The 249,102-nt window shown below is 41.7% G+C and overlaps 7 protein-coding genes and 1 non-coding gene across 17 annotated transcripts; 4 read left to right on the plus strand and 4 right to left on the minus strand.

Annotated features, from left to right (window-relative positions):
- Nucleotides 1-7,678: 7,678 nt before the first annotated feature.
- On the minus strand, nt 7,679-70,044 carry LOC124300441 (homeobox protein extradenticle). Of its 9 annotated transcripts, none has more exons than XM_046754555.1 (9): nt 69,885-70,044; nt 67,622-68,037; nt 67,170-67,243; nt 30,706-30,959; nt 25,402-25,592; nt 25,028-25,163; nt 24,200-24,296; nt 23,097-23,284; nt 17,465-19,685 (listed from the first exon to the last, which is right to left on the minus strand). In XM_046754555.1, the coding sequence occupies exons 2-9, from the start codon at nt 67,852-67,854 to the stop codon at nt 19,557-19,559; spliced, it is 1,302 nt and encodes a 433-aa protein (XP_046610511.1). In that variant the 5' UTR covers nt 67,855-68,037; nt 69,885-70,044; the 3' UTR covers nt 17,465-19,556. The 9 variants fall into 9 exon arrangements, with proteins under 9 accessions (XP_046610515.1, XP_046610514.1, XP_046610511.1 ...); XM_046754554.1 differs by lacking the exon at nt 69,885-70,044 and adding an exon at nt 68,843-69,416; XM_046754559.1 differs by lacking the exons at nt 17,465-19,685; nt 69,885-70,044 and adding an exon at nt 7,679-7,702 and having other exon boundaries at nt 67,622-69,415.
- Nucleotides 70,045-70,196: 152 nt separating this feature from the next.
- Nucleotides 70,197-71,993, plus strand: LOC124300447 (surfeit locus protein 6 homolog). The gene is made up of 4 exons (XM_046754575.1): nt 70,197-70,258; nt 70,514-70,829; nt 70,929-70,979; nt 71,167-71,993. The coding sequence occupies exons 2-4, from the start codon at nt 70,694-70,696 to the stop codon at nt 71,886-71,888; spliced, it is 909 nt and encodes a 302-aa protein (XP_046610531.1). The 5' UTR covers nt 70,197-70,258; nt 70,514-70,693; the 3' UTR covers nt 71,889-71,993.
- Nucleotides 71,994-75,691: 3,698 nt separating this feature from the next.
- On the minus strand, nt 75,692-122,506 carry LOC124300448 (uncharacterized). Its single transcript, XM_046754576.1, has 5 exons — nt 121,736-122,506; nt 87,923-88,031; nt 79,800-79,985; nt 76,601-76,792; nt 75,692-75,757 (listed from the first exon to the last, which is right to left on the minus strand). Exons 2-4 carry the CDS (start codon nt 88,005-88,007, stop codon nt 76,647-76,649), a joined length of 417 nt encoding a protein of 138 aa, XP_046610532.1. The 5' UTR covers nt 88,008-88,031; nt 121,736-122,506; the 3' UTR covers nt 75,692-75,757; nt 76,601-76,646.
- A 3,825-nt stretch (nt 122,507-126,331) lies between these two features.
- On the minus strand, nt 126,332-144,553 carry LOC124299637 (nose resistant to fluoxetine protein 6-like). Its single transcript, XM_046752905.1, has 12 exons — nt 144,088-144,553; nt 140,109-140,311; nt 139,151-139,359; nt 130,880-131,142; nt 130,230-130,400; nt 129,453-129,546; nt 129,229-129,348; nt 128,996-129,161; nt 127,847-128,022; nt 127,629-127,758; nt 127,233-127,550; nt 126,332-126,606 (listed from the first exon to the last, which is right to left on the minus strand). The coding sequence occupies exons 1-12, from the start codon at nt 144,551-144,553 to the stop codon at nt 126,481-126,483; spliced, it is 2,442 nt and encodes an 813-aa protein (XP_046608861.1). The 3' UTR covers nt 126,332-126,480.
- A 12,240-nt stretch (nt 144,554-156,793) lies between these two features.
- Trnal-cag (transfer RNA leucine (anticodon CAG)) lies at nt 156,794-156,877 on the plus strand. The gene has a single exon. It is a non-coding gene; the product is annotated as a tRNA-Leu (tRNA).
- Nucleotides 156,878-194,738: 37,861 nt separating this feature from the next.
- On the plus strand, nt 194,739-222,537 carry LOC124300438 (uncharacterized). Of its 2 annotated transcripts, none has more exons than XM_046754549.1 (12): nt 194,739-194,953; nt 212,735-212,810; nt 213,370-213,639; nt 216,565-216,831; nt 217,294-217,632; nt 218,474-218,593; nt 218,709-218,884; nt 219,163-219,451; nt 219,935-220,016; nt 220,107-220,251; nt 220,889-221,078; nt 221,235-222,537. In XM_046754549.1, the coding sequence occupies exons 2-12, from the start codon at nt 212,735-212,737 to the stop codon at nt 221,384-221,386; spliced, it is 2,106 nt and encodes a 701-aa protein (XP_046610505.1). In that variant the 5' UTR covers nt 194,739-194,953; the 3' UTR covers nt 221,387-222,537. The 2 variants fall into 2 exon arrangements, with proteins under 2 accessions (XP_046610505.1, XP_046610506.1); XM_046754550.1 differs by having other exon boundaries at nt 219,178-219,451.
- Nucleotides 222,538-224,141: 1,604 nt separating this feature from the next.
- LOC124300135 (uncharacterized) lies at nt 224,142-230,186 on the plus strand. Its single transcript, XM_046753835.1, has one exon. It carries the CDS (start codon nt 225,660-225,662, stop codon nt 228,588-228,590), a length of 2,931 nt encoding a protein of 976 aa, XP_046609791.1. The 5' UTR covers nt 224,142-225,659; the 3' UTR covers nt 228,591-230,186.
- An 8,247-nt stretch (nt 230,187-238,433) lies between these two features.
- On the minus strand, nt 238,434-240,960 carry LOC124300136 (autophagy protein 5). The gene is made up of 5 exons (XM_046753836.1): nt 240,914-240,960; nt 240,478-240,654; nt 240,001-240,203; nt 239,473-239,795; nt 238,434-239,271 (listed from the first exon to the last, which is right to left on the minus strand). Exons 2-5 carry the CDS (start codon nt 240,631-240,633, stop codon nt 239,138-239,140), a joined length of 816 nt encoding a protein of 271 aa, XP_046609792.1. The 5' UTR covers nt 240,634-240,654; nt 240,914-240,960; the 3' UTR covers nt 238,434-239,137.
- Between the last annotated feature and the right edge of the window lie 8,142 nt (nt 240,961-249,102).

The raw sequence follows: 249,102 nt of genomic DNA on the forward strand, positions 1-249,102 counted from the left end.
AAATTAAATAATAACAAACAAAGAAAAGAAAAAAAAAAAGAAAAAAAAAACGGGGAAAAAAAAAAGAAAAGACTCTTGTAGGTGATTAAGAGTGTAATAAAATGCTGTAGTCAGGACTGTGCGTATGTAAGAGGTATCTAAAGTGAAAACTTTTAGCACATAAATGAATAATTAATGAGGTAAAAAGTAGCTGTTTCTATACGATACTATTGATACATAGCATGTCGCCATTTTCTTATATGAAAATTCATACTCGCAAAGTATACATATTATAAATATATGAAAACGCTGTGCCTGAAAGTTATAGATTGACAAGTCCATTTTTCCCAAATATTTGCACTATTTAATTTTCGCATACGGACTTGTCAGTAACCGATCGAATATAATTTGTCTAATTTCTTGACTACTTTTATCCGAGTAACATGCTACACATGCAGGTCCAGAAATGTGTAGAATGTACTATCGATATACCTTTTTGTTGTGAAACACACCGACATGACACGCGCGTCCCATTTAATCTTGTAAATAGAGCTTTTGTGATAATGATAATCGTCATTTTATTTTTCGAGTTTTCTTTGTGGACTTGGCACTCTATAAATCTCAGTTGCTGGTTATAACTAATATAAATATTAAATTACCATTAATACATCAGACTGCTCCCGTGCATTTTTTGCGTCACCATGTTTATTGTCTCTTGAACGTTCAAGTATAATTATTATCCTGATTATTACAGTTCTTAAAATCATTAAAGTTATAAATATTAATAAAAGACATACTTATGTGAAAATACTGTAATATACACAATTACACAAAACATGAATTATACAAATTATAAATATTACCATGTAAAAGTATATAGATATACGAAATTATAATATAATATTATAATATATATATATATATACGTAAATATATATATATATATATATATATATATATATATACATATATATGTATATTGTACAGTACCGTCGATTTCAATTTCAGATATTTTCGTGTGGTATATTAAATCGCGCTAAAAACCAGTTGGATATATGAAATCGATTGTACAAAACAGCAAAGTATTCGCGCAGCTAGCAACTCTCTCGACTTGTTCAAAATGCCCATTGATTAGTGAGAGAAAAATCTTTAATAAATTAACTAACTTATATCAAACGATTTCATTACTTGCATTTAATAAAGACACGTAAATATTACAATTAAGAGTTTTTCTACTTATCTATATGGTGAAAAAAAAAAAAAAAATATATGAAAACGTATTATATTAATTAATGCCCTGTCGATAATAATCACATTTGTCACCAGTCAGTCAGGCTCTGAGACTCGGAGGCCTATATAAAGTTTGTTCATTGCTAATAAACATCTTGTTATATGATTTTCCTTACCTAATGCGTAGAATAATATTTATTTAGGTACGATTTGAAAATGTTTGCCTTATGTTGTAAATTTAATATTTCAAGGGGTGATTATTTATGTTAATTAAAGCACTGTACTTACAACTCAAAGTTACAAACAATAACGTCATAATGGTTGTCCAAGATGTTCGGAAATAATTGCATTTCATTATCAACGGTAGATTGTTTTTCACGATCTTATCATCTAGCGCATTTAATTGAGGTGCCGAGATTCTCAGGCTTACTGAAAGAAACTAAACTCTCATAGAAAATTACTCTCTGTATTTAAAGATTAAAGTAAAAAAGTATCCTATATGATGAATCATTAAATTTGTAACAAAAGTTGCCTTAATAACTAACACTCGTAATCGTGGTTTGCGAAACTCTTGTCTTAAATACGTTAACATTTTTTTGCGTTTCATAACAAATGTAATACAGTTGGACATAGTTTCATTATGACTAGAAGACATGGTATTATCGATGCTGCCAAGAAAGTTACGCTTTAAAAGAAAAGAATGGAAATTTAATTTTCTTTTCGGGTATCGCGCTGTAAGTCGTTACCAAAGAAACACTGCTAACTCTTTTCTTGTTTTGCACAAACAACATTATTGTGCCAGTAGTCACTATATTCAATACGTAAGGAATATTATTTTATCTTTGAAGTTGTTATATTCACTTGCCATTATTTGTTCGTTAATAATTAACCATTTCTTAGTATTAATTTCGAACCTTGAAAAAGGACGTACCTATATTTGTAAATACGTAAAGCATGTATATGTGTTTGTACAACGGGAGCTCATATTATCAGAACCGCTTTAAATAAAGTTATCATGACAACAAATATTTGTAGTAAAAATATGATAAATGTGGTACTACCCGGACCTCGACATTTTGTAGAAAATATACCCCTTTTTTTTAATGAAACATAGAATGCTAATCCGAAACTGTTCTTTTATTCAACGAGGAACTTGGAATCCAAAGAATTTTAAAAGCGTCTCAAACGATGTGAACGTCCACTGTACATGATAGAATTAATTTAATGCATAGTAGATTAACGTAAGATTCTTAACAAATGGAATTCTTTTCGATGCAATACAATAATTGCGTTGCAAACATAACAGGCGAATTCATTAATCACCGGTGATGTCGCATGTCTGGAGAATTCTACGTAACATAAAATTCTATTGTCCAACTGTAAATAAAATGGAAATATACTTCCGACATAACTATACGTACTTCGAAAATTAACAGTAAAGTACAAGAAATCAAAAATATGAAAAAAATCATTACGAACTAAAAAAATACAGAATAAATGAACGAACGATGGCTAGCTGTGTCCTGTGAGAGGCTGGGATTCGTTGTAGTCCGTTGTTACAACATTAAAAAACCATGGAAAGCTTTAACTTTGAATAAAATAACCTTAATGGTATAGAGTATTGTAATAAATATGAACATACGATTATGAAAAATAATGTTGTGTGAGTGGAGGCTTAGCTGAATGCTGCAGGATGCTATTTTTTATAGTTTAATATCTATATACATCATTTATTACCAAAGAGTCTTTAAACTTTAGTTAATAAAGACGATGTATGGATGTGTAGATTACAATTAACGTGTGTCTATAGAAATTATTTTGTCGAATACGAACTTTTCCAAACTGTAATTAATCAATGAAAAGTCTAATCTATGAATCCACCAGTAAATCAACAAACGAATACTCCGTAGTCTTTTGGATACTCATTATACGTGTTTTTGCACGCCTCTAACGACTTGGCCATAATACGTACGGTTAGGTCGTTCATCTAGTTGTACAAGGATTTTCATAATCGATAATTATGGATAATCTTGGACCATATGTTAGCTGTATAACATTGCTGCATTCAAGAGACTTGCATACTTTTGTTGACTATTTACTTTGTATTAGCAAACAACTGCTCAAGATGACCGAAAAATTTGACGCCTTGCACAGAAATATTTACACGGTCACCCGTTATCCAATTTCAATACCTATGCTCAGCATAATGTGATCTTTCTTTGTTGATTGTTTAATGTTCATAATAATGTTTCGTCATATCGCATCCTGCAGCACCCCGCTCGACCTCGTATCATTGTAAACTTATTGTATATGACTTATTAAGACAAGAAAAAAAAAAGTTTGTTTTCTCAAAGAAAATTGTACCTTTATATATAAACATACATACACGTATATGTTACAGTGAAAGCTGAAACTTTGTAACTGTCGATAAGAAGCAGGTAACTTTAGGCTTGTATTTAAACGACATGCTCATTGCAGTGTCATTCTGATAATAAAAGAAAACTTTTCTTTGCCAACCCAAAAGGAATTGCATAGCGGTATATTATCAATTGATTGAGAGCCTGAGTGAATAACAAGTTATAGTTTGGAAATAATACTGGTCTGCTTCTCCTGATAAATCGAGAAAATAGCTATGCTGTATGCAAAAGTAGATTTTGCCTGGTAAGTTGCCGGATTTCTATTGTTGATACCAGATTACTAATGTTTATTGTTAGTTCTGTGTATCTCCATATTGTGACAACTCGCTTAAACCTATGTCTGAAATGAATCCTGGAATGAAAACTCACTAAGTTTCAGCCGGTTACTGTAGCATGTATCGATTGATTACTACGTTAAAGTTAAAACTATTCTAAGGACGCATCTGCCAGATTTGACATGCGCGCGAACTTACCATGAAAACAAGAAAAGTAAGAGAGAAACAAGAAAGAATATAAGGCATAACAAGCGTTATATTATAATAATGAGAAAGATACCTACTTATACATAAATATTATAATACTAGTTCAATTTGCAAATTTAGTGTGTATTGTCGCTTAGAAAAATGCCCAATCATTATTCGCCAGGATTCAACCCGAAACCGATTTCCAAGTTCATTCTTTTTTCAAGGAGAAACAATAAATAATGTACTTGAGTATACAACTACCGTAATTTAACTATAATCACAAAGCTATATCACCTGCATATTGAACATTCTACATAGTCGACTATCTTAAATTCGTGGAGTAGGGCACGTGATTTATACCAATTCAATGAATTCCGATTTTATATGAAAATGCGGTGAAACTAGCCTTTGTCTGAATGATAAAAACACCCATTAGATAATGGAATAAATCTGAGGCGCATGAATAGGAGGTAAAAATTGTTCTCCGTTTGGATTTGATAAGGCCGAGTCAAAGTCAAGGCCCTTGCTTCCGTAGTCATGTATTATACCAGCTGAACGCCTGACCATAAAAACGTTCGAACGATCACCAACATCGATCGCACGTCAACAATCGATAATCCGGATTTTGAACGAAGAGACACAGCTCAGATTTCATTCTGTATTCGGTGGTCGGCGAGTGCGGTCGTACTCTCTGAATCTTCGCTCGCTTTACGATCGGCATATAGTATTATTCAATCGCGGCTATATTTCTTGGGTACCCATTTTCAATTACGAGGTTTCCGCTCCATTTCGAACCGTGGGTGCAACCCAGTTAATTTATGTTATTCTTCATTTTGTTACTTTTCTTTTGCTATTGATTCCACGTTCTTTTTGGTGCGTTTTCTGCATTCTTGGGGGTCCAATTAGTCCTCAAAGGGTCACACGAATCGATTCGGTGACAAAAGATTTTTTGGTAAAAAAAAGTGAGACTAACCCCTTTGGATTTTTGGTGAAAATTTGACGATTCTGAAAAGCGCTAAAATAAATTAGATGTATGATGCACAATATCGACGTCATTTCGCGAGAGCAATCAATTGCGCGTAGTCTCCAAGTCGCTGGTATCAGCAAAACAAAACATTTAATTGACAAATGCAAAAATTCTGACTTGCGTTACTCGCTACTGATCCTCTGACGTAATCTTTGATTTTCCGAGTTGCACATTCATCTCGGGATGAAAATACTCACCCCTGAAAAGTCAGACTCAGAAGAACGACTAGAATAGATCCTAATGAATGCGGACCTATGAAAACGACGTGTTACGGATCAATAAATCCTAAAATGGGATTCAATCATATCAACAAAAAGTGTGTATGCGCCAAGACCCGCAGATAATACATCCAAAGTGACATCTGATTCCATAGTTTTTCCATGCTGCTTGTTTCGTCCCTCAAAGATCGTAATACGGAAAGTTAGCAATCACGAACTTACTAAACAAGATTTCTATGAATCAGGCGTTCATGTCAAGCTGATTGAAAATAATCCTCCGCAAGGAATCGATTCGCATACTGTAGTCACATGTAGGTTATTGTCAGTAACGTTTCTCAAGTATCATATGTTTGTGCGAGGATATCGTTGACTGAAGAATATAAAGACGGATACCCCTGGGAAAATTTTTGTGACCAGTTTTCGGCAGACAAGTGGGCCCAGGTGGGCCTGGGAGCGTGCGAGGGTTCTGCTCTATCGACTCCACCTAACGTGCTCGCACCGACATTCGTAGCAGCCAAAGTAGTATCAGTATGGTAGCTTGAGATTGAGTCGGTACAAAGTGAGTACGTAAGACTACTTGTCGACTGCGATTTAGAAATGTCGATCAGCTAGATCATCCCGCGTAACCGCGTCCACCGCGAACCACCGCAACTACCTCCGAGCACCTCCAACGACCGTCAACCACGTCCTCCCACCTCCGACCACCATCAACTTCTTCGTCCATCTCGTCCCCGTCCTCCTCCTCCTCCGCCCCACTCAGCCACCTCGACCACCGCCGATCACCGCTAACCACCTCCAAACACCTCCTACCCCCTTCAACTTGCATCCAACACCTCCTACCATGCCCTACCACTTCCTACCATCTCCGACCACCTTCTACCACCCCCTGCCAGCTCCTACCAGGACCTACAATCTCCTACGTTTTTTGAACACCTCCAACCACCTCCGACCACCTCCAAGCACCTCCGACCATCTCCAAGCACCTCCGACCACCTCCAAACGAGTTCTGTAAGTAACACTTCGAAAAGTGTTCGTATGGAAAAACATTCAGAGTAACTGTAATGCATCACGGATCAACTGATTTTAACCAAGATAAGATGGATGCTCCGTATACGAGATAGTATTTAACGCAGTGTCCTGATTTTTGTGTTTTTGACAGGGAGAGATGGAACGAAGCTTCTTAGAACTTCGAGTGTATTTTAACACACATATGAAAAGTACGAGCAGATATTTTTATCATCCAACCGTCACAGAACGGCAGCGTTATTAGCTGACCCGTTAACTAAAGAATATGTCCTTAGTCAAAGGCTGACCATTGGAGGGCCTAGCCGCTTGAGTCTGGAATCGGCAGGAAAGATAAAGTACGTATTTCTTGTTTGAAATGTGAAAACTAAAATCATTATACATCATATCGTATCATCATACATCATACATCGTACATAGTAATAAAGTTCGAAACCAAAGGTTGGATGTACGGATGTTCAGAAAGTGACGTCACCAAAAATTTTTTTTCTCTTGACGTCATTGATCTATAGTACTAGTAGACGAAAATCAGATAGCCGAATTCCTTAGTTTGGAAACAACCGCGCAGTAGAGCGGACGGGTGAGAATCGCGCTCCGCAAATTTCGAGTACCGGATTCTCTACCTCCCATATCGTGCGATTCCTGGTGCAACTCGAGTTCCAGGAGGAGCGCTGCGTAGTTTCTGCGCTCCAGGTCCGCTACCTGGTGAAATTTGACAATGACTTCTAGGACAAGCGCTCCGTGGTTCTGGCTCTCCAGGTCCTTGACCTGGTGACTTTTGACCTTCAGGACTAATTTTCCGTAGTTCTGGTTAAACTTGTCATGGTTACAATAAATTATTTCAATTCATTTTTCGTGCGAATTCAAATTCAGTAGTTTTCAACACGCTAATAAAATTTCTGTAATTTTCTCATAATCTTCTTGGTAAAATGTGTCAACAAAAAAATTATCTTAATCCTTACACTATATTTTTGATGTGTTCTAACACTGAAAATATTTATTGGTATTCAAGGTATCACCCGAGGTGGTTAGCGGTGGTCATTAGAGATGGTTGGTGGTGGTCGGAGGTGGTTAGGGGTGGTTGCAGGTGATCGAGGTGGACGAGGAGGAGGACGTCGAGGAGTAGGACGAGGATGACGAGGAGAACGAGGATTTGTGCACGGTGAGTAAAACATTTTTATAATATTTAATGGCAATTGTAATTATATTTTATTTTAAATTTTTTGAACTTGTCATGTTTACAATAAATTATTTCAATTCATTCACCGCGCAAGCCCAAATTCGGTAGCTATCAATGCGCTAATAAAATTTTTTATAATTTTCTCGAAGTCTTCTTGGTCAAATCTGTCAACAGAAAAGTTATATAAATCCTTACACAATATTTTTGATGTGTTCTATATTTTTACTGAATATGTTTATCAGTATTCGGGGAATAATCCAAGGTGGTTCGCGATGGTCGTTGGAGGTGGTTGGCGGTGGTGAGGCAGTCTGGGATGATGGGGTAGTGGGGTGTTGGGGTGGTGGGGTGTTGAAGTGGTGTGGCTTACCCTACCCTACCCTAGCCTAGCCTACCCTACCCTTCCCTTTCCGCCCCTACCCTCCTCCAATGCTCCTACTTCTACGTCAATCTTACTCCTACTTCTACTACGATCTTACTCCAACTCCTGATCCTACTCCTATTCCTACTCTCACTCTTGAACCTACTCCTGATCCTACTTCTAATCCAACTCCTACTCCTATTTCTGAATATTAATGTTATAGGATGTATAGACTGCGTGTCGAACTGAATCCTATATGGAAACAAACAATTCTTTTATTGTCATATTATAGCCGATTATAGTAGATAATCTAGTATGTTTCCTGGAAAATTATAAAATTTATAGTTTGCATCACGTATTAATCATAAATGAATCATATATATCAATGTCGTACATGGACCGCATATACATTTATACTTTTTGGTCTCTGCATCATTATTTAATCTGGTCTATTTGTGTTCATGATCTATGTATACATTCTTCTCTCAGGTACCTATACTTTAATTAAATCACTGTTTTGCTACGACTTTTGAAAGATATTTATTCTCATCATTAGTTTATTGTATCGCCGACAAGTCGGTAAGTACACTCAGGCCAAGTACTGGCTTGGAATTACCATTGCGATGACTGTGTTACTCAGAAGGTGAATGCAGCCAGCATTTTGTCGAAATCGGAAACTCTCTGATGTTCTGCGATAAGTTCTCATCTCTACCGTTGGAATATCTCACGGATCAATTTTCAGTTGTCACATCTAAGCCAACGAGGGCAACTGTACCTATAGTTTTTATCCAATGGTAAGGCTGACCCCTCTGTATTTTTGGCGAAAATTTCCGCGATTTTGAAAAGTGCCGGAATAGATTCTTTCATGCACTATTCCGACGTAATTTTGCGAGAGAAATCGAATGGGCGCAGTTCCAATACGCTGCGATCAACGCATCGAAAGTTGCAGCCAAAAAACAAAACATGTGATTATATGAATCCTTACGTAATGTTTTTGATGTGTTCTTATACTGAAAATATTTATTGCTATTCCAGGTACAACCCGAGGTGGTTATCGGTGGTTGTTCGAGGTGGTTCGCGATTGTTGGAGGTGGTCGGAGGTGGACGAGGAGGAGGACGAACGGAACTGAGTCTCAAAGCCCTGTTGACATAAAAGCAGCTATTCGATAGAAATTATAGTTTATAGTTTACACAGCCCATTACATGATATTTCATTATAAATACATATGTTTCAATGTATTTAGGAATAATTTATCAAATATACAGAGGTCATGTGCAAATAATAAATGAATTGATTCGACCGCAGTTTGATGTATTCATTAGAGCTTTGACAATAAATTTAAGCTTTGTGACTTCTTTTATTTTATTATGGATAATCAAAAACATTTCCGACTATTCGTGCTGTGGAAGCATGGGGATTAAGCCAAATGTAGCAAAAGATTAGAAACAGTGTATGTAGAGTACGGGTACTTTTCTAATAATGCAAATAGAACAGAATACCACGCCTTGCGAATTAGCTTTCCAGACAGAGATGAATGATGAATTTTAAGGACTGCATTATCGTTGTTGAATACTCTATGCCTCATGGGAAAAGAAAATCTGCAAAGATAAAATTGATGCACCGGATCATCGTCGACTTTAACTTTTGAAATGTCCTACCATTTTCGAACGCCTCCTACCTCCCCCTGCCACCTCCGACCATCAATGGCCACTTTCGACCACCCCCTATCACCTTCTGCCAGCGCCGACCACCTCCTACCATTTCCAAACACCTCCAACCATCCTATTTACCTATATTACTAGATTAGCTATGATGTGAAAAGAGAAGAATTATTCATTTCGAAATGGGATTCTATTCGACGCGCGCTCGATGTATTCCATAACATTAGTATTCATAATTATTCCAACAACTTTTCATTTGCTCTCTCGATCTTGAATTTTCATAGGCATAGAATCGAAACGCTGTTTTAGCTGGTCGCAAGTGAAGCATCTGCGTTGGGTGGAGGAGCGGAATTGTTTTTCGAAAAGTATTCGGATGGAAAAAAATTCAGAGTAACTGCAATACATAACGGATGCGCTAATTCTGAACGAGATGAAATGGATGCTTCGTATATGAGACAGTATTTAACGCTGCGTAGTGATTTAAAGACCTAGAAAGGTGATAGGGAGAGAAAGAACGACGCTTCTCAACACTTCGAGTGTATTTTAACACACATTTGAAAGATACGAGCGAAATTTTTCATCATCCAACTGTCGCAGAACGGCAGCGTTATTAGCTGACCCGTTCACTGTGGAATATATCTTCAGTCAACGGCTGACCATCGGAGGGCCTGGCCGCTTGAGTCTGAAATCGGCAGGAGAGATGAAGTGTGTATTTCTTGTATGAAACGTGAAAACTAAAAGCATTATACATCATATCGTATCATCATACATCGTACATCATACATCATCATACATAGTATTAGAGTTTAATACCAAAGTTTGGATGTCGGATGTTCAGAAAGTGACGTCACCAATTCAAAATCAGCTAGCCGAATTCCTCAGTCTGGAAACAACCGCGCAGTAGAGCGGACGGGTGAGAGTCGCGCTCCGCAAATTTCTAGTACCGGGTTCTCAACCTCCCGGATCTCGCGCTTCGGGTCCGCTACGCGGTGAAACTCGACTTCCAGGATAAGCGCTCCGTGGTTCCTGGTTCATGTTTACAATAAATTATTTCAATTCGTTTTTCGCGCAGTCCCAAATTCGGTAGCTGTCAGTCCGCTAATAAAATTTCTCGACTTCCAGGATAAGCGCTCCGTGGTTCCTGGTTCATGTTTACAATAAATTATTTCAATTCGTTTTTCGCGCAATCCCAAATTCGGTAGCTGTCAGTCCGCTAATAAAATTTCTCGACTTCCAGGATAAGCGCTCCGTGGTTCCTCGTTCATGTTTACAATAAATTATTTCAATTCGTTTTTCGCGCAATCCCAAATTCGGTAGCTGTCAGTCCGCTAATAAAATTTCTCGACTTCCAGGATAAGCGCTCCGTGGTTCCTCGTTCATGTTTACAATAAATTATTTCAATTCGTTTTTCGCGCAATCCCAAATTCGGTAGCTGTCAGTCCGCTAATAAAATTTCTCGACTTCCAGGATAAGCGCTCCGTGGTTCCTCGTTCATGTTTACAATAAATTATTTCAATTCGTTTTTCGCGCAATCCCAAATTCGGTAGCTGTCAGTCCGCTAATAAAATTTCTCGACTTCCAGGATAAGCGCTCCGTGGTTCCTCGTTCATGTTTACAATAAATTATTTCAATTCGTTTTTCGCGCAATCCCAAATTCGGTAGCTGTCAGTCCGCTAATAAAATTTCTCGACTTCCAGGATAAGCGCTCCGTGGTTCCTGGTTCATGTTTACAATAAATTATTTCAATTCGTTTTTCACGCAGTCCCAAATTCGGTAGCTGTCAGTCCGCTAATAAAATTTCTCGACTTCCAGGATAAGCGCTCCGTGGTTCCTCGTTCATGTTTACAATAAATTATTTCAATTCGTTTTTCGCGCAACCCCAAATTCGGTAGCTGTCAGTCCGCTAATAAAATTTCTCGACTTCCAGGATAAGCGCTCCGTGGTTCCTCGTTCATGTTTACAATAAATTATTTCAATTCGTTTTTCGCGCAACCCCAAATTCGGTAGCTGTCAGTCCGCTAATAAAATTTCTCGACTTCCAGGATAAGCGCTCCGTGGTTCCTGGTTCATGTTTACAATAAATTATTTCAATTCGTTTTTCGCGCAATCCCAAATTCGGTAGCTGTCAGTCCGCTAATAAAATTTCTCGACTTCCAGGATAAGCGCTCCGTGGTTCCTCGTTCATGTTTACAATAAATTATTTCAATTCGTTTTTCGCGCAACCCCAAATTCGGTAGCTGTCAGTCCGCTAATAAAATTTCTCGACTTCCAGGATAAGCGCTCCGTGGTTCCTGGTTCATGTTTACAATAAATTATTTCAATTCGTTTTTCGCGCAATCCCAAATTCGGTAGCTGTCAGTCCGCTAATAAAATTTCTCGACTTCCAGGATAAGCGCTCCGTGGTTCCTGGTTCATGTTTACAATAAATTATTTCAATTCATTTTCCGTGCAAGCACAAGTTCAGTAGCTACGAATAAGCTTATACAATTTATTATATTATTAATTAATTATTTAATCAATGACTCAATTATATTAATCTTCACACAATATTTTCGATGTGTTCTTATACTGAAAATATTTATTACTATTCAAGGTATAACCTGAGGTGGTTGAAGGTGGTCGGAGGTCGACGAGGAGAAGGACGAGGAGGACGAGGATTTGTGCTGGGTGAGTAAAACACTTTTATAATATTTGATGGCAATTGTAATTATATTTCATCTGAAATATTACAAACTTGTCACGTTTACAATGAATTATTTCAATTCATTTTCCGTGCAAGCACAAGTTCAGTAGCTACGAATAATCTTATACAATTTATTACATTATTAATTAATTGATTAATTACATTAATCCTTACACAATATTTTTGACGTGTTCCTATACTAAAAATATTCATTACTATTCCAGGTATTACCCGAGGTGGTCGGAGGTGGACGAGCTGGACGAGGAGGAGGACCAGGTGGACGAGGAGGAGGCGGGGTGGGTCGTGGGAGAGGACCTCTCCTCTCCTCAGAGGAGGGGAGGGGGAGGGGCAGGGAAGGGGGCGCGGTGGGGGAAGGGAAGGGAAGGGAAGGGGAGGGGTGGGTGGTGGAGAGGGGGGGAGGGAGGGAGGGAGGGAGGGAAGGAGGGTGGGAGAGCGGGTGGGAGGGCGGGAGGGAGGGAGGGCGGGAGGGAGAGAGTGGAGGACGGATGTCAATGCGAGCCCGTTAGAGTTAATAGAGCACAACACCCTCCCCCCCCCCCCCCCCGTCACACCCTCCATCCCGCCCGCCCTCCCTCCCTCCCTCCCGCCCTCCCTCCCACCCGCCCCCCCCTCCCTTCCTCCCTCCCGCCCCCCTCTCCGCCACCCACCCCTTCCCGCCCCTTCCCTTCCCCCGCCCCGCCCACCTCTCCCCCTTCCCTGCCCCTCCCCCTCCCCTCCTCTGAGGAGAGGAGAGGTCCTCTCCCACGACCCACCCCACCTGCTCCTCGTCCACCTCGTCCTCCTCCTCGTCCACCTGGTCCTCCTCCTCGTCCACCTCCGACCACCTCGGGTAATACCTGGAATAGTAATGAATATTTTTAGTATAGGAACTCATCAAAAATATTGTGTAAGGATTAATGTAATTAATCAATTAATTAATAATGTAATAAATTGTATGAGATTATTCATAGCTACTGAATATGTGCTTGCACGAAAAATGAATTGAAATAATTTATTGTAAACGTGACAAGTTTGTAATATTTCAGATGAAATATAATTACAATTGCCATCAAATATTATAAAAGTGTTTTACTCACCCAGCACAAATCCTCGTCCTCCTCGTCCTCCTCCTCGTCCACCTCCGACCACCTTCAACCACCTCAGGTTATACCTTGAATAGTAATAAATATTTTCAGTATAAGAACACATCGAAAATATTGTGTAAGGATTAATATAATTGAGTCATTGATTAAACAATCAATTAAAAATATAATAAATTGTATAAGCTTATTCGTAGCTACTGAACTTGTGCTTGCACGAAAAATGAATTGAAATAATTTATTGTAAACATGAACGAGGAACCACGGAGCGCTTATCCTGGAAGTCGAGAAATTTTATTAGCGGACTGACAGCTACCGAATTTGGGATTGCGCGAAAAACGAATTGAAATAATTTATTGTAAACATGAACGAGGAACCACGGAGCGCTTATCCTGGAAGTCGAGAAATTTTATTAGCGGACTGACAGCTACCGAATTTGGGATTGCGCGAAAAACGAATTGAAATAATTTATTGTAAACATGAACGAGGAACCACGGAGCGCTTATCCTGGAAGTCGAGAAATTTTATTAGCGGACTGACAGCTACCGAATTTGGGATTGCGCGAAAAACGAATTGAAATAATTTATTGTAAACATGAACGAGGAACCACGGAGCGCTTATCCTGGAAGTCGAGAAATTTTATTAGCGGACTGACAGCTACCGAATTTGGGATTGCGCGAAAAACGAATTGAAATAATTTATTGTAAACATGAACGAGGAACCACGGAGCGCTTATCCTGGAAGTCGAGAAATTTTATTAGCGGACTGACAGCTACCGAATTTGGGATTGCGCGAAAAACGAATTGAAATAATTTATTGTAAACATGAACGAGGAACCACGGAGCGCTTATCCTGGAAGTCGAGAAATTTTATTAGCGGACTGACAGCTACCGAATTTGGGATTGCGCGAAAAACGAATTGAAATAATTTATTGTAAACATGAACCAGGAACCACGGAGCGCTTATCCTGGAAGTCGAGAAATTTTATTAGCGGACTGACAGCTACCGAATTTGGGATTGCGCGAAAAACGAATTGAAATAATTTATTGTAAACATGAACGAGGAACCACGGAGCGCTTATCCTGGAAGTCGAGAAATTTTATTAGCGGACTGACAGCTACCGAATTTGGGATTGCGCGAAAAACGAATTGAAATAATTTATTGTAAACATGAACGAGGAACCACGGAGCGCTTATCCTGGAAGTCGAGAAATTTTATTAGCGGACTGACAGCTACCGAATTTGGGATTGCGCGAAAAACGAATTGAAATAATTTATTGTAAACATGAACGAGGAACCACGGAGCGCTTATCCTGGAAGTCGAGAAATTTTATTAGCGGACTGACAGCTACCGAATTTGGGGTTGCGCGAAAAACGAATTGAAATAATTTATTGTAAACATGAACGAGGAACCACGGAGCGCTTATCCTGGAAGTCGAGAAATTTTATTAGCGGACTGACAGCTACCGAATTTGGGATTGCGCGAAAAACGAATTGAAATAATTTATTGTAAACATGAACGAGGAACCACGGAGCGCTTATCCTGGAAGTCGAGAAATTTTATTAGCGGACTGACAGCTACCGAATTTGGGATTGCGCGAAAAACGAATTGAAATAATTTATTGTAAACATGAACGAGGAACCACGGAGCGCTTATCCTGGAAGTCGAGAAATTTTATTAGCGGACTGACAGCTACCGAATTTGGGATTGCGCGAAAAACGAATTGAAATAATTTATTGTAAACATGAACCAGGAACCACGGAGCGCTTATCCTGGAAGTCGAGTTTCACCGCGTAGCGGACCCGAAGCGCGAGATCCGGGAGGTTGAGAACCCGGTACTAGAAATTTGCGGAGCGCGACTCTCACCCGTCCGCTCTACTGCGCGGTTGTTTCCAGACTGAGGAATTCGGCTAGCTGATTTTGAATTGGTGACGTCACTTTCTGAACATCCGACATCCAAACTTTGGTATTAAACTCTAATACTATGTATGATGATGTATGATGTACGATGTATGATGATACGATATGATGTATAATGCTTTTAGTTTTCACGTTTCATACAAGAAATACACACTTCATCTCTCCTGCCGATTTCAGACTCAAGCGGCCAGGCCCTCCGATGGTCAGCCGTTGACTGAAGATATATTCCACAGTGAACGGGTCAGCTAATAACGCTGCCGTTCTGCGACAGTTGGATGATGAAAAATTTCGCTCGTATCTTTCAAATGTGTGTTAAAATACACTCGAAGTGTTGAGAAGCGTCGTTCTTTCTCTCCCTATCACCTTTCTAGGTCTTTAAATCACTACGCAGCGTTAAATACTGTCTCATATACGAAGCATCCATTTCATCTCGTTCAGAATTAGCGCATCCGTTATGTATTGCAGTTACTCTGAATTTTTTTCCATCCGAATACTTTTCGAAAAACAATTCCGCTCCTCCACCCAACGCAGATGCTTCACTTGCGACCAGCTAAAACAGCGTTTCGATTCTATGCCTATGAAAATTCAAGATCGAGAGAGCAAATGAAAAGTTGTTGGAATAATTATGAATACTAATGTTATGGAATACATCGAGCGCGCGTCGAATAGAATCCCATTTCGAAATGAATAATTCTTCTATTTTCATATTATAGCCGATTATTGTAGATAATCTAGTTTGTCTCTCGGAAGGTTATAAAATTTGTAGTATTCATCACGTATTAATCGTAAATGGATCATACATATTAATGTCGTACATGGACCGCATATACATATATACTTTTTGGTCTCTGCATCATTATCATAATTGATCTATTATCTATCATTCATGATCTATGCATACATTCTTCTCTCGGGTACCTATACTTTAATTAAATCACTGTTCTGCTACGAATTTTGGAAGAAATTTATTCTCAATATCAATTTCTTGGATCGCCGACAAATCCGTAAGTACACGTAGGCTAAGTACTGCCTTGGACTTCCCATTGCGAAGATTGTGTTACTGGGAAGGTGAATGCAACCAGCATCATGTCGAATTCGGTAACTCTCTGATGTTCTGCAATAAGTTCCCAACGCTACCGTTGGAATATCTCATGGAGCGCAAGCGCACGATTTTCGGTTGTCACTTCAGAGCCCATTACGGCAACTGCCTTTATATTCTTCAACGGTTATATCAACTGAACTTACACCCTGCAATCAGATATTGCTACATGCGTAGAAACAACGGTTATTTTGTGAATGTTTTTATTTAGATTTATCGTAATGATTTTAATTGATACAATGTTTTTCTGGTATACCGTTGTGTTGTTTGCTACCATTCCAAAGTCCAGAGTTAAGAATTAGCAAAATAAGATTCTCTGTACGTAGGTACTTTCATTCAAAAACAAATTTCCAACACCTTAACTTATATTGTCCGTGCGCTATATCACATTAGTAAATTCCACCAGTATTTATGTACATTCAACACAGATTTCGTTATGGTGTCAATCTTCAATAAGTCATAGTATCACTTCGTATTCCAATACAATCATAATTCTTTACGTCATTAACACGATTGAATCAAAAAAATAACCGACTAACTTGTCATTTTGCACTCTGACATTGGAATGGTTTTAAATCGTATAGTATAATGTAAATTCCTAAATGCATTACAGCACAAATTTTTTATTGTTTATTATGCGATTCTGATGAGAAATATGAATATAATGTTTTATACGTCAATTCGTAAAGGTTATTTTTTTTTTTTTGTTTAATTTAATCTTTTTAAATGTTAGGTAGTGCGTAGTCCCAAAAGTGCACTTCAAGTGCGCGGTTGGCTCTTTTTTGTCGTATACTAGCTGTGCGGAGCGCACTTGTACTGGTCGCAAACGGCAGAAAAATCGGCTAAAGTCGACTACTTGTTAAATATCAAAAAAACAGAACAGCAATTAAAAATAGTCCGTGTATTTTATTCCGGGTATATTAATATAAGAATCATGTAACGGTATAACTCAGGACATTATATTCATTTGTAAAATTTAGTGCCAGGCTCGCGGGTTATAAAGAATAAGGCTAACCGATATAAAGGAAACTATAAACGCCAAAACAGATATATTTTTGTTAAATATACAAACAGTGAAAAAATCAAAATATTTCGTTTAATGAACTATTTAGCCGATAGTACTTCCAGCGACGTGTTATAACAGTGTTATACCTAATCGTTCGTAGTTTCTTTCTTTTTTTTTTTTTGACATTTTTCTTTCAAGTTTTATACAATTGAAGAGATATTTTACTATAATCTAAATATATCATATTCAATAATTATAATCAATTAATAATAATCAATATCGTAATGATCTCAACTAATCAATAATGCAAAAATTCATAATTATAATATATATAATGATGACCTTAACTATATAGATGCCTAAGGACTAAGTTTATGTTTAATAATAATATATAATTTTCATGTTGAAAAATCGTATACATCAGTGTTTTGCAGGGCATTGCTTCATTTGGGCAAGGGATATAGATAAATAAGAACATTGCTAGGTGGCAGGAAGAACGTTCGTCCATCTTCCCGATACCCAGCATTTATCTTTAAGCTATATTCTCCGAATTGTGGTTACATAATTTTAGTTTATTATATTTTATCGTTCGTATACTCGCACTGGGGCAAGCCTTGGATCACAGATAGTGAGGTGATCAAATTTCGATAGTTTTTCAATTTTATTTTCCTGTATCTTCTAAGGATTTCAGGGCGACAGCTCCTGAAATCAAACATCAGTTGGCCCATGTACCCCGTGTGTTATCTTATAATAAATAATATCAATAATTATTTATTTCCGAAATAACTTAAGTATTCAAATTATTATACCGATAACGACTGTAGAAAGAGACAAGGGGTTTTATACGACAGCTAACTAATGATAGGCAAGCGCAATCAAAATGAAATTTCGAAAAAGAAATCTTAATATAATAAAATATTCATTGCTGAATTACATAACGAATTTGTTTATACAACCATGCACACAATTTTCCAACATAATTTAAAGGGTGTTCAAATCTCAGTCGCATGAACGATAAGAAGACTCCAGAAATGTATTTATATTTCAGGGCAGAGAAGGAAAAGAGGTCTTCTTATGGTGCATTTGGATATTGCAGGGTAAAGTAATGATAAGTAAAATTGAAACGATGACTCATAATAATCAAACAAATTAAGCTTAAAACATAGTTCGTATAGGTGACATAACCATTCGCTAGCATACGAAATACGGTGTATAATAATACGAATTAGAAACGATTATTTCGTAATAAATTCATATCCCCTAGTATCTAACATAGTAGTAACTAATTCATACGTGATGCTCTTCATTATTGGACAAATCGATTTATGCTATCTTCCTAAAGACGATTCTATTGTATTTTCTTGTATTTGTTCAGTATATCATATGCATTAAGGCAAGATGTAGTGCAAAGGGTAAGTTAAAGTTATCATATGGTATGGAATTGTCATAGGTGTTAATTCTTTTGAAGCCATTTTCACAAAATAAACTTCTGCTTGATCTAAAACTGCAAAAATTGTAGTAAAAAGATCATGAAAGGAACTTTTCCTTTGTCAACTATTTTTTCACATATTCTTCATCTAGGAATACCGAGAGAACATACGATGTCATTTTATCTAATTTTTATTTTGAAGAATCTTAGGCAAAACACAGCGTCGGAAAGGCAGTATTATAGAAGACAACGTCATTGCACTTACAAAGTGGCAAAATTCAACTTCACTAAGAGCCGTGAAACAATTCAACGATAATACAGGACTCTTCAAGTTTCCAGTGATTCGCAAAAAAGTATACAGATTTAATCGTTCGCAAAAGAGCGTTTTTAGGAACAGGTACGGAACGGAAATGAAACACGAAAGATATTGTTTAGTGCATTACTCCGTTTAAATAACAGAGTATTACAATATTCGACACTAAACAATGAATGATACAATTCGTGTTCACCACGTGATTCTTGCATAGTCAACTTTCTGAATCAAATTTGTTACTGTTCTACTATACCATAAGCTACAGCCGGTTAATCGTACTTTAAACAAGGTTCCATTCCGTTTGAATTCTTCAAAATAATAAACACCCAATTTTTCATTATAAATATGGATACAAATTTCACCGAATTATTCAGTTTTTTTGTAGGCTTATTGAAATTCATTAGCTTTTATTGTGTGAAATCGAGAGACGGTTTATTCTCTGGACCGATTACACTCTGGGGCGTTTTTCATTTTCCCGGTCGGAATCAGAGTCCGCCGAATCGTGGAGTGGTGGAAATTCTGGAACAGCCTCGCGCTGTGGCATCCAACCTGCTCCGCCCCCAGCCATTGCCTTGCCCTGCGTGATTCGATTCATTCATTTATCCCTTAGTTACAACTGCCCCGATATTAATTTTTTTCTTCTAGTAACAAATGCCATTTTGTCAAAATTTATTGCCGAATCAGTCCCAAAATCTCTACAATAACACTATTTTAACTACAGTACGCAATCAATCTACAAGTTTTGCAAAAATTGGAAAGAAATAGCATCATTGTCTCGATCCTTCAATTTCGTTATTCAGTGAAAGCGCTTTGGGTCATTGACTCCATAAAATGATAGAACCAGATAACAAAATACTGCGAGTAGACAGTATGCATTTATCTTGATAATGCTGTTTTAAGTGTAAAGTAAGAATGACACATTTCAAATTTTCATAATTTGAGAGGCGTAATTTATATATAAGCTTTGTGAAAAATCTCTCCAAAAATAACACGAAACGTGCGTTAAATCATCTATAATTGTTGCGTGATCGAATAAATTTCGGGTGCTCATTATTTCAAATTTCTGATCAAAGAGACTAGTATCACAAATTTTGACAACGCGTCGGGTTCGAAAGAAAGCATCAAGTCCTACTTTTTGACATTGCTTTTTCAGATGAGACCATCGATTAGTCTTGGCTCTGAGTCAATTTCCCATAATAATTCGTATATATGCAGATTTATTGTTCTCATCTATAGAATCCTAATTGCCCGAGATGCAAACAGCGATCCCAGTTAACAAAACGAGTCCTCAAAATAAAACATAAACTTATAACCAATATTATACTTCTACATGCAACCATGCATGCTTACAGACACTCGATACATAATATCTAATAAACATTTATCTAAAATATTCTAATCATATCCACTGGTTAAGTATCAAAGCCATTAGCTGATATGTACAAAACCTGCTTATATAGCTGCCGCTAAATAGCTGCCTAATCCTATTTTTAATCTTAACCTAATATTCTAAATTTAAAACCCAATATTAAATTCTTATTGCACTTTGAAAGTATAATTTATCTTAAAAGGCCATCTTCGTAAGTTTGCCAAGTTATACTTTCACATATGATGGATGTGATAGGACGATTGAAATCTGTTCAAGGCCTGTACATTTCACAAAATATTGGAAGTGATTTTTTTCTCTTCAATGAACACTTAGTGGAAAGGCAACCGAAAAATTGTAACTAAATATTTAGACTAATTCGTTACAACGATACTCGCCATGTAAAGTATTCGTGAATATTATCAGGCTTCTCTAGCCGCCATAAAATAATATCGCCAACATATTGCACTTTAAAATGCACATACGTGTATTATATGTGTAAAATGTAGAACTTAGTCGCATAGGCTTCAGTTAATTGATTCAATCAAAGGCTTAAACTTGCCACCTAAAATTTCTATAATTCATACTCATTAAGTTATCTAAAGCTGACTATATTTAATTCAAACATGTGCTTGTTGCAACAGAGGAGATCCTCTTGGCGCATCTACCGTTGATTATTTAAGCTGCGTCGCATCACTGCAAAACAATTGACGAGACATCAGTCTCTCTCTATTCATTTAATTATACAAATTTTTAGTACTAATCTAGTAAAGTTGGATATATGCTAGGCTATGAACTGTGCTTGTGACAAATAATATTAATCTCTGCTTCCTTGTGCTGACTGGTATGTGAACCGAGTGACAGTGAATGAGTGTTGAGGATTTGGCAGATACAACACAGAAGAAAAAGTAATACCAAGGTTGTCAAAAGGTAAATATTACGCAAGTACGAATGTAATTCTGAGAACACTTGAAAAAATAGAGTGAAAATTCTGTGACTGAAATAAACTCAAAGTGGCTGTACAGAGGAATGTGTTTTGACCATACTTTATTTAAATGATAAATGTGAGTCACTCTTTTCGAATTTATCAATACAACCTCGTTGCAACAACCACAGTTCATTATTCTTCATGAAAGGATTTTACCCGAAGCAATTTATACTTATAAATATATAAATAATAAAATAATATTAGATCGTGTTATACTCGTTAAGGCAAGTGGCCAGATGCAAGCAATGTTAAAGAAGAAGTTAGTATTGAATTTTGCGTCTTCAAATAATGCGTATAATTGAAAAAGAATCAATGGAAATACCGAAATAACCATGGCAAGATATTCTCTATTGAATCGGCCATTTTCGACATTAAGTACGACCAGTTTTTTTTTTTTTTTTTTTTTTTTTTTTTTTTTTTTTTTTTTTTTTTTTAATAGTGCGAATCATACTTATTATTTGCCATAGCACTCAACAATCAAAAGTCTGATTCTGAGGTGAGTCAATTTCTTATTGCGCGCGCAAAATAAGAATATATTTTTAGTTGTTTTGGATCAATCGGCCAGTATTTTTATCGTATTATAAGTTGCTTTTTTTAATATACAAATAAAAGTAGTAGTTTAAGAGAAAAAACAAAATACAGAGACTTGCTCTGGTTTTTAAGTCAATGGCGTATTGACGAGAAACCAAGGCTGTCAAGATCAAAAAATAGACACGATGCTATTTCTTATTTGCAGACACACACAAAAGCTTCGAAATTGAAGAATTTAATAAAATTAATCATTAAAAATAAAATCTTACTGGTGTGAATCCAAGTTATTATTTTTCGTTTGGTTTAAAACAGCTGCGAACCGAAATGCAAACAATTTTAATTCCTGTTCCAAGACCAAGTTTATGGCATGCATTTTAGTACCTTCATTTCAACCCCTCAGCCCCTTTAGACAAGAGCATAATTCGATTTAAATGCTAACTCGTTGTTAATATCAGAATCGCTAACTAACAACGAAAATTTTACAGTTTATAAGACAACCTTCCTTTAGTCAAATTTATCGTAATTACAAGACAATGTACTCCACCAGGTTATAAATACTGCAAAACTACATCATGCACATACAATTAAGGGACTTTACGAAAGCGTTATTTTGGCTTGAAACTTGACTCGAAACACTAACTAGAGACCGGACAAAAAGTTTGAGTAGTTTATGATAGCTGCGTCAAATGTGTTTTTCCATTTCCGCAATTTCGAGGATTACAAACACTTTTAAAAAAAGTACGTCAAAATCTAGATTTTCGTATGATCAATTTCAAAAAAGAAGAAACACGTAATATAAGACTTGGGGGAGATCAAAATAGTAAAAACTCTATCTAAATATAGTAAATTTTTTTACCCATGTCAATACTCCATATTTCTTCTCCATATTTTAAAAGGTATCAAGATATTAATTTTTCGGAAATGTGAAAAGCCAACAAAGTAAATCGAACAAGCGAAAGCCCCGTTGATTCTAGGAGTGCAAATAGCGTGCAAACGGCGTGATTAACCAAGCTATTACGTATTGTTAATAAGTACAAGAGTTTAATTCTTGCCAAGTCATACTTTATAGGCATAGATATACGAACGTATCAGTTCTTCCATACCTGGTGCATGGGATCATAGCCCATCGATCCGTCGTTGTACGGTTGAGAGCCGTAGTCGCTACCGTTAATGCCCATGCCATATCCAGCCATATCTTGTGGACCTCCGGGTGGTGCAGGTGACATCATTGGTGTCGGTGTACCTTGGCTCGCTCCACCCATGCTGTACGGCGATGCTCCTGCAAAAGCTGCTGTAGAAACAATCGCGGTGCATAGAGGATTCGATGGTTTAATCTATCGAGAAAATAAAACAATTGGAGGTAATAATATAAATGGCTAGCAGGTATGGTTCACCCTTCAGATATACCGACAGGGAATCGTATCAACATTATTTTTGCCTTTTTAAAATCGTATTTGTCCTTGAATCAATCTTGCACATTGTAACATGCCTGTCACCTCCAATGGTTTATTTTCTTTTTCAGAATTCATTTATAATTTTCCCTTAGTTGTATAATAATCGTTAAAAAATATTGATCAGGCCGATTTGTTGGGAACCTTGTACTCGAAAATTGATAGAGTGAGAAATGGATGTAGCGGCGTTTCAAAGGAAGCGAACAAGCGCAAATGTTATTCAGAATTTACTTCTTTATTGCCCAGAGGGTAACTGGAACTACCGGGATTGCGTTAAAAAAAACTCCATAAATTTTCAAATACATAGAGTTCGAACGCCGTGGTGCGATCAAAACTTGTTTCAACAAAACTTTACCGAGTCTTCTAGAAACTTTCTCGGGATCGTTTATAACTTCGGCTCTCTTGTCACGAGTACACCGAAATCTCGTCGGAATTTACCACGCGTGGATTAAATGGATTATACATATACGCCAATTTTTGCCGTTTCGTTTACTACACACTAGAAATATTGTATAGATCTTTAAAATAACAAGACATTGGTTCCTAACAATTCTGCCGATCGATATAAAATCGGAGAAATAAAAATCAATGTATACACGGCTTGAAAATTCAGAACTGCCATCTTTGATCGCAACTTTTTTTTTTTACCTAACCACAGTTAACGATCGGTATATGTCGCAACGATTGTATTACTAACCTTTGATTCGACACTTTTCCCAAAGTATACTGATTAACAAATATTCAAATCGACTTACCAGCGGCTTTTTTGGCAGCGTAAAGGTTCGCTTCCTCTTGCGCCTTGCCAATATTCTTCTTGTATCGTATCCTTTTGTTGCCGAACCAATTAGACACCTGAGATACGAAAACAATACATGATTCAAGTCCGACAAGCGATTATATAGAATTGGGTTTATGATACGTAAACTTGTATTTAATGAAATGTTCCGAACAAACACTGAGCGGTGGAGTAAACCCGAAAAGACGATACAGGCATTGCGTAATTCGTATGTACAGTATATAATTTTATCGTCGCGTCAGCGGCCCTATTCCTTGATCGTAACGAGAGATAAAACAAAAGTCTCGAGAGCGGTTGTCAGGCGGTGCCTTGATGAAAATGTCTTATCTCGTGAAACGTCTTTGCCTTGCGAAATTCAGAGATTTCCACTTTTCATAGATTCGCATTTCGGTGGATTTTTTCTTCTTCAGATGGTTAATATACACCGAGGAACGACGCCAATCGAGGAACCGTTACTTCACTATTTTTTTGGTCGTAATAATATTTGTTCTCATGTACGTAATATCTGTACATTTTGTTTATTTAATGCGACACGTAACTACAAAAATGCAATTCTCTGGCTTCACTTCAATATACTGGTCTAAACGATTGAACTGAATGCAACAATATGTAAGATAATTCATCATTTCGCAATGCGATGTGTCAGTAATTGTTCATTAGATGGTTAAAAAATTTGCAATATAACACGCTGTCTGGCGAAATGAAAATATCTTGAAGCCTGCACGAATGTGTACTTCGTAAATGCATCAAGACTTTTGAAGTGAAAAATTGTTCGACAGTCACTCACCTGACTAACCGTAATGCCACACTTTCGCGCCAATTCTTCCTTGGCTTCTTCGCTGGGATAAGGATTGCTCAGGTGTGAGTAAAAGTATTCGTTCAGAATCTCGGAGGCTTGTTTGCTGAAGTTCCGCCGCTTGCGTCTGGTCAATTGGAACGAACGTAAATAAGATTATTCGTCGAAAGATTTATACGAACGTCGTAATTCTCCGCTTGGCAGATCAAGCTGTTGAACTTTTCGACCGACAGACAGCGAAATACGATTTTACAAATTTTCACGTCGTTGACGCAAGATATATAATAGATTTGCTCCGGCTAATCTTGGCGACTAATTATATACACATATTTAAATACCTAGGATTGAGGTGAGCTGAAAATTACCTTGCGTCGAGAAATCGACTTCTCAAGATCATAACTGCCTCGCACGTTGACTGTTTTAACTGCATCTGAATGCTGGAAAACTTCTTGTGTATGATTTGCACCATTCTCTCGATTTCCTTCGGCGTGATGGGCCTGGTACGACTTTGTTCCCTCAGGAGGTTCATAACGTGTGTCGTGAATTCGTTGCATGCCTGAAAAGCAACATAATTACGTCAATTTTTTCACCGAAAGCTCTGACCAATAAAATAATATAGTTACTTTATCGATCCTAGAACCATGTCAATACTTATATACCAGAAAATCATCAGTAGAATAGAAAAAAAAAAAAAATGACCAAACTAATTCATTATCTAACTTTATTCCGTAAGCTGGTTACGACCTGGAGCCAATCGACGTGAGCACAAGCATCAATTTCTAAAATTCATCGGTACGTGAAGTCGCGTACAATGTTCGCATATATCATTTCCCACAGCACCGATAACAACTGCATAATTCGTTGAATTATGAATATCGAAAGTTTCAAAGTATTGAAAGTCGAAAACGAGAATTGGAATAGCAATCGTCTCGAATAACTCGAGGACTTCTTATTTGAAACTCGCAAGGGAAGTACATAAGTGCGGTGTAATCGCGTGCGAAACAAGCGACAAAAATGTCCTGAAAAATATGAAATGACAAAAACGGTGGGGCTCGGCTCTGCCGTAGGCCTAGATAGCGGCGTAGAAGGCGGGCGAGCGTCGCGACGGAGACGACGGTATCAGTATTCGGGACAGGCACGCGACGACGCTGGCTTTTCCTGGGGGAGGCGCGGAAGGTACGATAGTCGGGAGAGTTGGTTCGGGGGTCGGGCGGGTTTGCAATTTCGGAATGGATTCCGCGACCGCCTCTCCTCTCCTCCACCCCCCTCCTTTCCTTTCCTCTCCTCTCCTCTCCCCCCCTCTCCTCACCTCACCTCTCCTCTCCTCTCCTCTCCTCTCCTTTCTTCTCCTCTCTTCTCCTCTCCTCTCTCCGCTCCTTTCGGGGCGAGCGGACGAGAAAAGGCGAGCGGTGAACACATCCCGACGGCAGCCTCCGCAGCCTCGGCAGGGATGCGGAGATGCGGGGATACGGGGCGAGAGGGAAGGGGGAACGGATAGATTGGATGGAAAACCTGAAGCTCTCGCCTCTCGTATCTCACCGCCAGCTCTCCTCGATTCCATCGGCTTCGGGTATAGGACTGGTATCTGTATGCGTGTGGATGGGTACGGGATATGGTATAATGTGTGCGGTGGTATCATCCGCACGTAAGAGAAACGCTGACATACAATTAAAAACGAGCTAGTTTACCCGTCCGTTTGCATACGTGTGTTATATGTGTATAAATTTTACCCAAGTGCATAACTGCTTGCCGTTCGTAAGAAAATACAACCACGTGTGCGTGTGATCGTTTTTGTACGCAAGCGTCAAATTACCGATAATAACCGATGCGTTTCGTGCACAATCTGCATTTTTTACCAAAAATTACAAAATACTACGAAGTTCAGATCAACGGTTCGGTTTTCATACCTCACAGCAATTGTTTTCAATTTCATTGCGTATCGTTTACTATGATGACAGCCTGATTACGGTTTAAAACTCGACACAGTGATACGGTCGTGAAACGACACCTAATTTATCTCGCACCGTAGCGATATATCATTGAATAAAGTAACAGCCCCTTGACGATGGAAGAGATGGAGGGAAATGAGCCGGGCATTTTTTACCGCATACCTGATCCAGCGTTGTCATTATTATTACAAAATTCCCAATTTCAATGAAACATCGGAATGGAGATTCAAACATTGCATGAGCTACATCAAACTCGGTCCGTACGCCTAGAGTCTGTGTAATAATAATAATTTGACTTGATTGCTAGCGAGTCGAATAAAGATAACGCTTCGATATGATAAGGGCAGAAGCTTGCAGTGAGGTATAAAGGGTCAAGTGAGTTAACTAGATATGGTTAATTAAAACACGGCCGAAATCAAGATTAAGATTAATTGAAATTTTCGTTTAAATGCGGCAAGGGTTGCCGCAGGTTGAGGCGGAGAAATGCGATTCGGAGCAAAGCAACGACCAGACAGCCAGCCTCAGATACCGGAACGCACTGTTTTGTCTTTCAATCGAAAATCTCGGGTAATCTGAACAAAAGAGCTCCGGTCGTGTTCACTTAGCGTCGCTGCAGACAAAAAAGGCAAAATGAGGGGGGGGAGAGAGAGAGAGAGAGAGAGAGAGAGAGAGAGAGAGAGAGAGAGAGAGAGAGAGAGAGAGAGAGAGAGAGAGAGAGAGAGAGAGAGAGAGAGAGAGAGAGAGAGAGAGAGAGAGAGAGAGAGAGAGAGAGAGAGAGAGAGAGAGAGAGAGAGAGAGAGAGAGAGAGAGAGAGAGGGGGAGATACGGGAAGATGGTAGGACAGGCTCGAAAAGACGGAGAGCAAGGTAACGTTACACCGTGACGGTGCCTGACGTTCGAATCTCTCGCTTGAAACGCCATTTTAGATCCGCCAACGAACCTCGCGGAGGAATTGAAATGCCGAGAGTTCCCGCAGCGTTCGAGTTTAGGAAAAGAAAAAAAAAAATAGACAGGAAGTGAAAACGATCAGCCATGTCAACAACACCGAACGAATTGCCCCAAAACATGATATGGGGATACGACAAGAGTACATAGTTTCTTTCTTTTTCGAACTCGATCGAACTTTTTCGAACGCTTTCGAACCACTTTAGCCTGCAGACGTGCGTAATTAGTTGGAAAAGATTCACAATTACCGAAGAGCCGTTATGAGCGAAACAAACGGTCCCTAAGATGGTGCACTGAGCAAAAATTTCATTGTATAGTAACTAGAAAAATTCAGCAAAACAGGTATCGTTAAGAAAACTATCTGAATATTGTTGAGATTACGAAAAACGAGGTACGCTTAACCATTTTGCGCTATCGTCGATCCTTTTTGGTAATCGCAACGCAAAAGCAGTGTGTTCGGTTTACTCTACTTTTTTAATTAAACAAAGCTTCAACGTCAATTTATCGTTGCACAAGCATTAAATTTTCGCAACAGTTGCAAGAAAATATAGTAACAGTGATCGTAATGAAAAAGAATAGTAACGGATACTAGACTTTCCGGTAACAGCTAGAAAACTAGTTTTCATTTTCTACCTAGAACAATATTTTTCGATAGTGGTAAAAAATGAAGACAGTTACGGACTGAGCGGTAAACGGAACAAAAAATTTCTCTCAGTGTGAATTCCTGAAAGCTGGTGCAAGACGCCAGCTAGCTCAGGACACCCTGTTAAATTTACTCGAAAACGGCGACAGCCGCCTCGGCTTTGAAGTATGTTAATGACCAAATTTATCTGATAACTGGTCGAAGCAGCACGCTACAGCACACGCAGGCGTACAAGATACCGCGAGGCGGGAAATTTTCGAGACAGGTATTGCAAAGGTGTGCGTGTGTCCGACAAACAACGCGGTTCCGTACCTCGTTATATTATACTCGTCGAGAACTCTGACGTAGGCTCTGTACAGCTACCGTGTGGCGTTCATGGAAGCAAACGGGGGCCAACGCGATGATGCTGGCTAAAAATACCCGCGAGTTTTACCTTATAACTTATACGGAGGGAGGAATGCAAGCCGTTGAGAAGCGAACGTTTACAAAAACAAGGGAAACGCTGACGCCGATGCTGCGGCATCGCCGAAATTAACGCCCCGATCACACGAATTGAGAGGCTGAAGAAACCCGATCGCGTTCTGTCGAGAACGTTAATTCGTTCCTTTCTGAATACAACTGTCGCGGATTTTTCAAACTCAATAGCATAACTGCTCCTACGCTCCTCGATTCAACGGCTAACAACTACGGGCGTAAGCGTGATGTAAGGAAGTACGGTGAAACAATTCGCATACATTTTATAAGTTTAATCTGTTAGAAAAAATATCCAAGGTAACGTCGTACAAATTTGACATTTTGTTCTTTAGTGTTTATAAATATTATTGATTTTGCAACTTTGGACTACACAAACTGGCATTTTCAGCAAACACAATATACGGAAATAAATAAGTAACCTATATTCGCGTGATTTCTGTGACTTCGTCTTGGATATGCACAGACCGAGCGAAAAATCGGTCTGAGTCTCCAGTGCTAACATACCTTATTTCCTTTCATTCACGGGTGTAAGGTATGTTCATGCATTTCAGAAATCACGAATCAATAATACCGAATTGAAATTAGGTAAGTGTCACGCCTACTTCACTATCCGCACAGACTCCGAATGCCCTCAGAGTTACACCATTACACATGATACCCATAACGCTAGTACCGAAATGCTACTGTAATGAAAACGAACCGTGTTCCTAAAACCCTTATCTCCTATACACATATTATATTCAAACAAAACTGTAAATTAACGTAGAAAATGATAATGAGTTTTTACGTTTTTACGTTTTTAGGCGCAGCAGTTTAGAGTGCTAAGGAACAGCGAACGGCACAATTCTGCTGGCATGCCTCCTATCGCGTGTAGTAACGAGAGTTGGCGCGAATGCACGGCACACACGACATTATGCCATGTCGCATTATACAACGGCACGCGTACTCGCAGTATCGAGGTACACACTTGACATGCAAGATTTTACTTAGCGAGGCAGGCCGGTTCATTTGCACGCAAATTGTCTTTTCGTTCGTTCGTTCGGCGTATATCCCGGCTAGCACTGGCTCGTCGAAGCGAGGCCGACGAGAAAAGCAGCACCTCGTGCCACCCGGCATTTTACTCAAAATTACGTTTCTTATCTTACACCTATATATACGGGTATATAGGGGCTAAGTTCCTCTTTTAACACGCGGGGTGAATTCAAAGTTTCATCGATACGACGTACAAATTAAGACAAACTTAATTAATACGACCTCGTTAAATTACCGCACTTTGCGGGTCACTGTATATTGTTATATAGGTATATTACACTCTCTCCTACTGTGCTTCAAGATTACATTCGATGGAATGTTTGCCAAACCGCAAAACACCGATAAGTCAAAGGGCCACCAAATCCAGGCGAATCGTAACGTCCGAATATCACGACGACGCAGCGAAATAAAGGTGAAAATGCTTGAAAACGAATCGATCTTTCAACTCGACTGTAGCATATAGGCTGGTACGAGTCTGCGGGAGTCGTGACGTCACATCAGGATTCACCCGCGTGAATACACAAACAGCAAATACGCATCTTCGATTCTTACCGCAGTAAATCCGGATCGCACAAGTTTACACACAAAGCGTACCTCGGATAAAGACCCGATCGTTACTCCCTTACCTGTTCGTACTTCTCGAGCTCTTGGTGGTAGATTTGTCTGATTTGGGCCAGCTTCGCTCTGTAATCCGAGTGCTCGATGGCGTTGTCCGGTTGTCCGGGTGGACCAGCGGCCGCAGCCGCAGACGCGGACACCGCGGAACCAGCACCGCCTCCTTTTTCGGGTCCAGCAACGCCCTCGGCAATCAGCATGTTGTCCAAGCGCATCAGCTGAGGATCGGGAGGTTCTTCTTCCTGTGTGTTGCGGAGGGAAAGAACTGGAAGCAGAAAAGAAGTCGAGCTCGTTAAACGTTTCGTCGAGAGGTAGTTTTACGCGTCATGCGCGACGAAATATACGGTGTGTGAAGCTGTCGTTCCAAGTGAAGATGTGCTTGGAAGTGATCGTGATCAACGGCACTCGATACACGCGCGTTATATCGACGGCGATTACAGACGCGAGATAAACGGCACTGCGGTAAAAATATTGATCTACTCCCTTCGTACCGTATACGTGTTGCGGAGACGAATGGATTTTCTTTTTTTCGTCTTGTATATTATCAGTCGTAAGGCGTTCCTTGCAGATCCGTGAAAATGCCCCGTACTCGAATAAAAATAAGAGAAAACACTTTGCTCATTAGTCGAGCATTGAAGGAAATTATCTTTTATCGGTCTGTTGGAGCGTTCCGTTCGCCGTTTGTACTTCGGAGTTCGAGTCGTTCGCTCGTAATAAACGTATCAATTTTCGTTGCCTATCGAGAGGATGACGGGACGACGATTTTGGATGTTTCGCATCCCCCCAGCTCCCGCAGGAACGTAACGCGCAGTGGTTTAGCCGGTTTTAGTACAATGCGGGGGGCGCTCTCGCCAGTAACAGCAGTTTTATTGTATTTTTACGGCGCATGATGGACCTGGACGAGCCATAAAACCTGGAACCTTCACTGCTCCTCTTCGCCGAGAGATACAAGCCCATCTTCGCGGCACTACCCCCGCCTTCACGACGGTGTCAAAGAGCTCTTTCAAGTGAATGTCGCGCACTTTGACCGGCCGTAAACTTTGCGGATAGGAGATAGGAGTGGCGAATGGCAAATTAATACTTCCTCGGCGATAGACGTTCTACCCCGTTTTATAGGCACAGCTCTTTGCCCTTTTATTCTGTTCTATCATAAATTTTGAACATTACCAAGCGGTACGTTCTACTTTAAAACACCGGACAAAATTATCGACTCGCGTAAGTAAATTTTTGCGATACCTGCACGGAGTGTAATAATTATACAACCTCGTCGATGAAGCGAAGAAAGGATCGGGTAAAAATGTTGAAAGATTAAAAAGTAGATGGGCAGTGAATATCCAATTTTCAAAGAAGCGGAAATTTAATTTATAGAACTCAAAAATTTAGAAGTCAAAGTATAAATAACGAAAACCATAGAAAGGTCGGAATACAGAATGCTAAACTTTTTCGAATCTTCGGAATTCCACTCGATATTACAGAAGTGTGTAAGGATTATATATTTTACCGTTCTATGTTTTGACTTTTCTACATTTGTCCTTTTGCATTTCGAATTTCTGTAATTTTCAATTTTCTATACTTGGAGTTTTTACATTTTTGATAATTCCACGAATTAGATTTTTGTGTTTCTATAAATCGGTTAGTCTACTTTTTCGCCATAATGGAATATACACACAATAGAAGAATATAGAATTTTCCAAGACATGAAAATACAATTCGTAGTATTTCAAAATATAGAAATTCAAAAAGTAAAAATGTCGAAAGCGAAAATCCGTGAGAATCGTCGAGATTATCTTTTAATGCGTGTTAAAATTATATTCACCAGATTTTCGCATGGCTGAAAATTCTGCTTCATCCTACAGTTTGATTCTCACCCACGAAAGAAAATAAACATATATAGCCATGGAATTTCCCGGTCGTTGATTCCGAGTTCCATGTCGACGTATTTGTATCGACATTTGATTCATTTTTCTTCCGTACATACGACGGCAAGTATTTATTAAATTTTTATTTTTTTTTCATCGAGATTGATGACTGCATGACGGAGGGGAAAGGATAAGACCGAGTCACTGCAGAATTGGACAGACCGACGGATGGATAAGCAACTGATATATGGCTATTCACAACGGGACAAATCCCATAGGAGGCAGGAAGACAATGCGCGTAAGAAAAGATGAATAAAAAGGCGTACGAATAAGGATTGCATTGAAAAAGATTATAGAAAGCGTGCAGAGATTGAAAAAACGAAAAGTGATAAGATGTTGATAAAAATATTTAAGGAAGAAGTTTGCGCGCACGTTACAATACCCAAAACGTTAATTTCAAGTCGGTCAAATAAATTCGTTGCATACAATTGAACTGCATTCAAGGATGATACGTATTTTTTTTATCAAAACGGTCATCAAGGTGCAAACTTGCATTTTATCGAACGATATGGAAGTTGACATCGCGATAATATTTTTTATTCTTCTGCGGTGAACGGATATAAACGATATAAAATCCTCGTCAAAGTAGTAAGCTGCAGAGCACAGTAAAGAAAGAGGGTTCAGCGGTAAGATCTCTGGACCCGAGTAGCGGCGACTGTTGCGGGTTTAGCGCGTTGTTAAACGGTTTAGGTATCCAGTAAACAGGTTTATTTCATTCGTTTCGAAGAGATCGTTCGTAGCTAACCGGCAGATTCGAGTTGGAGATCGTTTTGCCTTTAATCACGCACTTAGAACCGGTAAAAGTACAGACGTAAAAACAAAGAAAAAAAAAGAAAAAGAAAAAACCGAGATGGCAGTGCGCGGTCAATGAGATAAATCGGAATTGATCTCGATTTACGATTTTATTAAACATTAATTGTTGCTAATTTCACCCGCTACCGATAAAGCGAAATGGGTAACTTGTTCCCCTTTATCGAACTCCGACCGTCTCCCCCCGCATTCTAAAGTAATAAAATAAAGTGTCGATTTCCCCGGTTGTGAGAATGAAAATTTATGAAAATTACTCGCCGAACGTATAACCTTTGTAATATATATACTAGTCATGTAACGAATACTCTCATTCGCATCCGCATTCGCGAAATTCGTGCGGATATTTTGCGAATGTGACTGTCGCAAATTCTTCATATTTTGCTTAGATGAAAATTGTGAAAATAATATGAAATAAGATAGAAAAAAAAACATTAATTTGACAATGAATTTTTCTCGTAAAAGTTTTTCTTCACCGTACGAATCACACCCTAGTCTCAAAATTAATTTATTTCTGTCACCAATTTGTCGTTAAATAATCAAGCAAACAATCAGCTTGGTTCGAATCAGCTCCGCAATTTCCGAAATGGTGTACCTGTCAGTCGATAACAATTGTCACAACTTTTAGCCTCAGGGAAATGGCGTTAGATTAAAAAATGTACATTCGCATACGCGATACTTAAAAATTTACATTCGTTACATCACTAATATACATACACTCGCCTAATCAGCTCTGCTTCCATTCGAAGTTTTAGTGAATCTCGAGCGAAAAGAGACTCCCGTACATTTGTGTAAGCGTCCACGGCTGCAGGAGGAATCCTCAGCTCTGCAGGCGGGCGACCGTGAAATGAATGCAAGAGGGTAATGCATTTATACGAAGTGTAACCCTGTCTCTTCCCAACTAAGGCGATTAACTTCTAAAGCGACTCCCGCAGGACCCGAGGTGTAAAAATTTCGAAATTATGTTCCAGGCTTCGCTGCCTGCAGGCAGCCACGTTTGCCGATTCTGTAGTAACTAAACTTTGGCTAATCTCACCCCTCGGAGTGCCGCGGATATTATGGATATATACACATTACATTATACTCGATGTATTCGCTGCAATTTATGTGTCCGCGCACAGATTGTTATGCGTAATTTATACACCGGGATAATTCGTAGGACAAGAGAAGCGGTTTTTATACAATTTTGATTTCACGCAATTTTGACACCGATGCAGCAAAAATTAGATCAGTACTTTCGTTACAGTGACAAAGTGAACGCGATAAAATTGGCGTAATCTTAAATCTTAAATCTATATGTGTGTACTACAGATTCGGCGTAGATGTTAAACCTCTGATTTATTTTTTAAACCTATTACTCTGGCGCTACATCATAAACGTAATGCGGGAAGGATTGTTAAATTCAATTTTTTTGAAAAAAGAAAGATCGACGGTGTATCAATTTTCAATTCACGTTACTGCTGCGAAGTTCGCCAATTACACTCTCCGTACGTTCGTTGTTCGTGAAGTATTCAGAGTCACGAACTATAAAGCAAAGCGATAATAGTTATTGCAACAAACTGAATTCAAGTGACGTGTTATTAAAAGAAGAAAAAAAATAAACATAAAAAGTGAATCGTCCAGGGCCTGCAGGTAATTGAAATTCATGGCGACAGATTCAAGATGTACGAGTACATGGCAGGTCAGAGATGACAATACCAATACGGCTGCACTCTCAACGAGTTAACCCATCGTAAGCGGCACTGTAACTGCAAGCGGCCGCAATTAACCGTTCGGTCGTATAAACGCACGAAATGGTCGTGCAATAATTTTGACAAGCGCTGGAACGATATCGGGAGGGACAAAATATGAAAGACGAAGCGACGACGAACGTAACGAGCAAAAACTAAATTGCGAAGAACACGTTTGTTGATATTAATCGGCGAGAGAGGGGGAGAGGGAGAGAGAGATAGATTGATTGATTGAAAATATCGTAAATAAATAAATAACATAAATTGCTCGCAATTGAATATCTTAAAACTAGGCTCTCCTTAGTTTACAATATACGAGAGAAAGAGAAAGAGAAGGAAAGAGAGAGAGAGTAAGAGAGTACTCCTTTCACCCAATAATCTGGCCATTAGGGTGTTAGGCAGGTCCTTATGCTCCTGGCTGCTGGCTGCCGGCGGTTGGCGAGGGGTTCTCCGGGGTCCGGGGTGTTTCGGGGTCGGAGGTCCTTACAAGCACGTAAACTTGGTTTTACTGGCAGTTAAACATTTTACGACAGAGACGGTCTGCCCCGCGTGTACATAGCGGCATCACGGTAGGTGCCACCTATACGACGCGGGAGCGACTTGCACGATGCAAGGGTGAAGGGGACGATGTTGATCCTTGCCGAATGCAGGAAGCCCCCCTCCTCCCCCGCCATTCATTCGTCCTGCATATCCGACGGTGAATAAGGTTTCGCGATTCCGTGTCAACTACGCTAATTTACCGGCCCGTTTGACGCCAGGGGAATTCCTTGCCAGCAGCAATTTTCATATATTTTCTTTTCTTTTGCTCCTTTTTCCATCCTTCTTATTCATATTTCCGAGAAAGGATATATGGATGACACCCGAAATTCGTCGTCGCAACGTGACGTCACCGTGAGGATAATCAGAATTATTATACACGTTACACGTTGTTACTCAAAGAACTGAAGGTCAAACAGTTGAGATAATGTATCATAGTCAGATATTGTATGCCAGTGGAGTCCTGCGACTTGAGAAAATCGTGTATTGTAACTAGAGTATTTGAATTGAATTGGTTCAAATTTCATAAGCGTGTCGAGTACCGATAACCCAGATTTACGGATATGGTAAAAGAGAACTGCGGAGACTCGGTTACACGTTTCGTAATACTGCTTTTCACGTGTACAAGATCAATTGGCGTACAATGCGTGAATAAGATTACAGCACCGGCAGGGAGAGAATGAAAGCCGATCGCTTGGTCCAGCTGAGAATCTCAATTTCGTCGTTACAATTAAATATATCTACAACGATTGCCGGTCGCGTTCAATTCCAAGAGTACGATTAAAAATGAAGAACAATGCATGGGGGGTATATTGAAAGGGATGAATCGTGTTGTTCATGGTTTGGTCTTGCAATGCGTTCGCTGAAACTTTGCGCGAACCAACCCTACACATTCGGCGTGGTTCCGTAATACAATATGAATTTGTGTAACAGTGCAAGCTCGTGGTATTGATCTAAATGGCGAGCATGAAAGCAATTAAGATAAGGGGCGTTGCAAAGGGTTGGGTGCGCACCCGTCGCCGGTCTGCCTGCCTGTGCGGAGATATCTAAGCGACGGAGGGAGAAAGGGAGAAAGGGAGAAAGAGAGAAAGAGAAAAAGGGAGAAAGAGCAGGGGTGGAAAATTCGTGTACATTAATCAAAGAGGCTTTCGCCGTTTTGTTATATTAGAAATTGGGCAATTTTGATGGATACGTAACCAACAATAACGTGCACGGTGTTACCTGTGTCTCGAAATTGCGCATTGTCTCCCTTGAATCCGAATGTCGCCATACGTACAGAAGCATATAAATTCGTAGAACAAACGGACACACCTATTATACCTGTTATACAGTCGTCCGAGATTAAGGACCTATAGCTTACACAATATTTTCTGCATTGACAAGTCACGGCGAACAATGAAATTTAATTTAAGTTGATGATATGCGTCATGTATAAATTAGTTTCCTGTTTACGCATATGTCAATTACGTGTATCTAAATAAAAAATATTTAAAAAATACGTAGTTATTGAACAATTGTTTATAAAATAATAGTCTATTTCAACTAGTGTAAATTTGAGAAAAGAAAGAGAATAAATATCAAATTTCCGTTCAACAACAAACCTGAATAGCGAATCTTTTTCTCATACAAATACGACTGTAAGGGAATTCGATAATAGGCGTAAAAATATAATGAATGTTATGAAATAATAATCGATTGAGTTTTATATCCAAAGTGATATTCACACGCCAAAGTGTGTAATAAAATTCGTAAATCTTTCGAGCGACGAAAATTTATTTTTAGTAGCCTTTGAAAACGGTGGATGTATAATACAGGGAAAGAAGCGCGGATAAAAATCGTACAGCTAAGAGTTATATACGTATTATACCGGCTTTGTTTTAGTCTCGAGACGATCGAAAGTGCTAATCCCTCTCCCCCGAGCCGACATTAAGGAGTGAAAACTTTAATTACAAAAAGATTTGACCTCGTAATGATCGTAGGGATATATATTTAAATTCGTCTCTACCACCCGGCAGCGTTTCTTCACCCCTCTTCAGTTTCCCTCATTTTAAACTGCCTCCGGCTGAAATCTCTGAATCCTGCAGAGCAGTCGCCGAACGAGCGAGCTTCGAGACCTGTTCTTAATTAACTCCGACGAAGAAGATACGGGGAGAAGAAAGGAAAAAAAAATCACGAGGAAAAGAGGAAAAAGAAAGAAAGAAAGAAAGAAAGGAGAAGAAAAAAAAGAGAAAAACTCAATTTAGGTGGATTCCGCGCCAAGTCCTGCAACCTAATCCTAATTCCTTCGTAAATCAAAAAAAGGATAGAATATCCCATCTTGCACCCTTGGTGTCAATATCACTCTCTCCCCAAGCGGCTGCCCCTTCCTTCCTTTTCATCCCCTCCTCGCATTCTCTCCATCTTTCACATTGAGAAATTCAAGCTGTGCAGGCCGCCGCGCTTTTTCGCCAAAAATGACCAAGTTTTGCCCTGAAAAACTGCATATCTAGAATGATAGGCGTAATACGTACGGCCTATAAAGAACCTGTGTGTTAAAGGTCTGAAAATCGGAATGAAAGCTTATCAGAAACGTTTGTGAGAAATTGAACCAACATAACAAAGCATGCACTTATACGGTATGTGACGCTTCACCAATCGCAAAAAGTTTGCACTCCGAGCTTCGCAAAGCAGGACGAGGATGGAGAAGTAGAAGTGACAATCAAAAGAATAATAATACGATAAAAGATGGTCTTGTTCGGGGTGTAATGACCTTTTTCTATATCTATATACTATTTATATTGTGTGTGTGTATATATATAGATGCGTGTGTGTGTGTGTGTGTGTGTGTGTGTATGTATAAATAGTCTGTGGTTACAGTTGCCGGTTAAAATATCGTTGAAAAATAGATCGAGTTGGTGGCTGCATCAGCACGGACGGTGAACTTGGCGTTATTTGTTTTTCATAAATCAAAGGGTGCGTAGCTATCGCGCCGAGTCCCTGCGAATGTACATTACAATATAACGCGGTATAAAAGGCAACGGGTGCTTCGAACGACTTCAGTTTGCGCGATGCGGGGAAAAGTGTGAGGGAGTGAGAGGGAAGGGAGGGGGAAGGGCCTCAAGAGTCAGTGCCAGAGAAGGGAGAGGGAACGGATCTTTTCCAGTTTTCACCGCCTGCAAACCTGCCCAGCTCTCCTCTTTTCACCCGACCATGGCAGCCCACCTTTTTCTCGCATGCAAACCCGGTAGTGCAGGGTGAATGAGGAACAAAAGGCACCGCCGATATATACTCCGTGTCTAGAAATCCTACATCATACGTCATACATCATACATAGTATTAAAGTTCGAAACCAAATTTTCGATGTTCGGATGTTCAGAAAGCGACGTCACCCAAAAATTTTTTTCTCTTTACGTCATCGATCTATAGTAATCAGCTAGCCGAATTCCTCAGTCTGGAAACCACCGCGCAGTAGAGAGGACGGATGAAAATCGCGCTCCGCAGATTTCGAGTACCGGGTTCTCTACCTCCTGAATCCTGCGCTTCGGGTCCGCTTTCTGATGCAACTCGAGTTCCAGGACAAGCGCTCCGTAGTTTCTGCGCTTCAGGTCCGCTACTTGGAGAAACTCGACTTCCAGGACAAGCGCTCCATGGTTTTGGCTGTCCAGGTCCCTTACCTTGTGGATTTCGACCTCCAGGACTAGCGCTTCGTAGTTCCTGCACTCGAGGTCCGCTACTTGATGAAACTCGACTTCACGGACTAGCGGACTAACATTTATTGCCCATTGAACAATCCTCAAGCATCGAGGGCGTGAGGTATCTGGTAAATCTCGTATCATCTGGTAAAACACTGACAACGAGTAAGCGAACGTAGCAAGCGCACGAGCACAAAAACCAGCTACACTAGGCATCCGACCCCGAGCGAGCTTTGGCGGGTGAGGGTTTTAAAGCTAGTGGTATATTGTGTAACAAGAAGGCGAACTCGGTATTTTCGGACCGAGTGTAAGTTTGTAATACGAGTCGAAGGTGAGCCGAGGACGAATATCGCAAATGTCGGAGATGAAAAAACTGTTGCCTCCTCGTTGCACACGAATCTTTATGCAACAAGAGTGTGTGACGCGTTCTTTCACAGAGCACGAAATTGAGGTTGGAATCGCGACACCGCATGCGCGCAGTGTAGAAAAGAGTATTTTCAAAACACACATGGAAAAATGCATAAAACATGTTCACGTAACATAAAAATTATTATCGAGTTGGGTTTTATTTTCACTAATTATTTATTAGAAGAGATATTGATAATTTTGAATCGAGAAGGGGTGAAATTTTTACGGTCCCAAATAGCAGCTGTGAGATTTGGCAGCATCGCACATGTGGACAGCTTTTGGCTCGTCACGTTGTGTTGACAAGCTTTCGGTTTCTGCTTCTGTCGGATAATCCGTACAGCGTTGCCAAATCTCAACGTATAACACGCGAGTCAAATTAGTGAAAGACTGAAATTTTATTCGAGTTGATTCGACTAGCGCAGTTCCCGTAGAACCTCCTTAAGCTTCGAGTTTTGGCAAAAGACGACGTTTCAGCGAGCTGTAAGACGCGAGTAGTTTTAACGATTTGATAACAGACATGCGGAGAGACAGGAGGATGGGAGGGTTAGGGAGTCGGTGGAATTTGGATGATTTGCACTTAATTTGCCGGAGACTCAACACGTCGTCAAATAAGCAACCCCCTGAACCATTTGGCGCGTTCCTGTCGCGCCTCGTCTCAGTTTCATTAAAAGACCCTCTCCTCGCGTTTCTTCCTGCCAATGACGAGCGTCAGCCTCGCAGGTTTGCCGACGGTAAGTGAACGCGAATCGCGATCGGCTGACACGCGTGTATAATAATGCGCAGAATTTATGTAGATACGTAAAATCAGCTATGGTATTATTCTCCAGACTTCCCGATTAGAAATAAAAAAAATACGAGTTCGGAAACGCATAATTCAGTCAACGGATTGGAAATTTTAAATTCTGAAATTACATGGAAACTTACTAAATTTCAACACGAGGTTAAAGTTTTAATATACATATAAATAACGAAATATTGAAATAAAAAATCACTATTTGGCAGTTGTATATATAATGCTTTAGGCCTTTGAAAGAATTTACAAGTTAACAAAATATATGAGTATATTTTGCCTTGTTGAGATTTACTAACATTTTTTACCATCTCAAAGTTGCGAAACAAATGTGTTATAATTTTTCATAAACGTACGCGATCGTTGTAATATCGTTACCAACTTATACACTTCGATCATATACATCAATTTACAAACTGTTTTTGACACTGAAAACAGCGAGAAAATAGAAGCTTAAAACAGGGAACGCGTACATTCAAAGTATAACGTAAAAACTCTAAGCGGTCGACGATGAGCTCTGAAAAAGTGACGCAAGAAAAAAATACCCCATAATACCCATACATCTCTATATGTATACGAGTACCGAGTAGAGAAAATTTTTTTCTCAACTTTTTCTTAACACAAACATCTGTTGGGAAAATGCAGCGTGAAACCGTTCAGTTTTCAACTATAAATATAGTATACGTATATATATATTTTTTTTCAAAATTCAAGAAGAAAATATTGTTCCAAATGACGAAAAAAAGATGCTGTTCAAGTTTCAGCTCGTAATACTAATATTCAGCGGTGCCTCATCGCGATTTTCTATTTCCAATTTAAATAACATGGGACTTTTTCTTTACACCTTGGAATTTTATAACTCGTCAACGCATTAATGTACTGATAAGAGCAGAACGTATTTTTGAAGGGAATTGAACGCTGTACAAAAAAGATCTGTTACCATTTTATGATAAATCTACTTCTTCAAAAGTTATTCAAAGTCTTTAAATAATTTTCGAAATCAAATAACTTTTGAAAGAGTAGATTCATCATAAAATGACAAGAGGCCGTTTTCGCAGATCGTTCAATTCCCTACAAAAACACGTTCTTCTCTTATCAGTACACTAACGTTTTGACGAGTTACAAAATCCCAAAACTTGAAAGAAAAAAAAATTCCCTTATTATTTAAATGGGAAATAGAATATCGCGACGAGGCACCTCTAAACATTAATTTCAAGAGCTGAAACTTGAACACCTTTGTTTCGTCATCTGGAACGAACATATTTTCAACTTCAATTTAGAAAAAAGTAAATTTTTTCGTTACAGTCTAACGTACGTTATACATGTATGTCGTGTAATACTTGTGCAAACATCTACAATGTGTACAATGTTATCTATTACGATCTACATTGCTAATTCACCTGGATACAGGTATCTAATATTTATGCAACGCATCGTGTACGCGTTACACACAATACACGAGGGGGTTTATCTCGAAGGGCGGTAAAGCTCCTCGAATCAAAGATTACGGTAAGCCATGTATTGCGTTTGAGGCAGAGCTCGATAATCAATTTCTATAAATGTAATCCGGCAATCAAATTTGTAACGCGTGTCTGCGGGGCCCTGCTAAGGGAGACGAAACCCCCGCTGAGAAACCCATCGCGGAACGAGAGAATATCTCCCGCTGAGGCTGAGGGCCCGAAAACACAAAGGGCCCCCTTTAACATAGCCGAGAAACTCATGAATATTAATTTGATATATATGTATACCTACGCGCCAACCGACCGCTCAACTTATTTTTCTGCCGCATTTCATCCGCCTTTTGGGTTTAGGGTTGGTCGAGATAGAGCTTGAAATAGCTGGTCGGTCGGCTTGGTTTACGTTGATTTACGCATACCAGGCCCGTTATTGTCGCATTTCTTTTCATCGCGCGGTTACTAGCAAAACAACGATTGCTAAGAAAATGAATAATTATAGTTCTCCCTGCGCGTTTCTCATTATATTACTCCGCAAACGGAGAAATTAATTTATCAAACAGGTACAGCGAAAGAAACGCTTCAACTCGCGAAACAAATTATTATTTTGATCGATGGCCGGTCGGTTGAATGAAAAGAAATAAAAATAAAAATAAATAAAAATGTCTCCACCATTGAGAAGAGTTCTGTAAGAATTTTACGTTACAATTATTATTTCTTGAAAGGTACGTCTTCTTTTTTATCGGCGTATGGAACAGATTTTCACGTTTTTGAGTATTTCACACGGCGCGGATCCTTCTATTTCTTCCGATCTTTCTTCATTTTCATCACCACCTTTCCTCCACCGGTGTGTTTACCTTCGTCCTCCTCCTTCTCCTCCTTCTGGCTGATGATTCCCTGGCCCCGCGGAGACGCGGGGTTTTACGACGTGTTTTACGCGATCAAAGGCGAGCCGTAACAATTATTGGGCGATTTCGCGGCAGTAAAATTCGCCGTCGCCCTCTGCTTCGCAAGTCAAGGGGTCGGCTGTAAGGCTCGTCCTGGCCTGCCGCATCTCGAAGAGGGTATGAACGAACATCCCGCAAATTTGCTTCGCGCCATCTGATCCCAATTACAATTTTAAATGATAATAATATACCCACTTATCCCCGTCATACACGGAATGTATTTTTTTTTTCTTTCTTTTTGCAACGGTGTTATCGCAATTTCACACTAGGAAATAATCGACCATTTCACGGAAATTGCAGAAACGACAAACGACGATGTCAGTCCCAAATTCGAAATCGACAAACACAGATAAATCTTGTTGAATTGTTGAATTTACCAAACACGTATAGGAGTTGAAAAATATTTTTATCCATGCGAATAAAACTTTACGATACAAATTTCTGTTCCGACCTAACACTTTTCTGTTCAATCAGCTGACGTTTCTTTGCATATAAAAAAAAAAAAAACATTTCTTTCGCCATAATTGGTGATTTTTGTTTTACCGAGCAATCGGGCAATAGGAACTCACTATTATACAGTATTTATAACAAGGCCAATGTTGAAACGCGTCATAAAAGTAGACAAACAAAGTCTGACGAAAGAGCAGAACTAAATCTGGATTATTTAAATTGCACCGAATGATTCGTTAACCCGCAATCCACACATTCACTATTTTGTAGCAATCGCTCGATCATCCGTCACACCTTTATACCAATTGCATCATCGATGCATACGAATATAATCTGTATACTTGACCGGCGATACGTCTGCAAGGTGATTACGAAACAGACGATAGAAAAGGCTTGCGCGGTATATTAGAATAAGTTGTAAGCATATCCAAGAAAGAGATAACCCGCTGGAGAAGAGCAAAGGTGACTATCTCTCGAACGTTATATTAAAGAACTGCGGTCTGGTCTATAAAAATGATGTCATAAAATGAACGGGGGAGGCTTAATAAAATCTTGGAAGAAGACAGAGGAAGAGAGGGGATTCTTATTGCTTGGTAAGTCCAGTGTTTCCGCAATATACACACACCAGGTGTATCCAATGTCTCTTCGTGCCGACCCGGTTCTTAGGTTATGCGTCTGTATGTGCGAGGATGTACCATCGACGGTTCTTGCGATGACGTGGTCGGCGTAACTTTAGAAAATTACTTTCTCAACCTTACGGCTCGAATATTCTTTTCGGAAATATGTACTCTCAAATCTTTCGTTTATTTAATTATTTAAGCCGACGGAACGGATAATTATTTCCGTATAATATATTCGATAAAAATCAAAACGTGTCATTATGTGCCAGACATGTCTTCAAATCATTTGAAACTTCAATTTCAAGCATATTTTAACGAAACACGGATCACCCATTCGTGAGGTATAACTGATAAATACTCTTGATACGCAGAAAAAGTCCAACACTTATCCGCGAATGCGATCTTGTACGTATAACGTGATTTATTTTTGCCGATTCAATTACGCCCCCCTCCCTCGAGCCAGGGGTCGGCCAAGGAAGTGCGAACGACGGAAGAAAGTAGGCGAAAGCAGCGGGGAAAGATTTTCAGTTGGCAATGTTCGATGTGCAAAAAAATTTAGATTCAGAGGTGAAAGAAATTTCCTGGAGATTCGATTGGTTCATTTTAAAAATAACTTTTCTCACATGTGTGCCTGAATATAATTAATGCGTCGACGAATAATTAGTAACAGCGAGTCAGCGATCTGTACACGAAGTGTACTGTACACGTAATATTACGTTCGTATAAAAATATTGTCCGTCGTTGAAGAATATCCGGCATTAAGAACAATATTAACGTGTAAATTGTGCTTCTCGAGATTTTTCGACTATCCGTTGTTGAGAGTTGTCCGTTAAGAGAAATTTCACTGTAACGATGATCGCCGCAAAGGTAAGTAATAACAACAACAACAACAACGGTTGATCGCCGTCGTATAACGGGGATACATTTAGAAAGGATATCGTAAAACCGGCATGCGCGCTTGATAAACCGTTTCGAATTAGTACATAGAAGCACTTTAATTATACCGTATGTAGGGTAAATTTTTAACCTCGTTAAGACAACGTCGTAAACGATAAAACGCGCCAACTTCCTTCCTCGCCGTCCCGCGTAGTTACATTACAAGCCAGGTATACGCATTATTACAGACACATCCAAGCATAGAACGACAGAAAACCGTCATCGCGTCACGGCACGGGCACGCCGTTGCGAATACTCGAAAACATACCTACACCCACCGTTCCCGAAAACTTGTCAATTCCCGCTCTTTCTTATCACCCTATTTTATTTCTCTCGAGTTTAATTTTAATTCAATCTTAATTACTTTCTTCGTTTAATTTCATCGGGTATCATTCGTCCGTATGACTATACATCCGATGGATGTCTCGTAAGAGACGTATACCTATTTCGTCGTCACTGCAGGTACGAGAAACGCAGGCGAGGCGAGCAAAGCGAGTTTATTTTCTACGAGCGTATCGCATGTACGTACCTCCGTTTCGTCCTGTTCTATATGTATAATATATATTATACACACACACACGCACCCACAGGGACGCATAAGCGATACGCGATTACACATGTGTGTACTGCAGCGAAAAGAGACTCACACGGTGCATACATAGGTACGTATGTGTGTGTGTGTGTGTATATGAGTGTACATGCACATATATATATATGTATATATATCGCCGCACATGCATGCCGTCCTCTCTCTCTATACCGGAGAGAAAAGTCGCGCAGTTGTGTGTGTGTCGGTTCGTCGGAGAGCCACTCGATCAATACACCACGTAGCCTCCTGCTGCCCCAACCCCCGGAATCCACCTCCACCCTCGGCTCCGCCGCCCCCGCGGGAAGGGGATCAACGGAGAAGACTGCACTACACGGGCAGACATCTCCTCTTCTTCTTCTTCTTCTTCTTCTTCTTCAATGAAGGGAGATGAAAAATTAGGTTTTATTTTTCTCACCCTGCTGCAGAGTCTCGAGGCATAAGCGATTGATAAGACCGTTGGATGATCAACCGAATAATTGGACGAATGAAGAGAGGAAGATGGACGAGTATTATATACGGTAACCATTGTTGTGTATTGTGCTTATTAGTTGCGGTTAGTTATCGTGTAATAACGAGTGCGGATAATGGCGAGAGAATTTTCAAACTTTCGTTATTTTCACCATGATTTTCTCATCGTTGCAAATACTTGCTTACCTGTGACCTATTGAACTCGCTGTATATTACAGCTGCAGGAATGCGGTTTTACACCTAGTTTAAAACTGTCTATTTTATTACGCAGCTTTATTATCCGCGTGACGTCGGAGAACGAATGAATCTGAACTTGCCACAAAAGAAATAAACTCATATATAAATATATATATATATATATCACGATACTGCGCGATGTGACGCTGACATTTTCTTTTCGTACAAAATTTTCACCGCGTTTCAAACTTTAACCGTTATACGGTCGAAAGGGTTGTCCAGCTCTGGAACCCCTGCAATTTCTACGTATAGATATTTATACATATATATATATATATATACATCTGTGTGTGTCGGCACTATGTAAATTCCATTCTTCGTTTAACCACTCACGCGATACTTCGAAGCGAGAATCAAGGGAGGGTGAATCTAGAAGCGCGTAACTATGTGACGAATTCATGAAATTATATAGGTATATACGGTACAATATCCGCGAAGTTTGAAGTCACAAGTGATAATTCTGGTATTTTTTTTGCAGGTTAATTTTCACTCTGCTTATACGTGTACACTGTACGCGTATAATTAGCGTGTTCGCGAGGCTAATTTTAAGATGAAGTTCGTTGTAATTGTACGATAAAAAAAAAAAGTACGTGGCTATGTAATAAAGGTTAGATTCTGGGGGATTGAATAATCCTCGAATGAATTACAGCCCTGCTTCCGTTGTGAGATCGGTCTAGGGGCGGTAGGGTGAGAATGCAATTCCACTGCGAATGGCATATACATCAACCCTCGTTTAACGTATAATTCCGAATAACGGTATCCAAGTTTCGAAACGTGAATGAATTTGGGTTTGCAAGCGTCGTTGACTCTAACGTCGATGATAATTTAAGTTAGCTATTCCTGAGGTCGAACCATCATCGCGCGAATAAAAAAGGGACGAGGAAAATTCGCACTTGGCATCTGGATGTAACCGGTAGCTAGGACAAGGCGGGAAGAATTTTCTTCACGTCGTCAATCGCTTCGCCCTTGGGCAACTGGATATGAGAGAGAGAAAGAGAGAGAGAGAGAGAGAGGAAGAGAGCGATAGTCCTGAAGGGTGGACGTAACCTGGACCACCGGAGGTCTACTCCGTTTCATTTCCTAGCCCTCCATCTCGCCCTCGCAGCACCCCCACCCCCACCCCCACCCTCATCCACCTCCTCCTCCCTCTATTCCCGACCCCAGGGAGCCGTTACCACGCGCCGGGCTACTCGGCTACCCTTGCAGGATAATCTACGGTCTTTTTCCCGGAGAACGCCGCGCGACGGTGTTACGGGAAAGATCTTTCCAACGGCGGAAAAGGCGAGGCGAGGCATAGAGAACCTTCCAAAACTTACGATAACTCCGCGCTAATGGCTTTGTCTTGTAGTCAGATTATTTTCGAGACCATTCTCCTTCTTCTTATTCTTCTTCTTTCCAGCGGAGATACGAAGGAGAAGACTAAGAGGAGAGAGGAGAAAGAAGAAAAAGAAGACGAGACGCGAGAAGGGAAGGAAACCGAGCTCTAGGTGTATACGAGTCCGATGGAAGTTGCGGCTCTGACGACCTGAAGAGGATCTTTTATAAACCTCCGCGTTTTTCTTCACCATCATCCTCTTCTTACTCGTCTTCACGCCTGCACCGCTACCGCTACTACTTTGATACATATGCAGTAGCGAGTTCACGTCGCGGTAATGAATCAAGAGTCATACGTGCTGTAATATTATACCGACGTCGCGTCGCGTGGAGAGAATGAAATTTTCGCACCTCGTTATTGTGCGCTTTACGAGGTGCATTTCTTGTTTTTCCCACAAATTGTGACTCATTTTCTCGTAACTTCGCACATCGCTAGCAATTCTCTCCAATTTCTTTCTCCCTGACACGGCGATAAGCTTCTAAAGTGCTGCGAATTCGAAAGGGAGAACAATTATTCAAGTGGTTATCTCGAAACCTTAGAAACTTATATTTACCTTAACACCTCAAAATACCCAGTTGAAATTTTATAAGCGAGTTATCACGAGCTAATTAATTATTTGTGTATTCAAAATGGAAAATATTCGTCTAACGCAAACGATTCGTAAAGAATTTTATGATCTGTATACTTGCAAAAAAGAAATTGGTGCAGTCTAAAAAAGACGTTGATTACAAAAAATCTTTACGAGTATGTTTTTTTTTTTACAAAGCAATCCGATAGCTGCTTTATAGTTTTGCAGAAATGTAATTGTATGCTGCTACATATACCTAAATCGCAATTTTTTTTCCACTAGGAATAAAATTACCTTGTAATTTTCACATTTGTCACGTGGAACAGAGACGATACATTTTCATCTGTGAAATCGTTGAGATAAAGTAATGAAATTGACGTGTGTAATAATACCGATACGATACAACTTAAAATAATGAGTAGCTATTTCGAAGCATACGTAGAAATATTGGACGGCGGTTCGCAATGGATAATAAAAAAAGATTTTAACGAACATACGATCAGTAGATATAAAGAAAGAAAAACATATGGCAATGAATATGGTTCTGTAATTATGGAATAAAAAAACAAAAAAATAATAATAAAAAAAAAAAAAAAACAATAATAATACCAAATAATCAGAACGGCGTTCCGTTTACATGGTCGGAAGATTCGAGAGCATCGTGCGGAGCAATGTGGGGGTGAAATTCAGTCGGTGTTACACTGCTTTCTCGTTTTTCGAGAATTTGATATCGAGCGGTTGCCGTCGAGGGTGAAGCGAGCGAAACGCACCGGCGACCCGGACGCCCTTCGCCGACGGCGGAACGCGAGGGTCCCGCCTCAACCCTCCACCCCCGCCTCCGCCCCTCGAAGCATAATACATATGTATATGTATATAAACGTGTACATACGACGACGGCCAGGCGGCAGGCAGCCTCGAAGAGAAGAAGGAAGGCGTACGAGTCGCTAAAAATACAAGAGAGCACCCCGCTCGTTTTCCGCGAATGCTTATTTTTTTTTTATACGCATACGTATATGCGTCTGTGTACATATATACATATATATAGATGTGCGTGTGTTTGTGTAGCTGTAGCGCGAGTCGCGAAATACACGAAAGCGTCGAGTGGTCAGGTAGCTGAGAAAACACGCCCGCCTCACGCGTGTCCGATAAGAAAATGTTCACTCAGGTTTTTTTCCTCAAGCGCATTGGCGTATGAATGTTCACACATGCATAATACATTAGGGTGGTCCTTAAAAAGGTCGTTTTTGAACTGCGATCGACCCACCCTCGAAATCGGCTTCGAATAATTCAAAAATAATTTCCAAATTTTTTCAGATTTTTATCTCAACTCTAGCCCGTGCCAGAGAGAGGGTGGATTTTCCCATTTGAAATACATACGTATGTTTCGGATATTCTTTTTTAGCGTATGTTTTAACGTAAGAGTAATAATGTTCGGTAAAATCTGTAACTACGAGGTCTTAGTGGGCATTAGCGCGTTACTTGTAAGATACGTATTTTTTCTCAGATAGTAGCACTAATTCCCACTATAACTTCGCAGTTACCGATTTTATAAAACAATATTACTCTTGCAATAAAATATATGCCAAGACCGAATGTTCGAAACACGTGTGTTTTAAACGGGGAAATCCACCCTCTTGGGTCACGGGTTAGAGTTGAGATAAATATCTGACAAAATTATGGAATTATTTTTGAATTATCTGGTGAAGTTTGGAGGGGAGAGGACATGCGTCGAAATTCAAAAATGACCTTTAACGTGCAGTTAAAATAGGCGACGAGTCGTTTCGCTCGATCCTTTTCCTCGCACGGCGAAGTCGTACTTTTCGGCATTGTGCACAAATCTGTCCCCTTCGAGAATTCATATTTCGTTTACGGAGGAGAGCCGATATCTGCTGCTTATATCCGTTCTGCTCGAATCGCTCTCTCTGCTCCTCGACGCGTCTGGATATACATTATGCATGTAACATATCGAGGCAAGCCGAGAGGCATAGACGAGACGGTTTCGCTCGCTGCTGCCATGTTTCTTACATATTCCCGAAGAATTTCGAAAATATTTTCACCCGATCTGTATTATCGTATCATTTATTTTACATGCGCCGTGCGTGTTGATATATCGGTTGAAAAGATAGCAGATTTTTTCAAATTGGGCGAGGCTCTCAAAAGTTTCATCGTTGTAATCTATAGCGTTTGATATCGTAGTATCTGTGCGGTATTTAATTGAATTTCATTAAGAATGCCCGAAATCATGAAATTGGGTTCTATCTTTAAATTTGACAATGAGATGGAAAAGACGATTAAAAAATAATTTATTCAGCATAATTATCATCGGAATTTTGCTACAATCAAATCCGAGGATCAGAATGCGTTGTTTTATTTGAGCATATTTATTTTTTTCCTTTTTATAATTATAAACTTGCTCGCGACAGTTTCGCTGAACGATAAATTGTTTACACTCGATCACCCATTCCGTGTTTTATCACCAGCACGAAATGATGTAAATGCGACAAAATAGTTGTCAACGATTTATTGAGATGTAACATGGAATAATTGATCCTGAGGTACTGGGACAGAATTAAAATTCGTAACGTCAACTATTATACGTATATAACGAATCGTTGAAGGCTATTGCAATTTAGAGTTACACCGTCAACGATAAATGTTCACGCGAAGCGAGACATTGTGACAACTTATTTTAAAAGCGATATACGCGACACGACGCGTCGTAAAAATAAAATAATAATTATCAAGCTGGCAAAGACCGTAAAATTTTTCCTCTCCAAATATTCCGTCACGTTAAACGTTACGACGAACTTCAAGGAAAATCCTTACCGTCAAGTTCCGCAATGCCGGTGAGAATAAAAACGTTGATTTTTCCACCAGATATACATCGTAAAGTTAAAACACCCCCGCTGCATGATAAATATCAGCGGGTTCAGTCTCATTCCTCCTCAGGAATAGACGCACATACAACAGTTTGACGAGCCCCGATCCCCCGGCGCGTTTCAGGCACGTGGATAATATAACCACTTGTTCCATGGTCCATTTCTCCCTCCCTCCCTCCCTCCCTCCCTTCCTCCCACTTCTACTCTCTATCTCTCTCTCTCTCTGCTCGCTGTACGGCGGGAGCAGCAGTGAATGATTGAAATGATTTGCCGAGTCTTTTTTCATCTCCTTCCAGCCTCTTCCTCGCGTGAATTCGCATAGGTTAAAGATAAAGAGGCCGCCTCGCTCCTTCGGTGGGTGGAGGAAGATATCGTTCGCGGGGAGGCGGCTGTCCCGAAGCCGGCGTGATGCCGGGGCTGCAGGAAAGGGGGCTGTAACCCCCGGCTGTAACGCCGCTCGTAAAAACACCGTAAACTCGACAGCAACAGGTCTTGTGGCTGGCTGCCGCAGACTGGCGACCCCCTCAAATATCATATTCGTCCGAGAGCGGGGCCCCGGTTAGTTGAGCGACGCTGTTGCTGTTTAATACTCGGCCCGATTTGGAATTGGCCTGCGTTGAGATCGGGATGTCCGATCTTGTGCCCCCCAATTCCAAAAATCGTTTTTCGCGGATAGGGGCAAAGATGTAAAAATATTAATACCTAAATAGAAGGGGTACGATATCGAATTTTCAAAGAAGCTGAGTTTTTATTCGTTATAGAATTTAACAAACGTCAAAGGTCGAAGTGCGGAAGTGAATAGATACAAAGGTCAGAATATAGAACGCGAAAATGCAAAATCGTCGATATTATAATTCGTCTCGACAACACAGAATCGTATACAAATTCTAGATCATGGTTTTCTGCATTTTCGGTTTTATATACTTGGACTTTATACACTTTGATAACCCATGGCAACGAATTAGATCTTCGCGTCTTTGAATATTCGATATTTCAGTTCTCCTATCATTCGGCCATTCTAGTTATTTACCACCACCTTTTTTTTTGCAATTGTTTGTGAACGACGACTGAAGTCTCCGTTATTCTTTACACCATCACGATCCGTGTGAGAGTAGGAAAAAAATCCACGTACCGGCAGACGATTGGTTTGGGTTTATTTAATGTGTCTGTACAAATTGAGTTCAATGTTTATGTACATGCATTTGCATCTAACCGCTACATGCATGGTTGTAAAAGCTCTGGTTGAATTCTTGTCCAATTAATGTTCCTATTGAATATTTCGTAACTGCTGATATTATCGCATGTTGCTGTGTTTTGTTTTCCGTACACATGATCGTGTTGGAAGTTATAGTAACGTTGTCGTAACAAAGATTTATGATGAGGAAAAATCGTTATTTCGCGACTTTGGAATTGCTTGAAGTAATTTAGTGAACCGTAATAAAACAAGACGTACTCATATTTTGAAATCTTGGTTCCTTCAGTCATTGTAAAAATAAGAAAATGGTGCATGTTTTGCCAATGTTTCGTTACGATAACGTTACAAACTCCAATCTCGTCACATTCGTAACGTCGACGACTTGTAACGGTGCAATCGTTACACACATGCGTTATGCCGTTAGGCACTAATTTAATCTCACACGGTCGAAAGCGATTTTAAGCCCGTTACTGATAGCTTGAGTTTTATGACGAGAATGTTAACGCGACGATGAATTTTCATAAAAAAAATAGTTGTTTCGCAATTTTGTTACCGTTTGTAATTCTTTAAGCCGTGATACTAATGATATTTTCCAAACTCAATTGCAACTTCAACGTTATTCCATATATCATAAAGTTCCGAAATATGCGGTATTTTTTATTCATTTTTTTATTGTTTTCTTATTTTACCTACCGTAAGTAATCACGATGACATTAGCACATGAAAATTGCGAAAATTTTTCTGTTCAAGTCACTTTTATCTTTATAATACGAATCGTTTCCTCGCCCAAAAAGCATCATCAAGTTTTCTTCCTCGGTATGAGAGAAAGCAACAGCCCTCCATTTTTGTCATTACATACACAAATTCGTCGTCTATTTTTCTCAATAAAGGCAATTTCAAAAATATACCCATTACGATTACAGAGATTTATAAGAACAGAATGCAAACCTCGATCCGCGGTGTGAAAAAGTGTAAGTTTTCACGACTCGCGACAGTGCTAAGGAATATTACGTCGCGTCTGACGCCTGTCAACTTTCGTATTTGCCGTTGTCGAAGAAATGGCCCAAGTATAAAGCGTGCGAGTCTCACGCAACAAGAGCTCGACTCGCAAGTCTGCGAGCTGATCAAAGTTGGCGGATCGTCGGGGGTTGACTGGTTCTGTGCGGGGGATGGGGGGGGATGGGGGGGTTTGACAGGTGAATGGCGGGCCACCCTGGGGATATTCCTCACTCCTGCTTAACGTCAAACGTGAATTGTGATATCGTTTCGGTAACTTTGATGTTGTTACGTCTGATCGCTAAGTAGAATTTAGATCTAGCCGTTTATCGTTTGCCAGCCTAGGCGACTGTGACCCCTAGGAGGTTCGGTCTCTCCCCCCCCCCCCCCCCCCTCCCCGCCCTTCACCGACCCCATTTTTACCCGAAAAATAATAAAGCTCATCCCTTTGAATCCGCGGATATAAATTTGACGATAGGTTATACAATTTGAATCCGCCAATGTTGGGGACTTCGAATCGCGTTTGTCCTCACAGAATAATTATTGACGACGATCGTTTCAAATATCAATAAAATCGAAACTTAATATTATTTGTATAGTGAGGAAGAATTAAATCGAGATTTTTTTTTTTTGTCATCCGCAGCTGCTTTATTAGGAGGATTATTCTACGCTTGTACGTGACTAAAATTGAAATAAACATAAGATTTATATGAGAAAACGACCTTCGATCTTAGGTTACCAAGAATTTATTCAACACAAACCGGAACAAGGTATAAGGCAGAAAATTTTGTCGAATACTTTGAAACAGTTTTTCATTTCAACGATTTGTATAAAATGATGTTTTCAAAAGTTTTAAAACTTTCTAAAATACTACCAACATCCAATGGTTCACATTTGATAAAAAAAAAAAAAAAAACTTTTTCCACTGCAAAATTATTCCCGATTAATATCGACAGTCCATGAATTATGGTCGCATTAGGTATGTGTTTAGATATATTCATGATACCAATTTAATTGACGTACGAAACTCATTGATCAAAGAAGAACAGAATGTATATATATAAGTATACACAGGTATATACCCATGAATTCCTAGAAGGAGAATAAAAATGAGACGCTGTCACCGCGGGACCAAAGCAATAAGCAAAACGATAAAACGACTCCAAAAAAAAAAACCGGTGAACGTAGGTAGATATGCATAGAGTCCCTAGATATACATTTCCGTTCAGTTTTTATACAGCCTCGGAGTAGAAACAAAAAGTAAAAGAAAAAACGAGAAAGAGAGAAAAAGAGAGAGAGAGAGAGAGAGAGAAAGAGAAGAAGAAAAATATCAAAGATCGAATATCTCGCAGGCTCGGCTCGGATGGAGCGAGAAGAGATCGTAGAAAGACAAGGCAAGACGAAATTCCCACCAGAGCCTCTCACTCTCCTCGCGTTCCTCGTGCCGTTTTTTTCCACTAAATCAAGTTTGATCCGACAGGAATCGTTGCCTGGTTTTCTACCTGTTTGCGTGTGTGCGTGCTTGTATTATATACTTTTCGGCCGTCTCGACGCGAGGCGACGCGACGCGACAAACGTCTCGGTGTCCCGCATCTGTCTTTTCAAGCAGCTGCAGGTATCCGGCCGAATGGTTCTACGCAAGGTGGGTACACACTCTCACCGTATAAACCTAATGCAAATACCTCCCGAACCTATCCCTACGATACATTATCACGTTTCTTTACGAAAGAATCACATAAAATCGGAATCGCGACATCGTCGAATTTTTAACGGTGTGGATTTTTTTGTTTTTTGTACTATATCGGCAGAGTGTAAATGTCATGTAACGCGCATTAATTCGATATTTTTTAAAATGTAAAAAAAGACGAGAAACTTTTGTCACTTGGGATTGATTTCATTTTGCAAATCTCTATTTATTTCTCGAATCACGGGTGTTTTAATATCATACGTAGCTAACGGATCTCAGGAGTTGCCAAATTTCTCAGAATTCGTTGTTATTACTAACCGCCTGCATGTGCGTATAAATAACAAGACGCGAAAGAAGTAAGAACAGATATGCGATATCTTTCTTACAAGAGAGACTGCATCTGGATATTATCGATAGGGGAAGAAGACCTTTTTATTTATACCCGATATGATATATAATATCTGTATAAAGATAACGAGTAATGAAGAAAACAAGAATTCACTCGCGTGTTGGAGAAACTTGAAATCGCCCGGAGGGATTGTACTGCTGTGGCATACCTTGTAACCGAGCAGTAGATTAAACGTACTCGCTCAACGTGAGAGTAAAAGAGAAGTGCACAGCTATATGTGTATTATAAAAAATTCTAATCCTTAGAATATTATAACGACAGCGCGCAGGTTCGAACCATTTATTTTGTACGCACGTAATTCCTACCGATATATGGTATCCGGACCCCGCGCGGTAAGCGATGCTGGTCCTTGAATTCTCTTCGTTTTATATCTTCGAGGGACTCTGCGCTTGAATTTCAAATGCACGTGCAGCCAAGATCGGCTCGGTTATCCGTACGGTAAATGTATGTACATCATCGCCACCGCGTTGCCGTACATTTTTATTTATATACACGTAACAGATACCAGAGGTGAGGGCATAACGAATTTTTCAAGTTCTACGCAGATTAATTCGGTCGGTTAACGATGGTCGGGAAGAGATGGAAAATAATTGTATGTTGCATTATGAGTGCGGAAAGTGGACGATTTCCGACGTGTATGTGAAGTTTGCAACATTTGCAGTTTGCAGTCGGATATCGTCAAACCGAACGGTGTGACACAAGCTAGTTTTTCCAACACCCGTGAGGGGAAGTTTGATTCTAGAAACCAACGAATGTAGTATAATGATTTGAATGAAATAGATCGAACGTAATCAAGAAGTCCAGAGGCACGGTCTCAGCTTCACGAAACCTAACCTAAGCGCGCAAACTTAGATTTAACTCACAATCGGCACAACGACGTCACTAGCCGCGGGTGACGTCCATGCGTAAAATTGAGAATTTCAGCTAAACGCATGCGCCAGTGTAGTTTTGCCCCACTGTTCGGAAATGGATCACTTTACTCAGGGTCCACAGGCTTCGAGAATTTTACAACTTTAAAAATAATATTGAAAAGAATCCGGCCAAAGTTGACAAAGTAAAATCGCGTGTAGGTACTTATCGAAACAACGAGTGTGTAAATTTATTCAACTGCACACTGCGTGATAGAAATAAAATAATGATATGCGTAAAATATAATCGTATAATAATCTCGTAACGCAGCAGACACAGACCATGCACGAAGGCAGGGACGGTGATGAAGGAACGAAATATGGTGGGCAATGGTCGTCGGTGGTGTGTATATATATATATATGTATATATATACCTATCCATATATATATCCATAGCATCCTTGATAATTCAAAATTTCATTAAAATTCATGAGGCATTGGCAACAGCGAACGAACGCCAGGCGCCTCTTCTCCTCGTTCTTCGGCTATAGCCATGCCTTATATATACATATATATACACGACGAACGGATAAGTTAGCAAGAAGAAGAAGAAGAAGAAGAAGAAGCGGAGCGAGCGCGAGCCAAGATATGAATAATATAGAGGAAGTTCTAATTGCTTGGCCCGGAACTTGAAGGAAGAAAGTTTTGCGCACGCCTAGCCAGCAGGTATTTAGCTTTGTGTAGAAGAGAGAGCATAGTGCTTCTCTACCAGACTCAACTTCTGAAACAAAAGTTGCGCAGATGCGCTTGTTCACGTCGCGTTGGTATAATAATGTCTGCACAGATATTCCCGAGGAGCAAACGGAATGCGAGATTGAAATTCGTAGGAGGAAGAATCATTGTTACAGAACTTTTGAACCGTTTCATATATTCGGAAAATCGTGATACCGTAAAACCCAACAATTACAAATTCTTTAAGCTCAACCCATTAAAAACTTTTACTTATAATTTCCGTTGCACGAGAGATGCATGTATGCAAAACACGTATTTTGACACATACAGATCTACAACGATATTATACGTGGTTTTATTGTACGGAATAAAGATGTCTAGTGTCAATGACGTATAAAATTCTAGACGAAAATAGACATTTTCCCAGGACTCATTTCAACCTAACTTTAATAACAAACTCACTTTTTTCATGTAAATTAGTTAGAAATTAGACGTCAGATATCTCCATCGTAAGTTAAAACAGTCCAATTTTTCTTTCAGCTCAATTTTCCTTAAACTCCATTACCAAATATACCAATAAAGATTAGGATTAGCTATTCTTTCTCAACGTGAAAGTAGAAACATCAATCCGCTCAACATCAATTTATCAATTCTTTAAATTTTTTTCAAAAACCATATTTCTCGTCACTTATACTTTTTTCACACTAACATCCGTCTTGCCTCACGGAGTGTAATTTTCTACATTTCAAAGAATCGTACACCAGTGAGTAAGAAAATACAAAAATTCCAGGAAACGTGCCCGAATTTCCTACAATTTCCCAATTTTTCCAGACGCGCGCAAATTCCCTGACAATTCCCGATTTTCCAACTTTCCCCGACAGCTAGACACTCTGGAAAGTAAAAAACAATCACAAACCCAGGAACGGTGCAGATGTTCTAAAGATTTTGAGATAATTAGGCACTGAACTATCCGAAATAATAGTACGTAGATTTGATAGGCGAATAAGTTGGGAAAAGAGCGTCATCTTTGTCGTCATCGTTGTTTTTGCTTGCTCGCTCCGGGCTCTGCAGCAGGCGAAACGTAAAACGTTCTCCCGCGCGAAGCCTAATGACCTGTAAGATGAGGTTCTCTGCGCTCCATGCAATTTACATACAATTAGCATACGATTAGTGCAATCGGTTAGCTCGAAAATAACTTGAGCGAATTATTTGTCCCTGTCCCCAAAGTTTCGACGAAAGTAGAAAGAATCGTGTTACAACTGTACAAGAAAACAGATACCTAAAAATTCTCTAATTCTAAAATCTAATACCAAGGTAATAATTAACTTGAGCTATTCCGAGTTGATATATAAATTTTTTCCCCTTTTCGGCATCACGCGTTTCTCCCTGATATCCGCGGCTCTATCACCTGAGCGCAAGGAAGGAAAGCCGCTACAGCGTCTCGGCGAAGTTCGCATCTGCATATCAAAAACTTTGCTCTCTGCGGGTAGAAAGACGACAGCCATGTTCGCTTAATATCGCAAGAGCGAACGACGAGAATTACGCTTTTCAGCGTTTCAGGACTCGGCCGTCTGCGCGTGCAGATTATGAGATATCTCCTCTCATGCTCTGGAGAGTGCAGCTGTACCGCAAGAACGTTTAAAGGGAGTTCAAGAGACGCGAGGAGTGTGAAAAATGTTGTTAGAAGACGATCACTCGACCCTCGAAAAACATAAAAGGGCCGTTGTCGAGAGGATGGTCCGAAATTCGGACAAATCGGAGTCTTAGGAACCGTCTACGAACAGCCTCGCTTTGCTTCGATTGAAAGGAAGAAGCAGAAGAAGAAAAAGAGAACACAGATCGAGTCATGCAGCGAAGCGTGCGAGTGCGGGGCGAGCGAGCTCTCATTTTACGAGGTTATTTTACGGTATTTTTATGATATAACATACCTAGTTTCTCGAGTTTATAGGTTTGTGAGATTTTATCGTAGTAGGTAACGTATGGTTTGTTAAATCGTCCCCTTCTATTCCCGCCTTACGTAGATACACCCACACGCCACCCTATCCGTACATTCGTCCCGAGTTGATTCTTTCACGTTCACCGGAACGCGATATTTTATACCTACATGTGTAAATGTTTCCCAGTTTGTTGCGTCTATCGGGGTAAAATTTTCACAGAAATCACCGCGTCGGATGGTTTCTTCTCTTCCTTGTGCTTCTTCATTCCATTTCGCGCCAAACGACACGATGGTAAATCGCATTTAACTTTCTGTTCTGATATTTAATTCTTTCGAATTGAAAAATCGTAATACATCGCACAGCGTTAGTAATTCACCTCCATTTAAATATTCGTATCCATATATCATTTGTCGTAGGAGAGAAATTCTTACAGTGTATATACATATACAGGTATATATAAACAACGTGAAATCGTTGAGCCTTGATTCACTCATAATTGCAGTCCGTTATACCTAGTGCGGCAGAGAAACGCGAGGCGCAATCTCCAGAAGGCGGCGGACAACGATCCTCTGCAATTACCTACTGCAGCAGTGCAACAGCCGCCCCTTATACAGTCGATGCACCTAACGAGCGTCGAGTTGCCGGCTACATTGCCGAGATTCGACTATAGCGGGTGCGTGTAAGTGGACGGGCAGTAAACTCGAACGAGTGACTCACGGTCGTTGTTTTAGAATTTGTCCAGATTTTTAGTGTTGAAACTGGGGATTGAAAATAGGTTGCATAAGATATTGAGAAGCGGAGAAAAATCCAAAAAACCGAAAAGCGAACTCTTGTTTTGAATTTTATCAGGGAGAATATTATACAAATTGAAAATTCGTGATTATGGGGGATTTACGAAGGAAAATTTTCGCCGATTTTTGGCATGGATAGAATTTTTTATTAAAAACAATTTGTCTTGCGACGTTTCGGCCGAGCCCTGCCGACCATTATTAGGCTGCTATTAACAAAAGAAAACAAAAATTGTTCGACATGAAATTTCTTTTCTTGTTTACGCTGTCTTATAATTAACTTATATCGTCCCTACGTCAAGATTCGGACGCGTGTTTAGAATAAATACAATTTAAGAAGAATACAAGTATAATCTTATAATTATAGAGATAGCATTAACAAGAAAAGAGCTGCCCTGTCAAACAAGTTTTCGTTTTCTTTTGTTAATAGCAGCCTGACGATGGTCGGCTGGGCCGGGCCGAAAGGTTACAAGACAAATTATTTGGAATAAAAAAATTCTCTCACGACAAAAATCGACGAAAATTCCCCTTCGTCGAGTACATTACAGGCATGGTAGGTACGTATACGGATTTATGCCGACACGCTGCTCCGAGAATGCGGCCCTGGGCATGCAGATGGGGGTCCATTCAAGGTGAACCGCCTTCCGCGAGTGCTCGGATCGAGTCTGGTATAATTCCGACCCGAGCTAACAAGGGATTTCTATTTAAATACGCGCGCCGTTGATACATCGAGAGTTGACCGAGGCGAAGGGAAAAAGCATCGAGGAATTATTGTCACACGCCTGCGTTTCTCGATACGCGTAAATCGGGTCCTAATATTCTAATACCAAATGTGTGGAAGAAGCTCGTCGTGCAATGCGCAAGTACGAATAAGGTAGAATCTATATATACATATATCAGGTATACGATACACCTATGCTGTACGGATGTTTCTCTCAAAGTGTGTTTGAACGAGATAAGAATATAACTCGTGCCCGTGTTTGTAATATTTTTTCCTGCACGGTGGGATGCTTCGTCACTATACGTATACACACCTATTACACACCGATTACACGTACCTGCTGTATAACTATTACAATGCCGCTCGATGCGTAATACGTGGCTGCAAAAGGTGTTTGACAAGAGATAAGATAGGGTCGTGTTATATGTGTTTGTCATGGGCTTCCAATATTTTTCGACAGGTAGCTTCTATAAATTCTTGACAAAATATACGCACGGCGTAAGCCGAATTTTTAACGAAGGTATTCAACTCCGCAAACGTTATTTTTCATTCGCAATAGATACGAATTCAACAGGGCCAAGTTGGAGGTAAAAAATCATTTCTCGAACAAGTCTGCCTTCTTACGGATTCCACGGCCCCGTCAAGTACGACTTCGTTGATGGAAAAGTTTGATTTTCAATTCGGAATTAGAGAAATGGAAAATGGAAAACGGAAAACGGAGGGTAGCTTTGAGCTACGGTTGGAAAGTCGCCGCGCGAGAGGGAACGAATGTTTTAGAATGATTGTTTCTGGTTCCTGCAGGGTGGATGTCTAATATTATACGTTATACAGGGCGCAGGAGAACAAAGGCCTGCAGGGAGCGCGTATTGTGCTGTCAAGTTGACGTGACGTTTACCGCTGGGCACGTTAATAGAATTATTCCTGCTGATTCCGTTGCCGCTGGCTTGTTCTAATAAACGTGATATCCATTTCGTCGAGGTACCGCATCGAGAAAACTGTACCGGATGCTTCCGTGCCGTTGCCCGCAACTGTCTTGTACGCAGACTACAGGGTGTCTCGGAAAAAAAAATTACGATTTTCCACCGTGACACCAGCTGAAAAGCTTGTTTGGGTTAAAACAAAGATTCTGTGAAAAGATTTTTCGATTTTTCACTTCTTGTCACATTTTTCCGAATATATGAAGAAACACGATGAAGCACTTCAATTGTTATTTCTTTCCTGACATTTATAATCTACCCAAAGATCACGATCCGTAATACAACAATGCAAATCGTAAAAGTTCACACTGAATTATAACTATTTTACGAGATTGAATTGCTAATGAAAAAGTTGTCAGATACACTTCTCGAACATCAACCGAAGACTTGATATCACAAGTGTGGGTCTCCTTTGTGACGTAAATTGATATTATGATTGATCTGAGCAATAAAAAAAAAAAATGTACTCACGTTTCTTCATAAATTTGAAAAAAGTACGCAAGTGGAAAATCAACTAATCGCGATCTTCCACATAACGTGAAACGCTCATCTGTTGACAGAATATTCTTTTCAACTCGAACAATCTTTTTAGGGGGTGCCATGTAGAAAAATCGCAAATTATTTTTTTCTTACACAGCCTGAATTTTGTATCTGAATTACAATATCAATCCTCAGAAATTTCTCCGCCCCGTTAACGTCGGAAAACGCGGATTTCATCGTCGAAAAAAAGAACTAATTTCATGCAATTTGTTGAATCCTATTTTCTGCAGTGTTCGCACTGCTGATACGTTTTGTTAATAACAGTTGTTAAGCATTCGCGCCCTCCAGATATAAATGTGGGGCAAAGATGGCCAACAATTTAATATAGGATCGTTACAAAGAGTGAAATTACCCGTTTTGCCCCCTTTTCTGATCTAATAGTCGTCACTGAAAAAGACCTTTCACGTGTCAAAGGAAGAGTAAGGTTGCCGCGTCGATCGATATTATTGTGAAAACAGTCTAGTTTCTGATTTCTATCTACAGGCACGTTCGCCAGTAAAAGCATTTTCATTGCTCAATTTATTTGTGCCTGTTGGATAATTTCCTTACGCTCAACGAACCCGTTATTTTATTCCGTAACGCAAAATCGTTACAGTATAATATATAACATGTATATATGCAGTCTTGGCAGAAAGGAACGTGCGGTATCGCAATTAAAAATCTATACACCCACCGCGTACGAGATCTGGCAAAAATCCAAGAATCCAAGAATACGAGAATAGCGCAGGATCTGATATAGAAAATAGTAATTCGCCGAGATATTTCGATGTGCTCGTTCGCGATGATCATACCGAAGCGAGAAGAGGTTGAAATCTTACGGGCAATGGAGCCAATGAAATCGGTTGGATGGGGGTAAAAAAGTATAACGGCCACACAAGGCTATTCAAGGGTCACAATATCCAATTTTCAAACTTGAAAATCTAATTCGTAAAATTTCAACAAGATGTGCAGACAGTAGAAATATATATTGTATACCTAACAATAAGATCGAAACTCACGTTTTTCGGATTCTGCATTTTGGCTCTCTGTGTTATACTTTCAACTTTTCTACAGTTTGTCTTTTCCATACACTTCACTTCGATTTCCATAATTTGAAATTCGACTAGTTAGATTCTCTCGACTCTGAAAATTCTACTTTCCGACCCGCCGTCCCTGACTTTTCTCCGAAGATCGTTGGTTTTGGGACTTGATTTCTGAGACGCGCGTCCCGTCGATACGACCCTGGGTCCCAACCTTCGACGGCAGACGAGGCGAAATGTACGCCGAGAGAATTTGCTGCGCATAGTTGGCATTCCCGCGACGCTCCGAGTTCGAGTCGCTGGTCGGCCATGGCATCCGTCGGCCGAGGGTTTCTCTCGCTTCAACAATACACCGCGTAAAACGCGATTTCGTACCCTTTCTCTTCGCGATAAATTATCATTCTTACGCAGGCTGCCGCCGACTCTTCCCACTTTTCGATACTTTAGAAGGCACCGCGTGAATTCCATTTAGCAGACGACTGAATTTAACAAGGTTGCCCCTGATTTGAATTGATAAATTTCACGAGTTAGTTGTAAATTTTAGGTTTGTCAAAACTCGTCAAAACTCTATGAATTTTTTGGCGAATAAAAGATCCTCGGCTATTTCAAATTTTACAGGTTAATTTTCAGGTAGTAGAATGGTTATCTAAATTGATACATACCGACGTCAAGAGTCAATTGTTGCGACTCTAAAGCCATGTATAATTTGGCAAATAGTTATATTTTTTCCATACCCTTAAATTATCAGCACCGATGCTGCAACCGTCCTCTATTGAATTTAAATACGCATTAGCATGATCGACGCTGTCGCAATTTGGATCGCGTTAACGGGGTAATAAATTCTATTTGAATTGATTACCGGTCGTTGATGATAGAGCTATACGTAATGCATAATAGACGCGTTAAAGGAAGCCACGATCCGTCGTTGTCCTTGATTGTGTAACAATGCGACGGCACGAGACTCTAATAAACAAAACTGAACAACAGGCGCGATAGTGATAATGGTAACGTAACAAAGAGCAACAAAGAAAAAGAAAATACGAAACTGACCACGTAAACAACAGCCAATATGTAAACCGTCGGTGTTTTTTCAGTAAAAATAGTTTCGACTCGCGGTCTCAAATATTTGTGGCCTTTGCAACGTTTATAAATAATAATACTCGATACGGATTATATGATTCGAGAACAGGTCAATTCGACTGGTTGTTGAACCGAGCAAGATTAATGACTCGTTTTCTAGACAAATTTTAGTTGAGGAAGGCGAGAGGCGTACCCAATAAACGGCACTTCAGCTCGCGGTGTTGTTTCAAATTAATTACTCTTCAATTAGGTACAGTAACTAACACCGCCACGGATATCTTTATAAGTTCATTGCTCATCGTCAACGTCTAATTGACAAACGGGTCAACGTCGAGCAGCCGGTATGGGATTAGAGTGAATCAGGTTTGAAATTCAGTTTAGATTGTTTCCTGCAATCTCAGCGCTCTTTCTTAATCTGTTTTATAATCCATGGTTTTTAAGAGGACGTCGTGTAAAATACCGCAGATGGTATTTTTACAATTCTCACTTTTTCTGAACGAGAAAATCCCTTCAAATTTTGGCAAATCATTTGGCTCGAAAGAGTACAAGGAATCAACGAAATCACCGAACATATGCTTGCAACAGATTCTCGCTCACTTTGAGGCGGTTGCGGGATTATTGAATCCCATGTTTTTCGTATTTTTACATCAATTTTTCGAGTCAACCCACAAGCACAATTGGAAACATTTGTAAGCGTATAATTTCCCAAAGTTTGAAACGATTTAGTTACTCCGGAGAGAAAGGACTTGTAGTTAAAATACGATTCGGTCACTCCGTCGGCACTCCGACATCCCCTTACAATTAAATTATAACTACGGGTTCCGGACTCGACCAGAAATCATCGCCTCCTGACTCGTCCCTCGAATACCGTGATATTATACACAAAAATATTACAGTGTTGGCGATGGTTGAACGCGCGACCCGTGGCGTGAAAATATATATATTTTTAGACCAGAAACCGTGGCAACGTCGGCACGGCGCGGAGAAGAAAAGAGAAGAGAAGAGAAGATGAGAGAAGAGGAGAGAAGAGGAGAGAAGAGGAGAGAAGAGGAGAGACTCGAAGTAGTACATGACCGAACGAGGCCTCCTTTTTCACGTGAATTTCGGCACCGCCCGCTGTCAGGAGAGTAGAATGTAGAAAAGGTAAGGGCGAGGTATCCAGGGCCCGAAAATGAATAGGACCCTAAACGCCGTGACAATGGTGGAAATTTAGGGGCTGTATTTCCCTTGGCTGGCAGCGTGCGCAAAGCGCGCAAGGTGTTTTTCTCACATTCTTCACCGAGCCAGAAGCGGAAAGGACGCGGTCAGACAGACGGCTGCCGACGAACCAACCCAACCAACCAAAGAACCGCGGAGCTCTTCGGCGGAACGGGGGAAGAAAAAGGGTTTTGTTTATCTTCGAGTAAATCAAGTGTCGGTGCGTTCGTCCGAGCTCACGGACGCTCTAAACTCCGCATCTAAATCGTATCTTCGCAGATTACAGAGTTCATCGAAAAATCTCGGAAAAATTATCAAAACAAGAATAAAAAAAAAAAAACGAACCTCTTGTAATACGCTTATTTGTCGTATTTTATAATATTGCGAAACGGATCAATGGCTCAACTAACGCAAGAGGTACGGTTTCGGAATGGTCTGCATTTGCTTTCTCTCTTCGCATCGTCTCCGCTCATTATCGGCTTGGACGAGTTTATCGTAATCGAAAAAAATCCATCGCCGACGGCGAACGATGATCGGTTATACGGGGTTCACGGATCCCTAATTCGAATCTATCCTCGCCCCATGAGAACCCTGATTATATTAAGTACGCGGGAAAACAGTCTGCTTAACATAGCGTTTATCTGCTCTTCTCCATTTTAGTGCTTTTTCACTGCCTCGTCAGCCATTGCCCATAAACTCTGTGGTGGAGCGGCGCAGTTCAGTTCTATCCCCGGTTTCTGTGTAGGCGTGTACAGATTTACACACCGGCATTCGTCCCACATGCATGAGTAGCTCTGCATCGCGCCGAGCGTGATACACACCACGACGCGGCGTCCCGCGCACGTTCATATATGTAAGTACATACATGTGCACACATGCGTACATATACGTATGCACACGGAGCGCCGCGTCGCTCTCTCGGTTGGGAATACAGCGGGCCCCCCAATACCAATTCGAAACTCGTAAACATAATTTTTATGTGATGTTTGGATTACTTTACGCGTGGATAGAGAGACCACGAAGTGCGCAATTATTTTGGGGCTCCCCTGTTTTCAGGCCCCCTTTTCCGTCGCTGACGGCTCTTCAGCTTTTCTGTGCCGACTCCCCTGATCGGAAAAAATGGGATGGGAAGGGGGGATGACGCGCCTGCAGCAGCATATCAAGGGTCGTTCACCGTCAACAGAAACGTCTGTCCGTATGTCTGCCTGTCTGTCTTCTTCCGAGCCCAGTGAACCGCGAGGAGAGGCATTCGATCCAAGATGCAGGGAAGGACCGAAATCAAATCCCGCCAATTGCGGAACACGTCGTTTAAATCGAGTTCTCCGCTACCCACGCGCTCGGATCAACGACGAGCATGACAATCAATGCATGCCGCGAAAGATGGGAGGTGAGGAAGAGAAGAGAGACGATGGAAGAAAGTTGAATTGTTTTCCCTGTCGGTGATTGAACGAATGAATGAATGAACGAATGAGGGAGGTGTGATTTACGGAGTCCCGTCGCTTCTGCAGGTACTTTTCTCGTATCTGTTATTTTTATTTCCTTTTTTTTAAATCTTCTTTCTTTGGTCTGGTTGGTCGTTTTTAGTTACTCTTTATCCCCTGGCACATTTTATGTAACGTATTGTCACACTGATAGCATCGCGAGATAAGGTGCGATAAAATCGTGGCCGATCATCCATCATTGCGGGTGACATTGATACGGTGTGACAGCGTCGCCGCTGCTTAAAACCCTTCGAAATTCTTTTAAAACTAAAATGTTCCTCCGGCTTGAGGCGAAGTATAAACAAACGGACGTGTGCACGAATATCTGCATGTAGCCGTGTGACCTTCTTTTTCGATTCTCTGCACGGACGGCGACAGTCGTTGAATAATCGCGAAAACGTAGGTCGGAATGTATCGTACAGCATTTTAACAACGTGTGAAATTCGAATTCGATAATGCAGGTATCTGATGTCTTAGCTTACCAGTTTTTTCTTTGATTTCGCACAAGACGGAGAATAGGGCTGGTTTCATTCTGTGGCAATTTAGCGTGTGTTTTCTGTGGACAATAACAAACAGAAAAGACGTTTAACTATTGTTTAAACAGACAGCGTACACATATTCGATATAAATTAAAAACAACAATAACCCGCAGTAAGGCCGGTATATTCAAGTGTTAAACAACTATCAAACCGATCGCTTGTCGTATTTTGCGCCTCCTTTATTTCGGTTATAAAAACGAATTACACTCAACGCATTAGTAACTCTATGAACAGGTACTTGTTACCGTAATCGTCACCTCTTTCCATTCTAAATTACAGAGTATCGATCCCTGAATCATCGACAGAATCAAGTTCCCGACGGAATTTCGTCCGCGCGATATTCATATTTTCCCTAAAGTATACTCGCAAAATGATTGAATTGGGAATTTAATTACCTAGCCTGTGCCTCGTCCAAACTTTGGTCCGTTATGTTCATAATCTGCTGTAATATTTCGCCGATGTCCTGTTTCCTCGCCTCGACGCTCTGGTCGGGGCCTTGAGCCGCGCTCGCATCGACGGGCCCCATGCTGCCGTAGCCCCCCGTGTTTTGGGCCCCTTGACCCTGGTTGCCCCCCATCAGACTCACACCTGAACCACCGTGTTGCAGCATCCTTCCAGTTTCATCCATCAACTGAGTACCAGCTCCGTTTACGTCTGGCGGCTCGCTGGAGCACCGATGTTCTCTTTGCTCTGTTTTTGTTTTTAGTTTTTTTTTTCGTTTTTTTTTTATGACGCCTCTCGCGATTTTGTCAGGACTTCGGAGCGACGAATGAATGATCCCGAATGGTTTTCTTTACAAGATTTACAAGAACTAAAAACAAAGAAACACACAACAGTAAACAAACAATCTAACAATCGCCAACCGACGCGTTTCACTTTCTCATTTCTCTTCTATTTTGCGATTATTATTGGACGATGATGATGATGATGATTATTAAAATACTCCCATCTCGCGCACAAACTTTCGTCGTTGTATTAATTTTTCAACACGTGTTCCACTTTATCCGCAACTAACAACGAATCTTATATCGCGTACATATGTTTCTCCGTGTGTAAATACGGCAAACTCTGCTACCTTCGTCGTTCTCTTCGGGATTATTTGGAAATATATATATGTATATACTCGCAACTACGGTAATAATAATAACAATAACAATAATAATCACTGTGGTTATTATTATCGATTTGTTACATTAAAACGCGATTGAAAATAATTCGTAGACACTATCAGCATCGTATATGTATTTATATGTGTGTGTATATATATATATGTGTATACATATATAAATATATATATATATATATATATATACAACAGTGTCTTCTGGTATTAATTTCCTTTGTCTCGAATTTCGAACGTTCACACTTACGTTTATTCTTATATTTTATTGTATTATTGTATTCTCTTTTATCCTTTATGATATATATATGTGTATATATATATATATCTCTTATGTTTTAGGTTCGTAGTCGGTATGATGTAGAGTAGTGTCTAGTTGACGGATTGTCAAAGTGTTACGTATACACGGTTCGTTTTATTACAGTTATTATTTTATGTATCTATTTGTTTTATTTATTACTTTTTAATAACTATTAATTTACGTCATCCTCGTTACCGTTTTCGAATCCTCGGTATTGTTGTTTTCGACGGTATTTCACGGTAAGCCTAGGCCGATTTGGAAAACTCTTGCCATTCGTATGGCATTACTCTGTGCCTTTACAAGGCAGCGCGCGGCCCGTGTGCGTTCTGTCTCTAGCGATCTGACTTTGGTTAGTGTGAAACTAGCTTCCCTCGGTGCCGAGTGTGCGTGCGTCAGCCATACCCGTTCCCGCCAATCAGAGGACCGCATTCGCGCTCCGTCCTCCGACACGAGACGTCTCTCTCTCACTTGTTTGCTGCCCCATGCGCGACTCTTCGTTGACGCTTGTTTATTTAACCTCCGAGCGTCAAACTATCACCGATTCGATGTCGTTCACGGTTTACACGCACTGTCGCCAACACTCCGATATTCACTAACGTCTGATCATTGTATAAAAGTTTTTCACATTAATGCTGATTGTATTCACGTAAGGCAGGTTTAGTCTCGCACGTCGCGCATCCGACGCTCATTCCTGACAGCAGTTGCGACGCAGACTCCGCCCACATTGCACTTTTTATTCTACAGTTTTTATTTATGTACCCGATTAGGCGGCATGTTGATACGTATTTGTCCCATTGTTTACTTATTGGTGAAAAATAATATTTTTACTCGTGTTTTACCGGCAAAATATCAACTCTCAAGCGTCTAAACGGAGCTTTAATTTGCCAAACAAACCCGTGAGCATGCGCGGCAAATAAACATGGCTTCCATGGCGGCCATGTTTGAATGCAGTTGTTGATTGGAACTGGAACCGATGTTGCAGGATTTCTTTTGCGATTACGTGGTAATATTTGGTATCTGGGAAACTTATATGTTGAAAAATTTTGGAATAAAAATTAGCCGCTGTTATCAAGTGTTGAATTTATCACCGTTATAAAGAAAAAATTTGAACTCAACTTTTCAGACTGTCGTTGCTGTTTACTACAATAAACAATAAATTAATGAATGCATGCGTGCAATAGTGCGTATAATTATGTCCGTCAGCTAGGATAAATCAAAATAAATAATGGTTTCATACCTGGCTTACGGAAACGTCAGATTCGTCAGGATTCACGGATTAAATTCTAACATAACCCAAAATAACCTTAACTTAACCTAATCTAATCCAAGTGACAACGAGGCTTGACGTCTACCCACGTTTCCTTGCAAAGTTTTGCACGCTACTTTTCGCCGGTAAGAATGTCTGCTGCTGATAACGGTACAAGAATATTCAACCTCAACGTTGCACCTTCTTTATCACTCCCTCCTTGCCTGGAACGACGTTTCCCAATTGATAGTAGCGCCATCTGCGCGTCATTTGATAGTACCAGACACAGACTCAGTAAGTCTACGGGCCTGAGAGAGCTCACGCTCGTCTTTCCGTGATATAGGTTTTTGACACTAATTTTCGAGGTATTTGGTCGGTAAACGCGTGGCGTAACCGACCAATACTCTGCCGTATTAAGCGTCGCGAAAACAGTGAACGATGCGGAACACCTTTACGGAGATCAGTGGTCAAATATGAACAAATTACAAACATCCACTGTTTTCGTGATGCCGAATACGGCCGATCACTGAAGATACTGCAGAGTGCAGTTCAGTTACCGTCATGCCTTTACCGTTCAAATATCTCTAAAACTAGTTCCGAATACCTGTATGGTGTCAAAGGGCGCTAATACACTGGAGACACGAGAAGTGCAAGCGTGGGCTCTCTCAGGCTTCTGTCTGCTTCTCTCTCGTACGTTTCGCGATTTGACCACGCCGCGGCGACTGCTGTTCGTCATCGTCATTATATTTACAAGCTGCAGGAGGTGCACGTGAAATTTTGTGGTTAAAAGGAAAGACAAGATGCAGTTAACAGAGACGCGTAAGGCTAAATCATTCGACGTGAAGTTGGCGAAGCAGATATTGATAAGGGAAAATAAGTACATAACAGATTTGTTCTCCCGTATGCCTATACCATACTCTGCCCTGCACAAAAACGGTTCGAACTCAAATATAACCTGAAAATTTGATAATTCTTACGTTGTATAGACTCGTCTGGTTGACAACGAGATATAATTTAACGCTTTTTTTATTGCAGATGAATTCCAAGACGATGATGCCGACGACGAGCAACAAACCGATGACAGAGGTATTAGTTTTTTGCAATAAGTCTGCTAGAGATAACAATTGTAGAATATTTAAAGTTCTTGGTTATCAGCGGCACGCTTGCGTGCGGAAAGACTACATAATTGATATTTCCAAGGATTTCCATTAAAGATTGATGAAAAGTTCATCCATTACTGTTAATTACCAAATACTCTCGTTTTGGGTTATAGAAAAGATGTTTTCGGCTCTGGGATCAGGCACGTCGAGAGCGAATACGTTAATAGAGTTGCATGAAAAATTGGAACAGTTGAAAGGAAAGCGATTGGATTATAAAGCGAAACTTTTGAAAAAGGGCCTGAAAAATAGACTGAAGAAAAAAAGTAAAAAAGAAGAGAGATTGATGCAGAAAAAACTGGCCAAGACAGAGTTGGCTGCAGCTGGGGGTGCTAAAGCGAAGCACGAGAACGGAGATGTGCCCAAGTTCACAAGACCGAAACCAATTTTCAATTCGGAAGGTAAAATGGTCTTCAGTAAATTCGACTTCTCAGAAATCGGTGCTAAAAAAGTACAGCCCAAAGTAGACAAGGATCCCAAAAAGATTCTGCAAAAGTTGGAAAAACAGAAGTTGAAGATAAACGAACTACAGCAAGCTGGAAAAAAAGATGCGGCCGATGAACTTCAGGAGAGACAAGCTTGGAAAACTGTTCTAGCCAAGGCAAGTGGGGAAAAAGTCAAGGATAATCCAGAGTTATTGAAAAAATCAGTCAAAAAAGAAGAGCAAAAAAGGAAACACAGCGCTAAAAAATGGGAGGCTCGAAAAGAAAAGGTTCAGAAATCGCTGGAAGAGAAACAACAAAAAAGACAAGAAAACATTAACAAACGAAAAAGGGAAAACAAAATAAACAACCTGAAGAGAGCTTCTAAGAAGGGTCGAATCATACCTGGATTTTGAATAGCTTTCTTTGAATCATCAACTTAGCACAAGAATTGTCACTGTATGTAACAAAAGCGTTATGAGATCAAGTAACGTGGTTCAAATATATTATCATGTTCGCAAGTTGTGACGTTATTTGCAACACAGTTTCCATGGCATTCAAACAGATTATTTTCATCGTGACTTGTTGCAAAATCAAACGAAGACAGTGTTATTCACAAATAGGAAAAACTCAGACAGCGGTGCTGCAATTGTGGGCTGATTTTGTTATTAAAATATATAGTTTATTCAGCGAATATCTTTAGTACATACAGTATTTTTGGGAAACGATGCTAGTAAAATTAATTCATCTTATTACACTCTATAAATATGGTACGCCAACATTTTTTCTCAAGATCCTGTTATGCTCTTGAACTTAAAACTTCAAAGTTTTTTTTTTTTAAATTGAACTTCGTCGAATTAGTACTACTCTACGCCTAGCCTCAAGCTTGTACCACCATACGTACAAAAGTTTTATCACCGTCGAATATCTAAAACATTCGACAAGTTCTGCTTCGCGTGATCGTGACTACTGTTATCTGATTCTTGTATTTGTGCTTCTAATTCTAATGTCAGCATATTGTTGGTCAATATATAAATTGAGCCGTAACTTTAACGTACATATTCATGCAAAGTCTACTACTTTGATATGGTATTTACGCAGTTTCAGTGTTGCACTGCTATTCTCCGCTAACCAATTGTGAACTTCTGTACTCAGCACTACGTTTTTAACGCACTTGTATAATTGAGTTTGAATCTGAAAATCGAATTCAAGGGGCCCATTCTCCAGATATTGCAACGTGATGTTCGTAGCGATGACATTTTGTTCTCAATTTTTGTACTGCCTTCAAGTAGATTTTAATTTTAGAAATTGTTTTAGAAATTAAAATTCCTCCAATCCTCCAGGCATTATGAAATTAATGGGACTCTGATCCAATTATCTTGGTATGTCCACCAACATAGCAACATTTACAACGTAATAAGTGCATCATGATAAACTTGACAATAGACACAAACAATTTTCACAATTACACATGCAACATTCTTACAACTATATTTTATTATTACGCTTCGCGGGTGTTGCTGAAAAAATTTAACATATTCACTTGATTTCGATTATAGTTCAGCTGTATGCAACAATTACCATTTGCTACTGTGATCGTTGTAATAGGCCAGTCGTAATTATCGTGTGTTTTGGAGTGTTTGAAATGATGAATACCATGACTAATGCATTAGTGTTCCTTGTAATTAAAAAATGTATTCGAGTGGACTTATTTAACGGGATATAAAATGTACTCGTGCCGTCTAATCGGCAGAATTTGGCAGACGAATATGTTATTAGACTTGAAAATCTGTAACGTGTGACGCAATTGAACCGTAAACAGACAAGTTACGTACCTAGACTGAATAAATATTTGCACGTAATATAATTGGAATAAAGTTGAACGATATATTTACACGCGACTTAATTTTATCTCCGGATGAAATTTGTGCCTTGAAAGTACTCCTGGAAGGCATAAGTGGGCATTTCATTATGTGTAGAACATGTTTCGAGTTTTTAACTTACAACACTTATCAGTATATCAATAAGGTTGGCATCTTTTCCTTCTCTACCATTTTCGCCTAACTAATTATAGATATAAGATACTTACTCCTTACTCACTTCTTACCGAGGCGTGAGGATAAAAATATTTACTCGACTATTCGGCATATTACTCTAATTTTGCTCTACAATATCTGATTAATGTTTGTTACATATCCATTATACAATTCTTCTGATGCGTTGGTCCATTTGCTGCTATTCTTTTTCAAACACCTACATTACAACTATTTTTCACATTTCACGAGCGACCACAAATTTCTCAATTTATAAGTATTAGTTTAGCATTTTTGATTGGCAACGAGGTTGAAGTTAGTTACGTTATCGTAACGAAACATGGGGCAAAAAATCACTATTTTCATAATGTTACAACTATTTTTATGGAACTAAAATTTCTAAATATGAGATTGTTTCGTTTTATTTCGGTTCACTGAATTTCAGACAATTCCAAAATCGAAAAATAACCGTTTTCCTCATGATTCGTTACGATAACCTTATTAACTTCAATATTATATGATGATTCGCAGCCCGTCAACATTCCTTCGTACTTTCGTACAATTCTTTATAATTTCATCCATTTACAGATGATGTCTTATCAATCGCGCTTGAATTACGATTTTTTACGAGACAGTTGTTCGACGTTGTCGATTGGAAGAAAATGATGTTACGGTATCCGTTACTTTAGCACAAGAAAGATAGGCTGCCGTAGATCAGACCTTTTTATTTGCGTAACGATTGTTGTGCAAGTCTCGCAGAGCTCCCTGCAAAACAGATAATTTTATGCCAAATATGCCAAAGTGATCCGCGCTCTGCGCAAGGCTGTACGATCAATATGATCATTACATACGTAAGAATGCAAATTAGCGACTACCCTATAAACGTGTGTAGTACAAGCAAAGCCATGTCGGTAGATTCGAAAATGAGGCATCGCTCAAGTGGGTGATCAATTTTTTTTCCTTTTATCAAAAATTTTGAAAATGACTCAACATGGGAATTGATTGCTCTTTCGGTTGGATTTTTTACCTAGATTTGCTAATATTATACACGTGTACCTACCTATAATCTAGAGTAGTTATTATACATTTATATACCCATAATCTGATATTGGCCTGTGACACTTTTGAATAATTGCGTGACCAATAGCCGTTAAAAATAATTACGTTATACTCTGTCACTGGATACACTAACTATACCCATATAGGCGTACATGCAATTCTTTAGCGAGTTTTTTGCGTGCTATCATAATCATTCGAGGTATCGATTATTTTACGCCGTATGTCGCAAAAGTTATTCAATTGAAAAGTCTTGCCTCAGTTATTTTAATTCGAGAGTGGTAACCGGTGCTCCCCGGTTGAACCACAGTTGCAGTGTATTCTATGTACGGTGAAGATCAATATTCGGAATCAGAATATGCGGGTGTGTTTTGAAAAAGTATTGAAAGGTAATTGTACGTAACTATCACCATATTCCATTAATGAAATTTATGATTGGTAATGTTTAGACACAACAAAATAAAGCAATCACTGTACGGTGTCGTGTATATTTTAATTTGATTTCAATTCTACAGTTGTATAAAAGGTAATATCGACACCGATACTTCAGAGGTACCGGAACAATTACGCATTTCAAATTAACTGCAGACCTCTTACAATTTAAAACTCGTAATTCCAATTATATACACATATTACATACGTTATTCTACTTCCCCGCGTAATATATTACACATACATCTACTGCACTGTATAGCAATTGATAATATAATAATTAACAGCTGTTTCTATTTTGTACAAGTTGTGCATATTCGCTCGAGACTTATTTGTTTAATTTATCGCGTTTTGCGCGTTCGCAATAGCTGTATAATTCGTCGTCTAGATTTCCGATTGTGCGATAGGAGATTTCACCACTTTGACCTTCTTGACGTTATCGCTTTATACAATGTAACATCGCGACAATCACACGACGTGAAATGTTCACTATAACGTCGGTGGGTCAACTTAATTAATCTTGGCGCAGGGTATTCGATGATTCGAAGACAGCGGTGCAGCCGATGCCGACGTCGTTGAGACTCCGTTGTCAGTAAATGATCGGCAGCTCAAGGACCAGCGCTTCGACGAAGCCGCTGTCTTCAATTTCCTGCTAGGTGTCTCCCAGCACCGTTGTCACGCTGTTCGCGTGTGTCAGGGCCGTCCAAAGGGGGCTGCGATCCACTGGGGGTGGCACGACCAGAACCGTCGATCCCCTCGGCGATCTGAAATACGTGTAATACCAGATTTCAGTGTATTTCCCCTGTGACAGCAGGCCAAGACGTGTCGGTTATCGATATTGAACGAAACAGGGTGAATCCGTGCAGTCGGTCATAATCATTAATTTTTAAAGGAGAGACAATCAATTACGTCAAAGTAATTTGCATTCAAGTATTACCTACATGAAAAAAAATAAAATAAAATGGACGTTATCAACACCTTGCAACGTGGAACTATTTTAATACCAACAACAATTATATAACGTAACGTAACTACGGCGATAACGACAATGGAAAGATGCGGGCTTATTGTTAGAGAATACCAGGCAGTCTTCGTAATGATATTGAAAATTCAATTTCTGCAGTCGACGCCATCAGTCGAACATCCATAACACCGCAGCTGTTTCTAATTTCATGTCTCAGCCCTATGCGCGAAGGGACTTAATAACATGGGTCGGGAGGATAAAACGAGGGAAGCCTAACGGCACTGAGAAAGTACCTACTCCCAACCTTGATGGTTGATAATAATGAACCTGACGCGGTGGAATGAATTTTACTCAAATTAAACTCATAGCGGAAAAGATGGTTGGTACGCGGATCTTAACGAAGATTAAAATCAAAACCCGTATACTATATCAATCTCCAGAGTGATTTTCCTTCTACGCGATAGTCACGCTGCTTTTCTTCCTGCGGGGAGACAAAGCTACAACAATCATAGTTTCTTCAGCCAAATCACTAATTCAAGCAAATTTCTCTTTTAGAAACATCCTCGGTCATATGCCCACTCAAAATACGATGCACACACATATCAGCAGTACATTACGCGTAAATGGACGAAAGGTAGTTTACTTGGTTTTTAATGGTCCCACCTTGGCGGTGCCGCGAGAGCCGTATGCTAGTCAGGACTACTCAGTTCCAGGGCCGTACTTTGTTCCGGGTCCGATCGCTCCTCGACGACTGTGTCCAGTTCCAGGGTTGGAAATGCCCGAGAGCCCCTTTCGCTCCTCAGAGATACAGCCCTGTTGGTTCTCCCGACTCCAGCTGTTTGCAGTGTCGGAAAATCATCGAATTAACCGGTCGCCAAATACATTTACCTCAATTAATTCTTCTCGCATATACGATATACATACACACGTGTTATTCTGCCGTCAGATGCGAAGTAATGCAATGAATCTTGTCATTTTGTTGCTTCTTTAGTATTTTTTTTTTTTTTGTACCATCAGTAGAAACAGAAAATTTCAAATGCCGATAGAAGATTCACCGCGGCAATTAAAATTCGGGGGAAGGAAAATCGTCGTTTCTTGTTGGATTAATTGCAGTTTTCAAGTAGATGCAACAAGTGGTTGTTTTGCCATGAGAAACGAGTTACTACTATTGAAGAATTAATTGCTACGACGACCCGATCTAATAGCGTAAACTTGCTGTTTCGACCCACTAATGAACAGTTCCAGTATAACAGCGACGGAGCGAATAATAGGAAGTATAACTATTAACTGCCAAAGCAATATCGGATATACCTAAGCTAATCGGTTAGTTTCTCGGTGGATATGGAACACAAACGGTTTCACAATAATATTGCTAATGCAACAGCAGCAGCTACGTTAATTATCGAGTTATCTTGTTTCGCTTTGAATCGAACCCAATCTTATGCTGCTCAACTTTACGGTATGTTGCATTATGCATCTAAATCCAGAGTCAGAGAATTTGCTGTAATGTAATAGAAGGTCTAACATCCGACATCCTTGCTCTGTAATTGCAACGAATGCATGAATCCCGCTTGCACAGAAAGAGAGAGCATTAACAACGGCGGCAGAATCAGCAGCTACCACGACACACGTATATTGCGTACTCTGTAAATTTATTTCACCCATGTCTTCTTTTGATGCTGCGTGCAGGAGTAAAGAGTTTGAATTAAAGGTGTAATCGGAGGTTGGGCGAAAGAACAAGGAACAAATAAACCAGAGATGTCTACCGGAAATGTTACTTTAATCACGATGACTGGATTATTGACCTCAATTCTTTAATAATGGAGAATTCTTGGATTTGCACGTCGACGAATGAATGAAAAACGAGGTAATTTTTGTTTCCGACGTTTCGGCCTCGATTGGAGGCCTTTCTCGGGGAATAGTTTATTTTGAAAACAAGTGAAAGAACATATTTTTTCATCAAGTTCAAAATACCATACAACTAACAATTTTTTTCAAAACGATAAAGAAAAAATTACTAACTAATATATACAAACAACCGACGTCTATAGTCCATACTCGGATCCTTCGTCGAGCATTGGTGCAAAAAAGGGATATTTGAAACCAGACATCGCATTTTTTTTTCATCTTTCATTTGAAAAATTTGTCAGTTTTGTTGCACTTGATAAAAAAATATGTTCTATCACCTGTTGTCAGAATAAATCATTTCCTGTGCAGGGTCTACAATCGAGGCCGACGCATTGCAAACAAAAATTACTTCGTTTTTCATTCATGCGTCGACCTGCATATCCAATAATTCTCCGTTATTTCGATTATGAATTTGTAAGATACTTTTTGCGATAATATTAACGACGAATCGGATTCAGGCTTATCTTGTTCTTTTTTTTCATGCCTTATTACAACCCTCTTACGTATTCAAACATCTCAGCCGACATTTTTTTACCCAAAAAAGACATTGGGGGGGGGGGGGAGAAGATAAGTATGAAATGTACGGAATCATCAATATAAACTCCGTGACTATCCTTACATTGTTGAGCTTAAAACTGGGATGATAAAATCGTAATATGTAAAGTTTCAATTGATTCAGAAGTGAAGTGGATCAAGTCTAAATGGAAAGGATTCTAAATGATCCCAAAAGCAAATGTCGCTGAGAAACTTTGAGGCAGATCTCCAAACAATTGTCGATGTCGTTACTCTCGAATATTGTCATCCAGGTGGAGAAAATAATTTCAAATATTAGATTTAATTTTCATATTCACATCATTTGTTTAATCCTACATCCGCAGTGGATTAAACTTTGAAAATCCCGACGCACCTTTCCGTTGATCAAACAGAATCTAATTTCGACGAAATAACAAACGCGCGGCTACAGTACGACGTCATGTTTAATGTAATACGTGTTTTTGTTCACCGTCGAGAAGACGAAGGTAATTTTCCACCCACGCAACCGTATCTGCAAAGCCGGTGAAACGGTGAATAGCGCGGGACTTTCTCTGGAGACGATAGAACGGCTATTCGCGAGGGTTGGAAGCCCATTAAAGCCGCGTAAAAGAATATTTTTCGAAGTACCATCAACGGAATATTTACGAGATGTTAAACTCGTTGACAGTCACTTTGGTTATCTGTCTTGAGCACGATGACGGGAACGTGGGAACGTAACGACGTCAACGTCCGACGTTTAGCGTACCGAGATACGTTCTTAGGGGAGGTTTTCAACGCTTGCCTGCAGCCACCCGTCGTATAGAAATCCTTCCAACTTTTATGAAGGTTGACGCTCGAGTCGGCCCCCGGGATTTAAGTGTACTTTCCCCGAGACTACTCGATAAACAGCCACATCGAGGTATAGATTTACATAGTATATAAACGGTGAAAAAAATCAGCCTTCTCTTTACCTTTTCAACGAAGTCAATGAACAGCTATCGGGAGAGATAACAATAGATCGGCTCACATTATCCCAAATTGTACCTGAGTTTCCATTTCTATATATAAACTCTGTCGTCCCGGCGATGGGAGAAAGACGGAGATCCGAATAAGGGTCGAATGTCCCCGTCGCTTCAATTTCGGATGCTTAAAATAGCCGACTGAGGGATGTTATGCATTCTACTCCGGCCAAAATCCAGCAAACGGAGTTCCGAAATCGTATTGGGTACCCAACGCGACACGATTTTAAACGGCGAAGTTACTCGATTGCGAATATTTCACGATTAGCAAAATTTCAACCAGATTATTACACACGTTAACGAACAACGTTGCATTTTTACCACACACAATGGGGGATGTTCTTGTAGTTTAAATGAGAGGGAGAAAAAGGTGAGTGACAAGGAGAGCGAGGGTTGGCTTACCGAGTCGATGGATGGGGCTGAACCTGACAAGACTCAGCGCGCCGTGGTCCATGTCACAATTTCTCCTCCTGGCTCGTTCTCTCGCTAGTTTCGCACGCCTCCTCAGGCAGCAGATGACCAAAAGAGCGAGTAGAGGGAATCCAAGTATACAGGAAACAATAGGCACTATAATGCTCTCCGGGGAAACTGCGAAATGAGAAAGTATCATCAAAGCTCAGATTCTCGCGAGAACAGTGTTCTTTCAGCTCCTGCGGGCTTGCAATTTTTTAAAACATAAATCACCATTCCAGATCCCCGGATAATCGCGAACACGTATGTTTTCCAATTTATTCGCGGCAGGGGGACTACGGAGGAACCTTGAAAATGTTCCGAGCGAGCTTTGTATCAGCTGACAGCTTTTTCCAAACTGAAACTGATTTTAATCTAATTAAAATATACAGCGGTTGATTTTTCCGCAAATTCTGATCAAGCGTGTACGAATAGACCGCGATTAGTCGAAATGATTTCCGACGGTGAAAACCTGTACGGTCGATACTGTTCGAATGTTGACACGGCAATTGTAAACATAAGCTTGACTCGGTCACTTCTGTTTCAGCGTTCGCCGCGGTCGGAACAGAAATTTAACAACGCGCGTTTACTTTGGTGCTATAAATCCTTGTTGGCACTGTTTTAAGTGCTCGCGATCAGTGGGTGATTCAACGTAAAGTGTTTAAACGTAATCGAGTATATTCTTCCCGTTACTCGAAGCAAGAGTTAAGTGCAGCCTCGTGATTCCAGTCGTGTTTACGTGCCTTCAGGTAACGCACATTGTAATATATTGATTGTACGTCACGTGCGTAAGAACATCACTGATATACACGCAGCCTCGTGTGCGTATCTGTGAAATCGGAGTTCTTTGAAAAAAGTTTACTCATTGTACGGATCAGGGATGTTTAGGAAATATCACGAAAGGTGGGAGTAGCGTTTTTTTATCCATCCTCAATGTTATAAATCAGTCCCAAAATCCTTGCATGAGATAAATTTTTGTTTTCGTCTTGACATTTGCTTAGGATTACGAATGTTTTTACTGTTAGATTTTTACTCTTTTCTATGAATTCGTGTAAAAATAATTCGTAATGTATCGCTTTTCGAGATTTGAAGCCATTGCTTTACGCTTATCACCGATGACTGTTTCGCTAACTTCCATAACGTGTTGAAAATGAACTAGTTATTTCAACTCTGCAGCGGAGACAAAGGGATGATCAAAAGTTTTTTTTCAATTTTTTAATGAGCAGTGAATGATACCTGATATCTCTGTTGAAAAACTCTCCCCCTCGTTTCTCATTATAACGTGCATGTAAGGATTAAAGGCGGTGAACAGAAGTAGAAATTTCATCAACCGACTTATACAACAGACGCACTTTTGATCGAGTATATAATTAACCAGACGTTACTGTCGCGCAGTTTTTCGGCGTAGATGTCATGAATAGTACATCCGAAATGAGGGTAACCGCGAGACAGAGATACGACGTTATAAATTTTCATCATCACCGGCAAAATGCGAAGATACGACGACGCGAGATGACGAGGACTGGCTCCAATGGGGGTATTGTAATTTTACGAACACCCGAGGAGCTGCAAGGACTGAAAAAGGGGATGCGAGCCTGCAGCGCCAATTCACCGTCTACGTTGCGTGACGCGTCTGGAATCGAGACGAAAATTATGAAATGTTTTTCATATGATGTTTTTCCCTGCAGCAGGATTTGAATATTCCTCATAATGACGGAATGGCTGGGGCGCTGAATGTACACAGACAGGCAGGCCATTCCCGGCTCTCCCTCCTTGCCGGAACCGATGAAATTATAACGCAACTGTGCTCGTCTCGTATACCCTGTGCCTACATTAGGGTGTGCCAAAAAAAAAACAAATTTTTTCTTTCAAACACGCATGAAAATTTCGGTAGAGCATCTCAACTGGAATATCTCAGTCATGTATGGGCTCTTAATATGGATATTTGGAGGTGCCTATTTTATTTCTTTGATTTTCCATTCGAATAATATGTACAAAAAAATTCGGAGAATTTGAATTTTCTTTTCTCGCAAACTCTTGAATTATAAATAGAATTTTCCGATTAACAGATATCCACCTATAAACATTGAGCCATCTTGAATAATATTTCTTAATCTGTAAGAGTTAGGAAAATTCTATCATAGTACTTTTTTATAGAGCGTTAAATTTTCCATAATAACCTGTATTCGGATACTTTATAAGTCAAGCTGTTTACGAGAAAAAAAAAAGTTCAACAATTTTCAGATTTTTTTTTACGTGTAATTTAAATAGAAAGTGGATGAAATAAAATAGACACCTTTTAATATAAGTATTAAGAGCTCATATTTGACTGAGATATTCTAGTTGAGATGATTTACCGAAATTTTCATGCGCATTTGAAAGCGACAATTTTTTCTTTTTTTTTGCTTTTTCCATTTTCCATTTGTAATGAGCTACCATTGTTGATGGCGTGATTTTGAGTGATCCGCTTTTTTCAGTTCTCTTATACATATGACAGCTAACAGTAAGTATAAACTGACTGCACGCACTGCTGGAGTTATGAATCTTCGTAATGTGGGCACGTCGTCACGCGATCACTACGACAAAAAGAATGAATTCTTGTGGCGACGGCACAGAGTTCTTCCATTGTTTCATTCTCGTGCCTTGCAGGAATTATTCTAAGTGTAAAGATAATAATTGAAATATAACAACACACCGGGTCAATTAATATTAAAACACGGGAGGACGATATAGTTTTTCAAACAATCGGTACGATATTTTGTTGCGGATTGATGAGCGCAGACGTGAAAAAAATCTCATTTATTTGTTCGGACCGGACGGAAAAATTTCCCGAAAAATACCGCGGAGAGGGATTGAAGAATTTAAGATGTAATAAAATTCATCTTATATAAATATTCACTCTTGTTTGCAGAGCGTGAAATTAAATCTTCGGTATTATGCCAGCCGGTGAATTGTAAAATTGGTAAGTAGTAGAGCTCGGTTGTTGGTCGGACGTAAACGTGTCGACGCGAAGTTTATCTGTTTCGAAATAACGAACATAGTTTATTCCAACGATACATGGCATAAAATATGTACGTACTTTTCTAAGTAAAACGAACTTGTAATTGGGTTTTTAGTTCGCCGAACATTCACCCGGCTACTTAGTCGTAAATAATAAATACGTATTCGAAGCGAGAATTAATTACTGGCAAGAATTTGTCCAGCAAATTGCTTATTTGTCTCTTCCAGACCTCGAACAATTCCGCTAAATTACCTTCACTTTTCCGAGCCCGTCTAATCGGTTCCCTTTAATCGCTAAACCATTTAAAAATTTTCTTTCCAATTTCCATGACGAAGAAATCCTAAATCGTTTAACTTTTTCAACAGCCTGATAAAAGACCGTTTTTTTTTTTTTTTTTTTTTTGTTCCAGACGAAATCCTGAGAGCTTTTTATTACCTTTCGTGGTCAAGCATCGATTGTTTCAAGACAAACAGCGGCGAGGGAAGTTTCTTTTCAGCCAGTCGGTGAGTTTTTGACTGATGTATCACTGATTCAGGCAAAGAGAAAAAGAAGAAAGAAACAAGTAAATAAAAATAAGATACACGAATCCTCGGAGTTTATAGATTGCAACGTTAATTAGCTGCTTGGACATTTTGGAGAGATCCAAAGAGCGACTCTAGATTATTTACTCGTGATATAAGTTCAGAACTCTGCCTCTCTATGAGCTACTCGACACCCAAGCGAAGCTCACAATGCAATTAACCACGTGTTCTCGGTATGACTACCACGTGTAAGGCGTGCTTTTGTACATACATGAACAAAACTTCACTCACACTGTCCCCTCAAGCAGTTTTAATCACGCTTTCAGAGATGGCGGCAATTAAAAAAGACGCACCATCATAACTCGTATGTCGTCGTGTTATTACGAGTTAAAACTAACCAAGTGCCAAAAAATTACTTGTCGTATGTATAATTACAAAGGAGTGAGTTGGTTGGAAAAAAGTTTCAGACATTCGACCTTCTAGTCTTTATACATAAGGAATTAGTTTCGAAGAGATCGATGCTTCTCGTTATTGTCGAGAATTGATAACCCATAATTTTGATAATAGCGTCGTTGTGAAAACCTTATTCGTTTCGTCGCCCATGGTTGTTGAAATTTGAATGATAACTTGAGCTTCGGGTCAGGCCTGGAGGCACCGCCGTTCGGTTTTCTGACGTATTGTATTGAAACAAAGTACTGCCTTCAACTCGAATTACACTTTGGCAAAGGCCTTCGCTAGCGAACTAGAATGGTTTATACACGTCCATGGTCATACATTATTTACACAGGAAATAGCGTACTCCGTTCACCCTTCGGCGTTGAATATTCTGCCTACCGCGGTCGAGGATCTTGAACCCAAAGTTTACCGGCTAGAGTTTGAAATTACCGCTGAACGTGCGCGTTCCGTTCCGGTGTGAATTTTTCTTCCCAACGGTTGGTTGCGGATTATCTGTACACGTTGTTCCAGTTAAAGGAGACCGAAATTCAGGAGAAACTCTATCACACATTTGTTCGTTCCTCGTAGATGTCGGTATTACAAATTGAAAGTGACAGTGCGATTCCCTAAGAATGCAGACGGCAGGCAAGATAATGCAATATAAATGATGCAATCCATTTCGACCGTACGCTTCGTCCACAACCTTGAGTGTAACATCACCGTGTACCAAGACTTCTGACAAGACTAGAATGGTTGGGTAGGTAGACTCGTATATCATCAGCCTGCAAGGCAGGAGAGTGACACGACTTATTCTTCTTCGGTGTAAACCGATATTGCAAACTTTGAGCTCGACATTAAATTATAGTACACCTACTTTGTACGAGACAGACATTCGAGAGATGCATTGTAGACAGTTTCATCTAGTTTCCATTTCATGCTTCTGTTTTATTCTAAGTGCATCCTTTAGAAGTGTTCTGGCTGAGTTATCGAACGACGCGTTGAGGTGGAATGGTTTGATACTTTTGTTCCCGTTAAATTCGTAACCCGTAGTAAATGGACTGATTTATTACTTGCTCGCCTCAAGGATCGATAAGATTATTCAAGTTAATTTTTTGCCACTTACTTACAAGGATTGCTAAGCGTAAAAGCGGGCAGAATTTTTCTCGCCTCCGAAATATTTCCTCTACAGAAACGTCGTGGTTTTTGCAGTAGCTTAAAGTGCTCAGGACCCGCTCAGAATTTTCACCTTGTTGAATATTCGAATTTCACAATTCTTCCGTGCGAATCTTTTAAAATCGAAATTTCATTCAATGTAAACTGTGCAATAATCTACGGAGCGAAATACGACCCAGTCTCGCAAATCCACAGAATTTTTAATAGAAAATGTAATGAGAATTCTCCCAGCATTCAGTCCCGAGGATTGGCAACTTTTCGCATCGCATAGCGAACCAGGCCATACCGACAGACGGGAAATTTGCTTTTCAGTTCTGTTTCTATTGCAAAAGATTCAGGAGCACAAAGTATAGTTCTGTAAAATCGTGGCATTATATGGACGCACCTTTCAGATGGAAGCCTGACGGACTCGAGATCCAATACCGGATCTCTGAGGAATTTACACCTGTCTCGGATTCGAAAAGCGATGTGCAAGTCCGACGGTCATATAAGACACGAAGGTTTGAAGAGGTTTCGAAATACCGTGGACTAGTTGTTCGCGATCCATATTAGTTCGCCCTCGAACTGGGTTTGCGCGATTTTCTGTTTCCTTGCAAAAATGGTGATAAATAAAAGGCGATATTGTTCCGAAAGCAATTCATCGATGAACGGGATTAATTGCCCGGAATCGCTGCGTGATTAGATTAGACTGTAACACTTGCGGGCAGGTGTCAGCTCGGTTGACTTTAATCAATTGGGACAGGCATTCGGGTCGACTCAATTATCCATTTTACAATTATAATGGTATTTTGTGGAACGAATAGCGCGAATTGGCATTGAACATTTTTTGAATACCTTATCGAAGCGGCGGAATAAATGATTAATCCGTCAGCTTTGAATATTAATACAGCTACAGGGAAAACAAAAAAGCGTCACTCAACACGGCTCAGCAGGGTAAATTTGATTTTTTATTACGCACATCCCTCGCTCTTCGTTCATCTCGATTTCATTATACGCCTCGTTGCCCACGCGCATTAAGCATAATAGGATTTCGAAAGTCCCTATTTGCAGATGATAAGTTAAGAACCGTGAAAGAGGCCCCCGTTGTGCAATCGCCACGCGTGTAACGCGGCTATATGTGCATAAAAGCATAAAAGCTCATACTTTATATGTATTTCCATATCGCACTGCAAGCCGCACTCGCATAATACGTATAGTGCGATGTACCAGCTGAATGCGAAATTCTTTGATTTCTTATGCGTCGAGAAAAATCGAAGACAGAAATACAGTGAAACACTTGCCATAACGGCTACTTGTGACATGAAATAAAACGGCATACTTTTGAATAAATAAGTTAATTAAAAGAATTATTCCTTATTTTATTTAAATTCATCCACGGAACGAATACTTTTGTCCCTCACTTTATATCTGGAAATATAACAGAAATATCACCGGTCAACACGAATTTTGAGTGCGGGTTCTAGACATCAAATTTTGATTTCTTCCATGTAACTAATAAAAGAAAAAACATTTTACTCGATATAATTTTATAAATATAACGTACTGCTACCTGATGCTTATACTGCCAATCAAAAACTTCAAGACTTATTTATCAACGTAAATGAGACAAAAACAAACTCCGTAACTAATAAATGAAAATTTTGATTAATAATCGACGTATAAAATCAAAATATCTTCATTTGAATATACACACAAAAAACAAATTTTTTTTTTGTTGACCTGTGTAATCTGACTTGAATCTTCTTTCTCGATTTGGATTCCTTATAATTGTCCCACAATACGGGGTTTCTAACTCTAATTCTAACAGGCGGGTCGCGGCCTTGTCCGAATTAATTTTAGGTTAATTAACGTCAAGTGCTGTTCAGCTTGTAGAAATGATAATCGAACACATCAGTCCCGGGGAGGAAGGAATTCCCACTGCGAAGGCGTGGCGTATCTCGATCATCGAAAGGGTATATTCCAAATCGGATGATGGCGTAGCTGGACCCGAAAGCCGCAATGTGCCGCGTCCTAGATGCAACGCGATCCGCGAATGGGTGATTAGGACTTTGAAGGACTTAGTACCCGCTCTTAATAACCTCGCTCACTCCGAGAAGCCAAGGGTTGTGTTATCGGCGACTAAACTGGATTAGCGATTGCCACGTTTGTTCCGATAACAGAAGTTAAGTGCAATCGCGTGAGAATTATGCACGTTTCTCCCATTGCGCCAAGTGCGTTTCGGTCCCTCGATTTCTTCGTCAGCGAGACTGAAATGTAGCGGTAAAACCTTATCGTACAATTTTACATTTTTTACTCTGGCTGCATAGATAGAGATGGAGGAGTTATGCCAGGTATAACCCGTCTCCCTCCCTCTACACCTGGTTCGCCGATACGTTTTCCCACTTTTAACGCGCTCGTTTCGACAAATTTAAAAAGAAACCCAGCTGCAACTTAGTAAATTTTACCATCTACGATGTTGAAATATGTGTTGAAAATATATAGGAAACTAGAAATTCAAGACTAAACATTGGAGACACAGGGAGGTCAATGAGCATGAATGATTTTTACGCAGTTGGTTAAAATTTTTCGCAGTAAATTGTTAAGTGTGAAAATATAGATTCGCATCAAATCATAATTACTGGAAACAAGCGACTATGATTGTATAGTTGAAATGAAAATACATAGCTGTTGATTATTCACGTTTTTTCGGTAGGAAACAGGATCGGCCAATCAAATGTAGAGTGAGAAAGCCAGAGTATCCAGGGTATAATATATCTCGCTCTCTCGTCACTCGGGTTGCAGTTTTCGCGAGGTTGACGGCATGGACTGACCTACCTCCGGTAGCATATGCTCTAATTGTAAGACTAGCTGCGACTTCTCGACGCCGCGCCGATGAGAACTTCGACACTTGAGCCTCTGGATTAGGTCCTTATTGTTGGACGAAGAATGCCTGGCAATCAACTTACCCGTTGGATACACCAGGATGGTGGGTCTCTTCGATTGAGGGGCCGATGGCACTGTGGGACGTCCCGCTCTCACCTCGACCGACATTTTTCCGATCCTCGTTGAGCACGTCTGGAACAGATCGCGTGAAAACACACCATGAATTACAAATTATTTCCAACGACTACGTTTCAACGTCGCCCATTAGCTCGCATTGTCAGCTACGTGATGTAGAAGATTTCTATTTCCGGCTGGCCCACTTGGCCTTACATTTTCTCTGCCTATGGCCGAACTTGTGAGGCGCGAATCACGCGGGCAGTGATTATTTTTTTAGGGACAATAATTGGCTCTTGCATGAAGCATGAACCATGTGGGCAATGTTTCGGCGGTGAAACGAACTGGTTCAAAGTTTATATTTAATTTTGCGCATGTGACGTAGCCAAATTACCACCCTGTTTGTTACCCTTACGCTCCTCACTCTGTGCCTTCGATTAATCAATAACATGGGGCGCTCTCACCGACTCGTGTTCTCAAATGCTCACATTTGAATACAGTAGTTTACTTCTGTCAAAGTTTAATGATTTGTCGATTGTATGCGCATCGAACTTGATAATACTTTCGAAACGCGATAAATGCAGGTTGATTTAACTTTGAACTATTTCAAAGCAACGTCTGTCAAATCTAAAACTGCACACGGCTTGTATCACGTGGTCACTGCAGCCTTTAGCAACAAAGTATTAATATAGAAGATTATTAATCTTACGAATCACTAAGGTAGGCTTCTGCAGGAAACATTTCATCTCGATCATCGATCACTTTACTCGTGTTCATGAATATATAATTTCAACTTGAAGTGTTTTGTCACTCCGTTGACTGGTAGGCCTACTTTTTCCCTTCCATTCAGAATGATGAATATGGAATTTTTCGCCACATATCAGCGATGGCTTGCCCTTCTGTCAGACGAAGGGATAAAATGGCGAAAGGAAGTATGGAAGAGGGTCAAACGGTTTATGGAAAAATTGAAAGGAGGAACGATACGACATCCCCCAAGGCCACCATGGTTAATGATACATGACGACTTGATAACAACTCTACAGATTATTTTTTGGCTAACTTTTTCTTCCTTCGATTAAGGTCACGGGGATACGTCAAAGTGTCAGGTGAATTGAATACGAGATGACGACTCGATTAACGGAGCCCCAATTACACGATGGAAAACTTGGCTGATGTTTTTGTTCCTCGAGTTTTCTTTCCCTGACGTTACTAAACTTTCACGAAGATAAAGTCTCTCAGCATATTGCATGAAGACATTGTTACGAATTGTTGCTAATAGGAAGAAACTTAGTTACACGGCTACATCGCTTAGAGACTGACGTGTAAAATGGAGCCTACACTTCTGTGCTTATGCTTTAAGAATGCAACTTACACAGTTTCGAACTGGCAATTTTTACCTCCGCTTCATTTTTATGTAGTCACAACGTGAGTGTGCCAGCAGTCGAAACTTTGACCAAATTTTTGTACGATTCTGTGCAAACGGCACATATTTATTCCACCTACGTCGAGGCCAGTAGCGCCTTTTCCCTTCATCTAACGATAACGCCTTTACTTAACTGCCTCCAGCTAGAAGGGGTGTCGTTTCACAGGTCCTAACTTCTACGTGACTATCCTTCGAAAGACTGTTTAGCAGCTGATGCAATAAGAGCGTATTATTAAAAAATTCTCTCCAGACGTACCAGTCCTGTGAAAATATTCTATTTGATTCTTCGGCGGGTCATGAGAGAATTTTTTTTTCAATCTTCTTCGCCACATGCGAGATCCCTGTGATACCGCAAATGTGAAATAATTATTTTTTTCTTGTCAGCCTTTATAACAATTTCTTAACTACAGGTCATCCGCGGCGTGCATACGAAGATAATTTCAATGCCAAGTAAATATATTTGATCTCTAATTGTGAGTATCGGTGCGAAGATTAAGTATTTCTGACTAACGATAAGTATATCAGCCGTGGTTCTTTACCAGCAATAAGAAAAATAAGCAGCTTCGATTGCGGAATGAATGGCTCGACGCAGCTTTGTAATTGAAAATTAGCGCCACGATAAACTTCTGAACGAAGACGAAGTTTAATTAAAATCAACTTCGGCTATGCAATGAATGCTGTACGGTGTACCAGGTGTATGACGAGGAATCCCGGTGCGTGGGTTTACCCGACCCCTTTCACAATCAGGTGTGTTCGGAAAGTAATTTAATCTAACAGCTATGCCTGCGATACAGACGTCGAAACGAAAACATCGATTAGCACTTACCCGCGAACCCTCCCTTATTTAATCGGTGATAAAACACTGAGAAAACTGAAGGCGAAGAAAAAATAAGCAAATTCGGGTTCTTGTCATTAGCCGCGTACCTCGTGATCCCTGTAATGCCGTTACTTTTTCAAGGAATCTTTACCCCGTATAGTTTGCTCTAATTATGAGAAGCTTAACTGGCAGAAATTGAGTGCTCTTACGGCAGTGCAAATGGTACCGACTAAGTCTTTCGTTTGTTCAGTCTGTATATCGCTGACATTAGTTTGCGGTACGTTTCGTGTCTGGCGTCGACGGGATTAATCTAGGGTGCGGCAGGAGGCCGTTCACAAACTTGACCTTCCAACCCCGGCTCGAGACCCTTTCTTCCGGATGATGCAAGAACCGAAGGAGCCGTTTGCCGTGCACGAGAACTCCCTCGGGGGGAAGCTTTGTGATAGGCGCAAGGATCAAGAGAAACGAACGGAACCTTGGATTTGACGTTGGGAAGAGGCGGGCGAGTCCCTTCGATCCGAGCCTCAATCAAATGCGTGATATGGCATGACTAACGAGGGAAGAAGACACGGACTGGTCTGGACGAGTGAAAAGTCGAGGGAAAAAATATTGCAGACAGATCGCGGAGATGCCGCCTTACATCGGCCAGGATTCCCTTTCCAAAACTATACGAGGAGATATGCCCACCTTCAAGAAGAAATAGAAACTTACTGTTCAGAATTAGATGAAACTTTCGTGACCTTGTTCCCCGTTTATGAGAGCAAGGATATTGCGTCTATTTGTTCAACTTATCCCCTTGCCCTGTCAAGCGGCTAGATGACTAGCGTCACTGTTTTGACAGGTGCACGTGCTCTCTCAGTTGCCGAGTATATCAGAAATACAGGAGTAGGAAAATTGTTTGGCAAGAAAGCGATTACCTTATTTCTCTAAGGAGGATCCACTCGATTCGGGTGAATCGAGTCGTAAAGTAGATAGGTTTGGGGTCACCTGATTGAACCAGGACAAAGTAGAGGATCGCTCACCGCCAGATAAGGTACCCACATTGAGGTCGACCATTCTCGAACAGATTCCATGCCTGATGGAATAATTTAATTGCCTGATAGCACCGAGGTATTCCAATTATCCACAAGTTATCGGTGATTGATATCATCGATGATGCAACGCCTGTCGGCAAACTTCTCTTGAAAAAGTGTATTTTTCCTAAGTTGTGTTGAACCAAACTTGACGGTAACTGCACAGTTAATTTTGCGTTGCAGTTAATACCAAACTCCGCGAGTTGAACGCCGTGTAATTACACTTTCCGAAACTTGGACGGTTCTTGCCTTGGATGAGAACGTCATACATGCCCTTGGCATTGGCGATGCTGGGTTCGTACGCCGTTTCGAGTGTAGCTACATCCTAACCGCGTAATGTAGGCATATTGTTTCATGATGGGACTGAGTAATAGTGATTTAAGCACCGAGTTCCATTGTTCTCGCGATGGACTGTCTTCTTATCGTTCAGCCTATTCCCATCGCTGAGTCCACCCGCTGATACGGAGTTAGGATATCATAACAACGGGTATCTTAAGCCCAAAAGTTTGCTTAAAATCTCAAAGTCAGCCTTGCAGCATGGCCTGCGCCTCTGTTGATCTTTCGGTGAAGCTTTGACAGGAACTGAATATATTAACGACATGAAAACGCAAGCGTTGTCGGGGGTATCGAACCAAGCAAGGAGACTTTTCGTTCGACTTTGGAATACGGTGGCACTCGTGGATGTTATTTCAATGTTTTATACAAATATTTTGTTTCACGCGGCGTTCCTCGCACCGTGGAAGAAACAAGCATGTATTTGGCATAAGGCTTAGGTATCGATCTTATTCCGAAGGCGTAACTAAGAGTGACGAAGAAACAACTCCGAGGGACTTTTCTGTCCGAGTTGGTCACACCTTTCTCTTACTTCTCACGGACTTTTCCAACTTTAGGTGGGTTCTGCAGATGGTGGGAAACCAGCTGAGTGTTACTTTTCGGAAGTAATGTCGGCTCGGCTTCTATGGCTTAGAATCAGCTTGGCGCCCCGACTTCTGTCTAGCTATCGATCAACGCACGTCGCCTACACAGGGAAATAAACGTAATATAGATTTTACATCCGTGTCGTAAGTATATGGATAGTCCTTTTTTGGAGTCAAATCTACATCAATTGCGATGGATCTACCTAAGCATATCGTAACTCTTACTATTGATTTTGTAACTCTTATTATCGGATTTGTAAATGTTGACAAAATTGCTGTAGATTTAACTCGAAAAAAGTGCTATCCATGCACATATGTTCACCATGAGAGATGTAAAATCTACATTATTTTTCTTTCCGTGCAGACGTTTCAGAGTGATCATACATTAGCGACTCACCCGTTAGCTAACATGATTAAACTTGGCACGATGGTATATCTACTCGCATATCTATTATAGCGGATATTCATGAAACCCACCGGTATATGTGATATGTCTTTAGCTTTGGATTATCCGCATACATGCTCAATTATCGGTGTGGAACTCGTCCCTATGCTCAGGCTGTTCATAGTTACCACGTATTTGCTACTACAGTACGGGTCGAAATGCCTACAGAGGGTGTCTGCGTATGCAGGAGTACAACTGTATGCATACACGCACCGAGTATTCTGGAAATATCAACTCTGCTGCATCGTGGAAAATTTCAAATTCATATTGTTTCTCAAACGGAGATGGTACTTTCATGAGTGGGTGAACGGATCGCTTTTCCACGAGTCTGTTATCGACGGCTGCTCTCGCTTGTGTCAACGTGGCTTATAGACGACGATCAAAATATCGTACATTTTTTCGAGTCTTTATTCACCGTTTTATAATGACGCTCGGAGAGAGGTTGCATCTGCATTATTACACTTTTCGCGGCAACATAATGCCTGCCAAAACGAGAATATACAAATATGCCACTGTGAGACGTAATTGAAACTCGAGGTTTACCATACTCGAGACGTCTAAGGGGCACGTGAATCACACTACACAAATATTTGTAATATACGCAATGAGGCAAGATCAATATTAGTAGTCCGGAAAATGGAATTAAAATTGAAAGCTGCTTAATCGAATGATCCTTTTCGAAAACAGATTCACTAGTATCCGTAAAATGAACATCCGAACTCTTCTTCTTCTTACTTTAAATGCAAGGCATTCAACGTGCAGGTATGATATGTGTTCTTATGACCCTAGCGGTGGTCGAGTCGTCATACGCACGTTACCGAAAAAGTATTGCGTGCTACTCGTCCAGTGGATTCACGTCGATTGAACAACACTTCGAGTTTTCAACGTGAGTGACACGCGCCGTTATCGCAGTATCTAGTGGTCTCTGACAGACGTTGATTACACTTTTCAAAATGACATGACTCGAAATACAGTTATCGACTTTATAATCGATTCATGTAACCTATTTCGGGCATCGGAGAATTGATTTTTATTATCTTCTCAAACCTCATTTTACCTTATCACAGTTGATGATTTGTAAAATATTAGCTCTTCAACTGAACTGATCATAGACAGAATTATTAATCATGCTTAAATTCTATGAGCGAAGGTTAAAAACTTCCCAAAAAAATATGTTACCTATGATTTTTTTTTTTCAATTTCGTACTGTTTTAAGGCAGTTTTCTTTGCATCCATTTTCGTTTATTATCTAGGATTTATGAAACAGAAACGAAACGTCTTTCATAGATCGAATTCGATATTCGATATGTCAAAGTGAAACTCATACTACCATTCATATTTGCGAAAAGCGGCTTCAAGCCAGCGATATTTCGAGGTTCCATGTGACATGTCGTTTTCAGCAGGTGAACGTGTGACAATTGATGAAAATCTCATTAAACCGCGTTGATTGCGACTGCGAAACTTCGTTGTTACCGTACGCCGTATGACCAACTACCTACCAATAGAATTTAGTTTCATCAGAGACGAAGCCTTTATCAATTCGGATCCAATAGTCCAGCGATTGTTATATCGTATATCAAACTATATGTAACAAAGGTGATGCTTTTCCGCGGAGATCGAGAACGTTCACAAATACCCGTACAATGGACTTGAAGTAACACGAAGAAGACCTCGAGAATCCTGCCGTTCACCGTGAAAACCAATGTATTAAACTTTTAGCGTATTAATTTGATCTACGGGGATAAATTCGATTCTGAGGGACGAGAAGAATAAACCGTCTTTATCATAGGATCAACTCGTTCGGTTCAGTTCAATTCACAGTTTTCTTGACGAATCAGGGAGGCTTGCAGAAAATTTCACAAATCACCAGGTTACGTCCGACGAAACGGAAGGAAGCTGATACCGAATGACGTAGTGCAGAGCTGAGGATTTTCACACCAGTTTTTCAATGCACCCTCGAACCTATATTTTCTGGTAAATATCCGGACGGATTTTCCCTGTGTTACACAATCTGGGAAAGCTTTTTTTGCAAAGCTGGTTGAGCATATTAAGGTCTGCGTGCGGACTGGAGATTGGGGATTGTTGCCTGTGCAGTATTATACTAACGGTGGTAGCTGCCGTGTGTTTGCGGAGTACCGTTAACCCTTACGTATTTCAGATAGGTACGTACCACCTACCCACCCTATATGAATACACAGCGAGCGCAGAATCTGCCGCCAAATAATCTCCTCGGCGGCGTTTTAGTTTGACATTTTTCCAATGGTGTACAGCCAAAATTCGGGACAAAACCATTTTACAAGGATTTCAAAATTTTCCCTCAGCATTTACATTTTTTTCACTTCTTGTTCGATGCGTTTTTCTTTTATATTATCGTCTGCATTATTAATCGTCCGAGCGAAGCACAACAATTTATTTCTTTGCTAAACAGCTCGCACGAAAATGACGTGGGATATGAGCTTACATTAATTCCGCCCGACGTTATACATTCGCTATGCATGGACGTTGTACGTATATACGTATTTATCCATTGTTGAGAATATACCGCGAAACACTACGAAACTAAGTGTGATAATTAACGGGCTCTGGCATTGTGGGCCAAATAGTTAAAGCTTTTCTATGGCCAGTTTACAGTAGGTGATGTTGATACATAGAAGTACATTTCAGAGGATATTATTCCGGAGTTTAGACCAAAGATTTCTGCGCTTTGTGAGCTAGTGCCGCGGACCAGTATTGCTTAATTATGTCTCATTCTATTCTTGCCTTGCTTTTGCGAAAGCGAAGAATCGCAGCTGTTTATACCGGGTGACACCGACGGTCCGATAAATAGAAGGAAAAAAGTGAAAATGAGCCACTCAACGATAATGGTGCTCGACCAACGGTGCCATCCGAAGAGGGGAGTCAACTTGAGCTTTTTATCGCAGCCACAGCAGCCTTGTTTCCTGTCGACGCAATTTTCAGTCCCGTTAACGACAACGTCCAAGCTCTGAGAGCATTCCGTTCGAGATCTTCGCGCGAAACATAAAGGCTTGAAAATCAAGACTGCCTTGTTTCCACGCGTCGTAACTCGAGCACTTCTGCAGAACCGAAGGGTTTCGATCCGGGGTAGGCGACCTCGAAGCAGGAGCCGATGCTCACGAGCCTGCATTCTGACATCCTGGCGTTTGATCCTTTGCAGCGGAAGCTGTTTCGTTAACGTGTTCGCACACAAAAATTTTGAGTCCTAGTCAACGCCTGCCAGATATTTCTTTTTTCATTAGGTTTATCAGGAATGCCAGTTCTGTCGCTCTTGTCAAATCGGTGTGCTAACTTTCCTGAAACTCTAATTCTCAGACTTCGAATCCCATAAAATAAAAAACAATACATAACAACTATTGGGAACTAAGACGAAAGAACACGCGGGGGAATTTTCGGAACTAAACTTTTTCTTCGTTTAGACTTTTTTCAGTGTTCAAAAATAAACCAAAACTGTGTTCAACTTACGCTGATAAAAATCAATGAAAATGTCACTGATTCTATTTTCCGTAAGAATGAGTCTTTTAAAAAGTTTAAAAAGTTTTTTAAAGTTTGGCTGTTATTTTTCACCCTTGCTTTGCACGTTCTTCTTTACTCAATCCGAGCGTACTATTTTTTTTTGTCGCCATCTTTACTATTATTCTTATGATTGTCTTCGTTTTTTAAAGAGTTTCGATGTAGTAATCAATACTGCTTGGATTCTTTGAGAGGTTCAAAAGTATTCACGGAAAAATGTTTAGCGCGTTTTTTTCCGGGTGTGCAAAGTGGCAAAAGTAAAGTTCGAAGCCGCGGAATGAGAGGTAGTAAGGGGATAAATGCTTCGAACTGATTTTGTTCATAGCTTCATAGCAGGTATTTAGGTTCAATTCATGCAAAGATTTTCTTCCGTTTGGCCAGTTTACAACGTTTCGTTCCACGTCCCTGTGACGCTTGACGAAGATAGGAAGAAATTGACTTCTTCCTTATGTTGTCTAATTACCGGTAATCACTTACACACTGTAACTTACGAGCCAGCATTTTATTCAATAAAACAAGGAATATGTGTTTTATCTTTGTGAGCCATGAATCTCTTTCAACTAAATCGATGTAACAAATATGCCTTGATGAGGGTAATGGTTGTAGAAAGTTGCGTTGGAAGTTGGGTCGACGAGTCTTCGCGTGTTTTTTTTAATATATGACTGGAATATTGCAAAAGGATCAAAGCTTTGCGAAACGGTGGATTAATTTCGGTATGACAAAGCGCTGTTGACCTGGTTTGAGATTATCTTACCGCCTACATTCTGTCCTTTGATTCGCAACCCAGGGCAGATTTATACCCCTAACGAGCACTGCACGATCTCTATGATCTCAACAAATTGGATGTACCTATAAACCCGAAGCACCTTCGCCAATCAAACAATTTGTTCACCAATCTCGCATGGTAAGCTTCTTTTAAAGCCCTCTTCTTCCATTCGCCGAGCGTCGTTCATTAGCCACCCTATACGCCTAATGGAAAGCTGTTCTAAAATCAATTAGCCAGGTGAATGAACTTTGGCCCGGGATTTATCGCCCTATTTTCAGCATGTATGAATTTCCTGGTAATACAACAAAGATCGGCCTTCGCAAGGCGTTTTCGTAACGCCTCCTCTCAAATTCATCTATAATATCGGATCGTGAAAGGGGTTTTAGAAAGCTTTGCAAAATAAGGTATAGATTGTAATTTTCGGTGTACACCATGTCCTTTTTGTTTTACGAGAAAAGTGTATCAGCGTCATGTTTTAAATATCTGCTGACGTGGTGAAGGGTGTCTTTATCAACGATCTCACTACGACGAGAAGACCCTTCAGGCGCCGAGACAAGAGTCTGTGGCTAGCGAATGGTAACCCGACGAAATAAATTTCATTCGGAATTCTCCCGAGAATATACCCACACCGTGAGAGTTCTAACATTGGCTTTAACGCAGAGAGAACACCACTGCACTACACACGTACAAGAACATTCTCACAGAATTGCGGGTACCCTAAATGACGTGAAGTTACGCCTCGGGAACCCTTCTTACTTCTTACTTTGACGGCTTAGTTTGGGATACGGGTCAAGAGGAGCTCCGGTGTTGGAATTATACAAGAAAAATAGAAGAAAAATTCCTCCACAATTTCAAACTTTGTTGCAGAGTTTGGTTGGAATTATGAATCGCAAAACGACCGATTTAATATATCGTCGACTTCAGGCAAGAGAATTACGTTGGTTCGATACCGTCGGAAAATATTTTTAAGCAAAAATTTCGTTACGGTTCTTGCGACGTGTTTCATAAAAATAAATTGGATAACGTGATCTTGATGGACACAAAATTAAATAACGCGGGCTTTTTCGGGCTTTTTCGGGCTTTGAGAGACGTCGTACTTACGCACGTTTTATCCGTAAATCTATTACACGCTTTCTGAAATATAATAATATTTCGTTAAACATGTGGTATTTCATCGACGGTATTAAACTTTTCATGTCTAATACATACGATGCCAAAACGTGGCGAGACTGGTTGAAAATTTTCAAATCAATATCTGCTCCAGGCTTTCCCGTATTATTTTCCCCAGTTCGAATTTATAAAGTCGGCAGTAACCACCTCCAAAGATTTTCGATAACTGGGTTGAAACGATTTCCAGACGTATTTTGAAATCGAAAAAGCACGGCGCCTGAGATCGAACGTCAAATCTCGGTCAGTTCGTACAAAATGCTCAATAACTTGACGGCGATCTCGTTGGTATAACAACTCTCAGGAGCCAATAAAGCCATAATACTACGGGACACGATCGGCGCCTCGCTCAACCTCAACTTGTGCACGTATCGCGTAAGGAACGCACGTCCAAATTGCCTACGCGTTTGTTATCTCCTATAATGTAACACGAGCGCATGCGTGTATGTTTACGTACGTACCTGAATTTTCACTCACAGGGTTTGTACGTATTTACCGACTCTCGTAACCGGGAAAGCACGAACCCCAGCTTTCGAGCCTTATTTGCAATTAGTACTCCTCTGCGGAGGCAATTTCGCTTCTGTGCGTTGCGTTCAGTAGCGTCATGCGGAAATTTTGATACTTCTCGCCTGAAAGCTTGTATGTACATAAATTAACGCGTGGGGGTAAAATTTTATCATATACCGCGTACAGATTTTTGTTTCAAGGGAGTTCTGACGATACGAAAATTTGACGTTCAGTTTTCGGTAATATTTGGCAATTCGATATATTTATGTCATTCATTCACCAGAATAAAATTTTGTATCGTTTCATGGGATTGTTTGTGAGATATAAGCAAATATGTCTTCGCTCGTTTTACACGTATTCTTATCGAAGAATGGCTGAGAAATTGAAGTTATCAATTGAATTTGTAATAAAGTGACATTGAAATTCCTTTACAATTTTTTTTTTTGGCCGTAGCAGCAAATCTAATAATAATTGATTAAGATATTTCAAAATTATTCGCCACTTCCATGATATTGGAAAAAATTATTTAAAAAAATTTATACGCGTCTGAGATTGTATCCAGCTGTGCAAGCCATAACACGTTGTGACGTGGCAACAGCGTATCACATTCGTAAAACGTGAAATTGCTGTATTGGAGTTATTTTTCGGTTGTAAATTTAAAAAAAATGGATTTTATGCATGACAGATCTTGGAAGTACATAAAGTGAATTTAAAAAGCTTTCACAATAACGTGACGCGACGTTGCCAAACTCTGAAAAACCCAATACGCTAGTCAGACACGTAACGCAATCGAATTTTTACTTGCTGCGTAACGCCGTTGAAACTTCCTTAAATTCACAATCGAGTGTCGATGTTACTATTCCCAATTCATAAACTCGTTCCTTTCAACTTTTAAATAATAAAGACGAAGTAATTAACCTTTACCGTACCTTTGGGGTGCGATTCACCCTAATTGTTCTCCGGTAAAACAATAATGACTTGTTCCCAATACTCAGAAAAGGATTCTATTAAATAAAAGTAATAACGAAATATGCTAATTTGTTGCACACACCTCAAAATAATACAACACGATACACACGGAGTGAATTCCACCCCGGCATTAAAACTCTTTATACATCAAAACCTCCTCCATAGAAAATCGACAATTTTTTATTTTTTTTTTTTTGAACCTTTCAAAATAAGAAATTACAAAAAACGTTGTCAATTTTCTATGAAGCAGCACATGAAAAAGTATTCAATATAGAAGCAGTTTCAATGCTGGGGTGGCATCCACCTCGTGTATATCGTGTTGAATTATTTTGAGGTGTGTAAAGGAAATGTTAATCTCTGCTTATATCCCAACACGTTTTATTCGACAAAATCTCACATTAGGTACATACGTGTCAACGAAATTTGAAAAATATTAAAATTAATATACTTTACCTAACAGGGCGTACACGTGTAAAGTTAGCTCATGTTTCGCTTGAGGTAAAATCATCCTGTCAAAGTTTACCTGTACAGGGTACGTGTCATCGGCCTGGCGGTTTCATTAATTATTAGCGAGCGATCGGTCCTCTCGAATCCCTTTCCGCGAGAAAAAATTCAGGGTTTCATTTACACGGGAATAAATTTTTCCAAAATTCCTCCCCTGAGGTTAAATTTGATTACAAGCGACGCTTGTAACACGTACGCTCGCCAAAATATATGAATAACAAAAATACCAGGATTGATACATTGTTATAAGCCATGAATGAGAAAGTTGTATGCTCGTGAAAACCTGCCCCGAAATTCAGCGGAGGAACGTACATCGCATTCGCAACATGCGAGGCAAGGGTGCGGCGACAAAAGGCCCTTTCACACGTGACTGTGTGCCTATAGAGTCGGGCGGTTTTCCCCATCGACAGGACTCTCATCAGCCGCTGTAACGAGCTCTCCGTATGACCGACATGACGAAATTGATCAAATTCTTCCTATTCAATTCACCTTTCAATCTGGAGGGAATTGACGAACCTCGTATTATTAGTATTGATTTTAATTTGGAGGAAGATCAAGCGAAACCTCATCAGTACAAGCGGCTTATCGTTTGAGCTCGGAATAAAGCGCATCAAGCCAGTGGCTAAAAATTGTCGGTGTTCCTGTTTCGAATTTGAGCAATTCGGGATAGCCGCATCAGCAAAAAAAAAAAAAAAGAAAAGAAATCGAAGACAATCTGAATTTTAAGCTTCCTTTGGGGTTCATTATTTATATCTGATTGTAAGATGAACTGCAGAAACTTGAACGATATTTCGGGTTATATTTTACGCGATTTTGTGCTTCGATCGCTGAGCAGATGTTTTTGTCGATGGAGCATTATACCAAAAGTTTCGTTTCTTTGCCGTTCGTCTGAAAGGGACATTTTCGGGGGAAAGGGAAAAAAAATGTTTGAAAATGACCAACGTATCGCCCACGGTTTTCAGCCTCAGGAATTGATTCAGCTAGAGGGGCGGCTTTATTCAAATTCCACGTCCATCACGGGAGAAAGGATTTTCGGCTTCTTATAGAACTGAAGTTTCCACTTTGGTTCAATGATTTATTGGGTTTATCGACGGATCGAGTCTGTATCAACTTTTTTGTAATAAAATTTCTAATAAAGAATCGGCGTCGTGATATCACAATGTATAATCGAGTTCGAAATTCGAGGGTAAAGTTTCGCTTTCATCTTTCGATGCCCTGCTGATATTGCTGAAATTTTTTGTCACAATTGAAGCGCTAAATTTGAGTTCGTGGTTGAAAATTGAATTTATCCAATTCGCGCCGATTGCGTGACCTAAACTTTGGCATATAAATCATGCAATATATTACCTCAATCAACGGGTAAAGAAGAGAGGGCATTGAAAACAAAGCCACGTGAATATCCATTATATGAGAAAAAGCACGTCGACGACAAAAAATGATCTCGAGAAAAGCCTTTGAAATACTACTAACCGGTAAGAATAATTTCATTAGCTTTGTCTTGACTTTCCAGCTGTTTATCCTCGTACAGTTACACAGAAATGCTTTCACCGAGCTGGACTCACAATTAGCTGGTAGCCAGCGTCGAAAACGTGCCGCTGAAACTTTTTCTTCGACTCGAACAACGAACTCTGAAATCATCAGCGAGATGGCCAATGCCAAAATTATACCTAACTGGGCTGATTGATTTTTCTAAAGGAGGAATGGTGCAAGCATCGTTCTGACTGTGATAAATCAATACAAACGGAAAGTTTTTGTTTCGATAAATGTGATTACGTCAATTGCTCGCGAGAAGAATTGTTGCAACAAATTCAAGGTTATGGGCAACAATTTTACCCGTAGCAAAAAGGGTTCAGAATTTCCGTCTGGTTCGTCTCCCTCGATTCATTGCCTTTTTCAGTTCGACACTTCCCATTTTTCCCTTTGGAAAAAATTGGAGAAAAAAGAGTTCACGGGACTTTACGGGACTTCACAGGACATGAAGAAAAAAATGGAGGAAAAAGAATTCACGGGACTTGATGTGATTTCATGGGACTTCACGGGATGTAGAGAAAAAATAGTCACATTGCATGATCTGCTCAGTTGCGTGAATATGTGGATGCAATTTTCCGGAAACGTGACCATTGGCGAATCTTCGTCGCCCCCTAAAAGTCAGTTCGGGAGCAGCAAAATGACCGTAGAATTTATTCAACATTTCTTGCCCAGCCAAGCAAGCATAATTCACTTTACACAAAATTTTTCTCTTGTATTATAAATCTCCGCAAGTTCAGACCACGTGATTTAATGTAACAGAAAATAAATATGACTTTTTAAATCTGGTCTTTAGGACACCAAGAAGTTTCAAGCATTTACCGCCCTGCATACTTTATAACTTTTGCAAAACTTATTAAAATTCGACGAAATTTTTTTTTTCTTCTTTCCTCCACGCCTCTGAGCCATGTCACTTTCTTATATGTGCCGCATTCTTATCGAGTATTTCATTTTACGATCCTGTCTAAACGTAATTAGCATATTCGGTGCACACATAATGCGTCCACGAATGGTTAAAGCTCAATTTCAATTGTTTCACATGCATGTGCATCACGCAGTGAACCCACGGCTCAAATAATCCACGTATTTGACTCGATAGCCGTAAAAGTCGGGGAAAGAGTAAAAAATAAATTCTACGCCATCGGCCATTGATTTGTGAAAATCTATATCTGGATCCAGGGTCGTGGAAAGAGCTTCGCCTCGGTTATGAATCACGATACACAGTCAGCTCTCTTTACAAGCTTAGGTTAACGATTTGTCTTCCGGTTGGCGGGTTGAAATTTTATATTCCTCGCTCCCTGTTTTTTCCCTCCCCATCTCGCGGGGCCAAGAACTGACCTATATATATAATATGAAATCAATTGTCCGTATATCCTCCAGAATTCCGGTGAAATCACTTGACCGCATTAGATGATACTTGCAGGCTTATGCACTTGGCCGATTTGGCCGAGATATATGCCGTGAAACTTTTCCAACTCCGAGTACTTTTGGTTATAAATTGGCGATAACATTTTATACACCTGAATCAAGCGAATGGAATTAGGTCCGTGAACTTTTGCGGTAACCTGCATATCCTAGAATTCCTTTCGCAATCTTTCGCTGCCAATTTTTCTTTACTTCTTTTTATTTTAACCGTTCTTCGTAACAATCATCGCATTAAGCTGACATTCGGGTAAAAATTATGAATCTCCCGAAATTTATCAATTTTCTTTCAAGTATAACAAGCTGGCGCGTTTGACATTTTAGATCGTACCGTTGTTTGAATCTTAGTACCGTTGATGGATTTCCGTTGTAGTCTCGATGAAATGACGTGTAAGTCCTTTAGTTCCTTGGCTGAATTTAGATTTCGTATAATGCATGAAATACGTGACGCGATCGGAGTTGTAAAAATTTTGTACAAGTATTGGTTTGCCGTAATCCTGGCTCACGACAGATTTACCGGGATCTCATAGCGAAATGAGACACTCTGGTAATTTTCCGACAGATCCTCTGTGAAACGGTTGCCTATTTCTGCCTATTTCTTAGTGATTTTATAATGATGGTACAAGGGTGGCTCTGAAAATTACGTCGTTCAAAGGGCAAGCTGGGTGGAAAATATACATCACAAATTCTCGTTCGTTCCCAAGCAGCTGTTTACGGGTAATTATTTCGCAAATATTCTATGAACGTCTCTGATATTTGCGAATTATATATATTGGCAAATTAACGATTTCGTAATTCGGATGGAAGACTTGATTCATCGATGAATTTATCAAAATTCCAAAACACTTCATGCGGCAGTGCATTTTATAGAAATTCACAGCGTTCAGTTGGTATGGAGTGGAATACCGATCGGTTCATGACGTGTAATCAAAATTTTACCCGTAATCTGTTGAATTTTTACGCACCTGACTCTTTGCAGTGGTGTTGAAAATCGATATCATACCTAAAAAGCACGTTTACAGCCAGCAGATCAAATTACTAAATGCAAAACCGGAAACGCGGACTACCGGAACTACAAATTACTACCTTTTACAAGGCATGTAGGTACATTAAGAAGTTTGAGATACTGCGGAGTAAATTTTGCCTCTGCAAAGTAGTAAAAGGAATTTTTACGACGCTCTTAACACCCTCGCAGTATTTCTCTGGCTCATATGCGAACTCACATACTTCGAGCTTTCTCGCCACTGTATTACATGCAAGTGTTCTGCTCCTTCCCGCCGTAAGAACTAAACCCACTATACATATACCCTGGTCTTGAAATAATTTTTTTTCTCCTTCGTCGAAATTCCGCGCAATCCGAATCAAGACGTAGCGAAAACCCGAGAAATAAAAATCACTCGACTGCGGAGCTGAAAAAGCTTTTATCCAGAAACACGTGAGCCTTCTATAAGCTTTCGCGTTGTGTTCAGTCGGAAATTAGAAGCTGAATGCTACGGCTGTTCGCCCATCAGGCGGCTAAACACTTCCGGTTGAAGTCTAAGCTCTGAGACCGGAAACCAACGCCGTGACGGCGATTCTACTCTGAGGAACCGTCTGCCGCTGATGCAGAAAGTCGAAACTCGCATCGCGACGTTTCGCGGTGCTCCGAAGACCCACAATGCTGTACGTGGGAGTTTCAATTTTCTCTTGAGAGGTCTCGTACGTACGTGTAATGAAACTTGTACTATTTCTTGATAGAACTAGTGGGGCCTCGGCTGGATAAACGGGGATCGATGTTACGCAGAGAATGTAAAACTTTGTCTGCAATTTTGTTACAAAAAAATTTCGCTTCGAGGCTTTCGACGATTCGAAGAATCTGAAGAACCTGACCACCAACCAGTCTTCCGTATAACAAGTCCTTTTCCAATCGAAATTATACGCGCGGATTACAATTGCGAATTCAAGGATTACAGTCGTAATACTTAAACCTTAAGAGACGACAGATCACGTTGAAGACAGTAAAGTTTTATTCCGCAGTATAAATTGAGGATCGTGAAACTCGGACTGATCTGATTCCAGCTCGTGCAATGCCTCGCGAAATGGCGTCACCAAAATTCGCCTCGATGTGAACGCTTCCAAGTATTTATAATCTTCGTTTCGCCATTAATCTCCGTGTATATTTTACACGTTGTACAAGAAAGTCTCAGGAAGTTGTACACCAAGAAAAAAATGCGGTTGCAGTTTTTGGCGGAACGGGAAACTGCAGATGTCATTCTTACGACGCGACGCGAAGGAATTAGGACCTCGGCTGCATTTAACGACCCGGGGAGAAAATAGAACGCCATAGTTAATCGTCTTTTCGAATGGTTCGGCTGCCGCCGCCGCGCCGGCGAAATGACAATTAAGAACAGTCTTCGTTGATCGCGCGGCTTGCGGAAAGGTCGAACCCACAAATCTGTGGGAGACCTCAGAACGTCCTTTAGCCTGGATCTGGAGATATCTCCCGATCCGCATCGTACCTACGTAGCTGCGTAGTGGTGGAATATCGTCTCGAGTTACCAGGGCGCAAAATTTTCCTCGAAGAAGAAAGAAAAACGGAGCCAGCCGAATCTTGCGACGGAAGAACAACTCGGACCACCGCCGGAAGACAACTTGAACGGTTATTACACGTAGTCTGGAGTGGGCAGAGTAAGGTCGAGGGCTGGGAAAAGAGAAAATGAAATCAGAAATGAAAACCGAAATGGCAAATGGAGAGAGAGAGAGAGAGAAAGACACGAAACACGGAACACAAGATTGTTTCCTTTCCAATATAACCAGCGTGTGTTTTATCCTCACAGATACACGATACATCCATTTGTCAACGCAGGATACAACCAGCAGCCTGAGGGCTTCGTGCTTGGGGGAAAATATGGGACATATACATACTTTTCACCGTTTTTAATAACTTATATTGCCGCGGTGCCGTTGCTCCAGGGGATCGAATGAATGATTAATTCAAGCTAGCCCGCTGGCTCCTTACCACCATAATTTACGGGGTCTAACGTGGTTCAAGGTACGGCGTCTGCCTCCCGTGTGCTTCGTGTGCTTTGGAGCTTTCATCCACTTTCCCTTCGTTCCGCCTCCCCTCCTCGCAGTCCCATCTCCAGACTTTTCAGCCCTGTATTTTCAACTCCTATCGACCGTAACGACGACGGGACAGGACGTCAACCGGGTCGCCATCGGGGGTAGGCTCGATGTGCAAGCGTGTAATCGGACGTTGGCCTATTTCGGTCTATCTTTGTCACACGATGCCAACCGCCTTCCGCCTTTCCTACGTTGCACCCACACCGACTCCTTGACGTGTTTATACATCTGAAGGGCCTCGGGTTGCACGCCTAACAACGGCGCTCGGTGTACCTCGGTATATTTTGAATCCAAGCATGGGGTGAAAACGCTGACAAACCCTCGCCATCCCCTTGAGAATATGACGCCGGGGGTGCAGGAACATCGTCGACTTGGAGCTGCGTGACGTCTCTTACCTCGACTTTCACTCTTGCTGACAATGAATAGAATGCGATATCTAGTCATGATTATCGGCTTCTTACGATCGATACCTGCACTCGCTGTGACAGTACACTTCTTTTTCCGTACCGCAGTCTTCGTTTCTTCACCTGCGGTCAGTCACCTTAAGTCTTTCACCACCGTGTCTTGCTTGACAACTTTATCTTTTATCGCGATTTTCGTACCGTCAGTCTTTTTCAGCTGCATTGCACACCGCGTGTACTTTAGCTTTCGCAGCTAACAAACTCGTTCGTCAAATTTTCGAATCGCTGCAGCGTAGGAAAAGATCATAAATACTCCATAGCGTTTGAATTTTTTTACTTTCAATTCTTCTCCTGCGTCTGCCAGCGAATTTTTAACACGCGCATGTTAAACACCTCAGAATTTTCGTCGCAAAGTGCGTAACTGAGGCGAGTTTGTAAGGTTGCAGGTTCGTTGTCCTACAGGGTTTTGCAAATATCATTTTCTTAGTGAAATTCATGAGTTTATTTTGGCCCGAAACACCAGTTGTGTGTATAAACGACCCGCTGCAGGGTATCGACTCTCACTATAAACACCAGGGTAAAATCATTGTCTCTGCAAATTTAATCCGCAAAATCTGTGCCTGAGATACGCATGCGAGTGCGTTGAATGTGGGCTTCGCACTTGCGAATCCTTAATGACAAACGACGCTTGAAATTTCACTCCCACTTAACGAGTTAGGAAATGGCGAACTCTCGTGCTACAATACTCAATGCTCCGTTTGAACCTGCCGAGGGAAGTTAGCGTTCGGAAAATGCGATAATGATCAATGCCGGAGAGACCGAGGACCCGGAGTGAAAGCCTTGTCTGTTGTACTTTCTCGTCAAATCATCGCAAGTTGCGTCAAAATCAATGCGGCGCGCTCGCCGCTGCAGCTTTGCACGAATACCGAACATGGTCATCGACCGCCCCTTGACCTACTCATGGCAAAACAGGTAGGAACTCACTCTCAGATTTTGTCTGCACGTGAAGTATCAATCGCGGCGTGTAGCTTACAATTGCGAGTACAACGGTGCGTAGGGCAGCTAAATTAAACCTGAAAGTTAATTCTTTTTGTTCGTCAGTTTTATTTTTACGTCAATGTAAATTTTCTCGTTTCAAAAGCGAAGTATGAATTGACGTACATTTTTTTTCCCGATCGGAATTTTACCGCGGGCTCGTTAAATTTCACGCTTCCGATGTCTCGTACACCGTGGTTAGACAATTTTCGTTCGAGTTTGAAAAGCTCGATTCGATTAGGTAGGCTCTACCCGATTTGAACACATTTCCGTTCCACTGACTTCGGAACGCGGATTGATCGTGTCAAGATCGAGGAATAAATATCACGTAGCGAAACTGCTGAATCAACACCCAAGAGAAAAAAGGTCTTGAATTTGCTTTCCGGTCGCGTTTTTTCGGCAAGTACGTGCAGACAATTTGATCCTGTATCATCCGAACCTTGCCGGTTGGGGGAGAAAAAATGAAGAAGAGACATCTCATCCCTCGAACTTGGCATCGAGTATCACTCTACACGCCTATGTAAATCCGCACGTTTTACCAAATTTCACTGCTTTTTCATGAGACGGGAATTTCCGGAATGTTCGCGCAGAGACGTCGGTACGATTCGGACGTGGATGCATGAGGTAAAAGAGTTTCGGTTTCGTGTACATCTCCTAGAAACGTCTATAAATAGGTGGCATACGGACTCGGTGGCCTAGTTTTCTCCTCCGCATTGTGTGTATAAAGCACTGCAGCGCGCATTTCCCCGTATTTAGAGCCGAAATTCAATTCAGATTTCAAAGTTAAGTTCACGATGGAAAATTTCAATCTTACCAAGGAACGACGAACGTATCCTTTCAACAAAGGCCGCGTAATCGGCATTGAATATTTTTCCCTTCGACTGCGAGAACCGCCGCGTAACAACTCGCTTCGCGTATCCAGGGTTGAGAGTCCGGGACGATGTCGGTACGATCAAAAAGAACTTGTGTAAATTCGTCACTTCTTCGAGCGATATCGTAATTGCCGGAAGCCGGCTCGGGTTTAACTTTCATCGGTCCATAAATTATTCATTCTTGATCGTTTCCGTTTCGTCGAATTGTTACGGCTCCCTCGCATAAATCAAACCCTTGATCTTCAACGATCGATCTTCAATTTCGCATTCCTCTTTCTATACTTTTTACTCCGTTCCTCCCGCTTCACTTTATTTCACTCTCTCATGCAATGCACACATTTGGCGATACAGCCGCCATGCGCAGAAACGGAACTTCGCGATATTGACATTTTCTTATTTTACTTCAACGGTGTAGTGTAAGATTTGAACTTGAAAAAATAAATTCAATTCCGCGCTCAATCGAGGGGTTTTTTTGTACCTATAATTTTCAGTTCGCATCAATTCGCAGTCCGTAATATAATATAAAAGCACCTTTCAGCCATCGATTTCCAGTGAATAATGGTGTTCTGATAAAATTCCGTCGGATTACTAAAATTACTAAAATGCTGATTGATATTGTCAGGTTTAGCTTACAAGGGACAATACGGAGAACCTGGATTGCAGTCACGGTCTCGGGCAGCGAGCGAGGGGTTCGAGTCTAGAGTTTAATAAAAGAATTTGAAATTCCATTCAGGATTTCTGGACCGGTTGAAGGGGGGAGCATCAAGATCAAGGGAGAAACGGTGCGAGTATAATATGTATATATGCCTCCTCGACTCCGTGCTGACGTATTCAAAAAATTAAATCCTCGATTCGACGATTCTTTTATTATCATTATTATTATTATTATCATTATTGCTATCGACGTCATCATCATCATAATTTTTATTCCGCCGCAAAGCCGCCGAACCCTCAAACTTCCTGTCGAAAGGCACTTCTAGACTGTGCTGAATCTGCCATTCATTTTTATACCTAACGGTACTGAGAACGTGGCAAAAAAAGAAAGCCGCAGAAGGAGGGTTCCGACAGCGCGAAGGTTGTAGAATATTGTAGAGCTGTGACTTGCAACTTGGTTTTTCCGTGCACGTGTTGCGTAGGCTTGACCTCATGATAATCCTGACACGGAATGAGCTGGCAGAGTTGTAAATTTTTCATCGCAAACGTCGAGATCGGAGAAAAAAAGTGTGAATAGAAACAAGGTGCAAGAATGTACAATCTGTCATAATTTTTTTTCTTTTATCTTGTGCGAATTACCTGTACCAGGTATATATTCTAGCGACTGCACAGTACGGATTGAAGCATTCGTATAGTACCGATTAAAGGAAAAATTTTTCAGCCACAAATGACATCAGCATATAGAAACGAAAAATATAGTGCATGCATTAAATTAATTCGTTATAACACAAAGGTACGTAAAAATATTTCGGCCTTGTTATATGAGCTTAGTAATGAATTGAATTATACGTTACTGCACCGAGTCAGAATTTTGATAACAAAGATATAATATATATATTCTTGGCTTTCAACCACCAGTACAGATGCAAAAAAATTGCGTTTTCTGTGCGTCGTTGTTGCGGTTTACACGTTATTGATTCAAAGTGCAATTTTCGAATGCCGGTGTGGGCTACAGGGTTTGAGGTTTCTTTCTCATTCGATCAGATTAATCCTTAGGCTGCACACCTGGGTCAAAATGACCCCGTAGCATGTTCATCGTAAATTCTATGTGAAAAACATCCGAAATAATAAGATTTGATCCAAGATAAATAATGAAATATCGTGAAATCGTTGATTCATTTTTTTTCCAAAAATTCAAGTTCACTCACTCGAATAAATATCTTTCTGTCATGGCGCGGTACCTCCATATGTTTTTTCTTAAATATCCGTGTTTTGAGAATTACTCAATCAATTTTCAGTTCAACGTATTGAAAATTCAGTGAGTTATGATATTTTGAGTAGAATGATCCATTTTCCGACATTTTATTGTTTTATGGATTTCTTTTCATGTTCAAAATCTCTTTCTGCTAAAGATAACTAATTCACTTTGAAATGTAGTACTTAAAGAGTATCCCGGAATTTTTTCAAGTTATTTGAATTCACATATTCATTTCTACGCAATGATTTTCGATCTAGGGTCACCAGCGACTCCAGTCTTGTACACAAGAGGTGTGCAGCGTAAAGGGTTAATGGGAACAAAGCGCAGCAAAGGAAGCTTAAAGTACTATTGGCGCTGAGAAAAAACGAAGGAAATATTGCACAGACGACAGGATTACCTCGAAGGTTGAAATGTTGCGCGAATTTCTTGAGCAGTGCTTCATCTTTTCCTTGAAACTACACAGCGCGTATCTGGAAGCGAAAATAACCGACATCGTCGTGGGTCTCCACGTGGAATTAGGTATATTCTCCCTCTCGTACTTACAATTGGGATAGGCGTAATTGTTTACATCCTTTGATGTCGGGAGCAGATATTGGCGTTTACTTGCACGTAATGCTCTCGGTAGATTATCCAAGTGTTATTGGCGATCGGATATCAAACGGTTTTCACTTCCCTGTCACGCTCAAGCCTAACGTCATTCGAAATAGCTGATCGTCGGGGAAGCCGTAAAGTAGACGATCTTCCGAGTAGGTAACTCATTTCGGAAATATACGCCGTGGGCAGAATTTTGATCGCACAACACGTCATCTCGTTCCTGTATCACGCTCCAATCGGGATCGATAGGTTATCGGCTGCATCAGGATGCGATGTAATATTATTGGGGTATTGCAACGTCGAGATGAATGAGAAAAATCATGGTCTTGACACGAGTCTCAGCCTGTTACTTGATCCCGATACCGTTTGACGTCTTACATTCGGTGCCTGACATTCATTTCCAAGTCGGATATGTTCGTTGGGCGTATATTTTTGTTTCTAGAATATTCTATGTGGTTGTAGAATGTCTGTTTTGAAATTCCGTAGCGCATCTTGATCGAGTAGTAGGTTTTTTTTCTCTGTGCGAAGCGAATGGATATCTTTTGGAGCAGATTGTAAGAGCATGGATTTCAAGATTTCATCGTATGAGCGATTATCGGATATCTGTGCCGAAGGTGATAGATCGAGCTTCGATTCATCCTTCCCGCTGAAACGGCTATTTTAGAAGAATATTTTTCTTAAATCAGAGAACGATTTGTCTTATCTGTCACTCGGCACTGCTGCAGATTCATGCCGGCAAACAACAGCCGTTATTTTTCGTTTTCATGCTGCATTCGCGTACCTACGCTTTCTCACTCGTACGCACTGAGAATCGCGTGGATTATCCATAAGTAATATTTCTGACATTTCGCGCACTCGAGGGAAAACGAAATGTTTGAAAAATTCAAGTCCAAGCACCCTTCGAGTTCGCACACTGTGATTCTACCCGAGACTGAGTGAAACAAGGAGCTTATCCACGTCTTCGGAGCTACGCGAGCCAATGAAGATCGTAAAATTTACGCCCCACGCGCCATCAGCGAATAATTCGGCATTGAAAACTCGCGGCGAATAACCACATTCCAAACCAAGGACGGCTTCCATTGGCCGCGGCAATTAGATCAGCCAAGATATCTTACTGCTGGTAACACGAATCTGACTAATTGGAAATTCACAGCCAGCGAACATTAACGAAGTACAACTTTTTTTCGGTTCCGATAGGTGCTTTTTCACCCCTAGAGAGATCCTCTTACCGCGTAAACTCGATCACGCGTTACCTCGATTCCATTTATTAAAATTTACCCTCCGAGCGGTGGAACTGCACGGGAATACTGAAGTAAATTTACCTCTGTATCATAAACTTGCACTGTGTTGATTGGCGTGCTCCGTGCAAGCTAAAACAGTCGGATCGCACTGACTAAACTTGTGTTACAGTTAGTCTTGTTCACAGCTAATATCAACGGTAATATACAATTCAATTTCAGTTTGGTTTCATGTAAATCGCACGATGAAATCCCACCAAATATCGTTCTCGGTATTCTTTATCGCGGACTCTTTTCTCACCTCCTTGGTCGCTTGACTGTTACGCGATTCTCTTTCGTAACCGTATCAAGCATAGCCCACGATCAGATATGCGGAATCCTGGCATCCGTTTTTCAGATAGCATGGATTCTCGATGGAATACCGATACACCCGGAACTCACGTGGATCTGATCCAGCATGCCGATAGCAAGGATTGTATCTCGACGGTGTAGACGAATTTTCTGTTTGTGCCACGGGGATTCGGTACTCAAGGAAGGCTTCGTCGTCGCCATGCTTCTTCGTTCCAATCTCATTCGGTCGACCCGCTAACTGTAACGAAGTGAGGTTAGGGATGTTGTGCTGGGATAAATTATCTTGGAGAATTTCGGTATTACTCCAGCTCCTGGACGTGCTTTCTTTTGTCCTAATCTTAGCACAGCCGGAACTGTACCGGCATTAAATGGGTCACGCGAGTCTCGGAGATACCGAAAAACCCACTTTTACGAAAATATGAGAAGAAAAACACGCCGCCGAGAAACACGAGCAAAAATATTTTTAAAACTGCGTTTCAATTTAGTGCTCCTTTCTTTGATACGATAAGGTTTGGCAGAGGCTTTTTTTTTTATCGAAAAATAAGAGGCAGATATTTTTTGAAGCGCCTTCACGCTTCGCTTTGTGAGCCAAGTGCAGAGGGTATGAAATATTCTCATTCGCTTTCTTTTCAAGAACAACGAATAAACTTCTTCTAATCTTGATCATCGTCATTTTGTATCTCGATACCGAAGAGTGTTTGATTTATTCACGGCAGTGTGACTGCAATAAAATGACGCGACGTATATAATCACACGACGGGGTTTCCGATACGAAACGCGACGCTAATTAGACGTTGGTTCTGAAATTTTATGGATACCTGGATCATAAATTCTACCGTTAAATATAATACGGCCACGCCAATAATGAGCCCCCGTAAGCACGTTGCCGCGACGAGGGTGTATTGCAGGTACACGACAGTTCCCATAGCTTATTTCATCCTCTCAACCACCGAGCCAACTTCCGCTTTAACCATCTTTCGATCCTGCACTACCTTCCTGCGTCTCGTGCACGGTTTAATCCACTTGTCTCTCGATATTGTCAACGTCTTATCACTCATAGCACAGTGCCGTTCGAAGCAATGCTGCAGTATTGCGATAAGAGTACAGACCTACCTAGTGAATTGTATTAACGAGGATCAACCGAGTCTCATAGACACATCCTCGATTGAACACGTGTCTTAAATGTGGAAGGGGGGCATCAATTTCTATTTGAGCCCACCTTATTGGCGGATCTTTCGATAATCAATCCAAGTTCTTGGTCAAACAAATTTTACGTTCACAAACTCGATCGCGGATCACGTAGCGGACGAGAACAGCAACAGATCTTGATTTTCATCGCGCTAAAATCCTAAACCGAGATAGTTATCGTGCGCCGTCAGGAGAAATTTACCATCTGTTAGACTCCCGAGCGAGGGGAAATTATTTTACACTGGTTTTGCTCGGCAGCACGTTACTTCTACCTCTTATATTTCTCTTAACAGGTTGTACTCCGTCGTAGACTACCCCTCGCTTGCAAAATGCTTCTACTACCACTACACGCCACCGGCACACTCTACCTACGCTTAAACTTACCCTACCTCTTGCAGTATTCATACTTTTTTTATACGAGTAAACGTTCTCAAGTCTGATTTTACTGTACACGGCAACTCGTGCTACTGTCACAGCGGGTAACCGTTCTAGAGGAGAAAAAAGGTAAACTCACTGTCGCAATCGTAATCGTCTTACTCTCCAACCACTGAGACGTAGACGGTAAGTTTCAACTGACGTAGATAACGTATCGACCTTCGACGTCGTGCCAAGTTTTACAGTGTAACTTGGAAGGCTGTCCGCATGTGTTATCAAAAAAACGCTACTGGGAAAACCCGACGAGACTAATTCTCACGCGGTTATTATATGCAAGGATTTTAGAAACACACTACGAGTACTTCGGGGTGGATGGAACGAACAAAGTCCTAACAAGGAATGTTAAGTGAATAGATTTGTGTCCGAGAGGCCAGTAACTCGGTTAGGACTTTGATAATGACCACCCCGTTACCGGTCGTGCGTTATCCCTTTCGAGGGTGGATGAAGTCAGGCTGTATTATTTTACCTCCGTTATTATGCAAACTACGGTACGTATTTTGCACTCGATTCGGGGATAAGGGTGGCTCTCGTTTAACAATAGAAGTACTATAAAATACGAGGTTTTTACTCTGAGGAAAGTCCTTTATATTGCATTACCGTTGGATATATGTGTATACTTAACCCATAACAGCGTGGCATCTTGCTCTATCATTTAACCGTCGAGTACATTTAAGTAACAACATACAGCGTTACATAGAAATTATTACTATACCGTGCTGGTGGGTGAACGATCGTTAACCGAAGGTGCACGAAGTAACAGTGTCCTCAGGGTATGACAAAGCCAGATATAAAATACGAAGGATCTCGATCTTCCGTAATGCAAAATTCCTAATTAAAGGGATGTTTCATGCACACGTGTGATGGAGCAGGATGAATTTGAGTAACTGCGATGGTTGAACAAAGAAAATTTCCGGCTGAAGCAACGTGATCAGTATTCCGACCGGCAATCTTAAAGAGGTTGTCTTTACTTTGTGGAAACTGAATTACGCCGAATTCTCTTAAATTGAATTCCTGCTTTGACGATTTGTCTGTGTATTGAGATTTGCCGCGGGGCAAAGTTCCGTGCTGGTTTTTGACAATGGAAACCCTTGAAACCGTGAATGTTCTAAGACGGTATAAGCTACACATCAAACTACACGTGATACGCGTCTTTGACTTTTCTCTCGGTAACGAACGATCACCGGAACGGTGTGCGGAAAGCTACACATACTTAAGCGTCAAGATGAATGATCTCGTGCGATTTAATATCATTAGGAAATTATGGCTCTCTGGTTGTTTTACGGCACGGCTAGAACCTAGGACAAAGTAATCTGTTCACTCAGAGCTAAACCGTTTCCCATTCGCATAATCTTCTCGAAACTTGTGCCGCTGCCAGTTGTAGATACGTGTATCCATTGATTCCTGCATCTTCGTAATGGGTTTGGATGTAGTAAAGTCCAAGAACGTTTTCAATATCTTTCGGTTTCGTGACTTGTTCTTCGCTTATATGAATGGAACGGGCAACAGAATTTCCCAGTTTCTTCCCTCGTTCCTATTTTTATTAAATTCGACTTTAGCATAAAGCCCCTGTTCCGCTCTACTTAACCTAACCTTGAAAGTTCGATGATTGCTTTCTTACGTCTCGTGTATCTCCCTTGCAGATAATTTCACAGATGGGATGCATAAGCACTGCAGCTTTCAGCTGAAACAAGGTGGCGTCGACTCGCCACATACATTCACTGCGAACTTCGAGAGTCTAGTTTCTTCACTTGTCGTAACGTGTGTTTTTCAATTACGCCCTTACCAGTCTATTCACACGTGCCTTTGTCTCCCTGCGATTGAAGCAGCACCGGAATTCGATTGTTGATTCGTTTTATAACTAGATTCGCGAGTGTCATTCAAGTGGAACTAACGGATACCGAACTGCGACGTACGTAATTGATTCGAGCACCGCTCGGCGTATCTCCAAGAAATTTTATCCTGCACCTCCCTCTCATTTAATGAAAATCTATCGTTTCTTATCATTTACTTTTCTCCTTAGATATCCCTCGAGTGTCCAAAGTCGAGAAGATCGAATGACGGTGGTTCGTATTACGATTCTCTCATTACCTTGTAAGTCATTGATCGTATAAAGAATTGCTGGAAACTACAGCCACGCCGGATATTTCGTTCTTCAATTCGCTTCGTTTTGCTGCCACTCCGGGTGCGGACTGGAAAGAGCTGTATGCACGTAAATGTGAGTAAACGCTACGTATTTACGCCCACCGTTCCCAGAATCAATTTCAAGCTCCGCAATCAGTTGAATGCGATATGCGTGCTTTCACGGAAATAAAAAACTCGATAAATGCAAATTGCTATCGATCGCGTTCGTCGGCGTACATTATTCCCTAATTTCGGAACGATAGTCAGCTATTTACGGTAGGTGATATCTCGACAAACCTCGTGAATGTGCGAGATCGTTAAATTTGTAACCGAGGTACGATACTTCATTAATTCTATTTATTTATTCATAAGTATATTTTGTATACCTTTATGCGAGATGTATATCTGAGGATATTTGTTGGGGGAATCAAGTGAATCATACTGCATGAATATTTCAACATCCCCGTACCTACTTCTCTCTCTTCGTATCGCAGATGAGACGGGTGGCTCGGATGGCGTAGATCCACTTCAAATTCGAAACAAAAATACATGCATCTCATTTACATTTATACATTATACGTATTCAGAGACGAAAATACCCTGTCAAGCGCAGCCACGATTCGTCAATTTTCAAAAGTTACGTCACCCAGCTTGAACTCCTTTGTTAAAATAATAGGCGGTATCGCAGTTTGACTGTGGCTCAACCTCACACGAACTCGGGGCTTAGTTATATCGGTCTGCGATCTCTCAAACCCCGAGTGCCCAACTTTTCATAAACCGTACTGCGCCAGATCGATATAGAAAAAAGAGATTTGTTAGCCCGGTAACGAAGAACGTTTTCAGTCGACTGTGCGCGAGGCTTCCTAAGTACGCAAATCAGAGAGACACATAGAATCCAAGATTTCATCCGGAACTCACTCGAACCCTCTTCTCAATACAAATCATACGGTATACTCGACCATCAAATTTAAAAACCTCGATTTTGCGCGTGAAATTCATTAATTACGACAGTTCGATGCCAAGGATTTACAAGATGTAATTACGAAATCCTTCTTCCTCCGATCTGACTGGGGTGAGAGAAGAAGAAGAAGAAGAAGAAGAAGAAAGAAAAAGGAAAAACCCCTAACGGCAGAGTTTGATAGAATGTAATTGAGGCAAAGGCATTCAGTGCGAATTCGAAGTGTCGCCTGGTGCGTTGGAGGGTGAATTTTCAACGGTTTCGACGATCGCGAATTTTATTTGAACTTTCGACAGGGCGCAATTTATCGGCACCCGTGATCGTATAATGGACTTCAAGCTTGTGATTATCAGCGCGAGGTGAATATCGTTAGTGGATTTTTTGACGGTCCAGTAATTATTATCTCTCAGGTCCGTTTTTATCCGAAGAAGTGCCGAGGTCAATGTCTATTCCAAATCCATTCACCCGAATCCTCGGGGTCACATTTTTTTGTATAGACCTTCCAACAGCTTCAAGAGCTCACGATATTCCCACGCATAAGCGCGACAATGTTGACTTAGTTGTTTGAACAGTAAACGTAACGTTCAGTCCCACTTTACAGGTAACCAGCACTGTGAGCTCGTAGTGTAATCGAAATCTTGTATATTACATATTGTGTAAATAGAGAAAATAATCTCCGGCTCGCGTACAAGAATCCAGAAATAATTGGATTTTTAATCACTAATGTTCAGGTTTGTTGACGGATAGAAACGATCGCGTATCGTCATATTATCGTTCGGTATCAACAACACTGCAACTAGTATCCTGCTAAATAAATGCAGAAAAATTGATCGTACTCCTAAAGTTCTGTGGTTCCCGATTACACATCAAGTATCATAGTTGTATAAAAATCTGTTCACCTCGATTTAGCGACGTCATGCAAGCACGTGTGTATAAATGAATTATGTATCGTGGATACGGAGAAAAAACATCAACATTCATCGCACTTTGACACGTTCTAAAAGCTTTCCCAACCAGAGACTCTGACGAAGTGGTGAATGAAAATAGGGAGATGAAAAAATAAGTCCGAATTTCCAAAGCCTGTAAGTTCGCTAACGCTCAACCCTTGAAATGACAATCAGTTCAGATCATCCGGGTTGATTAAACTTTCGGGGCGGTGCGTAGTTCTGCGTAATTAATTTCGTATTAATGCGCGTTGGCAAGTTGAACTGCGCTGAATCACGGAGACAGAATTCGGAACGCAGAAGCTTATGCAACTATCCTTGCCGTCTATGGAGATGAACCGTTGGTCTGTATGAGCAAAGCTCACAGTTTCTGCCGAAACTTTCTAGCGGTATAAGAAACGGCCGCAATCAACTCGTGTAACTCTTGGGAGTGAAGTTCATTACCCAAATGATTCGGTGGCGAAGAGGCTTTCCACCCAGCGGAGAGAGGCGAAGTAATTTCAATACGTACCTACCGAGGGTCGCGAATCGTTTTAAACCGTGCAGACATTCCGCTACATCCGCTTCTTCGCCGTCTTATACCCATTTGCCAAATGAACTTGCAACGCCTAATTTAACGCGTTAGACTCGTTCGGTTTCTTGCCTTTCCAACGCCGCCACGCACTTCGATCAATCATTCACTCGACTGACAATGAGGCAAGGCCCCTTTGAGTTTTGGATTTTTGGTCCAGCCCGCAGCGCGCAACGCCTTTGCCACGGGCGTGAATCCATCACCCGGATAATCGGCGTCCTGCATGTTTTACCCGTCCCGATCCATCCTTCACAGGACCTTTGTTACGATCTATTATCGACCGCGTTACCCGAGTATTTCTTGCCCGGTGGACGCGTATAATGTACGAACGCATCTTATTTAAATGTAAAGTGTTTTTTCGTTTTTTCGTTTTCCCCTTTTTTTCTATTCTATCTTGTCGGTGAAAAAATGTCTGGAACCGGTCGAGTTTTTCGTAATATGAGCTCAGACTTGCTCGCTGTTGCCGCGCCCGCATCAACTTGGTAAAGGAATTCAACTCAAGCTCGAAAGCTGCACGCCTATAAATAATCCCTCGTACTTCTAGATAGTTTCAATTTCTGAGGATAGAAGGTCAACATGATGATGAGTTTGGATTAAGTTCGCCATTTCGAACGGCATATTCAAATCAGGAAACCGAATCATCGAATGTCATTTGAATGACAGTGAGAGCTGAGTATTATTCGAATTGTTTCAGACGGTTGATAACTTTTAGGATTGAAGTATCGCGGTTAGGGGGAAACAAACTGAAATCTTAGAGACAAAGACGATATAATCAAGACTAGAGTGAGGCATGTAACAAAAATTGAAAAATTACGACAGTGAATCACTGTAACATTCGCTGGCATCTCTGCAATTTATTCAAAATTCGGTAAATGTTATTATATTGCGGAGGTATTTGCATTGATAAACGAAAGCAAGGATAATCACGATGTTAATCAGGATCCATTTAACCATCTATTGACCGTTGCCAATTTTCGGATGAAAATGATTACCATTATTTTGCTTTTAGATCGCATGTAGCCGTAGAATCGATTGCTGCTTTACAAAATGCTACCTCTATATGAGTTGATTGCAGTTACTGAGAACAATAAAATATAATCGCTTTTATTCGCGTTAGCAATAAAAATTGAATGTACATTCGATTCTAGAAGCTTGTGTCACTTGTTCGACTACAGGAAACTTGGCGAGGGTGGTTTGGATTATGGTGAGAACTGGAACTAAGGAATGGAAAGTACTTAAGCCCGCTGATACGAAACAGACCTTGTGATCTTGTTAAAATACACCGATTATAGGTGTACGTTGAATAAATTGATTTAACGAATTAAACCAGTTGAAAGTCTACACGCTAAGCCCTGGGGGAATTACCTGTAGGATTTTAATACTCCTCGGAAACAAGAGATTCCCGGAATTTAGACTGGATTAGTATAGAGCCTCCAGATTGAGAACGTATACAACTTAATTAAAGTTTAAATAGCGACTTACACCGGTATAATTAACTTCTGTACGATGTGTCAGTATCTGCACAACCAAATTACTATCATCTAACGCTAGGTGCATATTCTACTTACAAAATTGAGTGCACTCGACCTTTGCACCCTTGCCTCACCTACCGAACCAGTAACAGAGTTCGTCGTAAGTTAAAGGTGCAAATGCAGTTTCGTCGCCTATAATTCAAGCTCGTCGGGATTCTCCAGCACTGCAATGTGTGCAGCACCAAACCGCGGACTATTCGGCGAGAGAAACGCGTCAGCGAACATGAATCAGCAAACTGTTTCGGTTTGATACGGGTTATATTGTCGAACATACTCGGCTGGTCTGCAATTTGAGCAAGTATTACGGATCTACGGGTCCCTGTGGCTCACGCACATTGATCCTCATCGCTCTTTTGCATTACGTTCATGTTCAGGCATGGCATGCAGCAGTCGTTTGATATAGCTGATATTGACACGGGCGTAAAAAGTTCAACTCTTTCAACGAATACGCCTTTTTGGTTCGAAAGGAACTTCTTTCGGAACGGATAAACTTCTAAAAGGGAGTCGCGTATGGTTCGAAGAATTTTTTTAATAACGTTATTTTATTAGAAAAGTTTTCTGTTACACGCTCTTTTTAAATAACCGGTATTTCGGCGGGTGACACAGTGGAAATGATAAGAATGACGGTGTTAACACAGATTGAAATGATCAAGTGTCAATAGAAGAGAACTTATTACACAGCTGCACGATTCTCAGTTTGACTCGATCGAATATTTTAAAGAACTGCAAGCTGTTTTAATAAATCCTCTTTGTTCAAGGCTACGTTAATCACATCGAGAAAATTAACTAAAATTTGTGAAAATACATCGGTCACTCGTCATTGGCGCATTAACCCTAGGACTTTACACGTGGATACCTAAAATCTAAAATCATTTTTTCTTACTTTGTTCAATCGAATTTTTCACGGTGAAAAATTAATATTAGGTTTTTCTCTCATATACTATTCTGTTCTTCAGTCTCTTAGCTTTTGAATGAAAAAAAAAAACCTTCTACGACAAACAAAGTTCTGGGGTAACACCTGTGTTGGTTATTTTTTTCGTACAGATAATGTAGAGTCCTAGGCTTAATCAGTTTTGAGTGAATAACGAGGATTTATGATCTCGGTAAATTACCTCCGGTTTTAAAACCGCTAGAAAGTTAAGAAAGGTAAGACGGATTTAAGACTATTACTTGATCGGAAGATCCTGGTCGATAAACGAACTCAATCATTCAACGTCAAATGCCCCGCGGACAAGGGATAATAACTAATCCATTAATCGTTTGGCTCGAGTATCTTAAGGTTAAACAGATTTTCATGAAAATCCTTGAACTGATCAAGTCAGTGATTAAACGTCGATGAAATAATGCACTTGTAAGTGTGAAGTGGGTGCGTACAGCGCTGAGTTAACCCTGATATACCCCGTGCACGTGTCGAGATAGCGGGACGATAAACACGCAAGGTGAAAAGGTTTGAATTTACGTACCTAAACGGCGATCAAGCTGACATTGTGGTTTAACAAATTAAGTTGGAGAGTTGGAAAGAAAAATGAAGGAACAAAAAATCGTTGGATCAGATTACTTCCAGCCGGTCTTTCAGTCCTCGATCCAACTCCTCTTGAGGCTCAAAACATCCATTTTCCAATCCGCACTTCCAAGGATTAGGCACAAGTTTCAATCGGCAGTAATTAATTCGTCCTGTACAACTTTAAACGAAGAATCGCTTGGTTCTTACTAATCCATGAACACAAAATCCTGTCCCTTCAAATAAAATACGAGAAACAAACGAACAACAAAAAAAGACTGTTTTTTTAGGTGGGGGGGGGGGGGGGGGGGGGGCAGAATTTAGTGCAGCTTCGGTGAAGATTCCAGCCGTTTGACTCTATAAAAATTATTTCTTTTATTCACAACGTCACTATTTCTCACTGAGTAATTAAAGTTTTTTGAAATTCAATACCGAACTGCAGATCGTGGTTATTACGATTAATTGTAACAGTTTTCCGGTTTCAAATCTGCGAATTCACATATTTCCTACATAAGAGTTATGAAATGGTTATTCGTGAAAGCGCGAGCTTCGTGATAATTTAACATTTAAACAAATGTATGCAAAACATTCCGGTCAGCTGGCCATTTTTACTACACTTGTTTAATAGTGGACGCGGTTTTTTCGGGCTCGACTTCCCTCAATTCATCCCGTGCACCTCGGCTTCGGGTGCCCTCGTGTCTATCGTCCAGAGACCGACATCGACACGTGTTCGCACGCCCGCGTTGTTTCCGCGACTGAACTTCGCCCAAGAGCTTCCAGGTATCGAAGCGCACGCGCCATTTGTCCAGCCTATTCGAGCTCGGTTCGTCTTATCGGGCTTAAATATTCGTCGGTACTTCCGGAAGTACGAGCTGCCGATGTAGGCAACGTTAAGGGGTAATACCACTGTGAAAACCTAAAAAATGCACCATTTTTATGGATGGAAGAAAAGGTAATGATATACTAACATTTCAGAATGGCTCCAGTGTTACCATTTTTTAATATTTGTTGATAATAATTTTCTTTAATATACTTGAATTTATGCCTAATAACTTTCTTAAATATTATTATTTTATTTACTTTGCTTCCGTCCGCAAAAAAGCGGTAAAAAAAAGCGTTTTCATGACGTTGCGCTTGCAGTAAAGGTCTCTGAAATGCGGCCGCCTGTCCTAATAATACACCCGGTATAACTTCCGCGGTTTAAGTTCCGCATAAGTACAATTCGAATACGCAAAAGAAAACGTAGTGGCCACAGAACTATTCTACATGTGCTTTCGAAACTTTTCCATACGTACAAGGCGTTGTAAAAGTGCTATGCACTTTTGAACAGACTTTTATCTAGCAATCCGATTTTAAAGTTTTGTAGGTGTATTGAATTTTCACATTTCAGCAACTTATTCAAATTTTGGATTGAATCGTAATGGTAGAGGAATCATTTCGGATGATACAAATTTTACGAAGCTATTGCTTCTCCGTCGCTGAATGAAATTATTATTTCAAACGTGAAATGCGCATTCAGCGCTTTTTCGTTTTCTGAAAAACGGGACGAATGAATCCAATTCGCAGCAGTCTGACGAACCCTGTATTTTTTCACTTTGATCAAAACTAGGGTGCGATTGATCCCCTTGCATTATAGTGGATTTGTTCCCCATCCGGTAAACATGGAAATGCTGAAAAAAAAAAAAAAACCATTCCGTTCAATCGCATTTGGAGGGTGAAAATCCAACTCTATCCAATTCAAAATATACCAGCGTTTTGTCAACCGAAATTGGGTTACAACTCTAGAATTCAATCTCCGTGAAATAAATGGTAAAAAATGATAATTGAATGTTAATAAATACGCATAAAAAATTTTTACCTTTCGAAATACCATCTTTTCAGTCCATCTCGATTCACCCACTTCCCGGATTTCGCAAGTATAAGAACGCTGAGTCTGCTTCGCGGCAGTGAGCCTTAGCCTTATTGTTAGGGTCCAAGAACAGATTCTTTCAAAGTCTATCACGAGGATAAGTTTTCTCTCAAAGAGTTGCCGCCAAGTGTTCATCCGAAGTTCTTGACAAATCGATATCAAGCTGAATTCTTTACACGCCAAGATGAGATGAGGCCACTCTCTTCAATGTCTCAACTTTTCCTCGACCATTCAAACCCATGCAGCAGCCACTGCCAAAGTGCTCATCACCTCCCGCAGAACTGGCTTGTGTAAAAGGTGTTAAAAGCTTCTGCGGCAACATGTTCCCATGGGAGTAAAATTTCGCTACGATTACGTTGCAATTACGCGATACGCAATGAGAGCATATGTAATAATGACTGAAGGGACCACTGCAGTCTCGGGGAACTCCGTCGGTGGGTGAAAAATGACTTGACCTGAAAAAGAAGAAGGTCAAACGGTGTTTCAGCTAACCAAATCACAGTTTCGCTTTCTGGTTGTTAATAAATGACGCCAAAATTTCCCGTCACTTTTCAATTGCTCAAGATATTCGAGTACTCAAAGTATACTAGTCGTTATAAATTTTCAATCGCTAGTATTGCCGTCGCTTATGGAACTGCGCATGCACCATTGACTACGATTATAATCGTGAGAGTATATCGCGCTATATAAGCTGCAGATCAGCTGCAGTTGGATAGGCTGTGTTGAGAAAAGTCAATCGATAAATGTGGGCAGGTTAGAGGACGCCGATAGACGGCGAAAATAGATCTAATTAATGCAAAGCATGGTGTATGAGGCGGTGAGATTTTCCATCTATTCGAAATTCGAGGAAAGGTAAAGTTCAAGAGGAGGGAATTCATAGGGCTTAGTTCGATGAGGGAAAGGCTTCCAGAATAGTGAAAAGTTATGATCGAGGTATCACAAAGGACACGACGTTCAGCTCGTGTCTGCGAACCAGGTAAACGCCTGTTTCCTTGAGATTATGTTCTCGTGAGGTAGGAATAAAGTTCTCTGACCCGGTCACGTGTAGGATCATGGGATTTAGTGGATATCGTATGAATACTCGAGGACTCGAAGGTCCTCAGCTTACCAGACTATTTAAATTAGCTTGTTGTCAAGACACGAGATCAGGAAACACCGGAAACCCGATTTGAGTTTTACCGGAAGTTGAACTCGTCGTCCCTATAGCTTCATAATCGCCGGGGGAAAGGAAGGGCTGAGAGTTGTTCTTGCGAAATTTGGCGGAAACGCGAGACAAAATGCCTGAGTTGCAGCTAGCCTTCGGAAGCATTCTACGCCTGCGAGTAATTGTACGTACGTTAAATCTACCCTGGAAGCCTGGAGGGAATGAACCATTTGGACGGCATTGCCGGGTCGCTAAATAAGTCTGCTTTGACAGATGTTTTATTTCCGACCTTGAGTAAGATCGCCTTCCGTAGGTGATTTCAATGTTTCTTGAATCATCCGCTTACTCAGGGCAAATAATATAGCGACGCTGCACGCTGGATATTACAATTATATTTCATATTTTCAATATTATGAGATAAAAGTTTATATATTTAATTTGTTCCTTCTGTCATTCTTCATATCCGAATTCATTACAGACGACCAGTCAGAGTGAATTATGGTACTTACGGAAGTGAGACGTTTGATCGTTCGTCTGTCTCCTTCGCTTGAACAAATCGCTCGGTGTGCGTTTAATGAACAAACCTTATGACATATCTAATATAAATCGAGGAAAGTATGCAGCTTTGGATATATGAGAAGAGCTGCTTCTTAAGATCTCGGAAGCTCTGAGACTCGTGCGGAGACTCGGGAAGCAATATTCGCATATTCATTCAGCGACAAATTCAAAGCGCATATTTACAGGGAGGTCTAATATCCAGCATAAATCATTACTCAGGCTCAGATGGCGCGATAAGCGTCGTCGGGCTTATCGTCGAGACATAAACGTGGGCACAATTCATCCCGTGTGTGGCTGTAAGGCGGCTAAAAGGAGAGCCTGTATCTATTTAGCTTTACTGAAACCCACGTCAAAGGGAATTATCATACTGGCAAAGTGCCGAGCTGCCTACCAACGCTATATGAGTGTTTAGTTTTCAACACCTTGGCTGTTGATGCGCATGCAGATAAGTAGAAATTATACGCGTGATGGAGCAGTAATTACATCTACAGTCGTTACGGCGGGAAAATATTAATGACCGGAATTTTTTCAACCCCCATTAACGCGAAAGAGCGCCGGCAAACGTTAGTTTTTTCACCGGAGCGTAAATTATTTTCATTTCGCATCGATGAATCCAGATTATTTCGGTTAACGTGAGAGCAGCCTGCAGGCTATGCTACGTTTGTCGGTCGATTTTCAATCGTCGAGAAGAGTGAATTAACCCGCGTGAAATTGATTTCTCCTTCTGTCAACGTACCTTTGCTGCTGGAAAACCAAGGAAACAGAACGCCAAAGAAATTAGAAAAAGCACAAATAAATAAAAATTTTTACACTAAATTAACACTTCGTCCCCCAAAACTTGGAAACAAAGCAAAAGCTTACAGTTTTTCTAACTTTTCACATATATTTATTGATTCTATTCAGGATGTCATATACGTATAATATTTACACACATCGGTATAACAGGGTTTACTAGGTTTGCGTAATATTATAAATGACTTACGTGCACAATTACTTATTACAGGATACAAGGTATAAACTTGGATCTTAACTATTTTCTAACACACCGTATTTTTTCTCTTCATACATTATTCGATGTGTATAGTTAACAGATGTTTTACCTCGATCGCTTTTTAGGTATAAACGCTATTTTCAGTAGATTGACCACCGGAGCCTCCAGGGCGATCGAGATGCAGAAAGACAGCAGGTATGAAGCCACGAGATTTCCGAAATAGACAATCAACTGAAATGACGAAAAACTTTGAATTAGATGGATCCATAAATTGCCGCGCATATCTACAGGATATTTAAAGGCGAGGGCATCCAATGGCTCTGCATACAAGTTCGTGCTCAGGTATGGGTGAAGTGAAGGGGGACAAATGAACTCATATATTACAGGTATAACGTATATCGATGGGACGGGCGGTGCTTACGGCATGCAGGGGTTTTTGCGTTCTTGTAGCGAGGGTATAATATCGGACGAAATTACCCCCGATAACTTCAGAATGTGATTCCTCCGAAAAACTGGTTATGAAAATCGCATTATTCCCGAAATGGCGCGGTAAGAAGAGTAGTCCAGCCAACTTGAATATAATTATAAAGTTATTTGGCAAATTTTACAAAACCTGGATTAGAGCTCCGAAAGTCTGTGAGGGGATAAAACACAACCGAAGCCTGTAACAAGTCGTTTCTACTACTTGGCAGATTGCCTGTAACGCACCACCCAGCTATAAATTACCCCGTCTGTCTTTGACTTTTGCAGTAAAAAATCTAGACTGAAAAAGGCAACATACTTGAAGGATTTCTTGCGTCATTAAGGAATTTCGATGTAAAAAAAAAGCTCCGAGACACTGAGTCCGTTCTTCTTACCACTATCCCATTATGCAGATGTATCGGTCCGTCCATCTGTGCCGTGGTGATCACCATGATGACAGGGTGGACTAGGTAAGCACAGTAAGTGAGTCTCGAGAGGGGATACATCAGTCTCAACGACAGCAGACTGTCTACGACGGGCGCAGATCCGGTGCAACATTGTACAACCATGAATGCCACCGCTACAGCCCACGCAGTGTGGCCTAAGGAAGCGTAAACCGAGCTCAAAGTCACCGTGATGCTGCCCGGGTAAAGGCCGTAGACGACGGCGAACATGACGGAGGCGGAAAGCAGCCATCCGATCACTTTGGCGTACTGCCGGATAAAGAGGGTACGAATTAGCTAGTGACGGACGGTTTGCAGGATGTCCGGATATCGAACGACTCGACTCACAAGAGGTGTTCGCAAGCCGCAGTCGGTTTTGAACAAGATGTAGCCAGTGATGGTGCCGATCAAGTATGGCCCAGCCCTTAGCCATGGTTTGTCGTAGAGCTCATCAAATAGGGCGAACGGTTCCTGAATTCTGATTAGGGAAATCGAATAAAATTAGTTTAATGGGGCACTTGGAGCCGATAGACTAAGAGTGGTGTCTGCCCGCGCTATTCACTTGCCTGGCCACGTAGTCGTTCTGGTAGGCGACGGAGAAGGTAGTGAACCACGACGAGACGATAAGGAAAATTACGGAAACTGCCACGAACTTGAAATACTTCACCGAAAGCAGGAGCAGGAATATTCCCAATACGTAGAACTGGGTGTCGTTGGCCATGTACCAACTCCAGAGCATGCACTGGAAATTTCAAACGATATTCACGTGAATCTTTCACGTTGGCAATTAACCTTTCAACCGCCAAATCTGGGTCAGAACTGACCCAGGTGATTAATTAGGGGATGAAGAAAAAGTAATGCAACGCTTGAATAAATTGACGCCGCGCAATGTCAACGTTTGACATTCTCGAATGGGAAATGTGGATGAAGCGTATGCACGGTGAGTAAAATCTCTGCTTTTTGTCGGGGCTTTGTCAGGTTACGTGGAGTTACGTGTACACCAAAATAAAACACGTCGCTTTACCGCGGGTATTATAAACGTCGTTAGCTTGTTACCCGACTTGACGCAACACTCCGGATGAACGTTAAAATCGCACGAATTGCACCGACGTCGCTCTGCACGTTACCCGACTATTTTGATGACCGCAAGGTTAATACACGTAGAGGTGATAATGTAACATTAGCGATATCTAATGAAAGATTGATTACTCCACCCTGTCCTGAATATTAACGAATGAACCGTCAGCGACATTGCAGTACCGACTAAGTATTTGCAATTCTCGGAACCCCGGTGCCACTGTGGAGTTCGATTTTGAATAATTTTCCATGAATTTAGCTGATCAACTGTGGCCAAATTACGGAACATTTAGTTGAGCGCCGTAGGGATTTCATTTCAAAGGCCTCGGAAAGGAAAATTTTAACGAGCCTGGCTTCTTTTATACCAGAAAATACTACGGGACCTTTTGTTTTCACCGAGGCTTTAGTCTTGAATCGAATAAGCACCGACGAAAACCAAGAAGCACACTGACTAACCACCCCGGATATAAGAGTTTCCCCGGATCGTTTCTCAATAATTAAATCCAATTCTCAGCGCACCGACCCGGAGACATTGTCTTGGGGCATAGAATTGACAAAATATGCTGCAAACGTCAGAGGGACAAATTTAAGCTGAACCGATCAGGGCGCCTTTGGTTAAGATATTTCTGTCAACCAACCATTTCCGTCCGAGGGTAAAGCGAATTTAGGTAAAGAGCATTCCTCCACCAATACTTCTCGCAAGTTAAGTGATCCATGATGGCTGGGAAAAACACTGTCCTAGCTTGAACGTGTCTGATCACAACTTCGTTTACTCCCAGTGCGAACAAGTAGGCTGGTGTCAACCTGAAAAAAGAGTGTTTGTTCGCTTATTTCGATCATTCATTGGGTTGAAATGAATTTTCAAACTCGCCTGATGAATCTGTACAGAATCATGACTAGGAACTTGAGGGAACTGGATTTGAAAAAGTGATTCTTGTCCGTTTTCACGCTGCCCAGTGATCGGTAGTACAGCACTGTTACCAGGAGGCCGCTGAAATAGTTGGAACGTGAAATTACGCCCGGGTAAAAAGGTCGGGTAGTGCCGGTGGGCCATTAAGACTGTTACACCGTCTGCTAGTTCTAATTTTCACTCACCTAATGAAGAAGAACGTGTCTACCGAGAACGTGGCGTTGCTTATGGTTTGGAACATAAAGTTCCTCTCTGTGACCGTACGCAGCATTTTATTCTCTGGAATTTAAGAAAGTCGCACATAAATTTCAAGTAAGAAGAAAGACCCTAATTATCCTACGACTTCCTGAAAAAATGATGTAGCATCTTTGCCTACTATACATCCGAGCCGACGTCCATTTCAATTTAAATCCGTCGCCTCTTAAGTAAGGACGGGGTGCCCAGCTCAAGAGAACCAGCGAAAAAAAAGAACGGAAAAGTGACAGGAAGCGAGAAAGTGATAACGGACATCTTAAGCTGCATCGCGCGACATATCTGCGAAACTCGTTCCGCACTCATCGCCGTCGAAGGCAGGAGATTTGAAAACTTTCCGACTCTTGAACTCCAGCAAGTTCAGCTCGACTTTCCTCGAAATGTTGAAATGTTGAATACTCGTAGGGTCGCTTTTAGAATCAATTTCATGGTCGTCGAACGACCTTTGCACCTGGATCTGACCCCATCCTAAAAAGACTCTGAATTTGGGCAATACCTAAGCCTCAAATTTCCGCCACGGTCGCCATACCGTCACGGTTCGTGTAATTGCATGACATTGCGAAAGAACGTGAAAGGAAGGCGATGCCGGAGGCAGACATGGGGTTCTTTTTTACGCTAGCCATTAATCAGATTCGCAATCAGTAGGCGTCGCGAAAAAACTACTTAATAGCGGCTCAGAAGTCCCGGATCCCTTACTGACCCCCACTTACCGGCGATGGAGAACACTTGTAAGTAGGTGTGGACCATCACAACCCAGCCCAAGGAAAATACTCTCAATCCATGAAGGCAGGTCAGACTGTCGCTCGCTGCTGGTTCTGTGCTAATTATTTTACCACCATTTGCGATCGGGTTGAAAGCCATCAAGCATTTTACCCAGAAACCTGTAACAGTATATACAAAGCTGTATCACGATCCACTATTTTTGTTACAGTCGTAATGAATTTCGAACGGATTCACTCCGATTTTAGACCGTTGGGTCGCCACTTTAATTCAGCGGCTTATGAATCGCTCATCACGAACTCGCCCGGGATCATTCAAACTTCTAATTACGAACCGAATTTACTTGAGATTCAATTAAGATGAGTAGGGTTTTAGGGCGGGGCTTATCCGATGTTTACGAAGAACAAAATCCCACGAATTCCAACCGAGTCTCGCAGCAATCCATCCAACTTTAAGTCGGCATCGCTCGCGGAAGATGATGCAGTGGTTGGCCAAACATTACCATCGGTTATCCGAGGTCGCAGCTAAATTGCTTTGAAGAAGCCAAGGTTGTCCGACCATGAACCCTGCCGATGACTTGCTAATGTCGATAGAAAATCGGACCCGATGATAGCGATTGAAGAAAAAGGGATTGGAGTACCTTTTTCAAGCTTAGTTTCCTTCTTCCCCTGCTCGCCGGCCCCTTCTCTTTCCATCTCGGTCTTCTCAATTAGCTCCTTGCTGGTATCTTGAATGATAGATATTCGCCGTTCGTCCAGAAAATTTTTATCCGGATACGTGCTGATGTTTTCGTTGTTATTCCCGCTGGCTGAACATTCCACGTCCGATTCACGGCCTCGGGTATCGTTGTATTCGTATGCCGTAGCCAGTATCATCAAAAGCAGTATGACTCCCGCGACGCCGCTAAAAATAAAAAATTCCTAACGTATCCATAAGCCGTGCCGCATGCGTGAAGCACCTGGTACTTTCTACCTGGGCATGATATCTGGTACAATTCGATATTGAATTTAGCTCTGGTATTCCCATCCGTACAAACCCAAGTCACACCCCGCCAAGAAAGCAATTTCAATTTATAGTTTCAGATTCACCCGCGATCACATACTGGACGGATAATTTCACGTTCAAATTACTAAATCCAAATTGATCATAGGGCGCGTGATTGGACAGACCGCGCCAATTCGGGTGGTATCACATTACGGCGGTGTTACGCCGTGAAAGCTCCCCGAGTTACAATTCTCGGAGTAGTCGCTTCCTCTACCTCTAATTTCTGCCATTCTCCAGCCTCAATACGCGATTAATATATAGATGTGGATGGGTCCGTATGAAATCACGCAGAATTCAACGGGTCCAAATTCCATACCATTTGGAAATAAACTGCCTTATACTTTGACGGATTTGAACAGACTCGTACTTCAAGACGTCAGTAGGAAAAAATTTCTGCAGCCGTTCAACCTTTATTCTAGACAGTGACTAAAAGTTCAACTCGGTTCAATTAATTACTGGCCAATCTTGTCAAAATTCAAAGTTTTAACAGAAAAATCATGCAAATCCGTCGATTTCTTTTACATTTCTGTCTGACGGAAATGACAAAGTAATCTAAACTATTCGTACAAAAATTTGTCGAGAACAATTCTGAAACGTAGATTTCTTTAAATGTGTCAAAGAAGCGACATTTTTTATTTACGAATGATTCGAAATTCCAATCCGTAGATATCTCTTATATATCTGTTATAGAATAATCAGTATAATCTATATATATATATATATATGTATTAGAAATAGGAATAGATTGGCGTCGAGTCAACCGTCATCCGTTCTTCTTCGCCGCCGTGTATCTCCACGTGTTTCACCCTTGCCGGTGGCTTTTTGCATTCTTGTGATTCAAACTGTAATTTTCCGAGGTCCCAGAGTGCTCGTGCAGGCTCCGACTTTACGACACCTCGTTCGCGTCCCGCCTACAGAGTACCAACCTTATTACATTCTTAGCTCGGGCTTTGGCTCAGGCTGGCGATGGCGCAGTTGTTCGATGAATTATTTCGCTGTTAAAGTAGCGTAAAAAATATTGTAGCGTACAATTTTGGCCGCGGGGTTCTACCGTGATAGGGAAAATTCAGTCCCAGGTCGGACTGCCGGTGAGTCTGCGGTAGCCTCGCGAGACAATGGAACACCGGGCTCTCCGTTAATTATAGTATTTTAGGGCCAAGTTTTAACGGTTCCCATCCCTTGCCGTGCCATTTTAGACATCCGTACTTTTCGCACCCCATGTACTAAGTCCAGTGATAAATGTTCGGGCAAAAATATTCCTCTCATGGTGTTTTCGTAAAGTTTTCATTCTCCGTAGGAATCGAATATGAACTTGTAAATATTCTGAAGATTACTCTTATCTAGAGTCAGAGATATGCACGCAACAAGGGTGAAAATTTTTATCCAAAACCGATCAGCGGATAAATATTGTCAAGTTGTAATATACATGCAGAATGAATGTACAAAGGCATGAGACGTGAAACGTTTTGCCAAATATACGAAAGTTCAGCTCCACGTTGTCGTAACAGTTTTAAAACGCGATATTCCCGCAGAGAATTTTCAACGTAAAGTTGAATAAAAGTTGTGTAACGATGCGTGAAATATATGAGAGGTTCGCTATCGTCTACCGCACGTATACGTAAACTACGAGGACTTCCAGGATAGAAATATTCACGCGAATTCTGAAATAAGAAACTTATAAAACGGAGACGTCGACAAGCCCATAACCGACCACACTTTGCACGAATGTCGTCAACGATATTTGGTCACGGTGAATTTTATGACAAGCAGGAAAAATTTACTGGTAGATATATAAGAGTATGAAATAACTAAGAAATGTTTCTACCGATTTTGCGCAAAATCTAATAAACTCTAAGTCTAAGGAATTCAAATCAGCTACCAAAGTCCATGCAAATCTTATAGAACTAGAGACTTTTCACACAAATACACAGGTACTGCAGACATCTACCAAGTCATCGACCCAAGATACAGTAAAAATTTGAAATTCATTTCGGGGATGTTGCACGAGTAATTTTCTCTCCTCCTCGAGCGACGAGCGAAAAATAAGTTGATGAATTTCTGCCAAAGCAAGTGTACAGAGAATAACGAATCAGATGACCGAGGGGCTGGCTGCAAAATTTAGGCAATCGACCAGTGAGATATTACTTATATATTGGTACTAAAAGTGTATTACTATGTAAAATAAAAGAAGACGAATCGTGTCTGCTTTATAGGGGAGAAATTTTCTGCCGCGCTTTCTCTCTCGCATCAACACCGAGAAAATCTTTTTCCAAAAGCTCTTGCGATCACATGTACAACGTACATAATATGCATACTATATTTGAAAAATAGAAGACGCAACACCCTTTAGGGCATATATATGCAGTGTGTGTAGAGTTAAAGAATTTCAAATCATACTGACCTAGCTACGCTAGTGTTACATAAAATCTGAATATTCTCTCAAACGTTTCACAGTCACAGCGTGCACGACTTTTTCATCCATGATGAAAGAATTTCACCACGTATGGTGGCTCTTCGTTTGGAATTAAATCGCTGTCTGTGCGAATGATTGCGTGGAATGCACTTGAGAGCTATATCGCGCTATCCTGGACAGCACTGGACTTTCACGAGTGCATACGATCTGCAGTATAGGCTTTCTATTACGCGTTTACGTAAGCTAGGTGTAAGCAATAAGTGCAGCCTGAAGTAAACGCTTGTTGTTAAGTCATCGAGTTGCAAGGATAAAGGATAATCTCTGTGTTTCAACGTCGACACGACAGCCTGCGTTATGTTTGCTAACTCCATTTACCGCTGATTGGCTCATCGATGTTCCGTGGGATCGGTTCGGATTCACAGCCGCAATTTTTACCCTTCGCTGTGAACTGCCTATGCATGACGTCACGAGTTGTCCCTTTGCCATTTTCGGACAAAATAAATTCTGTTCTTTCCGTCTATTCTTCGAACTTGTCGTTTTATTGCAGGAATTTGACACGGAGAAATTAGCGAAATACGAGAGCCCGTCATTTGGCATTCGCTTCAAACTTTGCGATCGATAAACGTAATCGGTTCGCGCCAATTTCGAACAGTTATAACCGCAGTGATTAAATGCATTCACGTTAAGCCTGAAGCTCCCTCGTGACACACCCACACACACACACACTGCATTGCCTGAGTGAAACGGACATTCGTCTTGAATCTGGAACATAGATTGTAGCCTGCCTTGAACCGAGGCAACTGTTATGCCATCGTTAATAACCCGCGCTCCGCAATTCGATAACTGGATTGCGAATGGTTGCTGATTCCGTGTACGTTGCACTCGGTATTATAACTGTTTTCCCGCTGCAGATGAGTTCACGGCTCGAGTAAATGCATCTAATTACTCAACTTTCATATCCAGTGAATCACATTCACCTACCGGTCATAGTTTTAACGTGTTTGATAACGCGTTAAGAATTCGATCATACGCCGCAAATTGAAACACAATTTTCTCTGATTGATATATTTACCTTTGATAAATGAATGATAAACGACTTTTTAGAGAGCTGCTTTACATTGACCGAGATATTTTACCGAGAACTTTGCAATATCATGCAAAAATTGTAACGGGAGCAGTTTATTTTTCAGTGAGTCGTCATAAATGAATAATTATACGACGGGAGGTACAGGAGTTGAGAATAAAAAAGTAAATGATGGAAACACACAATGTTGCCGCTTTACGAAAGTGTGGGATTGTTTAATTGTCTGTAAATGAACCGAGAAAAAGAAAGTGAAAGAGAGAGCTGAGAGGAGAGCACATCATTTTGTATTTTTCATTTTCTTCACCCCTCGGCAGGTACAATGCTTTTGTTTTTACTAACGGAGTTAATACGTTGGATATTTATGCGAACCCTACTTTCAGACATAAATCATTCAGTACATGTAATCTCAGCGTGTAGTTACACGTTACAGAATTACAAATTGGTGTATTCGATAGGTAAAAAGTACCTATTGCAGTGATTTGTTTTTCACCAAATTTTTGGAGGCATATTTTCAAAGTACCCGTCGTTGTTATGTAAAACTTAATACAACTGCAAAGTATGAAGTTGCGTCGTCGCATAATTAGGACTCGATTCTTACACAGCAAAGCTTTACCGTCTATCCAGTAAGCAAGCTTAAACCGGGCACAAAGTAATCGCGTTATTTATTTCCGACCTACGAAAGAGTAAAGCGGAACACAAACGCGAAGTGTAATTACAACTGGGAGCTTTTGTCGCGATTCCTCAAAGCGCGGTAGCTTTTCGCTCGTTTAAACTCTTCATTTCGGTTCGTTCATTTGACAATTTACACCGCGTCGTCACTCAGAGGCAATTCGCGCAAAATTTTTTCATCTGTCATGGTATATCAAGTTGGCTCAACATTATACGGGGGCTTAAGAGTCCCGAGCTGCCGAAAGTTTCTCGTTAACTCATCGGCTTGTTTGTCTTTGTGCTTGCACCGCTTTGTGTTAACTCTATTAGCCATAAGGTTGAATTATTTAACAACATATCATTCACTTTTATACCTATATATTATACTGGCAAACTGTACGCCCGAGTAACCTTCACCATATTTATAGGTTTGCGTAATTTCGAAGTTTAAATTCCTTTTTAACAACTGTTTATAATCCTCGTTTAATTTTCAGCAAAATGTAGATAATACACTTTGAGACCGTTTAAATTGTCTCAGTTTCATGAAACGTCTACGACTAAACTTTACTACAAACAGAGATTTTGCGAGCTGAAGTAGCAAGTGTTATTTTTCGTTGTATCGAAAGCAAACGTGTAGCAAGAATATCGTGTACCTTCATATCGACCTGAGAACTTTCCACAATCGTATGGTTTTCAACTTGACTTATACTTGCAAATTTCCTAACGATGGAATACAGCTGCTCGTCGGATCGATTGCATTTTAAACTTACTCGCGCTGTGCTGAACGTCTTCAGTTTTTTACCCCCGAAACTTTTCTTAAAAATACCTCACGCCCCCCAATATCTGCATTTGCAATCCGTGTAAGCCTGAGGCTTCCATGGATGGAATCGCACCAAGGCTTGTTGGCATCGAGTATAATTTGGATCCGGTTGAAATTTGATACCAAGTGTGAGATACGTGGCTGTATCTAATATTCGAGGTCTGGTTTCATCTCGCGAGGAATGCTTACTGTAGAATTTCGCTGGTACGGAAATTAGCCGTTCGCAATGCTCTCCGTCCCAGCTTCATCCATCTTCCCATTGATTATTTGTATAGGTATGCTGTATTTAGATCTCCTCTTTGCACCCATAGAATTCAAATATAATATATCTACCTATAATTTCTGTAAAAAACTGTCATCCCTAAATTCCCAAATATTCACACCACGTCGAACGTGAATATTGCCATTATATATGCCATTAATCTTCGAAAGTAACTAGGATTCTATCGGCTTTTTTACGGCGGCAAGAAAGTCCTTTAAGTTTACCTGCAAGAGTTTGTGTCTCGGGATTATATTGAATAAAGTTTAAAATATGGAGCACCAGTGACTCGCAATTTTTTCAGCTACAGAGTTCATTGTAGAATTCTCAATACAAATCAATGAATAAAGTATTTTATAGACATAAATAGGCCGAGAATTCAAAGTAATCGAGTTACAGACTCTATGATAATGTCAAAAATATCCAGTTTTTTGGTCATGATTTTCGAAATTTTTCTAAGTTGATTTCATTCGAGTCTTCGCCTGCGAATAATGTCCAATCTGTAGATGCGTTTCGCTACTTTCCCCAGGCATGGAAATTCCATACACAGCGTACATCTAGTATGGATTATACTACCTACCGATCATACCCAAGTCACCGTCTATGAAAATATGCATCCGGGGCTTTGGTCGATCCGTCTGGACGCCAGACGATCCCGTATAAACCTGCAGCCAAAGTAATTCCGTATTCCCCGAAAGTACTACAGGCGATCACCTCACCCGACAAAGACTAACGTAACCGTGCTGCGGTACCTTGCGCAAGTTGAAGCTTGCAAATCCGCGAGGAAAGAAAGTTGAAAGACGTTTCATACCTGCGGCACATGCCTGAGTGCATCTTATACCGAATCCATGGTCAGACTTGTAACGAGTATCACAGAGAAATTTCACTCTCTCGCGTTTTTCCGATGATTGAGGTAACGGAATGGTGGAAATTAATTCCAACCGCTTCCTTCTTTTCACTCTGAATACTTCCTGCGTTTAGCTCGCTTTTTCTACGTTTAGCTATCACCCTCATTTTTCTTCCACATATTACAACACCTATTGTTATTTAACGCGTAATATTTCAAAGCGAAAGCATCGCCAGTCTCTCTCACTTTCCGCGAAAAGAGACGACGTCGAGAAGTCTTTGGCTTTCCCACTTAAACCGGGTCAGTGGGCTCCTCCGAGTGTTCGGTTAACAAGTTGTTGCGAACAAACGGGTCTTCGCACAGGCGGTGGTAACACGAGATAATCGAAAGTCCTTGAGGTGCCGGAGCTTAGCGTAATCCATCTTATCGTGTGTTTTTGGTTTCTTTTTACCCAAAAACCAGGCAACGAGACGCGGAGTAATTTTACGCGGTTTGTTCACTCGCGGTAAAGCAGCGCGTTAAAAATTAATGTACTTCTCAAGTAACGGAAGCTCGTAATAAAGATAGCTGAACAGACTTCGCTGGCCTGAAGGGAGCAGATTTTTGAAGAGTATCTCTATACGCTGTCACAATTACATCGCGCCTCACGTATCCACCGACCAGGTACAAGGTACCTCGTCCTCGTACCAGACAGCCACTACGTTTCGTCTCTGAATCCCTAGGTAAATTAATTTAGATCTTGAGGAAGCTTGCAAGCACAGCATCGATAAGACCCGAGTACTCACGGTCGTCTCTACAACCTGAAACGGGCATTAGGACAGCTTCCTGTGTAATCCTGGGGAGAGGAAATTTACGACTTGTATCCATTTAGCGCAGCCACGCGCTTGTTCTATACACAACGAGACGTGAAAGAAGAAAGAAGCTGCAAACAATCAGGAACGTATAAAAAATCGAGTGAGCAACTACAAACCGAATGTTACAACTCCAACTCAGATAGCCGTCATGAAAATGCGATCTTCGTAAATTTTGTATCCGTATAAAGGGGCAGTGGGCACAGTAACCCCAGCTTTATTGCGATCAGCGTTACCGCATCAGCGCGGGATTCGAGTAGCCTCGATATTCACTGCTCTTTTTATTTCCGGGAAAAAAATCTCTACCCCGTAAAAACTCCCTCGGACATTCCACCACCGCAATATAGGTATAATACACTCTCCAGATCCGTAAATTATTACAAAGGGGGTGTATTGCGGGGATGAAAATGCACAACGCCGCAGTGTTTTCAGGGTAAAAGTTTATTCACAATTAATAGAACGCCTCGGTTTTAAACTACCATTACTGGTATATTCGCGGTTAGTCGCAGTTACGAACTACTGCTCCGACTTCTGTTATACCCAGCTGTGCCAATTTATTCCCGTAGCTCGAATATAATGTTATTATTTTGCGAAACAGAGTACATAAAAAAAAAAAAAAATACATCAAACGAACCTCCACGCAAATCGTCGAGCATTCGCGATCATCCCAACCACGATTTGCAAAACTACATTTTTATATTGCTAAAAATTTATGGGAAGGTGGTTCGGTGACTTGCACTGAGAATTTACAGGAATGGGAGGAATAAATTTTTTTTTTTTAAAGCTCAGGCGGGTTTGAATCGAGCAAGTGATCAGTGGGCCGGAACTCCCGTGAAAGTAAAGATGGTGCGGCAGAACGGAGCGTGTCTTGCGACGTGAAATGAATCCCAGCAGCCTCGAGGCTTACCGGAAATGGGAGTGGCCGCGATTGGTCCTTCTACTTACGACAAGATGTGCACCTTCGGATCCAGCCAGGGAGAGTAATCGTTCGCCGGAACAGACTTCACCTTGGCGATGTGAATTTTCGGACCTGCTGAGCTGTGCGTCAGGTTTCCCTCCCTCTCGACTCTGTCGGCAGTCGCCCTCAGCATCGAGGTTACAGAGACGCGTTTGCAGGATCCAGGTAGACAAAGACCAAGGAAAATCTGACGGGTCTGCGGAAAGAGATTAGAGATTTTTATTGCAGAGACGGAATGGTCGTATGAGTCTGAAATTTTACGGTTCACCCGAAATATTTGACGTGGTAAGAAATTGTAATGCTCTATTTTAGCCTTCTTCAACGTTCAGTTTAGTCTCTCCCAAGCCTCCCTGAGAGCTATTTCGTAAATTTCAAACTCCTTGCCTTCTTCGAGTATAATGCTTTTGGACGATGGGGATACCGATAAACAGAGTATATCAGTAAATTTTGAAAAATCTCAGCGTATCAACCATGTGATTTTATTTGACCAACAAAATATTTCACAACCATGGTTCTGCTCAAGCAACTTTTTTTCTACCTTTACTTTTCATGTTCTTCTTTAATTCGCTTTTATTTTATTTAACAATCTACAAGCCCTGTAAAATGAGGTCAGGGCTCTGCCGACCTTTTTTTCTGCTAGAGGTGAATCATGGATCCACGTTAATCTTTCGTAGGTTCTTAAAGTTTCATGCAATTTTTATTTCCTTCGTAAACCTGCCGATTAGGAATGAGTATCAACGGGAAAATTTCAGGGCTCAAAGTCATTTGAGATTATTATTACACTGCTGAAATTTAATCTCCATTTTGTTCGTAGTTACGCGGAGCTAGAAATTTGGGGAGATTGTATTTTATTCCAGAGCATAAAACCAAACGGGATAACTTATGGTATTCGTGTAGTATCATATCGATGTTACGAGTTGCTGCAAAGAAGATTTTTTTCCTTACCGAGGATGCGAGATCGGTGGGCAAGGTCAAGTACATTCGGGCGACGTGAAATTGCACGGGATACGGAGGGGAATCCTCGGGCTGACCGGGAGACTTAATTTCTCGGTCCGCGTTGTCCAGTTCTCTGCAGAGAGTGCTCGAGCCGAGCCAAAAATCATTTCCAAAGTGGAACTGGGAGGAGTAACGACCACTGGCGTCAGACACTGTGAGAGCAAGAGAAAAACAAAAAATACAGGTAGGAAATAAGAGAATGAAAAGCAAGCAAAAATCCTGAGAATTTCCATAATGAACGAATACATTCCCGGCACCAACTTCAGCTCCGCACCTCGTTTTAAGAATAATTTACTTTGCTAATTTTACCGTCTTGATTTGAGTTTGTCCAAGCAATGTGTATATATATATGCATGTACATAGGTATATTTACCCTTCGCTTCAAGTTTCACCGCGCTTTCACACCATAAAATTAATTCACTCGGTCAAAGTTTCACCCCTTTCATTTTTGGTAATTACTCCCGTAGATTCTAACGAGTTCTCAACTGTTCGCGTTATTTTCACAAAATAGAAGGACTACTTTTTTCTCACCATCTGATAAAGGTGATAACATTTCTCTAGGGCTGCTTCACGGCATAATAATAAGAAAAAGTCTCGATAAATGTAACGCGCCGTTAAGCCTTCAGCCCTGATCTCACGTTCATTCGAGAAACCTCAAAAACGTACCGCGACGTACGACCACTCATATCATCATTCATACGAGCTTTGCCAAGACGTACGAAGCACTTTCGGATAAGCGAAATGGGCTTTTACTAGACTGGCGTCTGAATTTTCGCTTCCAAAAGTAACGCGTCATAGTTCAGAGCAAAATACTGTAGAATAAAAAAATTTCCGAATCAAATTTCGTTCCTGTGATTTCTAATTAACGTTATCGACGGTCTCAGTTTTATTTAAAAAAAAAATAGATATATTATAACGAAACAAAATACTCAAACAACTTACGCGTGAAATATTTGCGTTTAAAAATTCTCATAGAGAAATTTATAATAATAATTATCATACGTGACAACACGAAGTGGTAAAAATCACCATTTTAAAGCGATTCACACTGATCTATCACTCCGTTTTTAATAAAAGAATTTCAAGGCTCGCCTTTCCTTCAGAACTTTGATTATGCGCCGTTTAATATCACTCCAAAAACTTTGCAGTCCCGTTTTTCATGCTATATCCCTCTCGGGGGCTGCATAAACACACGTGTATGATGAGGCTACCTTTTTATATCAAATGGGATATACGCGCGAATAAATTTCACTATCCTACCGTCTCTGATATGGAAATTAACGTAGATACAGCACCAGCTATTTCCACCGCGAATGTAAAAATAAGAAAAGAAATCGACATTAATTTTTTTCTGGGATGCAGCTGTCTAGCCGTTCTCGCATTTTTCACACCAAAACCTTAGACACGCTAAAACAAATTGACGAAATTCATAAACCTTGTTTTCAAGTTGTTGCTATCATGTTTGCACGACTCACAATCAGAATTGTTACAGCATACGATAAATGGCGCAAGCTTGCGCCATATCGACGCTTCGAAGTAGGTGTCTTTGGTACGAGGTGAAAATACCAATGACACTTTCTTCGTGCAGATACGTGACGATTGTTTCAGAAGTGAGCGAGTGCGAAGAGACTCGCGAATTTCATCCTTTAGCGCATGTATACATTGGCCTATATCGAGATTTCCGTCGATACTCATGCAACATCTGACTCTTCTATACGCGCCTTTTTCCACCCTTATTTTCTCCAATAATCTCCGGCTGTGTGCCAATACATAGCCGAGCGTTTTGCCCCACCCGAAATATTCTAGAAGGGAATCTTTTCAGTTATCTGAAAAGTTTTCTCGTTTATTAAAAACTATCGAACTAAGATATCGAGTTGACCAGCTGCCAGCTGGTTCGCGGGCAAATATATAAAGAGTTGCAACTGCGAAATGACTTGAAACTTTTTTATCCAGCAAAAGGCCACCGTAGGTATAAACACTCAGAGACAAATTTGTGTTTTTTTTTTTTATCAAAATCTATTTGCAAACGCATTTAGTAGAACATTTTTTCTAGGTGACACTATGTTTCGATGGAAATACCAAAATCAATCAAATAATTGCTGTGAGATGACACAAGTCGAAAAGGATTGTCTTCAATTTTTTTTTTTTTTTTTCATTCAATTCTTACATTTTTTGGTCTCCGAATAATTTTTGCCTCACAACCGATTCTTAACCAGCTAATTTTCCGATTAATTAGTACCTCAGAAACTCGCATAACACAATCGGCAATCAATACTTTATCTGGACGACATTTATTTTGCGGAATCAGTAAACAGCTACAGATGCATGCGAGTAACCGCGTAGAGTTGACGTAGAAATTCGATACCAGGTATCCGCGTGAAGCTCGGCTGGGAAGTTGGCAGGCCTCTCTTGCCAAGAGTTCATTGCCAGTTACGTAAAATTACCGGTTAGCAATTCCGCTTGATTTGAAAAGTGCACAGAGTGTAGAAAGTGTGAACCTTCGACTTAGCTGCAAGTGAAATTAAACGAAGCGACGTGAATGGCTTTGAATATATGTATATACGTATTTTTCTTGCCAAGCAAACCACACGTTGCTGAATTTCGTCGACATCTCTTATTACGGACTGATTCCGAAACGGCCCCAACGATTTTTCGCATGACGCAAGACAAAAGGTTCGTCGCTCTCCCTTCGTTGCGTTGCCTCCGTTAGAGTAATCGCGGTGAATTCATTCGGGAATTTTCCCCGTGATCGGGAAATTGGTTGTGTGTACTGACAGAAGGAAAATCGATCGAATGAAGCGGCGATCGTTGACTACTCGAGTTCTGATTAAATTTAGCCCGAGCACTCTCGAACTCATAAAACCAAGTCCCTCCACCCGTTTGAATTCGTTATAACTTTGATATTCACTCGCCGTACTGAATTGAAACGTCCGTCAAATTGCAGGACGTGCATCGAGCCGCGGATCTAACTGGGTTAAATTGCACAGCCTGATCGGCTAAAAGTGCAACGAAACTTTCTCTGTTATACTATGCATAACTCGACCCTATCGCAACGTGTTCCAAGTTCCAGGCCTTCGGAATACCAATATTAGATTCTACCCCCGAAATGGTCCTCCTTTCCCTTGCGTGTTATACATTTTGGGAAAAAAGAAAGAAAACAAATTCCCCTCTTGCTTTCTTCCGTTTCCTTTCCGCGCCGTTTTTCTTTCATCATCCGAACGAATAACTGGACCATAAAAATAATTACTCGAATCAGTGAGGAACTCGGCAATGGCGGTTCTTTCCCTACGAACAAGAAGAGAAGCCAGGCTTGCGGAAATTTAATGAGATTGACGAAGATTTCCTCCAACTCAAAAGTTCGTATTGCACAAACCTGCGGACAGGAATAATAACATATAATCACTCACGTCATTTTTAACAACCGTTCAACCAACCTGTAATTTCGATTACGTGTAACCGTCAAGTGACTGGTCAAGTGGTGATCTTCTGACGTTCCTAAGTAAAGAATGAATTGTGTAACCGTTGAAAGCGATTCAAAGCGGAACGCAAAGCGTCGTTCAGAGATTATTGCCCTCGTCTTTTGATGCAATCGAAACTATCGAATAGGATGACACAAAAAGACATTGATGAAACGTTAATGGACCGATTACACCTTGGTGTGAGGCAGTAATGCTTCTTGAAATCACCCTGATGTTTCATCACATTGCATTGCAGTGTCTCAATGTCCGTTTCACGTCTGACCGAACAGGTAATGGTAGCTTATTAGTTCGGATAATCATTGTACCGATGAAACATGAGCGACAAGAAACTTCGTTACAATACCTGTGGCAATCAATTGATTAAATTTGCCTGAATGTCGATTCTCACTGACTCAAAGAACAAAGAGATGAGAAAAAAACGTGTGAACGGTTAAACTTTTTTCACTTACTTTTGGCAGCCCAGAGGCTGCCGTTCCTTAGGGAGTGTAAAAACATATCCATGTCGCTTCTGCAATTTTCACTCAATTTCCCGGGGATCTTTTTCCATTTCAAAGGATCGTAAAGATCTGACAGCCACTGAATGCTGTTCGCCGTTTTAGCCAATTTCTCCTCCATGAAATCCAGATCCAAATCCCTGTCTATCTTCACGTCTTTCTCGGCTATCGTAAGGTATTTTTTCCAGTCTAGTTCCGGGTTGTTTTTAGCAAATCCCACCAACGGTTCCCTATCGACAACCACGTCAGCTGTTTCCGTAAAGTCTTTCGATGAATTGTAGCTTGGAGTTTCCGGTGAAATTGAGCGTGTCAGACCAGGCTTACTGAGTCGTAATATGTTCGATTCATTTTCCGTCAAAATTATCGCGACGCATTGAAACCCTACAAACAGCAATACGGCGTTTTTCAACAGAGCCATCATTTTGCTTTCCAGCCGCAGATCTTCTGCCGATCGACTCTATAGTTTTCCACGATTCCCAAGCACGCGATCAATTTCTTCTTTTTAAATTTTCACCGAATTCATTGTCGTCATGCAATTTTCTCATTCGCGCATCAAGTGCTGCAATGCTCGCGTAAAAAAAACAAAAAAAAACTTGTTATTAGTATTTGTCCCTTGTACGCAGGTGTTTTTATATTCCCTCTACCGTTACCGCAATTATTCTCACCCGCGCATCTAAATTACTCAGAGTTACTCGGTGTACGTCCGAGATCTACTTAACGCGTTCCTCTTGAACACTCCACGCTGTAATTAATTTTTTAAATCCAATTTAATTCAAGTTTTATTTTCTTCACCACTGAATTACTTTTCTTGTAACCAGTATTTTATTGTCTTTGGTTCATTGACGTGGGTAATTCCACGACGAACTGCTTCAGGCGGGATGTCATCTCTTCTCAATGAACTCACTTTACAAACAATCGGTTCTTGCTTCGCGGTGAGATTATTGTTTCGCTTCTAACTAATTGTAAGTTAACGCGAAAAACGACACAGTGCCAATGATTTGGTGAAAGTCTTACTTGAACTGCATGTGCAGGTTATAGCATACGCACTGCATCGAACGCACTGACATGCAGTTGCATCGGTCCAAGCCGTTCCCCTTCCCCTGCATAGATGCATTTCTCTCTCTCAAGTCTGCAGCACAGTTTCCTTAAGAACTCGCCTTCTGTGAGCATTAAGACTTTTCCGCCACCTTCTTCCTCCGCAAGTCTATGCTCTAGAAGCGAAATGTACACCGCTTGCAGGTATGACGTAGATGCGGCGCTACGTCCAGCAAACCAAGTAATACGGACGCTCCGTTTCTCTAACGTCAAAAGATGTTATTTATTATACCGCAGTAGTCGAGTGAGGAAATCTAGCGCAATATTACGAAATCACCCTTGGCCGAACCAGTTAAGGTAAGTGTACCAGTTATTGACACGCTTAGACCTAATTATTGACCCTTTTATTTTTCAAAAATAGAAACTGACGGTAAAAATTGTGAATTTCTCAATGACGAAAGCCAATTGCTATACGGTTAGACACTACAAATTTATTTTTTGGTAATTTTACTTAATAAGAACTAAGGATCAAACAGATACAACCAAAAATGATCAATAATTAGGACAGGGTCAATAACTGGTACATTTACCTTATGAGAATATCAGCGTAGAATATGTTGCGCAATGGTTTGATAGATTCGACAAGTAGAAAAAAATGTTGGTGCAGTTTGGTATATCAATTATATTTTCTAGTACAACGGTAGGAATGAACGACCGACAGATAGGAGGAATTATACCAGTTAAAACTCGTGTTGTAAGCTTACGAATCATAAGTAAATGGAAACGACGTTTAGCCGTGCGTGAAAACTCGTCTGCATAACCCGTCCATCAAATTTAAGCGTTCGCGATAAGAACAACGTTAACCAGGAGTTACACGGTTTGTTGTATAATCCGCAAGCTCACGACCCCAAACCGGAGTGGCAGTCTCGACGGTGTTGAAAAACAAATGATTCGCCGTTGATTAAACGTGCCGGGGCTAACAAAGTAAACCAGCGATTCAAGGGAGGCAGATATATATATAAGCTACATTCCACGTCAGTCGGTCCCTCGTATTCCTGTTCCAAGCTCACGATCAGCTGCCTGCCCGCTTCTTCTCGAGACGGGGGAAGTCGTTCCACCATGGCGTAACATCGTCTTACCTCCTGACAGCAACAGTGGATTTCAACTATTCAAGGTGTACATTTCATTGTACGAATGATATAAATTTGCCACAGTTCTCTGCGTTACGGCAGTTTCAATTTCACTTCCAAACCCTATAATTGTGGGTGTCATGCCACGTCCATATCGTCGTGGCTTCCAAACTGAAGTAAAAAATTGGAGTCCCAGTCAACAGATGATCGCGCAATTGAAGCAGTGGCAAGGTGTTATAATCCTCGTTATCTTATCCTCGTGTCGTTAGACGTACTCGCCGATGTCTAAGGAGCCGTGTCCAGGGATGTGGCAAAGAATCTTTCGCCACGACATGCGGCATCGTTAACTGGGGAGATTACTTTTCTCTTATCTTCTCGAGCCTCGAGGACGGTATTAAATTTATCGTACTATCGCTTCACGGCTTCGCCACCCTAAGGGATCTGACATATCGCACCCTTTAGTATCGACCCACGGCCAGGCCGACGGTAAATCAGAGTCTCCTGAAGTAGTGATGTGCTTGCATCCCGTTTGAGTACTGCAAGTAAACGGGCGGTGTAACGTCTGCGGGGGAAAAGCTGCGAGTGTGTTCAATATTCCTCGAAAGAGTGTCTAGACTCTGGACGATTGTTGGGTACAAATCACGATGATCGATACTGCTCTTGGCTAGTCAGGGAGACCGTCTCTTCATCGCTCTGTATCGTCTACACGCGACCCTGCAGAGACGCTCGGGCTTTAACACGAGATTACATTGTTTCTTGATGGAAGGAGAACAACGACCCATACAGGGCATCGAGACGGGAAAACGTCGGTTGAATGGGTTATCGATATCGCAAATCATCTCCTTCCCAAGCAACAGTTTCGCTTGTTACTCTTTCGTTTCACCGATGGTTTTTCTCTTTTCATGGAGTCGTTTACTTTTTACCATCCTACACTTTACCCTCGTATTTTGTGAAAGTCGAAGAGTGAGGAAAGATGGGATAGGAGAATTTTCTGGCTCACTAAAGCATACAATTTTTTCCCCTGTGGTAACTCACAAGATTGAGTCGTCATACGGTTATTCTAAAATTAACAAAACGGATGTTAACCTTTTCACTTTACGAATCAGCGATTTACTACTTTTGTCGCGTACATCCACGCCTGCTTTCTGCTTTCTTAGTCTCTGACTAAAACTGTGACGCTTGCGCAAAAAGTTTAGGATTTCGAGAATGATCAATCTCACGAGGGTCCATATTAATCGGTGTTTCACCTTCACCCGTGAACGTGCTGTGACATCGGATTAAGCCACGACTAATCTTTGTAGCGCAAGAGTAACTCCCTTTAAACCTCCTTTTGTGCAGGGGGCTTAAGATGTGCCGGCACGATCGTATAATACGCACCCTAAAGGGTGTGGGCATTTTGCTCATGGTTGGCTCATCTATGATCAACCCAAGCCTGCTCGTTTTCTAGCCTGACCCTGAAGTTTCCGAATCCCAACCCTCGTTAGTTCAACGTAAACTATCTATCGGCTAAAGGTCGATAAAATTATCAAGAACTTCACTTCAGAGGCGTTGAATCGATAGCAGCTTGTTAAATTTGAAGGAATGCAAGGCGAACGTATTCTTCTCAATTAACCCTTGTTATATGGTTTCTAGTATACGTTGGCTGTCACATGAAGTCTTTCGCTTCTTACCCGTATTTTGGCTATTTTTAGTGCTCTGAAAATTCTGAAAAAGTTCATACATGTCCTCCGAGGCGTCTAGTTGTAGTTCACTTAATTATTTATTTGGGAGCGCCTTCTAGTTTACAAAATATACACATAACAAGAAATCACTCGAGCACAAAAAAACCCATGTGACAGGGTAAAGGTTAATCAGTCCAATGGGTTTGCTGGATCTGATTTCACAGGACTGAAAGAGAGCTTCCATTATAGCTAGAGGTCAGAGGTGAACATTAACTTTTTATCTCGAGCTCGAGAACATGATCCCTATTCTCGTTACGTACCTAACTTTACAAAAATAAATTCGATACGTCGCAGAATCAACCGCCAACTCGACTCGTGGTTTGACCTTCGCAATAACAAAAGTCGTGGTTCGGTCGAAAAACTAATCCTCGAATGTAAAAAGTGTCGTTAAATGTGCTTGTGCGTAAAAGATAGTGTGGTCCCAGGAATATATTTTGAAATTCATCGATACCACCGTCAGTCGGGCATTGGATGCGATGTAAGAAGCTCAAATAAATTCGGATCTGCTTCTCACCGTAACTGATTCTCAGGCCTATGAATAAAAACTTCCGCAGCACGATTGTCACGCATTGATAACGAATTTCATGACAGAAAATTTCAAGCGTTTGTACCGAAAATATTGGAATTAGGTACTTGAGGATTATTTGCTTGCGATTCCCCGTGACGAGTTCAGGAAAGTTTACTGTATCAAAGATCACTGATCACGTTTCAATCGTGCTATGACTTCCCGGACGTGAATCCCGCTCTCGTGATCAAAGCCAGTCAAGTTGCCATCGCTTCCAAGAACAGACAGTATATCGTCACTTGCAAATATTTATCTGATCCAGAGATAATTGTTCTCTCCTTTGTCCCCGCCAAAAGCACATTAATCTGCATAAACTATGCTGTCGTTGCTGATTATTACTAATACGCAGGGCGCAAAGGAGCATGCCCACGAAACTTGTGTAAGATTTTTCTCATTACGTTTTCACCTCGATTGTATTTGTTTTTTTTTTCAGTTCCAAATTTAAGCAGCATCAGATAATGTTTGTTTTACAAATTTGACTGCCTATAGGCACAAGAAATTACCCTTCACGACCATGAAAATAGATAAGCACAACTGGGAGAAAATCTATTTGATGATACATTCAATAGTAGATTTAATAGTAGTAAATAGATGAAAGTGTTCGACGTACAAATTTACTTGACATTAGCAGACTTTGATCGGAGTACAAGGCCAATTTATCTTTATAAATTACACGAATATCAAGCTGGCATACAGTAACAATATCAACTATAAACATATAGGAGAAGATATTTGGAACCTCTAGGTGACCCTGGTAACCGAGAAAGATATGGAGGCCAGGGTGGTTTCACCAAAGTCAAAGAAATCCCGTCACATCAGACTGACTGTTTCTGGTGACCACGATATACAGACTAGGAGCATGTCCGACGTATCTTCCGCCTCGGAAACCTAGGTAGACGAGTTTAGCGAAGTTTCGCCGACTAAGGCAGAAACCGAGGAAGTTGTGGAGGCCAAGGAGGTCGACCAGAACATATTAAGTTTCAGAAGCCAGCGTAGCAAATAAGGTGGGGTTACAGCGGTCATCCGACAGTTTTATTTGTAACACGTGATATAGAAACATAGTAAACACATTTTTACAGCAATTGGAAATAATGTCATTAACCAACCATATTTAGTGCCATTCTTGTGCCTGTGTATACGTATTTTGTGCTTGTATAACTTCGTTTAGCATGTGTACACCGTTTATACTTGCAATCAGAGCAATTTGTAACAGATAATGATTCAAAGTTTCACCAACATTCTGTGCTTATTGATCGAGGAAAACTGCGTAAGATTAGGATAGAGTATAACAAAGTTGGGCCTTTGTTGTACTTTGAGCCACTTTAGCCTTGCATAATACGCCTTAATATGATATAATTTCCTGACATTACAGACAAATCGCACACGCGCGTTGACCGCTTGTTGCAACCGAGTACCCTCGACTACGGTGATATCAGGCAATATGATTGAGCAGTAGTCGAAAATCCAGAAAACAAGAAAAGAGCCCAGCAGATGATGAAGGTTAGTCGTAAAAGCTTGCTCACTCGCCCTAAGCTAACGAAGCGTTACGTAGACTCGATTTCTTATACTCCTAACCTGTTTGCGCCAATTAAGAGTCAGCCTAACATGAAGAGCAAGATTTTTCGCCAGACTTACGTAAGAGGTAGGGATACCAAGTGCTACGATTTCGAGTATCCGAGTCGTGTATTCAACGTATTGTTAGTCCGAGCAGAATACATTCTCGTTTATTCTTGCTACACATTCATCTATACGAGAGGGTGGACAACGCGCACAGATTACTGAGGTACGCCCGAAGTTACAGAAAACCAGTGCGAAGTTTGAGCAGCCTATGTGCGACCCTTGAGATGTGACAAGAACCGTTGTAATCTCGAACCAGAAAAGTTGAGAGACGCTAATTTTTCTATCACTTTCACATGATCATCAGTGATCAAGTGATGTGAAAATAAGTAAGTCACAAAAAGAAGTGTGTAAGCGTCCAAGGCATCTGCGCGTTATTTGATTATTCACGCTCCTTCTTACTCGAACGATCAAGTCGCAGCCAGCGTGACTCGGGTAATCGGTAATCCGCACAATGGGTTACCTACGTAAATTGTTACCGAAGCAAATTCTTAGCTATTACTGGTGACTAATAGCGTTTTTGTACTTCGATGAACAAGTGGTGCTGAGTAAAAAGTTACTTTGTTCGAAAAGTGATTACTGGTCTTATCATCGTGCTCCGTCAATACTGTGTAAGAAACATCACGTCTTTACTTAACATTGAAGCCTGTAACGATGGTATTTATGAAATGCGTTAGTCCATGAGGTAAGACCTACTGATACAAAAAATAACGAATATTAGTCAGTAGGTTGTAAAGCTTGTAAAAACTGTTGACTACCTGCTTGAAACTGCTTGAAAATCGATTCATGCAAATATGAATGTCACGCTGTCCTTTATCTGTTAGGAATACATCGCTTTGACAAAGCGTTATTATCTTTTTGTAGAGAACTATGATTTTTAGAAGATGAATCCGTGCGGTGGATTGGAATATACCTAGTAGTCCATTGTACAGGCATCACCTTTTTGTCATAAAAAAGTACGTCTCGCACATTGCTCTTGGTGTTCCATAACCTGTGTGATTTTCGTTGAAGACAAGTTCGATATTTTTACTCCGTAAAGCTTATTCAAGTACAGAAAAAAAAATGCAGTAGATTTTCATCAAAGCCTGTAACATCTGACGTATCTTGCGACAAAAGCTTGGTACAAAGAATATACATTTCCACCTTGAATAGCCCAAGAAAGTGATTAAGGAATCGGGAAACTCCGGCTTGCAATTAGTTAGAAGTAAGAACCCTGACTTATAGTCCGAGTCCATTGTTCTGGAACACATTCAGGCAAAGTGATATACGCGGTTAACGCTTAGCTACGATATAAAACGAGAAGACCAACAGCGCGAGAAATTGCCTTCGAGGTGGATACAATATTACCCCGTCTGTCAATTCTGGTAATAGATTCGAAAACGATATCGCACGTTGAGGGTTATCGGCAACTTTTTTTTTCAACAAAAATAAAAATGAAACAAAAAACGAATCGCCCAAGACAGTGATTGATACGTGAACAGCATCGCCGCCGTCGGTTCAATCATGAAATATTTCAAGACTCGAAACCGCGGTGCGAGTCCGCCGTGTCGAACCTCTTCGTGCGGAAAATGGGTCCAATATGTTCGCGAGAAAAGGTCGATATCGGTTCATCGGTACCATCAAGTGGCGAGGTTCACTGCGCTCCTCGTTCGAAACCCTTTCGAGTGTCTTACAGCCACTTATCTCTGTCGTCTATTGCTCATGATGGAGGTTGATTTCGAGTCCAGATATCTGAATTTCTGATAGTTACACCAATGCCGATGCAAAATTGAACCGATTTGACAGGGACCGCTGACTGCATCTAGATTTACAGGCATTTACTCAAAACCGTGAGAACCATTCCCCGTAACCACGACCATAAACAACTGCATTCTGAATTATATTCTCGTTTATTGATCGCTGTGTTCTCTGTACCAACTGATTCGATACCCGGTGTTCAACGCACCTCGCAAGAAGTGCGTTGAAAACCATTCCTCTGTAAACGATCTTTCGTACTTACATTTCCGTGGAGCCGATTAAGCATACGTCATTTCATGCGGTGCGCTGTCTTGCAGACCCGTTGGATCACGGCGCAAATCGCGAAATCCTGCATCCTCGTTACGTCTCCTAGATCCAGCGCCCATTCATTATTCGGTTATTAGCTTGGACGCACGTATGCTGCTTCCTACGCGAGCACTTCGCTGCACTGCCGTACGTCGAACCCATAAATACGTGTTACGGGTATGATACTCATGAGTAATCTAGCGACGAAGGATCAGGCTTAATCAGGCCACCGTCATGATTGCGGAATCAAGGATAATCAATCCCTTCCATAAACGGCGGTTTGCCTTTGTTTATTTGGAAAGATGTCGTTTCTATTTGCTAAGTGGAATCCATTGAGTACTCGCCACTTATATAGAGGTATATATGCATATGCAGGATGTGAACTTTGTTCGAAATCGAAAGCAGCTAGACACTCGATTAATGTGCAAAACTGTTCCGCTATCGCGTTTTCTGCCGGTTCAATGGTGCTCGACGAATTTCCGCGCTCTCGAAGATAAAAGTTCACGAGAGTATCGAGTTGCACCTACCGTAAACTCTCCACTGCATTTTACCCTTAGATTTCGCGGTTATCAAGACAGCGTCGAATTCTCCTGCCAAGATGTTACTCATGTTTGTTGTACAGAAATGTGTTGAATAAATTGCGTGCATGGCGGCTGAGCAGACAGATACTAACTCGTATCTGTACATCGGGTATGCACACGAGTCCTTTTTGAACCTGTCTCTCTCTATTCCCGCTTGAGAAACCACGTAGAATGCTGCCCAGCTGACTTTGTCCGCCTCATATCGTTATACGGTTTCACGGTAATTAACTGGGAAGTGCAGATTAAAATTGACGAAGGATGAACGGACTTGGCCGAACGAAGAATTAGCGACAGCACGCGGATACAGAGCAGCTGTTGAAAATATGAATTCTGTTATAATTTAGAGCTGACAAGCTTAGAATTTAAAATTACCCTAAATATACAGGAAGAATAATGTTGTTCCTTTTTTTATCGAAGTAATGATGTAAGCTAAGTAAAAATAATCTGGAAACTATGACGGCAAAAATTTCAAAATCATCATACATCATACATCATACATCACACATCATACATCATACATCATACATCATACATCATACATCATACATACATACATAGTATTGAAGTTCGAAACCAAAGTTTGGATGTTCGGATATTCAGAGAGTGACGTCACTCAAAATTTTTTTTTTCTTGACGTTAGCGATCTATAGTAATCGTCGACGACGGAAATTCCTCAGTCTGGAAATAACCGCGCAGTTGAGCGGACGGATGAGAATCGCGCTCCGCAGATTTCAAGTACCGGCTTCTCTATCTCTTCGATCCTGCGCTCTGGGTCCGCTACTTGGTGAAACTTGACCTCCAGGACAAGCGCTGCGTAGTTTCTGCCCTCCAGGTACGCTACCTGACGAAACTCTACTTCCAGGAGGAGCGCTCCGTGGTTCCTGCGCTCCAGGTCCGCTACCTGGTGAAACTCGACTTCCAGGACAAGCGCTCCGTAGTTCTGGCTGTCCGGGTTCTCAACCTGGTGACTTTTGACCAAGCGCTGCGTAGTTTCTGCGCTCCAGGCCCGCTACCTGGAGAAACTCGACTTCCAGGACAAGCGCTCCGTAGTTTTGGCTGTCCAGATCCTTGACCAGGTGACTTTTGACCTTCAGGACTAATTTTCCGTAGTTCTGGGTGTCCAGATCCTCCACCTAGTGGATCTTGACATCCAGGAAAAGCGCTCCGTAGTTCTGGCTGTCCGGGTTCTCAACCTGGTGACTTTTGACCAAGCGCTGCGTAGTTTCTGCCCTCCAGGTACGCTACCTGACGAAACTCTACTTCCAGGAGGAGCGCTCCGTGGTTTCTGCGCTCCAGGCCCGCTACCTGGAGAAACTCGACTTCCAGGACAAGCGCTCCGTAGTTTTGGCTGTCCAGATCCTTGACCAGGTGACTTTTGACCTTCAGGACTAATTTTCCGTAGTTCTGGGTGTCCAGATCCTCCACCTAGTGGATCTTGACATCCAGGAAAAGCGCTCCGTAGTTCTGGCTGTCCGGGTTCTCAACCTGGTGACTTTTGACCAAGCGCTGCGTAGTTTCTGCCCTCCAGGTACGCTACCTGACGAAACTCTACTTCCAGGAGGAGCGCTCCGTGGTTTCTGCGCTCCAGGCCCGCTACCTGGAGAAACTCGACTTCCAGGACAAGCGCTCCGTAGTTTTGGCTGTCCAGATCCTTGACCAGGTGACTTTTGACCTTCAGGACTAATTTTCCGTAGTTCTGGGTGTCCAGATCCTCCACCTAGTGGATCTTGACATCCAGGAAAAGCGCTCCGTAGTTCTGGCTGTCCGGGTTCTCAACCTGGTGACTTTTGACCAAGCGCTGCGTAGTTTCTGCGCTCCAGGCCCGCTACCCGGAGAAACTCGACTTCCAGGACAAGCGCTCCATGGTTTTGGCTGTCCAGGTCCCTTACCTTGTGGATAAGTAAGAACGTGTTAGGAAATTTATCCAAGAACAGTGCACAAATATTTTAACACTGAAATCGTACGTGTGTTACATTAAAAAAAAATTGTTTTTGACGGGATTTGAGTTTGTTAAATTTGTATCAAAGGTCATCATTGAGGCAAAGATCTAGAATCACTCACGTTTTACTAACTAACATCTTTGAATTATTGACTGAATATGTACCAACGCGAAGCCGACGAAATGTAGGTGCATAAAAAAATTTAATCTTTACGCTGCACACCTCCTGTGGTGCTAACAGTGGTTTTACACCGGAGTCGCTGAAGACCCCAACCAAAAATCATTGCGTAGAAACTATTCAAGTATTAATACATGAAGTATTAATCCCAGACATTTGAGCTTCGTTTACATTGATATTAACATGAGGACGTCTTTTATGTTTCATTATTTATCTTGGATCGAATCAGATTGTTTTGGGTGTTTTTCATATAGAATTCACGGTGAACATGCCGTGGCGTTGTTTCGACCCCGGTGTACAGCCTAAAGGTAATTGAATCTCACCCAATAAATGATGTCAGAAATTAAACGACTGTACTTTTATAACTTTTATTTCTTTGCCGCCGGCTCATGAATTTACAATTGCGAACAAGCTGTAACGAACACAGGCACGCGCCCTGCTTTATTATGCCGTGAAGTTTTTACCTAATTATCCACTTTGCACTAATTTCTAAAACACGAGTTTCATAACAGGCAAATGGTATTCGCCGATTCCCATCCACGTTCCGCGGTGCAGAAGCTTTTAATTAAATTTGCAGGGAATATTGATTTACCAATATTGTGTAAGCGTGTTATACTCAGTATATAGGAATATGTTTTTCAATTTTTTAGCCCCTTGACCCCCCCCACTGGAGGCTTTGCTTCAGGTCAGAGGTAAATTGGTGTTATTCCCTGTTTGTACCAGTGAAATCGCGGATTTACATTCCTTCGGGAATCAATGCATGTCCGGCTAATATTATACGAACAAAGTTTGTTGCCGGCGCTCTATTTCGATCAATAATGGACGTCGAGAGCCCTGGTTAAGAACAATGCTGTGAGTACGTTTGTTACAATTTTTGATATTTCAATATAATTTAAGTCCATTGGTCTGATTTAAGTTTTTCAATTTTGAAACATTGTAAATGTATACGATGTCGGTGGACATTTTCTGTTTAAATCCACGAATTAGAGATTTGCAAAGATATTCCGACAGAATTTATAGAATTGCAAACTCAACAGAAATAAGAATTCGTCAACAAAATTATTCGAAACAATCGCAAAATCGTAAAATGATTAAAGAAAGTATGAACGAATTTCACAGAAAATTACCGTTGTTCTAAAAATCATCCAAGTTTTGAACTTATCACTGAAACCTCTTTGCGTGGAACGCAAATTAAATTTAACTCATTCGATTTCCGTAACACAATCGAAAAAAAAAATAAAAAATACTCCGAACTAAATTGAATCTCGCAATTTTCGACCACACATATTTTCCGGTCTGTTGAATGAAATTAAAACGCAAAAACAACGAGCGTCTTCGTAAAGATATATGACGCTACTCGTTTCCTGGCGGGGGAACCGCCGCGTTCGAAAGCCAAGAACGTGGTGGCTCTATCTATCGCGAGTTGAGCTTTACAATTAGACTAGTACCTCTGTTTGCCAACAGATCACTGCGTGCATCACAAACCACTGATATGAGATATCTACTATACACGCACAAACCGACGCCCCGACGCGCCGCGTTCGAGACGAAATTTATTGTTAATAGAAATTCAAATCACTTAATACGTTGAAAAATGCGTATATTGATATATGCAATATATGCATGTAGATGATCCATCAATCGATTAAAAATATTTCACCATTTTTCTGCTGGTCAAGACTGGTTGCTTTAATTTTTTTTAACACGGTTAATCGCGATATTCATCTCTCTGAATGCGATCTTCTGACGATCTAGCTTTTTTATTTTATTATTTATTTATTTTTTGTTATTGACGGAGGTGTACTGAGATTTGGTGTTATTTTAAAACCTCTATTTCTGATTGTATCCGCAAGTCAGGATGGCCGAGCGGTCTAAGGCGCTGCGTTCAGGTCGCAGTCCACTTCTGTGGGCGTGGGTTCGAATCCCACTTCTGACAACCTTTTGCTTTTTCGTTTTCCAACACTTTTTCTTCTCGCCAGTCGATTCGTCCCGCTGTCGGGTAATTAAGCGTATGAAAAGTTTTCGAAATATCGATCAACCCAGACTTGACTAGCCAGAGCTTTATGTCGTGGTAAGCTTGAAGATAAAAACGATCTTGAGAAGCTCTTCTATGCATGTACTTACCTAAGTCGATTCGTCGTGACTCAATCTTGAAGCAACGTGATCCTGTATTATTCATCGATTGCTCAGGTTACCGGTACTCGTGTGCTACACCTGATTACACACTACTGTGGAATTCATGCCTTACCAACTGATCGTGGCTATTCTTAACGGTGAATAGCGAAAAAACGTCGTCTTCAGATGGTCCAGGTCCGCGTTATGGGATTCGAATTCGCCTTTGTCTTATGCAAATTCGCGATCCGCCATCCACTTGTCTCATTGCCTGGCGGCTCGTACTTGCAAATCCTGTTAGCTCAAAGTGGAATCCACACTTGAGCTCGTCTTACACTTTTTGCGCTACCCACCGACTCGCTTTTTCCTCACATTACACTTGCCAACATTTGACCCAATTGGAAACACACCATTTGCTTTTATGGACGAGCATTAGCGTTGGCGTTGGGGCTACGGCACTTTCAGGATCCCCGAGCTGACTGTATAGCCTGAGTAATATCTTACGGTTCACATCGCGCGATATTTCAAAGATCATTAATCATAACTTCGTGAAACAATATCGATACTTATTCAGGTTTCATTGATATACTGCAGGATGATTTAGGGCGGTGTTACGTATAGAAGTCCAAAACACGCGAGATTTGATTGATCGTGGTTCGATTTTCCGAACATTGTGCTTATTTCGAGCGTTTTCAACCTCGTGCCCGACGTTCAGCTGCCACTCCGATCGGTCCTGAATCCTGATGAATTATCATCCCGCACGATTAATTATCAATACAATGAATAGCCGAGTTCCATCTGTTCCTGCATTCGTACCTTGACAATGGGAGTACCTTTCACCCGGAGTTTTCTGCTCATTTTCTTCGTGTACAATTTGAAGTAGGCAATATCACCGAAAAACAAGAGTGCCTTGTGAACGAATAAAAATCAGCGATTCATCTGTTTTCCTTACTCTCGGTTTCTTGAGCTTTCCCACATTCACGTGTAAAGTATATAAGATTTTTTATACAGTTTCGGAAAGTTGTTGAGCCTACCTGGCTTCGCGCAGTTTTCACCTTTCGAGTTCCTCAGAACTCGGTTTATGGATTATTTAACTCAGACGGAAATGGCTCTGCTTCAAAGTGGATCATTATCAACGTTCTTATACTGACCTCGCGAAGTTTATAGGTGGGTTGGTTAAAAATCTCATATTTTTTTAGCACTTTGAGCTTTGCAGCGGTCATTAATTACCCGCATCTACTAAACTCTGGCTCGATTGTACAGCTACGTGGCAAAAACACGCTTAGATCCTTGCGTTCACTTAACAGTATATTTTTCTTCTTTCATCTATGATACATTATACAGGTACAAAAATTTGGTGGCAATCTCGCGATAATTTTTTTTTTTTTTTTAATTTATTTACTCCATTTTTCTGCGCCATCTCTGCAACGCTTACACGAATTTTTGTTTATTTGTGCGAATAATGTGAAACCGGGACGAAGGTGAGCGAATAACTTTTCTGCATAACAGAGTCGAGTGTCGCCCGGAACACAATGAATTTAATTTATGTGGTTGATGGAATAGTAGCAAGAACCGGATCGATTCAATTATTACCTGTAATTGATCCATTATCGAAAGGCGGTACGGTGCGAGAGTCGTATTCAGGGTTTAAGTGTGAAACGTTGTCCGTTACTCACAATCAGTCTCAATGTTTTTTTCCGATATAAATTTCGATATCCTCTATATCATGACCCTGGCGTATAAAGATCGAAGAATCTACAGTTATCCTACAGGCTCGGTTTGATGGAAGGTTGAAAGCCGTAACTGGTGGCTACAAAATTCTAACAATCGTGTACCCGAAGGTACTTATTGTTAGATAAGGACTACGGACAAAAGAGTATTGAGAACTTATCAAGATCTTCTGAGACGTTCCGAATCAGGCCGAGTTGTAATTGAAAGTCGTTCTTATCGCGGAGAAATTTTAATTGCGCCATTCGTGGTTCATTCAAGCTCCTAATTTTGGCGGTAAAGTTTGGTGTAATCTTCGTACAATTTAAACCTCTTATCACGATCGTCGAAAACACATTTATCGAGAAATTTTGATAAGCCCAACGATGGTGGTCACGGTTCGCTTGGTTGACCATTCATTTGACGCATAATTACGCATCTCAATTCTCGGTTTAATGAAGCTGACCGTGCAATTTTCCAAGGCGGTGGATTATCATTATACCTCCCGCCTTGGCAATACGTGACATGGTTTTCCTAGCAATAAACAATTCGTGCTGTTGGAACGTGGGCAAGAATTACCCCCCGAGGCAAAATGGCACCACTTCACGAGTAATGACGAACAGGAAGTGCTATATCGGCTGGACTCACCGTGAGGCTATAATGCACCAATCGTCGCCTTCGGCTATGCAGACTGAGCCCCCCCCCCCTCCCCAATCGCTGGCCAAGAAAAAAGTATCGTAACGAAATAGGCGTTACAAAATTAAACAAACAGGGTCGTGAGCTTATTGAACGAATTAACAGGCAGCGAAATAAAAAAAATGGGAAAAATGCTTTTACTGGTAAATGCGTGTTATTAGTTTAAAGTCCGAAACAAGATTATTTTTTCAATAACACAGGTTGACATAGCAGCCTTCTTCATTTTGTGACACATGAAAGCTCTTATTTGTCCTTTATCTGTGACGACTGCTGGATGAGAAATGGGGGCAAAACGGATGATTTCAGCCTTCGTACCGATATATTCGTTGGCTGCGAATCCCGGTCGGATTTCACTGGAACGGCTCTGTCGCCGTTTCTTCTGAAAGAGCATACCTTGACCCGATCTACACCGGGAAATCCATCAAAATTCAATGTATGTACCGCCCGATCCCGTTCATGCATTGACGGTGAATCTCCGTGGCGCCAGGCACGCGAACCATCAAGTCGTTCCAGATTCGCGTACCTACGTACATATATGATCCAAGGATGGAATCGTGTCTCTGGGCGATGAACGTCGTCGCGAAATCGCATTACGTCATGAGCCGAGTAAGAATCACTCGCCTACACAGTCCCTCCCATTCTCCTTGCCCCGTTAAACGGCCTTCCTAATTCCTCTCTCTCGCGGAGATCTTGAACTTGGATACCGCGATGGCTGCAGCCTTGCCTCCAGCGTTCCATGGTCCCGTTACGCGATGGGCTGCAGAATCCGAGATCCGAGTGATATCCAATGGCTTCGTGTCCGCGGATCCGCGCCCTGGGAAACGCGGGTCGGCGTACTTTCGGCCATTATTCCATATTCGTCCCGGATTTCAGGAGCGATTTGCGGTAAAAGGATGTGCCCCGAGTAGAGACGTACATTTGAAATTAATCGGGTCAGAATTCTCGGAGCGATCATGTGTAGCGAAAACTTTTGAATGGTGCATCTTATACTCTAGATGCACATGAGAATTTGGCACTCATTCTTTTACGTGCGATCTTCTTCAATGGGCGAATGTGAAATCAAACGGTTTTTTTTTTTTTTTGTATTTTTCGGTCAAGTTACTTTGGGGGTACTTTGCATACTCGATTACTATCGAACGATCTCTTTTATAGTAACGATCCAATCGAAATAACACGGGAATTCGTTTTGGCTGAGCACACTTAACTGGGAGCCCTTTTATTTTCGTACGGCGAATGAAGCAAGGCGGCCCGGAAAGTGCTGCAAACGCTGACTCGAATATCTTAGAATTTTATACCTCCGCGGGTATAAGAGTGGTCTGAACTATAGACGACACCGCCAACTGTCCTAGACTTTACTCCCGCTCGTCAGTTCCCAATGACCTTTCAAATTCACGTGGCGTCGTACATACCTACATATTTACACATACATATGCGGATAACGAAATGGCGCTGAGCGATAGTATTGACCCAGTATCCCTAGTTTCGTACTATTTCGTACCACGAGGGGAGGAAAAGTTTCGGTTCAATTTCAAGCTCGAATCCTAAACTTCAAATGAACACGGTTCATACGCTTTGCTGGAAATTTTGTACTACAGGTTTGAATTTGTTCGTACCGCAAAGGCGAAGTTTTGAACCCTCGTCAAATGACGATGCACTTCAGAGAGAAAATACATATGGTTTTGCGGACAGCGATGGAAGGGTTAAATCGTGGTCCTACACATGCGCGATAATACCTTGTGTGTCTCTAGTCTAAGGTGTCTACAGTGTAATTGACCTGCATGCATACACCGATTGGAAAATACGTAACTCAGAGATGCAGCAATTGACAGATTAACTTCCTGCATCAGAGGTCGTTAGCTAATTGCAATCAAGTGTGTGAGAGGGAGAGAGAGAAACGTAATTTAGTAAAATATACATTAAATCTTCGCGAAAGAGGTCGAGTGACGGTCATTTGGCTTGACAAATAAGAAACAATAATAATAATAATAAGTCGCCGACTGCGCGATCATACTATGATCTCACGAGAGCTGGCAAGTTAGGGAATTACAAAAAACGTGCAAAACTTGTAAGCCACGAGCAAAAAATGTAAATGAAACCAGTTATAAATGAAAAAGTTGGCGGGCTTTAAGAACATATCAATTTAGTATAATGGTTGAGTTCAGAGGTGAGAATTTCAAACGAGACGTTAAAAGCCTTGGAATACTTTGCCTGCGGAACAATTCTCACTTTGCACATGATGGGATTTTCAACCGTTTTCCTTCTCCTGTGCTGCATAGAAATATGAAATACGTGAATGCGCGAGACCTTTTTCGGTATCGCAGAGTATATAAACAGTCGGATGAAAAGCTGTGGAGGATGGAAATTGACGGTAGTAAAGGCGTGAAGTATTTACGGAAGTCTGAAAATTGAAAATTAAACATTCAACATCTAGAAGACGGGAACTCTACGTATCGCTTACGTATGTATACGATAACAGACGTTACTTACAATGCAAAAGCCATAATCAACTATTCAGCATCGACGTAACGGTGTCGGTTCACTTTTTTAATATATGACAAACCCGATTTGGAGCATGATTATATGCGTTGAGATATTCGTGCAGAGGAAGTACAGGCGACTTTGGTAATCGAGGCTACGTCAATGAAATACGAACGATCGATCAACCCGACGTAACGATTTCCGGGCGTGATTGGAACTTGTTTAAAAATAAAAATTATGGAATTAAATTCTGGCAAATGTTCTGCAAAAAGTGTTGAACCGTTTATTTAGGTAAGGTTGCCGGTTTCATGGGAACACTCGAACTAACCCGAGATTAATTATAAGCGTAAATACACTCGGAGAATGGAATGGGGCTAAGCTTGAAAGATGGGGGCGAAACCATTCACAGTTTAGCACGTAATCCGGAAGTTAAACAGGAATTCAACGCCCTCCTAAAATTGGAGTTTGACGGAGTGACGCAGAGATTGAATACGGGTCAGTGGCGCTTACTGTTATAATTGCGATCGCGGCCCGACTAATGATTTGATTGCAATTAACGACTAATCGACGAGCACCGCATTCGGGTGCAGTATTAAATCGGTATACCGAAACCTTTGGATGTACCTAAAATGAACAGTTACGCTCTCCTCGGCGTTTTGCTCCGCAGACGCTTCCTCGAATAGCAAAGGTTACCCGAGCGATCGATTTGCTGCAAGATTTCACTCTGACGATAAATTAAGCTCGGTATAAGAATCAATGGAAATTTTACCGTTCTTAACCTAATTGGACCATCGCTCCTGTCTCTGAATCGCAAACGGTACGTCGCTCTGCACAAGCGGCTGTACGATTGTTCCTATTTTTCTCTCTATTAACGGACTTGCAGCTCTCCGATTAAACTCTGCGATTTCACGTTCTCGGACGTCTCGTAATAGCGAAATAATGTCGGGAAATCCTTGCCGGGAGTCATTTCTTTCTCTTTACGGCAATTTCTTCCGTCCGTGAAGCTGCAGCACCAGCCTTGTATTAAATTCAATTTATTACACCAATTACGTTATGCAGGCATGTAATTACGAATGGATTCGAGCATCCGAGCGACGGCCTCGACATTAACGAATTTGAAGGGCTGCAACCAGGCATCGAAAAGCGCCCTCAACTTTCGGTCGGCTCGATGTAGCCACCCCTGTTCTCCACTTTTCAACTCCTTCAACCCTGGAGAAGTAATCTCGTGAAATTGGCCCCGAAAGTCTTGGGGAATGGAAGTGAAACCGTGTTCTCCGACTCTCGTCTCATCTCTCGAGCGCCATGAGTTTACCTATGTACATGTAACACCCATCTTACCGCCAATTCTCTGCCAGAGGGTAAGCAGACAAACGCTCAGACATTCCTCTAGCTCCGAAAAAGAGTGGAGAGCGAGATATAGGCTAGGGCTTTTCGTTTATTCAGCAAGATTTAAGGTATTTTCGTAGTCTCGTTTGACGTCGTGAAACGCTGTTGCAAAATATATGAATTTGCGGTTAATATTTCACCGGCACTCACCCGTCTTTTCCCTATTTCCGTCGGCACCTTTCGTCGCTTTCTTTTTCGCTTCTTTTCCCCATTGTCCTCTGGCATTCTTCCTCGAATTCATCCGTGACGCGAAGATCCTTTGATTACTCGCGTTTGTGTAATAATGAGGAAGCGAGGAGTCAAGGAATTATAAAAGCTTGGTTTTTACACCTAGACAATTCATGTATCGTACTCACGTAGCCGAGGTATTTTTTGCGGTGCCTCTTTTCGCTGGTGCTAGTAGAAGGCTAGTGGATGGGGACTGAAAGAAGATTCATAAAAAGGGAAATAAGAGGAAGAAAGAGAGAGGGTATTCAAGTGGGCCACGCGCCTCGATCAGTCCAACGGGAAAAAGTCAATGACGTAAGATTCTATTATATACGGAGAAGACGTTTAAAATAAAAAAGATAGTTCGCGCAAAACGAATTCGAATGGCTCGTTTCGCCGTGATATTATTCGGCTATAACATCACCGCTCGTAATACATTTGTCGTCTTTGTTTCGATGTAAACCATTTTTCCGCAATTATACTCATTCGAGCACCTAGCCTGTAAGGTACCTATTCAATTGCTAATTTTATTTACGAAACCGGGTATCCGTTTCGTAAATTATCAAAAAGTAGCACCAAATTTGCATCATGCACGTACTTGAGAACCAACTTCAACGGACAATTTGACTAATGAGAATGAAAAAAAAAAAAAAACAATGAGAGAAAAACATCAATGATCGTATGCGAATTACGGTTGAGAATTAAACTTATTCACGGTCCATGATGACATTCCTCTTTCCACGAAGTGAGAAAAATCAGGTAAAACAAAAGAAGTGTCTGTATCCACTTTTCAGAATTAACTAATACAGCCGCCTTAATTATTTCACATCGTAAACTACGGTCGTCTCTAACGATATACGGCGGTGCCTTTTGTTAGCGGGGATTGCAACGAGTGTAATTATAGATAACCGTAGTTCCTGCAGTAGCAGCAGCAGCAGCATTGCAGCAGAAGGAGGAGAGAATTGCAAACCGCGAAACTTCGTTAAAGTGAAATAAATGAGCCGGAAGAATTTGCGGAAATACTTAGAAGCGTCGCGCGCGTCGCCTTGGCTAAGTTTTGCGAGATAAGTTTTCGGCTCTTTTAGAGCTGTGTCAAGGTGGTAAAATGGGGCAACTAAATTCAGAGTGAGTGTTCTGATCTGAAGACAATACTTGTGACTTCGTTGTTGATGTGTTATTCTTAATCGAGTCGCGCCGGCATTGCACTCGGAATAAATTCACCTGAAGCCCCGCGGCAAATGTAAAAAGTAAAATAACAAAATTGACCGTACTCTTTAGTTTTACCAAGTGGTTGCAATTATTTAGATTGCAAACGAACGTTCATACGCACGGCAATTATTTCTCCAGACTAGTTTTACTTATATGTAATTAAAAAGTACAATTAACCGTCAACAACGTCACGCGCCGCACTTTGTCGCGTAGAAATAGAATTATGACGAAATCCAGAGAATGCTTGGCCAATTAGTCGGTGGTATAATTGTACCTGGTTAACTCACGTCACGAGTACAGATAGAACGTCTGGCATTCCTTGCAGCGCGTAACGCGAAGCATGGACTATTCAAATTCACTCGTCTGATTCGCTAATTGTGCAGTGAACATTTGCTTCTTCAACTGTAAAAATAAACCTCCGGAGACAGAAATCGTCTGGTGCGGAAAGAGAGACATAGAGACGTCTTGATGACGTTGACGCGTCGCCGTCTTTTCATTCTATTCTGTTGGTTCTAAAAATCGACAACTTTGGGGTTGTGTGAATAGGTAACAGTTACGCCCGTTGAATCAGATGGTCCACCACTAATAAACATGCCTACTTGTGGCACGTTTACGCGCGTGCAAAAGTATGCGGCTTTCAAGCCAGACCGAAATACGTACTAATGACTTGGCACCTTCTCGAAACTTGCTCTTGGCAAAAGTTTCAAATATTATGTAATCACCCGACTTTGCTTTTTAGTGATGTTAATTAGGGGAACTTATAGTGTGAGTCAATTATCATCAACGAAATAGCCATAGTCTTGAGCTTAGTCGCGTGGTAACTATTTTTTGGTGAAGTCGATTCTTTACACTGATGAAGTCAACTTCCTGATGACGCGTATTCTGATCTATTGATCGTCAGAAGTAATTACCGATATTGAACCTCATAAACTCATGTTATTCAAATTCTATCACCGAATAAAGAGTTCGTGAATTGATTACAACGCCAAATATCACGCTTTATACTTGTTACCTCTAATACCTCTCAACTTGATGAAAATATGATAAAGCTCACGAATTTCCGCCAATGAGTTGCTAAATCCATTCCCAGTGACTCTTCTTTCTGCGAGCGCACTTTCAGCCATACTTTTTCGGGTTTTATCACTTTTTATCGATGAATCGTTATGTTTTGAAAGTCTGCTCCAATCCATGTAAAACAGGAATCGATATTAAAAGGTATTGCCTAAATTTTCTAATATTATTTAGATACGTACAGGACGGAGTATTTTTTTGTTGATAGCCCAGTTGATTAGCAGCGTTCAATCTCACTTATTTAGTGCAAGTAATTATTTCTGATTGAAAAGAGGATTGTCGTTTTTCAAGTTCTCCCCCATTTTTTGTGACCTCGCATGTATTCGTCTAGTCAATATATATTCGAGTTATTTGAGTCACATGGTTGTAAATGAAATTTCACAGCACCTTTTCTTCTCCGTCGGAATTCGTTTTAAGGGTGAACAGTTACAGAGTAACAAATACCTAAGGTGTGTTAGTGATGCTATTGAAAGAGAAAAATCGAGAAGAAGGGTAGAAACAGAGCAAAGGTCACGAGTCAACAGCCACAGGGCCAAACAAGCGTGATAAAGTGATACATAAATCTACGTGGAATCAACATAAAACGGTATCTAATACCTACCTAACATCACGATTCAATGCTGCACTGAAATAAAATTCACCTAAAAATATACTATAGGTATCGTAATACCAAAAATAATTTTAAAAATCTCGACAGAAAATCCAAAACTCTCTCTCCAAACGTTGAAGAGTTTCCTATACGTCGCTGAAAATATATTGCCGAAATTATTAAACAAGAAGTCCCGTTGATTATTTTTAAAAAGAATTGATTGTTCGTAAACTTTCATGAAACTTGGGGAGTTTGTTTGGAAGTAAATCCAATTCAAAACTCACGGTTGCGTCGGAGTCGAAAAAGCCCCCCGTCCCTCAAAGAATACACGAGGTGTTTTAAAAGTTTCGGAACTTTAGAATAAATTCCCTACATTTTTAAAATTCTCGCAGTTATTTTACAATATTTATTACACTTGCTGTGATTTTTTTCGAATTTTATTACCATTTTGTAGTGATTGATTTTTTTATTATTAGTTCGTTAGTTGAACTGTTTTTGTCGACCAAGAAACGTTGTCTCCTTGATCGAAGACACCTTCTGACGTGCTTAGATTGAGTTTTGCTTTTGAGCCGACAAATTATAAAAGCAAACGTATTTTACGGGTGATTAATCTCCTTAATTGACAAACTACCGCGGTGCATAATTGGCGATATCTTACGGCGCTCATTTATCTAAAGCATTTATATCAATGTGAAACGCTACACTGATTGCGAGTGCTGATACAGCCGAATGAATCCTTGGACAGAATTACTCATCTTCTCGCAGAATCCACCTGAAACCATTTCGTCTTCAAATTACTCCTAAGCCCTGGTTGTTTGTGTGAAAAATAGACGAAAGAGAAAAGTCGCAGTAATAAGAAGAACAATTAAATGAAATATCAATCTACGGGATAAGACCCTTGAGCTTTTACGCGTGGTGGAGGATCCGTTCCATATAAAATATAAATCTTCTCACGAGGCAAAAATGTCTGTGAACAAAGACAGGGGCTTCTAATGGTGGTTATTAATGATTGTAAGAGCTGACTTGATCGCAAAGGAAGCTTGCGGATATCTTTCCGTGTGATGGTTTAGCGTAGGTGCAACGTTATAACTTCAATGCGACGGGATTTACCGTTTGGCATTAAACGAAGAAGACGATCAATCATAAATTGAAGATACGCGGAAGAAATTGCCTCGAACTGACGGATCGCACGAAGGTACGTCTTATATACGATCCACGCGTTTCACACCGACACACGTTTGGAGAATCGTTGTGATCATCGTACTCGTAAAAGTTATCATAGAAATATTTCTCTCGACTCGGACATCCTCGTAAGCTGAATAACTGTTCCTTCGGGGTAATTTTCACCCGGTCGAAATACACGCATGTAACTCGAAATGAATCCCTCACGGGGAACGGAATTTGCACGTGTGTCACGTGATACGGGTACGTGCGTGCTGATATCCAGCGTACCGTCGCGAACGAGACCGAAGAAATTGTGCGTGTATACGGTGGAACATCTAATACTGTTATCTCAGCAGGAGACGCTCGGGTCTCTCAACTTTCATTCCATCTTTCTAAGCTGTTGCTGCTGCTACAGCTGCTGCTCCAGGAGCGTTGCCAGCGAACAATTTGGTAAAGGAGACAAGAAAAAAAAAAAGAAAAAAAACGTCTCATCGGTAGATTCATTTTTTCAAAAGATAGGTTCTCGCGACATCCGTGGAATTTGATTCCGCGTTAAGACCGCCGACCAATCTTCAGACTAAACTGCAGCGCGATGTTTTCCAGATGTCACGTCTGCCGTCATAGCGTAATTAAAATCTCATGTAGATACCGAACAGTATGTTGTACTGTTATTAAAGTAACGATCGCCTTTGCGGCAAACTACGTCTGTCGACGATAACTATGGTATGTCCTGAGCCTCGAAAGGAGGCGACGCGACGCGAGGTATCGATAATTTATTTTACGGATGAGGAAGGAAGAAAATGTGCCTCCCGTTAACCCGAACGAAGACCGCGACCGAGCAGATGACACCTTCTTCCCATAGCGAAACCCGTTTGTTGAGGCAAAAAGTAATACGGCCGCACAATCTAGGAGCGTGCCACTTCTTATCTATTCGTCTATCGATCCCCCATCCGCGGCACTCTGCGGCACGATCGTGAATCACGTTGAAAGGCGTCGTTCCATCCTCTTTCCTTCCTGCAGTCATGCCCCCAGCGGTTGTCAAGTCTGCACAGGGTATTATGCGGTTAAATTAAGGAGCCGCATTCATCCCATTCGAATCACGGTCATGCATACACAGTGAACTCTTATACAGCCGAATTAAACAGTAGAAGATTTCAGTGGCTAATATGCGCGAGGAATTAACCCGCGATTGCTACCGTAGGTGGACCGGGAATATTTTTTGCTTCAATGATCATACATCGCGTGCCTGAGCCGTTTGCCAAATGATTTGGCAAATCTCTCGGGTATTTCGTAGCTGCATTTTATTCTTTACACTGTCATAGCTGCGGAGCAGATTGTCCTTGCGAAACATCGCCTTATGAGAAATATTCGCCATGCCGTATATATTCACACGAATATCCACCGAATTGGGCCATGTTACGAAAATTACGCAGCTAGTCCGCAAGTCCTCGGGCTGTATCCGTTGAACGTCGCTTGATACAGATCGCTTGAGTTGTCAGTCTTTACGGCTGACGAGGTAGACCGTTAGTCGAGTAGTGTTTTTACCAATTAAAGTTATTTTTAACACCGGGAGTCGGTATAAATTCCCTCCTTGGTATGGCGCAGCTAGTGGAGGACGTTGAGGAAGAGAAGGCCGACTCGTCACTTCGGACGTTCTCGACTCCACGCAGCGGTGAGTGGCCTCAGTCGGTACGCCCTGCAGGGAAGTAACCTGCAGTCATCCACCCAGATGCAAGCTCGGATAGGCAAATGTAATCGAGTCTCTGTCGGCCAGTCAATTGGCACGTTCGCGTCATCTATGAGTTTGTTAGAACGTCCACCGTCCACTTTCTTCGTCTCTTTTCAGCTCGGTTTCGACCTTGGCGAAGTATCCTCCGGGTACGAATGGCCCGGGGACCAGAAGCTGGAAATCCCCACGGGCAGTAATTGTGCAGCTTTGTCAAGGACGGGCGTTTAGGAACCTCGCTGGACGCCGATCAATGCTTCCAGAGTCCGGTGAGATCTTTTCGTTTCTTCCGTTTGGCTCGTGTGACTCTTGCGTCCGAACCTCGTCTGCGCTGACGACGAGCGGAATTACAATGACCCGGAATTCGAGATCAGAGACAGACCACGTCTCGTACCGTGTGGTCCTTGGTTGAACGGTTCGCTGCTCCCGCACAATGTGCATCGAATTACCGTACTCTTATCCAGACGCCGCTCCCATCGCTCCGCGCCTACTCCTCCGACAGCTTAGGAGCCGTTCGCCCTCCAAAATACGTTGGTACAAATATCCTGCCCTCGAAGTTTCGGTGCCGAATAACAGTTCGTTTTAAGAGCGCTTCCGGTGCGAAAGTAGAAAAGTAGGGCACACTGACAACCGATGAGGGTGCAGGAGGCATGTCTCAGCCGATCGTCCCATGCACTAGGGACCGTAAAAGAACTGTATAACCGATGGTTTTTCTTATCCCTATATTTCACCATGATGTCCCTTGAAGATAGAGTATCTCACGAGAAGACCGCCCTTCGGGATCGCGAGTCTAGAGAAACAAGTTGGACTGGATCGTACGTACTCGTCTTCGATCTGTCGTCGGTAACAGAGAATCATCTGTGGACAGGATTATACAGCTGCTTCGATTAACTTTAATTTAAGCTACCTCAGAGCAATGATATAAAAAACGCATATGAAATTGGTTATAGTGGGAATATTTTTCTGACATTACCGTTATTTCCAAGTGAACTACACTGCCGAGTGGGGCACCTGTGCTCACAGCTATAAAGGATATCCTCTCAGGCGTGCTGTAGATAATCAAATATATAAACCAAACTTTGGCCGTTTGTTTCGATTTGGCCGAACGGCCAGCCACGTGGATCTGCAAACTGCGAAAATGGAGTAAGTAATGGGTCACATCGCGTTTTATAGGTTTCAAAGTGTGATGTGTGTGAAATACGACGTCTTACTTCTGACAGTGACAAAATATGGATATGTCTTCATTATTAACTTTCATCCCACCGTAAAGAGAATTCCTTCGTCTCTATATGGGCAAAGGATGCACAAATAGACGCTCATTATCGGTTCGGTCGAACGCGGTCTGCGCAGCAGTTTTCATCGCTGATCGGATATTATATTACCGGTAATGAGAGAAAAAGAGAGAGAGATGGAATCGAATCACGCCGGTATTTATCGAGTCTCTTGACCCGAGCATATTTTTTTTTAATTCTTTTCTTTTTATCCTGAGAATAGATGGAAGGTGCAATCATGTACCTATAATTCGGGTTCGTAATTTCCAAGTATTTATCTAGGAAGTAGCCGGTGCACTTCGGCGCTACGAGCATGTAGCTTTATGTAGTCCAAAGATGCGCAGCGTCAAATTTAATAGTCCAACTCAAGTTGACCGACATCAATCATCGCGGTTAATTGCTTCGCGCGTCATTCGCTCTTGCGCGCGCGACTTTATCGTTCATATTGATATTGAATTTTCTCTAGCGAAAATTTTTTCCCCTCGCATTCTCATTCCGCGTTATCCAATATTCCATTATCGCAATTTCTGCGGCCTCGCTCCGCCCCAGACAAGAAGAATTGAACAGATATGATTAATTTGAAACTCGCATTTTTACCCTGAAAAGTGATCACGTGGCGCTCGCAGGCTGCAGGCGAAGTTCGGAGAGGAATTTTTACAGAAATATAACGGTGAGCTCATCAGCCACTGAGAGTGTCGGTTGGTTATACAAATACATGTAGGAATAAATGAGATACAGGACATTTTCATGCGCGTATGCATGCAGCACACGTGCACACATACTTACTGTAATAAACATGCAAATAAGCCATTAACGTCGAGAGAGCCCTTCGGTCGGAAAGTAGCGTATATGTTTGAATTTAATTGGCGTGTTCGTTTTCTGCGTTTTTACTCTCTCCGCGAAAGAATAAATCAACTTTAACATATTATTAACTCACGCCTGCAGTATTACTGTATAATCTATGTAGCATTTTAACTATGGCGCAATTGTTATGGAAATTAATTTTTATCGGCATGGGTATAAATGAAACGTCATTAACCCTTGGCACCGCTTCCAGCTCCGCAAGCCCTTTTCATGCTGTAATCGAACCACTGACCCGGCAGCAGATATTATTCCAATAAAATTCATCGCGAAGCATATACGAGTATAACCTACCCCATTACGCGCAACCGAAGCGTACAAGTGAAATGGCACAATAGGTCCATAATCCTTGCACCGTGCTTTCCTTCCTATTTTCATCCTTGTTCCTGCCTATTTATTTTTTCTATTTCTTCATCTCGGGATACGGACAAACCAGCTCCTCCAGCCTCCGCGCTCCCCTACAAGGACTTACTGCCGGTGTGCAAGTCTCCATTTTCCAATGGAGCCCAGCGGTCCGTGATGATCTTTGCAAGGCAATTTTCTCAGACTTTAACAAATGTTCTACAAAATTTATTTTATATACCGCGATTAGAGCACTGCAGAGGCCTCGGATTCGTAATGCCCGCACGTATCTTTGTCTCTAGTTCCGCGTATGTATTTGCGACGGAAACTTTTAAAACATTTGTTTTTACATCCAACAGAATGAGTCGTGAGAGCGAAATCCCACAGCCTCGAATCTCGAATTCCCTGAAGAGTTTTCTCGACCCTGCAAATCACTCCAGGAATTCACCTTACACGGTTTATCAATGCCAGTTCTAGCGAAAAACAAAGGGAGTTAACCTGATTCAACGTGTGTTATACAAACACAATTTTCATCTCCTGTTGAAATTTATTTTCATACTTGAGAAATGCTTGTGTTTAAAGACTGTACCTGAAGTTGCAGAGTCATGCAGAGTTTTACCTCGATTTCCGTGAAATGACCTGCACTTCTGAGCGCGCAACTAGACAATGAACTCGGATCCAAATTACCAGCCTAAAGCACTCGTATAAGTAGCTGAGATTGGTCAATTGGGGCCCAGAAACGGTCCCGTTAAATGTTCTTGAGAATACGCAGGATTAAAATTGAGGCAAATTAGCCGGGGAACAATTTTCACCCGGAAGAAGGCTGCACGAAATTAGAGTCGAACCGATGAATGATCCGCGCCGATCGATAGCCGGATTAGATTTCCAAGTCGTTTATCCACGACGTATCAGCGACACCGTGTAATACATGCCATCAAAGTCGTACACGGTCGATGATTCCACGGAATTTTCACCGACGTGTTACCAGGCCACCTCCACGTTATCCGCGTTGCGGATCACGGAACCCGCGAACAGAGCCTTCAAGCTTTGGCGCGTCCGTCGGTCTATGACGGCCGCGGCAAACATCCTTTGCAACGAAAAAAATACGCCGTCACCAGGTTGGAGTAAACGAAACCGATACCTACAGAGAGAACCATGGTCACTCACATGTGCGACCGAAGGGCCGTCAAGGAGCCCGACCTTGAGCCGCGATAAAGCGTACCTTGGTCAAAGTACAAACCACGAAGGTACACCTGGTATACGATAATGTACGTTTCGGTAAGCAGTACACCTCGAGCGACTCAATCCCAGAGGAGACGGTCGCCGCTTGATTTACGTACGTCGAGGTTGAGAGTCAGCCGGATGGACGAAACCCGTCGCCTACGTTTTACGTCAAACGATAAATGTCTCTCGACTGCACGCAGCTTCTGCAGGAGCGCGGTGCCATTACTCGACGATGTGTGTATTCAGGCTGCGATTGGAAAAGGGATAAAAATTCGGCATCCCCGTTGGCTCACCTTCACGTGTCTCGAAGAAGAGATATACGCGGATATTATTCCTCCGCAAGAGCAATTCCCGTTCTCTTCGTCGGCTACAATGTAACCAGAGAGAAGGGACAAAGAGCGTAGGTATTGTAGAAACACCTGGGAAGCGGGACCGTGTAGTTTTCTATGGTATTTTACTTGTTGTACGAGTTTCTGCAGCGTATAGGATAAGCGACGATATCGAGGGTTTGGCATTCGCGCAGCATCCCTGCAGATGCTGCAGCAACAGCACCAGCAGCACTCGTTGCAGTACCTACCTAAGTATTCGCGTTCGAGGTAATGATTATGTCCGTAGTTACATTCATAGGCTGCGGGTATAACGTTCAGGCCGATAGCGGTGAGTGCTAATGGGGCGGAAGTTCGGTATTGTACGTAAGAAATCTGCAGCCGCCAAGGTTTTAGGTATATACCGAACGACGCGTAGGTACATAGAGTACGACTAGCGCCATTAAAACGCGCCTACAGTTTTCTCAGAAAAATCAACACGCTCTGTACCGAGCGTTTTGAATCACGTACACGCGCATCGCAAAATGTCGGCCTGTATTTATACGTATGTATGTACGTATACGTACATCGACGGCTGCTCAATTTTCTCCAACTTCCTTTTTCGTACGGCGCGGAAAAAAGCCGGTGTCTTGTTTATAAGTGGCTTGATGGTTACGCCATCGCGATGTCTACAAACTGGTAATTACCCGACCGTTGCACGCAAACTCATTAAACGACTAGGATAAGCTACGGTGCCCGCTATCGCGGAGGATTCTACGTTTAGGTACAGCGTGGAAAACATTAACGCGTGCAGTTATATTGGGACTGAAATTATTCTCCTCGAACGAAAAGCGCTAATTTCTCGCCTCCCTAGTCAGCTGGGACTTCGTTCAACCCACGACTCCGGTTAGGCTAATGTTGTTCACCAAGAACGATCGGCGCGCCTGTAATGGTGAACGAATTCCGCACCTTTGACCCTCGGGCAAGAGTGTGCAGTTCCGTCGACGCTTGATCGTAGTTTAGGTCCTTCATGCGATCGTGCAGTTATTATCGCGGGTGGATGAACCCGAACGGTGAAGATAGATTCGCAAATAGGACGGAGTACGCCGTAAATCTCAATAATTGACAGCAGCGTAGAACGGACGATATTTTAACGCGATACAAGGTTCCAATAACGCGCTCAAGCCTCTTCGATTCAACTTGACCGGAGGGCACGAGCACACGCCGGTTTGCAGATCCCCGGAACAAATAGGCAAATTCGAATTACGTACTCCCCGATTAATAATCTGCAAATCGATACGGAAACCGTTTCGATGCCGAGGTTCTATAATTCAGCTTCCGCTGTAATGAATCGGGACGCGTGCACGATTTGTCAACGGAGAAAGGAAAAAAAGGAGAAAAAGAAGAAGGAGACGGTCGTCGAGTTCTGCACCTTCGGATGTAGAATGCTTCGTTACTACGGAGTCCCTCGCTTCTTCGTCTATTTTTATCCCGGCCCTGCACGGCACCGCTATCGATAAATTATTGCTAAGAGCGTTGGTCCAATCGATAGGACGTGTTCCAGCATGCTCGACCCCTTTGACCATTTCTGAATAAGGTGCCCAGGCGTCGCTTGTAGGCCTTTGGGTTACGGGACTGGTAACGAAGTGGCTTTGGAAGGCACAGGTCAGGGTACCGACGCTTCGATGCTCCGGCCTGATGACGTTACAGTCGCGTACAAGTCGGCGCGAAGCGGCGTTTCCTCGTGCCGGTGTCACGCGGTATGTAAATGTGCGGAATGATGCACGCGTGTGGCGTTTGGATGTCCGTATACCGTGGCATACGTGGGCAGAGAAGTTGTCCTCGCCAAAGCGGGAAAAAGGAGACCGGGTCATCCCGGCGTTGCATGTGATTTTAACGGACGTAACCCGCGATTAAGAATCTCGTAATTACACAGTGGCACAACGGCGTGGATACAACTCGCAAGGATGGAAATAGGGAAGCGGAACGTATTATGGAGTCGTTGCGTTGTGTTCTCGCGTACGTACGCGCATTCATGTACACGTGTGAGCGCATTTTAAATACCGTTTTCGGCCGGCTCTTATATTACACTATACGCTGGCAATAAGGAGCCGCATGCCTACAGCGATTTATACAGCTGCATGACGAACATTCATACGGTAATTTAATGCGCCTAATTGTCATTGGTAATGAAACTCTTCTCCTGGATCTTTAACGGTACCGATACGCTGCTCAACTACGAAGAATTAATAAAAAGTAAACAGTGTATCTACAGGTATGTATATTTCGTGTATAAACACTTGGGTGACATAGATTTTGATCGTTATCAGAAATGATTACCCCTGCATAAACAAGCTAATTATTATTTATTGCTCTGCACTTTTTCTCGCACGCAATTATAATCACGTCTCGTAAATATCCCTAGACGCGACCTTGTTACGCAGGCGTAAGACGCACCCCGCTAAGCAAGGCTGCGGTCGTATCAATCTAACTGTACAGCAATCGAGTGATCTACATAAGCATTTAGATGTATACACGGTATATTCGCTTCTTGCCGTTCGATTTTATTCGTGATTACTCTGTTATTGCATCTCATTTACTTGGCGTTGTTCCAGATTTACTACGCCGGTCTCTGTACCACATCAGCCCGAATTGCAAACCGTGACACTGCTCACGCCATCGCGATTCGTGACTGATCGCAAAAAGTGATTTGCGGTTGAACGAATACCTCTTGTAGCTACGCCAAATTTGACCATTTTGTCATTCGTGGTTTTAAATATTACCGCTCGACTTGACCGCCTTTCATTTTTTTCACAATTTTAAGGTACGAGGAATCGGACCAATTCAAGCATGCACAAAGACGAAGGCCGAAGGATGCAGGCTGATGCGACTTTGCCAGCGCGAATGCTTATTGCAGACCGTTTGGAGTGCGGATGCCGCCGGAGCCGGCACACGATCCGCGCACGATTAACCGCTTTATAAGGTAACGCACCTTGTTTATGTATCCGCTAATGATCCACCTTATACAATAACTTATCCATAACTGTACACCCGGGCCGCGCGTGAACATAACAGTGGCCTGGGTCCGTATCTAGATTCTTGAGAGTCAGTAGTAAATACCAGCAGTGGTAGACCCGAAGCGTGCAGTATGCGCTCTAGGCTCTGAGGTTGCATAATTCAACTCGGATGCTAACTCCGCGCTTATTCATATATAAGGAGGTAATATGTAACCCGGCCTGCGGACATCAAAAATGTCGATCCTTGTATCAAGGCACACAGCGAGCTTTATAGTCTCAGTATTTATGATTCTGCTCCAACGAGCAACGGTGCAGTTGAATATTAATCGTCATCCCCGTGGCGGGAAATTCCCTGTGAATAATTAATGTTTCAAACGGGCAAGGTGAGGGTCGGATTGAAAATCCTCGACCAGCTTTTGGACTCCTCAACGCTTCCTCACTAGAGTAGGGTGTAGGCGTACCGATGGAGTCGTAAAGCTTTAGGCAAATACAAAATTTAAAATCCACGTCTTCTTTTGACATCGCTGACGGTTATTTTGAGGAAGAAGAAAACGTTCGTGGAAACATGTGTGTTACAAGAGCAGCGAAGGCCGTTGCGTCCACTTACCTGCCACACCCGCTCACCAAGTATGCGAAAAGATGACTCGGTATGCGAATAGTTAGCTGCGAGATAGCTGCGCACAAGATTCTTTGGGATAATATTTCTCGGCACAGCAGCGTCTAGTATTTCACCCTATTCATAGCATAATGGTAAACCTGCAGTGGAGATCGCGTGATTGTGACTAATGGAGCCGAGGAGTTTACGATTCGCAATGCGGTATTGTCTTTTTATCGGTCGTATACCGGTTCGCGGGTTATTCTGTGGTAAATCGTTTTCGCAAATTGCCCCCATGCAGTCGTGCAAAACGTTTCGAATCCCTTTTTCGTTCATTCCTATGCGGGTGATAGAGACAGAGAGAGAGAGGGCGAGAGAGAGAGAGTGTTTGTTGCTGTGTCTGTGTGCAGGTGGGCGTGGACCACGTGGATCTCGACACTCCAACCGCGATTTTCAACTCCCGTGAACTTCCAACTAATTGTAAGCTTCCTCTTTCGGTTAAGTTTACCACCGCAAGAGGTGGCCACATTTTCCGTGTGACGAGTAGCTCGCACGGCGCTCTCGCTTGATGCCGAGGCATCGTATACCCTGAGGTCTTGTTACGTGCGGGTTCACGAGGCGAGGGTTACCGTCATCTCGTTTCCCTTAACGAGCAAAAATTTGACGGCGTGATTTTAGGGAGGACTTTTGCAAACGTCTCAATGAAACTCGTCGGGTAATATTGTTGAAAAAACGAAAATCGAGAGAAATATATTTGCGTATTGGTCGAATGACCCTCGCACGGTGCAGGTTTTCGAGAAACGGCTCGGTAAGCTCATTACTTCAGTGTTGCATAATGATTCAAATTACAAGCATAACACCGCGTGGCTCTCTCGTTAGCTTCTGAACCCCGCATAAATACACGCTGTATGTGCCTACCAGGTATCGGAATGTTTCAAGCATTCTTTAATCCCGTGGGAACTACTTTTATCCCGTATGATATCGTTAAGTGCAGACATCTTCCGCTAGATGAGTGGTCGTCGACCTTTTCATTTTCTAATCTTTTTATTCACTCTTACGGGGCGTGTATTACAGTGCAGAAACCCGGTCGGATAATGTGAAAAATACAGTTAAAAACCATGCATGGAAGTGTATCCCTCTACGCACGCGTCTACTCTCGTAACATTGCTCGCTAGTCTGCTCTTATTCCGTAAGAACGCTGTTTCACCACCGTCGCTTAGACACTGGAAAGCGTGCATGGACTAGGTGAACCTGCGAAACTTGACAACTGTGTCATTGCCAGGGAATAAGCTGCGCTTTCCTCATTTACCGTTGTCCATTGCGGTGAATTGATGCAACAGATCTTGGTACCAAAAACCTGTACTTGTGAGTGGGCACGATGCTGGAAAGATCATCTTTTTTCGCATAAATCACTGAAAATCGTTGCATTTTACAAAATCAATGAATTACCGTATTTGCGTAATATCAAATCATGGATAATCATGTTTACTGGTACATTTCGATACCGCCAGTGATGTTTGATCCAAATATAACACCGGCTGCGGTATTTACAGAGCATCCAAGTCAACAACGGTGGATGCTAATGAACCCAGGCAACCTTGCCTGTAGGCTTTCGTTTCGAACTCTGACCTGAAATCGAAAGTCATAGAGACCAACTGGAATGTTGATTAGCCAAGAGGTCTTGGCATGATCTTGCCGAAGCGAAGCATTCAAAGTCGGTGTTCACCGATTTCGAATATGAAACAGCCACTGAAATAGCTGCGCAAACAGGGTACGGTTATACAATATGAAATTCCGAAGGCAGACCGTTTACAACTGTTCTTGCATAGCAACGTAAGTACACATCGAATGCTTTTATAATAAGGCTGAAAATTTTTCTACGACTCTTTACGCAACCCAAAACAATTATTTGTAAAACCGGATTGTTTTTCTTCAACACCATGTGAACAAACTAAGTGTACGATTTAGCGAAGCAAACAACGTTGAGGAGCCTGTAAAAAATGTTGAATATTTTCTTTTTACCGCGGCTTCCGTCGTCTCGTCAACGGCGTCTGAATACTTTCGCCGTTGTTTCGATAAACGAGTACGGAATAGGTAATTTCGAAAATCTCGCTTAGATCGCGGCGACTTGACAGCCGCGAACCGTTAGAGCGTAAAGAATAATAATCGAGTATCGGCATCTCTGCGCAGCGGCGAGAACGTTGGTTGGTATATAAATTTACGGGAGTAGTTTCCGCGTGTAGGTATACGGACTCCCTTGCGATATGTTATTGCGTATAATAAACTTGAGGGGGCTTCCAAGTATCAGCTAGGGCAATTGGAGGAAGATTGCCGCAAGAATATCCGACCGGTTCGAGCCAGCCTCTTATAGACTAGAACGAGCGCTAGAAACTTATCTGGATACGAAGGAAGAAGTTGCGTCGTGAACAGAACCCCCGTCATGAGGTTAAAGCTGCACCTCGGCACGTAACTTGTATTCCATATTGCCGAGGTAAAACGTATGGCGTGTAACTTTGACTAAGTCGATTCATCAGCCATGCATTTTGCAGCCGGCGAGCGGTTTGCGCTCTCGCACGGTTAATCTAATTCATTATTAATAAATTACCTGCACCGCCGGTTGATCATCGTGTAATTTATGCGGAAGCCTTGTATTCTCTTTCGTACTCGCACGAGTGTGTGAAAATTCTGTATCGCTTCTTCGAGCAATGCACGAGGTAACGACGCGGAAAACTATTGGCGCGAAATTCAAATTATCAACGTTACCGGTACAATTGTACGGACAATAGCTACCCGCGCCCACGCATGCGTGGCACCAAGTCTCACAAAAGAAGGGTAGAATGTTCTCAAGAGTAAAGCCTCGAGTGATGCAGTTGGATACAAAGCGCTGAAACAACCGCGGTGCATCTACCTTACGTATCTATTATCCTTGGAGGAACGGCGAGGCAATTAACATCTAATAATGCGAAGTTGATTAGCTCAGACTCCCCGATATGCCGGGGCTCTTTTGTTTCGATCCCCTCGCATGTGTGGGTAGCTACTCTTCGTTATCCATTCAACGGTATTGAGCTTCAACGAAACTAACTAACCATAAAGCGACGTCTACCTGGCGTATATAATCCTGGACAAACTGGCGCACGTACTTCGTCAAAGCCGGTCTCTCGAGTTCCCCCGAGTCCTAACCGGGGGCGGAAACTTGGGTAAGTGCCTAAACAGCAAATAAAACGATGCTTCGATTCTGGCGTATTACGTAGTCTCCGTACATACGCCGCGAACGATGTAAACAGATTGTAACAAGTTTATACCGTGTGCAGAGGAGGGTCGATGATGCTTCGCGGTAAAAGGGATCGGCCGTGTCTTACCGGGTAATAAATGAACGCCCATACCCTTGATCGCATGGATCATTTCACACGGTAAATCGACCGGTCGAATCATCGAGCTGTAATTTTAGGATCGATCTTTGAGTATAATCGGACGATCCAAGCACTCCGATGACGGCGAGATTAGTCGGACCTTGACTCCGGTCATGGACCGGGACAAATGAAGACGTTGTAGATTATTATATCGGACGGACCTTCGCGAGCCCATCGCGATTGCCACAAGCCATCTTAATAGTTAGCTCTGATGAAGACGTGGAACGGTAAACGTGCGTTCGTTGATAGACAGTTTTTACTTTCGTCATCCTGATCGAAATTTTATTGTAACCAATTAGGGTGAACAGAAACTGATTTTAATCACGCGTAAGACGGTTATGCATAACCGATCATTTTGAAGATGACGATAAAAATTACGGAACGAATTTACTATGCGTAAAATTATATTTGGCTTGTTCGATTATTGTTACTTTATACCATTGCCCACCACATCGTGCTCGTTGCTACGTACTATTACGTGAACACGAAATTTTGTCTCAATACCAGAGCTTACAGCGGTCCGTATGAATAGAAATTTTATAGCACGAGCGAATAATAGCAAAATATAACCGAAGCGCATATACGGAGTTAACAGTTTCATTACTGGATAAAATTCCTGAAAAATAAATAATGTATGACGATAAATCCACAAGTGCCAGCCTCAGATGTTTCACGTGACCTTTATTACCGCGTCTATGACCTTGTTTCCAGACACGATCCAATAAATTTTTTCGTATTTTCCAATTATTTTCCCGTCTATCTCGATTTTCATGAAATCTTTTACGATGTACCGATATACATACAAAAAGAGCGCCAGGGACGTTCTGCCAAGCGAGGTGAAACTTTTCTTGCAACACAACTCGTTCTGCCACATGGCAATGAAATGACAATTGAGAATTATGTCGTTACTCGAAGTAGCAATTCCGCCAAGTTCAACTTGCACTGGACGTTTCTCCTTCCGGTTCGCTCGCACTTCGATCCACTCGATGGTTCCCAGTGTTTTTATAATGCCACCCTTCCGTTTCGCGTGCGCCTGCCGCATGGTGCATGCTGCACTAACGCCGTCCACGCATTGTAGCTGACACAGCACACCCTTCGCCGTTATGCTGAAAAAGCTTTCGCGTGTACTTAGTCCACGTTGACGACCCACGCGTCGTGATCCTGCGGGAATGAGCGAGGCCCTGGGTGGAAATGTAACCGCGATGGACAAACCGACGCACGGACTGCAGGCGGACACGAGTTAAATTGGCATGAAGCGTGACCGGTGTCCACTCGCTGATTCTGCTTCTGCTTCTGCTTCCGCGTCGCTTTAATTGCAATTACAGTACCGTTTTTTGCTGTACTTTACTAATTACATATTACACACGATTCTACGATACGAGGAATATTTAGGTTACGCACATGGTTTTTCTTTATCTTGTTTTCCATTGTATGGGTTGTCCGTTTCGCGAGACGAATTGAAGAATAATTCTTCTAGATCACCGGATGAATCTTCGGAAGTTGAAGCGATGACCTTGGCACGGTTCCACGAGCGAAGCGTAACTTGACTGACGGATTTCTGAATTTCTTGTTTCTGAAAAACATTTCGTTCATTTTCATCTGTTGCATCGGGGATCGAATATAGTTCTTTCAGCATCTAGCCGCTGTACGTGACCATAAGCACTACGGTTTTCATCCACGGATCAAAGATCAAGAAAAAATAACTCTGATTTTATCACGTAACGTTGGACGTGCTTCAAGACCAAGCGTCGCAACCCAACGAGAACAAAGAATTGATCCTGTAAATTCCACGGGTGATTAGCAGCTGCACCCACAGGTTAGAAGAACATTCAGGGAACAAACGGAGTGTCGGGAGTCTCGTAAAAAGTGGGTTTATACTCGGATACCTTCCTGCGAGTGGTATACAATATATACATACCGTATATATACATATACATGTATATCTATATCTATATAGAAAGGGTACACACCCTAGAGAGCCATCGCCTCACGAAGCTTCTAGACCTGCACAGTTCATTACCTTCATCACGTGATGAAGATTGTTCTTTCGTCACGGTTGATGTATCGTTGAGCAGAACCCCGCGGAGTGTATACATTAAATGCCATAATTCTGCGAAAGTCAGATGATTGCCTGCAACTGCAACTGCAACGAAGAACTTCCGCGTTATCCGCGGTCCCGTCGACTGCGCCACCCTTCAAGTACCTATAAGCCTAGGTCTAATTTTGACTTGGTGCGAACGTTTTTGCTGTTTGGTGTAATTTCTCTTTTGCTATATCATGTTCTCTTGTCTTTATCGTGTACAATTAGATACCGTTGCCGTCTTTGGGTTCACCTGTTAGGCTTTGTCTGATCAATGAATAAATAAATAAACAAATGAAAGATTGACTCGAAAATACGACGATATGGATGTGCTTGAAGTAATTAGAAAGGCGCGTGTCATCGACAGGAGAAATGGTAGGCAATAATACCTGCTATGTTGAGGCTTATCTTGGGCGCGATTTATGTCTGCAATAAAGGCTCACCACTGCCGGCACGCTTGCGAATGTTGCATATACATGGACAGCGCCTCGTTTGTGTACATGGATACATCATGCAATTTTACAGAGTCAACATCCTTCGTATGGAAAAAACTGAAACGATACCTTTACTCAGGACGCGACCAGCTCGAGGCACTCCTTCAGTGCCGGAAAACCTACAACTTCCAAGAAAGAGGTCGTAGACCCTTACGAATCCATCTCTTTACTAGCTGCGCTTGATTGGTCTGTAGACAAGCATAGTTGCACGGATGTTACACCCTGGAAGGTTGCAGCTGTGTTTGTGAAAGGGAGCAGATTGCGGCCGAGATAATTCAAGAAGGTGCTGGATGCAGTCAACTTCCATAAAGATATCGCGAATCTTTTTACGATCGACCATCGCAAAACAAACTTGTCGAATTATAAGGCTGAGAGTTCCTTATTTGGTTTTACAGCATAAAAAATATTGACAAATATTCAGTATTCGCAGAGGTATAATTTTTTACCGTTCCGCGTCTCAATTATACAGTTTAATAAAAATAACTAATATTTCGCGGAGAGGATATGAAAAATTATACAGATGTGAACTCTTGAAAGTTTTTTTTCGATCCAGTTACTTTAAGCAGAAAAATTTACTCTTTAACTTTTTTCATCGTTCCCAATCGACTATCTAGAATAACGTACTGAAAAAATTATGCCGTAAAAATGTTTATGTACTCCGATACTCGGTTCTCCGGTTCCTATATACGAAGCGTAAAAGAAAAGTGCTTTACGGTAAAACTGCCGCTGTAAAGTTGGATTGCGCAAAAGCTTTTGCTCTTAACTAATTCAATATATTTACGTCCATTTTATGTGAACTGGAATCTTGTTCGGTACTTGCGTCACCTTCACCTGTCTTTCGTAATTCCCGGTGAGAATCTTGCGTCTTTATACCTGCAGTTATTTGCTGGGATGCTAACCGGGTATGACCGTGGAACGAATTTTCAAGCCAAATAAGCCTTGAGAGTTTCTTTACAAGAAGTAGCTCCGAGATTAGACATGAAAGAATTACGAGTTACTCGCGAATTTTCTCCCCCGAAGTCTCGCGGAATCTCATCAAAGCGAATGAATTATTCGCCCTGCGGAGCATGATTGGATAGAGAACCTGACTCAAAACCTACCTCCACTAATTTGTACGAAGTAATCGATGGAGGTTAAAAGGCAAAAAGAGACTGCAACAGAGTGGAGAGTGGACTGCGGGAGAAGAGAAGATGCAGAGGCCTGCGCCGAAGGAAGAGGGGAATAAAGGATGCGCGCCTAGGTAGCTGCACGAAGGCGTGACGCAAACCAGAAACTAGAAGTCGTCGTCCCCTTGGGTTACAGTTATGTCATCCAATCTGAGAAAATGCTCGGCGTATTACGCGAACCGGTTATGATGTCGTTCCGGCCTTCAGAAATCAACTGCAATCGCACAACCTCGGTGGAATTCGCATTCGAATTCGACTCCTTACGTTGACCAAGTCACCCTTTTCAGAACACGTGGACCATCGGTTGCTTGCGCAATCTGCAGGGACGATTTCAAGGCTCTACTTCCACCTCGGGTGCTGGGACTTCCGCATTCCCATGGGGGGAGGTTTATTACGGTCATACTTGAATCGCAGCATGGTTCGGAGCAGATGACAATGAACGTGGCGAGAAGTCTGGGCTCCATCATACCGAGACTAGAGGTTTCAAATGATAGACCGACAACGCAGCGTAACAATTTGTCAAGGATACATTATACGCAGCAGAGTGTCTGTACACGAGGGCTGTAATATAAGACTCGATCCGCAAATTCATCGAGCCTAATTGGAAACGACAATCGGCCATTGGTCGGATAGTGCTACAGTCTCTAATATTTTTCAATTACTCTCTGTCGGATTGAGGTAAGAATGACAGATACAATTACGGACGATGCAACCGAGAGGAGTCAACCATGCTTGAAGTCGGATATAAGATCTGCGCTTGGTGGAAAGTCAGTTGAAATTACGCGAGTCCATTTGAATTCACTCGAAGCCATGCGAATTCATTGGAATACCTTGAGGATTTTTTTCGGCCCACGAAGTGACTCGAAGTGACTCGAAGTCTCGCATCTCGTGAAGTGTAAATTCAGCCGTCAAATGGTCTCGACACCTCGTAGAATCGTCGCAATTAACCGGTTCTCTATTTTTCCGTGGCACCGTGATAATGATAGCTAATCAAACGATCGTCCGCCGACAGCAAGAAACGTGCAGGCAGCTATTCCATCGCCGCTCGCAACAACCACCGGATATTATTCAGCTATCATTATCTTTTTGGTTTTACGTTTTATCTATCGGCATTACGTCCGCACGAGGCGAAGAGCCGAAGACGACCTTTGACACCGTGCAACTTAGTCAACGTACAAGAGAACTGCGTGACAAGCTAGGATTATCCCGCCGTTTCTTGAGCCTGGATTTATCCCGGGAGAGCCAGTTATTTGTCGAACCGCATTGATCGACGGCCCTGATCCTCCGGAACCGTTACATTTTTCTTTTTTTTTCTCAATCCTTTCTTTTAGCAAGCTTCGGCGAGCATACCACTTGTCCGTGCTTCGTTTTCTCTCTTTTCTCTCTATATTTTTTACATCCCAAGGCATCCGAACCTCGCAATTCAGCCGATGAGAATGACGAAAACGAGGTCCGATCCACGGAAGTATCGCCGTGACTCACTAGACGAGAAACGTTATCCGCGTAGCTACAATGTTGACCTGAGCATGAATATCGGAGTGTGCCAAAGCGCCCGCATTGCGGACAACCGTTCGGCGTGTGTTCCCAATGAAGAGAAAACACTCTATGAAACCCTCATCGTTCATCCTGACGATGCAAATTCGCAACCGTACCCCGGTGCGTATAATATCCCGGCTCCATGTTGGCACCGGAAATGGGTTTCAGAAGATAACTCGGGGCGACCGACGCTCCGTAGAGATTATACACGCGTTAGTGAGAGTAATTCATTCCCGGAGCAAACCGAAGCTCGTTGGATCGGATACGTCCTCGAGCCCGGAAGACTCGCAGACGCCGCGAAGTTGACTCGTCGTCCGCTCTCACGGTCAGGGCGAGGCTTCACTCCTTCGACATCTTCGACGTACCGTGTACCTGATTACACGGACGGTGGGTAGAGATACTTTGCATCTCGTGGTGCGTAGGACGTTAGCCAATTATCCTCGTCCCAGCCAGCTGCGTGCGTGAAATCAACTCTTCCGCAAACACGCCGGCACGTACGTGTAACGACAAGTCGGCGCGTTATGATGAATTTTGTAAAATTTAGGAAGGAACGCTTTATCCGGGTGAGATCATCGTTATTTATTTTTTATTTCTTATTTTCCTTTCTGCTTAGATTTCTATCCGCGGAGACTCAGCTACGCGTAAAAACTATTACAAGATCAATGTTTTTCACCGGGATTTATACCAATACCACCGCGGCAAGAATTCTCTTCCCGGTTGCAGTGAAGACGAACAAGAAGAAGAAAAAAAAAAGAAACATTCCGCAAACACGTCCGAGGGTTCTTATTGTTCTCCCATTTTACACAACAACCATTTTATTTTCTTCCTGATCTGACGAATCCGCTCCGATCAATTCTTTTTTAAAAGTTATCGGGGATTCCCGTTAGTCACGACGGTGCACTTGGTACCTTAGAAAACGGTGACCTGTACGAATCGAGTGGAATTCCTGTGTAACATTGGCCATTGGAGCTGATAGGAAAAAAAAAAAAAAAAACGGAAAAACTAGTGCCACAATTGAGGTAAAACATCTGCTGTGCAATTCTCTCTCGGTGCGTACCGTGAGGCGTGTACGTTTTCGGTCGTAAAATCCAACAACCGACCTCCATGCAACGACGAATACCTGTAATCGCGTGTCTATGTCGAGCGATTTTCACCCGGTGTTCTGGGCTACGATGTACATAAAACGAAGCTTAATGGTTTTCCTAGGAATGGACGACAGGCGCCTCCGCTTCTAGAATGACGCAGGCCGGTCCACGGGGTTAGCCGTAAAATTACGGATCCGTACGATTCGAGGTGGATGCATCGGTATGTTCACATGTTCGCATCGAATTTCGCGAATCTAAACGCAGTCGTTGAACATTCCGACGAAGAGGGATAGGAAGAAAGCGCATTGCGAAAGAAGCAAAAATTCAAATAACGAAAATACCGCATATCTCATAAACACTGTATACAAACTGATAATCTCGGTTTGTGTTTCGGTAACGTGATTTATACTTCAACAACTAATCGCTCTGTAATTACTGCAGATTTAACGAACCCTCCTGCAGGGAAGACTCGTTTCGATATCAAATTTTCAGAAGTTATGTACCTATTCAAGGGTGAATTTATTATGTATTAGTAAATTATGGCTGCGGGCGGTCGGATCTTCGTACAAAAAGTGATACATGTTTTTTTTTTTATCCCTGCCCATTGGATTGAGTAGGTACATGTGTTCTCTCAGACCCGGCTTATATCTCGTATTCCGTATCATGTACTTTGCTACTTCTGCTCTTTATCATTAAGTTCCCGTTATTCTTCTGCTTTATGCCATTGTACCCGTATTACCTCAGTTATTTACTTACGTTACTGCGAAAAATCTCATTTTCTTATAGTTGATACAAAATAATAACAGTAAACCATTTATCGCCGCAGTGATGCGTGTAAATTTATGTTGGCTGATAACTTTTGCGTCAATCGAATAAGGCCGTAGCATTTCTACTTTATAATTGCTGAAACACCACTGAATGCTTTCAATGGTCACAAGGAAACGTTGCATGCCATTACTTCTGATATGCATGGACACGTGGACATCCGTATTTCCCATCGGTGAATCTAAAGTTGATACCCTGTTCCATGGACCCTACACTTATCCGCCATCCATGGCCACACAATTTCACGGGGTGAAAAATCGATTGGTTTTCGTTGTGAGACGATGTTATTTTAGATCATATTCGAGATAATCGGCGAGAAAAAAGGAAGCGAAGACGTGGATCGAGGAACGAGAATATGAGCGGGAAATGGAATGAATGTTGAATCGAGCTTTCATAGGACGCGGAGGAAGCGCGGGGAGAACCTCGAGGAACGAGTCCTTGACCGACCGTGAACCTCGAAGGAGATGGCAATGCATCTTGGAGCTTAGCCGAGAGCTACGCTGTACTGCCGCGAAGACCTAACTGACGAACTAAAATATAGTGATTATACGCTGGGTGGAAGAAGCGCAGAAGGACGAGATCCAGCGGGAGGAGCAGAGAACTCTGCAGGTACGCAATAACACCAAGACTGAATTATAGTATCGTAGTTTCCACGCTGCGCCTAGGTGCAGGAATAGCATTGCGAACGCGGTGGAATCCTCGTCAGGTGAAAGAAAGACTCGACAATGCTTTGAAAGAAGTTGGAAACAATGACATTTACTCCCTATCATAGTCTGTTTCAAAAATTCTGCGCATAATCATTGCCCAATATTTCTTGGCTCGGATCCGACCGAAGACAGTTAAAAAGCCTGATTGTTAGTACGGAGATCTTGAGAAATATCATACGATGCAGAGTGAAACGAAATACCGGGGGATTTGAATTGCTGGAAGAAGTTTCTGGGTTACACAAGTAAGCAAGGTGTAATTGTTTCCGGATTCATCGCACGAGGGGTGCTGTAATTGTTCTTTAAACAGGGTTTCCTCCTGCAAAGAGACGATCCAATCGCCGTGGGAGAGTGCTCGAACTCGTTGTCCATAAAAATAATGGAATCCCTTTAGTAACGAGCTGCCGCGATCCTAAGGGCCTTACGATTGGCGAGAAGACTAAAATCACAAGTTGCGGAGTGATAAAGGAATTCCGTACGATCTCAAAGAATTGATTCTAATTCTCACCACTTCCGTCGGTCGAGGGACGCAACGTTTCCTTGTCCGCAAGTCCCGGCAGTAGGTACGTGACATTGGGAGACGTGCGTGTAATGCACGTGCAATCAATTCTTGCACGTCGTCCGAAGATCTTCGGTGACTGACCAAGCGCGGTGTGAAGAAAAACCATTGACAGTCGAGTGGACTGTACGTCGCGTTAACGAAGGCAGCGCCCGTTTCACCGCAACAGTCTCGAATTCGGTTCATCAAGAGAAGATAGAACTGGAGTCGTGAGGCAAAGCCAATTGAGGTACAGTAAACCCGTGAACGTTTGTCCCTGGACCGTTTTGATTGAAGCAAAACAGTCGAATGGCTTCGATAAAAGGTTTGTAAAAAGTACGCGGCATAGGCCATCGATCTGACTTGTCTTCGCTCGTGCTGCTAGCCGCAGAATGCTGGTTGTTTTTCTTTTCTCTCTTTCTCGCTTTTTGCTTCTCTCGTAGAAAGAGACTCACTTGATGAGAAAATCAAAATGCACCCGACCAATGACCCCAAACAATAATTTACCGTCGAGACAAACCGATCAGATATCTACGTGGCATGGTAAGATACCAACCAATTCTTTCCGGGAAAACATTGCCGAAGGCCGTACTGTGTGGTAATCCCGACTCCATAGTAATAGCAGTGTTTTTACCCAGCCTTGGGACGCTCAAGAGCTTCCGGTTGAACTTTTTCCCATTTCTTGTTGTACAGCGGATAATGCAACTCTGGGAGATTGTTGCATTCTGAGTTTCTCTGGCTATTCTTCTTCCGATTAATGTAAGCGGTCCATTTGTACCGCTATATAGTAATCCAGTTCTGCAACCCCGGAGACATTATGATTAAAGATGTCTACATGCGAAACTTGACGTTACCTTCCCACGAACCAAATCCCCCAGAGCTACCAGAGATCTTCTCTTACCATGTGCCCCGGTCGTTTGTACTTTACAGTAACAATGAATTCAATGAACGGTTGGTTGAAACTATGAAAACACCGGGTCTTCGTGTATCGGGGTAATTTTCCACGTCGAAAAAAACAAACAAATTGTCAATGGCATCCGGTACAGATTTTTTTGTCCCCATCTTAGTGTGTCAAGAAGTTCATACCAATCATAATTCATTAATTGAGCTCCATTTTTGAGCCCAGAATAGCACGAATCTCACGGTCGGTTTTTACTGAAAATAAGAATAATTTTTATTTTTTTTTTATTATTACGGCGGTGCGATATTACACTGTTTCGAATTTGCTCATTCCAGTGTTTCAGGTATAATACGTTACACCCGTACAAAGTGTAACCAAATAGTCGGTGAAGCAGAAAATATATATCTATGTTCCTTTCCCGCCCCCCTGAAAAATCAAACAGCGTTTTTGCCACCGTCGACATCACGTTCCCGTGTCTCGGTCGCGTAATTCGGCTACCAGTCACATCTCTCTGGCAATCTTTCATCTTCCACCGAGGCCACGACAGTACACGGCACATGGTCCCTACTCACGAGTCCAGCGGTGCGGTGGTCGGGGCGAACAGTTAGACACTTAACCTGACCGGTCACACTGAATTCGGACGCTCGTGGCTACGATGTAGCGTTCCTTTTACGCTCGACGATCACCGGCGATCGCTACCGTCGGGTAACCGGCGCGGGATCATCTCCCTGTGACGAGGACCAACGGGGACTCTTTCCCCCGTTTACGGGAATTTAATTGAAGCGTGAATTACACTGAGAAACGCGGAAACTCCTCCATGGGACCGGGTCAGGCTTTGCTGTTGCGTCGGGAATTACTTTGACCCTCCATCCGGCTAAGGTGTCACTCGCGTTACTTAATAGTACTTTAATGTCCGCCAGACGTGATGGATGATATCCCTTTCTTCTCCGGCCTTGTCTTAGTCTTGTTTGTTTGTACACCGTATGCTTGCTTCTCATTTGCCGTGTGTGTACAAGCTTTTTTTTTTTTTCTTTCTCTCTCTCTCTCTTTCCGACACTTGTTTGGCCACGCCTTGAGAAAAATAAAAAACCATCCTCTGGAATAATAATTAACATATTTATACAACGGTAACTCGACACCGCAGTAACTACTTACATCTTCCAAAGTGTGACAGATCAAACAACGGATTTACTCTTGAAAAATTTTCACGACATGCACCGGCAAACAAGCCAGAGTCGTTTGACTAACCTTACAAACTTGACCCTAGCGATTAAGGTTTGAAAATGAAAGTCACTTCAATTTTTTTCCCATCTCACTCGACGCCTATTTACTGTTTCCGCGTCGGGTTTCAGGTTTGATAAGCGTGATGGAAATGTAATGATTACATAAATATCTTGACCGTTTTTCATGCTAGAAGTGAAACGCGTTTCGTACAGTAGTGTGCGTGAACGAGTATTTAAGTCCGTAAAATGCGAATATTAACGAAGCAAGTAGGTGTTATAGTCCCCAGACCCAAATCTTTCGTGCTCTTCTTTCTTCTCGTATCGACGTACCTGCCATAAATTTTACCACTCGGTAATAGCCGGTCATTATATCTTTAGATTACTGATATTTCGTCAAAGCATCACAGTTCTTCAATGTTCAAAAATGCCACTTATCCATTCCGAACTATTTAATTTACTTTTTTTTCGTATTTTATTTTCAAACGAACGGATGATTTAATACTAACGATTGTGCAAAAACAAAAAAAAAAAGCGAGAACATAAGACCCTGAACAAATTCGATTTCAATCTCACCATCCCTCGATTCGTTTACTTATATTATCCAAGAGTTCTAACCCAACAGGGAAAATAGAAAAGAAAACCATACTTCTGTACACCTTCACAAGCTTCCACTGCCTAGCGAACGAGCTGAAAAATGCATCTGCTCAAAGGTCGTTGATACTGGAGGTACCCCGTAGTTTGCAAGACGTTGTTAATTAACTATTCCTCCTGCAGCCCACTTCTTTGCACCTAGGCATTGGGTCTTTTTCCCCGCTCATCCGCTTGCTTATTTTTATTGCGTTATATTACACCTGTAACCACTGACTGCAAGATCATGTCTATTACGATGCTGCAATACACCCATAACGCGGTTATCGACTCGTTTCGACGAAGCTATTCGAGAACGACAAATACGCAGATTCTTTTCGGTAAAAAACTGCGATTAAAATAATGAGAATGATTCGGCGAGTAGTCTTTGCCGAAATTCTGTAACACGCATGTTTTACTATGACACGATATAAGTTCGTACTTCACTTTCACCCTACTTTTTCACGAAGCTGAAGTTGGTAATGTTATCGTAACGATTCACGTTTCGGATAATATCATTATTTAACGTTTTCAGGAATGTCGGTGATGCAATAAATTATTATATAATATTTGAAAAACTCGACTACTTCAAAGTTACTATAGAAATGAATAATAGTGATTTTGCCTCTCTACGTTTCATTACGTTAACGTTACTAACTTCTATCTCGTATTTTTTCACCACCCCTCGCACTTTCGATTCTTACCCATCAGCCTCAGAGGGAATGTTGATGTGAAAAAATTCACCACGCAATCTTTATTGCACCTCGTATAATTTCGGTGCAAGAAGAGAAAATCCTCCAAGCCAAAGGATGGAAAAACAAACGAGCTCTGCACCATCAGATAATCATGTAAGAGAAAAAAATGCCAGTAGTGTTTTACATACCGTGATTAAATAAGCGCTGGCGCTGTACTTGGTGTTTAAAAATCAACGACACGGATGGCAGGTGAAGTTTTGCTAGAATTTAAAATAATCTTTAGCTACATATTCTTTATAGCCAATTTTTCAAACTTTGTCGACTAAACTTTTGCTGGCGCTAGAATTATCGTTGAAATTATTTATCTTCGTTGGATGCAGTTCTTTGTTGAGTGAATCCGTGATACTAGTTCAAAAGAATCAAGCATGTGTCAATCGTAATAGAGTAAACGTTAAATGCAACACGCCTGATCGGTTAAAGTTGAAACGCTTAATGAGATCAAGCTCACACTCCACTCCAATAATCTAGTTACACATCTTCCGAGCATTTCACACTCCATTGAGCATCCGGTGTTATGGCATTGAAGCGTTGGGGAGGGTGTTAAGCACAATGCTCTATCTCAGTTTGCATGCTCATTCGGCATAACCCTGCAGTTGTTCGATCTTACAGGCCGTTATCAAATTCAAGAAACTCCTTGTGAATGCAACTGGGATCTGTTTGGTCGTCTTTACGACCCCTGTTTCCCTTGGAATAACTTGAGAACGTCGGAATAACCGTCAGCTGAAGGTGCGGAGGACGAAACAACAGAGATAAAACGTAACTAAATCGTCTTGAATCAGCTGCAGGGTAAGCCAAAGTTTATCTGTGTAGATATAATTGCACGCGACGTTAATAAATTTGATTAAATTAGCACATCATTTTCTATGTTGAAAATATAATGCACGAAGTAAATTATACCGAGGCGACCGGCTTGTGCGTGTGCGAATAATTTCCTGTCGTATTAATGAGCGAGCACGGGGTGGTTGTAGAGGAAACTGGAAAAGTGTTTGCATTTTTCTACGTCATTAGCGCGAAGCTCAGGGAAGCGAACGAGCAATTACGTCAAATCAGTTTCACATCGCACGGTTACTTGTACGAGACATTTTCATACTTAATTGCTGCATATCGACGAGATTTATAAATATTGCAGGAAAATTCCTGAACGCTGTAAACACCAGACGCGGTGTATAATGCCAGCGATTTGGCATGGAAATAAAATTAGTAAAGCTTCAACAAGGAGTCGTTTGAATCAGAATGACGCGACACTTTGGTACCTATCTCATCTTGTACCCATCGATGCGGTGTATTGGCAGCCTCCGTTGCTCGGCAATTAAATGCCGCTGTATTTCTTCCTATATTATATATCTCGTATAGTTGGTTCGACAAACTACTTGTAGTGCTGCCTTGAGCTTTTTATCGACACCAATTTTCTCAACGAGCCATTTTAAATTGATTGAATAGAAAATTTCGCTGAAAATAAACGCTGCAGATAACTCTGTAAAATCTCGGCGAATAAATATTCGTTTCACACGCGTGTGAACGTTCTTTAATATCTTCAGAGACCGATCATACATAACCTGTTTTCGTATTTTGCACTATCCTTAATGCCTAAACGCGAGCTGATTGACTCCGTTAGGTACACACAGCGGCACTCAAAACGTTGAATATTGTGCAAATTTATCGACGGTCACTAATATGGGCTGCGTTATTTATCTACATGACACGACGACTACGGGTGGGGGTCTAAACTTGGAAGGGTCAATATTTCGAATGGCTGATACATCGAAGTTTCAAAGAAAAACTAGAATGGCTACTGATGAGCGAGATTTTCAAAAATAAATTTTTCGAACAACTCATCGCTCGTCATCTTATTTCCGTATACATGTTTGAAATTTCGACGTATCGGCCATTCGACATATTGACCCTTCCAAGTTTTGATCCCCCACCCGCGACTACGGTTTACGGAGAGTGTGAAAGATCGAGAGGCGACAAGATTTTCACCTGATATCGACTCCAGATGCAGAGAACTTGCGTTTCGAATAAGAAGATGAGGAAATGACGATACTATTCGAACGTACAACATTCTCCAAATAATAATTACACCAAGAGGGCGGTTGTTGAGCCTCCGGTAAAAGAAAATACGTTGGTAAGAAAGATGGACGAGCTGCGGTTGAGAAATGGCAGAGAGAGCCGAGCCGAGTCCGACCGGGAGAGATAAGGGAGAAATATAGATGAAACGGTAACATGTCACCGTGTTCCCTAATTACACAGAGTAACCAGCCTTGGTGCATGGCAGCCGAAGAGTCGCGGAAACATCGGAGCAGATCCGAAGGATCGGGTACGCGTTTAACGCTTACACACGCGCCGGTACCGCTAGCTCGGCGGCTAATCACGAGCCGTCTTTGGAGGCTGCGAGCCAATGGGGAGACTCTTTTAAGCGACGTGGTAGCTGGAGAGGCTACCTTGGTTTATAAAGTCAGGGCAGACCGTGGCCTCCAAGACAGAGCTGTCGCGGCAGCCCAGAGCTCAAGATATTTCGTTAGATTTACTCAAAAAGTGCGCGCGCAGGTAGGAACTGAACTACGTTTCGTACCGGATTTGTTGAACGTTTTTTTTTTTCATCTTGTAAATTTAAGTTTAGTTATCCTGACCAGGGAGAAAAGTGGAATCAGTGAATCAAGTTGACTCAAAAGGTGTCCTCAAGTTGGTACCACAGTGATTGTAAAGAGGTACGTGCATCCGATCATCCGTGAATTTCATTCCTATTCTTTTTAGTTCAATTAAACAGTTCACATTTATCGATGTTTTCCGTCGTTTTAACGCCAGCTATTCGACCTGTGATATCTATCATTGTTCGCTCCACGAGTGTATCGTCGATTTTACGGGTCGATGACTCGGCTTGTAGTATCGATTGAAATTACTCGATTACACCGAGACCAAACTTGTTTTTAAATCCTAAAATTTATAATTCGTTGCAAAACCAGCGATGAACTCAGAGCATCGCGGTATATTGTATACGGAACACGATAACGCGTATACTGTTAACGTTGGCCAAATTAGTACTGAATCTTATCGATACGGAAACTTTGCCGTTCACGTTGTAAAGTAAAGACATAAAACTTTTCCTTTATCTGTAATTAGAATCGGAAAAGCGATACTTTGAGGCCTTTGTCTTGGATAAAAGTAAATAAAAGAATATAAAAGAGGGAACAAACGGGTCTAATTGCGGGAGAAATTATTATACGGTTATAAATTCGATGCCGAGATCTTTCCCAAGCCGTTTTTTTATCACATTGTATGCATTTGTATCAGAATTGAAGTTGACTCTGTGAAAATATAGTATAGTTTACATATACACAGTGTTCTCGTATTCCCACGGTTGAGATGGCACGGTTCAAAGTCAGGGCCGTCGAGTTACCTAACAGGCGACTGCGTATACATAGCTATAATACACCGACCATCGTAAAAACGAGAAACCTAAAAAGAGCTAGAAAGAAAAAGTAAAAAGTAAAATGTGAAAAGTAAAATCTAACGGCGGAAATTAGAGGGCCCGTGTTTTTTTTTTTTTATTTTGTCTATCTTATCGCGCTCTCAAACACCTCGCACTGCGTAACCTTATCAACATCAAATATGACGTCTCTAGCTCTTGGCTCAGCGCCGAATCAAAGTGAAATAATTTGATCGAAATCAACTAAATTTAATTGGAACCTGAATAGTTTCATTTGCATTTTACGGCCTGCTGTCATAAACGAATTATATCTAACAGCATATATGACCTACCCTTTTTGAATAACTACTGTTTTTTTTTTTTATCGTACCATAGAAAATGTTTATAGGTACGATACGAGTTCGAGGTACATACTTGGAGCATTTGAATAATTCCCACAGATAGAAATTACGTTCTCAAAGTCTAGGAAAAAATGCATTCTCGGATACCGTCAGGATTGATTATCGCTCACATTCTAATGACCGGCTAGAGAGGAACGGTTGTACCTATATTTTCGAGACGTGGAGGAGACTTGAACGCGTGACGAGACACGCTACGTGTTTTCCTTACTACAGCATAGATATACGCGTGAGCGTTTATGATTTTGTCTACCGAATTTGTAAGCCATGACCGCGAGCTACCGCGTGAATAATCGAAACTGTCGCGTGCCTCACTCGTCCATTGTTAATAAACATTTCAATAAAAAGCATCCGTGTCGGATAGGCGTAATTTGGGGATTTCGTGATCCGAGTGAAAAATTACCAAAGTTCAAGACCCTTCTCCGAATTTCCTCCAGGTTTCCGAGCCTTGTTTATAACTCGCACATAATTGTCTTCGAGTCAAGCTGAGGAACTTAAAGCGCTGCCGACGTCACCGCTTCTGCGTTTCGGGCCCCACCTTACCTCGGAACTAGTGCAGCACGAAATTTGATAGGGAAAAAAACATCGCGTAATTTAATCCAGCTCGGCTCGCAGTCTAAAATTTGTTTCATCGAGCGCTGGATTCCCGGCGTATTCCGACCTGCCCCACTAGCAGCAGTCGTTCCACGGGATCTTCGGCGCCTCGACGCCTGGGCGTTGACCCCTCGTCGGCGCAACTCTCCTCTCCAGGGTCCGTAAAGCGGAGCGGGCCGCTCCGTCGGTAAAATCGACTTCTCTACGAGTCGGGGTTACACCCATGATTCTCTTCGCTATTAACGCTAGCCGAGGGCACCACGAACCCGCGGGCCCTTTTTGGTTCGAGTTTGCGAAGAGGGAGGAAGAAGCTGAGCGCTAACGAAGAGCGATAAATAACAGACTCTTGCTTCTTTCTCCTCTCATCGTGTGTATATTGCATACCCAAGTGAAACATTGCACGTTATATTTTTATCGAGTTGGTTCCTTTTTAGCCATTTTTTCTAATCCCTTTTGGGTCGCGTCGGTCACACCTGCTGCACTCGAATCGCTATGTATGCGGTCGAATGTGGGCGACATTAAAATTACAGTTCTGCTGTTATGTGTACCATCATCGCGAACTAGACAAATAGGGGTTGTCGTAATGACATAGATACTCGTAGACGGATATTTGGTTCAGCGATAGCTTGCCTTTAGTTCAGAGACTCTCAACGATTTTTTGTTTTATTCGGAATACACGCTCGATGCTTGCCAATGAAAAATGAGAAACTTGACTTTTTTGATTGAGAAAAAATTCCACACTGTGAAAGAGGAGAACCTCCGCAGGTCTTTGAAAACTTGTTTTACATTCTCTACTATACGAATCAAATCGATGTTTCGCGAAGAGAAAGGTGGATCCTTCTTCCTAAAAGCCAGTTATCTCGCTGAAGAATAAACCAGCGGCCAGAAGCGAACTTCGGATAGCAAAACAACGTTCGTCGTATCTAATACCTGTAATACGTGTACCCGTCATTTGAAATATTCGCAGTAACCAAAACTTGAAATCCGCCTCTCTCAATTTCAGTTATGACGTAATTTTCTATCCATAGGAAAGAAATTGGCGACTCGGCTGGCCGGTTTATCAACGTGAAATCAATCCGGGCATTATATCCTGCATAGTTTGAAACCGTTATTCGCTGATACGCCCGTCAATCAGACGTCGCGATGTTTAATTATCGAACTTGGTGTATGATTTGTGACGAAGCGATGCGAGATTTGCACCAATGCAAGATGTAGGAGAAAAATACTACTGTTATAAATCTTCGGCCCATTTGTTCCCAACGGCACAAACGGCGCGTCTATAATCTAAGCGTCTTTAGCCAACGAAGCAAATTCACCTCGGGCAAATATTTCAGCGTCGCGTTCACCCGAGATGACTGTGTTTGTCCGTATATGCAGTATTTTTTAACATCTATTACCGTTGCTCCAAGAGGATGCCAGATGCAGACGGCGTCCTTCCGATCAAAGCCGATATGCAAGCCTCTGGCTCCGGAGATGGACACGCGGCGCCAGGTTAGCGGAGGCATTAAATCATGCACCATGAGCTTAGCGGAAGTTACGTATAATTATACACTAAAATTCATCCGCTAAACGTTTACCGTCCAACGTCCTCGTTATCCAACTAAATCGCACACTCTTCATATAAACCCGCGGTAAGAAAAATTATAACGGATTCTGCACAGTAGGATCGTTGTCCCAGATAAGAAATTCTTGGTTCCTTTTTACGCTACTTAATATATGTGCATACGTATAAACCTGAGGTCGAAAAAAAAGTGTTGGGTGGTTTTATTAATTGCCTGTTGGAGGTCTAATAGAAATCCGAGCCCACGTACGACGGTCTGCAGTGCATGATGGATACTTTTTACTGCCATATTACCTGGAGGCAGTAGCCCGCTATAAATAGGTACGCGATTGCGATTTCAACTGGCACGGCCACATCCACGTGGAGAAGCTCGTCTCCTCCTCCGCCGAATATGTTTCAGCTCTGGAGGTTAAGCGCCGGCAAAGACGCGGGCATGTTCTTCGGGCACTTCCACGCGGTGCTAAGTGAGGCATAAGTCATTCGGCAAGCTATCTTACGGGAGAGATGATTGGCAGTTCTCATCCGCAACCATTAAGTACCTCGTAGTTATTCTAAATAGCTGCGCTGTTAATACACGTGACCTCGGTAGCTAATTCCGACAGTAGGTGAAGCGTTTTTTTATTACGGTAAATATGTGAGGAAGATACAATCGATCCGTGAACGTCTCTCGGATCTGGAAGGAAAAAGGGAAAGAGAATTATAATTAGGCAGCAGCGCCGGTGAACCGTCATTCGCGATGACCCCGTTGCTGCGATGCTTTACAGAAGTGAACGATCCACAGCCCGGCGTCCTCCGGCACCGCGTGCAAAACAGTTTTCGCGAAGGCCGCGGACCTTGACAATCACCTGCAGAGCAGATCGCCGACTGATGTAACAGGAAAGCCTTTCGCCATGGACGTACACGGGACATCCGGTTGCGCCAGATTCGAATTACATATACTTAGACGCGTAACGTGGTGTTACGAATCCAGAGGGGTTCTCATATTCCGAGGAACGAAGGTATTATGACCAGTTACCGCGTGCCGGCTGATTTGCATGAAGGTGTTCATGCGGCCGTGCGAGCCGGGAGAGGAAGCGGAGAAAGAGATAAGAACCAAAGGTGGGCCAGTAGTGGGATCCCGGAGTTTGTGGACCACGCAACGGTAACCGCGGTCGCGAGAACTTGGCGCGAACACTTCCAGCAACACCGTTATACTCGGCTATCTTGTATACCTACTCTCTTGCAGGTAGGATATATACCCGAGTCCAAGCTCGCCATCACTGACCGAGGAATGATGGGGTGCCGAATGGATTTACGCCGATCGTTCCATTCCCAACTCCGTTCCCATCTGGCCTGGTTTAAAAGAATTTTGTCTTCGTCTATCTGGCACGAAATCCATACCAGTCAGTACTCGTCCCACTTCAAAGAACACGAAGAGCCAAAAGATTATCGAAAATTACAATATTCATGTGTATTGCAAAACTATTTCCACAAGCCACCTTTTGACGGATAATGAAAATTTGTTTCAAACACGTCGAGAAATTTCTGTACACAGCATTGGACTATGCTTATCACTGCATTGGCGATGTTTTACAACTCGATAAATATTCGATACCGTGCGCCAGCCTATCTCGCAGATAGCGAAGTCAGCCACCCTGACAATGGAGAGGAGGTTGTTACGATACCGTGAAAGAGTCTGCAGGGCGGATCCATAAATTTGTTTCCTTCATTTTTTTTTTTTTTATATACTGTTGCTGGGAACATACCTAACTACCCGCAGAATAAATAGGAAGAAGAAAAAGTTTCTGATAACTAGAAAAATATGTGTGTACGGTAAAGTCCGGTGATTAAAACCGCGCATCGAGGCTGGGAATTTTTTATGTGAATCCCGAGCGATTTAATCTTTTTCCCAATTTTGTAACGGTGCAGTGGGGAGTTTCGCGAGTAGGTACCTACGCCAGTTATCTTCAACTAGGAACATTACTCGCACTATTTTGAATCCAGGTCAAAGCTGTAGCCTCGCTCCCTCGACTGATCGCGGCGGTATTGAACCGTTGGAAAAAAAGATGTGCTAATTTCACCAGCCAAAAATTGCCTACTGTGATATTTACAGAAATTATTTTCAACAGCGCGATCCAACACTGGTACGAAAATCGACTGCGAAAAGGTCAATGCTCGGATAATGAAAGATGAAAAATATCGAGACCGCGATCAATGTCATTCACACTTGATAGGATTCATTCACTTCATTCACGAGCACCTGTAACTACACGGCCCATTCTGCCGAGTCACACATACGTGTCGACGATCCATTATCAGAGATAAACGTAAATGACTCACGGCTGTATATAATTAAGGCAGAACGGGTCTGTCAGCCTGCGCCGCGTGGTTCTGAAAGGCTACTGCGTGTATTGCGTTCTACACACTTTAATTTCAACTGGTTATCTAATTAGACAGAAAGAATGAAAACGGGCATAAAACTCGGAGTGTAGTTAATGAATTGTTATGGTCGCAGTGTTGCTATTCTCATGCAATTAGTAAATCTCGACTCTCGAGCGAATTCTCGTTTGTTAGAAGGAAAATTACTCGGATTGTTCCTAATTCATGGCAAGACTAAAATTGGACACTGCCTGAGGGAACGGTTCAGTAGACCGGAAGCGATGAAGCAACAGAGCGTCGAATTCTAACGCGTTGAATCAATTAGGCCATCGAAAACCGTTAACTAGCTGCGATGGTATACATTTTACCAGTTAGGCGATCGAGCCAATTGACCCACGTTAAGTACGCCAACGACAGCGTCACTTAATTCGAAGTGTAACTAGCGTTTACTACACCCATGGCGTGAATGAATGACAGGCTGAATTTTGTCTTCTCAGTGATCAACTTGCATCGATACAAGCTCTTCTTAATCGGTATCACGCGAATAGCGATAATTTTAATTAACTTTTGTGAAAGAAAGTCGATCTAGAGTTTTGCTCTCTCAAAATGCAAGCACTGAAACCCAGCTATGGAATAGAATGTGAAAAATTATGACATCGTGTGGAATCGGGCAGAGTATGCCAGAAAAATCTTTTCCAATAACTTGAATGGTCCGCGAAAGAAATGCACGATGGATGTAACAGGAGGAAAAGTCACACTCTCGGATTTCTGTTAGCTGGTGAATTCTTCGTGTTTTCTTCGGTTACAGATTCGACTTTGTAACACGGCTTGCGTCTGTAATCCGAGTCGACGACGAATTGCTCTAATTGTGTAATACAGCTGACTTTTTAACCCACTCATGCTTGTTTAGTCCAACATTTCATTTCCATTGTGTTTTCAGCGCGCCAATCGCGTCCTCGTTAATGAAATATGTTACGTACGTCAAGACCGACGATCAAGGATCTCTATTGTAGAAACGGCTCATTACTCCCTGAGTATTCTCACCGTTTTTAAGCCACGCGAAGCGATTAAAATTCGTTAAAAATGGAGGTGACGAATGAACGGTAAATTGGCGACTATAATTTTACAATATACGTGTACAAAGTTATTTCAAAAACGACAGAAGACACAGTGAATTGACAGTCAGTTCAAGAATCTCCAGTTACAGCGAGTTGGTAATTAATACGAGGCTATTGAATATGGAACCAATACGAATCGTTTGTTTTACAGAATCTTTTTGCCCGCAGAGAGAGGTATTTGTGTCACTGGATATACAGAACGGATCGAAAGGTCGGGAGTAACGGTATAACACGAGTAATACGATGACCGCCTAAAACATGACTCAACTTGACTTGTTCTCAAATAATTGAACGATGTTTCAACGTCCACTTATGCAACACGGGGACGTTGATCTTTACAAATTATAATATGTACACACCAAAGGATGACGAATATTTAATGGTCAATGACACTTTCGCGTATGAATAAAATGGGTCGTGAGGTGTTTTTTCTTTTTTTCCTCTTTTTTTTTTTACTTCTTTTTCTTCAACCATTATATACATCGCTCAATTCGTGTACGTGGCTGGTACATGTAGACACTCGCGTATCTGTGGATAACTTTTAAATTACTAAAATCATTCGCGTACGGCCGAACGACGGTAACGGAATTTGAATATTTCTGTCGCAAAATAATGGAATCCATAGAAAGACGGTATTTACTGATATTCTAACAGCCTCGGCAATTTCGCACATGATAGAAGTATTTATGCAACCTAATACCTGTAAGCGTAACGGTTTCACAAGTTATAGGCCTAATTTAATCTGAATTTAAAAGAAGATAATAAGGAAAAAAAGGACATCCTGTGTAACCACAGAGGAAGAAGAATTCCAACGGAATTTGCAGGGGGGAGCTGTGAGCTTCTATAATTTGTGGAAAAATCGTGCGACTGAATTCGATCGTTGCGGTAAGCCCGATCTTGACGGGATTTACTGCCAGCCAAAGACGGCTGCGGTTGTTCCTTACTTTTTTTTTTTTACCTATTTACGTATTTTTATTTGACTCTTTTTATTCTTTCACGTCCTCTAGTACAATAGAGCTAGCGAAGCGCAATGTCCGGCCGTAAGGCTGCACGGAACAAGAGGCGAAGGCCTGCGAAAAGAGAAAAATGAAGGCGCAAGAGGCCTTAAGAAGGTTCGCCACCGTCCGAAGAGATAAGACAACCTGTTGCTCGGCTCGACAAGCGACCGCATCGCTGACGTTCGCCTGGAGTCTTCGAGAATACAAATGACTGGCGAAGTCAGACGTGCGGAATAGCAATTAAAACCTACAAGCCCTGAATACTCGCGGCTCTGGGAATTGTTCGGCGGTGAGAAATAGAGATGAACGAAAAGAATTCACAATCAGCCGAACCCCGTTATAGAATGGCGAGGAAATAAGATTTAAAAGAACTGGAATATCAATTAGTGTTTCTCTACGAACGGCGGATAAACTTCGATGGTGGAATCTCAATTTCGATACCGTTCTCGATTGCGTATTGTATAGTTGCTTTATCTTAACCGTACAGTCTTCATCACTCTCGCTGTGGGCTTGGCTCGTGTGAACCTCTCGAGTCCGTGGTTCGAATTTAAATTACAACAGATAAATCGAATTCCACAATGTTTAATGGACAGTGATCAATCGATCGGGCTAGTTTGGAATCGGTTTTCGTATGGAGCGAGAATTTCTGATGAAGAATTCGTCGAAAAGTCGCAAGTTAATCTATCCGTTTAATCGGAATATCAAATTCACGGTCATTATAGTTCTCTCAACGAACCGAAACTCACAGCATAAATCAGCGAGTCCCTCGACATTCGATAAGAACGCGTTTCCACTGATTCTAAATGCCGAACAAACACCGCGCAGTAAGACCATCGCCAATAACGCGAACTACGTGATAATAATCAATTTCACCGTTCGACCTGCTCCGTAGTGCCATAAGGAATTCACGAGGAGTAGCAGGGAGCCAACGTTGTGCATAAAGTACCATCTTCGTCGGACACGTGATTTTGCCCATGTACGTGAGCGCATTCGTGCGATTTGTTTCATTGTCAGCGATCGGGCATAAATCACAAAACCTTCGGTTATGGGCACCAGTAGCTACGATTGCATCGCGGTTCAGAGCCGTCTCGGAAAGTTCAAGAAACCCCAAAACCCACGAACCGTTGGCACAGTCGAACAGTCCATTTAGAGCTCCGTTTCAGCCCGCAGGTCGAGAAGGAAGCTAGGCGTTTGTTTCAAGATTCATTCTCCTCTCGAAACGGTCAACTCCCGGATGCTTGATGTTCGGTCAGCAGTCAAAAAAGTGGGTACTCAAGTTTGAGGTAAAGTAGAGGATGAAAAAGGTTTCTCTGCTCGATGTCGTTCTGCGGGCAAAGAAAAGAATCACGACAAATGATTCACTTGGGATGGGAAAATTTCATACCAAAGGAAAAAAATTTCACCACCAAATTACGCGCGGGGTATGAAAAACAAAAATCTACCTTTCTTGACCGTCGTTCGCTGCATGATCTTTTTTTTTTTGTTTTTTTTCACCCCATAATCGATCTTGGACTAATGACAGAGCCCCGGAGAAAAAGCACCGACAGACATAGTCGGAAATCGTGGAAACCAGTCGAGCTGCGGCTATTTCAAAGGGTACAAAACAGCGATAAACGACTGAGAATATAAAGAATTGTGGTTATAGTCGAACAAAGCTTACGGTGACCCTCTCACGGAACTCTGTAGTGGCTGGACATGACCCCGCATCTCTCTGTCATTCTCTCGCTCTCCCTTTATTTTTCTCACTTCTTCTTCTGACACTGCGCCAGATGTTGCAGCAGAGGTTCAGATAACAGAAGTTTCCGCCACCAAGGTGTAATTGAACAGTAAGGTGATAGGGCCAAACCACAATTGTGATACAAGGAGCAAAGATTCCTACCAAACAAAGAACCGTTTGTATCCAAGTAACTTGATTGATAATGTTTATTACAAGACGTCGCGGTGACTGAGACACGCACCGAGTTTATTGTGGCAACTTAATTGAAACGTTTTTATGTGATAATTATGAGGCGCGGTTCTCCGCTCGAATCCGTTAGAAATGCGGCTTGGCGCTAATGGCAATCTGTTTTTTGTGTCCGTAACTCGTGTGGCTACTTCAGCCGGCTTTTGATACCGATTTCAATAGCCAATCTCTTAGAAAATGTGTAATAAGAATATGTCGAGAATAATATACATCTATCGCAAGGTATTCTTCGCTTCGGTAGCTGCTACCAATCTCGTCTCACCTTCGTTTTACGTTATGTTCAAAAGCGTGGTTACTGCCGTAATTACTTGATTGTCCATCGTGATATATTATAGTCGCAGCTGTAAAAGTGACGAAATTCTAAGTCATCATCTACCGGATGAGGTGGTCCTATCCTCATTGGCAGTCATTAGTCAAAGTGGATCGGCAGAACCGGCCAAGTGAAATTCACTTTTTTCTGTGTTCTATTCGTTACTGCTGACAATGATAAGTCCTTGCTCCGAGACGACGTCCAATCAGCTAGGATCCGAGCTTTTCGTCTCATTCGTTTTTTGCAGCGGTACCTCAATACTCCGAATTTTGGGTAAAAGAAACACTCATTCTCACTGACGAGACGTTTTTGTTCGTATCGGTTTGGCCCGAGTTTGCTACCGTGGATGTTGTTATTCCGGACGCCAAAATCACCTCGGTTAATTCCCACTCACGGCGAACCCATGCGCGAGGAGATTGAAAAAAAAGCCAACCATGAATCGAAGTCCGTCTGGAATGCGTATAAGGTACAGACGTACGGTACGTATCTACACTGTGACAAATCCCGGTTCTAATCCTTCACGTCCCTCGTTCACGAAATAGGCGTAAAATTGGTAGGTGTTTGAGAGAAGCTGGAGACTCCTTCCTTTTCTTCGCTCCTCCCGCCTTCCTTCCCTCGGATCTTGCTTCTCTCACTCGGGGTGAACGCGCGAGCCGAGGAACGACGAAGGTGAATAGAGCTCGAAGCCGAGGGATTACCGAGAAATATCAACCTCGACGACCACCTGGTGGATGCAGCCTTTCTATCTACCTGCTACTAACGTCGCTTCAATATCAGCCTTGGTTGGTTACCAGCCTCATCCGCGAAGGATTTCGAAGAACCAGGATGAAACGCCTTCTCACCCCCTAATCAAGCCTGTCCTCCTTTTCTCTCCGCTTGTCACGCGAAAGCTTTACGGCGTTGTTCCCTTCTTCTCCTTGAACTTTTTTGGCCGATCGCCCCACCGCGAGGTCAAAGTCAAGGGTACTTTCCATCAGAGAGATACCTTAGGTGCTCTTCTTCTTTGCAACAGAAGGTCAAGAACTGCTTGGGATATTTTCTGGAGTAGTATTGCGGGTTAAGAGTCTTCGCCAATCATTTGTTTTTCTTTTTTTTTTTCCGTCAACTCAATACCGACGCGATGTTTTAGAGGTGCTGCTCGAGAGGTACAGAATTTGGAGAGAAAGATGGAAATTCATACGAAGCCTGGAGCTATCGCGGTATTACCCAGGCCGCAGAAAAACACACATACAATACGGATGCAGAGCCGTTGACGTTATCGCATGAAATTTCAATTTCTCATTCCCCCTTCGTCCCGAGAGCAAAAAAGATCGCAATCATTTGCAACGCTGCATGGAACAGCTTTATGATAGAGAACGTCAGCTCACCTTGATGTAATGAATATAATATATTTACGCGGCGTATGATCGCGGATCTATCTCGCCTGCACCCTGCTTCCTGCGCCTGAGTCGGCAGGTAATGAGAAAATATTCGAGGTAATGAACGGACCGAGCGGACTCAGTCTAGACTCTGTACTTACAGAGCATGCGGCCATAAGACGCCGCCGGAGAAGAAACGACGTTAAATCATCTCATGCAATGGGGTTCCGGACTATTTCACGCAAGAATAGCACAGACGCCTCTGGTAATTACGCAGGACGGGAGGTCCGCGGCTCACCGATGTTCGCGCATTCGTCCTATAACATTCCAGTATTCTTAAGACGTGCGGGATCGAAACGTATATAGTAAAAATACAGAGCTGTTCAAGGATAATAATTATTTATTGCTCCGCTTTCCATCAGGACTTCTTTTACTACCGAGTTTAATGAAGATAGGATAGCAATAAAATGATTCCATAAGTTTTACATCCGTTGCACAAGTACGGTGTAGCCGTAGAATCCCCCTGTAAGCCTCCGGGGCTCTTTCTTCTTGCATCGAACCGACGTGGACATCGCTTGATGGCCTTCCACAATTTTCCCTGGGATTTGCTTTTTATTCCTTCCGGGCATTTGAATCGCGACGGAGAGCCGAGACAAGAAGACACGAGACTGTCGCTGCAGAGTTGGCGAAAAAAATTTGTAACACGGACGAAGCGCACCGAGTATCTTCTCGTGGCATTATGTATGTACAAAGAAGCGACTGCACAGTCCAGAACGCAGCTTCTTCAAGCACGGACGCTGCCCGGAGATCATGCGTCAAACCTTCACCAAGGGAGAATAATTCTCAGAGAATACGAGCGAACGCTGCAAAGTGAATCAGAATAAGCGAGTCTTCTCGCAGGATGTTTCATCTTATTGTTAGCTCCTACAGTGAAAATTCGAGTAATTATTGTAAATAAATGGAGTACAAGATCGTTTGTTCTCCAGAAGCATGAACATGTTTTGATGAAAAAAAAAATTAACCAAAGCTGTCGGGAATTTTGCCTCCTGGATTGAAGAAATGAAGCAGTCAAGCGGATACCAGCGACTTGGTACCAACAATGAGACCGGTGTAAGGAGACATTTTGACACTGTTTTATCGATCTTTTACGACAGCTTCACCGAGATGCCTGCGCGGACCACAACCTCCAACGACTGGATGTTAAGTGCCAACCGTCGGTGAACCGCGCACCTAGTCATCGGCGGCATAGTCAAGGGCTCGCGAACCGGAGGTCATTGTACGGAGGTGGAGTTGGAGTTGAAGGTGACTGCACCACCCCCTTTTCTCCCGCGGCTAACATCCCATTCGTTCAGACGATATCGCCGCTAATTACCATCAGGATTAACCGATAACTCAGCCGTCGTGGCATCAAGAATAGGCATGATTATGGGCTGATTCCTGTAGTACGAAAAATATACTAGCCCAAATGACACAACCATGGGGGTAGGCGGTATTTATGGATCTGCATGTGAGAACGAAGTTTCGACCAGTCCCTTGGATGTGGTCAATACCAAAACCGTTGCCGAACTCAAAATAAATTCAACCCTCGAGGCCTGCAGACGCGAAGTTTGCATGCCAAAGACTTCCGTGAGCCTGCAGCGCATCACAATCGCCTGATGAACAGCCCCGGAATACTTGTATACCCTATTTCGTAACTTTTGAGGTAACAGTCTAAGGATCGGTGAAGTTATATGGGCATGACGAGACAAATAGAGGTAATTCGCGAGGCATTTGAGGCACGAAAAAATGGATATGACCATTCCCGGTGGAACGGTTTCTCCTTGGTTCTGACCCGACAGTCAGCCGGACGGTAACATTTGCATGCGTTATCATCGCTCTGGCAATCTTGATCCATCGCCGTCGCATTGCCGTACCGTACTCAAGGCGATCCTGGATGTTGTTCAAAAAGACCGTATACCTGTACCTCGACTCCGGACTCCATCGAGCTGTTGCGAAAACGATCGAGTTAGAGACTGTCGTTTCTACATGTAGGAAAACACTAATCACTTTCCCAAGGACATTTCTCTCGAGGATTGATAATGCGGAGCCGTACAACTACATCGCCCGGTCATTCAAGTCACCGTCCTTTCATTTGTAAGTACTGGACAGATGCCCGCTCTGAGTTCCGGTATTAATCTGCCCGCTAGCGACGTAAGAATGAGGATGAATTTGCATTCGGTAGCCGTGCAATCGGGCCTTTGGCTCACGGTCTTATACCAGCCTGAAGACTCTATCTCGCAACGATGATCAGATAGGCCAACTACTCGACATGGAAGCACCTCCTGTCTTTACCGTAGGCGATGGGTGTGCTTGTTGTACTTATGTACAATATATACTTACAACCCCGTGGAACTCTCCCTCTTCCTCTTTGCAAAGATCTTGCCGCCAAGAAAGCCCCTATCAAAGTTTATGCGTAACCGAACCGAGTAATTGCAAAATTAATTTCGCTCATGAGCAATTACGATGATATTCACCCGAGCACGATTTGAGATCACTTGTTGTGCCATTTTTAGCTCGGTTTGTACAAGCAAAAACTTTACGATAAAAGCTCTGCATGCACGTGTAAATAGAATGAAGTAAATTGTCGAGTTGAGCATGCATGGCGTAAATTTACCGTCACTTCTGAGAGCGTGTGCTCCAATGCTATCTTAATTGTCCTGATACCCATGATCACGATGAACTGCTCGATTGTGCCTCAATCAATTAGACCCATTGCAAGCGAACATTTGCCATACCTCCTGATTGTTGTTATGATTACGGGTTATCCTTTTCTCTGTACTGTCCAAGAAGTAGTGGTTCATTAACGATGGTTAATGTTATTCTTACGAGTCTCCGTATATATAATTACGTAGATACGATAACAATTACCTGCCTCACAGGATGTAAGGGGGAAAAAAAAACGTAGGTACGATAATTTTACCTGTTTCTCAGGAAACCGTGCAATTGCTCCGAGGAAATTTCAATTCGACATACGAGATTACCACAAAATAAAGTATAGCTCAGCAGACCGAAGGGGAGAATATTTCTCGACGAGTTCTCCAAAAAATGTCTTCGACACGTACAATATAATGCCGACCAACAGCAAATCTCCTGTATTCCGTTAATCTCATGACTGGACTACGGAGGTGAAGGAGGTCCCTTCGATCGGGCACGACCCAAGAGAGCTGATCGCGCATCTTTCCTTCAGGGTCAAAAGGTCAGCCTTCTTCGTTGGCTCCCACTCGCGATGGCACCGTGAGCGTGTCCCCCGACCAGTACTCGAACCTGGGTTATCTTCGAGTACAAAGTCTTTGAGATCGGCTTAGAGTTCTATATCCGAGCCAGTTTAAAGTGCGCTGAAAGCTGGTCGCATCCTATGTGGTTCAGGAAATATCGCATTTCCCTCCATTCTGAAATATCCCATTCCCCCTGTACTCGAGTTATTTACTATTAAATTTTGAAACTTTCCTGTATCAGCGCGTCTCTTCACGTTCCGGTCGTTTCGCAAAGCATCCTTCGAACAGACATCATCACCGAGTGACGTGCGCGTTCGTCGACCTCTTGACTAACAGTCGTCCGTGACCACGACACAAAACACTTACTGGTACGGTCGTTTCACGAGAATACGCATTTAGCAGCAGATATATTGTATCGAATGCTTGCGGCTCTGATTACGGAGACTTTCCTCGCTACCAGTATTGCTTATTGTCTCGTTCGACGGGCTGGACGATAAAATTGTTCTTCCTTGGGTTTCTACTCATCCAACGAGACTTCGTGGCAGTGGCTTTATTTTCAACTGGTCCGATGAGCAAAGCCTCTACTGAAAAAGGCCGACGACTCTTCGCTGGCTAAATATGTGAAAGCAGCCCACGGAGTCGTTGTGGCTCGGCCATGCATTAGAGGTGTGGTACGGGTGGTCCTCTTCTATCTGCAATAGCTGTACGTTGCAGGCCACAGGCTGTGCAGATATGTACGAAAGATTCTTAACCTTCGTGTAACAGCCGGTATATGAAGGCACGAATGCGAACTCCAGAGGTCACATTCGTGTCCGCAAAGATGAAGGCCCCTCTTGCCGGAGTTACCGTTCGTGCCTTGTATTTCATTCCTCGACGCGTGATTCGAGACTCGGAGGCCGATACGCTGCGGCTTCGTGGCTCTATCGCGGTTCTTGGAATATTGGAATTTATCCCGAAGTACACACGTATCGATGTCTGCAAAGTATAACACTTTCCGACGTTCCGCGAGAGCTGCTGCAGAATTTTTCTCCGAAGTTTCAAGTTTTTTTTTACTTCTAGTTGCACAACTTTTTCCTTACTTATTCTTTTTCTCTCGCCGCTACACTCGACAAGGTGAAGCACGATTCAGGCACGGGCTAAGCTTGCGAGAAAAACTTGCGTACTGATCATTAAAAAAATGTGTATTCAACGACCAGCAATCATGGCATGCACCTTCAACTGTAATGAGGAAATGCTTCTCTTCTGTATTATAACGATCTGAACGAACTCTTCACAAGTAGCATGGTTTTTACGAGCTCGCGATCTGCCTTATACTCGTGCGTCGCAGTTGTTTTGAATTTATTTACGCGCGAATTAGACGTAAGTACATTTTCACCCAGCGGATTGTAACCCGTAGGCTCTTATACTCTGCAGTTTCGTGACAGATGCGTATCTTGATTTAAATTAATACAAGCAAAATTGCGATTGTGATCAGGCTTGCGTTATCCTCTTTATGGACGTGTCGGGAGCTGTCGCCGCATTTCTGATGCTGACTCTTCTTGATAAACGCTCGCGATAGAGACGGGAACTGGTTTCGTAGACGAAAAAAAAGCTTAGAAGAATTCTCTCGGGTTTCGCGAATACTTCACCTTGTATTCTCTTTTTTCCATCCGTCTGTCCGGTTGTCTATCAACGGCTGACAAGATGGGCTTGTAAGAAAGTGTAGAACGGGAAACGAATAAAGAATTATATCCAAGAGGTGAAATTCTGAGTCAGTTTTTGCGGACGAGACTGAAAGGCGTCTCCCTGTCATAAAATTTTTCTCGTTCTTGGACGAATACCCGTTTCAATTCAATTACACGTGGCGCGTGATTCTCGGCGCACAGTATATTTCAAGAGAACCGTTACATGGGTCAAAACTCTTGAAGAAATTTGAAGCCTCTCCTACTTGGACCGAGAAAAGTCCCACACGCCACAGCTCAATCCTTGATATCCTTGGCTCTGAGCCCGACTCGAACGCCGCTCGGAATGTCCATTATTTTTCCTGCTTTCCAAGCTCGGAGCCAACGCTGCCTGGTGCGCGATGCACTTCCTGTTGAACGGGTAGAGCCGAGGATATCGGATCGGTAACAAAACGATAATTCGCGCAATAAAGCAGAGGCCAGGAAGCAGTGGGAATCGCCTCGAACGCACGCCGGCGCACCGGCAGCGCCTATAAAAGCTCATCATCTCTGCAACGAGAGGCGGCTGCTGCATTGCGTATACCGTAAGGGTATAAAAAGGAGGAAAGTATACGGTACATGCATGCATGTGCACGGACTGTTTCTATCCAATCCGCTACACTTCGCACAAGTGTACCAGGTATTTACTTCGCAGCAGATGTAATTTGCGGTCGCGATTAGCGGCGATTTCTGTTCATGCATAATTAGCATAAGCTTGGTGAAAAATCTGCTCAGTTTATGAGACAAGTTTGCAGTATGAAAATCCTCGTTAAACCGAACCGGAAAAGATTTTACCGGTTTCAATTACTAAGTTTTATTTAGGCGTGGTCGTAAGCCTCAATTTTGCCTATTACCGATTTACTTTGTCTGTGATAAAAGTATAGCGGAAGGAGTTCAACAATTTGAGTTCACGTTTGACAGCTTTGCAGTCGGGACTGCTGGGATTAACTGCTTTCACTAGCGGGAAATATACAATTAAAAATCTACCGTGTGTTTGTTGAATACATAGATAAATTTAAGGACAGGGAGGGCGAGTTTTATAGGCTGCCTAAAGTTTCAGACGATTTCGTTGGCGCATCATGCGCCCGAATTTCCTCTTCATAAAGTTTCGGCCACAAAAGTAATACCCTCTCAATTGTTCAATCGCAATTATACAGTGTGCAAGTTCTAAGAAGGAAAGAAAACCTCAGTCTGATGGCTGTCAATAACTTGTTACAACGAATCAGTGGAATCACAATATTTTGATAATGTTACTTTATTTATTAATAAAGGAATAATGTACCCTGCACGATTCTAGAGAAATTTGAAACGAGAAAATTCGAAATCGAACTTGTACTTACAATAGCAACAAACTAGGTTTATGATATTTGTTTTCCATCACAGGTCATCAAGTCCCTCCAGTGTCTCCATTATTCTTATTGTTAAACAAATTTTCTCTCGTTTGTTTCAGATGGGTTCAGTTCCAGTCAGCCTCAGCGCGTTGGCGTTGATCCTAGCGTTCGTCAGCACGTCGCACGCAGCTTTAGGTAATTAAAAATTTCAAGCCATTCAAAAAATTCCCAACTACAATACACTCAGCTCCCGCTGGTCTTTACTTAACGCAGCTTTGCCACACCGGATTTGGCACACGTGATTGACGTATATAGGTATGCACACATGTGGTACAGGCAACTACATATCCGTGGTGGACGGTATTCGCGACACGTTGTACGCTACACGCGATACGCGCATGCAATTTGACCTGCGTACACTTAAGGGGTGATTCCACATCATCTTGAGATTACAACCATTCAAGGCATTCCTTAAGCGCTTCTCCATATCAGAGGAAATGCGCAAGAGGAATTGTCCGCAAATTACGATAGTAAATTGCCAGCTGTCCCGATAGTCATACTTATTGTATACTATACCTGTCAGATTCTACAGGCGTCCAGTTTCTGCGAAAAGTACCTTCGAAGTAACAATATTTAACAATAATAAAAAACAAAATCGTTGTACAATATGTGCTAAAGATCAGCGGATACACTCCGTTCTCTGCATGAACTTATTTCAAGTCAACTAATAATAATTGTTTATTTTCTTCATCAGCGAGGACTGCGTTTGAAAAATTAACGGATTACGACTACAGAGGTGTAACGTACTACACGGTGAGGAATCTGTCGCTGTACGAATGCCAAGGATGGTGTCGGGAGGAAGTCGAATGCCAGGCGTTCGCATTTTCCTTCGTGCCTAATCCCTTGGCGCCCACGCAGGACACAGTATGTCAGCTTCAGAATGAAACAGCCGCCTCGAACCCCAGTGTTCAACCGCAAAGGGCAGCGAATATGTACTACATGGTCAAACTGCAACTCAGATCAGGTACGAAGATCAGCCTTTAGCTGTACAACGCATTACTGAAGCGGTCCTTGGTATGTTGATTTGTTGGGAGAGGTCAGCGCTCCAAGGCACTCGGGGCACATCATATTATCACTTTGCCGTCCGCACGATTCGTAAATATTTATTCGCTTGGCGCCGGCCGTTCTTGACATTATCGGGAGATTATAAATTGTTAAATTTTACTAATCTCTTTGATCACTTGTAACTTATTGTTACTTATTATATTGTAACTTATTGTTACCGAAACAAACACCAGCAGAAAGCTAAAGACACTACAGTGTTGTCACCGACCCCGAGCGATACTGTGCTCACAACACCACTGTGTTGTCGCCGGCCGTTGGCCAACAGTTTGCGCACGTCACCACTGTGGTGTCGCCGGACGGCAAAGTGTTATAATACTTATAGCATTATGATGATGCAAGAAAGTGCGTTACTCATTTTTTCGGTGCATTATTTATGATTTTTTATTTTCCTTATTCAAAAATAAGAATCCCTCGATACAAGGTAAACAATAAGTTATGAAACTTGAGATCTCTCTGCAAAAATTGATATTTTCAATTTTCTTTCGACCGTGTTCTAAAGCCCTGTGTTTACCTGTTCCCTTTTATTCATGGTTAAAAAAATATTCAATGGTCATTCGGGACCTGGAAAATTCCTGGAAACTTCAGATACCGGCATGATATGTGTTTGTAGCATACCGGCTTGTTGTTTTAATCGAATTGTTCGATGGATGAGTAGAAACGTAATCATGGTTACCAAATGCGATTTGGGGAAATCCAATTTGATATTGCAGGATTGAAATGCCGGAGTGAACTTTATAATTGTATAAATTTAAAAGGCCCTGAATGTAACTTGAATAATTATCAGATCAAATTGGCAACGTGGTATTCGGTTGAGGGACGGGCTACTTTGACAGAAACATACACGCCTCAAGTACCAGCCCATGAGGCGCATAGTCAATCTCCACATACCTAGATACCTAGGCCATCGTGTACAGACACCTGCGCGTAAAATATAAGTCGACGTAGAAAAAGCTGTTTGGTATATCGGGTTATTTCCTTGATGCGCCCCCATAAGGACCCCTGAGTGTCGGAAAATTGGGGTACAAGTCCATTCCGATCGTGAGCAGTTCCGAGTTTCGCCGGGGCAACGTCAGCCACGTTCTAATAATAAAAGACCAACGGGGAGCAGTTCAAAGTGGACTTGTACCTTGATTTGCCTACAATTAGGAGTCCCAGTGGGGCACATCACGGAAATATCCAGGTATGTATATACGGGATCACCGTAGCAGGTATAATTTTAAAGATAAATTCCCAAAAGGACACTCAAGAGTTCCTTTTGTTTGCGCAGCGGCGTACGATAATAGATTTTTCTAAGGGATTGCTGGTGCACAGTTTCCCCGCTCCCTTTCGCCCCCGCAGGGCTTAGGATCCCTATGTAAATGCATTAAGAATGTCCCAAGGCAAACGAGTACCTGCGAACGGTTGTAAAAGTTGAAGAAACCCGGTAACGCTGGTTTTGTACAAGTCCAATGGTGGTTCGGAACGCACCCCAAGACCCAAGCCGACAATTTTTAAACCTCGCAATGCAACGTCTATGGCTAGGTCTATATGTATAACCGACGGTCTGCAAAATCACTGCGGATAAACCGCGGGTGGTTGAGGTACACGTGCTCTTACATATACCGTACAGTTTAGAATCAGCATTAGCATTCACGTGTACGGTGAAGAATTTATACGTCAAGGAATCCTCGGGAAAAAATACCCCCGAAACTTTTACACCATGTAGCTACATAGCGACACGAATTGTGTAGCGCGGCAGGTAGAACGTGGTTTGATTTTACGATTCGCGAACGCGACGCGCCTACAACACGTACAGCCGTGTATGTTCGGTTGTCTGCCTCAGGCGCATGTGGAAAACTGACGTATCTTGCCAGGCGAAACACGTAGGTACGTCCCGGGAAACTTTTGGCTCTGGTGATCGTAATCGTAAGGATATGGAGTGACTTAAAATCTTAAACTTTGGGGAGAAATACGTCAGCTGTTATTCCATTTGCTGGCATTAGCGTAAATCGGTATTATTTATTCGGTAACCCGAAAAATTTCTTACATATGTATTTGAGTTCGACTATTATATGCCTACAAGTGAAAATGCAAAAGTAGGATGATTATTTTTCACCCTAGTAAATTGTACGAGTGTTATTTCGACGGTTCACTCGAATACCTAAAACTTTTTCGTATCTGTTATACTGGCAGTAAAATGTAAGCTCTGCATTCAATCGGCTCGTTAATTTGAATCTCGTCAAAAATTGACTGTTCTGTTTTTAGTATCAAGTTTATGAGAGTGCTTGCAAATATAACCCGCGGTAGTCTCACTGTAAACCGAAATTTAAGTGTAAGCCGATCGTTTTCCGAGAACCCTGAAAGGCTCGGCTCGTTAAGCTGGTTAATTATAGATATACACATTGATTAACGACAGGGGTCCGAAACGAGATATAATCATCGCATGCTGCTACAAAACTAAGCATCGAGGCGCCGAATTAAAATGTAATTTGAAAAATAATGTGTCTCTGAAATACAATTAACAGACGCCTGGAAAGCAAGAATCACGTCGGTTGTATACGAATGTTTCTTTAATTAGAGATTTTACTGATCGGGCACGTTGAATATTTTACAAAATGACAAGTCGTAAGACTAATTGAAAATTATACAATTTGGTAGTTTGAAACGGCGTCATGTTCGTAAATCTTTCTTTCTTCGCTTTTTCGAATAAATTCAATCAACCAGATCATAACTTGATACGGTATAACATAAAAACGATTCATCCCTATCGTTATTCAGAGGAATCAAGTATATCAACCGGACTTCCACGCATGTTTAAAGCAGATTGTTTTTCTTCGTTCCACAGAGAACGTCTGTCTTCGGCCTTGGTCCTTCGAGCGCATCCCAAACAAAATGATTCGAGGCCTGGACAACGCCCTGATCTACACTTCGACGAAGGATGCATGCCTAGCCGCCTGCCTCAACGAACACCGTTTCGCTTGCCGCTCCGTCGAATACAATTACTTCTCTCTCCAGTGTCACCTAAGCGATTCGGACAGGCGAACAACCGGGCAATATGTCCAGTTCGTCGATGCTCAAGGCATTGATTATTTCGAAAACTTGTGCTTGAAAGGTTAGACTTCTGCTCATACAATTAGTCACCGGTTCAAATATCACGCGGCCGTGTTATGATAACGATAACGATCCATTCGACAGTTTGAAAAAAATATTGACCTAATTTAAGCTCGGAAAAACCTTTTGCCTTCACCTTTTCTTTTTACTTTTTTTTGCTCACGCCACTCGACAACTTTGCGACCAAAAATCTCAATGACATTAGACGGACAACATCAGAGAGCTGGAAAATTGATTTGATATACTTTGTTTTCATATTTGCAAACGGTTGATTGATTAATTGCCATCGCATTGCAATGCCTAATTTTCTCTCAATAAAAATGAATTCAGTCAACGAGCGCTTTCTAACATCGTTGGTGAAGTCTTGCACACACTGAGTAAGAGAACGGAAAAAATTAATGAACAACCCGAAGGAGAAATCTGCTCCGATCTTTTAAATAAAAATAAAATTTCCGACACGTAGGTAAGGAGGCATGCAAGACTCAGAGGATATTCCAGACGCCACGCATCGGTGTCGCCGATGACAAAGTTGCTCAGTATGCCGGACTCCACTACTACACAGACAAAGAGCTCCAGGTTCAGAGTGAATCAGCTTGCAGATTGGCTTGTGAAATAGAAAACGAATTCCTGTGCAGGTCATTCCTCTATCGTGGCCCCCCTCAGGGTGCATCATACAATTGTCAATTGTTCCACCTCGACCATTTCACACTGCCTGATGGACCCTCGACATACTTGAATGCCGAGAGGCCTCTTATCGACAACGGGGAACGGGTTGGATCCTACTTCGAGAACTTCTGCGAGAGTAAGTTTATCCTTCGAAGACGGTATACCTACTCCGGCTGTACTTACGCATCAGCTTAATGGACTGTATCGACGGATATATTCCGCATATACGGTGAAATACGCTCGTCGAATAACAATTCCCTCACCGGATGGAACGATACATGATATAAAACGCAATTATTCGTCACTTATTACCAACACATTGTACCAACTTTACGTTTTATGATTATCAATTAATTATCAAACTGCAGCTGGTGTTCGTCACGTTTGATAATTGACGGAGGAAAACATTACAGGTGTAGAATTCAATTTTAAGGACCGGAAGGACGGAATTGTACACAGCTTCCTTTTCTTTCATTTTATTCAATTTGAAATACAGTATAGGTTTTTTTTTTATTCACCAAGATCCACAGTCTTCAAAATCAGTTATACCGCACACCGTTGAGTCTGGTGTAATTTTTTATTAGAATTCTAGTCACGGACTTGATTGAGCAATATACCGCTGTAAAGAGAGTAGTCAAATATTCATTCTTGGTACATTATACGAATATCAATTCTCAGAACATTTCGGCCAAGCTCTAAAATACTCGTTTTTTTTCTTTACGTTGACTTAATGTTATACTAATAAGTACAAAAAAAAATGGACTCTTCCAATTAAATATGAATCTTTGGATATTCCGTACCTCAACTATCGCCAGATAACTACGATATACAGAATTCAGTAGTTATTGAAAACTACAAGGGAAGATTTAAAAGACAATAACATGTTTTGTGGCTCTTTTTTCATTACATTAATGTCCTCTATTATCACATCTGATATTCGTAAGTTGATATTAATATATTTTTATTTATGTTTACAGAGAGCCTTGGACCTCACGTAGATCCTCTTCCCGTAGTTTTCGACAGCACCGAGGATCCGACCATTAACAATTTAACCCGGGCCGACGTTAATTGCGACAAAACTGGAACTTGTTACGACGGTAAGCGAGTTTGAACAATGAATTAACAGTTTTGGTGATAACGCACATTCTACAACATTTTGCGATAAATACCCTTGTTCCATTAATTTGAATTCTCTTTTTTAAATGCTCGTAGTTTCCGTGGACTGCAAGGACACGCGAATCGCTGTTCAAGTTCGTACAAACAAACCTTTCAACGGGCGTATTTACGCATTGGGTCGTTCGGAAACGTGCAATATCGATGTATTGAACAGCGATTTGTTTAGACTTGATTTAACGATGAGCGGGCAGGATTGCAATACTCAGAGTGTGGTAAGCATCAATCACTATTATTAATCGTCAAATCACAATCGCATTAAGGAAATTTCGTTTTCACAACTCTAGCCAATTAATGACCGCATTGCGGAATTTGGCAGCCCGCCGCGGAGTGAACGAAAACCTATTCGCACGTCGTATTTTTGTAGATTTCGGATAAGGTGATGGGAAAAAAGAAAATTATCAAACTTTGTTTACGATAGACTTTCTTACTCGATCGTAATCACGTATACAAAACCATCCCGACTAGCTACTTTGGTCTATTGAATATATAGCGTGACGGTTTTCAGACGGGAATGTACTCGAACACAGTTGTGCTGCAACATCACTCGGTGGTAATGACAAAGGCAGACAAGATCTACAAAGTGAAATGCACCTACGACATGTCATCGAAGAACATAACATTTGGGATGATGCCGATCAGAGACCCGGAAATGATCAGCATAACTAGCGCCCCGGAAGCTCCTCCACCAAGGATTCGTATTTTGGACAGCAGATCGAGGGAAGTTGAAACGGTGCGCATTGGGGACAAGCTTACGTTCAGAATTGAAATTCCAGACGATAGTAAGTAAACCATACTGTAAACAATACTATATCCCCGGTTATTCGCAAAATTAGACAAATTTTTTCGCCAATTATTGGCAAACAAGTACAGCAGCATACAAGTACGATTCGCTATCTATTCGGAGTAGGAAAAGCAAACTTATCAAGTGTTGATAGCGGTGTGAAAAATTCTGTCAACCTACTTTGTACTTGTGAAAAAATGATGAGATACAACCCGTCGTAAAGATCTCACTGTATGTAGTTTGTATAGTACAACAGCTCGGATCCCTCGTACGATTCTAAAGCTAAATAAAGTTACTTAACACTGCTAACACTGCGTATATTAAGATTATTTATTTATCGCCGCGTCGCTCGATACATATAATGTCAATAATTTTAAGAAAATATATGCACGAATATAAAATTTAACGAACAAAAATTCTCTATTTCAATCAATTTTATACGTAACAGACATTTTAAGGATACAACGAACGATGTTTTCAGCTCCATACGGGATCTTTGCACGTAGCTGCGTTGCCATGGCCAAAGATTCTAAAAGTACCTTCCAAATCATCGATGACGAAGGGTAAGCTCGAAAACCATTCAGATAAAATGTACAAAAAATAATCATTCTTAATTGAAACTGCAGGTACTAAACGCTAACGACTTCTTACAGATGTCCAGTGGACCCTTTGATCTTCCCCAGCTTTACTACAGACGGGAATGCGCTGCAGTCCATCTACGAAGCGTTTAGATTTACCGAATCTTACGGCGTGATATTCCAGTGTAACGTTAAATATTGCCTGGGACCTTGCGAGCCGGTAAGCTGATTTTAGGACTGTGCGGATTCCCGAAAATCTCGGGAAAAAAAGTTCGGGACGCGTTTATATCGGGTCGGGCTTTTTTGGGGATCCCGGAATATTTGGGAAACTCGGAGTTTTCGTAAAATCAAAAATAATCGGGAAACCAATATTTATAATATTGGACATATATTAAATACTAAATATTATTAATGAATATTATATCTAAATAACATTAATATTTTCAGTAAAAAATAAATCAATTTTCATCGTATCATTATCTGTAGTCCGATTACAGAAAAGCAGAAGCTTCAGATCTTCTCAAGGATTCTAAACGGTTACAAAATTGTTACTTGGATTTACGGGAATCCCGAAAATTTCGACAAAACTGATATATTCGGCAAAACGGATGTTTTCGGAAATCCCAAGATTTTCGGGAATTCCCGAATCCAGACCCAACTCTGAAGGTTATTTCCTACTCGACCCGACCCGAAGGATTCTGGTACCCGTACAGCCTTGGCAGATGTCAATTTTGAAATACTCATAAAATTGCACGAGTGACTTGACTATATCTATGTTGAAATTGAAATAACCGCAAACAATTACGGGAAACAATATACTATCGATTATGTCATGGATTTTTGTTTCTGTCTTGTAGGCTGTCTGCGAATGGGGCCGTGAATCGGTGGAATCATGGGGCAAAAGGCGCAGGAGAAGCGTTGCTAATTCCACCGAAGCGAAGGGCGAAGATATGACTTTGTCTCAGGAAATTCTCGTGTTGGACTTTGGCGATGAAAAGCAATCTGAGTTCTTGCGTAACGATGCCAGCATAGATTTCAACGAAGCAGGTAACAACCCGTGATGTTCATCAATGCGATGCATTTAAGCGTTGGAAAACATTCATTGTCGATACACATATACGTATATAGATACGGTGAATTATACAATTAAAGAGTGCGCCAAATTGTACAATATTTCTAAAGATGCGTAAAATATTATTGCAGAAAAAACAGTGACCATCATAGAGCCTTGTCCAACGAAAACATCGGTACTTACACTCGGCGTAACCTGTGCTCTGTTGGTTTTGATCTACATAGCAACAATATTCTCTTACTATATGAAGAAGTGGTTGACGCCTCGCAAAATGGTGGCATGAAATCAACGTTGACGCATGTGGCTCACAACGAGCAGATTATGGAATACGATAGCTCGTGACATATCTTTGAAAAAGGGTCGGCAAGATACTCAAAAGGTAATTCATTTACGGAAACATTAGGATTGATGGTTCTATAAAGATTTAATCCACAATACACTTTCATATCAATAATAATACTAATTATATAATAATATCGTACTTATTTAAGACATATTAGACATTTTGCACTAAGTATCATCTTTTAGCTACTTTTGATTGGGTTGCAAACATTTAGTGGAATCCAATATGTTTCCATCCAATAACGGATAATCTCATATTGTAGTAAGCATCAACAAATATTCGATTCTCAAACAGAGAACAGGAAAAAAAAATCAACACGAGGCAACAATTAAGTTTCTCATACTCATACCTGAGACTCGTACGATTTTTTTCTGAAAATGATCGATTGAATGATTTGTAAACTCATATCAAGACTAGTAATATTTAATGGCTCGCTCCTAATTAATTGTACTTATAATTTTAAGTCTATGAAAGAACAACAGTAATTAGCATAAGGAACAATAGAGTTTGTAAGTTTTCTCAGAAGCATAATAGAACAACGTACATACCGAGTGTACTACTGTAAGTGGCTCGAACATGAATTATATCTTCGTATCTTATACCGTTTCAAACGCGGAAATACATGTAGGGTATTCATCATAATGTCAAGTTTCTTTTTTCATGTCAATGTAGTACTGAAAACTGCCTAAACTAATTGTGCTGAATTCGGACTCCCAGTACAGGCAGGTAAACCTTACGCATATACGGCATACTAACTTTTTGGTAAGAATTGTTAAAACTGATTTGAATTAAGCTTGAAATCCGTTTGAATGAACGACATCATTGATACGAATATAAAACAAATCAATTCTCACCAAAAACATAGTACATTGGGTAAAAATTGTGATTTATTGGTTACGGTGCTCACTGTTTGATGAAAGATATTTTTATACATTATCTGACTGTAAGAATCAATTCTTCGAATTATAAAAAAAAGTGTATATATTATAATTGTTCAATCAATAGAAATTTACTTAAACATAAAGTTTACACGTATTTGTACGGTATTTATACACATGTTTTATTAATTAAACGAGATAAAATTCCATTAATGTAAGACTATAACATTTTTAGATGCAACCTTTATATGATGATAAGGGAACAAGTTCTCATTCAAGTTCATTCGATTCGACATGTTTTCATAAAAATTTATTCTAAAGGTTATGAAATTTTTAGAATTACCAACGCATTAAAATTTTCACTAATTGTAAGTTTTACAGAAGACCGAAGCAATCACGATATAAATATTGACGGCACGTTACAGAAATCATGTACTAATAATGCTCCACTGTGTCTTTTTTAACAGGCATACGAACTTCTACAAGCTTACGCGCATATTATATCTATTCCTCATACAAATATACGCACGTAAACGGATAAGGAGATCGGATAATATAAACCGCCGTGCACGTGTCGTAATTTGTACTTGCACATTAGAATCACGTGACTGATATTTATAATCATGTTTCTATCTCACTATAATTGTAATAAGTTTTATCTATATGAAACATCTGTGGGTGTAATTCGGACAACGAAACTACCGAGGTGGGTATCAATTTAATATATGCGATTTCTTATTAACCAGGAAAAAGTCACATTTCAAGAACCGTATAAAGTAATTAACTAACTCTAAATAACAATTAGGTGAAATTTAGATGGAGAAAATGTTTTTCTGCGGACAAGCGCAAAGATATTGGGTAATTTTTAAAGCATTCAAAACTTTTCGAATAACACAGAGAAACACTCGACCAGTTTATTGTTGAGAAGCTGCATCCTCCTACATGGATACTTGTACGCTTGGCATTATATATATATACATATATATATATTATGCATATATACTATATACATATATCGTGTCATGTGGCAACTCCTGTACATTCCCACATTCAAACTGATGGAAAATGCTATAAGATTGATACAAGTGATATCGCGTTGACTTCGGGGGATAAAGGTTTCTCTGTGGTAGAAAGACGTCGCGTAACCTTTTCGTACATTTGATCTGTACTCGGAAGATTCTGCATTACCGCGAACGCGAAGGTAAGTAGTAAATCAAACAAGTTGCGTAGTCGTCAGTCGGTAAGGCGAGTCAATCGGGTGTTTCCTCGGGTGTTTCCGAGTATTGATTATCCGTACGCGGTTACATACGTATTATACGTATAACGAAAACGGGAAATAGTAAAAGTACAGCTCGAGCCTGATCGGCAGATCGTCGTGTATTTTCCGTGCCGAAGCCACGACTCCGGCGTTTGGACATCCGAGATTTTACCGTTTAATCGGAATACCACACTGAGCGGCGGGCAGATATGGCTGCACAGTGTACAGTTTTCAATAGGAAACTAGCAACGCCTATTCATCTATGCGGACGATAAGATAAGGTACACGAACAACATATAGAAATTGTGTGAAGAATGAGCGCATGTTTATCGCACTGTGGTTGCTTTCGTTTCACAACCATACACGTATCCCTACGTCCAGTGCACGCAAAGAGCCGTATAGTAGATACAGTCAAGACGCTGTTGTACATAGAGTCTCGGGTATATTATTTCGGCGCCGAGAAGTCTGGCGCGGTCGCCACAGGCGCGTCTCTGGTTACTCGCCCATTTGGGGCGCCAAGGGACGACCGAGGGGGTGGGTCCCCCCTTCGATCCTCTCCTGCCCTTCCTCCCCCCCACCCTTCCCTTCGCCCCGTCGCCCGAGCCTAACCTGTCCCCCGCCATCACCGCGGACCCCGATCAGGCCCTCGAGGGCCCCGGAGGCCACATTCCAGCCGGACGCAAGTTTTCAAACATGGCCGAGCATGAATGTAGGTCCTCGACCGATCCTACGCCGCACCGCGCCGTGTGGCAGGCGATGCCCCCTTCCCCTGACTCCCCTCGTCTCCGCAAGGCTCCGTTCCGTCGGCCGGGTCGTCCGAGCTGGCGACACCCTGTCTGGCAAGACCAGCGACGGACAAAGAAGGGGAACTCCGACGTTGCCACGTCCGCCGCCGCGCTGAACGCGTCGCCCAAGGACGAATCGGGATATGAGTTTTTGTCGGCGTTAACGCGGGCCGATTAGACATCGACCACGCGCCGAGATAAACGCGTACGCCGGATGCGTTATCGCGGGCCGGTATTTAACCGACGCGAAGATAGTCGCGATCGGAAAATCGAGACGGCTTGCGCCACGCTAGAGTTTCGCGTCGCCTACGTGCCGAGATCTGGCAACGTCCGAGAGCTAAACTTGTTAACTGCCGGCTCAGTCCACAAAAACAAGATGATCTCATTCTATACCGCATATGAGAAACTCTACTGTGCGTCGGCTCGCGTCTTCTCTTGCTCGCTCGCTGTATTCCGCCTCGGAGTTCGATCCTCTCTCTTTCACGCATCTCCCTCTCGCCCATCTACGCGTATGTACATTTTACGCTCCCCATTCTCTCTCTCTCTCTCTCTCTCTCTCACTCTAAATCTATCCCTCTCGTACTCGCTTTCCGTTCGGAGTTTCATTCGAACGATTAGACGTGTAAACTACAACGGGAGCGTTGACGCCCCGACGAACGCGAATCTTGAATGAGGCGGGGGGGTTTGCGGAAGGTATTGTTATCTGGGTGAGGAAAGCACCGGTCAAAAGTCAAGTAAGCGTCGTCGGGTGGCAGGAGGATCGGATACGTCGCAACGAAATCGAGGGACGGCAAGAGTCTCTCTCGCGCTCTCGGCGCACAGACCGAGGCAGACAACATGGCGCCGCGGGCAGTGTTTCCCGCGCGTCATTAACGGAAGTGAGGCCACAAAATGGCGGAGTTTTACGGCGCTGAGGTGTGAAAGGGGGGCGCCTACGAGGGTTCTTGTGCCGGTCGGTCGGAATGACTGGTAGTGGCGGCCGTGTCGAGGCCTGTAGAGGTGGGAGGCCGGGGGGGACGGCGGGGGGGGGGGGACACACGGCTCGGTCGAAGAGCGGGGCGAGGAGAGGGCCGACAGGCACAGAGGGGATCGGAGAGCCCGAGCGGTGCTGCGGAGCGCTGGCGATGGTGGTGGGGATGAAAATTAGTTACGGCATCTCCAAAGACCCAAAAGGAACTCCGCGCGCTTGCCGCTCCGTGCAATGTTACGTGGTGGTTAAGGATTGCCAGTGCTTATCCGTTCTGTGTAAAGTGTCTCGTGAGGAGTAGTCTCGGATAAGTGATTCGTTAATTATGGCGCATGGCGTCGCCGACGGCCTGACCGCGACCGACGAAGAGAACTGTGTTAAAATGGTGACGAAACATCAGCAGACCAACAGCAACAGCAACAGCAGCAGTAGCAGCAGCAGCAGCAGCGGCGGCGGCGGCATTCGAAAAACCGTGGGTGTGATGGGGAGCAGACGGATTTTCGCACCCGCGTTCAAGCTTAAGGTCCTAGATTCGTACAGGAACGACATCGACTGCCGTGGCAATCAGCGGGCGACGGCCAGGAAGTACGGGATTCATCGCAGGCAGATACAAAAGTGGTTGCAGTGCGAGGACAGCCTACGATCCAGCTGTGTCGATTCGGCCCTGCCGGGACGTACTTCGTCTCACGGTCACTCCTTAGGGAATTCCACGATTTCCGGGGCCCCGGGATCCGAGGGCCCTCGAGAGGCGGCGGCCACGGCTCCAGCGCCGGCCTTGAACCTAAGTCGCGCCAGACTGCATGGCGACGAAGAGTTGTCTCTTCCACCGGCGCAACAAGGGCCCCCCCTTAGGCAGCACTGCCCCGCTTCGCCCCGTTACCCCAGTCCGCGTACCGTGGCTGCGCTAAATGGGAATAATAATAACAATGATAGCAACATTAACAACAACAACGACAACCATAACAATGACAACGACAACAACGGTAACGCTACGTTATCGCCCGCGAGCAACAACAACGCCCTGCAACAGCACTTGCTAGCTACCACCCGTCCGGAGTTTCTCGACGCTGGTCGTTCCGAAACATCCGCGAGCCACGCAACCTACGTCTCGCCGTCCCGATCGGACGAACGGAGCGGCTACTACATGGCCAACAGCAGCTACAAGTTCGACTCCGTAGTTTCGTACGACGAGGGATCGCCCGACGTCAATACCTACCAACAGGCATCATCGTCGAGGTATAACCGCTCCCCGGTTCACAGGTATAACCCGCATAATATTTGCCACGAGAATTTCCCAGCCATCTCGGCTACGGAGCGCGATATCGGGAGTCAAATATCGCCTGCAGTAACGATTAAGAACGAGCCAGCCAGCCTAGACGCGGCGGCGACGGTGGCAGCCGACGCGGCGCCAGGGCCGTGCGATCCGCGGGACCAGCCGACCGGGCGCCCGAGTTCCCGCTCGGCCCTGTCGCCCTTGCCTCCCCGCGGCTTGTCACCGCCGCATCACGCCACCACCGCAGCCGTTCACTCGGAGGTATCACGCACGAGTCCCCTACGGACACAGGCAACCCAGGATGACGGAGGAGCCGGCGGCGCAGCCGAGGCGAACGAGAATTCCGGGAACGCAAACAAGGACGGGAACAGCGTTGCGTCGCTACGCCAAGCAATCGCGCGTCCGCAGGCCTATCCAGAACCGCACCGACAGCATCAGCAGCCTCGCACGCACACGCTCGCACAGATTCATCGTCAACAGCCGCAGCCTCAGCACCAGCACCAGCATCATCATCATCCTCATGTATCGCAAACGCATTCGCACCCGCCGGGGGACGGCGAATACGTCGATCTCGTCCAGCCACCTGCGTTGCCCTCTTCGGCCCCGATACAATGCCTGTCGTCTGTCAGGAGCAGCCCCCCTTTGGAAGGGGTGTTTCGCTCGGGTCCCTCGAGCCCCGCGCAAAGCCTACCGAGTCCGCATAGTTCTCGGGGCCCCTTGAGCTCGGGGCACTCGACCACGAGCTCCGACAGCGAGACGGACGCCCTAGACTACTCGACGGCAACGACGCTGGCCCCCTCCAACGACCTTGCCCGACGACGTTCCTTCTCGCTGCGATTCAAGCTCGACGTTCTCGACGCCTTCCACCGCGACGCCGGTGTCGCTGGAAACCAACGCGCCACTGCCCGTAAATTTGGTATCAATAGGCGTCAGGTACAAAAATGGCTCTCCCAGGAGACCGAACTCAGGGGTGAGATCGCTCTGCGCGGCGGTATATCCAGGCAGAGACTCGGTCCTCTTTCCTCCGCCGACTCGCCGATCGATCTTCGGACCAATACCGCACCCGCCGATCTCAACGACGTCCCACGATTATCGCCGCTGGAACAGACCTCTGTTGATCCCTACTGCTGCTACAGTCCGGACCCGGTTTCTCCCCGTCCAAGGCAGCCCTCGCACTTCGTCTCCGCCGAAACATCGGAAATATTGTTGAGCTCAACCTCGGGGCCGCGACGATGCACGCTTTCCTGTTGCGCCGACAACGTTTCCTCCTACTCCCAGGAATCTGTAAGGATCTCCGAAAGCACCGTTTGCAGCTACAACAGAATTCAATCCTGCTACGCCGTGTCGACTCACGATTCGTCGGAAATGTCGCTGGTTTCGAAGCAAGGATGTTCCGCTTCGTGCTATGATTCAGAAAACATGGAGCATATCGTATCGTCGCCGGGATCCTCTTCGCCGCTGAAAAGATCCTGCACCTTGTCCTGCTGCGGCTACGCTACTTCACCGAAAAGATTGCGCCCGCATACCGAGGATGAAAACGCGGCGCCCCAAGACGCGCCCCTCTGTCTCGTCAAACGTAAAGGTATACCAGACCTCGCCTCCCAAGTCGAACCTGTTACCAGCACCGTCCCAACCCCTCCGGCGCCCCCGGCAGTCCCGTCCGCTCCACCCTCCGTAACCGCGACGAAGCGTGACGCCATCCTCTTCAAACCCTACCTGGACAATCCCATCGCAAAACCCATCGAGGATCAAGTTTTGTTCAACGGTTTTACGCATCAGTACAATAACAATAACAATTGCCAGAGCGTTTGCAATTTGAATAGTAACAACGGGGCCGGAAACAGGAACGGCGAAGGTTACGCCCTAGAGTTGAGCCTTAGAGTACCGATCTCGTGGGGAACCCCCGCGCAAGGCCTTTACTCCGACGTATCGCAGGTGGGCAGCGCCTTTGTGCGATATCCTACGGCGCCGCATTACACGTAACTACTCACGCGCAGCTTTTAGCCTTTGGAGGGCCGGCGCTATTCCCTTGTCGTTCGGTATTTTTCAGAGATATAATTTAGGTATATAAATAGTCGAAACGTTCGGTGGAATTTCCGAGTTATTCACTGACTCCTAAAAGAGCCAGGCCGGCGACCCTCTGAAGGTTTAATCTGCGATGAGCAACGATCAGTCGTGACCGATTTCTATCCAAACCGAAACGAAACGCGGTTGGTGGCTGTTCGGGACGATTAGAAATGCTAAACGACGTCGTTCGGTTGGCCGCAGGTGGCACGAAAGTACACGCGTGGTCCGCATTTCGTATGGGTATCGTATGCGACGGTATGTGTATGAGCAGGCGAAACTACGACCGCCTCTAATAACATGTTTTAATGAGAAGACGTGAGTTCTATCACGTATGAAACCACCGTCCTGTCGCTCGAACTCGACAACGTCACCAATCTTGGGGATTGATAAGATCGGTAACGAAGATTAAACTCTTATACGATTAGTGGATCAAACCGAGATTACAACATGTGCGAAAGGCGGGAGAAAATGTTAGCATTACCTTAGCGCCGTCGTGGTTCTCGTTAACAACGCTACTCTATCTCGCCCTGCACTTCGAAGAGCGACTTACGATTGCTTCTTTATCTCAGATCAGCCAAGTACATCAGCTAGGCCGTTTAAAGGTCGCCAAAGGCCGATATACGTCGCACAATCTATAATTACTAAATTATGTCAGATAGATATTTCTAAGCCGTTCGACAGATACGTGACCGCGAGGCGAGTTTCCGAACTGCTGCATCATACAACGCGATCTATAAAAACCCAAAGAAATTGCGACTCAAAGCTCAACTTCTGTGAATTAATATTATTCCAACTTTGGTATATATATAGGTATATAAACATCTGTTTAACACTATACCTTTATAAGCGTCGCCAAATTAGGACGAATTCAATTGCTCAAAGAACCGCTTCCACGTAAAATTTATCTAATGGTTAACGTGTATTTTTTTAAACGCAATTCTGTACATATAATGTAAATACGTAAAAGCATGTTGAATTATTTTATTATTATTATTAATATCACAATTATTCATTATATTGCTATTATTGATACTATTATTGCTATTAATAGTTTAGTTACAAAATTTACCAATTTATTGAACATTTCACAATTATTATTAGAGATGTGACGAATAGTGATTTGGCCGAATACCGAATACCCAACTTTCGGCGTAAGATGTGTGCATATCGCGCGTGACAGGTCACGAATCTTACAAGTGGTGGTCAGCAAACGCAAAACAGTATCCAAGCCTGACAAAATTCACTAAGATTTATATATCTATCGTCTCCTGGCAGTATTGTTTATAGTGAGAGGCTATTTTCAGAAGCTAGTATTGTTTACGAAGACAAGCGCAATCGTTTCCTACCAACCAATGCTGAAAAAATGGTTTTCATTCATCGCAACCTACCACTGATAGATTTTTAGTATTAAAGCAATAATTTGTTATAAAAATAGATACATTTTTTTAGTAATATGTGCGTTTTTCTCATAATTTGGCATTCAGTATTCGGCCGAGTACCGAATATTAAAAAGAAGTGGCTGAATAGGGCAAATACCGAATAGTAGCCGAATATTCGTGGCATCTCTAATTATTATACACATAGTGCCTGTTTGAAAATAACTTTAGTACTGGTATACAGCCTAGAAAACAAAACAATTGAAATACCAGTACACGAAATATCACGATGGTCCAATGTAAGTTATATAATATGTTGATTATAGGGTGTATTTATATGAATATATACACATAAACACTCACGTGTATATATATATTCAATACCTGTGCCTTAGAAACTGTCGTATCGTTAGATTTAAACTTTACGAATTTAGTAAGAGTGCATAAATTATTGACGTATCGTGTTCATAATAAAATTTTTAATCCATGTCGACTAATCAACTGTGCATTATGCCTTATGTAATACAGGGAAAATCATAATAACAGAGGCCTTCATAGAAATTTTTAAATTAAAAACTTGAAACACTCTTGATAAGAAAGCTATTATATTGTATAAGAATAGAAAGGGAAGAAAAATCATGTAAATTTAAGCCATAATAGTTGAATAACGCCATAATCCTTACTCAATAAAAAAAAATAGTATTGTTGAATGACTGACAAAAGAAAATAATAATGTAAATCTTAATTATGTATATGTGATGAATGATCAGTATCTATATTACCGGTTCTACAGCCTCCAGAGTCTAATACTAGAGCAATATATATATATATATATATATACATATATATATATATATATATATATATATATATATATATATATATACTAAGCGATTGAGTAATAAAAAGATCTAGATTTATATTTATCAAAATTATATTTTAATACAGGAGTTCAATTGTTATAGCAAGAATGTAGAGCGCGTGCCTCTGAAATTTTTCACTAGAAAAAAAATCTTTGTGCCTAATTTTTGCAAAAACAAAACGGAATAAGGAAAATAGAACAAAAGAAAAGCGAAGCAAAAAAGGCCGCAACAATTCTGTAAACTTTGCCGAAGGCAGCTCAAGGTGTGATATCGAACAGTAATTTAATTGACTAATTAGTTAAACGATAATGATACATGTATTCTAAATTTTTGCAGTTGAGAGTTTCAGGCGCCTACTGATATTCTATTAAACATAAATACAAATAATATTCTATATTTACTATTGAACAATTCACGTTCACACGAGTGTATATTGTTCGCATATCAATACATAAAATATCATTTTTATAACGTGATTCATCGGCAAGCAATTAATTTTTTGTACATTCGAAAAATATCTATTGTATAATTAATAGTGTATTATATAAAGAAATTTACTGATCCTGGAAGCAAATATAAGAGATTATTTTTAAACAAATGTATAATTGATTAATTTACATTCCGCTGTTTAATCATTACAGTTTTCCTCCTTCGTTCTGGGCACGGCTACTAAAGTCCAGCTAATGGCCTACCACAAAAAATCTGGTGTAGAGGTACAAGATGCTGGTTCAATTAAGCCGAATTAACAAAGTTCATGTTTACCAGTGAAACACCAGCATTACCGCGCCCGCAACGTCACGCCTCACACAGGAAGTACTAAAATATTTTTGTGCGTAATCCCTTCTAACTCGTGTGTCACAAGTCAAAAAATAGAATCTCGCGTTTTTAGTGACAATTTTTCGTAGGTCATTGTTCCCTGATATCGCACGGACACACCACGACGAAGACGGACTTCATTGTCAGCTAAATAAACGTATAATAAGTTACCATAAATTACATGGGTGAATCTATAATAACAATATATATTCGTAGGTTTGACTACGCTAGTTTTATGCCTAGGTGTTGAGAATGCTCCCTGTACTCATTGATGACGCAATGTAATAACTCGCGTATCGCCATCGGTGTATCATTGTCAACTATCAGCTTAACAAGAAATTCTTGTCGGATGACGCTGTTTTCGATTAGAGGAAATCAGATAAATTCTCGTTGCCTTTTCTGGATATAGAAAAACAAAAGTGAACCGGTTATTCTTTTGTCAGGCTTACAGAAAAATATTCCATTAGACGCGGGTGCGCGGTTGGGAGTCCATAACATTTTCCACTGATTGTGAAATAACATAATCGAGACGGCAATATCATTGTAGGTATACCACTTCGAGCATATACCTATGTACACCTATGCATACATACTCGTTACAGTATATGTCGCATATAACGGACTAGTTAATGATTGCCGCTCTCTCTAACGAGTACGAATATTGAAGCAAATCATTCTTAACAGTATTTCTGGAAATGAAATACAGTACGATGGTTGAAAAAGCATCAACCATCGCTGCAAGCCCTGATCGGGAACAGAATAACTCGCAGAATACCAGAGCTTTTCGATTACACAGGAAATGAGGTAGATGATATTGTGTCCGGATTTTGCTAACAAACCTTCGGTGACACACAGTAAATTTAGTCAAGAATCCGCGGAGTGAACCGAACTTGAACGCAATATGAAATTATAATTCAGTTATCGCGCCCGCATTGTTAAATTATCCTTGGGAACTGACCACAGCTAACAATGGGAAGCCGACTATGGTTATAATTATTTTCCTTGATGTCATACGCGAATCTCACGGTACCGCGGAGACAGTAAACGGCATAGATATTAATCACAAGGCTGCAGATATCGTGAGTCATTTCGCGATGCTTCGGCCTCGTCGACTCGTCGTCGGTCGTTATCGCATATTCGCATCGTCGTTTTCGCACGCGCGTTTGATTGCGTCAATTCTCGGTAAAGTTGACCGGCTGCTAACTAATTGTGAGATTATTTTTATTTCTTGTCATTACAAATCCCTGCAGATAAAAATTCCTGATACGAATACCGTTTCCAATTGCGGCAGAGCGGCTGCTGATACCGCGCCAGGAGGATTTGCAACGTGTTGTGAAAAGACGTCAACCTGCCACTGCCGTGGACTGGTACGATGATTTGAAAAATCAACAAGTACGGTAGAACATTTTCACCAAAAAGCACCTCGTGTGCAAAAACCTTGCGCCTAATACGTTATATTGAAATCTACCAAAAAAAGTTTACTTTGCAACTTAGAAACCACCAAAATGACGGTCTATACTGAAATGAGTACCAGTAATGATACCCTTATCTGCAAAAAATACTGTAATCGATATCTTTATTACCAAGTGCAACGTAACTTCTTTGCAAAAATAAGAAATCGATACGAAAAACCAACAATTAGGGACTAATAAAAAATTCGGAACACCTACTTGGTGAGCTACTACTTTGTGTAAAATGAAGAATGTTGAAAAATGCTGATGAATTGTTTACAAAATTAAGTCGTGTACCACACCACCGTGTTATCATAACTAGACCGTAGTATCGCTTTATTTTCGTCTCCATGTAAGTTTCGTATGGGTCGAGTGACTTTCTACATCATTTTTATACTCTTACTGCAATTCTCTTATTCCATCGACCAAATATAGCTAGATTGACACGCGCTCTTGTTTCTGTCTACATGCAACTTTGGCATAGAGCGGTACCTTTCTATGTTATCTTTATGCTCGTACAACTTTCAAGCGAAAGTGTTATGAAGACGACGGAGACGAAAATTCTTCGGAGTATATCTCAGCTCTCCGTTCACTGACTTCATTGAAATAGATCCATTGATTAGATACCCACGTTCTAACATTCTCCAATTTCGCCATTAATCGTCAAAGGGGAGAAATATGTGATAGTATTTTCGCCGTATTGGCCGTAGGCTTCTCTTTACGCTAAAGAGACTACGTCGGCTTGTGCGTGAATTTTTTTTTCAATGTACTCACAATCAGTGCGTGACTCTACTGAGTCTCTTGATGCATCGGCTCGCGAGTAAATAAAAATTTTATCATTTTTAAATATACTTGGCGCGAGCCTACCGAGGGTCTTGATACACGAGAAACTCTTATTCGGTCTTTTTCGTAATATATCTGCAGCATTCACGCATTGTTCTCTGAGATTGATACGTGTCTGCGTATTGGAAAACGCACGTGTCCAGTATATTCTACATATATTGTCCAATTTCACAGGTACGTTGAGATGTGTGATTGCAGATTACTCTACGGAATAGCAATGCTTTCGGGTTGTTTCTCATCACTAATCGCGAACCGTGACGATAGCTCTGCCGCATATTTGGACGCCTAATTGTCCCGTTTTCGCACGGGCGTAATATGTTTGCTAGCACGCAACGAGTAGGCACATGATGATGATGATGATGATAGAAACGGGGCAAGGTATGCAATGTGTATAAACCACGCGCATAGTTATTCTGTTACGCAAAGGTATAAGCGCAGTTGGGGACTTGCGCAAGTTCTCTCAAGTCAAGACGAAGTCAATACGTCAGACTTTCCGTCCGACGTGCAATGAGCAGGCTGTTATTATAAGCTGTGATTGCTCTTATTGTTTATTTACGATTAAATACCAGAGAAAAAGCCCTACATAAATTCACAGCCTCAAAGCTCGACAGTGGTTTTATTCAGTGATAAACTCTCAAAATTAATTATTGCGGTAACAATTGCAAACCGATCTAATTATAGTATATTAACATATGCTAATCAAAAATTATATCATCTACTTTGAAAGTTGGCCTGCCAAAATCAAAACTCTGTGAAAATTTCATAGCATAAAAATATATTGAGGTTATACATTCACGTGTTCACTGATGAATTAGCGCAGCGTTTTTCTTATTTAATCAATTCCTTAATCAATTTAGGAAATGAACTGCGATAGTGATTTGCTTCAAATACCGCGATGAAATATCGTTACTTTATTATGCGTCATATTAACACAGAACCTTACGATTTCTCCGATAAATATTCTGAAATAATATTTGTTAATAAATTTTGAAGAGAAAATTACAAACCTTTTAAGGCTTCCCTACGAAGGCCTTAACGGTTTTCTCGATTCACAGGAATTTCACGTGGGAAAAGGCGTACCGTTCCACGCTCGTTATTCAAATGGGAAAGCGTGTATAACCCGATTGAGTTACCCTATACTCACATATGTGTGCTAGTTCTAGCCAGAATGCTATATATATTAAAAGTTTGTATGCTGTTATAGGTATTTTTGGCCAATCAATGCAGGAACACCAACCAGCCGTCCAAGATTTACAACGATTTCTTCTCTTATAGGTTTACTCCGTATTTACCTATATATAATACCACAATATATATTATATCTATATGCACGACTGGCAGGCACGACTACTTCACGATGCACATTCGGGACCCAGGCACGTAGGGTATATGTATATGTGTGCTTGTGCACATTTGCACCGAATGCGAATGTTAAATGCACTCCCGGCTTGGTGCAGTCTACGTCAAAGTAGAAAAAGATGGAAATAAAATAATAAAAGACATATGTAATAAAATAAAAAAAATAAAAAAAAACAAAAGAGATTTACGGAGCGTAGTAGCGGGCATTGTGTTCCTTATCGAGAATGGTTGCAAGCGAAAGCAATTGCAGACCAGATGGTTGCAGCCACAGAGCGTACGCGGAGTTACTGTAGCGGCAGCCTGCAGCAGCCATTGGCCTCAACGGCAACACCAGCAGCGCTAAACAGAGCGCAATTGTTGTTGCTAGAAGAGTTGAGACCCGTTACCAAAGGCCACGATTATACCGCATACCTGTGCATAATTGCACTGTGCGGTCACACTGTTATCAAATTAACCGCAGATTTGGATCCGAGATTAAACCTAACGCATTTTCAATACGCACCTGTCTCGGCTTGCATGTTTGCAGACGCATGCTTATGCAGTTTATTATGCTTTACCGTAGAAATATTCGCGAAAAATGTCAAATTTTGAGGTAAGTTTTTTGCCCAAACTTTGTAGGTTTTGTCTCTGTCTTGTGCAATAACTACGTGTGGCATATGCGAAAAACCTATATCTGCGGTAAAAACCTAGTCAGCTGCATGAATGTAGCTTTTCAACGAATACGACTATTGCATATATTTTCACTTCATATTTCCAAGTTCGTCTTTCAGCCCGTTGCTAATTGTGAATATTTAGGCACTACGTAAACTGGAAGTGCGGTAACACCAAATCAACGTATTTTTACGCAATCGTTTACCTTAACAAAGGGTCCGTTTATTAGCCGTTATTGCTACCGTATGATATTACAGTCTATTAAGATGTCAACTGATATACACCAGCCTGTAAAAATCTTCAACAAGAATTGGCCCGACATTATACACGTGCGGGTAATTAGACACGAGATTAATGCGACAACCGAGCAGACTAATGCTCTCCGTTATGCACATGGACCACCCTTCGCGATCCATTGTTCGCTATTAATTTAACATGCTTTCACGACTCGATAACGCATATCCCTCTCCTGAACAGAATTAGGAATAAAAACGTTGCAGCAATTGATTTACGAGCAAAACCGACGAGTTTTTTCCCCCTAAAATCAGGTACACGTAACGTGCCGCCGTATAACGATACATAACGCGTATGTGCAATGCAGATAGAAATACGCAGGCACGTAGGTGTAATTATAATAGTTAACAGCGTTGCCTCTTCTGCGGATGTGGAAAAGCAAAGGGGGAATATACTAGATTTGGCCCGGGGCCAATTTTCAGCGTATAGACACGCAGCGGCGGCATCGAGCCACGGCTTCTCTGCGGCGGTAGATGACCACCGATTTTTCTTTTATTTCCTCCTTGACTTTTTGCTCCTTCGCTCTTCCCCGCAGAGTCTACAATTCTCTTTGTGTAATGCACTCGCTTACAGTAGCCGTATTATTTTCGAACAGCCGCGCTGTCTCGAGAGCTTTCAGTGGGCGACAAGTTCGGAGTAACGAAGAGCGTACGTAAGAACAAGGGAACGAACTCGGTTGGAGATTAGCTGGAAGGCGACGAAGAGCGCTGTGCGTTACGAGAATACACATACCTGTAACCCACATGTTAGCCTGCGTACAATACGGAGGCGAAATGGATTCGATCATAGTGACACGTGGCGGAGCGTCTTTGTTAGATTGCATATTTTTCGACTCTGTTAAGCGTACGTACAACGGAGAGTCCGAAATGCATTTCTCATAACGGAGTATAATCCAGCTGCAGTAACTAGTTTAATACTTAATGCTGCTCCTTAGCTCTGTTCTTAATTGCAGTCGAGGTAGAATGTTGTTTCTACGCGTTGCAAAAGCGTTAGAAATGTATTTTTGTTTCGATTCACGCTACGCCACTCCGTTCCGACACCGTGTTATTATAGACAGAGGCGGCAAAATATATTCTTACGTCATTATTATACCCTAGTCGCTGCGAAAAAAGAAAATGTGTAATATAAAAAGTCATCTTAACGTAGCTCTCGCAGCAATTGCGCCTGAATGAAAAGACCTTTCAGATTTTTATTCCAACGTCACATCATGCGCCACGACCACAGGTTGGCGCCATCGGTTGGCGCAGTCTCAATATTATCGACCGATGCTCTGTCGGTAAGCCAGAATGGCTACAATACGAAAAGAGGTTGGACAGGAGTTTACGAAAATTCCGGATTGATTCTTAAACCTATTTTCGAATGCAGTGAAACCGCATTTTGATTTTTATCTTTTTTCCCAAAATTTCTCACAGATGATGGCATACAATTTGTTACAGCGGCATCGAAGTTGAAACTGGACTTCAGGATGGTGAAAATATACGTAGTAAAATTTCGTTATCACAGTTGGCCGATTGTAAATTAATAGATGACTGCAAGATACGAATGTCCGGATCACATAAAAGGACCCCAAGACATTCACAAACGCTATCAGGACACAGCTCTGGTGATTTTTAAGGTATTGACATTTTTTTACCGTATATCAATTATAGAATATATTGCCATTAGCACAAGGGAATGAAAATTGATCGTAATAAAACGTTGATGATTTCAGGAACATCAAAACCGACCATGCTTGCAAAATTACCTGAGCTTTGGTCCGAGTCGCAAAACAATGGAATATAGCAATAATGGTAACGACGCAGTAATTGTTAAAAATGTTGCGAGATCAACGCCGAACACGACAAACGCTGGAGAGATATCAATGAAGCCAAATGCAGCTTGCTCAATAATTTGATAACGATACACACGTACAATAATAAGTATTAATGCGGTTTACTAACGAATTTGTGGTCAGTTCGAATGCGATGCTTGAAGAGAAGTGGGAACTGAAGTAAGAAGTAAAATTGAAAGAATCAAGAAAACGGTTTCAAATGACGTGAATGCGTAAGAGCAGTTAAGCGATGTAGTGTTATGTCTTTGATACAAGTAAAAAATATAGCGGCAAACTCATAGTAATTATTTTATTCATCACTTATAAGAAATCCAGCACATATATACATAGAAATGATTAAATATATTACTTATGCAATAGTATATTATTCGAATTTCATTCAAAATTTCGTCTATATTACTTCGGGTAAACCGAAATTCATTGTGAAACAAACATACCCAATTGATTACTAGACTTTGAACCCCAATATAGTGTCAAGTGAATATGAAGCACCATAAATTTCGATGTTTATTCGCACGGAATTCAATAATTTCACTTGTTTTCAAAAAGTTTTTCATTATCACTGGATTTAACCATTGCGAATTGAATATAAATCAGAAGAATCGTTCATAAAACAATCATGAAATAAGATATCCATACGAGTATATCATTGGCTAAGGCTCGTTACTGTAATGAGGAATCTAAAGTTCATGCGTAAAAAATTATAAGAATTAAACCTGAGAGTTGATCTTAATCTTGCATTTTCAATACATAGTTGTACACACGTAGCCAGTACGACAGCGAGTTAAATGAACAAGTACCTGCCTGATACGCGACAATTTACCAAGTCCTTATCGCACGTTAAATCATGAACAATACGTTGGTGTGCAAACTCCGTCAATAATGGCATTGCATCGAGATGCTGCATTCGGACTATTTTTCATCGAAAATAGTGCGACAAAGAAGAACAGATACAAGTCACGTATACTTTCGTCAGTATCTACTTCGAGGTTACTTCTGGTGACCAGTTTATTAGACATAAATGCAAAAAGTTATCTGGATAGCTGAGATGCTCTGATAGCCATTGAAGCGGTGTTTCTGGTAGAGGGGTAATTCCATGTGTTCTCACAACCACTGTTTAAAAAAAAGAAGTTTTTTGAGTCTTACACCTTATACCTTAGATAATAGACAAATAATACATATACACAGCTGGGAGTAACTTAAACTATCTTCTCATCAATTTGATTTCACTACCAATTTAATAAATACCACTGCTTCAGAATGAGTGACAATAACTAATTTACGAGTTTGCAACGAAAAAAAGTAATTGCAAACCTTTTTCTTGGTCAGGAAAGACTTCCGACAACAAATGGCCTAATTTTTTTCTCTGCCCCTCTTCGTTAACAGGTTTCACCAATTTTTGAATGTACTTTTCTTCACTGAGGTAACATCTAAAGGGTATATATTTGAAACCATCGTCATTGCTAGATTCCATAAGACGCCTGTTGATGGCCCAAAATTGGTCAAATTTATCATTCAGTAACCCAAGCCACAATTGATTATGATCTTTCTTTTGCATACTAGATACGACTTGTCCTCTGTGTTTCAGTACATCAGATTCTTTGATACAGGCCAGGAAATACGATTCCACTACTTCCCTAGAATCAAATGCATATGGTTTAAATATAATTTCCACTTTGCAGTAACGTCAACTTTGCACTACACTCAATAATTTAATTGGGTAGAACAATGTTGATGGTTTAATTTATTTTATTTCATGTATGATCATAATGGTACATGTACCCTTTAAAGTTATTCCATGTTGTCTGTAACTAAAATTAGCAACACAGAAGCAATTCATACTTATTCTGACAGTGCATAATGGCATTTTCTGGAAATTTGTCAAAATGGACAGTGATATTCCAAGGCAGTTGAATATCTATGGCATGCAGGTCAAGTAATACGCCGATTGGTAGGTGCCATTTCAATGGCGCTCCATTGAATTCTAACCACATTTCATTATCCTGTTTATCCTTCTGTATGTGGCGCGTGAAATGTTTGCGAACCTAAAATGCACAAAATTTCTAGAGCTGAAATAAAAAGTAGGAGTATTCTGTGTATATTGTTTGACTTATCAATAGTCTATACATTTTACACAGATAATGATGCAGATAATAGCTGCGTGATTTTCTCAACATCAATTCGTTAAGAGTTATTTATTGATGAATGAAAACCTACCCTGAGACGTATAGATTGTTCGAAAATATTCTATTAACTTCAAGTTACTGGAGATAATTGTACTAAATGATATTGTGTAATGTGCAGATTCATTTTACTCACCTTGTCAACGCAGAGAGGAAAATAACTTAACCTAGGGACCATCAAATAATAAGGAGCTGGAGCCTGAAGTTCACAGACTTCTTCTGAATCAAGTTGAAAGCAGACTGGAACCTTGCCTTCCCATATCTCCCGTAAAACTTCTCTGTCGTTAGCCATGATGACGACCAATTGACAAACCTAAAGAACAATTTGTCGACCTTTGATGCTTACTTTCTAGCTTACACTGACGGGTAATCACTTATTGAATAGGTTATGCCCTCCATCACTTTATCTTAACGCCGTGACACAAGTGCAAACTGAGTGACTGACTAGCGAGGCATAAATTGGGTGGAGAATATAGAGGAAAAAATATACGTTCCAGGAATGACTATCGCCGTTTTATTACATGACAATTCGACTTTCATCTCCGATTTCAACTCGGGATTTGTGAAGTTACCCAGGTATAAGTTGTGACCGAGTTGCTCGAGGTGTAACCACGACATACACGAGAGCTTAGCAGTTAGGTGGATACTAATGTACACTGTTTTACCTTGGAATACGTTCTGACTCTGCCGGCGTTCTTACTGAAAAACAAAATTACCGGTAGGTGGCATCTTCGGCTCAATGTAAAGCTTACTAAGGTATATAATATTCTGTTATATTTTATTACCTTAATACTCACGTTGATTGAGGAATATAAAAACAGTTGCCCTAATGGGCTTTGGTGTGGCAACTGAAAATCGTTGTGCGCTTGCGCTCCCTAAGATGTTCCAATAGCAGAGTTGAAAACTTATTGCAGAACAACAGAGAGTTACCGATTTCGACATGATGTTGGCTGCATTCACCTTCCGAGTAACACTATCTTCGCAATGGTAAGTCCAAGCCGGTACTTAGCCTGTGTGTACTTACGGACTTGTCGGCGATAGAAGAAATCAATAATGAGAAAAAATTTCTTCCGAAATTCGTAGCAATACAGTGATTTAATTAAAGTATAGGTACCCGAGAGAAGAATTTATACATAGATCATAAATGATAAAAGATCAAATGTGATAATGATGCAGAGCCAAAAAGTATACATATATATGCGGTCCATGAACGATATTAATACATATGATCCATTTACGATTAATACGTGATGAATACTACAAATTTTATAATTTTCCGAGAGACGAAATAGATTATCTACAATAATCGGCTATAATATGAAAATCGAAGAATTATTCATTTCGAAATCGGATTCTATTCGACACGCGCTTGATGTATTCCATAACATTAGTATTCATAATTATTCCAACAACTTTTCATTTGCCCTCTCGAACTTAAATTTTCGTAGGCATAGAATCGAAACGCTGTTTTAGCTAGTCGAAATTGAAGTATCTACGTTGGGTAGAGAAGCAGAATTGTTTTTCGAAACGTGTTCGTATGGAAAAACATTCAGAGTAACTGTGATACATCACGGATCAACTAATTTTAACCAAAATAAGATGGATGCTCCGTATACGAGATAGTATTTAACGCAGTGTCCTGATTTAAAGAACTAAAAAGGTGATTGTCGACGATTTTTGTGTTTTTGACAGGGAGAGATGGAACGAAGCTTCTTAGAACTTCGAGTGTATTTGACAACACATATGAAAAGTACGAGCAAATATTTTTATCATCCAACCGTCACAAAACGGCAGCGTTATTAGCTGACCCGTTAAAAATGTGAAACCTAAAATCATTATACATCTTATCATATCATCATACATCATACATCGTACATCATACATCGTACATCATACATCATCATACATAGTATTGAAGGTCGAAACCAAAGTTTGGATGTCGGATGTTCAGAAAGTGACGTCACCAATTCAAAATCAGCTAGCCGAATTCCTCAGTCTGGAAACAACCGCGCAGTAGAGCGGACGGGTGAGAGTCGCGCTCCGCAAATTTCTAGTACCGGGTTCTCAACCTCCCGGATCCCGCGCTTCGGGTCCGCTACGTATTTCGAGTACCGGGTTCTCAACCTCCCAGATCTCGCGCTTCGGGTCCGCTACGCGGTGAAACTCGACTTCCAGGATAAGCGCTCCGTGGTTCCTGGTTCACGTTTACAATAAATTATTTCAATTCGTTTTTCGCGCAACCCCAAATTCGGTAGCTGTCAGTCCGCTAATAAAATTTCTCGACTTCCAAAATAAGCGCTCCGTGGTTCCTCGTTCATGTTTACAATAAATTATTTCAATTCGTTTTTCGCGCAACCCCAAATTCGGTAGCTGTCGGTCCGCTAATAAAATTTCTCGACTTCCAGGATAAGCGCTCCGTGGTTCCTCGTTCATGTTTACAATAAATTATTTCAATTCGTTTTTCGCGCAATCCCAAATTCGGTAGCTGTCAGTCCGCTAATAAAATTTCTCGACTTCCAGGATAAGCGCTCCGTGGTTCCTGGTTCATGTTTACAATAAATTATTTCAATTCGTTTTTCGCGCAACTCCAAATTCGGTAGCTGTCAGTCCGCTAATAAAATTTCTCGACTTCCGGTATAAGCGCTCCGTGGTTCCTGGTTCATGTTTACAATAAATTATTTCAATTCGTTTTTCGCGCAATCCCAAATTCGATAGCTGTCAGTCCGCTAATAAAATTTCTCGACTTCCAGGATAAGCGCTCCGTGGTTCCTGGTTCACGTTTACAATAAATTATTTCAATTCGTTTTTCGCGCAACCCCAAATTCGGTAGCTGTCAGTCCGCTAATGAAATTTCTCGACTTCCAGGATAAGCGCTCCGTGGTTCCTGGTTCACGTTTACAATAAATTATTTCAATTCGTTTTTCGCGCAACCCCAAATTCGGTAGCTGTCAGTCCGCTAATGAAATTTCTCGACTTCCAGGATAAGCGCTCCGTGGTTCCTGGTTCACGTTTACAATAAATTATTTCAATTCGTTTTTCGCGCAACCCCAAATTCGGTAGCTGTCAGTCCGCTAATAAAATTTCTCGACTTCTAGGATAAGCGTTCCGTGGTTCCTGGTTCATGTTTACAATAAATTATTTCAATTCGTTTTTCGCGCAACCCCAAATTCGGTAGCTGTCAGTCCGCTAATAAAATTTCTCGACTTCTAGGATAAGCGTTCCGTGGTTCCTGGTTCATGTTTACAATAAATTATTTCAATTCGTTTTTCGCGCAACCCCAAATTCGGTAGCTGTCAGTCCGCTAATAAAATTTCTCGACTTCCAGGATAAGCGCTCCGTGGTTCCTGGTTCATGTTTACAATAAATTATTTCAATTCGTTTTTCGCGCAATCCCAAATTCGGTAGCTGTCAGTCCGCTAATAAAATTTCTCGACTTCCAGGATAAGCGCTCCGTGGTTCCTGGTTCATGTTTACAATAAATTATTTCAATTCGTTTTTCGCGCAACCCCAAATTCGATAGCTGTCAGTCCGCTAATAAAATTTCTCGACTTCCAGGATAAGCGCTCCGTGGTTCCTGGTTCATGTTTACAATAAATTATTTCAATTCGTTTTTCGCGCAACCCCAAATTCGATAGCTGTCAGTCCGCTAATAAAATTTCTCGACTTCCAGGATAAGCGCTCCGTGGTTCCTGGTTCATGTTTACAATAAATTATTTCAATTCGTTTTTCGCGCAACCCCAAATTCGATAGCTGTCAGTCCGCTAATAAAATTTCTCGACTTCCAGGATAAGCGCTCCGTGGTTCCTGGTTCATGTTTACAATAAATTATTTCAATTCGTTTTTCGCGCAACCCCAAATTCGGTAGCTGTCAGTCCGCTAATAAAATTTCTCGACTTCCAGGATAAGGTTGCTGGGTGAGTAAAACACTTTTATAATATTTGATGGCAATTGTAATTATATTTCATCTGAAATATTACAAACTTGTCACGTTTACAATAAATTATTTCAATTCATTTTTCGTGCAAGCACATATTTAGTAGCTATGAATAATCTTATACAATCTATTATATTATTAATTAATCAAATAATATTCTTATAATATTTAATGGCAATTGTAATTATATTTCATCTGAAATATTACAAACTTGTCACATTTACAATAAATTATTTCAATTCATTTTTCGTGCAAGCACATATTCAGTAGCTAAGAATAATCTTATAAAATTTATTACATTATTAATTAATTGATTAATTACGTTAATCCTTACACAATATTTTAGATGTGTTCCTATACTAAAAATTTTTATTACTATTCCAGGTATTACCCGAGGTGGTCGGAGGTGCACGAGGAGGAGGACGAGCTGGACGAGGAGGAGGACGAGCTGGACGAGAAGGAGGACCAGGTGGACGAGGAGGAGGACGAGGTGGACGAGGAGCAGGCGGGGTGGGTCGTGGGAGAGGACCTCTCCTCTCCTCAGAGGAGGGGGGGGGGGGGGGGGGGGGGGGGGCAGGGAAGGGGGAGAGGTGGGCGGGGAGGGGGATGGGATGGGAAGGGAAGGGGAGGGGCGGGGGAGGGGAGGGGTGGGGCGGAGGACGGGACGGCGGGAGGGAGGGAGGGAGGGAGGGAGGGCGGGCGGGAGGGAGGGAGGGTGGGTGGGCGGGAGGGAGAGAGTGGAGGACGGATGTCGATGCGAGCCCGTTAGAGTTAATAGAGCAGAACACCTCCCCTGCCCGCCCGCCCGCCCTCCCGCCCTCCCTCCCTCCCTCCCGCCCGCCCTCCCTCTCACCCGCCCGCCCTCCCTCCTGCCCCCCCTCCCCGCCGCCCACCCCACCCCTCACCGCCCCCTCCCTTCCCTTCCCTTCGCCCTCCCCGCCCGCCTCGCCCCCTTCCCCTCCCCTCCTCTGAGGAGAGGAGAGGTCCTCTCCCACGACCCACCCCGCCTGCTCCTCGTCCAGCTCGTCCTCCTCCTCGTCCACCTCCGACCACCTCGGGTAATACCTGGAATAGTAATGAATATTGTTAGTATAGGAACACATCAAAAATATTGTGTAAGGATTAATGTAATTAATCAATTAATTAATAATGTAATAAATTGTATAAGATTATTCTTGGCTACTGAATATGTGCTTGCAAGAAAAATGAATTGAAATAATTTATTGTAAATGTGACAAGTTTGTAATATTTCAGATGAAATATAATTACAATTGCCATCAAATATTATAAGAATATTAATTAATTAATTAATAATATAATAAATTGTATAAGATTATTCATAGCTACTGAATATGTGCTTGCACGAAAAATGAATTGAAATAATTTATTGTGAATGTGACAAGTTTGTAATATTTCAGATGAAATATAATTACAATTGCCATCAAATATTATAAAAGTGTTTTACTCACCCAGCACAAATCCTCGTCCTCCTCCTCGTCCACCTCCGACCACCTTCAACCACCTCAGGTTGTACCTTGAATAGTAATAAATATTTTCAGTATAAGAACACATCGAAAATATTGTGTAACGATTAATATAATTGAGTAATTGAGTAATTAAATAATTAATAATATAATAAATTGTATAAGCTTATTCATAGCTACTGGATTTGTGCTTGCGCGAAAAACGAATTGAAATAATTTATTGTAAGCGTGACAAGTTTGAAAAATTTTGAATACGATATAATTACAATTGCCATTAAATATTATAAGAATATTAATTAATTAATTAATAATATAATAAATTGTATAAGATTATTTATAGCTACTGAATATGTGCTTGCACGAAAAATGAATTGAAATAATTTATTGTAAACGTGACAAGTTTGTAATATTTCAGATGAAATATAATTACAATTGCCATCAAATATTATAAAAGTGTTTTACTCACCCAGCAACCTTATCCTGAAAGTCCAGAAATTTTATTAGCGGACTGACAGCTACCGAATTTGGGGTTGCGCGAAAAACGAATTGAAATAATTTATTGTAAACATGAACCAGGAACCACGGAGCCCTTATACTGGAAGTAGAGAAATTTTATCAGCGGACTGACAGCTACCGAATTTGGGGTTGCGCGAAAAACGAATTGAAATAATTTATTGTAAACATGAACCAGGAACCACGAAGCGCTTATCCTGGAAGTCGAAAAATTTTATTAGCGGACTGACAGCTATCGAATTTGGGGTTGCGCGAAAAACGAATTGAAATAATTTATTGTAAACATGAACCAGGAACCACGGAACGCTTATCCTAGAAGTCGAGAAATTTTATTAGCGGACTGACAGCTACCGAATTTGGGATTGCGCGAAAAACGAATTGAAATAATTTATTGTAAACATGAACGAGGAACCACGGAGCGCTTATCCTGGAAGTCGAGAAATTTTATTAGCGGACCGACAGCTACCGAATTTGGGGTTGCGCGAAAAACGAATTGAAATAATTTATTGTAAACATGAACGAGGAACCACGGAGCGCTTATCCTGGAAGTCGAGAAATTTTATTAGCGGACCGACAGCTACCGAATTTGGGGTTGCGCGAAAAACGAATTGAAATAATTTATTGTAAACATGAACGAGGAACCACGGAGCGCTTATTTTGGAAGTCGAGAAATTTTATTAGCGGACTGACAGCTACCGAATTTGGGCTTGCGCGAAAAACGAATTGAAATAATTTATTGTAAACGTGAACCAGGAACCACGGAGCGCTTATCCTGGAAGTCGAGAAATTTCATTAGCGGACTGACAGCTACCGAATTTGGGGTTGCGCGAAAAACGAATTGAAATAATTTATTGTAAACATGAACCAGGAACCACGGAGCGCTTATCCTGGAAGTCGAGAAATTTTATTAGCGGACTGACAGCTATCGAATTTGGGATTGCGCGAAAAACGAATTGAAATAATTTATTGTAAACATGAACCAGGAACCACGGAGCGCTTATACCGGAAGTCGAGAAATTTTATTAGCGGACTGACAGCTACCGAATTTGGGATTGCGCGAAAAACGAATTGAAATAATTTATTGTAAACATGAACGAGGAACCACGGAGCGCTTATCCTGGAAGTCGAGAAATTTTATTAGCGGACCGACAGCTACCGAATTTGGGGTTGCGCGAAAAACGAATTGAAATAATTTATTGTAAACATGAACCAGGAACCACGGAGCGCTTATCCTGGAAGTCGAGAAATTTTATTAGCGGACTGACAGCTACCGAATTTGGGGTTGCGCGAAATACGAATTGAAATAATTTATTGTAAACATGAACCAGGAACCACGGAACGCTTATCCTAGAAGTCGAGAAATTTTATTAGCGGACTGACAGCTACCGAATTTGGGGTTGCGCGAAAAACGAATTGAAATAATTTATTGTAAACATGAACCAGGAACCACGAAGCGCTTATACTGGAAGTAGAGAAATTTTATTAGCGGACTGACAGCTACCGAATTTGGGGTTGCGCGAAAAACGAATTGAAATAATTTATTGTAAACGTGAACCAGGAACCACGGAGCGCTTATCCTGGAAGTCGAGAAATTTCATTAGCGGACTGACAGCTACCGAATTTGGGGTTGCGCGAAAAACGAATTGAAATAATTTATTGTAAACGTGAACCAGGAACCACGGAGCGCTTATCCTGGAAGTCGAGAAATTTCATTAGCGGACTGACAGCTACCGAATTTGGGGTTGCGCGAAAAACGAATTGAAATAATTTATTGTAAACATGAACCAGGAACCACGGAGCGCTTATCCTGGAAGTCGAGAAATTTTATTAGCGGACTGACAGCTATCGAATTTGGGATTGCGCGAAAAACGAATTGAAATAATTTATTGTAAACATGAACCAGGAACCACGGAGCGCTTATACCGGAAGTCGAGAAATTTTATTAGCGGACCGACAGCTACCGAATTTGGAGTTGCGCGAAAAACGAATTGAAATAATTTATTGTAAACATGAACCAGGAACCACGGAGCGCTTATCCTGGAAGTCGAGAAATTTTATTAGCGGACCGACAGCTACCGAATTTGGGGTTGCGCGAAAAACGAATTGAAATAATTTATTGTAAACATGAACGAGGAACCACGGAGCGCTTATTTTGGAAGTCGAGAAATTTTATTAGCGGACTGACAGCTACCGAATTTGGGGTCGCGCGAAAAACGAATTGAAATAATTTATTGTAAACGTGAACCAGGAACCACGGAGCGCTTATCCTGGAAGTCGAGTTTCACCGCGTAGCGGACCCGAAGCGCGAGATCTGGGAGGTTGAGAACCCGGTACTCGAAATACGTAGCGGACCCGAAGCGCGGGATCCGGGAGGTTGAGAACCCGGTACTAGAAATTTGCGGAGCGCGACTCTCACCCGTCCGCTCTACTGCGCGGTTGTTTCCAGACTGAGGAATTCGGCTAGCTGATTTTGAATTGGTGACGTCACTTTCTGAACATCCGACATCCAAACTTTGGTTTCGACCTTCAATACTATGTATGATGATGTATGATGTACGATGTATGATGTACGATGTATGATGTATGATGATATGATAAGATGTATAATGATTTTGGGTTTCACATTTTTAACGGGTCAGCTAATAACGCTGCCGTTTTGTGACGGTTGGATGATAAAAATATTTGCTCGTACTTTTCATATGTGTTGTCAAATACACTCGAAGTTCTAAGAAGCTTCGTTCCATCTCTCCCTGTCAAAAACACAAAAATCGTCGACAATCACCTTTTTAGTTCTTTAAATCAGGACACTGCGTTAAATACTATCTCGTAT

This window comes from Neodiprion virginianus, chromosome 3, assembly GCF_021901495.1.
Source record: "Neodiprion virginianus isolate iyNeoVirg1 chromosome 3, iyNeoVirg1.1, whole genome shotgun sequence".
NCBI lineage: Eukaryota > Metazoa > Arthropoda > Insecta > Hymenoptera > Diprionidae > Neodiprion > Neodiprion virginianus.

Bases quoted from the DNA above. Each gene is read 5' to 3' on its own strand.
- LOC124300447 (XM_046754575.1), top strand. From the start codon at position 70,694: ATGCAGTTAACAGAGACGCGTAAGGCTAAATCATTCGACGTGAAGTTG. The intron at 70,830-70,928 runs GTTCGAACTCAA...TTTTTATTGCAG, and splicing joins CTCTGCCCTGCACAAAAACG to ATGAATTCCAAGACGATGAT. The intron at 70,980-71,166 runs GTATTAGTTTTT...TTTGGGTTATAG, and splicing joins GCAACAAACCGATGACAGAG to AAAAGATGTTTTCGGCTCTG.
- LOC124300438 (XM_046754549.1), top strand. From the start codon at position 212,735: ATGGGTTCAGTTCCAGTCAGCCTCAGCGCGTTGGCGTTGATCCTAGCG. The intron at 216,832-217,293 runs GTTAGACTTCTG...TCCGACACGTAG, and splicing joins CGAAAACTTGTGCTTGAAAG to GTAAGGAGGCATGCAAGACT. The intron at 220,252-220,888 runs GTAAGCTGATTT...TCTGTCTTGTAG, and splicing joins GCCTGGGACCTTGCGAGCCG to GCTGTCTGCGAATGGGGCCG.
- LOC124300448 (XM_046754576.1), bottom strand. From the start codon at position 88,007: ATGTCGGTCGAGGTGAGAGCGGGACGTCCCACAGTGCCATCGGCCCCT. The intron at 79,986-87,922 runs GTAAGTTGATTG...CTCATTTCGCAG, and splicing joins CATCCTGGTGTATCCAACGG to TTTCCCCGGAGAGCATTATA. The intron at 76,793-79,799 runs GTAAGCCAACCC...CACTGCAAACAG, and splicing joins CAGCCCCATCCATCGACTCG to CTGGAGTCGGGAGAACCAAC.
- LOC124300136 (XM_046753836.1), bottom strand. From the start codon at position 240,633: ATGGCTAACGACAGAGAAGTTTTACGGGAGATATGGGAAGGCAAGGTT. The intron at 239,796-240,000 runs GTATGAATTGCT...ATTTGATTCTAG, and splicing joins ATTATGCACTGTCAGAATAA to GGAAGTAGTGGAATCGTATT. The intron at 239,272-239,472 runs GTTTGCAATTAC...TTTTTTAAACAG, and splicing joins CTTTCCTGACCAAGAAAAAG to TGGTTGTGAGAACACATGGA.
- LOC124300135 (XM_046753835.1), top strand. From the start codon at position 225,660: ATGGCGCATGGCGTCGCCGACGGCCTGACCGCGACCGACGAAGAGAAC.
- LOC124300441 (XM_046754555.1), bottom strand. From the start codon at position 67,854: ATGGATGAAACTGGAAGGATGCTGCAACACGGTGGTTCAGGTGTGAGT. The intron at 67,244-67,621 runs GTAATTAAATTC...TATTGTCCACAG, and splicing joins TTGGACGAGGCACAGGCTAG to AAAACACACGCTAAATTGCC. The intron at 19,686-23,096 runs GTATGGAAGAAC...CGAATCACGCAG, and splicing joins GCTATGATCCCATGCACCAG to GGCAAGGCAATGGCTGGGGG.
- LOC124299637 (XM_046752905.1), bottom strand. From the start codon at position 144,553: ATGATGGCTCTGTTGAAAAACGCCGTATTGCTGTTTGTAGGGTTTCAA. The intron at 130,401-130,879 runs GTACTCCAATCC...ATACTGTTACAG, and splicing joins GGAAACTAAGCTTGAAAAAG to GTTTCTGGGTAAAATGCTTG. The intron at 127,759-127,846 runs GCAAGTGAATAG...TTCCCTAATCAG, and splicing joins CAGAACGACTACGTGGCCAG to AATTCAGGAACCGTTCGCCC.